This window comes from Salmo salar, chromosome 15 (assembly GCF_965601325.2).
Source record: "Salmo salar chromosome 15, fSalSal1, whole genome shotgun sequence".
Taxonomy (NCBI): domain Eukaryota; kingdom Metazoa; phylum Chordata; class Actinopteri; order Salmoniformes; family Salmonidae; genus Salmo; species Salmo salar.
The window spans coordinates 53,194,727-53,447,801 of NC_138305.1; the positions used below are offsets into that span (position 1 = coordinate 53,194,727).

Consider the following 253,075-nt stretch of genomic DNA (forward strand, 5'->3'; position numbering starts at 1 on the left):
CTACACACACTACCCCATAATGACAAAGTGAAAACATGTATTTTGACATTTTTGTACATTTATTGAAAATGAAATACCTAATTTACATAAGTATTCACACCCGAGTCAACACTTTGTAGAAGAACCTTTGGCAGCGATGACAGCTGAGAGTCTTTCTGGGTAAGTCTCTAAGAACTTTCCACATTCTTTAAAAAATTCTTCAAGCTCTGTCAAATTGGTTGTTGACCATTGCTAGACAACCATTTTCAGGTCTTGCCATAGAGATTCAAAACTGTAACTTGGCCACTCAGGAACATTCACCGTCTTCTTGGTAAGTGGCCTTGTGTTTTAGGTTATTGTCCTGCTGAATGGTGAAGCAGACTGAACCAGGTTTTCCTCTAGGGTTTTTGCCTGTGTTTAGTTATCCAGGAAACCTCCCCAGTCCTTCTTGATTACAAGCATACCCATAACATGATGCAGCCACCATTGTGCTTGAAAATATGGAGAGTGGTACTCAGTAAAGTGATTTGCCCCAAACATAACGCTTTGTATTCAGGACAAAAAGTTAATTGCTTTGGAACATTTTTTGCAGTGTTACTTTAGTGCCTTGTTGCAAACAGGATGCATGTTTTTGAATATTTGTAATATGTACAGGCTTTCTTTTCACTCTGTCATTTAGGTTAGTATTGTGGAGTAACTACAATGTTGATCCATCCTTAGTTGTCTCCTATCACAGCCATTCAACTCTGTAACTGTTTTAAAGTCACCATTGGCCTCATTGTGAAATCCCTGAGCTGTTTCCTTCCTCTCCGGCAACTGAATTAGGAAGGACGCCTGTATCTTTCTAGTGACTGGGTGTATTGATACACCATCCAAAGTGTAATTAATAACTTCACCATGCTCTAAGGGATATTCAATTATTTTATTTTTTTTACCCATCTACCAAAAGGTGCCCTTCTTTGCAAGGGACCTTACAATTATATTTATGTGTGGGGTATGGAGATGAGGTAGTCATTCAAAAAATGTTAAACACTTATTGCACACAGTGAGTACATGCAACTTATTATGTGACTTGTTAAGCATAAGTTTACTCCTGAACTTATTTAGGCTTGCCATTACAACTCAAGATATTTTACATTTTTCTATATATTTATCTCTCATGTTACTTGTTATGCACAAATTTACTCCTGAACTTATTTAGGCTTTCCATTACAAAGGGATTGAACACTTATTGACTCAAGATATTTGTCATTTTTAAATCTATATATATATATATATTTTTTTTTTTTTTTACAATTTCCACGTTGACACTATGGGGTAGTGTGTGTCGGCCAGTGACAAAACCTTTTTGAAATTCAGGCTGTAACACAAAATGTGGAAAAAGTCATGTGAACTTCCTGAAGGCACTGTTGCTCGAATATGTAATACATGAAAGGCGATGGGTCTTTTTTTATAAGGATGGTATAGGCTACAGAGTTGTCTGATTCAGTGAGCCACAACAAAACAAATCGTTTTTCTATTCTCAAATGATGCTAAATGTGATGCAAGACCACTCTGAAGATGTACTTTGTATTTTGTGTTCTTGAACACATGCACACACAAAAATACACAGTATTATAACAAGAGATGAAACAGCTGTAAAAATAAAACAAAATATTACAAATCAGTCAAATGAATGTTGCATAATGTCACAAGTCATGGCAACAGTCTTCCATTGCAATCATACCTGTTACCAATGGCTGCGAGCGTCAGTCGAGAAATGACTGATGCTGGTGTTATTTGAAGTCGGTACCATTAGAAATAGAATTACCATGTCGGCCATATTGAGTGAATCCATGATTGTATTATTTAAATTGCAGTGGTCTGAGGGGCTTTTCCCCTTCTTGTAATTCTATTTCTATGGCCGGTACAACTCCAGAAGAATGTGAGGGGGCTGGCTTGTTTTGGTCGTTGCTCTTCCACACACTTTGGTCCTCGGTTCATGATGAAAATGATCCATTGTACGAGATATGTATGGTCGTATATTGATCATCTTCTGTAAACAATTACATGCAAAAATATTATTATTGACCAGAATATGGGAAATGAATTACACACAATTGGCCTCAATCTGAGACTGAATGGTCCATTTCGGGACCAGCTGTGTTCATTTCAGTAGCAGTTTCGTCTATTTCAGGATCAGTTCATAACTGAGGTCTATCAGCTGTTGTATTAAAAGATCAGTCTGACAGTCCCCAATGACAGGAGCAGGAAGTCATTGCTAAGAACCAGTCAGTCTTTCTCAGGTCAAGTGGTTGTTTTACATATTAAAGGGTATTTAAAGCAGCACTTGATGAACAGAGACTCCACGTGCCTCTCATAGCGCTGCACCCTCACACACATCCCATTCCAGGTTCATATGCATAGCATTGGTAGATGGTTCCTCGTCTGCATCTCTGACGGAATGTCAAGGAACCAATCCCTTTTCAACACCGAGATCAAGATACCCCATAATCTGCCTCTATATTTCTCCTCCTCCGTCATCGAGATGAAATCTTGTGATTCTCATTAAGACCTGTTCAAGAGTCCAAGAGCGTGTGCCAGTGGCACACCTGCTGTCCCCCGGCCTCCTTCATCTGGCTCCAGTGGACCTGCTGCTCCTCTCCGGTGCTGTTGAGCCCCAGGGACACCCAGCCCACCCTCTCCCTGGCCTTCATGCTGCTCCTCCGGCTGTACACGGACACCACCAGGGAGACCTCGGACAGCTGGAAGAGGGCCACCTGGAAGATGAGATGGGGTGGGCTGTTTAACAGGGTCCATGTATTTAAAATGTATTCCTTCATCATATCTCCTCTCTCACTCTCTCACCTGGAAGACAAAGGTTTCCTTGTAAGTGGGGTTGGGCTGGCCGCGGCAAACTGACGTCTTGCACCTGGACATCTCCTTGCCCTTGGAGTCGAGCATGGTCAGCTTCACATAGGTGTCTGGGGACGGGAGGAGGAAGATGGTGAGAGGCTGCCATCTAGTGGAGAATAATAGAAAATGGTGTATTTCGGAAGAAGTCATTCCAGTTCTCTGCCCCTTCTGCCTGGAACGAGCTTCAAACGGCCCTGAAATTACAGGAGCCCATCCCTTTAAATGAGTTTAAACACTAAGATGGAAAATAGTGTGGGGGGGGCGGGGCTGTCAATGTTTTGACCCCTAGTTGCACCACGCTTTCCCAATACATCTTGCTGTTCAATGTGTAAATTCATGTTTTTAAAACAACTCAACTTTGTGTGCTGCTATTTTGGCCAGGTTTCTCGTAAAAGTGATTGTTAATCTCAACGAGACTAACCTGTAAAATAAAAAAAATTCAAGAAATTATGTTGACCCACAATAGAATACGAATGGCTTTTTGATACCAGCCATTTTTTGGGGTTCTTTTTCACAATACAATATGTAGAGGGATTGGGTTAAATGCGGAAGACACATTTCAGTTGAATGTATTTAGTTGTACAACTTACTAGGTATCCCCCTTTCCCAATATGCCAACATTATCAGTAGACCCAGAGAGGAACAGACAGTGACTCTGGTATAGAGATACATGGATTGATAAGAGGGCTCACCTCTCATGATGTAAAGTTGTCCCCCTATGAACTGTTTCATACAACAAAACAGACCACCTGGGGGCCACAACGGAGGGAGGAAAGAAGAGATAAGACCGTATGAAGACTGATGAAATAGCTGGTAGACAAACAAAACTAGGAATAAGAACAGGTATTCAGTTCTATGGATTAGAATGCTAAGCTACCCAACTACTCCATAACATTATCAAAGGCAAAATAGAAACGTTATTTGTCCACTCACTGGGAGGTTTGTCTGAGGCTGTGTTTTTGAAGTGGCTGCCCTGGATGACCTCTGCAGAGAGCCTACCAGTGGTGGCGTTGTAGATGAGGCCCAGTAGAATTTCTGGTGTGGAGTCCCCGGTGGAACGGTAGGACAGAGCCCCTGCACTACGGGACACACTCACCAACGACCCACAGCCCTGTAGGGAGGACGGACAACACCACATGCAGAGTTGGAGGCAGGTAGGAATCAGCACAATGCAACTGAATGGCTTGGATTGGGTGAGAGTATGCTTTGTCTAAAGTGCTCTTGTCTGGTTTTCAAGCGACACAGGAGAGCATAAAACAACCGCTGGTTTTAATTGGCTGATCTCTCAGTCCATCACCATCGAGTGTATAGATGGGCAACTTTGATGGGTGGGAGCAACAAAAAAATCTAAACTCAACATGAGAAGCCGCAGTGGCTCGCCAGTCGGTGTACCCACATCCATATCCACACATGCAGTCAGAGCTGGCCTTAGCCTTGCGAGCAAAAGATTTTAGCATCCCCCCTCTTGACAGAGGAGAGAAAAAAAGTTTTAGAGTTAATTTCCAGCAATTCTACACATTTTGCAATGGGGTGTAGAGAAAATGTTGCTGTTTTAAAGAACGTTTGCTACAATTCTACACATTTTTCCATGGAGCGAAGAGAAGATTTAGTCATTTTAGAACTCATTTCATGCAATCCTACTCTACTTGCCATGGGGCAAAAATGTGCAGTTTTACAGCTAATTTCATGCAATTCTACAAATTTTACCATAGGGTGGAGAGAAATGTTTGCAGATGTAACAGTGTAGGTTCCGTCCCTCTCTTCGCCCCAACCTGGGCTCGAACCAGGGACCCTTGCACACATCAACAACTGACACCCACCGAAGCATCGTTACCCATCGCGCCACAAAAGCCGCGGCCCTTGCAACGCAAGGGGAACAACCACTTCAGGTCTCAGAGCGAGTGACGTCACCGATTGAAACGCTATTAGCGCGCACCACCGCTAACTAGCTAGCCATTTCACATCGGTTACACTCACCCCCCCCTTTGACCTCCTTTTCCGCAGCAACCAATGATCCGGGTCAACAGCATCAACGTAACAGTGTAGGTTCCGTCCCTCTCTTCGCCCCAACCCGGGCTCGAACCAGGGACCCTTGCACACATCAACAACTGACACCCCACGAAGCATCGTTACCCATCGCGCCACAAAAGCCGCGGCCCTTGCAACGCAAGGGGAAACCCTACTTCAAGTCTCAGAGCGAGTGACGTCACTGATTGAAATGCTATTAGCGCGCACCATCGCTAACTAACTAGCCATTTCACATCGGTTACACAGACATGTTTTAATGTGAGCGTAACTAACAAAATCAATGGGGGCCCAGGTCGGTAATTCGACCATGATTACTAAAAGTTTAGATAGCTGGCTATATGAACCTACCATCTAAAAGATATTGTGTTATCTGTTCCTACTACCTCGGGTTCCAGGAAATGATTTCCATGGTGCACCATTAACACTTTGCCGCCTCGTTTTGGAGCCACGCTTCATAGTCGTGTGAAAATTTAGCTTTTTGGCCATCAAGGAAAACGCTGTGTGGCGCAAACCCAACACCTCTCATCATCCCCACAGTGAAGCATGGTGGTGGCAGCATCATGCTGTGGGGATGTTTTTCATCGGCAGGGACTGGGAAACTGGTCAGAATTGAAGGAATAATGGTTGGCGCTAAATACAGGGAAATTCTTGAGGGAAACCTGTTTGTCTTCCAGAGATTTGAGACTGGGACGGAGGTTCACCTTCCAGCAGGACAATGACCCTATGAATACTGCTAAAGCAACACTCGAGTGGTTCAAGGGGAAACATTTAAATGTCTTGGAATGGCCTAGTCAAAGCCCAGACCTCAATCCAATTGAGAACCCATCCAACTTGAAGGAGCTGGAGCAGTTTTGCCTTGAAGAATGGGCAAAAATCCCAGATGTGCCAAGCTTATAGAGACATACCCCAAGAGACTTGCAGCTGTAATTGCTGCAAAAGGTGGCTCTACAAAGTATTGACTTTGGGGGGGTGAATAGTTATGCACGCTCAAGTTCTGTTTTTTTGTCTTATTTCTTGTTTGTTTCACAATAAAACATATTTTGCATCTTCAAAGTGGTAGGCATGTTGTATAAATCAAATGATACAACCCCCCCCAAAAAAACCTATTTTAATTCCAGGTTGTAAGGCAACAAAATAGGAAAAATGCCAAGATCATTTATCTAAGTGGACATCATGCAAATCAGGCTGCTTCTTATTGGCAAGAAATTGCACAAACAGACCCCTACCACAGACACACAGTTGTGTATTACTACACTAAATTTAGGACCAACAATTGATGCCCATTCAAAATCCTATTTTCCCTAAACCTAACCTAACTCCTAAACCTAATCCTTTTCAGGACCGGCCAAATGTCCTCACTTGTCCGAATTCTCTTTTCTGGTCCACAAGTATAGTAAAACAAACATACACACACCCCTTTTTACCCCTATCTTCGCAGCCACTCACCATTAGTGCAGTGCCAGGCTCCAGTGTAACGGGCAGCGCCATCTTGCCCTGCAGGTTGAGTTTAGTCAAATAGAAAACCTTCTCGCCCAACACCTAACATAAATAATAATATAATAATATATGCCATTTAGCAGACGCTTTTATCCAAAGTGACTTACAACAATTATTGCATACATGTTTGTTTTTTCCCCCAAACCTTCTCCTTCTTCATCCTCCTCACGCTGTAGAGGCGGAACCGGACGGCGTGGTCCGCCAGCGCCTCCTGCTCCACCCGGGAGAAGCGGAAGGTCTCTGTGAACACTGGGCACGGCCCCCTCTGCACCCCCGTCTTGGCCCGCTGCTTCTTAGTGGGCAGTAATACCAGGTGTACCTACATACAGTGCATTCGGAAACTATTTAGACCCCTTGACTTTTTACACAATGTTACGTTATTGCCGTATTCTAAAATAGACTACATTGTTATTTCCCCCTCATCAATCTACACACAATACCTCATAATGACAAACGCAAAAACAGGTTTTTAGAAATTTTTTCAAATGTATAAAAAGAAAAATAACTTAAATATCACATTTACATAAGTATTCAGACCCTTTACTCAGTACTTTGTTGAAGCACCTTTGGCAGCAATTACAGCCTTGAGTATGACGCTACAAGCTTGGCACACCTGTATTTGGGGAGTTTCTCTCATTCTTTACTGCAGATCCTCTCAAGCTCTGTCAGGTTGGATGGGGAGTGTCACTGCACAGCTATTTTCAGGTCTCTCCAGAGATGTTCGATCGGGTTCAGCTCTGGCTGGGCTCTCCTGCGTTGTCTTGGCTGTGTGCTTAGTATCATTGTCCTGTTGGAAGGTGAACCTTCGCCCCAGTCTGAGGTCCTGAGTGCTGTCACTACGTGGTCTTTTGGGTGTATATCGTGCCCCCCCGTCAGGTTTACTTCTGAATGTTGTATAAGATGGATGAATAAGTACAATAATACTTTTGGAAAGATAACAATGTGATTTAGTCTTCTAAATGAGAATTGGTTGTTTTATGGTAACTTATGCACAGTCAGTAGCCATGCCCAGGTGGGCACAAACATGATGAGACGGCCCTTTTCTACTCAAGAATAAAAGCCCCCGTGGCACAATTCACAGCAGACCACGCAAGCCACGGTGTAAGCTAAGGTTGCAAACGGTTGAATTCCTAAGACCAAAACATGCCTGGTGACGCTGGTGTGTGAAGTGGTTTAAACTACAACTCTACCAAAGGACAAGACCAGAGAACGTGGAGATCATTCCCACGTTGAAATGGCAAAGACATCTACAAACTAAAGAATAATTATTCAGACTGCAGCTGTTTAAATACTTTAGTCTGGTAAACGCATCTGATTCCAAGAAGATTTCCGAATGGGACACTGAAGTATCCATTATAACAATTACGACAGACTGACTTCTGGGGAACACAACCAGAGACTTTTCTGTCGACTCTCTCCAGCAGATGGACTGGCGACCACAGAGAGAGTCAAGACATACGCTCGTAAATATGTAAATTGCTAATTATTTTCCAATGAGTGGTCGTTCATGTAAAGTATTAGCAATTCCTATGAGTGTAGTTATCAGCTATGAGTTTCCCGCCCTTGAGTGGTCCACACCCCCTTTCCTTTGTCTACCAAGCTGTCATATCGGTTTTGTCCACTAGGGACTTTTTCTTTGTATCATGTAATACCCCGCGTATGAACTAATTGTGTGTGTTTTCATGTTTTTCTATGATTTGATTAGTTAGTAAATAAATAAGCCAATTTGTATATTTATTTATTTATCACTGATTCATAATTTATGCTAGGGTTCGTGCAGATATCCAAGGGATTGTGACGTTCAGTAATGAGAACTGATGAGGTACAATTCATTAATAAGTGACTGTTTTGATAAGGTATTGAAAATATCTGAAAGAGTCGATTCGGGAAAGAGAGACACTATAAACATTTTCCCATGGTGCCCCGACTTCCTAGTTAATTAAAGTATACATGATTAGTTTAATCATGTAATAATAATAATAATTACACATAGATAATTGATTTGATAAAATAACAGTCTTCACATTAATGATAGTCACAGACACGACAGTGCTCTGGAGCAGGTTTTCATCAAGGATCTCTGTATTTTGCTCCGTTAGTCTTTCCCTCGATCCTGACTAGTCTTCCAGTCCCTGCTGCTGAAAAACATCCCCACAGCATGATGCTACCACCACCATGCTTCACTGTAGGGATGGTGCCAGGTTTCCTCCAGACGTGACGCTTGGCATTCAGGCCAAAGAGTTCAATCTTGGTTTCATCAGACCAGAGAATCTTGTTTCTCATCGTCTGAGAGTCTTTAGGTGCCTTTTGGCAAACTCCAAGAGGGCTGTCATGTGCCTTTTACTGAGGAGTGGTTTCCATCTGGCCACTTTACCATAAACGCTGATTGGTGGAGTGCTGCAGAGATAGTTGTCCTTCTGGAAGGTTCTCCCATCTCCACAGAGAAATTCTGGAGCTCTATCAGAGTGGCCATCGGGTTCTTGGTCACCTCCCTGACCAAGGCCCTTCTCCCCTGATTGCTCAGTTTGGCCGGGTGGCCAGCTCTAGGAAGGGTCTTGGTGGTACCAAACTTCTTGCATTTAAGAATGTTGAAGCCACTATGTTCTTGGGGACCTTCAATGCTGCAGAAATCTTTTGGTACCCTTCCCCCAACACAATCCTGTCTCGGAGCTCTTCGGACAATTCCTTTGACCTCATGGCTTGGTTTTTGCTCTGACATGCACTGTCAACTGTGGGACCTTATATAGACAGGTGTGTGCCTTTCCAAATCATTTCCAATCAATTGAATTTACCTCAGGTCCAGTCAAGTTGTAGAAACATCTCAAGGATGAGCAATGGAAACAGGATGCAGCTTCGCTTAATTTTGAGTCTCATAGCAAAAGGTCTGAACACTTATGTAAATTCGCAACATTTTCTAAAAACCTGTTTTTGCTTTGTCATTATGGGGTATTGTGTGTAGATTCATGAGGAAATGTTTTTATTGAATCAATCTTAGAATAAGGCTGTAACGTAACAAAATGTGGAAAAAAATCCAGGGGTCTGAATACTTTCCGAATGCACTGTAGGTAGCACTTTACGTAAAGCAGGGCTACCCAAACCTCTTCCCGGAGATCTATCGTCCGGCAGGTTTTCAGTTCAAACCTCACCTAACATACCTGATTCAGCTAGTTAGGTCTTGGCGAACAGCTAACAATTAGAAAAAGGTGTTCTAAATTAAGTTTGGGGTAAAAACCTACAGGTGGTAGATCTCCAGGAGGAGAATTTGGTATAATGCTTTATAGCTTGCTATAGGCATGCATGAGCCTTCATAATGTCTTATAATATATTATTTCTCTTTTTGTATAATTCAACGTAATTTAAGCTGAAGCAGATGCTCTCATCCAGGGTGACTTGCAGTCAGTGCTGGCAACTAAGGTAGTAGGTACAATCACATATCACAATCATTGCAAGTTAAACTTTCTTGGAAAATAAACGCTATTAGTAAAATCAGTGCTAGTAAGAAAATATGTTTACGTGTGAGAGCAAGTAAGACAAGTACAACAGTAAAGTTTTTTCACCTGCCACGCGATATTGCCTGTCTGTTTGAGCACGGGGATGTCGGTTGCCGCGGTGACAGTGACGGCGAGGTGTTGCTTGCCCGAGTCATACTCGAAGGCCACGTCCAGCGTGCCGTACTTAGCCAGTCGCTCAGGCTCATAGCCACCGGGGAGCTGGGAGGGTGAACCATCCTGTGAGTGAGGAGGAAGGGGTGAGAGGGAGAGAGCGAGAGAGACAGAGATAATGAAAATATGCATTTTAATGCATGAATCTGTTAGTCAGTCCTCATCTATGACATCACAGAGTGAGGGTAGATATAGTCCCTTAGAGCACTGGGTGAAGGGCAGATGGGATAGTGAACCATCTTGTGGGAGAGGGGGGAGGGTGTTAGAGAGAGAGAGAGGGGAGAGAGGGGATGATAACATTCATATTTAATGCATAAAACCACAAGGTACGAGCAAGCTCAGGGATTCTGGAAAGACGGGATAATCTCCCACACATATGTCTTAATATTAACAAAATGTGAAATACATATTTTGATAGATCAAAGTATTAGCTTTCACACCATGTTATTTCTCATAAAATGCAACTATATAGATTTCTGTCAACTCCGTCAGACACCATGAAAGGCATTTCACCAACAAGTGTTTAAAGGCCTTGATCAAATATGTCATACAAACCTTCAAACTCCTTTTTGTTTTGTTTAATAGCACTATTAAATGCACTAGGGCAAATTTCTTAGCATTTTGGCATCTTTTTCTAGATTTAAAACATTAAAAAAACATTTATTAAGCAAACAGGTCTAGCACAGCAAATGCTTCCATTGTTTAAGCATATGCTGTGGAACAGTGATTGAAATCTTTTTTCAGGATATTGAGGGGTTAGCCATCAGTGACGTAGTTGACAAGCTACTCACGGAGTTGACAACAGATTCTCAAAACAGACATATTTTTGCCTCTACAAATAAAAGTTCAATACAAACACTTGTAAAATATGGAATCCCAATAAAAACATTACTTTACAGACCATGAGTGGTCATGTTGCACTGCATGTAATGAGGACATGAATAAGGGGTCCTTATGGTATAGCTGATCCTGGTCTTTCCGGATCTTTTACAAATCTGACAAAAATCTCCGGACACATCTTTTATGAATCATAGTTTTGAGAGAAATATTTTATAAAGTCACAGAGGGCTATTGTAAGAAACTACAAAATATAATTTTACTGTTAATGTTAATTATTGCCATTTGTGTGTGTATATACAGTAACATACATACATATATACATACATACATACATACATACATACATACATACATACATACATAAAAAAATAAAGGGAACACTTAAACAACACAATGTAACTCCAAGTCAATCACACTTCTGTGAAATCAAACTGTCCACTTAGGAAGCAACACTGATTGACAATAAATTTCACATGCTGTTGTGCAAATGGAATAGACAACAGGTGGAAATTATAGGCAATTAGCAAGACACCCCCAATAAAGGAGTGGTTCTGCATGTGGGGACCACAGACCACTTCTCAGTTCCTTTGCTTCCTGGCTGATGTTTTGGTCACTTTTGAATGCTGGCGGTGCTTTCACTCTAGTGGTAGCATGAGACGGAGTCTACAATCCACACAAGTGGCTCAGGTAGTGCAGCTCATCCAGGATGGCACCTCAATGCGAGCTGTGGCAAGAAGGTTTGCTGTGTCTGTCAGCGTAGTGTCCAGAGCATGGAGGCGCTACCAGGAGACAGGCCAGTACATCAGGAGACGTGGAGGAGGCCGTAGGAGGGCAACAACCCAGCAGCAGGACCGCTACCTCCGCCTTTGTGCAAGGAGGAGCATTTCTTTGGGGGGCCGCATAGCCCTCCATGTGCTCGCCAGAGGTAGCCTGACTGCCATTAGGTACCGAGATGAGATCCTCAGACCCCTTGTGAGACCATATGCTGGTGCGGTTGGCCCTGGGTTCCTCCTAATGCAAGACAATGCTAGACCTCATGTGGCTGGAGTGTGTCAGCAGTTCCTGCAAGAGGAAGGCATTGATGCTATGGACTGGCCCGCCCGTTCCCCAGACCTGAATCCAATTGAGCACATCTGGGACATCATGTCTCGCTCCATCCACCAATGCCACGTTGCACCACAGACTGTCCAGGAGTTGGCGGATGCTTTAGTCCAGGTCTGGGAGGAGATCCCTCAGGAGACCATCCGCCACCTCATCAGGAGCATGCCCAGGCGTTGTAGGGAGGTCATACAGGCACGTGGAGGCCACACACACTACTGAGCCTCATTTTGACTTGTTTTAAGGACATTACATCAAAGTTGGATCAGCCTGTAGTGTGGTTTTCCACTTTACTTTTGAGTGTGACTCCAAATCCAGACCTCCATGGGTTGATAAATTGGATTTCCATTGATTATTTTTGTGTGATTTTGTTGTCAGCACATTCAACTATGTAAAGAAAAAAGTACTTAAGATTATTTCTTTCATTTAGATCTAGGATGTGTTGTTTAAGTGTTCCCTTTATTCTTTTGAGCAGTATATATCGAAAGTATTTAGAAAATTCTTGAAAAAATATTTTCCTTATAACATTCCCCTAAATGTACATTTTAAGCTCAAATAATGCAACAAAATAAAATATAGTTTCCCTGCAGGACAAGGATTGTCCTGACTTTCAAGAATCCCTGAGCCTGCTATTCTACACATTTTGCCATGAGGCTGAGAGATGTGTATTTGTCCCCCCCCCCCCCCCCCCCGCCCCGCCTTGTGGGGGTTTGTGCTACGCCAGTGAGCATGCTCAGGTAGTGTTGGCATGCTCGGCTAGCGTGACACAGTGTCCTATGGAAAATGCTAACAGTCCACCATCTGGTGCATGAATGTCTTTGTCCTAGCTCACCTCTGGTCCCAGGACGGCAGTGCTGTCACTAGGTACATCCTCATCATAGCCCTTGTTGAGGTAACTCTCAGTGTCCTGGTCAACGCTGGCCTTGCTGGAGTGCCTTGTACCATTGCCGTCAGGGTTCGACTCCCCCAGGCCCCCTACCTCCGACCATGAGAGAGACACCCGGATCGGTCTATCCTCGTCCTGATACGGGGGAGGCTGGTTCTCGTTGAGGGGAGAGCCCCGTCTCATCCTCTGGATATTGTTGGCTGTGGAACAGAGTGATGGATACGATTAATCTGTGACTTAGTAAACATCTCGGATGTGTGTATGTGTACATGCGTGTATGTTGTCACATCAATGAGTTTCTCACTTTGTCCAATGGAGGCTTCACTGCTGTGATCGCTGGTGTGTTTCTGTCTGTTATCCCAGACTGAGGCTCTGTGCTGGGCTGAGGGTTCAGAGTGTCTCCCTGGTCTGTCCTCCTCACTATCCTCCTCGGAGCCACGTTCTGGGCAGCTCTGGTCTGGACAAACAGATACACACACACAAGATCATAGTACATCATCACAATCAGCCGACATAAGACACATCTCCACTCACAGACCACAGAGGATGTGTCCTCACAAAAAAATGTAAGGATATTTTTTTTGGACCCTGTTCCAAAAATGTATTTCATGTTCTCCAGATTGGGGACGTATTAGATAGCAGACTGATAAGAATGGATACTACACTTGATCTTGGCCGAACGTCAGAGAAGAGAATTATCATATTTCTAACTGATAAGCTATTCTGCTGTGTCCATGATATCACATCTACAACAATCATTTGAGAGAAATAGGTAGAGCCGTGAGGAGAAAGAACTGAAAGTGTAAACATGACAGCTACAGACAGATGTATTTTGATCCATCCATGACTTAAAATAGGATTTGTTTTCAGTTTTAGAACCCATGACTTCAGTTAATTAACGTCACCGACAGACATGAAGAGCAGAAGTGAAGAAGAGGGATGGAATGTGGTAGAAGAGAGTAGGAGAGATCCAGAGAGACATTTGGAGGGAAGCAGCACACCCTCTCACCTTTATCCTCTCTCTTCTTCTTCTTGGTCTCTTTCCTCTTCTTATTCTTCTTGTCACACTCTTTCTTCTTTCCCTCAGAAGCGGGAGATATAGCGGCTTCAGTCTCGTTCTGCTCTCCGTCTCCCTCAGGGCTCACCTCGTTCTCCTCTTCTTCAGCTTCCCCCTTCTTTTTCTTTTTGGATGCTCTCGAGTCTTCCTCGGGGCAAGGAGACTGTGGTGGATCGCTACGGTCGTCACTCTGGTGGAGCCCATTGGATTTGTCCTCTTTCTGGCACTCTTTGTCCTGACAAGTAGTGTGGTTCTCTTTAGGGGACAAGCTGGTTTCTATATCTTTAGGCTCTTCCTTGATGGTCTCTCCATGACTATTTTTATTTTCCTCCACCTGTTTCAGCCTCTCCTCCTCCTGTTTCAGCCTTTCCTCCTTCTTCTTCTCTTTATCTGCCTTCCTCTTCTCCTTCTCCTTCTTATTCTTCTCCTCCTTCCTTTTTTCTTCTGGTTCCGTGTCCCCCGCAGAACTCTCCCCTGGTTTTACGACTCGCCAGCCTCCGTCTTTCCACACCCATTCCAAGTGGGCTGGAACATAGTCATCTGCGGTCACTTCACTCGATTGGTTGTTCTTCAAACCATAGTCACTGGATTGGTTAAGCTTGGAGCTGTAGTCTGTTAGGCTTGAGCAGGCCTCAGAAGCCTGCCGCTTGATTTTGCTCCTCACTGACTCGGCCATCCCTTCCTGGGCCTTCCCTTCCTTGCTGTCCTGGCCCCCCTCTGCCGCATCTGCAGCCTCCTCCTCCTCTGTCTGCACCTTCTTGATGACCTGGTCGCTGAGCTCGGTCAGCTGGTCACTGACGCTGTAGGTGGCATCAGTGACAGCGCTGGCTAGGTCGTCCACTCTGCTGCTGACTGAATCCAAGATGGAGGAGATGCTGACCGATGGTAGGTTCTGACCGAAGCTCTTGAAGAATGCCATGTTGGTTGGATTCGCTGATGGCTGGGGCTGCTGTCCTTCTCCACACTGTCTGGTGGGTTCTAGATTATATCATAATCACAGCTCTGGCAGGGACATTTGGTTCATGAGAGTGTGTGGGAAAGGTATTACTATCTGAAATCCATGACTTACACTTTATACATGTATGAGGAGGACAATTTGTGGTTGGGAATAGGGATCATGTCTATTCACAACATTCTCACCCACAAGCATGTATCTCAACAGTGATTATGAGAGTTTTAAGTTGTTAGTCAGACAATCATATACAGTGCATTCGTAAAGTATTCAGACCTCTTTACTTTTTCCACATTTTGATGCGTTACAGCCGTATTCTAAAATTGATTAAACACATTTTTTTCCTCATCAAGCTACACACAATACCACAAAATTATAAAGCAAAAACAGGCTTTGCAAATGTATATAAAAAAACTGATATCACATTTACATAAGTATTCAGACCCTTTACTCAGTACTTTGTTGAAGCACCTTTGGCAGTGACTATAGGTCCTGAGAGCTCTGCAGCAGGTTTTCATCAAGGATCTCTCTGTACTTTGCTCCGTTAATCTTTGCATCGATCCTGACTAGTCTTCCAGTCCCTGCCACTGAAAAACATCCCCACACCACCATGCTTCACCGTAGGGATGGTGCCAGGTTTCCTCCAGATATGACACTTGGCATTCAGGCCAAAGAGTTCAATCTTGGTTTCATCAGACCAGAGAATCTTGTTTCTCATCGTCTGAGAGTCTCTAGGTGCCTTTTGGCAAACTCCAAGCGGGCTGTCATGTGCCTTTTACTGAGGAGTGGCTTTCGTCTGGCCACTCTACGATTAAGGCCTGATAGCTGGAGTGCTGCAGAGATGGTTGTCCTTCTGGAAGGTTCTCCCATCTCCACAGAGGAACTCTAGAGCTCTGTCAGAGTTACCATTGGGTTCTTGGTCACCTCTCTGACCAAGGCTCTTCTCCCCCAATTGCTCAGTTCTAGGATGAGTCTTGGTGGTTCCAAACTTCTTCCATTTAAGAATGATGGAGGCCACCGTGTTCTTGGGGATCTTCAATGCTGCAGACATTTTTTGGTACCCTTCCCCAGATCTGTGCCTCGACACAATCCTGTATCAGAGCTCTACGGACAATTCCCTTTTATTCTGACATGCACTGTTAATTGTGGGAACTTATATAGACAGTTGTGTGCCATTCCAAATCATGTCCAATCAATTGAATTTACCACAGGTGGACTCCAATCAAGTTGGAGATCAATGGAAACAGGATCCACCTGAGCTCCATTTTGAGTCTCATAGCAAAGAGTCTTAATACTTAGGTAAATAAGGTATCTGTTTTTTCTTTTTAATAAATTTGCTAAAATGTCTAAAAACCTGTTTTTGCTTTGTCATTATGGGGTATTGTGTGTAGATTGCTGAGGAAAAAAATGTATATAATCAATTTTGGAATAAGGCTGTAACGTAACAAAATGTGGAAAAAGTCAAGGGGTCTGAATACTTTCATAAGGCAATGTATATGGATTTATTTATGTCATTATGAGACAATTTCCCAGGCCCAGATTACACCTAAACCTGGACAAGAAAAATATTATTTTCAGTCCAGAACTAGGCTTAATCTTGGTCCGAGAAACTATCTCAGGCCCATTGAACAATAAACAAACTGTTTACAGACTTTGCATGTTATACACCTTGACGTGTTTACCTTGCTGGTCGGGGCTATAGTCGTCTAGACATGACAGGTCGCTTGTGCTCTCCACTGACAGCTTGTTGCTGAGGTAAAGAAAAAAGAGAGCCATCAGGCCCATGAAGGCTGCAATGGAGGACAGGACCCCTAGCAGCTCAGGAGACACTGAGTAGAGAAAGAGAGAGAAAGAGGGGAGACAAACATACATAGACATAAAGGAAGAGGGGGAGAAGACAAACAGAGACAAATGAAGGAGGCAGTGCGAGAATGCTCCCTAGTGAATGAGTTGAGAAACCCGATAGCTTCCCCATTACGGTACAGTTCAGTTCGTGAATGACTTGAGAAACCCCGATAGCTTCCCCATTACGGTACAGTTCAGTTCGTGATTCATTTTTCACTTCAAAGGCTCAGCAGACACTTATGCAGGCCAACAATACCTCATGTTACTAAGCAGCATCCCACTCTTCTTGCCGATGTGTTATTTTTAACGGAGCCTCTGAGGCATTGAGTTTCACTGATAAGCAGATCCAGGGACAAACAGAGCACAAATAGCTTTCAAGGGATATTACAGTCAAAAATGTACATTTGCCAGACGTCAAGACGAATCCAGGTCTCACGCCATCAATTCTGTCGATCCATCTAAATGTCTCAACCCCAAATGAATGGAAAGAGTATAGCACCCAATAAGATCTGGAAATGATATGGTGCTTATCTTTCCCATTCATTTGGGGTTGTAGTTGGAATTGTAGTTATGGAAACGGGTAGTTAATAATATACAGGCCATGGAATAGCCACAGGTGCATGAGTGGGCGTTAAATTACAAAAATAACACAGACCTGCCAGAAAAGCTCGGAAAACACACCAAAAGTCCACGAGAGCCTCCATTTCGATCTGATATGCACATGCACTGCCACAGAACAATTCAGAAACACTGAGAATAATTCAGCAACTATGAAGGGCCATTGGCAGAGTATCGTGGGCGGACGTTCATCAATATGAAAACGTCTATTGCCTGAGGAGTGAAGGCCTTACAGCTCTCGTTCACACTACATCTCCACAGGAAAAGGTCCACCATTCATCCAACCCTGGCTGAGTTTAGAAGGAACGACTTCTCGTGGACTATCTCTTCTTCTCACCATGGCAACAGGCAGAGACCACTGATGCCTGAGAACAGACAAGAAGTAGTGGCTTCTCCTGTCTCCTCCTCCTCCCAAAAAAGGAAAGACTGATAGTCAAAGCTCAGCAGAAAGAGTGAAAGAGAGGGAGAGATAAGAGAACAATAACCCACGTGCACAGCTCACCTCCATTCTAGCAGCTTTAGATTGTGTATGTGTCTCAATTGCTTCACGCCTAGTCTACGTTGAATTATTCCATTCTGTCAAAACACCAGCGTTGTGTGCTGTTCCCCTTAGTGGTAATCCGGTTACCCAATACAATGATTGAGTCTAACACAAAGAAAAGGACATTCTAATAAGTCAAAAAAACACAAAAATCGGTTATGATCCTAATATTGAGTCCAACGTAACCAAAAGCTGTAACAACGCTTCGAGACCATGAGGTGATCTTTCGTGTTTGGTCAAAAATTCCTTGATTCTTCTCAACACCCAACACAGTAACAGTACCTATCCTCTCTCACTGACGACAATTCCGGTAATTGAGTCAAATTAGGTCCTGAAGTGACCCTGAAGTTCAAAAGCCAGGCTCAACTGTCCTGTGCTGTATGTCCCTGTCCTGAGTGTGGTGGTGACACTTCATAAGCTACTGCTGTTTGCATGTCAACTGCTCCTAAATAATTCAAACACCTGCAGTAACCGGATGCCTCTCTCATTGACAGACACTGGTGGAGCGTTAGCTATTAGCTAGCCCCATGCTAACCTGACCCGAGCCTGTGTTCACAAAGTCTCAGAGTGCTGATATAGGATCAGTTATGCCTTTTAGAGATGAATGGATATGATTATATGGACAGGGAGAGCTGATCCCAGATCAGCACTCGGAGTGAGATGCTGTTGTCCCGCTCTGCACTCACTGAGGATTACTGTTATAAGGCAATAGAGGCTGATGGTGAGTGAGGTCATGGACACAGTGGACTTATTCATCTCATACTGACAGATGGGATGGGCTCGTATGATGAGTTTCCAAAGCAGCTGAGTTGTGTGTGTGTGTGTGTGTGTGTGTGTGTGTGTGTGTGTGTGTGTGTGTGTGTGTGTGTGTGTGTGTGTGTGTGAATGGGTAGGGGTGTGTGTGCGTGCGTGCGTGCATGTGTTTGTGTGTGCGTATGTACAGTACGTGTGTGCGTGCATGTGTATGTGTGTGTGTTGTGTTTTCCCAAGGGCAATCTATGAACCGAGCATCAGAGAAAGAAAACAACAAGCGCATTCTGCTGTACAGTATGTGAACTTGAACTCCCAAGCCTCAGGGCTACATCTGTTTTCCAGATAACTGCCACAATATTCTGTTAAAAAAAAAAAAAACACTAATTAAAAGTAAAAGACCATGAACATTTGACATTCAACTAATGGAATATATGTTAATAGCCGAGTTACTCTGACAAATGTGTACCGTGTTTGTCCACAAAATTCGAATGAAAAAAAATAGAGTCTACGATATGACATTGAAATACTGATGAGAAGTAAAGAAAACTGCCATATTTATTCTAGTATTTCCTCTTTGCATAATTCGCTGTTTACATTCAGATAAAACAAAACCGTTTTATTGTCACATACACCAGATAGGTGCAGCGAAATGTGTTGTTTTACAGGGTCAGCCATAGCAGTCCAGCACCCCTGGAGCAAATGAAGGTTAAGTGCTTTGCTCAAGGGCACATGGACTGGCCTACCGCTGTAACCGCTAGACCACCTGCCACCCGACTAGCTGAGCATGGTAGCAATGGCAATATTTGTTGTATCCTTTTTCAGGACCCAGTATCAGAGTGCCATTGTACGCATGTTTGAGGTTACTAAGGAAACGTAGGGCACGCTTATTTAAATGCAATTGGTTCATCTGAAAACGTTGCCCCCCCCCATATACGAAACAAAACCTCTGTGGTAAATAAATAATGAATACTATTGCCTTTTCTGCAGAAGAGGTCTAAAACTTGATTCACACACCAGAGGAGGCTGTTGGGAGGAGCTATAGGAGGACAGCTCATTGTAATGGCTGGAATGGAATTTAATGGAACGGTATCAAACACATGGAAACCACGTTTGACTCCGTTCCATTTCAGCCATTACAATGAGCCCGTCCTCCTATAGCTCCTCCCGCCAGCCTCCACTGTCACACACCGATCTAGAATCTTCTAGAAGTGTGTAACAATAGAGTAGCCCTCTATACTCAAAAGTTCAAAACAAGCAAAACAGATAGCTAAGTGCTTTGATGGAGCCATCTCTCTACTTTTAGGGGGATACAAGTACAGTCAAGCAGACAGTCAAGGAAGCATAGAGTACAGTAGAGTACAGACAGACAAACAGGGCAACCCCCTGATCTTACCTCGTCTGGCACAGATGAGCTCATGCACCCCACAGCTCCTCCCACCACCACCTAAGGGGTAAGTAAAGGGATACGAGCGTCAGGGGTCAGAGGTTAAGAAATTGCCCTGGCTCCTATGATTGGCTCCTCCTCAGGCTACTGAGGCAGATGTCACACTAATTAACTCCAGCCAACTAATCTCATGGGGTTATCAAGTGTTTAAGTGCGTTCAATTAGATGTATCAAGGCACTGTCCCATTACATAATGAGAAGCTCTTTCACTGGAGGAATTCACTAAAGGGTTCAATTCCTTATCTGGAAGGAATCATAACTGAATAGGGGTTTAAAATGGAACAGAACGTGTCTGTCCATTAAAGCGTTTAATTTAAACGTTGAGAAGTAAAATAGAATAGAGAACACAGAGTATACTTATATACAGTGCATTCAGAAATATTCAGACCCTTTGACTTTTTCCACATTTTGCTACATTATTTAAAGTATATACTTATGTAAATAAGGTATTTCTGTTTTTAATACATTTGCTTTTTCATTATGGGGTATTGTGTGTAGATTGATGAGGAAAATGTTTTATTGAATCAATTTTAGAATAAGGCTGTAACGTAGGGGTCTGAATACTTCCTGAATGCACTGTAAATAGATCAATGTTCTTAACCCTGTATCCCAACCTTCACAAACTCATAAGACAATAAAGACGAAACACACAAACGAATACACAAACACAGGCACACACACGTAGGCACATGCACTCATGCAACAACACACATACTTGGCACTATGTCGTGTAGGCACTTGGCACTATGTCGTGTAGACTCTCTCTGAGTGTCTACAGAGAGAGTGTACTATAGTTATTAGTCGCATAGTAGCTCAGGCTCTTGACCCTCAAACTACCCTCTCACTACTGAATGTGTACTATAATCCCTATGGAGTGTGAGTTTACAGAGACAGCGTACACACAGGAAGTCCACATTGAAGGAGGAAATCAAAATACATCACTGAGGTCAATAAGGCAGCAAGGGCAGTCAGGGCACTGAGGCAACCTTTCTCCTTTCACACAAATCAACCTCAACACGACTCTGTCTTGTGAGTCTAAGCCACTTGACTAGCTTGGTTAAAGCTTTCCTTCCCCGTGTTGACATTTTTCGCAGAGGAAAAGGAAAAAAAACAAGAGGTTGTTCAAAGTGTGCAAAACAGGCTACTGCTTAGAATGAATGATGTTTTTACTTTGGCAGTAGCCCTATATCATCAGTTGTGACTACTTTTTCTATCGCTTCTATATTAATATATTTCAATATTTTCCATCACCTGTCTAGCAAAAAAAGTCAGGTAAAAATCAAAAGCACTTGAAAATAGGCAAAGCTTTTCTATCTTCTGGCAATATCTGTAGCTTACAGAAAACGCTTCCTATTTGCTCTCAACGCCAATGTTCTGTTGAGCCGAAGCCTGTTACAAAAAAAAGCAATAGCCTAAGTAATTTATAAACATTTTGTGTATTTACACCAATGACCAGTAAAGTATAGATGAGCATTGGCTAAGGACCAGCACATTCACCAACTGACAGTCTCTCTCTCTCTCTCTCTCATCTCATCTCATCTCACAGCAGCACCACATTTGCCAGGTGTGACTGCAGCACTTCCAATGCTGAGATGGGATCGCAAGCAACCAACGTGCGAGTACACGTGACCAAGTAGCCCATAAATGTGTATGACATGCAGTTTTTAATCTAGACATTTTCAGAGCTTTAAAAAGACAAACTGACAGGTAGGCTACCTTTGACAGCATTTATCTGACTGCACCGCTCCTAAAGTTCCCATCCCATTATCCTATAATAAACTTGAACACTTACTCCTGTTTCTAAGGAAGCATTTGTGTAGCCTATCAAGATTTCGACACCTTCATGCAAACGACTAAGCTAAAAGAACGTAATGACCGAGTCACATTTATTTTATTGGTCGGTGTCCACTTCAACACCACTTCGCGCTCTTCCGGTGAAGGTACTGCAACATCCCTGCCTCTTGCGCCTAATCTTCAGCACCCCGTCTCGCTGTGTAGACCGCCTACAGCCCAAGCAGACGGGACAACGCAATGTGCATCTATATCATTACTAGACATCTATCTTGCTGAATAAATGGTACTGTCACTAAGCATTCTAGCTATGTCCCATGCAAGTTGACGGTGTACTTACCATCAATCGCCATGATGTTCTGTTTCGGACTGGTCCAAGGCGAGGGGGTGAAAACTCGGGAGAAGTTATTCTAGTGTTTGAAGGAGGGGGGCATTGTTTGATGCGGTTCATCAGCACCGCACATTGACTGTAGCCTAAGGTGCAATGAGAAGTAGTAGGTTATTTGCAATAAATCGTTTAATAATTGGTCATTTGCATGATGGATTATGCATAAAAAAGTGTATAGGTCAACATGAATGCATTATGTGTGTATCAAATAGGCTATTTTATGTAATGCATACTGTCGTAAAGTAAAAATGTTTGTAATATTTATACACTGAACAAAAAAATAAACGCAACATGTAAAGTGTTGGTCCCATGTTTCACGACCTGAAATAAACGATCACAGAAATGTTCCATACACACAAAATGTTCATTCTCTCAAATGTTGGACACAAATTTGTTTACATCCCTGTTAGTGAGCATTTCTCCTTTGCCAAGATAATCCATTCACCTGACAGGTGTGGCATATCAAATAGCTGATTAAACAGCATGATCATTACATAGGTGCACCTTGTGCTGGAGACAATAAAAGGACACTAAAATGTGCAGTTTTGTCACACAACATAATGCCACAGATGTCTCAAGTTTTGAGGGAGTGTGAAATTGGCATGCTGACTGCAGGAATGGCCACCAGAGGTACTGGCAGATAATTTAATGTTAATTTCTATACCATAAACTGCCTCCAACATCGTTTTAGAGAATTTGGCTGTACGTCCAACCGGCTTCACAAATGCAGACCACGTGTAACCAAGCCAGCCCAGGACCTCCACATCTGGCTTCTTCACCTGTGGGATCATCTTGTGTAGTTTTCAATATTAATCAGTTTTCCCATTATTGCATGTTCTGTGTTTTTGTGCTGGTATCAATTTTATTACAATTAATTGGTAATAACGCCCAGATAAACAGTAACTACATGGCGGGCTTTGGCTTTATGCAAAAAGTAGCCAGGTAATGTGCTTAAAATGTGTAGCCTGGGAACATTAGTATTTTTTTTGTTTATTTTTTCAGAATGACACAGAGCGAGCATTGAGAGATGCATCCAGCTGCAGCTCCACAGCAGCCTGTAACTAAAACTAGCCTGTCACTAAAAATACCTGTCACTTAAACTAATACTATAGCCATCTACTGGCTGCCATTAATCCCTACCACATATATGTCAACTCCTTTTCTTTACTAGGTTCCTTTCCTTTCCTAGCTTCCTTTGCTCCTTTATTAACTTCCTTTCCTTTCCAACATCCATTTCCTCTCCTCCTTCCCTATCTCCCTTTCCTTGTCTCCTTTCCTTTCCTAGCGCCTTTCTTCCTTTCCTAGCTCCTTTTTCTAGCTTACTTTCCTCTACTCCTTTTCTTTCCTAGATTCATTTTCTTCTTTCCTCTGTCATTTTCCTTTCCTCCTTCCTAACTCCATTTATTTTTCTACTTTCCTAGATGTATTTCCTTTCCTCCTTTCCTAGCTTCCTTCCCTACCTCCTTTTCCTCTCCTCCTTCTCTATATCCCTTTCCTTACTTAATTTCCTTTCCTAGCTTATCTATTTTCCTCCTTTAATAGCTCCCTTTCCTAGATTCCTGCCTTTCCTTCTTCCTTTCATTTCCTCTCTACTGGCCATGGTTAATCCTAGGAAAGGAGGAAAAGAAAGGAAGCTAGGAAAGGAGGGAAAAAGGAGTTAGGAAAGTAGGAAGGGAAAGGGAGTAAGTAAAGGAAGAAAGGAATCTAGGAAAGAAAAGGAGGAAATTAAATCAATAAGGAACGGAAGCAAAGAAAGGAGATAAGGGAGATACGGAAGGAGGAGAGGAAGGAAGGAAGGAAGGTAGGGAAGGAAAGGAAGCCAAGAAAGGAGAAAAAGAAACAGAGCTAGGAAAGGAAGAAAGGAAAGAGAGCGAGGAAAGAAATCTATGAAAAAAAAGGAGAAAAGAAAAGGAAGTAAGGAAAGGGAGATAGGAACGGTTGAAAGGAGCTAGGAAAGGAAATAAAGAAAGGGAGATAGGGATGGTGAATAGGAAAGGGAGGTAGGGAAGGAATATAGGAATGGAGGAATGGAAGCCAGGAAAGGATGAAATTAAAGGGAGCGAGGAAAGGAGGAAATTAATCTAGGAAAGAAAAGGAGCAAAGGAATAAGGAAAGGACACTAGGAAAAGGGAGCGAAGAAAGATGAAAAGGAACTAGGAAAGGTAAGGATATAAGGGAAAGGAGATAAGGAAGGAGGAGAGGAAATGGAGGAAGGGAAGGAAAGGAAGCTAGGAAAGGAGGAATGATAGCTAGGAAAGGAGGAAACTAAAAGGCTGTAGGATAGGAGGAAAGGCGGGGGGAGGAAAGGATGAAAGGAATCTAGGACAGAAAAGGAGGAGTCCACATTTATGTGGTAGGGATTAACCACGGGCAGTAGAGAGGAAAGGAAGAAAAATACAGTAGGAAGTTAGAAAAGGAGGAAAGGAAGCTAGGAAAGGAGGAAAGGACACTAGGAAAGAAGGAAAGGAAAGGTAGCAAGGAAAGAAGGAAAGGAATTTAGGAAAGAAAAGGAGAACTTCACATGTATGTGGTAAGGATTAACCACAGCCAGTTGATGGCAATAGTATTGGTTTTAGTGACAGGCTAGTTTTAGTCACACTGGAAGAAAGTAAATAGAATGGCATCAAATGCATGGAACCCATGTGTTTTATGCAGGGCCGGTTCCAGGCAAAAGCGACATAAGTGGTCACTTAGGAACTCAGTCAGGAGCTGTGTTCGAATACTCATACTTCCCACACTAACCGTACTATTTGTGGCGTGAATTGAGTATATAGTATGCTTATTGGTCGTAGTATGGATATAGTTAGTATGCCAAAATATGAAGTATACACGCAGAGGACACTATTTCCATACTTTAGGGCCCATAATGCAATTCTTCAGGAAATGGGCGTAGCTTCACATCGTTTTCAGATTTGAAGAAAATGGCAGAAAATATACTGCCGAAGTCCAACGATAACGGATACAAATTCATTGCTTTAACTAATTATGAGAAATGTTAACAAAATGTTGAGCAATGTAATAAAGTAATTACTTTTCAAATAAGTTACCTTACACGTTATGTTGGCTGACAATTTGTTAGCTACGCATTCCTTTCGAACCACATAGCACATCATTACAGCAGTATGTACTGGTATGTTAGCTAGTTACCTAACGTTAATTGGCTACTTATACATCAAACTTGCCAGTATATTAACAATAGGCTATCTAACTAACTACCCAACGTTTATTGACTTGATTATTCCTGTCATTCTTAGCTTAGCTAAATGGTATAGTCGTTGTGCGTTCCCAATGGACATTCGGGTGCTTTCGTAAATTCGCTCTGGCTATCTACTCTGATTTCAGAGCACTCTCTTCTGAGTGTACCAGAAGTCAGAATAATGAATTTACGAGTGCTCAACATCGGTTGAATATGGCCGGTGTCAGTTAAGGCAATTGTTGCCAGCAACACAGTTAGTCACCAACGCTCTGGATAACATGAAAACTGCCTAACCAGCTCTGCTAGGGCGAGTAAAATGGTCACTCTCATTTGTGTCAGTAGCTAGCAAGATAGCCAACGTTAGCTTGGGTGCTTGACTGCCGTTGTAAGGTCAGAACACTCAAATCAACCATACTCCTCGGCCTGAGCGTCCAGAATTTACAAACGGACAATCTGACAATGCTCTTAATTTACAAGCGCACTCTGGCACTTCAGATTGAATTTAACAACACACCCGAAGTCGTAAAATGTCTAACTAGTAATTTGTTATGCTAACTAGCTAGCAAGTGGTTGCATAGCAGCAGCATCAACTTCCGGTAGACTGGCAAAGAGCTAGTACACTCAACTGAAAGGATACTGTTCCATTTACAGTATACTAAAATGAACTAATAGTATATAGTATGTAGTATATACTCATGAAGTATGTAGTATACAGTATGTTAGTATGGGTATTCGAACACAGCTAGGGTCTCAACTTACTATTAAGAGTTAGAATACTGGGCTAGCAGGGTACGTGCCGAGGGGCCCTGACCTTCTGGGGCCCCCATTGATTTTGTTAGTCATTTTCACTCAGATATCATATTAACATGTCATAAGTCATTACAAAACGTGTAGAATTGAAGAAAACTTGCTTTAAAACTGCCACATTTTCTCTACGCCTCATTGCAAAATGTGTAAAGATGCAGTATGCAGAAATCGCTCCGCCATTTCCTGGTTGCTAAAATTCTAATAATTCGCTTAATTTCTGTTTATGTGACAAAACAAGTATAGTGTAGATAATCATTGTAGCATCTAAACCGCTGTGAAATATTTTTTTCCATTACCCAAAATATTGAATTTTAAGCTGTCTGAAGCTGGTGTACAAAACCAAAAGTAAAAGTTGTAACAACTAAACTTAAGAACGAGAATCATAGAAATAGAGCACATAGAACATATCTACCGCTTCTTAGACTTGCTGTCAATGAGAATGACAGATCTATAACACACATGTCAATGTGAATTTGGTCAAGTTGTCCAAAAAGTTACATATTGCAGCTTTAACATTTTCTCTCCGCAGTCAAGAGGGGGGCACTAAAATGTTTTGCCATGAGATGGGAGCCCCCCAACCAAATCTCACTTAGAGCCTCCAAAAGACTAGAGCCGGCCCTGGTTTTATGTATCGATACCATTCCACTGACTCTGCTCCAGCTATTACCATGAGCCCGTCCTCCCCAATTAAGATGCCACCAACCTCATGTGATTGAGCATCATGGGTAAAAACACACGAACATCTTCACCATCGCGCAAGCATTTCCTGTAGTCTCTTGGTCTGGTCGTCTAATTGGTAATCACTGTTACGGAATTATCAGACTAAAAACGTTTCATTTCCAGGCCAAATATGACTGAAATCAAAACTACCGATCCAACAGCCACGGAGGCTGGAGAGGAAAAAGACTGGACAGCAGCAAAAGCCTTTTTTGACAGTTTAAAAACAAACAAACCCAGACCTGTAAGTGATACGTTCGCATTTCTTGTTTGCCTTTTGTAGATAAAAGAAGTGTTAATACGGGTATATTTGCTGCTAGTCTCGTATCGTTTTTTTCTTTACTATGCTTGTTTTGCAAACAGCCCAAACCCCAATATGCCGTTACTATCGCCGTCTCCTCTCGCTCCCTGTTCAACATGGTTGCAGAGGGGAAGATCTACAAAGAAGATGGGGTCGAGAAGTATGTGGCCTATCAACAGGAGCACGACAATGAGCCGCTCATGCCAGGGGTGGCGTTTCCTCTAGTGAAGGTAGGTTAATTCAGAGAGTGATTGAAGAATATGGCCTACCTGCATGTCTGTGCGAGGAAAAGGCAGAGGGTGCCCTTACAATTATTGCGGTTTTGAAACTGCAGTAAAAGTGCACTAACTGCAGTCGACTGTGGTATTTTGGACCAGTGATAGCAAGAACTGCAGTTATACTGCACTGTAACTGCAGTTACACTGCAAAATTACTGTGGTTAAAAAAAGTTATTTTGGATGTAGTATTTGCAGCCTCCTGCAGTTATATTGCATTGTAACTACAGTACTACAGTTATACTGCATTCTGACTGCAATCTTTTTGGTAAGGGTATTACGTTTTCTGTTTTATAGGTGAATTGCCTCTGGCAGCAGAAACAGCCAAAATATGAATTTAAACACAGATCGATTCTCAATTGCATTGAGGTTCTAGAAACAAAGCCCCCTACTTTCATATCACATCAAAATAATTTCACAAATGCAAAATATATATTTACTGTACACCAGTGGCAGTTAGTGCCATTAATGATTTTGTAGGACAATTATTTTATGAGCATGCCCTTATTTCTATTACTGCAAGCATATTGGATGACTCATTCATATTCCATTCACCCAGCTCAATGTAACATTGATAGGTTTAGGCTACTACATGATACTCGAATTTGGACTTCAGTTCACAACAGCTGTCTGTGACCAGGCAAAAAAAACATTAGTAAACCCACAATACAATCCATGTGTACAATCACGCAGTACAGCAAGCAGTTACAATAGTGGCCCCGGTGGCAATAAATGAATGCAAGTCAAGGTAAGCTTGGCAGTCCTCTCTGAGGCAGGTTGTTGACTAGGCTAAATTAACTGCATTAACTAGCTAAGTAAGTGAAAGGTAAACTCGGAAGGGGGGGAATACAATGAAATATAGCTAGCTCTCTCTGCTTCTCATTAATTTTGGAAGAAATTAATTTAACTGTTCGACTATTGTCTTTCTCTTTCTGAGTCAACTACGCACCACACTTTATGCAGTGCTAGCTAGCTGTAGTTTATGCTTTCAGGACTAGATTAGTTCTCTGATCCTTTGATTGGATGGACAAGATGTTAGTCCATACTGCAAGAGCTCTGATGGGTTGGAGGACGTCCTCCGGAAGTCATCATAATTTCTGTGTAGTCTATGAGTGGGTGTGAATGTTAAAATGTTTAAACCAAAAAAATATGGATCCTTAAAACATTTACAGTGCAGCTGGCTAGCCTACTCTTTCTCTTTGCAAATGATGCAAGTGTGTGTGTGTTCAGTCGTTTTCGTGTAGAATATCCTAGCATATTTATTGATAGGCCCTTCTTTACTGAAGGTGCCAGATACAACCTTTGATTGCAGATTGATAAGCCTAGTGCATGGTTCTGACTCCGTCTGCCTGGTGGCCGACCTACCTGTACTGTGCCCCTCCCCTCTCTCTCCGTTCCTTTGTAGCTCATTATGAAAGTTGTTTGTCTTCGCGGAAGTACGGCAACTAATCAGTCTCCTCCTTTCCAAAAATACTGAATCTTAGGAGTTCATTCCTAGTGGATGTTTTCTAATGTCACGGTATTTAACAAACTTCAAAGTACTGTATTTTGGAGAGTGGTCTGCAGGCAGGCAGCTCGTGATTATTTGAATGACAATTCTGGTCGGCTAGTGATGACCTTATTCCGTTTCAGAAGTGGCATTCCTTTACAGACAAGTAAAATGGCGTAGCAATTTGGCATTTAAAAAAACACTGTACCCTTACAGACAAACAAACATGTCATAGCTGAGGTGCTTTCAAGGGTATATGACTGCGGTAGATATACAATTCTTTCGGAAAATATTCATATCCATTCACTTTTTCCACATTTTGTTACGTTTCAGCCTTATTCTATAATGGTTGTTTTTTTGTTCCTCAATTTACACAGAATAGCCCATAATGACAAAGCAAAAACAGGTTTTTAGAACTCGTTTTGTTGTTTTTGTTTTAAGCAACCATGACATTTAAGTATTCAGACCCTTTACTCAGTACTTTGTTGAAGCACCTTTGGCAGTGATTACATCATTAATTCTTCTTGGGTATGATGCTACAAGCTTGGCACACCTGTATTTGGGGAGTTTCTCCAATTCTTCTCTGCAGATCCTCTTAACTTCTGTCAGGTTGGATGGGGAGAGTCGCTGCACAGCTGTCTTCAGGTCTCCCCAGAGATGTTCGATCGGGTTTAAGTCCGGGCTCTGGCTGGGCCACTCTAGGACACTCGGAGACTTGTCCCGTAGCCACTTCTGCATTGTCTTGGCTGTGTGCTTAAGGTCATTTTCCTGTTGGATGGTGAACCTTTTCATTAAGGATCTGTCTGTACTTTGCTCCGTTCATTTTTCCCCCCTCGAACCTGACTAGTCTCTCAGTTCCTGCCGCTGAAAAAAAATCCCCACAGCATGATGCGGCCACCACCATGCTTCGCAGTAGGGATGGTGTCAGGTTTCCTCCAGACGTGAAGCTTGGCATTCAGGCCAATGAGTTCAAACTTGGTTTCATTAGACCAGAGAATTGCGTTTCTCATGGTCTGTGAGTCTTTAGGTGCCTTTTTGCAAACACCAAGAAGGCTGTCGTGCCTTTTACTGAGGAGTGGCTTCTGTCTGGCCACTACCATAAAGGCCTGATTGGTTGAATCCTGATGAGATCATTGTTCTTCTGGAGGGTTCTCCCATCTCCACAGAGGAACTCTGGAACTCTGTCAGAGTGACCATTGGCTTCTTCACCTCTCTAACCAAGGCCCTTCTCCCCCAATTGCTCAGTTTGGCCAGGCAGAGTTTTTGTTGTTCCAAACTTCTTCCATTTACGAATGATGACGACCACTGTGTTCTTGGGGACCTTCAATGCCGCAGAAAGGTTTTGGTATCCTTCCCCAGATCTGTGCATTGACACAATCCTGTCTCTGAGCTCTACGGACAATTCCTTTGACCCCATGGCTTGGTTTTTGCTCTGACATGCTCTGTCAACTGTGGGACCTTATCTAGTCAGGTGTGCCATTCCAAATCATGTCCAATCAATTGAATTTACCACAGGTGGACTCCAATCAAGTTGTAGAAACATCTCAAGGATGATAAATTGAAACATGATGCACCTGAGCTCAATTTCGAGTCTCCTAGCAAAGGGTCTGAATACTTAGCTATTTCTGTTTTTTATTTGATACATTTCTAAACGCCTGTTTTTGCTTTGTCATTATGGGGTATTGTGTGTAGATTAAGGGAAACAAAGTAATTTAATACATCTTAGAATAAGGCTGTAACGAAGCGTGAAAAGTCCAAGGGTTCTGATTATTTTCAGAATGCGCTGTAACTTCAATGACTGGCCCTAGTTGTCGTACATGCTTAATAGGTTATTCTGCATTGTGAGTTGACATGGAATTTTATGATTTTTTTTTGGCTTTTAAATTTGTTCATTTGTCACATCCCTAGTGAGAACCGTGAGCCTCCCAAGGATTTGTATTGAAGTTGATGTACCCAGAGGAGGACGGAAAATGGCTGTCATCTGGCTACACCATGATGCTGTTGAGGCTACTGTAGTCCTTCATTGCAAAACAGAATTTTAATCAGTTATTTGGTGACGTGAATATATTTACTGTATCTAAAATGGATGACTTTTTTTAATGTTTCACTATTGAAACATTTCTGAAATTCACTGAGTAGGATGGTCTTCCTCATCCTCCTCCACTGCAGTACAATGTTTTAACAGTTACAGCCAAAAGTATTTTTCAGTCATCACCTTATGATGACGGCCAACTCGAACCACCAATATTTAGTAAGCATAAATAACTGGTAAATATCAATGCCTATAATGCACGTTAAAACTAACATTGATGCAACTTCACAACAATGTTACCGTTATCAGGCCCGTTCAGTTTGTTGCACAACATCATCATTCGGCTCAAGGCTGGGCATGTCATAAGCCCCAATTCAATTGTTGTACAAAATGGGCATGTAAATAGCCTAATAATTAGTTAATTATCATCACTCGACAGGATTCAACTTGTCTCTAATTATTCTCTGAGGAACTCTTGTCATTTTGGTTTCTCCACAGTAGATATGCTGCCATTTTATTTATTTTTTAGCAGTTCATTCTAAACTGCCACTTGAGATGGTTTAATCTCCAATCTAAGTTTTTATTCATTGAGCAACAGGTTTAAAATTTATCTAGGTTTGAAGTGAAAACTCAAATTAAATCCTTCCTCTAATCTAAATTAACTTGGATTAATTTAAAACTAGGTTTAAAATTATTATTAGATAAACCTTGATTTAATCCAGTTTAAGAGTTAATCCAACATGGGTCGTGCTGATTCAGGAGAACATATAAGACGGGCACTAGTTTGCGATATAGCTTGGTTGTTAGCTTGGCTTTTATAACGTCTAATGCTTAAGCAGACAGAACAAAAGCAGCACAGAGTGACAGCAGAGAAGATGCTTAGACTAATAGACAGCACAACAGGGAGGCAAACCAAAATGGTTAGAGAAGAGGCCCAGTTTAGTGATGAGTTGTATTTCCAGTGGTGTTTTTACATGTTTATAAAAAAGAAAATGAGCTGGTTAAAGAGGACCATGTGTTGCCACTCACTGGAACAGAAAATGGTTGAGAAATGCTGTATTGTACTACCAATGTTATGTCAGCACTATTGCCTGTCAGGGTATTGTGTGGTTGGTGGCCTGCCGAGGGTGGTAGCATGATGGTGGAAGGGATGGTGGTTTACACAGCGACGTAGGCTTGTGTGGATAAAATGCCAGGGCCGAATTCTTGTCCCTGTCCGCCCCTGTGCATTTATCAGTACATGTGCCTGCCTGCATATGTATATGTTGCAACTTGGGACTAAATAGTCTGAAGCAACCACCTATAAGTAGTTGCTCTACTACCCACCAGTCAGGTTTTGACTTTATCCCTGTGTCAACTCTGTCCTAAACACACACACACACACACACACTGCAGGCTTTGATGACTGTGAACGCACGGCTGAGGCGGCTCTACCCCGACAGCGACGAGTTGTTTGACATCGTCCTAATGACCAATAACCACGCCCAGGTCGGGGTGCGCCTCATCAACAGCATCAACCACTACGGTTCGTGGTCGACACGCTCTGCCATGCCTACTACAGTGCTATAAGCAGAGAAATACAATGGCCAGTAATTATATTTCTATGGTTATAAGATTCACTACTTGTGTGCTGCATTTCATTGAATGACTGGTATTTTTTGACCAAATGTAATTTTTTTTTCTTAACAGTTCTATGCCTGTTTTGCATGGATGTTAGTGGCCATCTTTGGCTACCATCCTGATGACTATACTATCACATATCTATGGGGTGTTGATATGTTTTTCACTCTACCTGACAGATTTAAACATTGAAAGATTCTGTCTGACGGGAGGGGAAAGCCCCATTGGCTATCTGAAGGCCTACATGACCAACCTGTACCTCTCAAAGGATGGAGAGAAAGTCCTGGAGGCCATTGAGGAGGGTAGTTGATAATGCTGCTTTCTTTTATTGTCCTATAGGGACTAAACTGTTTTAGGTTAACATGGATACTACATTTGTAACAGAGTTTTAAAAAAGACTGTAGATGTACATCGTGGTAACGCTTTATAGGTTTAATATAGCCTACAGATGTAATACATTATGATACCATTGTTATGAGCATGTATAAGCCCCTTATAATGTCTTTATAAATAGGCATTGCAGCAGTGACCATGTTTGCGTCTGGAGATGTGGAGAACCAGCTTTCCGACACACAGCTGAAAGTTGCCTTTGACGGGGACGCCGTCCTCTTCTCTGATGAGTCGGAGATCATCGTGAAACAACACGGCCTGGACACCTTCTTTGAGCATGAGAAGGAGTTTGAGAACAAACCTCTTGCACAGGTGTTCATGAGATTACATGCCTCCATTTTTTTTTTTTTTAGCTTTTAGCTTTTCGATTCTGATTATTACATTTTATTTCCTTGATGGGTAACACTTTATTTGGAGTCTCCCTATAGAGGGTTATAGATGTTCAATTTACTATCAACAAATGTTTTAACTAACACACCCGCTTACCCTAATCCTAGACATAACCTTAATCCTTGCAAGTTGTTGCATATCATCTGTGGTAGTTGATTGATTGGTGATAGTTTCAGCGTCTGAAGACCATCTATAATAGGAGAATATCCAAATAAAGTGGAACCCATTGATGTGTTATTTGCTTAGATATAAAAATGATGCAACCCTATGTCTCGTTCATTCACTCAGGGTTCCTTAAAGTGTTTCCTGGAGGCCCTGGGGATGCTCCAGAGGAAGTTCTATGCCAAGAACGAGCGTATGACCTGCCCCATTCGTACCTACCTAGTAACATCCCGCAGCGCAGCCAGCTCAGGGGTCCGCGTCCTCAAGACCCTCAGGAGCTGGGGCCTGGAGATCGACGAGGCCCTGTTCCTCGCCGGGGCCCCTAAAGGGCCCCTCCTGCAGAAGATCCAGCCCCACATCTTCTTTGATGACCAGATGTTCCACATTGAAGGTGCCAAGGAGCTGGGGACTACCGCTGCACACGTGCCTTATGGGATTGGACAGAAGTATCACAAGGGGATATTTATTGAGCAGCATTCCGAAGACACGAAGTAGTGAGCTTCCTAGGGGTGGGAAGGTATAATACATTATGCAAATAGTTGCGCACGACCCTGTCATCAGCAGTTGTTTTTTTGTGCTGGGTTTTGTATAAAAAAATAAAGCCACTTCTACTAAAATATTTTTATCAGAATATACTGTACTAAAAATGTACTACTCACTTCAGGGATTTTTGCAAAAATAAAACAAGTTTACAATGTCTCCTAATGTTCTCTTTCATAAGAAGAAAAGGGAGAATACTTTTCTGCAATATACATCATATTACAGAATGTAGTATCTAGTTTTTGTGTGAAAATGTATGTCATGAAGTGTGTTCACATTTCACACAGGAAAGTATTTTTTTACGTCTTTAGAGAAGGACATTTGGTCTCATTTGCTGCAGAGACAAACATGTATTTTACAGGTAACTGCCAAAATAATGGAAACAGTTGAGTACATGAGGGATACAAAGTATATTGAAATTAGGTGCTTCCACACAGGTATGATTCCTGAGTTAATTAAGCAATTAGCATCCCATCCTGTATAAAAATGCTGGGCATACCATTATTTTGCCTACCAATGCTATGCCCCCATGGGATGACAATGCTCCCATCCACAGTGCACAAGTAGGCACTGAATGATTTGATGAGCATGACAACTATGTAAACCATATGCCATGGCTGTCTCAGTCACCTCAATTGGACAATTATGGGAAATTCTGGAGCGCCGCCTGAGACTGCGTTTTCCACCACCATCAACAAAACACCAAACGATGGAATTTCTCGTGGAACAACGGTGTCTCGTCCCTCCAATAGAGTTCCAGACATGTGTAGAATCTATGCCAAGGTGCATTGAAGCTGTTCTGGCTTGTGGTGGCCCAACGGCCTATTAAGACACAATATTTTTATGTTTATTTTGACCTGTATATTCTCAACACTCGTGCATCTAGACTTCTGCCCATGCATGTCATGGTTTTGTGTACTGCGGTTTATCATAGCTTTGAAATCCTTTGCATAGAGGAACAGATATGTGTGTAGTAAAGGTATGAAAGGGAGCATTTACAAGGTACATTTGAAGTCGGAAGTTTACATACACCTTAGCCAAATACATTTAAACTCAGTTTCACAATTCCTGACATTTAATCCAAGTAGAATTCCCTGTCTTAGGTAAATTGGGATCACCACTTTAAGAATGTGAAATGTCAGAAAAATAGATTTATTTCAGCTTTTATTTCTTTCATCACATTCCCAGTGGGTCAGAAGTTTACATACACTCAATTAGTATTTGGTAGCATTGCCTTTAAATTGTTTAGCTTGGGTCAAACGTTTCGGGTAGCCTTCCACAAGCTTCCCAAAAGTTTGGTCAATTTTGGCCCATTCCTCCTGACAGAGCTGGTGTAACTGAGACAGGTTTGTAGGCCTCCTTGCTCGCACACATTTTTTTCAGTTCTGCCCACAAATTTTCTATGGGATTGAGGTCAGGACTTTGATGGCCACTCCAATACCTTGACTTTGTTGTCCTTAAGCCATTTTGCCACAACTTTGGAAGTATGCTTGGGGTCATTGTTCATTTGGAAGACCCATTTGCGACCAAGCTTTAGCTTCCTGACTGATGTCTTGAGATGTTGCTTCGATATATCCACAATTTTCCTCCCTCATTATGCTATCTATTTTGTGAAATGCACCAGTCCCTACTGCAGCAAAGCACCCCCACAACATAATGCTGCCACCCCATGCTAAACAGTTGGGATGATGTTCTTCAGCTTGCAAGCCTCCCCCTTTTTCCTCCAAACATAACGATGGCCATTATGGCTGAACAGTTCTATTTTTGTTTCATCAGACCAGAGGACATTTCTCCAAAAAGTACGATCTTTGTCCCCATGTGCAGTTGCAAACCGTAGTCTGGCTTTTTTTATGGCAGTTTTGGAGCAGTGGCTTCTTCCTTGCTAAATGTGGCCTTTCAGGTTAGGTCGATATAGGACTCGTTTTACTGTGGATTTAGATACTTTTGTACCTGTTTCCTCCAGCATCTTCACAAGGTCCTTTGCTGTTGTTCTGAGATTGATTTGCACTTTTCGCACCAAAGTACGTTCATCTCTAGGAGACAGAACGTGTCTCCTTCCTGAGCGGTATGACGGCTGCGTGGTCCAATGGTGTTTATACTTGCGTGCTATTGTTTGTACAGATGAACGTGGTACCTTCAGGCATTTGGAAATTGCTCCCAAGGATGAACCAGACTTGTGGAGGTCTACAATTTTTTTGCCTGATTTCTTTTGATTTTCCCATGATGTCATGGCACTGAGTTTGAAGGTAGGCCTTGAAATACACCCACAGGTACACCTCCAATTGACTCAAATTATGTCAATTAGCCTATCAGAAGCTTCTAAAGCCATGACATCATTTTCTGGAATTTTCCAAGCTGTTTAAAGGCACAGTCAACTTAGTGTATGTAAACTTCTGACCCACTGGAATTGTGACACAGTGAATTATAAGTGAAATAATCTGTCTCTAAACAATTGTTAGAAAAATGACTTGTGTCATGCACTAAGTAGATGTCCTAACCGACTTGCCAAAACTAGAGTTTGTTAACAAGAAATTTGTGGAGTGTTGAAAAACTTGTTTTAATGACTCCAACCTAAGTGAATGTAAACTTACGACTTCAACTGTAGAATACTTATTGATATGAAAGTGAAGCATTTTGGTTTTCATGCATAGGCTACCATATAAAACAGGCTTTATTTCACTTATTTACACTTCATATCTATTCCACTTTTTACTATCCATTCATTTTTCTAGTATATTCGTTTTTTCTATTCCATAAAAAAACATGACTTTTTAAACCCAATTAACCTCAACTTGCAGGTAAAGCTGTATCAGGCTCTATCAAAATATCAAGAAAGCTAGTTGACCATATCTACTGTTCCACTTGTAAAATGTTACATGTCAGGCGTTACGCTTACAGTTTAAAATTGAAATAAACATTATGCAAAAGGTCCAGTCTATTTCATGCTGCACATGTCGTTTTTTAAAAGATTTTACACAACACATATTTGAGGAATTGTTCACATTCTTTTAACTCTAATTTCTATATTTAACAATATCAAGATTGTATTTTTAGTTTTTTTGTTGCTTTTAACTGAGAATAAAGTGTTGATCGTGTGCCTATAGCAGTACGGTGTTGCAGCGAGGTTGAATAAAGGTTAGAAATGGATTTGAATGGTCGATTTGTTTTGATCTATTATCAAATCTCACCAATAGATGGTGCTGATGGCTACAAAATAGCTGAATTATTTTGTTCACTGGTTTGTGATGTTTACATTGGCCTTTGCTTTAGCATTTTTGGCTCTCACGTGAACTATAGCATTCAAATGTAGAAAACTCATTCAGACCCTGGAGTAAAACCTTGCATCAATCAGCCTCCCCCTGCTGGAACCAGAGTTGATCAAAACCCTCTCTTCCATGCACTTGGAGGAACGCCCCATAGGAGAGCACTGTCATTCACACTATTTAGTGTACACGAGGTATCTTTCTGCCTGTTGGGCAACAGACTGCATCTCCATGAGCTGGGCCCAGCCTGCAGTTGCCATGGATACTCTGGGTGCTGACACTAGGAGGACTGAGTAGGCACTGCTTGTTTAAGACACAAATCATAACAAAGGATTAGAGGCACAAAGTAGCCCCGCTGGTTTCTATGAGATACACCTCGTCCTCATCACACAGGCACTATAATTAGTTGTGTGTGCGCGTGTGTGGGTGTATGCTTGTGTGAAGGTGGAGATCAGGGTGTTTATTCTGTAAATTCTCAAAGCATTTTACTTTGTAAAATAGGTAGTTCACCTCATCCACTACCAATATGCACTTACCTATGCAACAGATGGTTGATTGTGGCTGTTGCTCTAGTCTGGGATTGACCTGTATGTGTTTGTGCTTCCCAGAATGAGTTCAAGCCCAAGAACATCAAGAAGAAGAAGAAGGTGAGTATTATCATGTCTGTGGATGAAAACAGAAGGTAAGGGGGGGGGGGGGTCTCAACGATAGCCACACGCCCCAATCCGTCTCCTATGCGGGGTTTTTTCCCGGATAATCTTTGAAGAGGGTTTGTATGAACACTATCTGTTGGTGGTAATTGTGTGTCGGGATTGGATGGGGATGTTTTGGTGTCTACAGGGATGTCAACAACAGCGACAGCACTTGACTGTATCGTGCTGCCAGGGGGCTAGCATGTGGCACATCTTTAGGCTGTGTTACGTAGGACTGACACACACACAGTGATACGGCTGCTTCTTGCCAACAGGAAACTGTGATATGATAATGACATGTATTGAGGTCAGCTGGCCCCGTTCCTTACAAGAAGGAGCAGGATGATTCCCACAGCAGTGCCTACTCACCGACCAAAATCTGGGAGGGGCCTAAAATACTGTAATTCAACCAAATGACTATTCAACTCACTGTAACTTATTGCAGGTCTATTTATAGAGGAACTTATTCAGTTGTTTAGTGATAACATTTTTTATAAGACATTGGCCTATAACACAGAGTTGGAAGCAGATGTTTAGCAAGGACTCTACTATAGACTTCTAGTGTAACAAAGATGGTTCTGTGCATAGCTAAAAGCTAGATGTATTGAGTTTCAGTGGGTTTTAGAATGGCTTTACTTTTCCTCAGTGCAAACGTCAGTGTTCCACTAGGCCTTGTGGTTTCCTGTGTCCTGATTCTGGCATTAGACATAATAATCCTCATAGGATTGTAGCCTACATGTCCAGCTCACAGATTACTGCACCTGTACATAGCCCATCTATAATTTAGCCCAAACAACTACCTCTTCCCCTACTGTATTTATTTATTTTGCTCCTTTGCACCCCATTATTTATATTTCTACTTTGTACTTTCTTCCACTACAAATCTACCATTCCAGTGTTTTACTTGCTATATTGTATGTACCTCGCCACCATGGCCTTTTTTTGCCTTTACCTCCCTTATCTCACCTCATTTGCTCACATTGTATATAGACTTATTTTTCTACTGTATTATTGACTGTATGTTTGTTTTACTCCATGTGTAACTCTGTGTTGTTGTATGTGTCAAACTGCTTTGCTTTATCTTGGCCAGGTCACAATTGTAAATGAGAACTTGTTCTCAACTTGCCTACCTGGTTAAATAAAGGTGAAATAAATAAAATAAATGTCCATTATTCAATCTCAATTCCACATGATATGGAATTAAACGGAACTGTGGATTGATTATGTCACCATCAATAGAAGAGTCTTTGGTTACTATGGCGTTGTTAACCTAGATGAACTATTAGCTATGCAGTCATGATTATGACTCAATATGTCAGAACACTGAGCAATACCACTGCTGTTCCGTGGCTCCGTCATTCAGCCACAAGACAGAAAGTTGCCTGAAGGCTGTGGATCATTGTATTGTTGACCCAGACGGAGTGCACTTCACAAGGATTGTCTTTTTCTGAGAAAGCTAACCATGGATAACTCTCCTGAAGGTAAGCACTGACTGGATTGATGTAAGGTTGAAAAATACTGGTAACTTTTCCAAAACTACCAATGGAGGAAGATTTTGACTTCATTTGTACAGTCCAAAAGTCATGGTGTGCTGAATCTGTCGTTTCTGAACCAAGGCGTTGCCCTCTAATCTTCCTCGCGTTCTTTGTTTAGTGAACCAGGAGCAGGGAGACATACCAATGATCCCATTGGTCCATGAGCCCATGTCAGGGTAAGGGTTTTCTACATAACACAATGTAACATCTGTACAGAGGTGCAGTCCTAATGAAATGTAACATCTGCACAGAGGTGCAGTCCTAATGAAATGTAACATCTGCACAGGGGTGCAGTCCTAATGAAATGTAACATCTGCACAGAGGTGCAGTCCTAATGAAATGTAACATCTGCACAGAGGTGCAGTCCTAATGAAATGTAACATCTGTACAGAGGTGCAGTCCTAATGAAATGTAACATCTGCACAGAGGTGCAGTCCTAATGAAATGTAACATCTGTACAGAGGTGCAGTCCTAATGAAATGTAACATCTGCACAGAGGTGCAGTCCTAATGAAATGTAACATCTGTACAGAGGTGCAGTCCTAATGAAATGGGAATTGGGTGAGAAAGAATCCGAAAGATGGTCCAATGGACATGGTGAAGTCTCTTTATCTTAAAGTCATCTTTAACTTCCTGATGACCGCTAGGGATGAGATGCAGAGAACCCAGAACCAGGTGAACAACTTGCAGCAGTCAATGAACCACATGCATGAGCAGCTGAATTCCATGCAGAGGCAGTTTATTGAGTTGCAGAGTGCCCTCTCTCAGGTAGTAGATTCGTCTCAGCAAGAGTAGAATGAGTCATGTGTAATCATGATGTTATGAAGATTGATGATGATGTTGATGATGATGACTGGAATGGTAATGGTAATTATGTCTTTGTAACTCCTATACTCCACCTGTACTGGATAGCTCCTTGATGACAACATGCCTGTGGCACCTGAAGCGGAAGGGTTCCAACCGAAAAACATCACCCCTGCACAGTGGGACGGAATCCTCCCGATAGGAATCATCCAGAGGGAGGATCCCAACAAGAACCAATCATTCCAACAAGGCATCATCCCAATAAAAAACAATGGAATGGAACAGATGGAATGGCATGGACCACCTCCACCTCCCATCATCCCCATAGTGGGATGCTGGGATGCTGGAGTCAATGCTCCACGTTGTGGAAATTTCTATGCCAGGAGAAAGGGTAATAAGAAAAGCCTTATCTTATGAGTGTGTTGTCTAAGTGTCTACTTTATACAGATTTAACTCAATTAATTCATTTGCCTGTAGTCTGGTTGTGTTTGGGTTGTAACAAAGTATCATTGCAAGTTACACTGTCAGCTAGTGATTGTTCTGTACGGTGACAAGCAGAGTGGCTTGATTTCTCCCACTTGTCACAGATATCCGGAGTAGATATGTGGCGGATCCTGCTTTAATGACCATCACCAAGCCAGAACACTCCGAGGCCAATCCTCAGAGCCAGGCTGGCAGTTGGCCGGTGGCTAAACCTCAGCGCCCAGCACCCCCAGTACAGAAAAGACCAAACAGTGGAGGCTGGCTCAGGTGGTTCTTCGGTGAAAAGGAAGAAGTTCCTCAGATGACAAGGATACTAGATGATACTAGATGTTAACAGGCAGAAACTTGGCCCAGGCACTCTACCCTTTTGAGGTTCGACACTGAACAATCCTTCCGCTACGGTTCATTTAATTAGCTTTAATTGACAGCAACGCCTGGCTGAAGTTGCCGTGATGTTTACGCTATTTCGTTTTGTCTCACAGGTCGTTTTCCAGGAGGGATCATTTGATATTTCAGCATTTTAAAATACAAAAAAAAAAAATAGATTTCAGCATAGAAAAGTTATTAAAAGACTCTCTGTATGTTCACGTAGCTTTGATATGTTTTCTGGCATCCTTTACAAGCCCATCGCTTGTGCATTTCTCCATGTTACATACTTTACAGATGGGTGTATTATTTATACATATATTTTCAAAATATATTAAAGGAATTGATCTATTTCATAAACATAATATCAAATGTAAATAAAGTGCATTTTAAATTTAACACCATATATTTCAATATATTACTTTACTGCAGGCCTGGCGTTGTGGGTGGGCCTTAGGGAGCCATGCTCGCCCTACCGCACCTCCTAGCCCTACCGCACCTCCTAGCCCGTCCAAATAAAATGCATGGTTGAATGAAACTTTGCATGACTAATATTTTTGATGTTGTTGCTATAACACAAATGTATGATATTTGACCATTTAAAGTTTTAATTACCGCAAAACATTTTTTCTTGTTAAAATAAATATGGCTCAAGAAATTCTGACTGACAGGGATTTAGACCTATCATAAATGCATCATGAAGCTCATTTCTCTTTTTGATGAGTCAAATTAGTAGTGGGTGGAGCGTTATGTAAACAGCCTTGTGATCGTTCGGAATGTCATGTTCAAGAGTAGGCTACCTTAACTTGTTTTCTTCATCGTGGTCAAAATGGAAATTAGAAATTGGTTTGCTAAAAATAATGCCTCATCTGCTGCAACAAGTAGTCTTAAAACATCTGGCCACAACACAGCAATGATATGGAATAATTTACACTTTATTGATATGACATGGACATTCTCAACGGATTCCTTCGTATAGAGTGCATTCGGAAAGTATTCAGACCCATTGACTTTTTCCAAAGAAATTTACGTTACAGCCTTTTTCTAAAATGGATTACATAGTTTTTTCCCCCTCATCAATCTACACACAATACCCCATAATGACAAAGCAAAAACAGGTTTTTCGAAATTTTGGCAAATTTATATTTAAAAAACCCCTGAAATATCACATTTACATAAGTATTCAGACCCTTTACTCTGTACTTTGTTGAAGCAACTTTGGCAGAAAGTCCGGTCTCTGGCCACTGTTCTTGGGGACCTTCAATGCTGCAGAAATGTTTTGGTACCCTTCCCCAGATCTTTGCCTTGACACAATCATGTCTCGGAGATCTACGGACAATTCCTTCGACCTCACAGCATGGTTTTTGCTCTGACATTCACTGTCAACTGTGGGACCTTATATAGACAGGTGTGTGCCTTTCCAAATCATTTCCAATCAATTGAATTTACCACAGGTCGACTCCAAGTCGTAGAAATATCTCAAGGTCGATATTTCAGTTTTTTATTTTTAATACATTTGCAATACATTTAAAAAGCCTGTTTTCGCTTTGTCATTATGGGGTATTGAGTATAGATTGATGGGGGAAACAAATGTATTTAATACATTTTAGAATAAGACTGTAATGTAACAAAATGTGGAAAAAGTCAAGGGTCTGAATACTTTCCGGATGCTCTGTATGTTGAAATAAGGTGATCTTTGTATTTAAAGCAGTTGTTTTTTGTGTTATTATTATTGTAGATTTTTGTGTTATTATTGTTGTAGTTTGGAAGCAATGAATTTGATCGTATAGGCTTATTTGATAAGAATTTGTTAAACTATAATTTTACACAAGCGGTGGTGATCTGTTCAAAATAACCATAATGTGACTACTTCACAAATGGTATAGAGCGCACAAGTTGGTTAAGAAAATTTACCGAAAAATGTGTTATAGCCTATAATTTAACAGAGTGATTATTGTAATTGTATTGTTATATTCCATTTTGGATGCCTCCCAATCTACTTAATTACTGTCATGAATTCATCTTTCCTTGCTCTGCAAATGCGATCAAAGATTTGCATTAGCCTATTATAAAGGTGATTTAAGCAGCTGCGATGAGTGTTAGTAAAAGCATTTGAATTTAATTTAGATTTCAGTGTGGTTCCTATGTCGTGTAGGTACTAGGCCATGCATGATACAAATATACGGAACTGTCCATTGTGCTGAAGTTAGAGATCAATGTACCGGTAATGCCGAAGCCGATCTGCAGCAAGCCACGTCAACACGTGGAACGTGGACATGGGTAGGCTTATGCATGTTGTGCATTTTATTACGGGTTTGAAATGCTCTATAACAATTGGAATTCCAACCCCACCCATTGTATAAATTGAAGTTTTACATCTCAACAAAGTAAGCTGTTGGCACTTGGCACATCCCTGAAAAAAATACGTGCCCCCCCTTGGAAATCAAATGCCCGTCCAAATGATTCATTCTGGGTCCGGGCCTGCTTTACTGTATGGGTGTGATGAGTAAACTGAGACCTGAAGGCTCAGTGGGATAACAGCCTTGAATTGTGCAAATCTGCTTCGAATCCTGCTGCTTCACACTGCTCCTCTAAGCAATAGATGCTTTTTTTCCCAAGTTCTCCGTTTTGTAGGACTGTAATTGGTTGGTAACTGATGTTATTGCAGACCTAACGGCGTTATTCCACTGAGATCCCAGGAAACCAATCTTACTTTCTCCAGAATGGGTCTTACCTTATTCAGTTTTTCCGTGTGGTTCATTCGATTGCACTGTGAGCTTTCACGGAAAGGCCCCTATAGCCGTTTGCTGGCATCGACAGCATGAGATGGGTTAGTGATGTCATATTGACTTCCAGGTCTATACCATCATGGCTTTCACAAGATCACCTGTTATTGACACCCACAGCAAAGTGAAGAAACACACATTCATAAGATCCAATTCAAATTTGAAGCCCAAAGAAAAGAAACAGGTGAACAATTCTCTGAAAGACTGCCGCAAACAAGCTAAAATCAATGGTTGCATTGCCAGTGTTTTTTCAAAGAATGGAGAAAGCAGGATTTTTGTTGATAAGACACTTAGCCCTAGAGATGAGAGGGAAAGTGTCCTAGTAGTGTTCACTGACAAAATATGATCTATCTCGGGAGGAATAGCATTATCTGCTCTTGAGTGAGAGGATACAGTGGTGAGGATGATTGCTTTTGTGTCTCAGGGTTGGAGATTTATCTTATCTATCACACGATGTTTCTCGAAATCATAAACAACTTCAACTCAGAGATGTTTGGCTCCCAAATAACACCCGCCTTTGTTAGGGTGGTCATTAGGTCAGACAGACAGACAGACAGACCTTAGACCTTATCGTCTGAGGACCAACAAGGATCGCCCAGCCACATAATAATACACACAGGCACAAACGACCTGAGACCACAGCAGGAAAGGGTGGGCACAGCAGGAAAGGGAGTGATTGAAAAAGCTTCTTCTACCTTCCCCAACGCACAAGTGGTTATCTCCACCCTGCTACCACAAAAGTACTTCCACCCTGCTACCATAAAACGGGTAAACGTAAATACTTCCAGTGACTAGTGCCTATAAACCGAATGTTTACCTGGCCCACCACTCCACCCTGGACTTGAACAGCCTTTACGACCAGGCCCCTAAAACCCTCACAAACTTTTACAGATGCACAATTGAGAGCATCCTGTCAGGCTGTATCACCGCCAGGTACGGCAACTGCACCGCCCGCAACCAGAGGGCTCTCCATAGGAAAGTGTGATCTGCCCAACGCATCACCTGGGACAAACTACCTGCCCTCCAGGACACCTACAGCGCCCGATGTCACAGGAAGGCCAAAAAGATCATCAAGGACATCAACCACCCGAGCCACGGCCTATTCACCCCGTTATCATCCAGAAGGTGAGGTCAGTACAGGTGGATCAAAGCTGGGACCGAGAGACTGAAAAACAGCTTCTATCTCAAGCCATCAGACTTGGTGTGGTGACTGTTAAATAGCTATCACTAGCCGGCTTCCACCTGGTTACGCAACCCTGCACCTATATACATAGACTTGGAATCACTGGCCACTTTCATAATGGAACACTAGTCAATTTAATAATGTTTACATACTGCTTTACTCATCTCATATGTATATGCTGTATTTTAGGGTCTGAATACTTATGTAAATGTCATATTTCAGTTTTTTCTTAAATAAATTAGCAACAATTTCTAAAAACCTGTTTTTGCTTTGTCATTATGTGGTATTGTGTGTGTATTGATTAGGGTAAAAACGATTTAATCAATTTTAGAATAAGGCTGTAACCTAACAAAATGTGGAAAAAATGACAAACCGCCTGAATACTTTCCGAAGGCACTGTATATTCCCATACTTTAATGAAGACAGCTCTCCATCCTAGAGGGGGAGATCAATTATTTCCAGCTCCAGGGACATGTACTCGTCTGTGGTGACCTAAATGCTAGAACTGGACAAGAACCTGACACCCTCAGCACACAGGGGGACAAACAGCTACCTGGAGGTGACAGCATTCCCTCCCCCATATGCCCCCATAGACACAACTACGACAACATAACCAACAAAAACAGGTCACAACTCCTGCAGCTCTGTCGCAGTACATAGTCAATGGTAGGCTTCGTGGGGACTCCTACGGTAAGTATACTGTACATATAGCTCATCTCTTGGCAGTAGTACTGTAGACTACTTTATCACCGACCTCAACCCAGAGTCTCTCGGAGCATTCACAGTCAGCCCACTGACACCCCTATCAGATCACAGCAAAATCATAATCTACTTGAACGGAGCAATAATCAACCATGAGACATCGAAGCTGAACAAACTGCATACTACTAAGAAATACTATAGATGGAAGGAGGGTAGTGTAGAAACCTACCAAAAAACTATTGGCTAACAGCAAATCCAATCCCTCCTAGACAAGATGTTTTCCTGCAATAGTGAAGGTATAAACTTAGGAACAGGAGGAAGCCTGAACAATATATTTGACCTATCAACTAACATTCCGGCAGAAAACCTAAGACAACTAACAACAATGAGAAATTGTTTGATGAAGAACGTAATAACCTAATCAAGAAATTCTTACCAAAATACTGATCAACAGACCACGTTAATACACCCTGCACACCATTCTTGACAAACAAACAAAACAAAATATAAGCAAAGTCTTCTCATGCTTTGTAGATTTCAAAAAAGCTTTTGACTCAATTTAGCATGAGGGTCTACTATACAAATTGATGGAAAGCAGTGTTGGGGAAAGCATATGACATTATAAAGTCAATGTACACAAACAAGTGTGCAGTTAAACTTGGCAATAAACACACACATTTCTTTCCTCAGGGCCGTGGGGTGAGACAGGGATGCAGCTTGAGCCCCACCCTCTTCAATATATCAATGATTTGGTGAGGGCACTAGAACAGTCTGCAGCACCCGGTCTCACCCTACTGGACTCAGAAATCAAATGTCTACTGTTTGCAGATGATCTGGTGCTTCTGTCCTCAACCAAGGAGGGCCTAAAGCAGTACCTAGATCTTCAGCACAGATTTTGTCAGACTTGGGCCCTGACACTGAATCTCAGTAAAACAAAAATAATGGTATTCCAAAAAAGGTCCAGACAACAAATTCAAATTCTATCTAGACACTGTTGCCCTAGAGCACACAAAGAATTACACCTACTTGATCCTTAACATCAACACAACAAGTCACTTCCACAAGTGAATGACCTTAGAGACAAGGCAAGAAGGGCCTTCTATGCCATCAAAAGGAATATAAAACTCAACATCTAATTAGGATCTGGCTAAAAATGCTTAAATCAGTTATCCAACCCATTGCCCTATATGGTTATGAGGTCTGGGGTCCGCTCACCAACCAAAAATTCATAAAATGGGACTAACACCCAATTGAGACTGCATGCAGAATTCTGCAGTTATATTCTCTGTGTACAATGTAAAACACCACATAATGCATGCAGAGCAGAATTAGGCAGAGCAGAATTAGGCCGATACCCACTAATTATCAAAATCCAGAAAAGAGACGTTAAATTCTACAGCCACTTAAAAGGAAGCAATGCCCATGCATTCCACCACAAAGCCCTCGCCTAGAGATGAACAGAGAGAAGAGTATTATCAGCCAGCTGGTTCTGGGGCTCTGTTCACAAACACAAACAGACCCCACAGAGCCCCAGGACAGAAACACATTTAGACCCAACCAAATTATGAGAAATCAAAAACAGAAGTATTTGGAATGCTATCTGGCCCTAAACAGAGAGTACACAGTGGCAGAATACCTGACCACTGTGACTGATCTCAAATGAAGAATGTACAGACTCTGAAGACCTGCAACATTTACCTAGAACTAAAGCTGCAGATAGTGGGTGATTTGAAAAGTCATAGTCAATCGATCAATAATATAATAATTATTTAAGCAAAAATGTTTATCTTTAATTTACATTCTGTAGAAACTATGAGAATAAAAATGTTCAGTACTTTTGTGAAGCATCACAGCACAGTTGAAAAACATATGGCAAATAGAAATCCAAAATGGATGGTGTTCAGAGATAGATGGGAGGGGTTGAATGGAGCTGAAGAGTGGAACTAATAACAACAAGATAACAAATGTAAAACATACGGGGTCTGTAAAATGTATATAGGTTCAGAATATTTGTGAAAAGTACAGTTACAAATATATGGCAAATAGAAGTCAAACTGGATGGACATCAGAAGTAGAGGAAGGCCAGGACCAAAATATAATAACTATTGTAAAATAGATTGTGTCTGTAAAATGTGTATAGTATGTATAAGCTGGAAGTACAAGCCTACGTGTTATTGTTTAATAGTTTACTCCAATTGGGGAAGGGTTTGCGGGGAATAATAAAGGAAGGTATATTCTTTAAAAAAGTGTATATGTATATGTGTATGTGTTTGTAGGTATATATATGTGTTGAATGAATGTTATATATATATATATATGTGTATGTATGTATGTATATATATAGATATATACACTACCATTCCAAAGTTTGGGGTCTAGAACAGCACAAACTGGCTCTAACCAGAATAGAAAGAGGAGTGGAAGGCCCCGGTGCACAACTGAGCAAGAGGACAAGTACATTAGAGTGTCATGTTTGAGAAACAGACGCCTCACAAGTCCTCAACTAGCAGCTTCATTAAATAGTACCCGCAAAACACCAGTCTCTATGTCAACAGTGAAGAGGCGATTACAGGATGCTGGCCTTCTAGGCAGAGTTCCTCTGTCCGGTGTCTGTGTTCTTTTGCCAATCTTAATCTTTTCTTTTTATTGGCCAGTCTGAGATATGGCTTTTTCTTTGCAACTCTGTCTAGAAGGCCAGCATCCCAGAGTCGCCTCTTCATTGTTGACGTTGAGACTGGTGTTTTGCGGATACTATTTAATGAAGCTGCCAGTTGAGGACTTGTGAGGCGTCTGTTTCTCAAACTAGAAACACTCTCAAACACTCTAATGTACTTGTCCTCTTGCTCAGTTGTGCACCGGGGCCTCCCACTCCTCTTTATATTCTGGTTAGAGCCAGTTTGCCCTGTTCTGTGAAGGGAGTAGTACACAGCGTTGTACGAGATCTTCAGTTTCTTGGCAATTTCTTGCATGGAATATCCTTCATTTCTCAGAACAAGAATAGCTTCAGAAGAAAGTTATTTGTTTCTGGTCATTTTGAGCCTGTAATCGAACCTACAAATGCTGATGCTCCAGATACTCAACTAGTCTAAAGAAGGCCAGTTTAATTGCTTCTTTAATCAGAAGAATAGTTTTCAACTGTGCTAACATAATTGCAAAAGGGTTTTCTAATGATCAATTAGCCTTTTAAAATGATAAACTTGGATTAGCTAACACAATGTGCCATTGGAACACAGGAGTGATGGTTGCTGATAATGGCCCTCTGTACGCATATGTAGATATTCCATTAAAAAAATCAGCTGTTTCCAGCTACAATAGTCATTTACAACATTAAAAATGTCTACACTGTATATCTGATCAATTTGATGTTATTTTAAAGGACAAAAATGTGCTTTTCTTTCAAAAACATGGACATTTCTAAGTGATGCCAAATCTTTGAACGATAGTGTATATTTACAAAATAAATATATGGGACATTGGAAATGATGCAGACAATTACATTGATGGAAGCAACAATCTATCCGCAATATTAAAGCAGATCCACCCCATAAAAAAAATACAAAATAAAATAAAATCAATGAAAATAATGTACAGACTCCGTGAGCATAGCCTTGCTATTGAGAGAAGAAGGCAGACCTGGGCAGTCCTGGCAGAAGACAGGCTTTGTGCCCACTGCCCACAAAATGAGGTGGAAACTGAGCTACATTTCCTAACCTCCTGACAAATGTATGACCACATTAGAGACACATATTTCCCACAGATCACACAGACCCAGAAAGAATTTGAAAACAATTCAAACATTGATAAACTCCCATACGTTTTAAGTGAAATAACGCAGTGTGGAATCACATCAGCAAGATTTGTGGCCCGTTGCCATAAGAAAGGGGAAACCATTGGAGCACAAACGACATTGTAAATACAACTTATATTTATCTATTTATTTAATTACCCTTTAATTCTTCATCTACTTTTAATTCTTCATCATTGTTACAACACTGTACATAGCCAGTCATAAAACATTTGAAATGTCTATATTCTTTTAAAACAGTGTATTCTTCACTGCTTCCCTTGTTTATTTTCCTTTGTTTATTTTCCTTCCCTTGTTTATTCCAACCAGAGCATGCAGAGAGAGAGACAGATCAATGACTGACAGACTAACAGAATGGGAGAGGGACCTAATAGGTCTCCTGACCTATCTCCCAGACTAAAGACACTACCATAGTAACTGCTTTGAGACATACTGTACAGCCACACACAGCCTTTTCCCTGCAATAAACAAGAGCTTAGTACGAGTCGACCGGATGCCGCCGACTCCTCCCTCCAGAGACCCCCTGACCAGCCAGGCAGGTCCATGTAGGGCCGGAGCCCCAGAACCAGTCGACAATGGGGAGCAAAATACAGTGCAACCATTGAACAAGCATCCCCCAATTATCTCCACCTCTACTGCCTGTATAGCAGGAATTCATTTTAGGAACATTACCTAGCAGCAGCCACGGGCTGACAGTCTCTCTCTGTCAGGGCGATACTTCTAAATTGGCTACCTCCCCTCTCCTCCTGAGATTGAAAAGAGATTATTAAAAACATTTATCATAAGAGAGGCTGAGACTGTCGAGAAAAGTCTGGGGATAGGTAGGGGGAGAGAGAGAGAGACACAGACAGAGACAGAGACAGAGACAGAGAGAGTGAGTGAGTGAGTGAGTGAGTGAGTGAGTGAGTGAGTGAGTGAGTGAGTGAGTGAGTGAGTGAGTGAGTGAGGTGAGTGAGTGAGTGAGTGAGTGAGTGAGTGAGTGAGTGAGTGAGAGGCAGAGAGAGAGCAAGAGAGAGAGAGAGAAAGAAATAAAGAGACAGAGCCCCATGTACTGTAGGCCAGGCTTGACTGTCCTACCCAGCAGCAGACAGGCTGGTGGCCCCTCGGGGCCCGTTGGACCGTCTGGGCTGAAGCAGCAGGCAGGGTGTGGGGGCCCAACACCAGGGGGCACGCATGCGCAGGGCCCCCCCCAGCACATCCATCGCTCAAGCCCTACATAACGGATGGACCACTAATGACCACCCTGGAGACTGGGAGAGTCTGGGTTTTACCCAGCAAGAGACTTACAATACAGATACTAGCTAAACCACAATATACTGTATCCACAGAATGAACAAGAATACTATTATACTGTATCTCTATGGCTGTATCAAAGTTGACTTCATAGGGATACACTGTGGGGCTAGGCTGTCGTCCTGATCTCAGCTCTTTGATCCAGGGCATCCTCTGTGATTATGCTGACTGTAGCAGGCATCATTATACGAGCTCCGAGCGAGCATTTTGGGTGGGGTATGTTAATAAACGGCTCCCTAGTTAGGGTGCATGCAAATTGGAGAGCTTGGTACAGGGATGAGTATAATGTGACTCAATTGGCCTGCTGCTCCATTGCAATAAGTAGAGTTCATTGCTGTCTGACTATCTGCCACTCGATAGCCAATCATAATCTTTCACACACACCCCTCTGCTCTCACACACACAGAGGAACAGAGGCGTTATCGACCAAGTTATGTAACGTGCTGAATATTGATGAACATCACAGCTATGGCTCTCTCATTTGAATAGAGTATGCACAGTATATTCAGTATTCCCCTTATACTCACTCATGCCTGTTGATGTAGATTTTGCTTATCCCTCCAAGTTTAAGGATCAGAGTCAGGGTTGGGGTCAATCCAAGAACTACACTGAAATTCCAATTCCTATTCTCTTCCATGTTTTTCAATGAGGAAAATGTGGAATTGGAATTCACCCCAACCCTGATAAGGGTAGGAACTACAAAGATAGGGATTGACAAGTAGAAAAATAGGGTGATATTTTTGTGGTGCAAAAGAAGTGCAGATCTGTGCAAAAAGTACCGTAAACCTCATTATAATCTGGCAGTGTGATTTAAGGCTACACACCACACCCAAAAAGTCTTTTTTTTCTTAATCATATCACAATCAACTTTTACCAGTTAAACGTGGACACAAATATAATACTTTTTTATATTAAACATTTTCGAGAAATATTGTAATAAATATGAAAATTAGGTTATATTTATTTAAGTATGCACATATTTGCATATCACACAAATACACATTTTGGGACACTGGATGATGTCAGCCTAAATATTTTGATTTCATTTTGTTAAGAGACTCGCAAACCGGACTTACACATAGCCGATCATCTTTCTATCTTTAAAATATTAAAGAAAGGTATGAAAAATGCATTAAAAAAAGTATAAATAAAATTTCATCGAGAATAAAAATTTGACAGCATGTCAACAATTCCCTATATAAACTCAACAAAAATATAAACGCAACATGTTGGTAAAGTGTTTCATGAGCTGAAATAAAAGATCCCAGAAATGTTCCATACGCACAAAAGCTTATTTCTCAAAAATGTTGTGCACAAATTTGTTTACATTCCTGTTAGTGAGCATTTCTCCTTTGGCAAGATAATCCGCTCACTTGACAGGTGTGGCATATCAAGAAGCTGATATAACAGCATGATCACTACAGAGGTGCACCTTGTAGGCATACATTTAATGTTTATTTCTCTACCATAAGCCACATCCAACGTAATTTTAGAGAATTTGGCAGTACGTCCAACCGACTTCACAACCGCAGAACACATGTAACCACGCCAGCCCAGGACCACCACGTCCAGCTTCTTCAGTCTGAGACCAGCCACCCGGACAGCTGATGAAACTGTGGGTTTGCACAACTGAAGAATTTCGGCACAAACTGTCAGAAACTGTCTCAAGGAAGCTCGTCGTCCTCACCAGGGTCTTGACCTGACTGAGTTTAGCGTGGTAACCGACTTCAGTAGGCAAATGCTCACCTTCAATGGCCACTGGCACCCTGGAGAAGTGTGCTCTTCACGGATGAATCCCGGTTTCAACTGTAACGGGCAGATGGCAGATGTGTGGGCGAGCGGTTTGCTGACGTCAGTGTTGTGAACAGAGTGCCCGTGGTGGCGGTGGAGTTATGGTATGGGCAGGCGTAAGCTACGGACAATGGAAACAATTGCGTTTTATCGATGGCAATTTGAATGCACTGTTACCGCTACGAGATTCTGAGGCCCATTGTCGTGCCATTCATCCGCCGCCATCACACCATGTTTCAGCATTATAAGGCTGAAAATGTCCTAGTTCTTCCATTGCCTACATACTCACCAAACATGTCACCCATTGAGTATGTTTGGGATGCTCTGGATCGATGTCTACGACAGCGTCAGCGCCTCCTCATAACGCCCTCATAATGCCCCTTGTAGAAGAAAAGTTTAAAATTAAATCAAGCTGCCAGATTATAATAAGGTTTACAGTATTGTTTGCACAGATCTGTGCTTTTTGTTTCCTGCGAAAATATAGGCCACGGTAGCCTGTAGCTTGTATGCCATACAAGTGACTGTTTACTTGATTATTATCCATTAGTGTCTCCCTCTCTCACATTGCGTCCCATTATTCTCTCTCTCCCATCAATTGCCATGTGTTTCTATCTGTGACCAATGCCCTGCTGGAGCCACTGACCTGGAAAAGGCATAAAAAGTCTCATTGGCTCCAATGCTATCTATAGATGGTCTAATTAAGGACTTTGACTGTGCTCTCAGAGCAGGGCCTGTTGAACTGCTTGATACTTCCTATGAACATATTAAACTTAGATATTCCAAGGTTGCTTGGCTTGCTGCTTTTGTGGGATATAATTAGAGGGAACTGTATTTTTGCAGTTTTCCTGTTATGCTAGTTTCAGCCTTTTTATAGGGTGGATTTTGGGGTAGTAACTAACACAGCTCTCAGTTTAGCCTGGCTGTTACAGGGGGGATGTGGGTTATAGTATGTGGGCCACACATTTAGGCTACAGTGATCATTTTGTAAGATTGGCATGAACGGGCAATGTGGCACCCTTCACAGGGGGTCCTAGTTTAATATTTGAGTTAGGGTGGTCCTGGAACAGATTGGCATGGTAGGGGGCCACTCGTTTGTCCTGGGGTGTTAACGAACCGGACTGGTCCTAGGTCAACCTGACTGGCAGAACAGGACAGAATTGGACCTGAACACTTTAAAATTACTGATGTGCACTGAACAATGGTCCAGCCATTAATGCTGATTGAGACAGTGAGGGAGTGCTGCAACACTTACCAAAATGATCTAGTTAGTAGCTACCATGCAGAGAAGCTCCATGCTGACTGACCGGACAGGGATAGCCTCCCCAGTATCCCTGCTCTCTCAGGGGGCTGGGCTGAGCAAGCTATCCCCAGGCTCCACCACCTCTGGCTCCTGCCCTGGATTCATGCATTTCTGGTTGGAAGAATCTGATGTTTCAGCCCCCACTTCCAGCAGGTCTTTCCCATGCAGCCTGACATCCAGCCCCAGCCCTAGCAGAATCAGCAGCAGCAGTGAGGCCTACGCCAGCCTAGACAGCTGGAGCTCCGGGGAGGCCTGCCTGCTCCACAGCTCCATCAGGAAGCACAGCCAGGAGGCCTTCCAGGCCAGACTCAACAGCTCCAGCTCAGCCAGAGGGCCTCACAGCAGAGCTCGTCCACACGGAGTCCAGGGAGGGCCATGCAGCCTCGTGGAGCTGCATGAGGGGGCAGAACAGACAGCATGGGGAGAGGGAGCCTGGTGGGGGAGAGGGAGAGGGAGGGGGAGGAGGGCTGGTTCCGTGCAGAGCCTGACCTCCAGTAGCCAGAACACCACAACAGCCACCAGCAGCAGCAGCAACAGCGGCAATGTGATCAACACGTCAGTGCATTATTGTTGGCTGGAGAAAAAGATCGAAGCCAAACTCAAGTTCTCAAACTTCCTGGACGACGTCAGTGGCAGAGTGCTCGTCCCAGGCAGCCTGGAGGCCTTCCAGAAACTGCCGCCTCCCCCTCCTCCCCAGAGATCCAGTTCCCTCAGCCCCAGAACCTGCCCCAGCACCACCACAGGGTCAGGAGACGACGTGATCCAAGTGGAGTGCCGGTGGAGGAGCAGTCTGCCCTGCTCAGCGGCACTGCAGCGGGGCAGGATGCAGGAGGAGCAGGGTCCCTTAGAAATGCCTGTGGGGAAAGCTTACCTGGAGACGGACATTGACAGCGTCCGGAGGGAGGATGAGCTGAAGGACATTAAGATGAAGAAGGAGAACACATTGTCAACTCTGGAGAGGGAGAGGAAAATGGGTGTGGTAGGAACAGCAGCTCCTCCAGAATTGCGGCAGAAATCTTTGGGAAGAATAAGGAGTCCAAGTCCAGTTTTGTGGGATGAGGGACTGGTGATGAGATACCCCTACCGATCCTTCTCTCTACCCAGAGGGATCAACATGGTGAGTGACAAATCGTTATGTTTCTTAATCTTACATTGGTGTGGTGTGACATTTTTTTTATACCTATCATTTTTTCCCTTCTGAGCATGATCAATACATTACTGTGATTGCGCAATAGTGCGTAGAATAATTTGTGCCATTACCAAAAGCCAATAAACTAATTTTCAAAAAGCCTGATGAACAATAGTTTTGGATTATCTTCAACTAAATAATGTCTAAAACAGATAAACGTCTAGTATTTCAAATTACATGCACTGGCAAAGTTATGTGTATACTGACAAAAGTTAACAAAATTGCAACTAATTTTACAGTTTACTTGGGTCGGGAAAAATGACAAAACATGTATATCTCACGTGATTCATCTACTGTATTTAATGAATGGACTGTACATGCTTTTATTTGACTGATGAACTGCAATGTGAAATGAGAAGTAATTCATGAACTCAAAATCTATTCATCGCTACAAACCATAGTAGATAATGGACCATGACTGTTTGTGTCTTATCCTAGACCTCGAAGCTTTTGCCATGTTAACCATAGACGGCTAAGAACCAATCACATTACACTGTATTTGCATGTGCATTTCATTATAGATAGCACTAACCAGATTCCTCACACAAACTAGTCAACCATATTACAATCTTGTCAATCACACATTTTCCAACATCCCTATGTATGGCATCTATTATTAGTGATTCAGTTGGTAGAGCACAGTGCTTGCAAGGTCCAGGATTTACATGATCATTTTAGAAATTTAGCAGACTATCTATCTTAGTCAGCGCATACATTTTCATACTCGCCCCCGTGGTCTACCAACTGAGCCATACGGGACAAAGGATTGTGGATAAGATTCCTAATGGGACCATACATATGGAAATGTATGCACCCATGACTGTTTAGATAAAAGCTTCAGATAAGTGGCTATTATTATTACTTATCTCAGCATGTAGCCTAATCTAGGAAGGAATGGGTTTGCAAATACTCACAAGTTCAAATTCAAGTTTGTTTATTCGTCACATACACATGAAATACTGTACATGGTTTACAAAGTGCAATGAAATGCGTACTTGCAGGTGTAACTCATTTAAACATAGAACTAACTTAAACAGGCAGATATGTACTCCAACAACAAATGGTGACCTCCTCTAAGCTACTTTGACCCTAAACCAAGGCATAGCTATTATCATAAAAATAGACCTAGAACACTAGAATACATGCACATCTCTCTATAGCCATTATACCAAGTCAACCCAAAAATCTTGCCAATCACTAAATCAATATGGAATGTCATGCATTTGCAGCTTCTGCTCATGCTTTCGCTGTCCAGAGACTATTCAATATCAGCAAGTTAACAATAATGGATTTTCTCTGTACTGTTTGTTACCCTGTAGAGCAGGGGTGGGCGACTAGCCGCGGTCCGATTTTTGTCGGAGCGAATGGTCGGAGGGCCAGAACATAATTATAATAATTTGTACACTGCAAATTGACCACAACTAAGCCCAAAAAGAGATTATACTGGAAAATCACAAACATTTCATACCTTGATTACAATGACATAAGATCCACATGTCGCTTAATTTGTGGGAATACTTGGGAAGAGATTTCCTAAATTAAACATATCTTTCTTGACCAAAAACGACAATCCCCCCAAACATTCGAATGGGGGGGGGACACGCACACACACACTTGTGGGCCGGTTTTGGCCTATTGCTGACCACTGCTGTAGGGTGTATGAGCTATGAGTTGTGTAGCCGGACAGAGTTGTCCACCATTCTGTCCGTCTGATTTCTGAAATCTATGCAACTCTCAAGTGTTATATTGTATAATAAAACATCATTATGACATTATTTGTGGATAAAGAATATGACATCAAAATATTAATATATGTTATGCAACAGTTATCAAGTTGGACACCAGAACTAAAATCTTGCATAATTGCAGCAGATACTTGATTAAGTTCTAGGGGAGAGACGTGTTAGAGATTATACTAACAATACCAGCGAAGTCTCCACCCCTTTTTAAACAGCAAGTCTCTGCCAGGTTCGGGCAAGTCTATGGGAGAATCTCAACTGCATACTCTTCGTGTCCTCTCTCCTCTCTCCTTCCCTCCTTCTTAAACCCCTTTGGAGCAGAAGTTCAGAGAGGCAGGACCTCTGCCTTTCTCATCCAATGTGCTATGAGAAAGAGGAGAGCACTGTGCGATTAAGATTTTCCCTGTGATCCAAATGTCTCCTCCCCTTCCAAAATGTGAAAGTTGCATGCACCTGAGAAATTGTCATTTGTCCTAACAATCAGTGAAGAAAAATCACTGTATTGGAACAAAGTTCTTTGTTGGTTGTTGCATCCCACAGTCTTTTGACAGATGCTGCTACTTTTTTATGTTACTTGCATCTGTCCACGAGAGATTACAACAGATATTGCTGCTGTTGCTAGGTGCATTGTAAATCAGAATTGTTTAAGTTTTGATATGGGTTTCATTGGCAACAAGGGAAATATTCAATGTCTCATTCTGCCTTTATGCAGTAAGGATCATATGACATTTACTTTCAAGGTTTTCAAAAGCCTAAATATGTCTGACACATCATCTCACCATAAGTATCACAGACATTCAATAATGAAAGAGAAAATAACATTGCTCAATTTACTGTCTGATTAAATTTCAGTCTTTGCCGTCACCTTAGCAACTGCTTGAAAAAAGGTGGGCGGTGAGGGGGCTGAGAGACAAGTGTGTATGTGAGCTTGTTTGTGTGTGTGTGTGTGTGTAGCTGTGAAGTTTATGTCTCTCTCAGTAGTATTTCACAGGAGCCCTTGTACAATACATGGTGCTGGTTGAGAGCAGTGCTGTCACATCCATCACAGTCCCATCATGACATGCACATGGCCTTCTGCTCTCATCACACTTCCTGTGAAATAACCACTGATTTCCTTAACTATGGGTTTTTTACATTATCATTACATATTTTGACTGCACAACACAATAAATGTGTTTTTCATTTTATTACAGTAATTAAACAGATATATTACATATACAGTACCAGTCAAAAGTTTGGAGACACCTACTCATTCAATGGTTTTTCTTTATTTTTACTATTTTCAACATTGTAGAATAATAGTTGTCGTGTCTGTGACTATTCTGTAGAGTTATGACGTAGAGAAGACATCAAAACTATGAAATAACACATATGGAATCATGAAGTAACCAAACAATTGTTAAACAAATCAAATATATATGTTATATTTGAGATTCTTCAAAGTAGTCACCCTTTGCCTTGATGACAGCTTTGCATGCTCTTGGCATTCTCTCAACCAGCTTCATCTGGAATTCTTTTCCAACTGTCTTAATTAAAGGAGTTCCCACATATGCTGAGCACTTGTTGGCTGCTTTTCCTTCACTCTGTGGTTCAACTCATTCCAAACCATCTCAATTTGGTTGAGGTCGGGTGATTGTGGAGGCCAGGTCATCTGATGCAGCACTCTATCACTCTCCGTCATGGTTAAATAGCCCTAACACAGCCTGGAGGTGTGTTGGGTCATTGTCCTGTTGAAAAACAAATAATAGTCCCACTAAGCGCAAACCAGATGGGATGGTGTATCGCTGCAGAATGCTATGGTACAGTGCCTTGCAAAAGTATTCATCCCCCTTGGCGTTTTTCCTATTTTGTAGTGATAAAACCTGTAATTTAAATTGATTTTTATTTGGATTTCAAAGAATTCTAAAAAATAAAAAACAGAAAAGTGATGCGTGCATATGTATTCACCCCCTTTTGCTATGAAGCCCCTAAATAAGATCTGGTGCAACCAATTACCTTCAATAGTCACATAATTAGTTCAATAAAGTCCACCTGTGTGCAATCTAAGTGTCACATGATCTGTCACATGATCTCAGTATATATACACCTGTTCTGAAAGGCCCCAGAGTATGCAACACCACTAACGTGGTGGTCCCAGCGCACACGACCCACGTGGAGTTCCAGGTCTCCGGCAACCTCTGGAACTGCCGGTCTGCGGCCAACAAGGCAGAGTTCATCTCAGCCTATGCTACCCTCCAGTCCCTCGACTTCTTGGCGCTGACGGAAACATGGATTACCACAGAAAACACTGCTACTCCTACTGCTCTCTCCTCGTCTGACCACGTGTTCTCGCATACCCCGAGAGAATCTGGTCAGCGGGGTGATGGCACTGGAATCCTCATCTCTCCCAAGTGGACTTTCTCTCTTTCTCCCCTGACCCATCTGTCTATCTCCTCCTTTAAATTCCATGCTGTCACAGTCACTAGCCCATTCAAGCTTAACATCCTTTCATTTATCACCCTCCAGGTTCCCTTGGAGAGTTCATCAATGAGCTTGACGCCTTGATAAGTTCCTTTCCTGAGGATGGCTCACCCCTCACAGTTCTGGGTGACTTTAACCTCCCTACGTCTACCTTTGACTCATTTCTCTCTGCCTCCTTCTTTCCACTCCTCTCCTCTTCTGACCTCACCCTCTCACCGTCCCCCCCTACTCACAAGGCAGGCAATACGCTTGACCTCATCTTTACTAGATGCTGTTCTTCTACTAATCTCACTGCAACTCCCCTCCAAGTCTCCGACCACTACCTTGTATCCTTTTCCCTCTCGCTCTCCTCCAACACTACTCACTCTGCCCCTACTCAGATGGTATTGCGCCGTCGCAACCTTCGCTCTCTCTCTCCTGCTACTCTCTCCTCTTCCATCCTATCATCTCTTCCCTCTGCTCAACCTTCTCCAACCAATCTCCTGATTCTGCTTCCTCAACCCTCCTCTCTGCCCTTTCTGCATCCTTTGACTCTCTATGTCCCCTATCCTCCCAGCCGGCTCGGTCCTCCCCTCCTGCTCCGTGGCTTGATGACTCATTGCGAGCTCACAGAACAGGGCTCTGGGCAGCCGAGCGGAAATGGAGGAAAACTAGCCTCCCTGCGGACCTGGCATCTTTTCACTCCTCTACATTTTCTTCCTCTGTTTCTGCTGCTAAAGCCACTTTCTACCACTCTAAATTCCAAGCATCTGCCTCTAACCCTAGGAAGCTCTTTGCCACCTTCTCCTCCCTCCTGAATCCTCCTCCCCCTCCCCCCCTCCTCCCTCTCTGCGGATGACTTCGTCAACCATTTTGAAAAGAAGGTTGACGACATCCTATCCTCGTTTGTTAAGTCAAACGACACCGCTGGTCCTGCTCACATTGCCCTACCATATGCTTTGACCTCTTTCTCCCCTCTCTCTCCAGATGAAATCTTGCGACTTGTGACGGCCGGCCGCCCAACAACCTGCCCGCTTGACCCTATCCCCTCCTCTCTTCTCCAGACCATTTCCGGAGACCTTCTCCCCTACCTCACCTCGCTCATCAACTCATCCTTGACCGCTGGCTATGTCCCTTCCGTCTTCAAGAGAGCGAGAGTTCCGTCTTCAAGAGAGCGAGAGTCCGCTTCTCAAAAAACCTACACTCGATCCCTCCGATGTCAACAACTACAGACCAGTATCCCTTCTTTCTTTTCTCTCCAAAACTCTTGACCGTGCCGTCCTTGGCCAGCTCTCTTGCTATCTCTCTCAGAATTACCTTCTTGATCCAAATCAGTCAGGTTTCAAGACTGGTCATTAAACTGAGACTGCTCTTCTCTGTGTCACGGAGGCTCTCCGCACTGCTAAAGCTAAATCTCTCTCCTCTGCTCTCATCCTCCTAGACCTATCTGCTGCCTTTGATACTGTGAACCATCAGACCCTTCTCTCCACCCTCTCCGAGTTGGGCATCTCCGGCGTGGCTCACTCTTGGATTGCGTCCTACCTGACAGGTTGCTCCTACCAGGTGGCGTGGCGAGAATCCGTCTCCGCACCACGTGCTCTCACCACTGCTGTCCACCAGGGCTCAGTTCTAGGCCCTCTCCTATTCTCGCTATACACCAAGTCACTTGGCTCTGTCATATCCTCACATGGACTCTCCTATCATTGCTACGCAGACGACACACAATTAATCTTCTCCTTTCCCCCTTCTGATAACCAGGTGGTGAATCGCATCTCTGCATGTCTGGCAGACATATCAGTGTGGATGACGGATCACCACCTCAAGCTGAACCTCAGCAAGACGGAGCTGCTCTTCCTCCCGAGGAAGGACTGCCCGTTCCATGATCTCGCCATCACGGTTGACAACTCCATTGTGTCCTCCTCCCAGAGTGCTAAGAGCCTTGGGCTGACCCTGGACAACACCCTGTCGTTCTCCGCTAACATCAAGGCGGTGACCCAATCCTGTAGGTTCATGCTCTACAACATTCGCAGAGTACGACCCTGCCTTACACAGGAAGCGGCACAGGTCCTAATCCAGGCACTTGTCATCTCCCGTCTGGATTACTGCAACTCGCTGCTGGCGGGGCTCCCTGCCTGTGCCATTAATCCCCTACAACTCATCCAGAACGCCGCAGCCCGTCTGGTGTTCAACCTTCCCAAGTTCTCTCACGTCACCCCGCTCCTCCGCACACACCACTGGCTTCCAGTTGAAGCTCGCATCTGCTACAAGACCATGGTGCTTGCCTACGGAGCTGTGAGGGGAACGGCACCTGCGTACCTTCAGGCTCTGATCAGTCCCTACACCCAAAGAAGGGCACTGCGTTCATCCACCACTGGCCTGCTCGCCTCCCTACCTCTGCGGAAGCACAGTTCCCGTTCAGCCCAGTCAAAACTGTTCGCTGCTCTGGCACCCCAATGGTGGAACAAGCTCCCTCACGACGCCAGGACAGCGGAGTCAATCACCACCTTCCGGAGACACCTGAAACCCCACCTCTTTAAGGAATACCTGGGATAGGATAAAGTAATCCTTGTAACCCCCTAACCCCCTATCCTCCCCCCCAAAAAATGATATAGATGTACTATTGTAAAGTGGTTGTTCCACTGGATATCATAAGGTGAATGCACCAATTTGTAAGTTGCTCTGGATAAGAGCGTCTGTTAAATGACGTAAATGTAAATGTAAGCAAGGGGCACCACCAAGCAAGCGGCACCATGAAGACCAAGGAGCTCTCCAAACAGGTCAGGGACAAAGTTGTGGAGAAGTACAGATCAGGGTTGGGTTATAAACGTTGAACATCCCATGGAGCACCATTCAATTCTTTATTAAAAAATGCACCACAACAAACCTGGCCAAGAGACGGCCGCCCACCAAAACAAAGAGACCAAAGATAACCCTGAAGGAGCTGCAAATCTCCACAGCGGAAATAGGAGTATTTGTCCATAGGACCACTTTAAGCCGTACACTCCACAGAGCAGGGCTTTACGGAAGAGTGGCCAGAAAAAAAGCCATTGCTTAAAGAAAACAATAAACAAACATGTTTAGTGTCCGCCAAAAGGCATGTGGGAGACTCCCCAAACATATGGAAGAAGGTACTCTGGTCAGATGAGACTAAAATTGAGTGTTTTGGCCATCAAGGGAAATGCTATGTCTGGTGCAAATCCTACACCTATCATCACCCCGAGAACACCATCCATGGTGGTGGCAGCATCATGCTGCGGGGATGTTTTTTATCTGCAGGGCCTTGAAAACTGGTCAGAATTGAAAGAATGATGGATGGTGCTAAATACAGGGAAATTCTTGAGGGAAACCTGTTTCAGTCTTCCAGAGATTTGAGACTGGGACGGAGGTTCACCTTCCAGCAGGACAATTACCCTAAGCAATATGCTAAAGCAACACTCGGGTGGTTTAAGGGGAAACATTTAAATGTCTTGGAATGGCCTAGTCAAAGCCCAGACATCAATCCAATTGAATATCTGTGGTAGGACTTAAAGATTGCTGTACACCAGCGGAACCTATCCAGCTTAAAGGAGCTGGAGCAGTTTTGCCTTGAGGAATAGGCAAAATCCCAGTGGCTAGATGTGTCAAGCTTATCGAGACATACCCCAAGAGTCTTGCAGCTGTAATTGCTGCAAAAGGTGGCTCTACAAAGTATTAACATTGGGGGGGGGGGGGGGGGATTGTGAATAGGTATGCACGGCTCAAATTTTCATATTTTTTTGTCTTATTTCTTGTTTGTTTCACAAAAAAATGTATTTAAAATCTTCAAAGTGGTAGGCATGTTGTGTAAATCAAATGATACAAACCCCCCCAAAAAATCTATTTTAATTTCAGGTTGTAAGGCAATAAAATAGGAAAAATGCCAAGGGGGGTGAACATTTTTGCAAGCCACTGTAGCCATGCTGGTTAAGTGTGCCTTGAATTCAAAATAAATCACAGACAATGTTACCTGTAAAGCACCCCCACACCATCACAACTCCTCCTTCATGCTTCATGGTGGGAACCACAAATGCGGAGATCATTCGTTCACCTACTCTGCGTCTCACAAAGACACGGCAATTGGAACCAAAAATCGCAAATTTGGACTCATCAGACCAAAGGACAGATTTCCACCGGTCTAATGTCCATTGCTTGTGTTTCTTGGCAGAAGAAAGGATCTTCTTCTTATTGGTGTCCTTTAGTAGTGGGTTCTTTGTAGAAATTCGGCCATGAAAGTCTGATTCCCATCAGTCTCCTCTGAACAGTTGATGTTGAGATGTGTTTGTTCATTGAACTCTGTGAAGCAATTATTTGGGCTGCAATTTCTGAGGCTGGTAACTCAAATGAACTTATCCTCAGCAGTAGAGTTAACTCTGGGTCTTCCTTTCCTGAGCCAGTTTCATCATAGCGCTTGATGGTTTTTGCGGCTGCACTTGAAGAAACTTTCAAAGTTATTGAAATTTTTCGGATTGACAGACCTTCATGTCTTAAAGTAATGATGGACTGTTGTTTCTCTTTGCTGATTTGAGCTGTTCTTGCCATAATATGAACTTGGTATTTTACCAAATAGGGCTAACTTCTGTATACCACCCCTTCCTTGTCACAACCCAACTGATTGGATCAAACGCATTAAGGAAAGAAATTCCACAAATTAACTTAACAAAGCACACCTGTTAATTGAATTGCATTCCAGGTCACGACCTCATGAAGCTGGTTGTGTGAATGCAAAGCTGTCATCAAGGCAAAGGGTGGCTACTTTGAAGAATCTCAAATATAAAATATATTTTCATTTGTTTACCACCTCTACATGATTCCATATGTGTTATTTCATAGTATTGATGTCTTCGCTATTATTCTACAATGTAGAAAATAGTAAAAATAAAGAAAAACCTTTGAATTAGTAGGTGTGTCCAAACTTTTGACTGGTATTGTGTATATAAATACACTACCGTTCAAAAGTTTGGCATCACTTAGAAATGTCCTTGTATTTGAAAGAAAAGCAATTTCTTTGGTCCATTAAAATCACATAAAATTGATCAGAAATACAGTGTAGACATTGTTAATGTTGTAAATTACTATTGTAGCTGGAAACGACCGATTTTTCATGGAATATCTACATAGGCGTATGGAGGCCCATTATCTGTCACGACCGTCGTATAAATAATTGGACCAAGGCACAGCGTGAGTAGAGTTCCACATTTTAATGATAGTGAAACTTCCAAAACAACAAAGATATAACGATCGTGAAATACGTAGTGCACATAGGCACTCATACAAAACAATATCCCACCAAGCAGGTGGGAAAAAGGACACACTAAGTATGATCCCCAATTAGAGGCAATGATATTCAGCTGCCTCTAATTGGAAACCATACTTACACACCAACATAGAAATATAACACCTAGAAACCCCCCTAGTCACGCCCTGACCTAAAACACCATAGAGAACCCCGAGGGCTCTCTATGGTCAGGGCGTGACAGTACCCCCACCCCCCCCAAAGGTGCGGACTCCGACTGCAAAACCTGAAACTAGATGGGGAGCGTTAGGGTGGGCAGCTAGCGTCAGTGGCGGCTCTGGTGCGGGACGTAGCACCCGCTCAGACCGCGGATCCGGCCATGGAGCGGGCTGAATGCCGTGCCCGGACTGGGCACCGGCGCAGAGGAAGGCTCCGGCTATGGAGCGGGACTGGACGCCATGCCTGGACTGAGCACCGGTGCAGAGGAAGGCTCCGGCCATGGAGCGGGACTGGACACCGTGCCTGGACTGAGCACCGGCGCAGAGGAAGGCTCCGGCCATGGAGCGGGACTGTACGCCGTGCCTGGACTGAGCACCGGTGCAGAGGAAGGCTCCGGCCATGGCACCGGCGCAGGAAGCTCCGGGCCGTGGACCGTCACTGGAAGCTCCGGGCCGTGGACCGTCACTGGAAGCTCTGGACTGTGAACCGTCGCTGGAAGCTCTGGACTGTGAACCATCGATGGAGGTTCCGGGCTGTAAACCGTTGCTGGAGATTCCGGGCTGTAGACCGTCGCTGGAGATTCCGGGCTGTAGACCGTCGCTGGAGACTCCGGACTGTACACACGCACTGGTGGACGAGTGCGGGAGCCGGCACAGAACGTACCGGGCTGGGGAGGCGCACTGGAGGCCTGATGCATGGAGCCGGCACAGGTTGCACCGGACTGATGACACGCTCCTCAGGGCGAGTGCGGGGAGCCGGCACAGGACGTACCGGGCTGGGAAGGCACACTGGAGGCCTGGTGCATGGAGCCGGCACAGGTTGAACCGGACTGATGACACGCTCCTCAGGGCGAGTGCGGGGAGCCGGCACAGGACGTACCGGGCTGGGAAGGCGCACTGGAAGCCTGGTGCATGGAGCCGGCACAGGTTGAACCGGGCTGGTGACACACTCTTCAGGGCGAGTGCGGGGAGCCGGCACAGGATGTACCAGGCTGGGGAGGTGCACTGGAAGCCTGGTGCGTGGAGCCGGCACAGGTTGCACCGGACTGATGAAACACACTCCTCAAAACGCCTGCACTGCAACATACGTGGTGTATCCTAGCCAACATCTCTCTCTGATATCCCTTCTCAAACTGCTCCATCGACTCCCAGATGGTCTCTGGCTCTCTCCTCGGCTCGGGCCGACCGCCCCTTGTGCCCCCTCCAAAAAAAGATCTTGGGGTTGCCCTTGGGTTGTTTGTGGCCGCGGACCCCGGCGTCGTTGCTGTCCTCCTTTACTCCTCGGTGACTCCCGCCAAGGAAGGGTCTCGCATCCGCCTAGTATCTCTTCCCATGACCAACTCTCCTTCACCTCCTGGGCACGCTGCTTGGTCCTGTTTGGGTGGGATATTCTGTCACGACCGTCGTATAAATAATTGGACCAAGGCGCAGCGTGAGTAGAGTTCCACATTTTAATGACAGTGAAACTTCCAAAACAACAAAGATATAATGATTGTGAAATACATAGCGCACATAGGCACTCATACAAAACAATATCCCACCAAGCTGGTGGGAAAAAGGACACACTAAGTATGATCCCCAATTAGAGGCAACGATATTCAGCTGCCTCTAATTGGGAACCATACTTACACACAACATAGAAATATAATACCTAGAAACCCACCTAGTCACGCCCTGACCTAAAACACCATAGAGAACCCTGAGGGCTCTCTATGGTCAGGGCGTGACATTATCAGCAACCATCACTCCTGTGTTCCAATGGCAAGTTGTGTTAGCTAATCCAAGTTTATCATTTTAAAAGGCTGTGATCATTAGAAAACCCTTTTGCAATTATGTTAGCACAACTGAAATCTGTTGTTCTGATTAAAGAAGCAATAAAACTGGCCTTCTTTAGACTAGTTGAGTATCTGGAGAATCAGCATTTGTGGGTTCGATTACAGGCTCAAAATGGCCAGAAACAAATAACTTTTTTTGAAACTCGTCAGTCTATTCTTGTTCTGAAAAAGTCAAGGATATTTCTTTCACAGAACAGTGCAAACTGGCACTAACCAGAATAGAAAGAGGAGTGGGAGGCCCCGGTGCACAACTGAGCAAGAGGACAAAGTACATTAGAGTGTCTAGTTTGAGAAACAGACACCTCTTCACTGTTGATATTGAGACTGATGTTTTGTGGGTACTATTTAATGAAGCTGCCAGTTGAGGACTTGTGAGGCGTCTGTTTCTCAAACTAGAAAGTCTAATGTACTTGTCCTCTTGCTCAGTTGTGCACCGGGGCCTCCCACTCTTTCTATTCGGGTTAGATACATATATAACTACATTATAAATGGTATTGTGTGAACTGTCTAGTTCAGTATATTTCAATGAATACACCCTAGTTTTTATTACGTGGTGTATTAAACTATATTTTTTCCTAATTGAAAACAATAGACAAAGAAGTTCTACTATTATTCATGAGATAGCTCAATAAAATATCGCTGAATGTCCCTGCCACTTGGTTAGCACTGAACTCTAAATCTGAATGGAGATGAAAATTCCTTGTATAGCATGATCTCACCTGATACATAATGTATAAGGGGTGAGAGAGAGAAAGAGAGAGAGATTGAGAGAGGGAAGAGGGGAGAGAGAGAGACAGGGGGAGAAGGAAAGAGGAGCGAGAGAGAGATATACGGAGAGAGAGAGAGGGCGGGAGGGAGAGAGAGAGGGAAAGAGGGGGATAGAGAGAGAGGGCGGATGGAGATGGGATAGGTAGAAAGAAAAAGAGAGAGAAAGAGAGAGGGGGGGGGGGTTCCCCCTAGAGAATCCAACCAGCTTGCTGTGGAGATGAGAGTTTTGTTCCTCCCCACCGCCTGGTGACATAACATGTGAAATTCAACAGATGGGGCCACCTGTTTCCCTCCACCTATCTCTCTCCCTCTTTCCTCTCTCTCTCCCCTCTCTTTCTTTATATCTTTGTTCGCTCTCTCTCTTTTCCCTTCAGCTCATTACAGATATTGAGTCACTGCCAGCATCTATTGGGGGGGGGGGCGGGGGGGTGCTATGTATCTGCAGTCTCTCTCTCTCTCTTTCTCTCTCTCTCTAGCTCTCTCTCTCCCTCTCCCTCTTAATATGACAGGATTGTTCTCTTCACACCTTTGCTAAATGCAGATATAGCCTGATGTGCTCTCTGCATGAGCTATAGCGAGAAGGAAAGAGAGATAGGAAAGGAGGGAGAGAATTTAGAAAACCAAAGAGAGAGAGAGCGGGAGTGAGTGAGGGCGAGAGAGCAGAGATGGAATCGGAGAGTGCGAGTGTGAAATGAAATGTGTGTGTGTGTGATTGAGTGTGTTGCTACTCTACTGCGACTAGCAATGCTTTTGGCAGTAGTCTACGGGGCCAATGGACCCGTCCGTTCATCTAATCTCCTGTGATATCCTTATAGGTTCCTGATGAGCAGATGAACACCATAAGGTAAAATGACGCTCTCTTTCTCTGTTCTTCCCTGACTGCCTCTATCCCTGCCTGCCTACGAAGCACGAAGCAGCCCCCTCAGATCCATCTCTCTCTGTCTCCCTCCCTCTCTCTCTCTCTCCCTTTCTCTCTTTCTTTCTAGCTTTGACTCTTTTTCTCTCATCTCTCTCATTTAGTCTCTATCACTTTATATTCCCTCCCTCTCTCTCTCATTTCTCTATCCCTCTATTCTCTCTCTTTCTCTCTCTCTCTATCTCTCTATTTTCTCTCTCTTTCTCCTCCCTCTCTCCACCCTCTCTCCACTTCTCCTCTCCTCCGCAACTGGGGGTTTCTCCACGCTTATCAGAGTTGAGTAAGCCAGCTCTGGATCACACAGCGGGCTTTCACCAGAAGCCCTGTCACACACACACACACACACACACACACACACACACACACACACACACACACACACACACACACACACACACACACACACACACACACACACACACACACACACACACACACACACACACACACACACACACACACACACACACACACACACACACACACACACAAACCCTCAGCACTGCTCCCCTCACACATACAGCGAGGAGCGGATGCAGAAGGCAGCAGGCAGCCAGGTTTCTGTGTCATCATCACCAGCACCAGCGATTCACAATGAGGCTCTGTGTGAGCACCAGCGGAAGGTACTGCTTCTTCAACGGAGGGAACGTCTTTGATTTGGGATCTGGGGTTGGCATGGTGTGTGTGTCTGTCCATGTGTGATTTATTGGTACTGTACGTTTGCGCAGTTTCAGTTTGCTTCACATCGGTGTAGCTTAGAGCTTGAGTAGCATTTGCAACGATCATACAGTTCATGATTTGTTAAGGATACTATTAGAATGCCTCATTAGAGCATGTAGCTTCACTTATATGCATTTACTCTGGTACAGTTATACTACCGATTGTTTTTCTGGCTTATTGTTCAACACAGTGAACATGGAAAATAAGAAGTGGCGTATATTGTATTTAAACAATACACAACAGACACATCCTACTGTCCTCCTCTGAAAGCGAGAGAAAAGGCTTGGCTAAAAGGTTTGCTAATAAGGTGCTTAAAGGTTTGTTGCGTGAACTAGGATGTGTCTTTGATGTTTTAGCACTCTGATATTCTAATATTGTTCTGGGAAGTCTCTTGTGGTTTCAGGGAAGACACAAATCATTTTTTTTCAGTGCACTGTCATTTAGAGGGAGAACAAGAGCTATATAGCCTGGTTCCTCTCTAGGTTTCTTCCTAGGCTCCTGCCTCCTAGGGAGTTTTTCCCAACCACTGCTTGCTCTTTGGGGTTCTGGCTCTGTATCTGTAAAGCACTTTTGTGAAAAATACATTTAATGAATTGATTGATAGTGATACCTAGCCAGGGGCGGAAATCCCGGGGGGGACGGGGGGGACACGACCCCCCCATCCTGGGAAAAATATGATTTGTCCCCCCCAATATATCACTGAAACATAACTATGTAATTTAAATAATATTAATAATACGCAATGAAAGCAATTGTACTGATTATAGACACTTAATAGCGCATTTTTAAGTTTCAAAAGATTGCGACCCCCCCACCCTTTGCCTCACAATGGTTTGATCCACTGGCAAGGTAACAGAGAGGTCGTATCTACTGTCTGAAAGGCACTCAATGCACGTAACTGACGTGAGGTTAATCCAGTCAATCGCATACACACACTAGCTGAATATGCAGAGCTAGCGCGCAAATATTAACTATTAAGCTAGCTAGTACCTATTCCATTTATGTGGCGTCGTCAAAGATGGAATCTTTGATATCGTCAATTTATTCCACGATCAGCATGCAGATGATGTAAGTTAGTGCTTCAAAGTCCCTGTGATAAGGTTAGCGATAAACTGAAATCCAAACTGAACAGAACTACACTCTCTTCTACCATTGTCTTAAATATATTTAATGGTCTCGTTGCAAAAGCTAAATTGTCGCAAGGGAACTTTTATTTATTTATTTTACTTCACCTTTATTTAACCCGGGTAGCAAAGATTATAGCAAACACCACTGAAACTGAATTGGTGCTCGCCAGCTTTGCAAATTCAGCTATTGTTGGAAGCCAGCCAATATGAAACAAACTATTAAAATTACTAAAAGGTTGCAGCATATGTTGTGTAAATGGTGAACTCATACAGCTGTCAACTCTTGTCATTTTAATCCATTTCACATTTGCTAGCTACCTTTTAGATCGAAGCCCAAATAGAATGATTGAAGATGATATAAGCCCATCTCCTACTGTAAATAACCTACACACTGTGTGTGTAGCCAGCCAGCCAGCCAGGTAGAAAAATGGCAGAAAAATAAGACGGACATCAGAGTATTTTTCAATACACCAAAACGCAAAGTAAGAACCCTAGTAGCCTAATATCTCAAAGACTAGTTTATAAAATGTTCATAAGAAAGCAATGAAATTCTAATGGAAATGTTTCACAATGATGTCATTAGGCAGAGCAGGCAACAGATGGCACACAGACAGCAGAGTTGGGGACAGATATGCAGGGACAGACTGGCAGAGACAGGGAGTCTCAGGTAAGTTTGTTGAGTCTTTGTTTGGCAACATTATGAAAGGTTCTCCATTTTTTTGACTTGTAAAATAGGAACATAATTGGAAAATGCCATGGATACCCCCACTCTCAACTTAAACTGGTGACTGAACTAAGATGTGTTAAAGGCAATGGTATTGCTGTTGTGATTAGTTGTGTAGTTTTGGGTACCGGTAGTTAGGAGTACGGCAAACACCTTATTTCTTTGGTTCCTCAATATACATTTACCATATTACAATGTAGGCTATGTGTTACAGCACTACTTTTGGTGTCCCCCTCAGGAATTGCTCTTGAGAAAATTTCATGTAATTGTCCCCTCCAAAGTTGATATCAGATTTTCGCCCCTGTACCTAGCTAAAAGTATTCTTATCCTATGAACATTCGTCATAAACCTCTCATGTTGTTAGATTAGTACGGTTAAATTTGATTACCTCTCTAAAAGGGTATTGTTCCTCCCTCAATTATATAGTTTTTAATGCAACATCTTCATTACATTTCCATCAGATCAGCTAGAGTCTTCTCTTTTGTTTTGGTTGATTGGCTGCAACACGTAGTTCTATATACCTAGGCTGTAATATACTGTGTAAAGATTTTTAAGATTTACTAGGTTAAATTGCTTTTCAAAACACCAGGGAGGGTAAATGAATTTGATGGACTGTTTCACCAACAGCCCAACAGTATTGATTATCGTCACCTCTGTGACCAGTGTTAGCCGCTAACTGTTTGGCACTTTAATTATACAGTACAACATCACAAGTGCCAAATCTACATTACATTGGACGATAAAGTTCTACTCTATTCTCGTCTTTGGCTTCACAACACATGATTGACATGAAGAAACATTTCATAATCAGGAGCAGGGATTGTGGCCTTATCCCCTCTTTTTTCTCCCCTATCTTTAAAGGGCTGCACTTCCTGATTTGACATTTTCAGAACGGTATGGTTGTTTGCATGTTGATTGCATTTTAATGTAGACCTATAGGGATGCGGAGATGTTCATATTGAATCGTATCTTAATTTATTAACTTCCTAACTTGTTTGATAAGAATAGTACAGACTTTCTCAGGGTACCGGTTGTCACTAGTTCCCAAAGCCACAAAGTCAACATTGGCTATATATCAAAAATAATTATGAAAACAAAAATGTGCTTTTTGGTCTTCAATTAAGGTTAGGGTTAGGAAGAAAACGTGCAGCGTGGTTAAGGTTAGGTTTAAAATCCAATTTCAAAAAGAGGAATTGTAAAAATAGGTGGGGTTTAGCCATAACTAGGACTTTGTGGCTGTGGTAATTGTTAGTGACCATCTCCCTGCTTGCTTTCTCGCTCTTTCTGTCTCTCTTTCTGTCTCTCTCTCTTTCTCTCTCTTTCTCTCTCTTTGTCTCCTCTGCTTCCTCCTGCATGCATTGCATCCTGCCTCAGCCTCACCACTGTCTCGCCAGTAGCCTACTCTCTGGAATCCAAAATGTATTATGAGAATTTAGTAGCTTTCCCCCCCCCCCTCCTGCTGAGGTAGGCTCTGTTTAACGCAATGACTGCATATAGTTTAACATTAGCGTCTTACTTCAATGTTATATTGATTGATTGATTGAATTTATTAAACAATTGTAAAATACAACTCCACATACAATTAGCTGGCTAAGTAATACCAGCCAGAGTCCTTCAACGTTACTGCAATAGAAGTCTCTGCCAGTAGCTAGTCACCTGACTGACTGTATCTATAAACGACTATTTACCAGTTGTGCGCCCACACTTAGAGAGTTGTGTTTTTGTTTGTTTGGGGATGTCTGTAGACATGGCAGGAGTCTCAAGATGGTTTTAAAATGGCCTTTTGTCCAGCATCTTAAAATTGCCTTTTGTCCAGCATCTCACAAAGACACTGTCCGCAGCATCTCTAGTTACCTACTTGAGACTACTTCGAGCTGGGGTAGTTCATTTCATGTCTCAGGCCCTCAGCCTGAGCCACGAGAGGGCGGAGTTAGCCATTTGAGAGAGTGGTGGATGTGCTGCTAAAACAACCTGGACTCAGTGGTAGACGTAACATAGTAAAAGTAAAGCCGGGACACTCCAATTAGTATGATATGTTACGTTTGGTCTGATATGTATTAATTAGTGGAAGTCTATCATCCATTTTGTATGATATGTTACGAATTACAATTCATACAATATGTTAAGAATTTGCAAAACATGTGATAGGTTACAAATTGCTAGACATTTGTGTTATATGCCCACCCACCCAACCTGACTAACCAGGTAGCCTAGTGCTTAGAGCATTGGGACAGTAACTGCAAGGTTGCTGGATCAAATCCCCGAGCTGACAAGGTAAAAATATGTCGTTCTACTCCTGAGCAAGGCAGTTAACTAACTGTTCCCTGGGTGCTGAAGATGTGGATTATGGCAGCCCCATGTACCTCTCTGATTCATAGGGGTTGGGTTAAATGTGTAAGATGCATTCTGTTGTACAACTGACAAGGTATTCCCATTTACTTAAAATAAATATAATTCTTAAGTAAATAGTAGATTTTCTTTAGTGTGTAGAAAATATATATTTTTTACGATTATAAGGTCCGGAACTTGTAGTTACAGCCCTGTGTTTGAGGTTTTTAAGTGATTGGAATTTGGAGCTATTGACCTTTAAAAATATTGTCCCATGTACATTGTGTAATTTACTGATGGTCCCTAACTACCCCCATAGAGATATTGAATGTCAAACAAAATTGTGCGTTGGCATTACGATCAGGTCTCGTGCAGCTGTGCTCCGAATTGATGATTACTTAAAATAAACCCACAGAAATCACAGGTTAGTATTTTTCATCATTAATGTTGTTCTGGAGGCAGCTCTACAGACTGGTCACTCGGTGGCACAGCCACAAAGTTATAAAATCTGATTTTGAACCTATCCCTAACCTTAACCACACTGCTAACCCTAATACCTAACCCTAACCTTACATTAAGACCATAAATAGCAAATGTTTTCTTTGCAGCTGGCCTATCTAATGGGAAATCACTCTGTTATACCTCCAAGACAAGACTCATAACAATAAACATCAACCTGCACAGAACTGTTATGGTACCCTTCATTCCATGACATACCGTTTTTTCCTATCATCTCACAAATCTCCGTTTTAGACGAGACTGACTTTATGACCAAAATTATCCTATTTACCTTAATAAATGTTTCTGACTCATATCAGTGCCACATAGGCCCAGAGAGAGATAGAGTAGCAGGGCAAAGAGGAAAAAAGTAGATTTACAGACAGATTTGACTCCAACCCCCAGAGTGCCTCACTCAGTGCTACTGTGCCAGTGACCCCAGTCTCCCAGCCAAAAAATGATGAAATGTGTTGAAATCTCTCCACTGTGTGTCCTCATTCTGTCTCTAATTTCCTGTATGTATTTTGGCCTCAGCCGGACGTAGTAGATGTACATTTTATCGACAGAGGGCCCTATGGCCCTGTCATGGTTTGTAGGAGTGAGGAGCTTGCAGTGTTGAATGCAGAATTAGTGAGTTGGGTAGAGACTGTCTCACGGACTGGACTGAGCTAGATGGCTATTCACTAATGAGCTTCTCAAACATGCCTCAGTGCGTTAGAAGACAGACCTGTCACCGGTTGGTCCTCGCTCTCTCTCATGGGTTAAAACTGTGGGATGCTGGCGTATTTGAGGAAAGGGTAGGCTCACTAATAATGTAGGCCTACACATAGGTTGCGAAGAAGATGTTGATCCTCTTGTTTTTTACATGTATTTTCTTTGTATTGTTATTCAAACAACGGCCTGGTTTCCCAAACTCAGATTAAGCCTAGTCTTGGATTAGAAATCCTGCTCCATGGAGAATTTCCATTGAAATAGCTGTTTTGTACTGGACTAGGTTTAATGTGTACGGAGAAACTAACATCCTTTGTTCCTGGGTTAGGATGATGACTTGTTATGGAGGCATCCTCTTTTTCCTAAGCTGTCTTTGCTTTTGGGGCCTACAGTATCCTGTGTGTGGACACGTGAACATACAGTACACACACACACACACACGCGCGCACACACACACATAAACACACATGCCTCCGAGCAATGTGCCTAATCACTCACTGTCCATTTGAGCTACGGTCACAAACAATGTGTGTGCAGGCCTGGTCTCTCTGTGTGAGTATGTTGTATTGTGTTTGACTTGAACCAGTTTTCTGAACTGTTTGTCTCAGTCTGTCCAAGTATTGAATATTTTCCACGATATGTTGCCTTTTGAATTAATTATGTAATTTTTGGCCTGTTTTTACAATCTGTGACTCAGTGTTACTCTGCCAGAAAAGTTCTACATCTCAGTTTAAGTGTAACTTTGGGAAAACAAATCAAATTCCAGGAGAATGGAGAATTCCCTGTAGGGTTGCTTGGCACCATAACATGTTTTATATGCCTGCGGGCAGAGGCTGTTTTGATTTCGGAACAGCATGTGTTTGTGTGTTGTTTTCCGTCCGTTGTGTGTGTTGTTTTCTCTGTGTGTGTGTGTGTGTGTGTTGTTTTCCATTTTGGGTGTGTAAGTGTAACAGTATAGCTTCCGTCCCTCTCCTCGCCCCAACCTGGGCTTGAACCAGGGACCCTCTGCACACATCAACAACTGACACCCCACGAAGCATCGTTACCCATCACACCACAAAAGCAAGGGGAACAACTACTTCAGGTCTCAGAGCGAGTGACGTCACCCAATTGAAACGCTATTAGCGCGCACCACCGCTAACTAACTAGCCATTTCACATCGGTTACATAAGCACACTTGCTCGTGTCGTTTTTTTGCTTGCGTCGTTTTTCCGACATTGGTTCCATCAGGTTTTCGACATTTCGCTGATCTCAAATTCCTCCCAGGATCTGTGGCTTGACTATAACCCCTTCTCCTAGCTAAGTGCCATCAACAGTGCATGAAATCCCTTCTCCCAGTAATTAGCCCAATGCTGTTGGTAAGGAAGTAGTAGGATGTGGTGGCTTGGAAATGGAAACTACAGCCCCATTTATACCTGGTTCTAACATGCGTCCTTTGTCCTGATCTTGTCCACATTCTGATTGTGCCCACATTTTTGGATATGTGGGCAGGAAAGAGTCTTGGCCCTTGGTTGTAGGTCCTGGAGCCCTGCTTTAACTGGTCAAGTCACGTGTTAAGGAAACCCCTCATGGCAGATCCTGCAGATTGTCTACCTCCTGCGGGACCGAATAGAGCTTTGGCTCCATGGTGGTCTGGCTGTGACATAGAGTAGAGCCGTGGCTGTGTGGTTAGGGCAGATACTCTGGCTGTCCAAAGGCAAGCCACATGAGTCAGCCAGGCAGCCACTCAGGGCTTCCGCTTTAATGCTGAGTCTGGGCCTGCGATCAGGGCTTTCCTGCCAGCTAATCGGTCTACCGGGGTAGACGAGTGCAGGGAGAGACGGAGTGATGGGAGCCGTGCTTGGTTCTCTTTTCATCGCTCCCTTTCGTTCTTTCTCTCTTTTTCTCTGTCTTTCTCATTTATTCGTTCTCTCGTCACCTCTCTCTCTTTCTCTCTCTCTCTCCCCTCCGTCTCCCTCTTTACTGCAGGATGGCAGATCTGAAAAGCAGGCCCTCTCCTTCCCTGCAGCCCCTGCTCTCTCTCTTCCCTCCTACCTCATCCCCTCATCACCCCCTCCTCCTCTCGCTGCTCTCAATACCTTCATTTTCAGCCCTCCTCTGAAATGTCAGCATGGCACATGAGTGGGAGGCAGATGCAGCTCCATCTGAATCGAGAACAGTGTATGTTTTCTCTGATATGAGAGGATTGGGTCAGAAAGGGCATTCAGAGGAGACTTAGCGAGGGAGTTTGACACCAAGAGAAATGTGTGCGTGTGTCAGTGAAAGTTGTGCGTTACCTCCCAGCTAGAAAACATTGTTAATTTCTCTCCCAGGGAGACTTAGATTTAGTGGGAGTCTTGGTGAGATACACACACTAGGAAACACACACACACATTAAGAAATGCACACACACAACACGCAAACACACACAGAGACACACGCGCGTGTACGCACACACACACCCACACACACACATTGTGTGTGATGACTCAGAGGGGAGCAGCTGGAGTTGATAAGGCCCCGGTCGTGAGGGTGAGCTGTCACCATCTGGAGGAATACATGTCTCCCTGACTCACCTCAACTCAAGGGGCATAACAAATGATCTCTCAATGACAGTATCTGTGTGTGTTCGTGCATCTGTGGGTATGTTTGTATGTACACACGTGCGTGTATGTGTATGCATCTATGTGACAGCCTTAGTATGACGTTTATAAGGCCCACTCTTGCCCTCCATCACTGTGGCTGTGTTTGAGCTTCGCTGTGTTCACGGCTTGAGAGTCCATCTTATTCTAAACCCGGAGGTGCTTTGATCAAGCCGAAGTCTGTCTCCTCTCATCACCCGCACAATTTGTCTGCCTGATGACAGCTGCACCTGTGCTGTGGACCCATTCGAGACGGGAGCAGAAATATTTACAGAAGTGGGCCCTGCCGGAGCAAGTCCATTACCCCTGTCATAGTGCTTTAACGCTAGAGAGTGAAGAAGTGAAGATGTGTCCGTTTCTCCCAGTATGCACTGCACGTACACTTGAGAAATTAATTTGTTTGGATGATTCGGTCTAATCACTGTTGTGGTTTTTAATGGCTGCTGAACTGTCTCTTTGCTCTGTTGACAGGAACAACAGAGGTAGAAAACTCACTCAGACAACTCACTCAACAGGGCAAACTTAACTGAACCCCCTCCGACGAGAAAAATAGGCCCCACTCCCTCCGACGATTCGAAACAAAAAACGCACATGAGAGGGAGCGAACACAGCAGACAAACCATGAAAAAGATATATGTCGGAAAAACGGCCCTAAAAGTTTCCCGAAATGGCAGTAAACATCAGAAAAAGAGGTAAGAGAGAATACTGCAGAACATCCCTCCATCCCTCCATCCCTCCATCCGCCCACTGGGGTCCTTCCATCCCCCCCATCTTTGTCAAGTGGTGGTGAACAACTCAAGTGTTCTTCCTCCAAAACAGAGTCATTATCCCGCCTCATCGTTCTCTCATCGCCGACTGCCATTGAAATGACAGCACTCATTACCGTGTGACTCAGTGGCCATTTCCAGAGGTCACTAATGTGTGATTGGCGTTATAAGCTCATGCTCTTGTCAAGTAACAAACACCTGTGTTGTGCCATGTATCGTGTTGCAAGTACCTTGCAAAGGGGGGGTTGTTATGGCATGAAAAGCATTCAAACAGTGCCAAAAACACATTGGAGTAAGCATTGACTTGAGAATGGGATGCTATTCAAATATTAGGGTTTTGTTATTCCATTTAGTCAGAAACCATTAGGTGTGAGACTTGGAGCAAGTGCAATGGTGTCCGGAGCATTGTCTGGAAATGATTAATATTCAACACTTTAGGCAATTAGGAGTGAATAATGGTATTATCAGTCCACTGACTTTTGTTTTTATTTCCCGAACCAATAGCTTAGTTTTCTCTCATGTGTTAAGTGCACGCTCTGCTTGCCTTAATGGGAATTTGAAGCTATAGAGCTTTTTTGCATGTGTATCATCTGGCTTTGGTGGTTGTGTTTTTTGTGTGTGTGCTGTAGTAGTGTGTGTGTGTCTGTGTGTTTGGAATGTAGATTGGAGCGTTTTTTTTGTATATGTGATTGCATTGGTCGTGTGAATTTATGTAATTTACACAGTCATTTTACTCATTTTAATTAAAGATACTGACGTCTCCGTGATTGAAAAAAAACTAAAACATTTAAATAAAAATTGTATCACCCTTTAATTTAGGGACTTCACTGTTGAAAGGAAACGTCTTCATTTTCATCCTCTTACATTATCTTGGTCTGTACCCGCAACCTCTCCCTCCTATGATCTTGTTAAATAGATAGAGGGATGAGAGCGGGGTGACCACATCTCTCACCGCTTGCTCTCTCTCTCTCTCTCTCTCTCTCTCTCTCTCTCTCTCTCTCTCTCTCTCTCTCTCTCTCTCTCTCTCTCTCTCGCTTTCTCTCTCACTCTCGCTTTCTCTCTCACTCTCTGTTATCTGTGATCTCCCGACAGATAGTCATTACCATCCTTCCTCCATCTGTCCATCAATACAGGCCCATTAGCCTGCCATGGACACTCAGATCCATCAAAAGGGGGAGGGATACATTTCCTTTTACCTCTCACACTTACCCTTTATAACATTGAATCCCAGGTAGTGCCGAGGCTCTATAAATAGTCCACAGGGTGCTGTCTCAGTGAATTACACATTGGAGATCACTATTCCGTGAATCTGAGCCATCAACATATATTCCTGTGATAGATTACAGTTCATAGAGCCACATTGGAAAAGTTGAATTCCAAAACGCTATATATTTCTTATCAGAAATGTTGGTAATTTAGCTTTTATTGTATAAAAAACTAATGAAAGAAATTGGTGTGATTTTACACTATCTGATCATGGCATGAGGTTGTTCAATAACAAACATGCACAGTGAGGTCTGAAATTATTGACACCTTTGATAAATAATGACTTTATAAAATAAATCATTAAAATGCTGAGCTATATTGTATGCTCCAAAAAATTGGGAAATTATAATATTTTATACTACTACAATTGCTCAGAGAAAGAGATCATTTTTTTCTCAAAAAGTGACGGGTCAAAATTATTGACATCCGTAGAGATTCTTAGAAATAAAGTAGTCAAAAGTGTAGGATTTGGTCCCATATTCATAGCACGCAATCACTAGATCAAGCTTGTGACTCTACAAACTTGTTGGATGCATTTGCAGTTCGTTTTAGTTGTGTTACAAATTATTTTGTGCCCAATAGAAACGAAAGGTAAATTATGTATTGTGTCATTTTGGAGTCACTTTTATTATGAATAAGAATAGAATATGTTTCTAAACACTTCTACATTAATGTGGATGCTACCATGATTACCGATAATCCTGAATGAATCATGAATAATGATGAGCTAGAAAGGGTCAAAGATCATACCCCCCTGACATGCTAACCTCTCACCATTACCAATAACAGGGGAGGTTAGTGTGTCTTGGGGGTGTGATCTTTGACCCTCTGTAACTTTCTCACTCATCATTATTAATGATTCACAATACATTATTTACCATTCCTGTATCTTTCTCTGAGCAATTGTATTAGTATAAAATCATATATTTTCCCACATTTTTTGAGCATACAATATTGTTCAATATTTGAATTATTTATTTTATACAGTCATTATTGCTCATCTTTATTAAGGGTGTCAATAGTTTCGGACTTCACTGTATTTGTTTGAAATCTATCACTGGTTTTATTTCAGAGAGACAAATAGTCATGTTTTTTTGCAAAACGCTATATATGGTAAATAACTACAACAAACAGTGCAAACATTTGTGACATCAATATATATATATTTTTTTACCAAAAAAAAATTATCAACACAGTAATATGAGATATGAATGTAAAATATTTACTTAGGACATTTTCGTCATTTAGCAGATGCTCTTATCCAGAGCAACTTACAGTCAGTTCATTCATCTTAAGATGGCTAGGTGAGACAACCACATATCACAGTCAAATATACAGAACACAACCATTCCATTCCAGAGAATGAACAACTTTGATCAGAGCCCTCTGGCCAGAAGTAGTGCACTACATAGGGAATAGGGTTCCAGTTGGGACGAAGCCTTAGTTGAAAGTGATCCTGTAGGTCACTGTAACCACTCTGGCTGATGACGGTGGTGTTCTGTGCTATGCAGCGAGGTTGTAGATTATTAGGCTTTAGAGCTGAATGTTATTGGGAAGCCAAAGGCATCCAAACCTTAATATACTTTACCTTAGCTGCATATAGAATCAGAATGTGGAGTCTCATATGTATTATTCATGTGTCTCCTTTACACATAAGATATATATCCTTTTTGCTTTTAATGGGCTTACTCCTCATTTATACATCACCACTGTATGATGCATGTTGTTCATGAATCATCCCACACGACTCCCATTATATCTTATTTATACTCAATGTATCATAAAATATACAGTATGTGCATATAATATAACATGAAGTATACCCCTTGTAATATTCGACTTCAACTATGATGCCTGGTGTGTGTTTGTGTCCATCGCAGCTCTTTGCAGGAGCAGAAGGAGGACCTCCGGAAGCGTCTGTCCTACACCACCCACAAGCTGGAGCTGCTAGAGAGCGAGTTTGACTCCACACGCCAGTACCTGGAGACAGAGCTACGTCGCGCCCAGGAGGAACTCGACAAGTTCACAGACAAACTACGCAGGTATGCCAAACTGCAAAACCACACCCTCATGGATCTCATTACATTGATTTGTGTGTTCATCTCTCGGGAAATATGCCCCATGTTATAGTCACATTCACAAGAAGTCTTTGAATACCTCTTAAGGGTAAAGCCTTAAAACTAACACGGTGGTACATTATCATGACGGATACATAGCAGAGACATCATTAATCCAATGGGTGCAGAAATTGTTCAATTATTAATAGTGTGAGTTGGTAAGCCGGTGTCATTGTGTGTCTCCTGGTAGAATACAAAGCAGCTACTCAGCACTGCAGAGGATCAACCAGGACCTGGAGGATAAGATCCATAGAAATGTAAGTGAAGTGTGCGTGTGTGTGTGTGTGCGTGTGTGCATGCATGCGTGCTTGCATGGGTGTGCGTGTGTGTGTGCGCGTGTGCATACGTGCATGCATGTTTGTGTATACCTGTAGGTGTGTGTCTGCATGCTTACGTGTGTGAGTGCGTATGTGAGAGAGAACGCGTGCGCGGAAGTGCATGCATATTTGTGTACACTTGTATGTGTGTGTGTGTGTGTGTGTGTGTGTGTGTGTGTGTGTGTGTGTGTGTGTGTGTGTGTGTGTGTGTGTGTGTGTGTGTGTGTGTGTGTGTGTGTGTGTGTGTGTGTGTGTGTGTGTGTGTGTGTACACGCACACGTGTCTAAGCAAGCAGTGGTCTTTACTCTTTAGAAAAGGTAGTGAAAAGCACTGAGCAGTGGATTTGAATATGAATACACTAGCTGTTGGTACCACTGATGTTAATTACAGCCTATTACAATAGCTTGTCCTCCTTCCTATGGCAGGATGATAGTGAGCCTATTGTTCTGGGCTAGCCCTGCGACTCACATCTTTTGTCGGATGCAGCTTTTCTAAAGGAAGCATACAATTAACCAGCCTGCCATCCCAGCATTGTATGATCATCATGTGTCTTCTTCCTCACTACGAATAGACAGCTGAATATGTCCCCTCTCTGAATTTGTCAAGGAAAAGATCATCATGATCACAAAGAGTTTGTAACGTTAAGATGTTGCAGGCTGATAGCAAAACCAGCTCTCACTGTCTCTTGTCAGAATTCGATTTTGAAGTTGTTCCAAACGTAAAATGTCGAGGTATTTAAGGTTAGGTTTAGGCATTAACTCTGAATGGTTAAGGTAAGGGTTAAGGTTTGGGATAGGCTTTAAACGAAAGTATCAGAAAAAACGTTCTATCACTGGATTCAAACTTGCAACCTTCGGAATCAGAGGCAGATGCTTACGCCTATCCAACATCGCTGTCCACAACAACCTAGCAAAACCAAAACCTACTTGAAGGTAACAGCGCTCACTGTTTCCCTTAGTGGCCGGTTTCCACGTTATCTCCCGACGTGGATGGACATTGAATACTGACTTGTATCACGGGTGACCTGGCTGAATAACAAGGAGGAGTGGAGAGGGTCTTCGTTTCATGGAACGTAAAGGGACAGAATCATTTATCAAAGGGTTTCATTGTATATCAAACTGTGAATTCTTACCAGTTGGATATTTATTCAGCTCAAATGCTCCCGCTTTAGCGGTTATCATCAAGTCGATGATGTAATTATCCTGTGCTCAGTAGATAATCAACTATCTTTTACACTTTACAAACCCCCAATATGAATTTATTGTTTTAAGTAATTTTGTGTTCCTTTACTGTCATAAAAATCTATCGAAACAAAACTTAAACATAGCCAAAATCTGTGACTTACAGTGCCTTTGGGAAGTATTCAGACCCTTTTCCCAAATTTTTTTATGTTACAGCGTTATTCTAAAATGGATAAAAAAAAAATATATATATATAAATCCTCAGTAATCTACACACAATATCACATAATGACCAAGCGAGAACAGTTTTTATTTTTTATTTTAGCAATGTATTAAAAATAAAGAAATGAAGCCTTTCCGAGTGGTGCAGTGGTCTAAGGCACTGCATCGCAGTAATAGCTGTGCCACTAGAGATTTTGGGTTCGAGTCCAGGCTCTGTCACAGCCGGCCATGACCGGGAGACCCATCGTGCGGCGCACAATTGGCTCAGCATCGTCTGGGTTAGGGGAGGGTCTGGCCGGCAGGGATGTCCTTGTCCCATCGCGCACTAGTGACTCCTTGGCCGGTCACAGTGCACGCTGACACGGTCGCCAGGTGTACGGTGTTTCCTCCGACACATTGGTGCGGCTGGCTTCCGGGTTAAGTGGGCATTGTGTCAAGAAGCAGTGCGTCTTGGTTGGGTTGTGTTTTGGAGGATGCACGGCTCTCGACCTTCACCTTTTCCGAGTCCGTACGGGAGTTGCAGTGATGAGACGACTGTAACTACCAATTGCATACCACGAAATTGGGGAGAAAAGTGGGAGGGGGGAGTGGTAAACCAGCTTTTACTGGTTCACACAACAGACCTATCAGCTTGCTGCCAGCTCTTAGCAAACTGTTGACCAAATGTTTGACCAAATACAATGTTTTCTGTAAACAAATTAACAATAGACTTTCAGCATGCTTATAGATAAGGGCACTCAACATATACTGCACTGACACAAATGACTGATAATTGGTTGAAAGAAATTGATAATAAGAAGATTGTGGGAGCTGTACTGTTAGATTTCAGTGCAGCCTTTGATATTATTGACCATAACCTGTTGTTGAAAGAACATGTGTCATGGCTTTTCAACCTCTGCCATATCATGGATTTAGAGATATCTATCTAATAGAACTCTGAGGGTTTTCTTTAATGGAAGCTTCTCCAATGTCAAACATGCCAAATGTGGTGTACCGCAGGGCAGCTCTCTAGACCCTTTTCTATTTTTACCAATGACCTGCCATTGGCATTAAACAATGCATGTGTGTCAATGTATGCTGATGATTCAACCATATATGCATCAGCAACCATAGCTAATGAAGTCACTGAAACCCTCAACAAAGAGTTGCAGCCTGTTTTGGAATAGGTGGCCAGCAATAAACTGGTCCTGAACATCTCTAAAACGAAGAGAATGGTATTTGGTACAAATCATTCCTGAAGTTCTAGACCTCAGCTGAATCTGGCAATAAAGGGTGTGGCTGTTGAACATGAGGAGACTAAATTGCTTGGTGTTACCTTAGATTGTAAACTGTCATGGTCAAACCATATAGATTAAATGGTTGTAAAGATGAGGAGAGGTCTGTCCTTGATAAAGAGATGCTCTGCTTTTTTGACACAACACTCCAAAAAGCAAGTCATGCAGGCTCTAGTTTTATATTATCTTGATTATTGTCCAGCCGTGTGGTTGAGTGCTGCAAGGAAAGACCTAGTTAAGCTGCAGCTGGCCCAGCATGTCTTGCTCTTCATTGTAATCAGAGGGCTAATATAAATACTATGCATGCCAGTCTCTCTTGGCTAAGAGTTGAGGAGAGACTGACTTCGTCACTTCTTCTTTTTATAAGAAATTGTTTGCATAGTCAACGTACACACAGCTCTGCCACACACACTTAACCGGCCAGACATTTTCACAGTCCCCAATTCCAGAACAAATTCAAGGAAGCGTACAGTATTATATAGAGCCATTATTGCATGGAACTCCCTTCCATCTCATATTGCTCAAATGAACAGCAAACCTGGTTTAAAAAAACTGATAAAGCAACATCTTACGGGACAGCGCCTCTCCCCTGTTTGAACTAGATATATTTGTGTGTATGTATTGATAAGTAGGCTACGTGTCCCTTTTTTAAACTGATGTAGTTCTGTACTTCAGCTGTTGTTGTCCATTCATGCTCTGTATTATGTCATGTTTCATGTTTTGTGTGGACTCCAGGAAGGGTGGCTCCTGCTTTCGCAACAGCTAATGTATCCACATAATAAAATACCCCAAAAAAGACCAAATCATGACAGAGCTACGATACCATTTATGTTTATGTAGTCTTCCCACAAGATATTATTTGTTATATAAACCTCCATGCTCATGATCTACAGTTTGGTTGATCTTGAACTGTTACTTTCATCTACTTTCAGATTCAGATTGCTGGCATTCTTCATGATGGTCACAATCACTTCCCTTCATCTGTGGAGTCAGGTAGTTCTGTTCTCCTGGTAACAGGAAGCAGGAAAACCATAGCCCCACCAACCAATGAAAGGCCGCAGAACACAATAGTGGGGAGTGACCAGTGGTACATGGCCAATAGATTGACGCTTTGCCTGTTTGATGGTTCGTCAGAGGTCATTTGGGCTTTCTTACAAGCGTCCGGATTAGTGTCCCGCTCCTTAAAAACAGCGGCTCTAGACTTTAGCTCAGTGCGTATGTTGCCTGTAATCCATGGCTTCTTGTAGGGACATGTACATACTGTCGCTGTGGGGACGACATCGTTAATGCACTTATTATTGTGGGGCTGATAGTCCCCATAATATATAGATATTGGTTGAAGCTCAGTATTAAATCTCCCTACCACAACACACGGACAGACGGCCTCTCGTCATGAAGCGTCCAACCAGTACCGAGAAACACATAGTAGATTTTTTAACAGGGTCATTAGCAATTAAGTTTGAAAAGTATTTCTTGCTCTTTCCGAGCTCAAATTCTAGACATCGGATTAAAACGAGACTATAGCGTACATAAAGTGATCATTGGACTTAAAATATGGCAGATTGCAACAGTTGTTATTAAATTTATAATTTATCCTACTCACGTGCACATTTCCGTCCATTAAAAAAATTACGTTTTTTTTAGCCGAAGCTCAGAGTTCTGTAACACCGGGTCGGTTGCTCGACAACAACACAGCTACTTGCACCATGCTGCCAGTCATAAGAAGTGTATGCTAACAAACCTAGGCTACTGTATATACAGTGTATTCGGAAAGTATTCAGACCCCTTGACTTTTTCCACATTTTGTTACGTTACAGCCTTATACTAAAATTGATTAAATCATTTTTTCCCCTCATCAATCTACACACAATATCCCATAATGACAAAGCAAAAACGTTTTTAATTTTTTTTATTTTGCACTGATTCAGAGTGACCATCATGTTCTTTGTCACGTCCCTGACCAAAGCCCTTCTCCCCTGATTAGTCAGTTTCGCTGGGCGGCCAGCTCTAGGAAGAGTCCTGGTGGTTCCAAACTTCTTCCATTTAAGAATGATGACGGCCACTGTGTTCTTGGGGACCTTCAATGCTGCAGACATTTTTGGTACCCTTCCCCAGATCTGTGCCTTGACACCATCCTGTCTCTGAGCTTTACGAACATTTGTATTTGTACATGAGGTTCCAAGTTAGAAGTACTTGTTTATCAAAGTTAGCAAGCTTAGTAGGGATTTTACCCACATCAAAATTGCATTTGAGTCAGAATTCTAGACCACCAATCTGGTGGAATATTAAATTAGGGATTATATTCCAAATGCAATCCTTATTTCTTCAATTGTTTGTATCCATTTGATCTTAAAGATTATATTAGAGGTTTTAAAATCCAGAGCATTCAACCCTCCCTCATTTTGAGTGCAACATACTACCGCTTTTCTTAAATAATGAGGTTTATTCCTCCGTATGAAGTTAAATAATTTAGTATCAACCATTTTAGTTACTGACAGAGGAACATCTAAGGCAAGGGAGGTATAAACTAATCTGGACAGACCTTCAGATTTTGACAAAAGTACACGTCCAGATAAAGAAAGATCTCTTAGTAGCAAGGAGTTAAATCTCTTTCCAATTTTCTCTACAATAGGAGAGAAATTTAAGTTGGCCCTTTCTTTCTGATCTTTGCTAATTTTAATACCAAGATATGTGATCACATATTTTACAGGGATATTACATACTGAGTTTAAGTCACATCTTTTCAACGCAAATAATTCACATTTCCTAATATTCAGAGATAAACCAGATACATGTGAGAAGGCATTAATACACTCAATAGCTTTCCTGACCTCATTATGATCATTCAAAAAAATGGTGTCGTCAGCCAATTGTGAACATTTTATCTCTTTATCTTGTATCTGAATACCCCTAAAACTATCCTTATTTATATGAAGTGCCATAACTTGTATGACCAATAAAAATAAGAAAGGAGAAATTGGGCATCCATGTTTAAGCTGTTACTATTATTGTAATGTGTCTTAATTACACTTTGAAAATATTGACCAAAACAAAAAATCGAAGTCTCAAAAAGAGAATAATGTTAAACTGTATCAAAAGCCGTGTAAAAGTCTACATATAAAATAAAGCTATCTTCCATAATGTGCTCATTGTAGTCTATCAAGTCCAATACTAGTCATAAAACCAGTCTGGGTATCATCATCAATGATTTGGTCAAGACCTTTTTTAAGTCTTTCTGCAAAGATGGATGCAAGTAGCTTTCCATCATTGTTCATTAATGTGATTGGTCTCCCATTTTCTATCATAGGATCTTTGTTTGGTTTGGGGATTATGAGGCCTTGTGTCACAGAAACAGGCAGGACCCCTATGTCAATAGCCTCCTTAAAAACATTAAATATAAATACAACAATATCCTCCTGAAAATATTTATATAATTCACTAATAAGGCCATCATTCCCTGGAGATGTGTTCTCTTTTAACTCGCTGATACATTTATTTTATTTCATTAATATAAATTCATCACAAGACTTTTGGAAGTCTTCATCTATGAATTTTGCATAGTCTTTGGCAGATTCTAGAAAGGCAGATATTAACTAGTATGACATATCACTGCTATAAAGGTTGCCATAGAATTATGAAACATATTTTGTTTTCATTTTCTTTGCCATCTATATTACACTTATGAATACACAGCCTTGCAAAAGTATTCATCACCCTTGGCGTTTTTCCTTTTTTGTTGCATTACAACCTGTAATTTAAATGGATTTTTATTTGGATTTCATGTAATGGACATACACAAAATAGTGAAGTGAAATGAAAAAAATTACTTGATTAAAAAAATTCAAAAAAATTGAAAAGTGGTGGGTGCATATGTATTCACCCCTTTGCTATGAAACCTCTAAATAAGATCTGGTGCAAACAATTACCTTCAGACGTCACATAATTAGTTAAATAAAGTCCACCTGTGTGCAATCTAAGTGTCACATGATCTGTCACATGATCTCAGTATATATACACCTGTTCTGAAAGGTCCCAGAGTCTGCAACACCACTAAGCAAGGGGCACCACCAAGCAAGCGGCACCATGAAGACCAAGGAGCTCTCCAAACAGGTCAGGGACAAAGTTGTGGAGAAGTACAGATCAGGGTGGGGTTATAAAAAAATATATGAAACTTTGAACATCCACTGAGTACCATTAAATCCATTATTAAAAAATGGAAAGAATATGGCACCACAACAAACCTGCCAAGACAGGGCCGCCCACCAAAAATAATGGACCAGGCAAGGAGGGCATTAATCAGAGAGGCAACAAAGAGACCAAAGATAACCCTGAAGGAGCTGCAAAGCTTCACAGCGGAGATTAGAGTATCTGTCCATAGGACCACTTTAAGCCGTACACTCCACAGAGCTGGGCTTTACGGAAGAGTGGCCAGAAAAAAAGCCATTGCTTAAAGAAAAAAATAAGCAAACACATTTGGTGTTCGCCAAAAGACTCCCCAAAACATATGGAAGAAGCTACTCTGGTCAGATGAGACTAAAATTGAGCCTTTTGGCCATCAAGGAAAACACTATGTCTGGCACAAACCCAACACCTCTCATCACCCTAAGAACACCATCCCCACAGTTAAGCATGGTGGTGGCAGCATCATGCTGTGGGGATGTTTTTCATCAGCAGGGACTGGGAAACTGGTCAGAATTGAAGGAATGATGGAATGTGCTAAATACAGGGAAATTCTTGAGGGAAACCTGTTTCAGTCTTCCAGAGATTTGAGACTGGGATGGAGGTTCACCTTCCAGCAGGACAATGACCCTATGAATACTGCTAAAGCAACACTCAAGTGGTTTAAGGGGAAACATTTAAATGTCTTGGAATGGCCTCATCAAAGCCCAGACCTCAATCCAATTGAGAATCTGTGGTACGACTTAAAGATTGCTGTACTCCAGCGGAACCCATCCAACTTGAAGGAGCTGTAGCAGTTTTGCCTTGAAGAATGGGCAAAAATCCGTGGCTAGATGTGCCAAGCTTATAGAGACATACCCCAAGAGACTTGCAGCTGTAATTGCTGCAAAAGGTGGGTGAATAGTTATGCATGCAGTTTTTTTTGTCTTATTTATTGTTTGTTTCACAAGAAAAAATATTTTGCATCTTCAAAGTGGTAGGCATGTTGTGTAAATCAAATGATACAACTCCCCCCAAAATCAATTTTAATTGCAGGTTGTAAGGCAACAAAATAGAAAAATGCCAAGGGGGGTAAATATTTTCGCAAGCCACTGTAGATATAAATTCAGATTTTTTTCTCTCATACTTCATTAATTCCCAATATTTTCCATAAGACTTAAATAGTTGGGCTTTCCTCCAATTTTCTTGTATAACATCTTTGGCATCCATCTTGAAATTATCATTTTCTAACAGTCTACTATTGAGTTTCCAATAACTTCAATTCGGTTTATTAACTTCAGATCCATTAATATTTAAAGATAAGAATATAACCTTATGATCAGTAAGAATTGATGTTTCAATGGATACCTAGGACTACAGTATTATCTAATGAATTAGAAATCAACCAGAAGTCAATTCTTGACTGTCTGGACATGTCCTTGTTACTCCAAGTGAAGTCCTTTTTATCAGGATATTTAGATCTCCAAATATCGACTAATCCAAGACCAAGACAGGTTATTTAACTCAGAATTAACAATTATGGATCTGTTAGGAGGGGGATATCTGTCAATCATCACATTAGATACAGAATTAAAATCTCCACCTAAAATCATTTTGATATCCTGAAATACACTCTATACTCTATACATAACTCTATTAATCTCTTTTTCAAATTCTTGAAATAATATCTTGTTGTTTTGTTTGTTGTTGGATGCATAAGTGCCAGTGCCCCTGTGACAACAATTTTGGACCCCCCTTGTGGCCCCCCTAAATGTGGAGTATGAAATCATTTTTACATAACTCATTTTTGCTATCATTCTTTTTTTACATCCGTTATTAGACAGTGGCAACGATGATGATAATGAACATGGATCTTTTCCCTGCTAATGCCTGCAATGCAGTGAAGAAAACGATATGACAACAACAACGTCTAATGTAACTGGCCCCTCTAACAGTACAACTGGCCCCAGCTTGGCCCCCCCTAGTTGAAATGGTCTAGAACCGCCACTGCTGCAGAGTGGTTGTTACCATATGATAACCAGATATCGTTACCCCAATGATTTTTCCAAAAAGCTAAATCGGAAGAACAAGCATGTGTCTCTTGTAGAAAGTGAAAGTCTACATTAAACCGTTTTCAATACAGGAAAATAGCCTTACTGTCACGTCCTGACCAGTATAGGGGTTATTTGTTATTGTAGTTTGGTCAGGACGTGGCAGGGGGTGTTTGTTTTATGTGGTTCAGGGTGTGTTTTGTGTATGTGTTTAGGTAGAGGGGTATTTGATTTATTAGTCCGGGGTTTGTTAGTTATTGTTCTATGTTAGTATATTTTCTATGTTCTATCTAGTCTTTTGTATTTCTATGTTTAGTTAATTGGGGTTGGACCTTCAATCGGAGGCAGCTGATGATTGAGGGTCCTATAATTAGGAGTTTGTTTTTCATGGGATTTTGTGGGAGATTGTTCTTGTTTAGCTGTTTGCCTGACAAGACTGTCAAGTTCGTTTTGTTTTGTATACGTCTTATGTGTTTTCCTTCTTCACCAAATAAAAAAAGAAGATGAGTATACATTTTCCCGCTGCGTCTTGGTCTCTACCCTACGACACCCGTGACACTTACGTTTGAGCAAATTACGAATACCCCGGACATTAATTGAACAAAGAGATAAAGACATAAACTTCAACCAACAACCTTGTTATGCTAACATAAGCTTTTCCTAAGGATATGTAACTCAAAAGGATTTCCATCCCATTATTAACCTCTCCAACAAAAAACAAACGAATACTGGTCATAAAGTTACCAAAGTGTTCTTACTCCCACAAGGGGGAGTTGTGTAGACTTTACAATAAGCAGTTATTCACCTATAGTTAGTGTTTAGTTTACCAGTTCTCAGGTCAGCCTTTTCTCATTCAAGTGTTTGTGTGAATTCTTTATAATAAAAGGCTGCTTTTCACCTGGCAATTAGGCAGTTATTAGGCCTACCAGTTCTGTCTGAGTTAGACTCTGGCTCTCTCTCAAATGTTCTGATTTGGCCGCAATTCTTTCCCAACGATGATCACTCTTGCACCGACAACAAATTCAGTCTTCCCTGCCTTTCGAGCTGCAGCCACCATCGACCACAGTTTCTCTCGTGTCACTTTGTTCGCTGAGGTCAGATTCTCAGTGAACCTCAATTTTTGCTTGATGAGGAACTCACATTCTTTGCTCGCCTCCAGAGAAGATACCTTGTAGATCTGTTGGTGAACCGGATGATGGTTGTCCTCGGTCTCTTGTCTTAATCCTTGAGTCTTCCCAAACGATGAACGATGTCCACATTTTTCAGAAGTTTGGCTTTTGATTCGGGAATGACAGCTCCACAGATGTCAACAACTCTGCATTTGATGTCCTCAACCGCCTGCTCTGGAATTCCATGGAGCCTCAGGTTCCACCTGCGCTGGTATCTCTCCGCCTCATTCACCTTTTGCTCGAGTTCAGCCACCTTCTTTTCATTTTCCTGGCAGATAACTTCTACTTTCTTCATGTCACTTTTGAGGGTTTTCACTTCTCCAAAGATAAAGTCAAAAGTTTTTTTCATGGCCTCAATTTTCATTGTATTCTCTCTAACCATGTCCTCCAAGCCATTTGCCCTTGCATCTATCTTTTCTGTCAAAAGCATTACAATATTGTTTTGCATCTCAAGAAGTGACATACCCTCTTGGCCTCTCATCTTTTTCCCTTGGGGCTTGACTGGAGTGCTGGGGTCGTAAAGTAATGGCCTGAGCTGGGGACTGTTGTGAGACTTGTTGTCCGTGCTCACCAAATTTCATCACCCATAGTAGTATTTCCACCCACAGTTACATTCTGAAGAGGAGTACCCAAAACCATACCATCTTTTGCTGTTCATTTTTCATCTGATGATTTCTCAATTTCTTTTCTTTTGGTTCTGGAAGTTTCCATGTAATGTTTGACAAGCTAGTTTTTGAGCTAGCTAGCTATCTAGTGTTGTCGCTAAATTAATTGTTTTAGAGGTGAATAACTTGCAGAAAGTAATCAATTACTTTGGTAAACAAACTAAACCATATTCATACAGGGTTTTATGACCTTAGAAATGACTAAATGGTCATATTTGGGTAAGGAAATCCAATAATTCCTTCAGCTACCAAAAAATGTATCTGCACTGACCGCCATCTTGCGCGCACCCCTTATACATACTATATATACAGCCAGTTAATGTTAGCTAGCGAGGTAACGTTATTTAATGTCTAATGTCTATCTAATGTGTTTGGCCAGTTCATGCACCACAGTTTATCATGCTTTCTTACATAAAACATAGCTAGTTAATGTTAGTTACATTAAGTTTAAAACCACCAAACTTTGGGAAATTGCCACGCTGCTCACATTCATTTGCATTGCACAGACCAAGCTACGGTAAAAGAAGGTAGCCAGATTTCACACAGGACAAACGCTGCAGTTAGCTACAGTACATTTTCTCAACTAAGAACAACCAAGACCACACAAACCATAGCCGAGAAAATTAATTGTTTTGTTAAGAAAAAGCTATGTATGCCGCATATAGTAAATGGTTGAAACCCAAACACACATGGCTAGCAAACCAAAGGTTGAGTGTTCCAATCTCATCATGGGCCGCTTTAGCATTTTTGCTAATTACCAACTTTGCAACTACTTACTACTTTTTAGCTACTTTGCAACTACTTAGCATGTTAGCTAATCCTTCCCCTACCCAAATTCTTTAACGCAACTCCTAACTCTAACCCCTAGCATAGCTAACATTAACATTAGCGTTAGCCACCTAGCCAACATTAGCCACAACAAATTTTATTTCGTAGCATATCATACTTATTGGAAATTCGTAACATATTGTATGAATTGAAGTTCGTAACATATCATACAAATTGCAATTTGCAACATAATCTACTAATTGTAATTCGTAACATATCATAAAAAATGTAATGATGGACATCCACAAATTAATACATACCATACGAAACATAACATATTATACTAAATGGAGTGTCTCAGATTATTTAGGTACACAATAATACGAAATGCTATGAGATCAGGTTGCAGCAGCGTGCCGTCAAAAGAAAACTAAATGCTCGCTAACTTGATTAATTACGTGATTAAATGAATCTGTTTTCAACAAATCACCTGTTTTAGACGGTTTCTTTTTAATCAAGCAAGATACATAAACGCGCAATCACTACTGAGTGAATTAACTAAATAAAAACTTCCTGTCATCACCAGACTGTCCATTTTAGAGTGTCAAGTTGCCTTTGGAACTGAAGGTCCTGGGTTTGCATCTTGGAGGATACATTTTTACCATTCTCTTTAGTGTATAGTTTTGACACACAGCACTTTTTGCATTTATTAGGTGGCTCTTAAAAGTGCCTTTTGGTTTGTGAAGTGGCAGTGAGTGTGGTGGTGTGTACTACTGTGTGCGTCTTTCTAGAACGGAGGAGAGACCATCTCTCAGACTCTCAAGGAAGAAAGAGGTAGTTGTCCTCATCAGTGAGATGTGTGTTCTGTTCCAAATCTGTGAGTACTCCCACTCCCACCTGTTTTCATGTTTATACTGCCATTTATAAATGAGGACATTGTGCTATTTTACTGGAGTTGGACAGCTGTGTACAGCATTACTTAGGACATTTGTATCTGAAGTTTTGTTTTCAAGGATTTAGAGCACCCATCCAATTTCAGATTTGTTAAAACTGTATGTCTATCATTTTCTTAAGAGTTTTGTACTTGTCTCATGACTGTATTTTACAGGTGTTTCTCAGCAATTTGTCATTTGTTGCAGTGTTTGTAAAAGGAGTTATCAAAATTGCTCTTGACGATCCACACCGTTATGCAGGCTTCACTGTTTAAGCCCAGTGCTACCACACCTGATTCTACCACTCAGCTGTTCATCGAGACCATGAGTAGTAGAATCAGGTGTGGTAGAACTGGACTTGAACAAAAAAGCCTGCCTAAACCTGTAGCTTCTCAAGAGCAATTGTGGCCATCTGTGAATTGTATTTACAAAGTTGACTATATCTGATGAATGTACATTTGGTTGTAAATGTTATATTTAGCGATAACTCACTTTTGTTTACAGGTAATGTAGTACTAGGCCTTTCTTCAGTAAACTTGTACATAGTTCATGGGTACATGTATTTTCCAGGAGCTTGCTCAATTGTCTTAAGAGAGATCAGGGAAAATGTTTCCAGTTTACTCCATATTGGCTTAAAAGGGTTTCTGGTTTTTCACTTTCCTCTGGAAAATCAGCTGTTAATATTAGATGAATACTAACAATGACATTATTTCTGTTGCCATTTTTATTTGTTGTTTACTCTTACTTAACTTTTATTGCTGTGTTATGCTGTATTATTATAATGTTCTATAATGATGTTACATAATCACTTTCCGGTGTAAAAACCATGGAAATTAAAAACAAAATACAATGTTTTAAGTGAGAAAAGGCATTGGTCTGAAACAGAAAAAGAAAGGAAATTCACATGAGCACCACAATGCGTATTCCACCCATGCTCTACCAAGATTTTCCAACACACAGCTTTGACCTACGACAGTAGCTACTGTGTGTTGGTATTGTACTTCAAACCTTCTCAAACAGCCTAATTCATACTCTGTCCAGTGTCTGTGTGAAGCTGCCAGTTGAAGACTTGTGAGGCGTCTGTTTTTCAAACTAGACACTCTAATGTACTTGTCCTCTTGCTCAGTTGTGCACCGGGCCTCCCACTCCTCTTTCTATTCTGGTTAGAGCCAGTTTGCGCTGTTCTGTGACGGGAGTAGTAAACAGCATTGTACGAGATCTTCAGTTTCTTGGCAATTTCTCACATGGAATAGCCTTCATTTCTCAGAGCAAGAATAGACTGACGAGTTTCAGAAGAAAGTGCTTTGTTTCTGGCCATTTTGAGCCTGTAATCGAACCCACAAATGCTGATTCTCCAGATACTCAACTAGTCTAAAGAAGGCCAGTTTTATTGCTTCTTTAATCAGAACAACAGTTTTCAGCTGTGCTAACATAATTGCAAAAGGGTTTTCTAATGATCAATTAGCCTTTTAAATTAATAAACTTGGATTAGCTAACACAACGTGCCATTGGAACACAGGAGTGATGGTTGCTGATTATGGGCCTCTGTACGCCTATGTAGATATTCCATAAAAAATCTTCCGTTTCTAGCTACAATAGTCATTTACAACATTAACAATATCGACACTGTATTTCTGATCAATTTGATATTATTTTAATGGACAGAAAATGTGTTTTTCTTTCAAAAACAAGGACATTTCTATGTGACCCCAAACTTTTGAACGGTAATATATACAGTTGAAGTTGCTCCCAAGGATGAACTAGACTTGTGGAGGTCTACAATCTTTTTTCTGAGGTCTTGGCTGATTTCTTTTGATTTTCCCATGATGTCAAGCAAAGAGGCATTGAGTTTGAAAGTAGGCCTTGAAATACATCCACAGGTACACCTCCAATTGACTCAAATTATGTCAATTAGCCAATCAGATGCCTCTAAAGCCATGACATCATTTTCTGGAATTTTCCAAGCTGTTTAAAGGCAGTCAACTTAGTGTATGTAAACTTCTTACCCACTGGAATTGTGATACAGGGAATTATTTGTTAAATAATCTGTCTGTAAACAATTGTCGGAAAAATGACTTGTGTCATGCACAAAGTAGATGTCCTAACCGACTTGCCAAAACTCGTTTGTTAACAAGAAATTTGTGTAGTGGTTGAAAAACCATTTTTAATGACTCCAACCTAAGTGTATGTAAACTTTCGACTTCAACTGTATATCCACTGTACCTCAATTACCTCGTACCCCTGCACATCAACTCGATACTGGTACCCCGTGTATATACTGTAGTCACGCTATCGTTACTCATTTTTATATTTATCTTTTTCTCTCTCTCCATTGTTGGGAAGGGCCCATAAGTAAGCATTTCACTGTTAGTCTACACCTGTTGTTTATGAAGCATGTGACAAATAACATTTTTATTTTTATTTGGGTTTGTTTGGACAAAAATAAAACTAGCGAATAGGACTGGGAGGATGAGGTTTGGCAGGCATAGTTGAAACTGTATAAGCTTCTGGAACAATTCAAAATCTCCAATGGTAATCAGGATCTTGCCATATTCTGCCATCTTTATTCAAGGGAGTGCCAGAGCGTCTTGGCAAGTGGCAAGGACAGTCGGCTTCAGTCAGAAGCCCCAGTCAGTTCAGTGGTACAGTGTAGAAGCACCTAGAAGATGCAACTCAATTTTCAACTGATGTGTGGATAATTCCTTCTGAGGGGACCAGCTGCACACAATGCCAAGTTTAGGCAAGGGCCATCTTGGTGGACATTCACCTAGTTTACTCACCTAGAGTTATAAATCTTCATGGTGAAGCCGGCAGACCTGTAATTTCTGATAAGTTGACTTGACTGGAGAGAGAGAAGAATTGAGGCCACAGAGCTTTGGGGTACAGGTAGTCGTGAAAATGGAAAGTCTAATAGCACCAGATGCTAATAGCACCAACAGGACGGTATAAATCCTCTTAAATGTAACTACATGTAATCTAAAATGTAATGTACGTAATCCCCAAAAGTAATTATTTATCATGAGGGCCACGAAAAATAACTAGTAATGCTGCATAATCAAAGAAAGGTTCAAATCTCATATGATGTATTTCCTATTCAACAAAACTAGATGAATAAGGCTTGAAATTATTTATATATTTTTCTAAATATAGTTTAATTAATTTATAAAATTACTAACTACAAGATTTCACCTTCCTTATAACTGTAAAATACATATTTGTATATTTAGTGTTAGAAATGTGCATTTATTCTGAAGCTCTCTCTTGTTCAAAATGTCTGCCCCAATTGCTGTGAACATCTCACAGAGCTCTAGCTTGGCCTCCTGAACTCGTTAGGAACTCGCTAACGAGTTGATGGACAGTCGGAAGAGCGAATGAAATGGTAGGAGGGACATCCCAGTTTTGAGTGGTTTTAGATTTCCCCTCCTGCTTTACCAAGGCAGAAGAGACATACTCCTGTGTCCATGAGAATCATGGCTACCACTCAAGCAAGCCATTTCGATCTATGGTGTTCACATATCGATTTATAAGCAAAAAATGTTGGTTGAACCGGTACCAGACCCACGCTGGTCCCCAAAACAGGGGAATTTACATCTAATAGCAAAAAAGGCAAATTCTTCTTCTGAGGTTTAAGATTATAAAGTAATGCTGAATTACGTACATGCATCATTACAGACATTGGTTGATATGAAACTGATAAAATGTTCAGTTGAACAATGAGAAAAGTTAGACTTCTGCTACTTTGTCATGTTGTCTGGAACAGAGAGTGAAATTCAGCCAGTTCAAGGTAAGATAGTCACGAGTTGAGGCCTCTGAGAATTCTGTGTCCTGTGCGATCTGAGGCACAGAGAATGATGGAACACTCTTGTATACTTTTAGACCATTTTAAGTGATGTGTGATTAATTAAGCATGGTTACACATGATATGATTATAAGCAAATATATGTAGGGAATGGCATCCGGCTGGGTTCTCCTGCACTGCCACTGAAATCAAAGAAAAAACAACAATGTATTTGCAACGTGAGTCTGACGTGAGTCTTTGCTCTCCTTAGTCTCAGCACCATGACGACGAGAAGAGAGCCCTGAGCAGAGAGATCATCGTGCTCAACAACCACCTGATGGAAGCCAAGCTGACCATTGAGAAACTGAGGGAGGACAATGTAAGGGCACTCTATGAGGTCAGATCTATAGGCCATCAAAAGTATAGTCACAACCCTCAGTGTATTGTAGCAACCTTAGTATACAACACCTAGCATCTTCGCCAAGAGTTTTGGAGCTCGTTATATAAGGTGTTGGACCGAACAACACCTGAGTTCAAGTCCCGGTTCTGGCTCATCCTTGAATTCAATGCAGTGGGTTTCCTTAGAATGGATGATTTCTTAAGAGCATGTTTTCTTCTAACACATTCCAACACTGTGTCTGTCCTGTAGGATCTGTACAGGAAGGACTGTAACCTGGCTGCCCAGCTACTCCAGTGCAACAAGTCCCACTACAGGACCCAGCTTTCTGAGGTGAGTCCTCCCCCAACCACAGAGATATAATTACTTGAACAGCCACATTGAATGTACCCAAGAGTCCAGGGAAATTGCAGTGGTTTAGTTATTCTATTTATATTTCCCCAACTTCTTTACCTATCAGACCTGGGCTCAAATAGTACTTTGTTTTCTTTCAAACTTTAAGCGCTTGGTTGATCTTGGTCAGAGTGACAGATAGGCATGATTTGACCTTGGGGGATTTTTCTACTAGCTCCATTGCACCTGGCAAGGGCAATCTAGCACAGCTATAAAGTATTTGAAAGAAAATGTATACTATTTGAACCCAAGTCTGCTGCTGCCTATTATCAACATAGTACACTGGCTAAGTTAAAGCTAATGCTAAGCTGAAGCTACGGTCTTACGACTTCCTCAACCCCAGCCATTGGATGGTGTTAGTGAAGCTACACAGGGAGGGAAATTCACTTAGATAAAAAATCCCCAGGAGACAAAACAACCGTCTTCCTTTATCTAAGCAGCTGAATACGCCTGACTTGAGGTATGGGCACGATGTGCAGTGCTGCAAATATTAGCACAAGTCTTGATCCATTCACATCGATCAATGCATGAGCCAGGATTACGGGCTAAAACCTGGGCCCTCGACCTGAGCTGAAATAGTTCCAAACTTCCAATACATCAACAGTTTGAATCATAAGGTGATTACTCCATTGATGGATTGGTTAGGAGGTAAATGTTTGACAGTGATTAACAATGGAACACTACAGCTATATTATGTGACAGGTAAGTGAGTAATTGATGGAAGGTTGCAGAGCGTTAAGACACTATATGCATAAGGAGATGGAGATTTGAGTATACCCAACAGTGCCCATGCTGCTTTTGTTTTCCAGCGGGAGAGGAACGAGCGATTATTGATGAGTGCGTTAGTGCCAGGGCAGATTGGCAAGGCTTTCAGCTGTATCAGCTCTGGGCCCCCTGCCCGGCCCGCGTGGCAAGAGCAGATTTTAAAGCTGGCACGTTGCCTATACCGTTAAAAAATGCCACAGCACATTTGGCACCACGCGCCTGAATGGAAATATCAATGCAAATACGATTCATCAGTTACGTAATGGTCATAAACTAATGCTGTGTGTGTGTGTGTGTGTGTGTGTGTGTGTGTGTGTGTGTGTGTGTGTGTGTGTGTGTGTGTGTGTGTGTGTGTGTGTGTGTGTGTGTGTGTGTGTGTGTTACTATATGGAGTGAAAGAAACAGATAAACTGATGACACCTTGGGCATATACTGTCCACTGCTGCAATGGGGTCAAAGGTTATAGATCTACTTATGTCCTCCAGTCTGTTTGTTTGTGGACTGGAGAGTAATCAAAAGGTTATTGATGGAATATGGTGCAACACAGAGAAATGATGCATCAGTTTCCAGCCATGATTGAAGTGCATTAGTCACTTGCTCCACTGCATAACAAGCATGGCTCCCGAGTGGCACAGCGGTCTAAGAAACTGCAACTCAGTGCTTGAGGCGTCACTACAGACACCCTGGTTTGAATCCAGGCTGTACAACAACAGGCCGTGATTGGGAGTCCCATAGGGTGGCGCACAATTGGCCCTGCATCGTCCAGGTTAGGCTGGTGTAGGCCGTTGAAAATGATTATGTTCTTTGAAAAATTGGTCCTGAAAATATGTGCAATAAATATCTCATGGTAATTGGGTATTTACATTGCTTAAAGCGAATGTGTGATACCACTGCTATGAAAGGATGTTTGTACAAGTGTTCAGTTTTGTCTTGGCTCCTATAAGCCATGAAGCTATAATTAGCTAGCTTCTCATTGCCAATTAACGATAATTGACTAGATTCCTTTTGATAACATTCTGCAAAAGCTTCATTCTTGTTGCTATGGAGAGGCAGAGGCAACAGTAACATATCAAACTAATGATCTCATGATGCACCTATGTTTACCATCCATGAAATAACTTCAGGTTCCACCTCCTCAGTTATAGTTTCCAGTTTCATGCCTGATCTCCATATGGTGCCATTATCAATATGTTGTTGCTAATGTGTGAAAACAATGTTTGTAGAGTCTGTTTCCTAATTTTTTCATCTTCCATGAACTTCCATGCACTAATCTCATGGTCTGTCTCTGTATCACCATTATCTATAACTCAGTGTCTCTCTCCCTCTCTCTCTCTCTCTCTCTCTCTCTCTCTCTCTCTTTCTCAGTTGCCGGCTGAATTCCAGGAACGCGTGACCATGCACATGGAGGGCACACCTCTCTGCCACACTGCCTATGCCGATTCTGTCCCTGCCTCCGTCATCGCCAAGGTGCTGGAGAAGCCCGACGAGGCCTGCAGCGGCAGTCAAGCCTCTAGCTCACCTAGCCCCCAGCCCCAGGACCAAGGCTTCCTCCTGGACACCCTGGACAGAGGTGAGCGCCTGGGCCTCCGGGCAGCCTACAAGTCAGACCTGTATAGCAGTGACACAGCTCTGTACTGCCCGGTCGATCAGAACCGTGAGCGCAGGCCAAGTATGGACCTCCATGGCCAGAGAAAGCTGCTCTACGGGCCCCAGAACTCCACAGATAGTAACCCAGAGGAGGGTCCCTTGTTGGGGCTGAGGTCGGGCTTCTCCCAGGAGTGCTTTGCCAAGTTCCCCACCTCTCTGGGCCCCGCCTCAGGCAGCTCCTACTCCAGCTTCAGCGGAGGGGGCTCGGACGAAAACAAGGGCAACGGCCCACCGAGCAGCACGGCTTCCTCTCCCCACCACCACTCCCTCTACATGGACTGGAGGAATGGGGGAGACTATGAGAGGAAGAGTGACTCCTCCTGGGAGAGGGACAGTCCCGGCGGGGGCGGCTTCGCCAAGGTCCACGCTGTCTTCCAGCAGGCCGGCGGAGCACACCACCAGAACGGCAGCTCGCCTGTCTACAGCCGCACCATGTCCTCGTGCTTCAGCGAGCCCTACGAACCCCTCCCTCGTTCCTCCTCGCCAAGCGTCGTCTATGGAGACAGCCGCCGCGGCAGCACACTGGCGCCCGAGGAGGAGGAGCTGATTGGCCGCTGGAGGCAGCTGAGTGTGGAGGACCTAAGCGCCCACTCGTACCACTCGCCCGGCCGGGCCTCGCCCTACAGCTTCTCCGAGCAGCACTTCTCCGTTCGGCCCGCCAAGATCCGCCTGGGACCCCTCTACAGCAGCTTCCAGGAAGGGGCAGACTTCTACCACCAGGCAGGGGTAGGACCCATCATGGAAACCCCAGTGTGCTTCTCCACGCCCAGCCCCCAGTGTAGCCCTGTGGGGGGCCTCCGTCAGTCCCATCCGTCCCACAGCCAGCAGGCCCACCAGACCCATCTCTACCGGGGAAAGGAGGACAGCCAGGAGTCGGAGCACAGCCTCTACCACTCAGCAAGCTCCAATGACAGGGAGGGCAGTGTCGGTGTAGCAGGGGCCGAGGGAGGAGGTGGAGGGCAGAACAAGGAGTACGAGGACGTCAGCCCTAACAGCTCCACTGAGTCCCTAAACCAGAGGTCCCTGGAGATGGCTGCTGAGCTGCAGCAGCACTACCAGACCGAGATGCAGCATCCATCGCCCCCCGAGGGCAGTCCACCACCGCCCCCGCTACCACCTTGTCCCCCTCCCCCGCAATACCAAACATTTGGCACGTTAGGACTCTCCAGAAAGGACAGTCTCACCAAAGCCCAGCTGTATGGAACACTTCTGAACTGAGAGAAGAAGGGATTCTCGTCCTCTGACTTAGTGGTCTTTCTCTTTCTTCATCTCTTTCCCTGGTGGGATGTGAGGTGAGAGGTCTTGGTGAATCCAGCAAGCCGTTCAGTTGAAGGACATTCATTTTGATAGGACATTTGGACGATACAGTAGGTTAAGCATGAATTCATCAGATTGTTGCCACAGCTGTGAAAAACTGACAAAAGTGTGGTTCGCATCACTACAATGAATGTGTAAGATTGTCTGGGTCAGGTGAATTGACAATTCATTACTGTGCCAAAGTGAGTGAGGACTATAGGAAAAGACTCTGCTACCTTTGGTACATTTGGTACAGAAAATAGTATTTTGAGGTACCAGAGAACACAGTTGCTCCATGTGGATGAAGGAAGTATTTAAAGTAACTGTTGAAATATATAAATATATTTAATTACAACTACAATAATTGAGTGTTCAAAGACATATTTTGTTTGTAGCTGCATTCAAAAGAAAATATAAAACTGATGATTGTAAAGAAATGACTACAATTCAATCAGATGTGGACACCAACACATTGTAAATATGTCTGGTTAAGAGCATCTGCCAATCAAAGAGAGATAGTTGGAATGTTAAAGAAGACCGTCAAAATTGCACATTAAGATTTGTTTAATGTCAATCACAGGCTGAATACTGAATACTGTGTTGCATTTGTGCAGAGTAAAATATATATGACAATGGGGCATGGGTTAAAGTTGCAGTACCATACAGTATAAGAGGTGCCTGGGGAATGGGTTAAAGTTGCAGTACTAAGAGATGTTTTTACTCAAAAATAGAGATGCCCCTAGCCTAAACCCGTTTGAGTGCAGCTCCATTGATTCGTTCGGTTTTTGCTTTGACACGATTTTAAATACCCAGAGCGCTTAAAGAGACCGTTCGAAGTATGTATTATTTTGTTACTGATGGACTTCTTTTGAGATGTAAACATTTGTCTTACCCGTTGATGTTATTTTTGCTCTATAACCCTTGGAGACATTTTCCTGTCCCACTCTACCTCAGATTCCCATGCCCATACGCCCATCAAGCAACCACAAATCTGTTTCTATCACACAATGATGCATGTTTCTATATTTCTGTTGTGTTTCATTTAACCTAATAAAGCACAAACTACACATTTACATGCTCCAAAGTTTGCTAAAGTGTTTTAGTGTTGGTGTGTGTGTGTGTGTGTGTGTGTGTGTGTGTGTGTGTGTGTGTGTGTGTGTGTGTGTGTGTGTGTGTGTGTGTGTGTGTGTGTGTGTGTGTGTGTGTGTGTGTGTGTGTGTGTGTGTGTGTGTGTGTGTGGTGTGCGCGTGCGCACGGAAGATAATAATTGTGCCATTTGCTAAAAAGATTGCAGAAACAATATTGTTTTAAAAGCATTCAAATCAAACAGTGTGCACACATGTAGAGAAACTATCTTTGGATTGTCGACTATTTTGTTAATGTATAGCATAAGCCATACCTCCGCATTGACATTCAAAACACACTCCCCCTCTCACTCACTCACTCTGGAGCGAAAAGGGAATTACTTGAGAGATTACATCTATCCAGAGGAGGGAGCCACCACGGCATCAACGTCGCAACATCATCCAACTGAATCTGAATCTCGTTGTGAACTTAATTGTTCCTGTGCATCCAGTCACAGCAGAAGGCAACGCATTTACAATTCAAACGCTTCATGAGAGGAAAACTGGATTAGGCAACACAACACAACCAGTCCTCTATTCCTTTTTTTCCCACCTTCAAATGCACGATGCAGTATGCATGAGCTTAGCTGCCTTAGCATTGATATACAGCTGGTGAACTAGATATCAATTGGCTTGCTTTTCAAACCACTCCGGGGATATTTCCATAGCACTATAACCAAACATGTAAGCACTCGTTAAAAGCAAGTATGACAGTCCAGCTTCCCTTTGGTAATCGCTATCAGGAATTAGCTCCCCTCCACTTTGATTGTGTGAATTTGTGATTCAGTAAACACCGGTGAAAAAAAGTACAGTACATATAATCTAGTACGTTCCTATGGGAACTGGTATACTTAGTTACACATTCATGGAACACTGCATGTAGAAATTCTCAATGGATCTTCTCTGTTTCACAGGCACATTGCTCACATTATGAGCACTCTCGGCATGCACACCTCCAATCCCACTCACACTCCATCCACACAATATTTGCCCACTCTCACAGATGCACACACACACACACACCAAGGTTAATTCAAAACATTGGGAACTTTACCCACTGATCCCAGTTCCAATGAAATCCCAAACAGTCTCAATCAATCATCCCCCCAATCCACTTGATTCACAGGGAAAAGTATCTCGGATCGTCTCCAGAAGAGTGTCTGGATCCCACCATGCTTTCACTCACGTCCCACAGCCTCTTGACCGACTGATCATCCATTACCTTGGGCATCAGGTCCACGCAATTAGCGAAGCACTTCCCCACCAATCCCTCCATGTCGGGTGAACACGCCAGGTTGAGCGGCATCCAAGCGCCCTCCAGTGGGCTCTTGAAGAAGGCCAGCGAGGCAGTTAGAGGAGAGGTCCTCACCATGCCTGGGGAGAGTGTGTTGACCATGACCCCCGTGACGCCCTCGTCTTCCAGGCGCCGGGTCAGCTCACAGGTGAAGAGAAGATTAGCCAGCTTGCTCTGGCTGTAACAGAACGCTTTGTTGCAGCTGCTCTCACTGTAGTGGTAGTAGAAGTAGAAAATGTTATTATCCCTCAAGGGGAAAATCATCCATAGAAACACAACAGACATTACACAAGAGTTGTATTCATGAGGCACCAAATTTAAGAAAACTGTCTGAAACAGGAAAGGACAAACCTGAACTCTTGTCAAATAAGAAACTTTCGTTTTTTTTTATTTTCCGTTGCAAACTGATTTGTGCTAAGGAACACACAAAATAACTTAAACAAATCACAACAGTTGAGGTCTTGAAAAGTTGATGCTGCAATACTTGTAGAGATTGGAGGAGACCACCACCACGCGGCTGGGGCAGGAGAGCTTGAGGAGGTCCAGGACGAGGTGGGTGTAGGAGGAAGTGACCCAGGTGGTTGAACCCCAGCTGCATCTCGAAACCCTCCTCAGTCTTGGTGTAGGGACACTGGTAGATGCCTGCGTTGTAGATGAGCACGTCAACTTTTTGTTCTTCCTAATGTGGGGAGACAGAAGGAAAACAGGCATGGAAGAGGCACACATAGTGAATGATTAGCAGAGGGGTTTTGTTTAATCGTGGCTAGACGACTGTGTCGTGTTGGTCACTATATATATATCTATCTCTATCATGTGTAATAAACTACAATCATCGCAAGTGATTTCCAGTGAAGGAATTGTAATTAGGATAACTAACCCCTGTACTGAATTTATTTAAAACTTAATTGACGTTGTTAGCTTTTGTAAACAAATACCAAGCGACTGTGTACACACGTGACTGTTTCAGCACGTCGGACAGCACACCACTGCGCACTTTGAAAGGTTACCTTCATGACTAAACACTGGAGTTTGTGCAGCTTCCCGGCAACGGCTTTCACTATGCCACTGTTCGTTCCGGTCACAATGACCGTCTTTCCCTCCATCATATTCCCCCCATCATATCTTCCGGGTCCCGGAGCAACTGTACCGCTTTCTTCCAGGGGAAAACATTCGGAAACAATGAGCAATATTCCACCATCGACAACAGCGGCGTCAATAATCGCAGCTGACATTACAGCGAGGACTTTAGGTTTCACTTACAAAATATATATGCATGAGCTAGAGAAGAACTACAACACCCACAAGCCTTTGCAGTGTTTTCGCATGGCCATGTCCTCGTGACACCTTGCTAAATAAGAAATAGTCGCACCCTGCTGGTAGACAATGGTCTGTATTTGTATTTATTATGGATCCCCATGGCAGCAGCTACTCTTTCTGGGGTCCAGCAAAATTAAAGCAGTTATACAATTTTCAAAACATTACAGTACATTTCACAACGGATTTCACAACACATTAAGTGTGTGCCCTCAGGCCACTAGTGTACTACCACATATCTACAACACAAAATCCATGTGTACATGTGTGTATAGTACATCTTATCATGTGTGTATGCATGTCTGTGCCTGTGTGTGTCTCTTCACAGTCCCTACTGTTCAATAAGTTGTATTTGTATCTATTTATCTACTTTTAAAATACTTTTTTACATCTAATTTTACTGCTTGCATGAGCTACTTGATGTGGAATAGAGTTGAGGACTTGTGAGGCATCTGTTTCTCAAACTAGACACTCTAATGTACTTGTCCTCTTGCTGAGTTGTGCACTGGGGCTCCCACTCCTCTTTCTATTCTGGTTAGAGCCAGTTTGCTCTGTTCTGTGAAGGGAGTAGTACACAGTGTTGTACGAGATCTTAAGTTTCTTGGCAATTTCTCGCATGGAATAGCCTTCATTTCTTAAAACAAGAAGAGACTGATGAGTTTCAGAAGAAAGTTCTTTGTTTCTGGCCATTGTGAGCCTGTAATTAAACCCACAAATGTTGATGCTCCAGATACTCAACTAGTCTAAAGAAGGCCAGTTTTATTGCTTCTTTAATCAGAACAAGATATGTTAACATAATTGCAAAAGGGTTTTCTAATGATCAATTAGCCTTTTAAAATGCTAAACTTGGATTAGCTAACACAACGTGCCATTGGAACACAGGAGTGATGGTTGCTGATAATGGGCCTCAGTACGCCTATGTAGATATTTCTTTAGAAATCATCCGTTTCCAGCTACAATAGTCATTTACAACATTAATGTCTACACTGTATTTCTGATCAATTTGATGTTATTTTAATGGACAAAAAACTAGCTTTTCTTTAAAAAACAAGGACATTTCTATGTGACCTCAAACCTTTGAACGGTAGTGTACGTTAGCCCAACCATCCCAAGGGGGACCCACCATTCCTGTAGAGGCTGTGTTCTGTTAGACAGGTAACTCTCAATCCACAGTATAACAGGGGGTGTAAAGCCATAACACAAATGTTTTTCCAGCAGCAGATTATGATTGATAATGTCAAAAGCTGCACTGAATTCTAACAAAACAGCTCCCACAATCTTTTTATTATCAATTTCTCTCAGCCAATCATCAGTAATTTCTGTAAGTGCCATACATGTTGAATGCCCTTCCCTATAAGTGTTCTGAAAATCTGTTGTTCATTCGTTTACTGTGAAATAGCATTGTCATTTTTTCCCAAAGTTTACTAAGGGTTGGTAACAGGCTGATTGGTCGGTTGTTTGAGCCAGTAAAGGGTGCTTTGCTATTCTTTGGTAGCGGAATGACTTTAGCTTCTCTCCAGGCCTGAGGGAACAAAGTTTCCTGTAGGCTTAGATTGAAGTAAAGGCAATATTGTCCGCTATCATCCTCAGTCAATTTCCACCCACGTTATCAGACCCAAGTGGCTTGTCATTGTTGATAGACAACAATAATTGCTTCTCTTCCACACTCACTTTACGGAATTCAACATTTCAATGCTTGTCATGCCTAAGTTTGCTAACCCTACCAATGAAAAAAACATTAAAGTAGTTGGCAATATCAGTGGGTTTTGTGATGAGTGAGCCATCTGATTGATTCAATGAATGATAGGGCCGAGTTTGCCTTTTTGCCCAACATTTCATTTAAGGTGCTCCAAAGCTTTTTACTATAAATCTTTATATCAGATAGCTTTATCTTTATATAATTTATCTTTGTCTGAGTTGTAGCCTACACTGTAATAACTACCACCAATATGTAACAGGTTCCTGTAAATAACCCTTTATACCTTTCCCCAAATAAGACACAAAACAAACTTTTATGTTCTCACAACTTTATTGTAGAAAACCTCTGATGACCCATGTTCTTAAGTAACACTCCTTTGGTGCACAACCAACAGCAATAGGCTAACAATAATGCACATTCCCAGTATGCTCTATCTATTCTGTTTCTACACTATCATCCTGTTCTCCGAGACGCAGGGTGAACTTGGCAAGAACATACTGAATAGGCCTATAGCAGAAAGCTTGGAAATCATCATGCCAGTTGTGTATGCCATGTATTTGTAGGTGCACAGATAAATGACATTATTTTCAGGGAATGAAAAACCGTAGGCCTACCACCCCCTCATCTTTCCCTCACTAGGTCTGTGCTGTACTGTGTAGAGTCAAACCATATGGTGGCTTTCATTTAATACACATTGTACTGTACATCTTACACACACACTTCTGCTGATTTGGCATCTTGGAGAGATATGAACAATGAGGAAGGGGACATCGATGAACCTACTGTACATTTCACAGGGGAGAAGTTCGCTATAAAGATTCATTGCAATACAAAAAGTAGAGGTATAAATAATCTATAACTACAACTCAACATTCTAAATATCCATTCTTGTGAGTTAAGCATACAACATGTACTATTTGACACTTGGTTCCTGTAGATGCTGAATAACCTAAAGGAGAGGCAGAGTAGAAAGTGTAGGGACAGGTTGGAAATACAGATAGGGTGAGTATATCTAAGACTGGGGATAGGTACAAGGCATGAGGTGAGAGAGCCAATGTTGAAGAGGTCTGGCTGGAGGAGAAGGTGGTGGGGGATATGGGTAGACTCAAGGCTGGGCCTCAGTCTCTGCCTCAGCGCTGGGTTCATCGTAGATGTAGCTCCCAACACCTCCAGTGTTCACCCCTGGAATGGAACAATGGACATCTGACTATGGTGATATCTATGAAATATCATAATACATGTAAAGCATAGCAATAGGGTGGTTGGTCTTTCATATGGTTAAGAGGAAGAAAGTCTTGAGTGAGTATAGCATACCTTTGGGCCCAAACAGGGTGGCATAGCACGGTTTGTGGCAGTAGGGCTGCCCATCATGCTGAAACAGAATGGAATTCATATAATTTACCTTACCCAGACCGTTCCTGCCACATGCATTATTGTCACAACCGTCGTCAAGAATGGACCAAAGCGCAGCGGGAATGTGGATACTCATAGTTTCTTTTAATAAACTTAAGTAAAGCATCCACAGGAAAAACAATAAACAAATACTAACGACGGCAACAGTGTAGCAGGCTCACAAACAACTACCCACAACCCCAAAGAAAAACACACTCCTATATAGGACTCCCAATCAAAGGCAACTCAACACACCTGCCTTCAATTGAGAGTCCAATCACCCACACAACATTTAAAACACAAACCCCCTGCCACATCCTGACCAAGACTAACACAATTCCGCCCTCTGCTGGTCAGGACGTGACAGTACCCCCCCCCATCAAGGTGCAGACCCCGGAATGCACCTAAAAAAAAAAAACACAAAAAAATCCCCAATACCCCAACAAAACCAATAAACAATAACCCCTAAACAATAAGGGAGGGAAGGGAGGGTGGCTGCCGTCACCGACGGCACTGTGATACACCCTCCCTCCCCCACCCACCTATCCTGGAGGTGGCTCAGGTGCAAGACGTGGACCTCGCTCCACCTTCGGCGTCGCCCACTTCGGTGGCGCCGATAGCTGCACCGTGCAGACGGGCCACTCGGGCTGGGCCGGAGGGCAGGCGGGCCACTCGGGCTGGGCCGGAGGGCAGGCGGGCCACTCGGGCTGGGCCGGAGGGCAGGCGGGCCACTCGGGCTGGGCCGGAGGGCAGGCGGGCCACTCGGGCAGGGCCGGAGGGCAGGCGGGCCACTCGGGCAGGGCCGGAGGGCAGGCGGGCCACTCGGGCAGCCCTGGTGACTCTTGACTGGCGGGCAGCTCTGGTGACTCTTGACTGGCGAGGCTGGGCTGACGCACTAGACGCCTGATGCGTGGGGCTGGTACTGGACGTGCCAGCCTGGAGACACGCACCTCCATGCTAGTGCGTATGGCGGGAAACACCGGACCGTAGAGGCGCACTGGCGGTCTTGAGCGCAGGGTTGGCATCACCCCTTCCGGCTCAATGCCTACTTCGCCCTGGCACATGCGGGGCGCTGGTACTGTGCCTCCTGGCCTGAAAATCCCAGGCCTCACCACAGCCCCAAAGCACGGGACCTGTCCAGTCTGCCCTACAAGGGTACGGGGAGCTGGCCTGGGGCTCCAATCTCGCCCCGCCAAACAGCCCTTGTGCCCTCCCTTAACTTGTCCTCCCAGAATCTTTGCTCATCCTGCCAAGTCCATCCATCCACGCTGTTCCCCTGTGGCTTCCTCTTCCGCTGCTTGGTCCTTTTGTGGTGGGTAGTTCTGTCACAACCGTCATCAAGAATGGACCAAGGTGCAGCGGGAATGTGGATACTCATAGTTTATTTTAATAAACTTAAGTAAAGCATCCACAGGCAAAACAATAAACAAATACTCACGACGGCAACAGTGTAGCAGGCTCACAAACGCAGTGCTCACAAAAAACTACCCACAACCCCAAAGAAAAACACACACTCCTATATAGGACTCCCAATCAAAGGCAACTCAACACACCTGCCTTCAATTGGGAGTCCAATCACCCACACAACATTTAACAAACACAAACCCCCTGCCACATCCTGACCAAGACTAACACAATTACGCCCTCTGCTGGTCAGGACGTGACAATTATAGGCCTATGTATCAATCTATGGCCATAGAAATATAATTACTAGAACTGAACTACGCTGCACTCCCACTGTAAATTGTACATTTTATAAGTATATTCTTAGTATATTCTCTGTACATTTTCAACTGTAAATTTGCATACTCTCCTATCATGTGTAATTGTTCTTTGTTTATTGTATTTATATTGTATGTACTGTATGTAGATTATGTGTTGTCTGTCTATCACTAGCAGCACCTTCTCACTAAGTCAAATTCTGAGTATGTGAAAATGTCATTCAGATCACAGAAAGCACAGACAGGGCATCTCCTTAAATCTTTGTATTTTCTGTCCTTTCTCCCCTCCCCACATCTCCCACTTCCCTACCCCTTCTCCCCTTCTCCCCGTCTCTCACCTCTGCGTGGCTTCCTGGGGCCAGAGTCTTGCAGCATCTCTCACAGCGCAGACAGGGTCGATGCCAGTCCTTCCCCAGGGACGTTACCTTCTCAGCTGCAAACACAAGCACACACGGAAGCGCACGCACACACACACAATTTCAGGCATATCACCATGGAAACAACATTCCTCCCACCATGTGCATTGAAGACACACACTCACATACACATACACATATACATGATACACAGATACATACACAGATACATGATACACAGATACATACACAGATACAGTACATACACAGACACATGATACATACAGATACACAAATTCTTCAAAGTAGCCACCCTTTGCCTTGATGACAGCTTTGCTCACTCTTGGCCTTCTCTCAACCAGCTTCATGAGGAATGCTTTTCCAACAGTCTTGAAGGAGTTCCCACATATGCTGAGCACTTGTTGGCTGCTTTTCCTTCACTATGCGGTCCATCTCATCCCAAACCATCTCAATTGGGTTGAGGTCGGGTGATTGTGGAGGCCAGGTCATCTGATGCAGCACTCCATCACTCTCCTTCTTGGTCAAATAGCCCTTACACAGCCTGGAGGTGTGTTTTGGGTCATTGTCCTGTTGAAAAACAAATGATAGTCCCACAAAGCGCAAACCAGATGGGATGGCGTATCGCTGCAGAATGCTGTGGTAGCCATGCTGGTTAAGTGTGCCTTGAATTCACTGACAGTGTAACCAGCAAAGCACCCCCACACCATCACACCTCCTCCTCCATGCTTCATGGTGGGAACCACACATGATGACATCATCCGTTAACCTACTCTGCGTCTCACAAAGACACGGTGGTTGGAACCAAAAATCGCAAATTTGGACTCATCAGTCCAAATGACAGATTTCCACTGGTCTAATGTCCATTGCTCGTGTTTCTTGGCCCAAGCAAGTCTTATCTTCTTATTGGTGTCCTTTAGCAGTGGTTTATTTGCAGCAATCTGAAATTATAGGCAATTAGCAAGACACCCCCAATAAAGGAGTGGTTCTGCAGGTGGTGACCACAGACCACTTCTCAGTTCCTATGCTTCCTGGTTGATGTTTTGGTCACTTTTGAATGCTGGCGGTGCTTTCACTCTAGTGGTAGCATGAGACAGAGTCTACAACCCACACAAGTGGCTCAGGTAGTGCAGCTCATCCAGGATGGCACATCAATGCGAGCTGTGGCAAGAAGGTTTGCTGTGTCTGTCAGCGTAGTGTCCAGAGCATGGAGGCGCTACCAGGAGACAGGCCAGCACATCAGGAGACGTGGAGGAGGCCGTAGGAGGGTAACAACCCAGCAGCAGGACCGCTACCTACGCCTTTGTGCAAGGAGGAGCAGGAGGAGCACTGCCAGAGCCCTGCAAAATGACCTCCAGCAGGCCACAAATGTGCATGTGTCTGCTCAAACGGTCAGAAACAGACTCCATGAGGGTGGTATGAGGGCCCGACGTCCACAGGTGGGGGTTGTGCTTACAGCCCAACACCGTGCAGGACGTTTGGCATTTGCCAGAGAACACCAAGATTGGCAAATTCGCCACTGGCGCCCTGTGCTCTTCACAGATGAAAGCAGGTTCACACTGAGCACATGTGACAGACGTGACAGAGTCTGGAGACGCCGTGGAGAACGTTCTGCTGCCTGCAACATCCTCCAGCATGACCGGTTTGGCGGTGGGTCAGTCATGGTGTGGGGTGGCATTTCTTTGGGGGGCCGCACAGCCCTCCATGTGCTCGTCAGAGGTAGCCTGACTGCCATTAGGTTCCGAGATGAGATCCTCAGACCCCTTGTGAGACCATATGCTGGTGCGGTTGGCCCTGGGTTCCTCCTAATGCAAGACAATGCTAGACCTCATGTGGCTGGAGTGTGTCAGCAGTTCCTGCAAGAGGAAGGCATTGATGCTATGGACTGGCCCGCCCGTTCCCCAGAACTGAATCCAATTGAGCACATCTGGGACATCATGTCTCGCTCCATCCACCAACGCCACGTTGCACCACAGACTGTCCAGGAGTTGGCGGATGCTTTAGTCCAGGTCTGGGAGGAGATCCCTCAGGAGACCATCCGCCACCTCATCAGGAGCATGCCCAGGCGTTGTAGGGAGGTCATACAGGCACGTGGAGGCCACACTCACTACTGAGCCTCATTTTGACTTGTTTTAAGGACATTACATCAAAGTTGGATCAGCCTGTAGTGTGGTTTTCCACTTTAATTTTGAGTGTGACTCCAAATCCAGACCTCCATGGGTTGATAAATTGGATTTCCATGGATTATTTTTGTGTGATTTTGTTGTCAGCACATTCAACTATGTAAAGAAAAAATTATTTCATAAGATTATTTCATTCATTCAGATCTAGGATGTGTTATTTTAGTGTTCCCTTTATTTTTTGGAGCAGTGTATATATATAAGAATTTGTCCTTAACTGACTTGCCTAGTTAAATAATGGTTATATATACACTGCTCAAAAAAATAAAGGGAACACTGAAACAACACAATGTAACTCCAAGTCAATCACACTTCTGTGAAATCAAACTGTCCACTTAGGAAGCAACACTGTATATATATATATATGTATACGTATACATACCACCCCTACCTTGTCACAACACAACTGATTGGCTCAAACGCATTAAGAAGGGAAAGAAATTCCACAAATTAACTTTAACAAGGCACACCTGTTAATTGAAATGCATTCCAGGTGACTACCTCATGAAGCTGGTTGAGAGAATGCCAAGACTGTGCAAAGCTGTCATCAAGGCAAAGGGTGGCTACTTTGAAAAATCTCAAATATAATGTATATTTTGATTTGTTTAACACTTTTTTGTTACTACATGATTCCATATGTGTTATTTCAGAGTTTTGATGTCTTCACTACTATTCAACAATGTAGAAAAAAGTAAAAATTAAGACAAACCCTTGAATGAGTGTCACGTTTACTCCCGCTTCCCCTCTCCGGCGCATTGACGTCGCCAGTTGTCTCATCATGAGACTCACCTGGACTCCATCACCTTCCCGATTACCTGCCCTATATCTGTCACTCCCCTTGGTTCTTTCCTGAGGCGTTATGACTCTGTTTCTGTTTCATGTCTGTACGCTTTTTGTATTTCTTGTTTTGTACTATGTTCTAGTTATTATTCAATTTGCACTCCCTGCACATGCTTCCAGACTCCCAGTGTACACGTTACAAGTAGGTGTGTCCAAACTTTTGACTCGTACTGTACATACACAGATACATACACATAGGCACATACAAAATGACATGGACATTAACATAACAGGCTTACCGAAATACACTGTCTTGCTGCATCTTGGACATTTACTGGGCTCTCCAGAAAAAGTGGAGAAGCTTGCGGCTGTGTCAGAAAGAGATGGAGGAGAACAGGACTGTTACACAACCAGTGGTGAAAATACACTGAATACCCTCTCCATATGGGATAACACAAGACAGTAGCTCTATCCTTCTTTTTTTCATTTTCCCCCCCCGGCATGTTCCTTACCCTTCACTGGGCCTTTGGCGTGAGCTTTCTTCTCCTCGGGTTTGGCCCCTGTTTCCGTGGAAACGCTGGCAGGGGTATCGTTAACGGGAGCCTCATAGACGTAAGAGCCAGCACCTCCTATGTTCACACCTACAGAGAGAGAGAGAGAGGCTTTATTACATACTGTGCGAGCACATTAACCAAAGCAGTTTCCTTTTATGAGACTCTGGAGAAGCATAAATTATGCCTATCTTAGGGGCTCACTGTAATTAAACATTTTATTAGCACATAAGCACAAAACAAAATAATGGCTGACAATAAAGTTGATGTATTTCACCTTTTGGTCCAAAGAGGGCAGCATAGCATGGCTTGTGGCAGTAGGGTGTTCCATCATGCTGTGAACAGAAAGAAAGACAATGAGCAAAAGTATCTGGGAACAAACACATTGGATTGTGTTGGGCTTCATTTTGGTATAAACTCAAGTCAAAAATACCCATTTTAACATATTGATGTCCATTCCAGCATTGAGGGCTGCATGACTGACTTTAGTTTAAAAGGCTGACGTAGCTTTGGAAGGATCTTTGGATCTTTTAAACAAACATGCCACAAATAAGAGAGGAACCCAATGGATTTCAGATTGCACTGAACACTACACGTAAAACCACATCCTTTAGTAGCCTGTATGAACCTCAATAGAAGCCAATCCTATCTGTTCGTAACTGGCCTAGCCTCCTGTACGGTACAGTGCCCATATTGATGAATAGGCTATGTCAGAATGCTGATACTCTCCCCATGAGGCCCTAACCCTCTCTAACCCTCCCAGAGATCTATGGTAACAGTTACTCCTCTCTATTGTACACAAAGCCCCCTGTGGTTGTCCACTGACTGTCTCTGTGTGGGGTAAGCTACCGACTCCTCTTACTTCAGCATGGCCCCCTGGGTTCAGGGTCTTGTTGCAGCGCTCACATTTCAGACAGAACTTGTGCCAGTCTTTCCCCAGAGATGTCACCTTCTCCGCTGGGAGGAGGAGAGACAGAGAGAGGGAGGGGGGGGGTTACATTACTGTAGAGGAAAGGGACAGGTTGTGGTTGCATTTACACATGTAGATGTCAATTGAGTATGAGATGTTAGAGTGAGCTAGTTCGGTAGGGAAGGACATTTTTCTGGCGGTTGGATTGTGTCAGTCATTAATTTCTTCATCAACCTAAACCCCACCCTGTCCATTGCCTTCTGAACGGGAGTCGGGTTATCTCTGTTGTACGGAGGAGTAGATTCTCTTTCATGTTGATGATCATGTTATATTGATTCCACCATTTTCTCCACGTCTCCATTGTGCCTCCAGTCTTTTCTGGTCAGTGTATCTTTTGGTGCCTGGCCCCCCGCTGTGCCAGACTTACCCATAGCATGAGTCACCATTGTAATTCAAAAGCCTGTTTCATATCTCAAATCCCAAAGCCTCTGCCCCACTTCTGTCCGTTCCGCCTGGCCATCATTCTGTCAGACACACACACGCCCACACGCACACATTGGCACGCATGCACAGTCCCAATCTGCCTGTAAATTAGACTACAGTAAGAGAGGAGACAATATGCTGCAAATGCTTCCTGTCCAATGTCTAATGCCTGTCCCTGGCTGCTGTGGGATTGCAAGGAGAGAGAGAGAGAGGACATAGAACAAGCTACTCAATGAGGCTTTTATCTCTAACCTCTGTTAGATATAGCCCAGAATACCGAGGCAGGCCACATGCCTCTGGCACACCCAGATATCCCATGCTTTTTAGACTGGCGACCTGTCACTAATGCAAGATACAGTTAAGTGGGAGGCAGTGACCACATAGTCACCTCGGCAGACAGACAATAGCCAATTTGCCTTGAGAGTCATGAGAGTCTGTCCCTGCAGGGTGTTCTCTCCCTGTCTCTCTCTGTCGATCTCTCTCTTTCTCTCTCGCTCTTGTTCTCCCTCTCTACATTTCCCAGCTGCATGGATGGCATACAAGCATGCACACAAACACATACATGCACGCACACACACACACACACACACACACCACACACACACACACACACACCACACACACACACACACACACACACACACACACACACACACACCACACCACACACACACACACACACACACACACCACACACACACAAGACAGAGAGTAAATGAGAAAGAGACAGACAGAGTGAGAAAGTGAGAAAGAAAGAGGGAAGCCTGTGGGGGTTGTTCAGTCTAAATAATTAAGGTTGATTAAGGGTATTTTGTTTCCCCTCTGGTACAATATGTGACTATGTCTCATCCTGTATCTGTTGATGAAATCCATCCAGTGGCAGTGTGGGAGCAGGACTCTATGGCAGGATCCTGAATGGCATCCTACACAAAAGGGTTCCTTGGATGTCACCATAGGAGAACCCTTTTTGGTTCCAAGTAGAACCCTTTTCGGTTCCAGGTAGAGCCCTTTTGGGTTCCGCAAAAAACTCTGTGAAAAGGGTTCTACCTGAAACTAAAAAGGGTTCTCCAAAGGGTTATTCTATGGGGACAGCTGAAGAACCCTTTTAGGTTCGAGATAGCACCTTTTTTTCAAAGAGTGTATTCCCTATTTAGTGCACCACATAGGCAACAGGGTACCATTGGGGGCACAGCCTATGACTCGGACAGTCAGGGAGGACGGAGGATTATTATCAGCTTTCATGGACAGGAACAGCAACTAAATGACACATGAAGTCAGTACAGTTTCAGAGATATGGCTGATGACGATTATGCAATGGCCCAGATTAGAGTGTTAAAATGAGAGAGGAGATCTTGTGGGGGCCGAATCAAAGACTAGGAGTTACGCAACATACATCAAACATCATCTAAACTCCTGAGGCAAAAGGACTTCATAATGAGAGTGGGAGTAGAGAGGTAAACACAGCAGATTTAGCAGCACTCAATGATAGCATCAAAGCAGACATGGACTTAAGAAATGAGGAGCCTAAGGGGGAAGCGTGTGAATATGTGAATAAACACAAAGAGAGTGGCATTGCCCTCTTTATTGGTGACACGACACACAAGCACAGGTCAGAGGGACATTCCATAAGGGAAAGTATTAAGATAATAGACAGTAAGCAGATTTCAAGTATTATCTGGTATTCATTCATTCATTCATTCATTTATTACCAGATAGAAAGCCCAAGATATTGCCCATTCTGGGCTAATTAGGTAAGAAGATACAGATGCTTCAAGATGAAGGAAAAGTGTTGCGAGGAGGTTTTATTCTGATGCACTGCCGATGACTATCATAGACCCACACTTACTGTTTTAACTCATGAAAAAGAGTGTAATATAGTCTAAGAAGAACTATCAAAACAATCTCTTTCATTGTTTTGTTTTTTTTACTATGGTGTATGCCTACTTTTTACAGGGGAGTGGGAAATAAATAACAGAGACTAGATTGAATCATGTATGTTTCAACATACAGTAGGCCTACAGCCATATGAGAGAACATCTTGAATCGGCTTGTCGTTTACAGTGTCTCGGACTCACATGCACGCTCTGTCATTGGTTTGGTTGGTCGGCTGGCTCGCGCGAGGCTCCACTCCATTTCCTTCTTTGGGAGCTGTCCATGCCAGTTAGTACTGAAATCAGATTCTTATTGTTCTCCAGAGATACACTATATATACAAAAGTATGTGGATACCCCTTCAAATTAGTGGATTCGGCTATTTCAGCCACACCTGTTGCTGACATGTGAATAAAATTGAGCACACAGCCATGCAATCTCCATTGACAGACATTGTCAGAATGGCCTTACTGAAGAGCTCAGACTTGCAACGTGGCACCGTCATAGGATGTAAGTGTAAGTGCTGTAAGTGCTGTTATTGTGAAGAGGAAACGTCTAGGAGCAACAACAGCTCAGCCACAAAGTGGTAGGTCACACAAGCTCACAGAACGGGACCGCCGAGTGCTGAAGCGCGAAGCGTGCAAAAATCATCTGTCCTCAGTGGCAACACTCACTACTGAGTTCCAAACTGCCTCTGGAAGCCACGTCAGCATAAGAACTGTTTATCGGGAGCTTCATGAAATGGGTTTCCATGGCCGAGCAGCTGCACACAAGCCTGAGATTACCATGCGCAATGCCAAGCGTTGGCTGGAGTGGTGCAAAGCTTGCCGCCATTGGACTCTGGAGCAGTGGAAACGTGTTCTCTGGAGTGATGAATCACGCTTCACCATCTGGCAGTCTGAAGAATTAATCTGGGTTTGGCGGATGCCAGGGGAACACTACCTGCCCCAATGCGTAGTGTCAACTGTAAAGTTTGGTGGAGGGGGAATAATAGTCTGGGGCTGTTTTTCATGGGTCGGGCTAGGCCCCTTAGTTCCAGTGAACGGAAATCTTAACCCTACAGCATACAATGATATTCTAAACAATTCTGTGCTTCCAACTTTGTGGCAACAGTTTGGGCAATGCCCTTTCCTGTTTTAGCATGACAATGCCCCTGTGCACAAAGCGAGGTCCATACAGAAATGTTTTTTCGAGATCAGTGTGGAAGAACTTGACTGGCCTGCACAGAGCCCTGACCTCAACCCCATTGATCACCTTTGGGATGAATTGGAACACCGACGGCGAGCCAGGCCTAATCGCCCAACATCAGTGCCTGACCTCACAAATGCTCTTGTGGCTGAATTGAAGCAAGTCCCCGCAGAAATGTAACAACATCTAGTGGAAAGCCTTCCCAGAATGGAGGCTGTTATAGCAGCAAAGGGGGAACCAACTCCATATTAATGCCCATGATTTTGGAATGAGATTTCTGACGAGCAGGCATCCACATTCTTTTAATCATGTAGTGTAGGCCAGGGCAAAGTCAATGCAACAAATTAATTATTTATATGGAAGGTAGGGCCTATCTATCAGTGCAGCAACATGCCTAATTAATTGGTTTAGCTCAATCTGATTATTGTGCCAAGCAGCTAGGCTGGCTATCTCAATTAATTTAAAACCATGAACATATTCCCTGAACAGGCCTACTGTAAATAGGCTTTCGGATAAGGAGAAATGTTTTACTTTTAAATCCATCTAATAGCCATCAATGGGAAAGGCTGCTTATGTCAATAATCTGGGGACAGATGTTTTCACTTTAGGCTATATCCCTCCAAAACCCAACTGGTCAGTTGCAGGTTAGCGGTGTGCGCTGGAAGTAGACTTGGCCCTCACCCGTCTGCAGGGCGTTGTATTGGACTGATATTACGAATATTTGCACTGCTCTGATCGATGTATAGGCTAGCCAATACTCGTGGGACGTAGGTTTCCCATATGTCCTGATGAAGGAAGAAATGATCCCACCTCCTTGCATGGCATAAGCAGATGTAGGCTATACCACACATCACTTCCGAAGTCATGTACAGTCAGGGAGCCGGGCCTAATTGGTTTAGCCTATATAGGCACGCTAGGCTGACGCCGCTGACCCATACCTAAAGTAAATAGCCTACTGGTTCGTTCTAATAAAATAGATCAAAGGCAGTACAATGTCCAATGAGGTCTTCCCCAATCTGTAGGGTAATATTGTCTAGGCTTACTGTATAATTATAATGTGACAGTGGGCTTATAATTTAGAAAACAATAGCTGTAACGGTGTCTACAATAGCCTAAGTAATTAGGCCGACATAGCTCACTCGTGGGGGTTTCACACACTACAGACATGGGATGGTTGGCTATATGATCATATGAAAAATGCACTTACCAAAATAAACCGTCTTGTCGCATTTAGGACATTTCGATGCCATGTTCCATATATTCTGGACTAATGCCTGTAGACGAGAGAATATGATATCCTTTTTCTTTTTAATTGAGCAATTTGAATCGACGATTTCCCCCCTAGATTTTATTGATGGGCAAGTGGAAATAGCAGGCTGCATCCCCATACATTATTCTGTTAAATTTACATAGCCCCTCCTCTGTGATGACGTAGACCTGCTGATTCTGGCCTCGTCCCAATACTGTAAAATGGCTCCTTTGGCTACTGCACAGCAGACTAGAACCTAATCCATGAGGACAGAGATTTAACATAAACGTTATACACATTTGAACCAAAATATACCCAGCAACAGCAGTACAACTGTGGTTGTTTCTTATTTGGGAGCCAATTTTAAATGTGGCATCACAGCAGGCTACCGTGAATAATTTCCATGAGAGTCGATGTCATCACTTCTATATCAGGTGTCCCTGTATGTGAACTCGATTAATCCCATTGGAACCTAACAGGGACAGTTCCTCTACTCTCCCACTTCATCTTTCAACACTAGACTTCTCTGTTTGTTTCAGCTTCATGTGGTTGTTAGGATACTCTCAGGCCTACCCCTGTGCTACAGAATGTTAAGTGACGCTCTACAAGTCCCAAGGATACTGTAGGTTACTGTAGATACTGTAGGCTACTGTGGATTCTTGGCATTCATATAATGTACATCAGATATTTGCTACAAATGATCTTGAATCCCAAAGAGGCTAAACAGTCTAATCCTTTTGTGGTCTCATTAAAAGTTCAGACTGACTCTATGACAGGATTTGTACCTGTCCTTACAGTCATGACAGTTGTTACCAGGGTGGACTGGGACAAAAAATCATCCCTGGCATTTCAGCCACACCAGCCCACATCACTTCACGCACCGTGCGCACCCCAGCTACTTACACACACGGTCACGACTTCCGCCGAAGTCGGTCCCTCTCCTTGTTCGGGCGGCGTTCGGCGGTCGACGTCACCGGTCTTCTAGCCATCGCCGCTCCACTTTTCATTTTCTATTTGTTTTGTCTTGGTTTTCCGCACACCTGGTTCACATTCCCTCATCTGACTAAATGTATGTTACCCTCTGTTCCCCCCATGTCTGTGTGTGGAATTGTTTGTTAAGTGTGGTTCGCTTCACGCTGGTTTGCGCCAGGTATGTGTTTGACACGTGTGTTTTGTTCATTGTACCGTTTGTGTACTTTGGGCGTTATCGCTGTTTTCCTTGGGCATGAATAAAGTGCGCCTGTTATCACCCATCTCTGCTCTCCTGCACCTGACTTACCTTCAACCAGTTGCGCACATCGTGACACACACAGTCAGTAATGCTACTGACACATAACATAGGCATTTATAGTACAGCATTACTCAACTTTTACTGTACCATTGACCGGTGAAAAAACATAGTCCTTTGCCTTTTTTAATCAGCTCTTTTTAACCAGCTCATGGTGATACACCTCACTGCTATAGATGTGCCTCTGTTGCCTCCCTGTTGTGTAGTCTGTCTCTGCATCTTCTCTGCAGACAATCTGTCTCTGTCTGTCCGTCTGTATGTGTTAATTGTTATTACATATAGAGCCAACATATTAAGGAACTGGCAATACATCTGTATCTCTCTGTTTTTTTGCCTACCTCCACTGCACTCACCTCTGAGCTGTCTATTCATGGATGCCAATGGATGCCAGACTTCCGCCCAAAATGGACAATTTATTATTATTTTTGATTCAATCATTTCTCATTCGTCTCTGTGTTTCATAATTTTCCTTCGATTCACAATAGGCTGAATGTATCTCACAGGAGAAAGCATCCGAGCGAGTGAAACAGCACCCCTCTCTCTACGTGTAGGCCATCAATCTGATGCTGTCTGGTCATAAAGAGTATGACATTGTTGCCGCCTGTAGCATTGAAGGCAAGGGAAGCCAGCTAGCATCTGGCTTTAGCCTATCAGCGTTGAGCTAAACTGAGCGAGCTCAACTGTGAATGGTCCTGGCGAACCAAAAAAAGTGTCAAGGGAAGTCAGCTTGGATGTGGCGTCAGTCCTATCAAATCCCATTGAGAGTTTACGTCATTAACAGAAAAAAATGTAATTGTTGCGTCTCGTTGTTTTGTTGTCCTCCGGTGGCCACCTAGCCAGCTTGCTAAAATTGGCTAATTCCTAAATTAGCCATGGATGGAGATAGGGATTTGGACTTGTGGTTTTACTTAATTCTCCATACTGGCCAATGATTATAACGGAGATTCTGATCCAACAATTAATTCATACATTGTTGTGCCCCTGGCCTGAGAGGATGGAAGTTCAACATGTAGCTAGATGTAGAAGGCTAATGTTAACTAGCTAACGTTGCCCATGAATGGAAGTTAGCCTAGTGAGCAAGTATTTTATTCAGGTAGCCTAGGACAACAGAAAATAAAAGCATATACTGCAGGGATCATCAACTAGATTCAGCCACGGGCCGATTTCTTCTTGAGCAGATGGTGGGGGGAGGGGGGGAACATAATTCAAAATAATTTGTAGACTGCAAATTGACCGCAAGTGCCCAAACAGATATAATATTTTACTAAAACATAATAATTTCAAACCTTGCTTTTATTTGTATATGATCACGTGTCTCTCTATTATCCATGAAAATACATTTTAGTTATTCAGTAGACGCTCTTATCCAGAGCGACTTACAGGAGCAATTAGGGTTAAGTGCTTTGCTCAAGGGCACAGACAGATTTTTCACCTAGTCGGCTTGGGGATTTGAACCAGCAACCTTTCAGTTACTGACCCAGTGGTTTCCCAAATTTAAATGTATTGGAGCTGATTTCCTGGTGTTTTTACAGTATATTATGTCCAACAATGAAAATTCTACAGAAAACTTGGGAGGCCAAATGGGGTCCGACCCAATGCTAGATGGGTGTACCTAAAAAACTGTCCAGTGAGTGTATGTGGTCTGTATGTTCCTAGCCTGTGCTAGGCCCAGCAACATCCTAATTGTAAAGGAATAAACACATTTATTCGATAAAGACAAATATTCCTAATGCTGAAAATATAAGTGCCTGGCTGTCATAAATGTCCCCCCTATCCTAAGGGTTCATTACTATTACATATATAATATATAGCCAAAATATAAATAAACCGTCAGGTTAACACTATTTGAAAGGTCCAGAGTAAACCATTTATAAGGCATTTACAAACCGTTTGTTCAACATTCATTACTCATTACTCCCACATTTGTAAATGTTAGTAAGCAAGTTATTCACACATGTACATATATTTCCTTAAACCTCCTATGTTGTGTGCTTGTTCTTTTACCAGGTACAGCAGGATTGTCTACCAATGGCATGCCAATTTTGTGAGAAATTACACTGGTCTTTCAAAACTTTTAGAAAGTATTTATAAAGTGAAATAGCACTCACTTTAGATTAGGGACTGCAAAAATACTTTACTAATGAATAGTAAATGGTTTATGAATGTGGGCGTGATGATTAATAAATGGTGAACACACACTTCATAAATGACTTATTACGGACCCTTAAAATAAAGCGCTACCCATCCTAGTAGTGAACGAATAAACACATATATTAGACAAAGAAGAAAATCACCGAATAAATGCCTTATAGATGGCCATTTGCTTTTAACAGCCTAACTACATATTTAACATTTGTGCATTTCAAGTGTTCCCACTGCCCACTTTAGATAAGTGTTTAAGTATTAGGCTACATATAATTCAATAGAAGAAAACAGAGAGAGACAAGAGGGGAGAGACAACCTGTCCCAATGGATACATTAAGGAACTGCCAGTTTCTCTCTGTCCCTCTCTCTTTCTCTCTCTTCTTCTATTGAATTCAATATAAAACATTCTGTTTGTCAAATAACGATGCCGGACCAGTTCATATGGATGCGAATGGATGCCCAGCGTTGTGCTTTGTTTGACTGTGCTGCACACATATACTTATTGTTCTACCCAAAAGTGACAGGCCGTTCATCGAATGAAGTAAGTGGGAGATAGGCAGGACTTTCCAGCCCTCACTGCAGTGGCCATGTAATGTAATCTGACACCAGAGTCACTTGTTACTACAGCTCATAGACTAACTCACCAGGCTGAAGAGACTGCGATTCTTAAGCGAATATACATTGATAAAACAATTCAAATACACAGACACTCCCTGATTTGACCTTTACTGAATACATGATGACGAGCAAAAAGCACTGTATAAATAAATGTCTAGCAGATGGCTATTGCCTTACCTAAGTGTTATAACAGCCAATCTTGACTTGTTAGGCTATATTGCAAGTAGCCTAGAGTCTAAATGTTCCCCGAATACCCATTCCCTAATTAGTCTACCAGGCCTATAGTAGGTATGAAACATATTTCATACAATATACAGCCAAAATATTAGGCCTAACTGTCAGTTCTATGTCAGTGTTGTGAGTGTGTCTTTATCTGTTTTCTTCCTATCTCGACTGCGCCACTGCAGTTGATCTATAATGTCTCACAAACTCAGCACTCGGACAAGCAGAACCAGAACTTTTAGCAAATAATCTGGTTAATTTCACACATTTAGCAGCATCGGCCTTTTCGGTCTCAAACTTTTTTGGCACCACCGTTATGTTTTTCTGTTTTGACTGAGTGACTGACAGAGTCAGAATGGGTCTCACTCTCTTTGATGATGCGCGTTTGACTTTGGATGTGAATCTGCATCACCTCAGCTCAGCCAATCAAAACAATGGTCCATCTTGGCAGTGGGGCCGGCCGTTGCCCACTGTTCAGACAAATGCTTAATATAGAAGATTATGACAACAGAGAAATAGCACAAAATTCATTAAAAAAAACAGGCTAATGGGCCTGTCAATTTTGACCAGCCCACCTTAATAAAAGATAGTCTGGCCAGGCTGTCATTTGCCAGGATTGCCAGATGGCCAATCCGCCATCGTTGTTACAGTCATGCTTTGGAATTTGTTCAGAAGAGAAAGGATTTAAATGGATTGTTTTCTAAATGATGCCATATTAATATAATAATGGATATTTGTTCAAAAGAGTTGAGAGAAAGATTCATACATTTTTTTTAGTTCAGAAGTTAAGCTAAGGCTCTGAGGCATGACCAACAAGCCTTATAGAAGACTCTGACAGATAGTCCACCTCATTTTTCACAATTATTTACATTTTGAATCTTGATTTGATTCCAAGAGAAATACCATTCCATTAAAATCCAACTAATGCATATTGTATTTTTATAAGAAGATAAACACACATGAAGAGAATCAATGTAGATGGAAACAGCTTTGTTGCTTTCCCTCTGGAGCCAGGGAATGCACTAATCATAAAATAAACATCTTCAGAACGGTCTGTCCAGGACCCCATTTTTTTGGCTCAGTGACCAAGAATGGATGGAACTGGTGTTAGGGACATTTTTGTCTCGATAGCAGACGATCAGACCTCACCCAAGCTCCGTTCCCCAGTCTCCAGACTGATCTCTCCCATGGTCCTCCATCTGTCTCTACCTATCCTCTGCCATGCACTCTATATTGAACCCTACCTTCTAAGTCCCGGTGTCCTTATGTTGTTTTACATGTGTTACAAATACTGTCCCAATAGTCCATTGTGTTGCCCTTTTCCCATTAGGGATAACTTGGCAGAGCAAACTACCGGTATTCTTATCAGTACTCTTTAGTCATCCTCTATTTTAACTGGCCACTTCAGCGACAGGGACACGGCTCCCAACCTCTGGGTGCAGAAGCGGTTCTTATCTCTCTGGTGATAAGGGAGAACCTTGCCATTATGGCCTTACATGGCCCTCCATCCTGCACTAGTCACACTCCAAACAATAGACGGACTGATACAGACACAGGCTGGGGGAGATGGAGTGATGGGGTCTAGACAGAGGGAGAAAGGGAGAGTGAGAAAGAGAGACGATAAGCAAGGTATAATTTATTTGAGATTGTCATTTCATCACACAGCCCTGTGAGACTGCTTCACGTCGTGATGGTTGCTGCTGCTGTCTATTTTACAGTCTCACCACATCATAATAGCACAAAATGTTCAATATATTTTATTTGAAAGAATGTGTTTTGTTTTCTATTAATTCTTCATGAGAAATGCATCAAGCTGACCCAGGCCTAAAAAGAATGCATCAGGACCCAGTGCAGTGGTTTTGACAGTCCCATATGACTACATTTACCAAAATGCAAAGCGAAGTGGAGGTATGGGTCAGACGAGTTTGAAGTGGACGGAGTACAGGGCTTAACATGTCTCTCGAGGAGGCTAAAAAGAGATTTCGTCTCGGAAAAGTTTAATATTTTCAGAAGGAGTCGGGTAATTGATTAAGGGAGGAGGATTAGAAGGAAAGAGAGAGGAGGTTGAACGACTGAGGGAGGCAGCGGATGGGTGTGAATCTGTTGAAGCCAATAATAACAAGGGAGAGGGTATCTCGTGGAAGATTAGTGTCAAGTTTAAACAGAGTGAGCCGGATGACAGTTCAAGTTCTGGAAGTGAAATGGAAAGGGTAGAAGGTGTTGTGAGGAGCTTGGCGCCCGAGCCTTGCATTGATGGACATGGTTATGATAAAGATAAGTTAGGTCCAGTGCGAGTGATATTTTTGAAGAGGGTGGAACTCGAACTTTTGGCTGATGCATGGGTGGTTTCAGGTTGGGTGAAAAAGATGGTGGGTGCTGTTGAGTCGGTGAAGGTAACTGAAAGTGGACTTGTGATGTTTGTTTGTGATCAGAGGGAGCAGGCGCTCCGTTCAACGCAACTTGGGGAAAGATCTGTATCTTGCTTTGTGTTTAGGTACAAGGCACCATTGACAGGAGGGATTTCTGGGGTAGCGTTAAGTGTGGAGGTGAAGCAATTTAAGATGAAGATTCGTGGTGTTTGTGACGCCCGGCATCTGGTGCGACTCAGATCCGGTAGGGAGCGTGGTGAAATAGAGGTGAAACAGTCTGTTCTTTTCTTTACCTGACAAAGTAATGTCACGATATATGAGTTATTCTATTAGAGCTTTTGTGCCGAATATACTGCAGTTTTATAGGTGTTACGTTCACGGGCGTTGTCGCAGCAGTGTGTAGGAGGGAGATTCCAAGATGTAGAAAGTGTGCAGGAGGACATGGGATAGAGGAATGTGTAGTTTTGGTGGGAAAAGTTGTGTGTGTCAACTGTAGGGTTGCCCATGTTGCTGGGGATCGGAAGTGTCCGGTGCGAGAGAGTCAGGTTGAGGTGGCCAGGGTTAGAGTAGTGCAGAAGATGTATGCTGAGGCAGTGAAGAAAGTAGAGAGTTGATTAAAGGGGAGGGATTCTGAGAGGATCCCTGTCAATAGTAGATCTGTGCCAGAACAGAGGAATAGGCCAAGGAGTTAAAAATGTTTCAGTAAGGTGGGTTTCTTAGCGTTCATAGCAATGGTTATCAACTGTACTGCAGAGATGGAACATAAGTGACAGAAAATAGATGTTGTGGTGGCAGCTGCAGAGACTTCAGAAGTTTTCACAGGGTGTGTTGAGTGATGTCCTGTCCTCTAATGTTGTTGCCCTAGGGTAGGATCAGATAGGGTTAAAGTAGTGGAATAATGTGGTGGGTTTTAAAGAGTGTAGGGTAGTTGGTAGGGTAATAAAACAATTACATTTATTTTAATTTCCCCACTTCCCCTTTCCCATTTTATATCCCAAACAGTGGTGTAAAGTACTTTAAAGTACAACTTAAGTCGTTTTTTGGGGGGTACTTTACTATTTATATTTTTGACTACTTTTACATTTACTTCACTACATTCCTAAATAAAGTTATGTACTTTTTACTCCATACATTTTCCCTGACACCCAAAAGTACTCATTACATTTTGAATGCTTAGCAGAACGGGAAAATTGTCTATCTGTAAATAAATGAAAATGTGGCCTTCTGCTTTGCTTAATATAAGGAATTTGAAATTATTTACAATTGTTCTTTTACTTTGATACTTAAGTATATTTTAGCAATTACATTTACTTTTGATTCTTAAGTATATTAAAAACCAAATACTTGTAGACTTTTACTCAAGTATTATTCTACTGGGTTACTTTCACTTGAGTCATTTTCAATTAAGGTATCTTTACTTTTACTCAAGTATGACAATTGGATACTGTTTCCACCACTGCTCACCAAGTGTAATGGATTTATACTATAGTTCAGTTGGGGGCGGTAATGCAACATATTGGATGCTTACCCCCGTTAAACTCCACTGAAGAAGAAGCAGAAGCGGCGGTATTTTTTTTTTATGCCACACGGCTGTCAAGGCAACGGAACTCGTGTAGTTAGCTAGCAGGGCAATGAAAATAGATTGAATAATGTTGCAAAATGTGGAATTTCTTATATTTGAGCCATAATTTGCTTGCTAGAGCAAATAGCTTCTAGCGTTTGCCACGGGCGGAGCGAACTTTAGCCACTCGTTGCAGCTGAAGTTAGCTAGCTAACATAAGTTTGTCACATACAAAAGGGGAAACCAGTGTCATTGAGTTTGTCATTTTGTAAAAATAATATATATTCTAGGCATTAACTCGTTAGCTATGGCAAGTAAAAAGCTCAGAAGAACAGGTATGTCACTCGAAGTATGCGAACGACTCAAGCGCCACCAAATCGAAACTTGCCAGGTAAGAGGTTGGGCTCAGGCTCATTTCTGGAGGGGGTTGCTGCTAACGTTGTGGATTCCAAGTTTATATCAACTTGAAATGTTACCATGATGTAATATTCTCACATCAAAGAATAGATGGAGTAGAAACGAGATGCCTTTTGCAACTGTGACTACTATGCTCCTTGTCACCAGGACCTGCTGTCCCTCACACCTCTAGAGGTGATGCGCCTAGCGGGGCAGAGTTACCAGCAGGTGTTGATGCTGCTTCAGTCAGTCAGCCAGGCCTGTGCCCCTTCAATGACCACGGTAAGTCAACAACATCACCAGTGTCACTGTCATACTTCACTGTTCTGTCTTATGAAATTGTTGTTCTTCAGGCGTTGGAGGTGTGGAAGCAGAGGGCTGACCTGTGTTTCTCCACATCACTACCCGCCCTGGACAGACTGCTTCAGGGAGGGCTACCACGGGGGACACTCACAGAGGTTGTACACCTTCCTTACTGAGTACAGAGATGGTGATGGAGAGAGAAAATGTATCACAAACTTCCTTTCCATCTTTCAGGTGACTGGCCCCTCAGGTTGTGGGAAGAGCCAGGTGTGTATGATGCTCAGTGTGCTGGCCACTCTGCCAAAGTGCATGGGTGGCCTCGACAGCGGAGTCATCTACATAGATACAGAGTCGGCTTTCTCAGCAGAGAGGTGATTGGGACTTACTTTCATCACCCTCCTTTTCTCTTCTCCCCTCCTGCATATTTATTATCTTGTCATATCTTTTATAATCTTCTATTATGTAATGTCTTCTATAATCTTATCTTCCGTGTCTTATAAATGCATTGTGTGGCCTAAAATGTTTTGTTCTTGGCACTTCCAGGTTAGTGGAGATTGCTCAGAGCAGGTTTCCAGACTACTTCTGTGAGAAGGAGCGTGTGTTGGAGATGGCTGGTCGTGTTCACCTTTTTCGGGAGCTCACGTGTCAGGATGTCCTGGACAGGTAGAGGCCGCCATGTTGCTTTCAGTCTCTCTGAAATGTTTCATTCAATCGTCTCCTCTCACTTACCTCAAGCATGTTCTGGCCCCATGAAGCATTTTGGGTGATGGCAAACTGTGTGAAAGGTACTATTTCTAATACTGATATTGGTATTGATAGTTTTGTTTTGGTTCCTTCCAGACTGGAGAGGCTGGAGGAGGACATCATCTCCTCCAAGGCTGGGTTGGTAATTCTTGACTCTGTGGCCTCAGTGGTGAGGAAGGAGTATGACACAACACTGCCTGGGAACCTCACTCACCGCAGCAACCTGCTGGGCCAGGAGGCTGCCACCCTCAAATACCTGGCTCAGGCCTTTCACATCCCTGTGAGTGTGTGTGCTGGGGTTAAATTGGGCCTGATCTGAGACACGGCACCTATGATCCAAATGAGAGCCAGGCGGAGCTGAGAGACCTGGTACCTGCTTTGGTTATTTGAATTGTTCTCCACATTTCATTTTCCACAGCCAAAAACACAAGTAAGCCATGCCAAAATTAGACAACCCCGTAGTAGAATAGTTATTCAATTGTTCAGCCTGTCGCATTCTATGCGAGAAAGTAATATTAATCTCGAGGCACATTCAAATTGTGAGTGCTGCACAGGGGAAGAAATATGCATGCCCAGTCATTGTACAACATTCTTAATGCAGTCGGGGTAAAAAACAACAACTTTGAAAGCAGTTTTGATGGCCACTATTAAAAGAGGCGCATCACTGATTTCTCAAGTGTTACTAGGCTACACTTCTCAAATCCAAGAAATTAGTAGGCTAAAATGCACCATTTTAGAACCAGAGTTTTTTTACCAGCGGCATGGCGTACCCGCGTTAGCATTGGCCATTGGGTTGAATGCATAGGGAAGACCTGTGCTAAATGTAACAAGGGTCAGGTGTAACAGGTAGGCCAAATTTATATTCACAGTACATGATCCTTGGCTGAGTGCCAGTGGAATGTTTTTTTTTGGGGGGGGGGCATTCAAGTCATCATATGTTGCTAACTAGCAACAAGAGAGACTAATGTTTGGATTTTGTGATCTAGCTAATGATTAGACCGATGGGGTAAATGCAGATCGGAAACCCTCAGCCTATTTATTCATTTATAGACACTATGCTGCATCAGATGGGCTACATCAGGTGATAATGATTATTGCTAAGTAACACACCTGACTGATAATATGGGCCAATATGTTATTGGGCTCATTTCTGGAGGGGGTTATTATATTGTAGATATCAGTGTCATTTTATTTTCCTTCATTTTGCATTATATTATCCCCCCCCCCTCCCATCACATCATTAGTCCCTTAATACCACTTCTGACTGCCTAATATATTGCAGAGCCCCATTCAGCCATTAGATGTCAGCGTTATCACAAAGTAATCCAAGACAAAGGAACCTGCCCTCTGTGTGGGATTTGGAAGGAAAGGGTGAAAGGCAATAGTGCATTGCACTCTGTAGGAAATGTTTTCCCGAAATCTAAAATGGAATAAAATATCTAATCCATACCATATCTCACAAGGAATAATAAATGTGCCCTATTTGACCCCAGTGCATCCTCGTTCGCGTCAGTAACACAGTTCAACACTAGAGGGCAGGAAAGCACTGAAGGTGTATCACCTCACCTACTAGGTCCCTACTACAACTGCTGGCCTAGCCAGGCTATTAGCACTGGGGATTAAAATCAGTTTCTAGTCTACCAACCCAACTTTCCCCTGAACTTTCCACTAGATACAAATCTTAAGTCACCACCTCAGTCCCTGGCAGGTGTTACTCAAGCTTTCCTCCTCAGTCCCCTGGGAGTGTGTCTGAGTTCTTACATCCATCTCCCCGCTAGCGTTTCTCACAGCTGTGGCCCAGGGGCTCTAAGAGTCTGGCGCTTGTCTGTGTATAGTAGTGATGGACAGCTTATTTACTGGTAGCTATTTTTATATGTCTGCAAAGGATGCAGTGGCCACGTCAGAATGTCATGACTGTATGTACACGTTAACATACCTTGACATTACATAGCAACAAGATCATCCTGACAGTTACTGAACACTGTAAGCGTTTGCTTAATACTATATTATACTTTAGCAATAAGGCATGAGGGGGTGTTGTATATGGCCAATATACCACAGCTAATGGCTGTTCTTATGCACAATGCAACATGGAGTGCCTGGATACAGCCCTTAACCCTGGTAGATTGGCCATATACCACAAACCCCCGAGGTGCTTTATTGCTATTATAAACTGGTTACCAACATAATTAGAACAGTAAAAAGAAATGTTTTGTCATACCCGTGGCTATCAGCCAATACCACAGCTTTCTGCCAATCAGCATTCAGGGCTCGAACCACCCAGTTTATAATATACTATACTCTACGCCAGGGGTATTCAAATCTTACTCCACGAGCGAGGTCCGAAGTTGGACAACTGCTAGTTTTCTGTTCTACCTGATAATAAATTGCACCCAGCTGGTGTCGTAGGTCTAAATCAGCCCCTGAATTGGGAAGGAATAATGAACAAAATAAATCGTAATAAACACAGTGGAACTAGCTTTGAGGTCTGTGTGTCGAATTTGAGGGCGCTAAGCCTATCCTATGCTATACTAAACATCTAAGCTCATTCATTACCTATTTGCCAGCTAACTTGTCTTCTTTATTTTGTATGTGTGCCTTTGTGTGATCATTAGGCTTCGGTGTAAGTCGTATGCGATTTTCCACACCCGTGTTTTGGCGTACAAGCATGTTGTGGTTCATGTGAGGGCTGTCTGGACTTGACAGAGCGTTTTGCCTTCACCTCCTCCATATTATTAACTGAAATGTGCCCTGACAAGAAACCACAGTGAGGATAGCCTACCTTGCTAGTGGCCCACTGAGTATTTTATAAGGGCTATCATGATTAAACAAGTAAAGACTTTTGTTATTAGCACCCAGGGCCAAACCAACCAGGTTGTTAAATTTACTAGTTCTTGTTTTAATGTATGACACAGTGCCAAATTTTGTGAGACTGGATGACTGGTAGATTGGAGGCCTTTGCTTCCATTCCACTCCTAGGTTGTGTGGAATTGTTGATTTGGTGTGAGTTTACTGGATGTACAGGTGTAAGATCTTGATTTGATCACCCTGTTGCAGGAGAACTTTTGTGAAATTCAGGACATGTAATACTTGTAGTGTATTTGTGGTTTAAAATGTATTTGAAATGTCAGACATATTTTCCATTACGAAAAAGGTATCAACCCCTACACAATTGCCCATTAATTATAATTCACAGTTCCTGGTGCTTCAGGTTATTTTCCTGTTGTACCAAACTGGATCAAATTAAGATCCTACATCTGTTGCCTAGGCAAGGTTTCATAGTTTAACTGTGTTGTTTCTCTGGATTTCTCCTAGTTAGAACAACACATGGGAGCTCATTGCCTGCCCAAACATGAGTTTATTATTGTAGCCTTATTGTTGACATATGGACTTTGACTCATGTCAGCCGCAGTTGGCTCACAAGGCACAGTGTAGCTCTGTCAAGCCAGAGGCTGGAGGCTTAAAGGACAATTATAGCTCATGTGACGGTAGGCCTAGGGCCTCTCTCTTTTTATGAGTCTGTTGTATTGGCAACAGTTTTATCATGTTGGTATTTCATCAAGGCCAATTTGATTCATCAAGTGCTACTTTGAGCCACCACCACTGATTATTCGAGGGAATTTACTCAGAATTCTGCTGTGTCAGACTTGGACCGGATGATATTTAGAATACTTTTATCTCCGGCTTGGTTGGGTTTGGATACATATTGACCACCCATATCGTTTAATGTTGTTGACCTCCAACCTACTATTGACCATCAGTCATCTGAGGACAAGTAAAACACATTTTAAGAAATAACTTACCAGAACTTCTCCAAAGATTATTTTGGTATATTTTGTGTTCATAGTCTAAGGTATATTGCTTTGAGATATTGCCTAAAAACCTTGAAATGAACATTTAGCATGGCAAACCAGCACTCTGTGGAAGGTGCTAAAGTCATGATATTCTCTTCATGCTTCTCTATTTTCTCCCTCCTAGGTGGTCTTGACCAACCAGATCACGACGCATGTGGGCAATCGAGGAGAGAGAGGCGCTGCGTCATTCAGGGGAGGTAAACAAACACAAACGAAATATCCTCCATGTTAACTGATCACATCTGAATGTAACTGCAATACTAACCATCCAATGAAACATTGGATTCAACACATACTAATGTAGTGATGCACCGAGGATGTTTGTAGCAGGTCGCCTTGCGTGTGACTCTTTGAAACACATGGAGCGTCTCTGATGGGTCACAGAGATTTGTTTGATCTCACCGTTTACCATCACCTTGGTAACAGAGCTATTCTATGACCTGTATCCTGTATTGTTATAATGTCCCCCTCTTCATCACCCCCTTAGCATTGCCTGTTTGTGGATATGTATCTGTGTCTCGGCGGTGTAGTCGGACCAGTGAATGTTGGGGCAACATTATGCTGAAGCTAGCCTTTGAGTAAAGGGATACGGGTTCTTTCTCTTACGTTATCTAATAGATACATGGCATTGACCTGTAACTGTACTCTCTCTCTTTTACCAACTACACTCTCTCATTAAATACAGTGATTCCCCCTCGAGGAAGGACTGCCTCTTTCTCTCTTACCTACTACACTCTTTCATTAAATACAGTGATTTCCCCCTCGAGGAAGGACAGCTTCTTTCTCTCTTTCTCATTTCTCTCTTTCAATTTTTGCTCTGTCTTTCTCTCACTCTCATTCTCTTTCTCTCTCCATATGTCCTTGGATGGAGTGGTGAGGCGGGGGAGAGTTCGACAGTAGGGTGTATCTGATTCACCCCTCTCTCTGCTAATGTAATCAGATTCACACTCCCCTGGTCTGACTCTTCTCTAGGCCCGCCATCCCTCCCTTTCTCCCGCACCTTTTTTCTCCCCCTTTTGTCTCGTGCAAGCAGGTTTCTACCTATGATGTTTTCAACCAGAGATCCCTGCGTCTCGGGTTTCCAGTCAAATGTCAGCCTCCGTCGCCTTTGGGTTTCTCCCATCGATGGTCTCCTGGGATTTGGCTGGGGTGGCGAGCGTGATGCGCATGATGGAAGGTCTGAAAAGGCCCTTTGTCTAGTCTGAGGAGAGGGAAAGGGGGAGTCTGGTTTCTACCTGGTCTAGGATCAGTAACTGTGACTCAGGTGGGCCTGAAGTGGGCTTCAAGTAGCCTCTGGTACTGCGGAGGCCCGATGAGTGTGTAGAGAAACTACTAGGTAGAGATGGGTTGGTTGCTGGACTGACCTATACACACGCTCTAGCCCAGCTATCAGTACAGAGAGAATGTAGTATTGAATTCGTATGTCTGATTATTGCTATCATCCTTTGCTTGTCTTCAGTGTTATGTGCCAGAAGCTGAATGGGTAGCGTTTCATTATTGGAACCCCCCCCCCCCCCCCCTTTTTTTTGTTCATGTCGGAAAGATTTATTTCTGTAGATATTTGTAATAATAGAGATGAAAAGAGTTCAGTCTCTGAGGGACATTGGATGCCTATGAGGTCTGTCCTAGCTCTCTGTGTTTAATCTAGTGAAACTGCAGTTGTCCAACTGAAGCTCTCTCTGACCTCATTTTGATGAAAACTCAACTCAATAGCCAGCCCAGTGCCAACAGTAGTTGGTGCCAGCATTTGAGACAGGCGATGCCCAAGGCAAGGCATAGAAAATCCCCCAAACCCTTAGGTGGCTGAGCTAGCTGTTCGCAATAGCAAGTGTAAAGCATAAAGTAATGGATGCGGGTTGGTGTTCCTAGTGTAATGGGGAAGAGGTCATCATGACAAGCGTTTATTTTGTCATAACATAAACTTCATGATGAAAAGTAAACGTAGTGTTGAAGCTAATCTCTTGTGGAAGTAACAACTTTCACGTGAATTTTACTTCTGGGTAACCAAGATTATATTGAAGCTTATGAATCATCTAATTATGGGTAGGGACTAAAGAGGAATCAACCACCTAAGGGAATCTTTGTGTGAGAAGTGAGCTCATTACTTAACACTGCTAAGTAATGATACGGTCACTCCGTGCATGGAGGGACTAGTTGCTGTGTGAATGCTCTTGTGAAGTGTTCCGTATGTGTATGAGTGTGCACACCTACCTCTGTGCGGGGTGTTTGTGTGTAAATAAAAATAGCCTTTAATAGAGGCTAAACTGGGCCATCCGGTGTGGTTTAACCCCGTGCTCCCTCTAGGGTTAGATGGGAGTGAGGGGGCCACAGGCCAGTCACTGTGGGAGAGCAGGGACCAGCGGACAGACAGTTGGCCTCTGTTTGCCAGGCCCAGCAGACTGACTGACGGAGAGACAGCAGGGCCCAGAGGACAGCAGACCTGGGTTTCAAATACTTGAGCTGTGTTTGACTGAGCTTGCCTGGTGCAATGTAACTAATAGAATATTCCCAAAAGTGCAAACCCAACCCAGTTGGCACTCCAGGCAGGCTAAAGCAGACATAGTATTTGAACCCAGGTCAGCAATGAACAGACAGACAGACAGCTTCTTTGTCAACCGCAGGGCCCAACAGACAGACAGACTCTCTTAATCAACAGCAGGGCCCAGCGGACAGACATACAGACAGCCTCTTTGTCAACAGCAGGGCTCCTTCATTGACTGTGTGACTGAGGCTGCAGTGATCCAAGCCCCTCAGCTCCTCCACTGCCTCTGATAGGAGAGCCACTGTGTGCAGCCAGCCAGCAACACACTGAGACACTTTTCCATGCCCTCACTTTATCTACATGATTGGGTTTTCCTCCTCCCCAACCGGTCGCCCTAATCGACCGCCCGTCTTACCCTCGAGGCTTGGTCACACACAGCCACACTGCACAGAGCTCTCCAGCCACTAGACTAATAAGGTTTACTAAGGGACAGAGGGTAAAGGAAAACAGAAGGCAGAGGGGGAGAGAGGGTTGTAGAACGAGAGAGAAACAGATTGTGAGAAACAACTAGAGAAAAGTTGAATGGGATGCTGAGCGAGAGAGTTGTTGAGAGGGGGAAAAGGGGGAGGTTGAAATCTGTACTGGGCATGTTTATTTGAGCCACTTCCTCCTCTGCACAGCGGGGCAGCCTTTCCAGAGAGCTCTCACTCTATCAGAGATGGCTATCCATCCATATGATATCCATTCTCTCTATTAGCATAGAGAGGGAAACGCAGTATGGTTTTCTGTCATACACGAGCTGGATAAGGCCTTTTAGCTATATACTAGTAACACATGTCCTTGAATGTTGTTTTAAAACACTTTTATTGCACTTGGACTTATGGTGGCACTTGAGGAGCCATCCAGCGAGCACAAGTCGTGACATAGACAGTGTGTTGAAACACTGGACAGGATTTTGGACTCTACACTATCTGCTTTCCGTTCCTGGCCAGTTGTGGGAAAATGTGTGGGCTGCTGGCTTTGTAGGATCAGGGGAGGTTTAGGATGGGGGTTAAGGGTATAGAATGAAGGAGTGTGTGTGTTATGGTTTGGGTGTTTGTGTTAGAGGCCTGTCTAACAGGCAGAGGGGGAGCTAAGCAGGGGAAAGAGGCTGATAGTGCCCCCCCCATCATCATCATCCTTCTCCAGGGAGCTGTACAGCAGATGTCTGCAGCGCACATGGAGTTTGTTTAGTCTGCCTCTCAGTCCCTCCGGCCTTCTCTTTCCTTCTCTTTTCGTCTCTTTTGCCTCAGCTCCCAAACTCGTGAGCCAGTTGTACACTGACTATGTTAGTGAAAGAGCCCTAATGGTTAGCTAGATGCACTAAGGCCCAATGCTTTCAGTTATATTCCACTTTGGTTTGACTCTGAAACCGCTGGTCTTCTAGTACTGTGTGTTTTGTCCCGTAGTTTATTCAGTCCTATTTCAACTTAATTGCCTTGAACCAGTGTTCCCTGTTTGTAGTACTACTCTAGTCTACTGTATGTCTCCTACCTAGTATATTGTGATATTAAAATGAATCGTTTCTCTCTGCTGCTGCTGCTCTTCCCGGCCGGGGGAACTTCCGTCACATGGTCGTGCAGCTATTTTATTTTCTCTGCCTTGCACACGTTTCCACAGGAAATGTTTTGAGGAAGTGAGAGTTGCTGATAGGACACTTGTGCGAGCAGAATCCCTGCTTACTCCATGGAAAAAACATCAAGGAAGAGAATGAAAAGGACACAGCAACACACACACACACACACACACACACACACACACACACACGGGTACGCACACACAGGCACGTTAACGCACACACACGCTTGCGGACATACACACACATGCACGCTTGCGAACACATACACACACTCACAGACACACACTCCGCCACCCGCCAGGGCTCATCCTTCAGCAGACAGAATTAGCATCCCAGGCCCAGCCAAGGTTTATTGGTGTCATGGGAGCAGAGGGAACCATGGTCACACAAAAGCAAGCGATAATAACAGTGTGTCAGGCGGCTGGGGCTGTCTTCTGGTTAATGGTCATTACGTAGCCTGCAGGGTCAAACACACACACAGTGGAAATAGGGAATAATTATGAATGACGGGGATGAATCAATGACGATACTTAAATTACCTACTGTATAGTGTGATATGTTTTTCAGGCTTCAAGGCAGTTTGTTTTGAATTTGCAGTTTCCAAATTGATTGCAATTTGCCAAGTTTCTGTACAGTCAGTGAGTCGTTCCAACTCAAAAAACACAAGAAGGAGGATTTCAACACCCACCATCTAAGATTGTTCTGAAATCGTTTCTGTTGTTAGAAACAAATAAGATTAGTGTTCCTGAAACATTATTTTGTTGAAATATAATTTGATCTCAGAAATTAAGGTCATTGATCGCACCCAAATTGGCCAATTTTTTATTTTTAGTAGCTTGCATTCTTTACCACGATTTATTTTTGTCATGAGCCAAAGCTATTGGTTTTCTACCCAAAGTTGCAAAGAAAATGTTGTAATCCATTTAATAAACACAAGAGACCAGCAAAATTGACAGTGTTGTCGCAGTAGCAGGTACAGCGGCATCTAGTGAGCAAAACTTGGTACTTTCACACTATTTTATTTTATAGAAAGCAAGCTTCAATGGCTGATTTCTCTGAACAGGGGGAAAAAAACATCACCAGATTCACAGGGAAGTACATAACAAAAGTTGAAGAAACAATACTCCAAGCAGCAGCTTGTCAGACATGGGGAACTGATACTGTATACTGGTTGTTGGGGTGGGGGGCCCGTGAGTGCCTTTTGATCATTGTATTGGATTCATCATGTCTTACTAATTGTTAGGAAGAATTATGGTCCAAATCAGATGTTAGGTATTCTAGTTGTTGAATATCATATGACTCCTATAAATTATAATGGCCAATTTTGGGTGCAATGAATTAGCTTAATTTCTCAGAGAGCAAATTATATTTCAACAAATTGTTTCAGGAATACTAATCTTATTTGTTTCTAACTACAGAAACTATTTCGGAACAATCTGAGATGGTGGGTGTCATGGCTTGCTGAAATGACATGGAATGACCACTGTATGAAATAAATAAAGATAACACATCACACAAGTGTGAGTGCTGTTCAAAGTTGAACTCAACCCCTGTAATGTTTGTTTTTGTGTTGCAGCATCCGATGCGAGGGATTCTGGGTATGTGACGGCAGCGCTGGGGAACACATGGAGTCATAGCGTCAACACCCGCCTCATTGTCCAGTATGTAGATACACACCAAAGACAGGTGATATACGATATGTCACGGAGGATAACATTTTAGTTTTACTAACTATGGGAAAGGAACTGTGTCTTCCTATGTCTTCTTTGGGCTTTATCCAGAACTGTTATTAACCAACTTTCACAGAACACACCGTTTAAAACGACTGAACTATGGCCATGCTTAGATTCTCTATTGGGGAAATAGTGTGGTCAGACAGACAGACCGACAGACAGACACACACACACACTACTCTCCCTTTAGTCTCATCCTGCACGACTCAGAGCTGCGGGTGCATTCCAGAGTCAATTCCCAAAAAGCCTCGGAGGCCCAAACGAAAGGCTCTGTGTTTTTCTTTTTACGATCCAAATCCCCCTAAAGAAAACCAGCATGAAAGGAAAAGCAGCGGTCCACAACTGCTGGTCCATTAAGGCTTCAGTCTGGTGCCTGGGTCCATTGGGTCCTCGGGCTGGTTCATTGACGCTGTGTTTGTGTGTGCCTCTGCCTGTCTGTCTTTCTGCCTATATGCTCCGACTGCTCTGTCGGTTTGCCCATGCTCAAATGAACACAGGACAGTCATCTAGCTAGCCTCCAAAACGTTCATCTCCACCACGATTTCCTTGTAGATTTAAGGGCTCTCTTGTAAAAGAGTTCTCAATGTTACTCCCTGTTTAAATAAAGGTTAATAAAATAAAATAAATATCTGATTTGCAAAAACACGAGATGGCTTTATGCAGGGAGACTTGTCTCTGTCAGAGTTAATGACATGTTATTGTGGGCGCGGCGGTTTTGAAAACAGGGAGCTGACTGGTCGCTGCGGTCCGCAGAGCCGTGCATGCCTGTGAAAATCACTGAGACGGCATTTATTCACACTGGTCCTAATTCAAGTGGGTTTAGCGAAAATGACTGATTACCGACCACAGGTAATCTAATCCCCTCGGTGAAATAGCACTCACGTTTATTTTTAACTGAAATAAAGCAACAGCAGTTAAAGCAGACATCTGTAGCTGGTTAGGCCCAAACTAGAGATATATGCTCCAATGTTGAAACTGCACCTCAGGAAAGAAAACTTTTAAAATTCTTAGATGCCATTGGGATTGTTTCTTTCCAATAGTGTAAATCTGAGCCCCTCTCCCTCATATTAAATGTTCAACTGACTGGATGCACAGTGAGTGAGCTCACTGAAGGTAAAGAACGATCAGTAGGCCTATGGCTAAAGCTTGTAGAATGAGTATGTAGACACAGCGCTTCACAGCTAATGCTGTCCCAAAGAAAACGGTAAGGTGATTTGTATCTTTATTCCATGTCTTCACTTTTGCCTGCCAGTCTCTACTTTTCTATGTCTAAAGCTCATACAGAGGTTCAGCATGGCTAGAATGACCTCTCGTTCAACCCACCAAGAGTCTGTCAAGCCTAATGAAACAAGAACACTGAGAAAACATCACTTCCTTGTTTTGACGGGTGATTTCACAATAACATTTATCACAGTCGTGATTCAACGCGCTTCCAAAAACACTGACGCTGCACTCGTTATTTCTGCACTGTTTGCAGCTATTTATGCTGCAGCAACCTCAACCGTCTTGTTTTCGCTTAGTTCTTCCTTTGAGTTTAGATGGTGGTAGCTAAAAGGCCCAGGCTGGTTTGAACTGAGCCAGGCCATGCGACACTAGTCTGGTCCCAAATGTGTTTGTACTGAATGACCTGGAATTGGCAAGATGGCACAAAGAGATCTGGGACCAGGCTTAAGTAGTATCGGAAATCCCAGAGCTTGGAGCAACCGCACAAAGTCTGGGGAGGATGTTTAATTCTCTTGGACATTTCGAAAGGGGAGAAAAATTATTCCAGGGTGGGTCCTCTTCAGACAGACAACTCTCCAAACAAATCAATAGGTTGAGTAGGCGGAGCTGAAAATGTGGGATGGAATTGTGCTCATGTTTAGCTAGGGCAACAAGTGGATACGGCAGTGACGTAACTGGTGACGCGTGTCCCATTTCTGACTTGTCCTCTCTATCCCAACTGTCTGACTTCTACAGACGTGTAAGCTGGAGCATTGGTACATTGTGGGAGGCAACCCAACTTTCTAGAGAGACTAACGCTAAAGCAACACCACGCCAACCATGCCACATGGCTAAGATGGCGCTGACGGAGGGCGCTTCGACTCGAACTCCAATAAAACATTGCAAGTTTAGACTTTTCAGTTTGTTTCGTGAATTACTTCATACACCTGGGTAGAACTATTGGGTACTCAACGTCTTCCCAACCTCCCAGAATTCCCTGAGATGGCGGAATAATGGACTAGCTTCTTCGGCGAGGCGCCTAGCTGCTTGGGAGTCCTACCGGAGAGTAGGAAGCAAAGATGCCGACGGAGTGACGGACGTGGCGGAGTCTTAGTGAGATTAATATGCTGGGAAACCCATCCTCCATGACCGAGCATACTACTCGCCAATGTTCAATCATTAATGAACAAACTTGACAAACTCAGAGCGAGGATCTCCTTCCAGAGGGACTCTGCAACATATTCAGTTTATCTGAGACTTGGTTCTCCTCCTCTGACATACCACCAGCTGGTTTTACAGTTTTCTGAAGCGGGCTCTCATAAGAGCAAAGGTGGTGGGCTCTGCTTTATGACCAACATATGATGCGATAGGGGAAATGTACAGGAACCTGCAAGCTTCTGCTCCCCCGACTTGGAATACTCTGACATCAAATGTTGCCCTTTTTACCTTCCAAGAGTTCTCCGGGATTATCGCCATGGCTGTGTACATCCTGCCCCAAGCTGACACCAACAATGCTCTCAAAGTTCTTAATTGGACCCTGGACAAACTTTTTGCGACTTTAACGAAAGTAATTTGAGTTATTACCAACACGTGTTTAACTCTCGGAAATTCTACTCTTGACCACTGCTACACGCCTTTTCAACACCGGTATAAGTATAAGGCCCTCTCCCATCCTCCTTTAGGCAAATCTGACCATGACTCCATCCTGCTTCTCCACGCATATAAACATAGACTGGAGGGAAGTTCCGGTGGTCGGACCAATGCTGTACAGACCTGACCAATCAGAAGTCTCGCTCGCTTCTGGAGATGACGTCAATGAATACGCTGACTCATACACCGGATTCATCAGAAAATGCATAGATAATGTGATACCGATAAAAACATACCCGTATTAAAAACTGTGGATTGATAGCAGCCTTGTAGGGAAACTGAAAGAGAGATGCTGCTTGTAAATGGGTTTAGGTGACCGGGGACAATAGTTTGGTACTAATTCGACCTACGCAGATCGATCAAGATTGCGAAACACAAGTATAGGGACAAAGTGGAGGAGCAATTCAGCAGGTTGGACACAAGGCGTATGTGGCAGGGGCTCCTGACTATCACGGATTACAAGAAGAAAGCCAGCCACATTGTGGTCACCAATGCTACCCTACCGGATGAGCTAAACACACATTTTTCTCACGATTCGAGCACAATGACCCTGAGCTGCCGAGGAAAGCCCCTGATGACAACGTGGGCTACATACTCGCACTGTCCCCACTGAGGACGTATGGAAGTCATTCAAACGTGTTCACCTTCGCTAGGCTGCCGGCCCAGATGGCATCCCTAGTCGTGCCCTCGGAGCATGTGCAGACCAGCTGGCTGTTGTTTTCTGACATTTTCAATCTCTCTCTCTAGCTCAGACCACTATACCCTTCTGCTTCATGTCCACTATTATCCTAGTGCCCAAGAAAGGGAAAGTAACTGAACTGAACTGAATGACTACCAACCAGTAGCACTCACTTCAGTCATCGAAAGGCTAGTCAAAGACAATGTTCTCTCTAAGCTGCACACGTTTGTATATTACCCACTTTCAATGCAACATACCGAAACAAAATGAACTATGCAAGGCAGAACGCATCAGAGTAGGATTCTATTGCATTGGCAGGCACATACTCTACACAGACTGGTGCGCCATAATCAATCAGAGATGCAGTAGGCCTATATGCAAATAGACCATTGCCATATATGGATCAATGCCATTCACTTTGAACTGTACTGCGTTTAAAGCATCAACGGTCGTGTGTAGATGTGCTTGTTTTGAGATCAAAATGAGAGCTACATGTAGCGACGTGCACGTGTTCATATCCTTTGCTAGTTAGTGAGTTATTAGACCAGTTATAGATCAATTGCGGTCAGCAATGAGGGAGTGATTGCTTCCTACAAGAGCACAAAACGTGAAAAACGTGTGCATTTTGTCGTCACCTTGTCTGAAGGACAAGTGTATAAACAAGTTAATGACAAGCCCTGCATGTTTTTTTCAAAAGTGTCATGGAATGTAGGCCTACATTGAACACCACACATTGGCTGCTACTGTAGGCTGAACGATAGAACAGCTATTTCCATGTTAAAATGTTATGGGATGCATTTTCTCCACTCTGGTAGGCCTACATTATGATCAAATAGCCACAGTAGTCTACTTGACCACTGTTAACCTCACTAGGGTAGGGGGCAGCATTCGGAATTTTGGATGAAAAGCGTGCCCAAAGTAAACTGCCTGCTACTCAGGCCCAGAATCTAGGATATGCATATAGATATGCAAATATAGATATGCAATTTCACTGGATGCAATTTCACAGTAGCGTCCCACACCCCCAGAGAGGATAAAATGAACTTAAAGCAAGTACAGCCTCACTGTTCACAGTAACCATGGGCAGAAAGTTGCACAGAATTTTCACATTATCTCCTCTCAACACTGTGGCCCCATAAGGGTGCGTCCTCAGTCACCTCCTGTATTCCCTGTATACGCATGACTGCGTGGCCTCACACAATTCCAACTCCATCAAGTTCGCTGACGGTCATGACAGTAATAGCCTGATTACCAACAACGACGAGACGGCCTACAGCAGTGTTCCCCAACTGGTGCCGCTGGTTTTGTCTCCCCAAGTTCAGATTTTTTAAAATAATTTATACATTTCATTGTTGGAGATAAGACTGTAAAAACACCAGGAAATCAGCCCCAGCCTAAGATTTTCACTGTACCCTGCAATCATACCTGCGACTATTAAACACTGAATCTGAACAATATCAGTGTTGTGGCTAGGGGACAAAACGGACAGATCTGGGCACATTGGCATCTACAAGTGGCTTAAATGCAAATTCTTGGCAGCATCGGAGCAACCCAAGTAACCTTTCACTCCCCCTCTCCTCTTATCCCATTGTGCCCAATCAAAAACACCCTACCCATTGGCGACGTGCCCCGTTGTCCTCGTGTTGTCATGTTTTGCTCGACAACGCCTAACTTTCAAACTGCCTGCATGACAATAGGTTGTGACGCTCTGTCTGAGTGCTAGTGGGGCGTGTCCTCTCGGAGTGATCTCCAACACGACACTTGAACCTCTCTTCACGATGCGTAGCATCTCTCACTTATGTGTTTTGCGCTCTGTCAAAGAATGTGACTCTGACAACCCAGTGAACCCACATTCGTATCTCTCTTCTCTCACTTAATCTCTCTCTGTCTCTCTCTCTGCCTTTCACAGATTGTAATAGCGAAGTCACCTGTGGCCCCGTTTGCTGTTCTAAACTACACCGTTCAGAAGGAGGGCATCCGTCTAGAGGGTGAGTGGACAGTCAGTCAGCTGGCCACACAGATGGCCTCCCTGTAATGAAGCTGACTTCCCAGCCAATGGGACACTTACTGTATTTTATACAGTGCTTTTTCTGGTTGACTTCATCTTCACCCAATGTACAAAACCCATGACCCTGTCTCGCGTTTGGGTTAAAAAGGGCAAATAGCCCACCTCTCAGGGCTTTATAGTCATATGACTATGATTTTTAGGAAACTGAGAGCAGGTTTTCTCCATATGGAAATATTACCTTAGAGCAGCTCTCTGTTTTCTCTTGCTGTTGCATATTCCAGTTGTACATTCAGTGAACTGGAGAACAGGAAGAGAAGAGTGAAAGAGGAGCTCTCCTTCGCCCCCACCTGCCCCCCCCTTCATTTCCCCATCTGTAGTATCTGACCACTGAATAAACCATAGATTCCCCCTCAGGACAGATGTGCCCTTCAAGCTGCTCGCCATAACTCACTGGGCTGTTTTCACTCCGAATCTGAAACCTGAAATCTTATTGGAACACGGTAACACAAATCAAAGCCTAAAAGAGCGTGTGGTGAGGGGTGGGGGTGGAGGCATTTTGGTGTGTGTGTGGTGTATTTTTGTGTTTGTGTATGTGGGGTTTCAGAGTCGTAACCTGTTTAACCTGCGCACCCCCACTGCCTCTCTGTCAGAGTTCATTAGTTGGAACCGTTTGATTTACCCACAAGCCCTCAGGCTCCTGTTGATCTATGTTGGTGCCAGACACCGCTAAAGTTTTATAGGAAATGTAATATCACAAAATAACATTCTGTTAAGGGAGGGGGGTACACTATACTGTTTTTTCCACACTTTAGTATATTGAGCATTGCATTTGAAAAAAAATAGGCCTAGTTGTACTTATTCTTCACAAGGAGATGTAGAATGTCTACAAAGTACTCCCCGTGACTTGTTTCCACCTATCTTCATCCATGTGTGATGAAGATGAGCAAAAATGACAGTAAAAAATTAATAATTTAAATACTGAGCTATATTGTATGATCAAAAAATTGGGCATTTTATATTATTTTATAATACAATTGCTCAGAGAAAGATGTTTTGTGTAACAAGTGATCTTTTTTTCTCGAAGGGAGTGGTCAGAAATATTGACACCTATTTTTCAATACCCTATTCAGTTCAAACCACAGGTTTTCAAGGGGTTTGAAGTCCGGAGACCAAGATGGCCATTGCAAAATGTAGATTTTTGTGGCCAATTAACCATTTCTTTGTGGATTTCGATGTGTGCTTGGGGTTATTGTCTTTATTATCCAGGAATGGATCTCCCAGCAAGACAATTCTCCCTTGTCGGGAGTTGTTGCACGATAATTCCTGGGGTCTCAGGCATTATTGCTTAAGTTTTTTAAATAAATTTTATGCAGTCATTTTGCTCATTTTTTATCAAGGGTGTCAATATGAAAATAGAGCTCACAACTGTGTGGCCACACACGACTCCAACTCCATCATCAAGTTTGTTGACGACACGACGGTGGTCAGCCTGATCACCAACGGCGATGAAACAGCCTACAGAGAAGAGGTCAGCGACAACCCCTCCCTCAATGTCAGCAAGACCAAGGAGCTGATTGTGGACTTCAGGAAACGGGCATATGCACACTTCAATCCAGATCGATGGGGCTGTTTTGGAGAGGGTCAAGATCTTCAAGTTCCTTAGTGTCACATCACTGAGGACGTAACATGGTCCTCTTACACCAGCACAGTCATGCCTTTGCAGTGCCTCTTCTCCCTCAGGAGGCATGGCCCATCAGATCCTTAGGAACCTTTACAGCTGCTCCATCGAGAGCATCCTGACTGGTTGTATCACCGCCTGGAATGTCGGAAGGCCCTACAGTGGGAGGTGCAGACGGCCCAGTGCATCACTTGGGGTGAGCTCCCAGCCATCCAGGACATACATGCCAGGTGTCTGAGAAAGGCCAGTAAAATTGCCAACGACTCCAGCCACCTGAGACATGGACTGTTCTCCATGCTCCCGTCCAGCAGGCAGTACTGGTGTATCCTACGCTGCTGCTAAAATGATTATCTATTTATCCTGCTACTCGTCACTATTACTCCTATTTACACTTGAAGTCAGAAGTTTACATACACCTTAGCCAAATACATTTAAACTCAGTTTTTCACAATTCCTGACATTTAATCCTAGTAAAGATTAGGTCTTAGGTCAGTTAGGATCACCACTTTATTTTAAGAATGTGAAATGTCAGCATAATAGAAGAGAGAATGATTTATTTCAGCTTTTATTTCTTTCATCACATTCCCAGTGGGTCAGAAGTTTACATACACTCAATTAGTATTTGGTAGCATTGCCTTTTAAATTGTTTAACTTGGGTCAAACGTTTCAGAGTAGCCTTCCACAAGCTTCCCACAATAAGTTGGGTGAATTTTGGCCCATTCCTCCTGACTGACAGAGCTGGTGTAACTGAGTCAGGTTTGTAGGCCTCCTTGCTCGCACACACTTTCTCAGTTCTGCCCACAAATGTTCTATGGGATTCACGTCAGGGCATTGTGATGGCCACTCCAATACATTAACTTTGTTGTCCTTAAGCCATTTTGTCACAACTTTGGAATTATGCTTGGGGTCATTGACCAGTTGGAAGACCCATTTGCGACCAAGCTTTAACTTCCTGGCTGATGTCTTGAGATGTTGCTTCAATATATCCACGTCATTTTCATCCCTCAAAATGCCATCTATTTTGTGAAGTGCACCAGTCCCCCCTGCAGCAAAGCACCCCCAAAACATGATGCTGCCACCCCCGTGCTTCACAGTTGGGATGGTGTTCTTCGGCTTGCAAGCCTTCCCCTTTTTCCTCCAAACATAACGATGGTCATTATGGCCAAACAGTTCTATTTTTGTTTCATCAGACCAGAGGACATTTCTCCAAAAAGTACGATCTTTGTCTCCATGTGCAGTTGCAAACCGTAGTCTGGCTATTTTATGGCAGTTTTGGAGCAGTGGCTTCTTCCTTGATGAGCGGCCTTTCAGGTTATGCCGATGTAGAACTCGTTTTACTGTGGATATAGATAATTTTGTACCTGTTTCCTCGATTATCTTCACAAGGTCATTTTCTGTTCTGGGATTGATTTGCACTTTTCACACCAAAGTACGTTAATCTCTAGGAGACAGAACGCGTCTCCTTCCTGAGCGGTATGACGGCTGCGTGGTCCCATGGTGTTTATACTTGTGTACTATTGTTTGTACAGATGAACGCGTCTCCTTCCTGAGCGGTATGACGGCTGCGTGGTCCCATGGTGTTTATACTTGTGTACTATTGTTTGTACAGATGAACGCGTCTCCTTCCTGAGCGGTATGACGGCTGCGTGGTCCCATGGTGTTTATACTTGTGTACTATTGTTTGTACAGATGAACGTGGTACCTTCAGGCGTTTGGAAATTGCTCCCAAGGATGAACCAGGCTTGTGGAGGTCTACAATTTCTTTCCTGAGGTCTTGGCTGATTTCTTTTGATTTTCCCATGATGTCAAGCAAAGAGGCACTGAGTTTGAAGGTAGGCCTTGAAATAGATCCACAGGTACACCTCCAATTGACTCAAATGATGTCAGTTAGCCAATCAGAAGCTTCTAAAGCCATGTCATCATTTTCTGGAATTTTCCAAGCTGTTAAACCTGTCTGGGGTATGTGGGACGCTAGCGTCCCACCGGCGGGACACTCTGCCAACAGTCAGTGAAATAGCAGGGCGCCAAATTCAAAACAACAAAAATCTCATAATTCAAATTTCTCAAACATACAACTATTTCACACCATTTTAAAGATGAACTTCTCGGTAATCCAACCACATTGTCCGATTTCAAAAAGGCTTTACGGCGAAAACATAGCAGTAGATTATTTCAGGACAGCACCTAGACAAGAAAAACCACACAGCCATTTTCCAAGCAAGGAGAGGCATCACAAAAAACAGAAATACAGCTAAAATTAATCACTAACCTTTGATGATCTTCATCAGATGGCACTCATAGGACTTCATGTAACACAATACATGTATGTTTTGCTCGATAAAGTTCATATTTATATCCAAAAACCCCATTTTACATTGGCGTGTAATGTTCAGAAATGTTTTGCCTCCCAAAACTTCCTGTGAATGAGCACATCAATTTACAGAAATACTCATCAAAAATGTTGATAAAATATTAAACTGTTATTCAAAGAATTATAGATACACTTCTCAATGCAACCGCTGTGTACATAAGTATTCAGACCTTTTGCTATGAGACATGAAATTAAGCTCCGCTGCATCCTGTTTCCATTGCTCATCCTTGAGATGTTTCTACAACTTGACTGGAGTCCACCTGAGGTAAATTCAGTTGATTGGACATGATTTGGAAAGGCACACACCTGTCTATAAAAGGTCCCACAGTTCACAGTGCATGTCAGAGCAAAAACCAAGCCATGAGGTCAAAGGAATTGTACGTAGAGCCCCGATACAGGATTGTGTCAAGGCACAGATCTGGGGAATGGTGCCAAAAGATTTCTGCAGCATTGAAGGTCACCAAGAACACAATGGCCTTCAACATTCTTAAATGGAAGAATTATCCTGCTACCAGTCACTTTCTCCTTATCCCCGCTTACATGTACATATCTACCTCAAACTACTCCAGAAAATGTGGTATTGGCATTGTCCCTGTATATAGCTTCCTTTCTTTTTTCTTGTTTATATAGATAGGTAGATATTAGGGCTGTCAAACTATTCAAATAATTGATCGTGTTAAATTCTGTTAATCACACATTTTTTATTTGTTTAAATTTGGTGCTAAATGAAAACATTCCCTTTTTTTTAAGCAGGCGTGTATTGACTCAAACACAAAAATATTCTGTATCAGAATGTTTTTAATGGCATATTCACCATAAGTAAAGCAATACAAAAGTACTGTAACTTAATAATGCTCCCAGTAGGCCTACTAATGTTCCCTCGTAAATTCTCACACACACAGTTAAAGCTTCAGCCATTCCAAATTATTGTTCTCCCAATTACTGATGTGGAGGGTTGGCTATAAGAAAAAAAGAACTGGATCTATGGATACAAAGAGCATAAACCTGTCCAACAATGTCATGAATTCCATAGAACATAAACCTGTGACCATACACTTCAGTCGTCCTCCTATTTCTTTTCACTGAGCCAGTTTCAAAGACAAACAAGCCTGTTGACATTTTTCAGATGATAAAGCTGCTCTCTTTTGTACGATATGCCCAGAGTGAAAACAACCTCTCACAAGGTACTGATGTGGCAGGCGTTGCCAGCTACCTTAGTGCTATGCAGGCCAGCCTGGTGTGTGCCCTTGCATGCTGTGACCACCACTGTAGTGGACAGTCCTTAAACCTTGGGTCGAGTGCTGTGGCTATCTTCAGCCATGTGAATGTCAGCTTGAATCTTACCATGTAGGCAGGGTCATCATCAGAGCACTCCATCACCCGAAGGAGATGACACAAAGCAGGCGACACCACTGAGCAGGAAATGTACTTCTCTCCTCCCAGAAGTGCCTGCAGTGAAAGATATTTTCAAAATCACTTCAGTCAATTGTGAGAGACTTGTTATACACAGACTCTCTCTCACACACACTTTACACACTCACTCTCTCACACTTAAACACAAAATATTATTATAACACTAATAGTAAGATAAAGATTACCTGCAGGGCTCCAGTTCAGCTTTGGTTGGCATGGTGATGTTTGTTTTCTGTTGGGCCAGAGCATCTCTCAATGGTTGTTGGTTTCTGTGGAACATGCTTTACCATTTCCAGAGTAGAATTTCATCTTGTTGTGACATCTTGTGCGAGTGACGACTCCTTTAGCCCATTTGCAACTTGATGTTGTTCTAGCTCTGCAGCGTTTGGTGGGCTGAAATGCCCAACCATTTTTCGGGCGTTTGGCTAGGGCATTGTCGAACCCGCTGTACTAGGGACACTGTGATGGAGTGCAGGTGTTCAAAAGGCAGATGTCTCGCAGCTGTAATCAAGTTCCGTGCGCTGTCTGTGCAAATTGAGCTAACTTTGTTTTCAATGTTCTACTGCTTTGCTAGATCCATGAAATGCTCTGGCACGTTTCAGCAGTGCCTCTCTTCTGTCTTCCTTACAGCCAGAGCGTGTGAATGTAGTTTCCAACCATTGCATGCTTCAACTCCTCTGCTTTCGTAGCCCTCTCGCTTTCAAACAGCTTGTGTATTCTTGTAACGACGGTGGCTCTCGGGTATCTCGTACGTTGAGTCGTTTGATGCGATCCAAATGATATCTTTCAAGCCTTCATCCTCCACAATGTGGACTGGCCTGTAAGCTGTAGCTAGCCACTTGGCTATTGCTTGTGTTAGCTTGCTGCTCGACAACTTATCCATGGGCCTTTCGCAAGCACACACTTCTAGCTTAGCCTGCCGAAGATCTCCTTCATTGCTACTAGTAACGTTACTTGTATTGCCGGCATCAACAGTATGTTTCACTTGTAAATCAAATTTTATTTGTCACATGCGCCGAATACAACAGACCTTACAGTGAAATGCTTATTTACAAGCCCTTAACCAACGATGCAGTTTTAAGAAAAAATATGTGTTACGTAAAAAAAAATAATGATAATGAAGGGGGGGGGGGAAATTATACCGAAGATTCAATGTACTTCGGTGATAAACAAATTCAGCCTTGCAGTGGATGCAAATTACTTTTGTTTTATCCAGAAAGCTATCTGGGAGGGATTTGAAGTTTTAATTAGCCATTTAAAAGCCCCTCACTAGCATTCTCCATCATTCAGTCATACAAGTAACTAGCTAGTGAAGGGGTTGTCAAACTAGCGCATCGACTGCCGGGGTTTTAATTTGAACAATGCATGGTTCAGGGGGTCAAACTAAGAAAATGCTCTAATTGCGTCCCAAAAATGTACGGCATTAAAAATGTAAGCATTAATCCGTTATTAACGTGTTAACTTTGACAGCCCTTATATACGCGCGCGCTACGGGTCAAACGTTTTAGAACACCTACTCATTCAAGGGTTTTCTTTATTTTAACTATTTTCTACATTGTAGAATAATAGTGAAGACATCAGAACTATGAAATAACGCATATGGAATCATGTAGTAACCAAAAAAGTGTTAAACAAATCAAAATATATTTGAGATTCTTCAAATTCTTCAAACCCTTTGCCTTGATGACAGCTTTGCACAGTCTTGGCATTCTCTCAACCAGCTTCATGAGGTATTCACCTGGAATGCATTTCAATTAACAGGTGTGCCTTCTTAAATATGTATTTGTGGAATTTCTTTCCTTCTTCATGCTTTTTGAGCCAATCAGTTGTGTTGTGACAAGGTGGGGGGTATACAGAAGATGGCCCTATTTGGTAAAAGACCAAGTCCATATTATGGCCAGAACAGCTCAAATAAGCAAAGAGAAACGACATTCCATCACCACTTTAAGATATGAAGGTCAGTCAGTACGGAACATTTCAAGAACTTTGAAAGTTTCTTCAAGTGCAGTCGAAAAAAACATCAAGCACTATGATGAAACTGGCTCTCATGAGGACCGCCACAGGACTGGAAGACCCAGAGTTACCTCTGCTGCAGAGGATAAGTTAATTAGAGTTACCAGCCTCAGAAATTGCAGCCCAAATAAATGCTTCACAGAGTTCAAGTAACAGACGCATCTCAACATCAACTGTTCAGAGGAGACTGAATTAGGCATTCGTTGTCGAATTGTTGCAAAGAAACCACTACTAAAGGACACCAATAATAAGAAGAGACTTGCTTGGGCCAAGAAACACAGGCAATCGACATTAGACCAGTGGAAATCTGTCCTTTGGTCTGATGAGTCCAAATGTAAGATTTTTGGTTCTAACAGCCGTGTCGCAGAGTAGGTGAACGGATGATCTCCGCATGTGTGGTTCCTAGTATGAAGCATGGAGGAGGAGGTGTGATGGTGTGGGGGTGCTTTGCTGGTGACACTGTCGGTGATTTATTTCGAATTCAAGACACACTTAACCAGCATGGCTACCATAGCATTCTGCAGCGATACGCCATCCCATCTGGTTTGCATTTAGACGGACTATCATTTGTTTTTCAACAGGACAATGACCCAACAGACATCCAGGCTGTGTAAGGGCTATTTGACAAAGAAGGAGAGTGATTGGGTGTTGCATTAGATGACCTGGCCTCCAATCACCCGACCTCAACCCAATTGAGATGGTTTGGGATAAGTTGGACCGCAGAGTGACGGAAAAGCAGCCAACAAGTGCTCAGGATATGTGGGAACTCCTTCAAGACTGTTGGAAAAGCATTCCTCATGAAGCTGGTTGAGAGAATGCCAAGAGTGTGCAAAGCTGCCTCAAGGCAAAGGGTGGCTACTTTGAAGAATTGAAAATATATTTTGATTTAACACTTTTTTGGTTACTACATGGTTCCATATGTGTTAGTTCATAGTTTTGATGCAAAATAGTAAAATAAAGAAAAACCCTTGAATGAGTAGGTGTTTCCAAACTTTTGACTGGTACTATATGTATATAGTTATACTATTTTGATATTGATTATTGCACAGTTGGGTAGAGCTTGCAAGTTAAGCATTTCACTGTACTTGTGCATGTGACAACTTTAATAATTCTGGACCCCGTTGTAAGTGAGCATGGTTTTGTCTCGAACCAGGTTTCCATCCAATCTTTTTATGCGAGTAAATTATGTGTAAAAGCTAACATGTTTTCAGCACTTTTATTTCCATGACTGATCAAAACTCGTTTTCTGTCTCTCTCTTATCCCTCAGCAGTAGACATGGTGAGCAATATGTTTGGAGCGTCGAATCGCAATCAAATTGCAGTACCGAATCGCAATAAATGTCGTATCGGCACCGAAGTATCGTGATAGCGTTGTATTGTGAAGTCTCTTGCAGTTCCCAGCCTTTGCGTTAGTATCCTCTTGTCGTATTCCAGCATGGCTTTCTTTGAAAGGCTCTTCTCTCCTCTCCCGCTCCTCCAGTGAATGGGTCGTGTTAATCTGGCCTTCTCCTCACAAGTGTGTCTTTGATGTGATGTGAGCACTGCTTCCTGCCAGATTCCAAATAGAGCTCTCCTACCAGAATGTGGTTTCTTCTTTTTCCCACTGAATACACCAGGGCTTTATGATGCAGTGGGTACAAACTCACCCTCAGTGTTCACTGCTCACTCACTCTCACCCTGCCATCGCATCGTCATGCCAACAACCGGTCCCCTTGATGCACGCACTAAGTAGCTGACACACACAACTGACCCTGTCGGCTTTAGCTGTTCACGTGTTCATCACCATCATTTGGGAAAGCTGCTTTGAGAAAGGACATGGCTTGAGATGTGATTTCTCTGTAATTTTAGGTTGTTTGCAGTTCTCAAAGGCAGCATATTGTAGATTGTTGGCGTTACCGATGATGATGGTGCACGATTACACAATTTTGTCATGAATAATACCTGGTTTAACCCCAACCTCTACGACCCAATTGGTTTGGAAACCTGTGTTACATTTCCAGCAGATTTTAATAAAATATTAGGTAGCCCTACTCAAAAAGCTGGCAAATGGTTATTTTTTATTATTTTTTTAGAAGTACAACACGGTTACGCAAGGAGGGGAAAGTGTGCTTTACTGGAAAAAAGAACATCTGCCCGTCCAATCCAATTGGACAACTGGTGTGTGAAAGTTAAATGTGACACTCCGCACCCCTAGCCAGGCAGTGGACGGTTGGCTCCCTTTCTCCTCTCCTTGCGTCTCATTAAATGATCTCATTACCATTCCATCCATCCATCGCACATTGCTTTCATTAGGAGCAGCAGCAGCTAGCTATCCTATCCCTGGGCATTATGTAACTTCCCTTCCCCTCAGCTTTTGTCAGGAGACGGTTTCGTGACCGGGGTTTGGGACTAGCCCTGCCAGAAAGTCAACCCCCTCATCCTTCGAGCCTGTCAGATGGGCTTTCTGTTTCATGCAGAGAGAGAGAGAGAGAGACAGAAGAGACCATGCACAGACACTAGTACACCTGAGTACAAATACTATTTGAAATCGTTCAAATACTTTGAGCGTTTTCTCTAGCCTGCCTGGAGAGCCATAGGGGTGGAATTTACAGTTTTGGAACTATTGTATTGGGTCCTTTTCGCATGGCAAACTCAATCAAACGCGGCTAAAGTCGGTGAAATGATTTGAAATAGTGTTTGAGCCCAGGTCTGAATTCTGATAGATACACAAGGCAACATCTGGGAAACTAATGTGGAAGGATACAGCACATCAGGGGCTTTGGAAGCCACAAAAGACCCCAAAAAAAAGACCATTCCCAGCATAGCTCAAAGATAGTGGGAACAGACACACACGTGTAGGCTACCTGTGTGGAAGGCTATATTTCAGGCACCGTTGCTGTTGGGCTAGCTGCTAGCTTTATCTGTTTACCGTGCGTTTTTCAAGTCAGTGGAAAAGAGTTGAGGTGGGAAATTGTGAGGGAACTGCAAATACCCTGACGGGTCTGATGATGATGATTTGAAAAGCAAAGGGCTTCTCTCTAGAGAAAGAGAGGAACCAAACCCGAGCCTGGTGCTTGAGAGGAGAGAGGGTTAGAGAATTGAGAAGAAAAAGAGAGGAGGATAGGGGGATTGGAGAAAGAAAAGAGCATCAGACAGAGAAAAAGCACCTTCCACTCTCCACAAGATCCTGCATGCCTGGGAATTCACTTATTGTTATTGCTTTCAGGATTACTTATGGGCCGTCTGGAGTGGCCAGCCTGGCAGCTCACTACGGCCGAAAAAGTGCTGTCACTGCACAACCCTGAGTAACTGTGTAACTCTATAAGGCTACGGACCCTATCTCAGCTAGCTCGCTGTGCTATGTCTGTGCCATTCCATTTGGTCACCTACGGTCCTATGCAGTTACTGCCACTTTACAGCTTAAGCAGTCAGTCTTTGCAGGAGAGACACTCAGAGACTCACAAACCAGATGACAATGGAATATGGGCTAGTAAGAGATTCTCCAGATTTTTCCGTGTTGGTTCCATTAGAAGAAACACTTATATCGTGTTTACTTATACACTTAGAGCAGGGGTTCTTAAACTTGTTCAGCCTGGGACCCAAATGAGAAATTCTGTGTTTTCCTGGGACCCAAGCTTAGGAAAATATGCAACTATACATAAATATTGGTACATTTCATTGCCCTTATGCCTAAAACAAATGCAATATAGACAAAAACAAGTAACAATGAAATTAAATATATATTCATGTTTATTTCCCCCCCATTAAAAACACTCTTATATATCTGTCTAGGTTGGAACTGTTGCTGTTAAAATACAATAAATCACTTTCATTCTGAACTGGAATAAACGGATTGAGCACATCACACAGATGAATAACAGAACACACACACAGGCTTTTTGATAGTAATAGTGCAACCCTACATCTTACTGTAGAAATGATTGTTGAAAGTCTTGGTTGGAACTGTTGCTGTTAAAATACAAAACATTTCTTATTCTGAACTGGAATAAACTGATTGATTGATCACATTTGTAGACCAGAAAACACACACACACACACACAGTCCTAATGAGAAGTGTGTGTGTGGCTGGTTGAAGTTTTCATCAAGCATGTCTATTCTGGGCTCAATTTCTAACGGTACAGGAGGTGAACCCTGACTCGCATAGGTAAGTGGTTCCAAACTGGATCAGAACATCTACTGCTTCCTCAGTCAGTCAGGAAACTGCTTCCTGCTGTAGATGAGCAACCCAGAACTGTGTGAGTGTGTTTGCCTCAAAAAGCGTCTTGCTTCAATCATTTTAGTCTAGGTTTAGTCTAGTCTAGGTTGGAACTGTTGCTGTTAAAATACAAGTAATGATTTTTATTCTGAACTGGGATAGTTCAGAATAAAAATGATTACTTGTATTTTAACAGCAACAGTTCCAACCTAGACTAGTTTTCAACAGTAATTTCTACAGTTAAATGATCAGGCCTACTGTATATTTTTCATCTTCATCTGTAACGTTACTGTTACTTAGGGTTGCAGCTAGCTTGCTGTGGCGAATGTTAGCCATTAGCTGTGTACAAGGCCAGGGGATTGTTAGAAAGAGAAACTCAGATCTACTACTATGAGAGTTAGTACTCCCTTATTTCTGCTCATCATCACCTGTTATAAAATGACAACAATGCCTTGCTAGCTGACTTACTTTTCCACTGTGGAAGCACTGTTTCCTGAAGCATTCTGCCCTGTTCTGAAAGAATTCCCTGGGTTTACCATCATACTGTGGATGTTTGGTCAGGACGTGTCGTTTTATTACTTTGTTCGTTGTGCGAGTCTCATTACTAAGCACTTCCCCGCACAAAACACATTGAGGGAGCTCCTCATACGTTTGTATGAAAGAGAAGAGAAACTCATCGCTGTATTTGCGTTTCATGACGATTGAGCTCAGTCAGAACTTGTGGCTAGCGTGAGTCCATGTGATGACAGCAGTGAGTGATGGCGAGTGGGAATGACAAGTCAGTGGCTGACAGCGCATCATCTGCTGCCTGAACGACAGCGCTGCGTCGTGTGCTGCGATCTTCCAGAAAACTAGGAAAAAAGATCCGGTAAACAGCAAAACACACGGGCATCTATCTCCCTCTCGCACTCGCGCAGCTGCCAAACTGAGCAGAGACCGCTGCTTATTAAGCAGAAAGCGCACTGAACAGAGAGCGCAGATGCACTTTGCCAAATCAATTCCAGTAATTAATGAAACAATTATAAATGTACACTGACACGCGTCTACCCCATTAACAGGTCCGCGACCCTTACTTTAAGAAAGGCGGATTTAGAGAATCTTAAGTAGGACTGGATATATAAGTTATTGTGTAACCCATCAGACCGCTCTCTGCCAATCCGGTCCCAGCGGTGTGACATCCACATGTTCAGACTTGTGTAAGAGTCAAAGACATAGGTCGTGGAGTGCACGTGTGACAAAGGAGACGTATTCGGGTTCACCTTCCAGCCCTGAGGTGAGGATTTAAACCTAAGACACAGACCCCCTATCCTTCCCCCGTCCCTTTCAGTCGACCAAGACCCAACCATGCTTCTCTGATTCCCCACTGTTGTCCTGTAATCTTAGTAAACCCAACACTATGCCAACCTATTGTCTGGGCCTCGTTTTACATCATTGTGACAGTGAGAGGTCTTACTTGAGGTCTTACATGTTATCTGTAGCTGGGGATCAGGTGGAACATGTGAGGCCATGTAACCAGAGTGATCCCAGTGGGTATATAGGGTACAGTGTATTGAACAACCTCATGGCGTCATACTGCCTGAACAGGGCCCCTACTGATATATGAGATCAGGTTCGTTCCAGGAAGATAACATTTTCGAAATGGAGTGAAACCGGGAGCTAGTTTCTGAGCTTGTTTTCCGTTGCAAAACGTTTTGAAACTGTGTGTCCTACTGAACATGACCCAGGCCGCTACTGATAGCTGATACCAGACCCTGTCCTGTACTCTCTCTCTTAATCTCCACCCACCTACAGTACACTGAACTCCGCTATCATAACACCTTCAGATGAGGTAGCCATAGGGGCCTACCCTTGTTTACGACGTGTCGGTACCCGGTACTTTTATCATTATATTGCCCTTCACAGACCTGGTTTACTGTGAACGTCTACCCAGGAGGATGGAGGGGGTGGCTAAAGTTGGAGTGTTGACACGCCGGGTTGCAACATTATAGGCTTCGCAAGTCTGCGTGGCTGGTATTGTTGGGCAATATTATAATTGCCCAACAAGTTTTCAGAAATACTGTTTGATCGGATTAGCAGTGCAAATATGCCTGGGTCCTTGTCTTGTATGGTCAGATCCCAGACCTGTCATTCTGTTACAAACAATCCCTTTGGTCATAACTTTGTACGGTCCGAGTTTCATCTGAACTCTCTATTGATCCACCCCTCCTCCTCCTCAATTTTCCCTCTTTCATTTCTTGCGGTTCAGTTCATTGAGTTCCTCTGCTTTTCAGAGGAACTCAATGCAACTGCCGAACACATGTAAAAACCCCTGGAATGTCAGATGGATGGCATCCAAGATATTTTAATCTCCAAGTTTGAAATCCAATGCTGGGTTTTGGTTCAGCTCTTCCTCTGTTTAGAATGGAGGCATCAATGGTTTGATGACACAGTCTTGAGTGCTGTGTGTCTGGGAAGCCATTTTTCTCTCTCTCTCGCTCTCTCTTTGTGTGTGTCTATGTGTGTGTGTTTGTCAGCGACCAGCCCGTCCTGACCAGTGTACATAGAAATGCACTGTTTACATATTTCTCCTCGTCTGAGGAGTGAAACGTGATTACCGTTGGCAACCACTCTGTAATTTACCCAACATCTCTCTTATCAGTAGTTGTGGTTTATATCAGGTAGACCATGGTGGACCCACTGCCCGATCAGGTATGTCAGGTTGTCTGCATTGTTTAGTCAGTGTGGGACAATAACGGGCTGGTCCCAGATCTGTTTGTGGGACAATAGAGGCTTGAGGTCACACTGTGTCAACGTCCAAGGCTGGTCCCAGATTTGGTCACTGAGTACTTTTACATGCACAATAATAATTAGATATTCAACTGATTATGGCAGTAGACAGATTCCGCATTATTCATATAAACACCTTACTCTGTTTTATCTTCATCTGCGTCAGGTCAAAATCGAAGTAAGCATACGCTGATTAAAACACCTGATTTTCTGATCCATCTTTCGAATGATGAGGACATCATTCGGCGTTCCAGCAGTGTATTTCATTTACGTGTGACTGGGAATACAAATATGCATCTGTTGGTCACAGATATCTTTAAAAAATATATTTTAAAAAGTATGGGTGTGGATCAGAACCAGTCAGTATCTGGTGTGAACACCATTTGACTCATGCAGCGTGACACATCTCTTTCACATAGAGTTGATCAGGCTGTTGATTGTGGCCTGTGGAATGTTGTCCAACTCCTCTTCAATTGCTGTCCTAAATTGCTGGATATTGGCGGGAACTGGAACATGCTGTTGTACACGTCGATCCAGTTTATCTTTAACATGCTCAATGGGTGACATGTCTGGTGGGTATGCAGGCCATGGAAGAACTGGGACATTTTCAGCTACTAGGAATTGTGTACTGATCCTTGCGACATGGGGCTGTGCATTATCATGATGGCGGCGGGTGAATGGCACGACAATGGGCCTCAGGATCTCTGTCATGTTATCTCTGTGCATTCAAATTGCCATTGATGAAATGCAATTGTGTTCGTTGTCCGTAGCTTATGCTTGCCCATACCGTAACCCCACCGCCACCATGGGGCACTCTGTTCACAACATTGACATCAGCAAACCACTCGCCCACACGATGCCATACACGTGGTCTGCGGTTGTGAGACTGGTTGAACGTACTGCTAAATTCTCTAAAACGACGTTGGTAGAGAAATTGACATTCAATTCTCTGGCAATATCTCTGGTGGATATTCCTGCAGTCGGCATGCCAACTGCACGCTCCCTCAACTTGAGACATCTGTGGCACTGTGTTGTGTGACACAACTGCACAGTTTAGAGTGGCCCTTTATTGTCCCCAGCACAAGGTGCACCTGTGTAATGATCATGCTGTTTAATCAGCTTTTTGATATGCCACACCTCGATTATCTTGGCAAAGGAGAAATGTTCACTAACAGGGATGTAAACAAAATTTTGAGAAATAAGCTTTTCGTGCGTATGGAACATTTCTTGGATCTTTTATTTCAGCTCAGGAACATGGGACCAACACTTTACATGTTGCATTTTATATTTTTGTTCAGTATATTTTACCATGTCAATATATAAACTCAGCAAAAAAAAGAAACATCCCCTTTTCAGGACCTTGTCTTTTAAAAGATAATTTGTAAAAATCCAAGTAACTTCACAGATCTTCATTGTAAAGGGTTTAAACACTGTTTCCCATGCTTGTATAATGAACCATAAACAATTAATGAACATGCACCTGTGGAACGGTCGTTAAGACACTAACAGCTTACAGACGGTAAGCAATTAAGGTCACAGTTATGAAAACTTAGGACACTAAAGGGGCCTTTCTACTGACTCTGAAAAACACCAAAAGAAAGATGCCCAGGGTCCCTCCTCATCTGCGTGAACGTGCCTTAGGCATGCTGCAAGGAGGCATGAGGACTGCAGATGTGGCCAGGGCAATAAATGGCAATGTCCGTACTGTGAGACGCCTAAGACGGTGTTACAGGGAGACACAAACGGACAGCTGATCGTCCTCGCAGTGGCAGACCACGTGTAACAACACCTGCACAGGATCGGTACATCCTAACATCACACCTGCGGGACAGGTACATGATAGTAACAACAACTGCCTGAGTTACACCAGGAATGCACAATCCCTCCATCAGTGCTCAGACTGTCCGCAATGGGCTGAGAGAGGCTGGACTGAGGGCTTGTAGGCCTGTTGTAAGGCAGGTCCTCCCCAGACATCACTGGCAACAATGTCGCCTATGGGCACAAACCCACCGTCGCTGGACCAGACAGGACTGGCAAAAAGTGCTCTTCACTGACGAGTCGCGGTTTTGTCTCACCAGGGGTGATATTCGCGTTTATTGTCGAAGGAATGATTGTTGTACTCTGGAGCGGGATCGATTTGGAGGTGGAGGGTCTGTCATGGTCTGGGGCGGTGTGTCACAGCATCATCGGACTGAGCTTGTTGTCATTGCAGGCAATCTCAGCGCTGTGCGTTACAGGGAAGACATCCTCCTCCCTCATGTGGTACCCTTCCTGCAGGCTCATCCTGACATGACCCTACAGCATGACAATGCCACCAGCCATACGGCTCGTTCTATGCGTGATTTCCTGCAAGAAAGGAATGTCAGTGTTCTGCCATGGCCAGCGAAGAGCCCGGATCTCAATCCCTTTGAGCACGTCTGGGACCTGTTGGATCGGAGGGTGAGGGCTAGGGCCATTCCCCCCAGAAATGTCAGGGAACTTGCAGGTGCCTTGGTGGAAGAGTGGGGTAACATCTCACAGCAAGAACTGGCAAATCTGGTGCAGTCCATGAGGAGGAGATGCACTGCAGTACTTAACCTCTATGGGCTAGGTGGGACGCTTGCGTCCCACCTACTCAACAGCCAGTGTAATCCCATGGCGCGATATTCAAATACCTCAAAAATGCAAAAACTTGAATTTTTCAAACATATGACAATTTTACACCATTTTAAAGACAAGACTCTCGTTAATCTAACCACACTGTCCGATTTCAAAAAGGCTTTACAACGAAAGCAAAACATTAGATTATGTCAGGAGAGTACCCAGCCAGAAATAATCAGACACCCATTTTTCAAGCTAGCATATAATGTCACATAAACCCAAACCACAGCTAAATGCAGCACTAACCTTTGATGATCTTCATCAGATGACAACCCTAGGACATTATGTTATACAATACATGCATGTTTTGTTCAATCAAGTTCATATTTATATCAAAAACCAGCTTTTTACATTAGCATGTGACTAGCATGTGACTAGCATTCCCACCGAACACTGCCGGTGAATTTACAAAATTACTCACGATAAACGTTCACAAAAAACATAATTATTTTAAGAATTATAGATACAGAACTCCTCTATGCACTCGCTATGTCCGATTTTAAAATAGCTTTTCGGTGAAAGCACATTTTGCAATATTCTCAGTAGATAGCCCGGCATCACAGGGCTAGCTATTTAGACACCCAGGAAGTTTAGCACTCACCAAAGTCAGATTTACTATAAGAAAAATTGTATTACCTTTGCTGTTCTTCGTCAGAATGCACTCCCAGGACTTCTACTTCAATAACAAATGTTGGTTTGGTCCCAAATAATCCATTGTTATATCCAAATAGCGGCGTTTTGTTCGTGCGTTCAAGACACTATCCGAAAGGGTAAATAAGGGTGACGAGCATGGCGCATTTCGTGACCAAAAAATTCTGAATATTCCATTACCGTACTTCGAAGCATGTCAACCGCTGTTTAAAATCAATTTTTATGCCATTTTTCTCGTAAAAAAGCGATAATATTCCGACCGGGAAAGCGTGTATACGTACAAAGAGAGAAAATAAAACATCTCGTGCCCTCGTGCACGAGCCTGAGTCTCAGAGTACTCTGACCGGCCACTATCCAAACGCGATAATGTGTTTCAGCCTGGGGCTGCCTCGATATCATTCAGCTTTTTCCCGGGCTCTGAGAGCCTATGGGAGCCGTAGGAAGTGTCACGTTACAGCAAAGATCCTCAGTCTTCAATAAAAAGAGCCAAGATGAACAACAACTTGTCAGACAGGCCACTTCCTGTTCAGAATCTTCTCAGGTTTTTGCCTGCCATATGAGTTCTGTTATACTCACAGACACCATTCAAACAGTTTATATGCATATTCTAGTTACTGGGCAGGAGTAGTAACCAGATTAAATCGGGTATCTTTTTTTATCCGGCCGTGTCAATACTGCCCCCTAGCCCTAACAGGTTAATGCAGCTGGTGGCCACACCAGATACTGACTGTTACTTTTGATTTTGACCCCCCCCTTTGTTCAGGGACACATTATTCCATTTCTGTTAGTCACATGTCTGTGGAACTTGCTCAGTTTTTTTCACAGTAGTTGAATCTTATGTTCATACAAATATTTACACATGTTAAGTTTGCTGAAAATAAACGCAGTTGACAGTAGGAGGACATTTTTCTTTTTTTGCTGAGTTTAATTGTTAATGTTTTGGCGTCAAACTGGTGGCATTTGTGAAGAAAGTCAATAGTTGGAAAAGTTGCAGATAATGCCATTGTTGATTTAGATGCTTTTTTCATTAGACTATTTTCTCTTGATCCATATGGTTTGTCCACTAGAAACTCATGGATAATATGGACACGTATACATAATGAATTGTAAATATGAATACATTATATATACACAAGTTATTCAAGTATAAATTACCAAAGTTATCCTGGATTGCAATCATTTTTCTGTTAATTACCAAAATTACAGAAGATTCCGGTAACTTTGGTAAATTACTGTTAGCTTTGCAACCCTAGTCTTGCCTCCCACTGTGGAGACCAGAACACAGTGTGTTGTTTGTGGTTGATGTTTTATGTCAGTCATTCAGTCACACGCTGTACTGTACCTATGGAGGGTGTTGGGTTGGTTAATTGTGGCCCTATTCATTCGTATTCATTAACCTTTAGTAGTGGTGTCTGTCTGTCAGAGAGCTGGAGTGGTGCTGTTGTTCCTGATGTGTCTGAGGCGCCAGCAGCTGTTCACTGGGATTAGCTGTCTCGCTCTGGTTCTCTCCTTTACAAACCTGTAGGAACGCACAGTCACATACACACGCATGTACACACACTCACTCACGCTCTGTCTAGCTGACTCTTCTCCCACTCTTATTTAGTCTTTCTGTATCCTCTCTCTCTCTCTCTCTCTCTCTCTCTCTCTCTCTCTCTCTCTCTCTCTCTCTCTGTGTGTCTGTCTCTCTCTCTCCCCCTCCCTCCCTCCCTCGGCCCTGCCACACAGACAGTGCTGCCCTGTGTTGCTCCTGCGGCCTGACCTTTCCAGCCCTGACAGCTGACACGCAGCCCCGTTCCCACACCACACGCCTGCCCTGGCCACATCCTCTGGAGGACCCCCAGCCAACACACACACATGCAAGTACAAGCACATACACACAGGGACACATGTACACCGACGAGACACACACCCACATACTGTACACAGGTCGGCCAGCAGCTACTTCCTAATTCCACCGTTAACCACACAGAGAGAAAACGAGCCTATAGCTATTAAACGCCAGGGCAGGAAAGATGCAGCCACACAATAGCACCAGCAGCCCCTTTTGAACTCTCAGTATTTCCTCAGTTCAATGGGCATTATGTAATGTATTTACTTGAGGGCCGTAGTGATGAAACGGCAATAGGGCTCCGCTGGGAGCCAAATTAAACTACATGTCCTCTTTGTTTCTCACTACTGCATTTCATTGTAAGAGACATTGATTACAGTTTGGTTCTGAGGGCCACCTGAGTTGCTTTGTGTTCCTGTGACCTATGAACTTTGACCCATAAGCATCAGCAGCCTAGTTCCCATAGTAGAGGTCTTGTGCTGTGAATCTCACTCCATGTACATTACCTGTCAAAAGTTTGGACACGCCTTCTCATTCAATTAATTTTCTTTATTTTACTATTTTCTACATTGTAGAATAATAGTGAAGACATCAAAACTATGAAATAACACATGGAATCATGTAGTAACCAAAAAAGTGTTAAACAAATCAAAATATATTTGAGTTTCTTCAAATAGCCACCCTTTGCCTTGATGACAGCTTTGCACAGTCTTGGCATTCTCTCAACCAGCTTTATGAGGAATGCTTTTCCAACAGTCTTGAAGGAGTTCCCACATATGCTGAGCACTTGTTGGCTGCTTTTCCTTCACTCTGCGGTCCAACTCATCCCAAACCATCTCAATTGCGTTGAGGTTGACTGATAGTGGAGGCCAGGTCATCTGATGCAGCACCATCACTCTCCTTCTTGGTCAAATAGCCCTTACACAGCCTGGAGGTGTGATAGTCCCACAAAGCGCAAACCAGATGGGATGGCGTATCGCTGCAGAATGCAGTGGTAGCCATGCTGGTTAAGTGTGCCTTGAATATTAAATAAATCACAGACAGTGTCACCAGCAAAGCACCATCACACCACCTCCTCCATGCTTCACGGTGGGAATCCCATGCGGAGATCATCCGTTCACCTACTCTGCGTCTCACAAAGACACGGCGGTTGGAACCAAAAATCACAAATTTGGACTCATCAGACCAAAAGACAGATTTCCACTGGTCTAATGTCCATTGCTCGTGTTTCTTGGCCCAAGCAAGTCTCTTCTTCATATTGGTGTTCTTGCTTATTTGCAGCAATTCGACCATGAGGCCTAATTCACACAGTCTTCTCTAAACAGTTGATGTTGAGATGTGTCTGTTACTTAAATTTTCCGTATTGACTGACCTTCATGTCTTAAAGTATTGATAGACTGTAGTTTCTCTTTTGCTTATTTGAGCTGTTCTTGCCATAATATGGAATTGGTCCATATTTTTTAACCAAATAGGGCCATCTTCTGTATACCACCTATACCTTGTCACAACACAACTGATTGGCTAAAATGCATTAAGAAGGAAAGAAATTCTACAAATGATCTTTTAACAAGCCACACCTGTTAATTGAAATGCATTCCAGGTGTGAAAGCTGTCAAGGCAAAGGGTGGCTACTAAGAATTTGTTTAACACTTTTTTTTATTTTTATTTCTTCGTTTACTTCATGATTCCATATGTTATTTCATAGTTTTGATGTCTTCACTATTATTCTACAATGTAGAAAATAGTAAAAATAAAGAAAAACCCTTGAATGAGTAGGTGTGTCCAAACTTTTGACTGGTACTGTATGTCAGAGACTCGGGAGTTAACAGTGGAGTAGGTGCAGGAGCGAAGCAGGCCAGAGGGTGGGGAATAATGGTCCCCCTGTTTGGTCTGTGGCTATGCGACTTAAGACTCAGTGCGGGGGCAGCGAGGGTAGGGGGGTCAGGAAGCAGGGGAAGCCTACGGGAACACCAATATCCTCTCTGAATTAAATTGCTATGCACCCGCTTTGATCCCTTTGAGAAGGGTTTTTTATTTGGGCCAACTTTCACTTGCCCTCGCCCACCACCCCCCCTCCTCCTCCTCCCCTCTCACTCCGTTCCACCGACCAACCGCTCTCTCTCTTCATGCTTAACAGCTGGCTGGTGACAGCGCAGTTGTCCAGAGAAGGGTACTGGATGGAAAGGAAGGCACCAGTCAGAGAGTACCGGGGTAGTTGTGGTAGGAGGTGGCGGTTGGGCCGGTTTGATTCACCCCTGCTCTCTCTTTCTCTATTTCTCCCTCCCTGCCGCCTTCTCTCTCCCCCTCTTCTTTTCCCACCCTCTTTTTCTGTCTCCCTGTGTGGTGAGACTTGCAAGCGCAGGGCTTGTAGGGATGTGGGTTACTCTGCTATGGCTGTTTCTGCCTCTCTGTCTGTGTGTGGTCCACCATCATGTCTGAAACTGTGACGGGATCATAGAGGGGGGAGGGGCAGCCATTACACCTAATCTCTGTCACATTATACACTTCACACTCATTCTGCCGACTCACTGTGGAACTCCGCACGCAATAAGTGGTTTTTCGTAGCATTAGCATTAAAAGAGTAACCTGTTCCCAGATCTGTTTATGCAGTATAGCCAACTCCGAAATTGTCATTGTCATGGTCAGGCTGAAAAAGTAACCTGGTCCCATATCTGTTTGTGCAGTATAAGCAACTTCCTTGGTCGTATTAGCACTAAAAGAGTAGCCTGTTCCCGGACTTGTTTGTGCAGTATAGCCAACTCCTACATGGTCTTTGTTAATGCCAAACCCATAGGGATTGGCTACACAGCACAAATAGATGTGTCACCAGGCTACTAAAAGAGACGAACACTGAATGTAGTGCTATTAACATGACACATTTAGAAACAGAATAAAAATGATATGAAACCAGTATATTAACATGAATCGCTCTCTGAAATGAAAACACTTTCACTTCCTCCTACAGATTTGGTTATGCTTCCCTTGAGGTACTCATGTTGTAATCCCCTCTTTTTGTTTCTCTACTTTTGGCTCTAGAATGGGGAGACTGACTGAGTGCCCTAGATCAGGGGTTTTCAAACCTCTCCTCTGGGACCCCCAGACGTTCCATGTATTTGAACTACTTCAGAGCGAGCACACCTGATTCAACTTGTCAACTAATCATCAAGCCCAGGCGAGTTAGCTCAGGGCTACAACAAAATAGTGAAAATTCTGGGGGTCTCCGAGGAGAGGTTTGAAAACCACTGCCCTAGATCTCCAGGTCTCTAGTAAGGCTCTCTATGTACTGTAAATTACAGTCAAGACTATCTGAATTTGCCATGATTCTTTTAGCCTGGTCCCAAATCTGTTTGTGCTGTCTTTGCAACTCCTATGTGGTCAATGTCACGTAAAACAGCTCAAACCAATCTGGGACAAGGCTATGATTATTTTATTTTTTTGTCGTTTGCTAAAGTGGTTAATATGAAATAGTTGAATGCGTTTCAGGCTGCCTGGCTCTTAAGACACATCCCAGTCAAACCCTCCTGTGTACTGAGCGGAGACCAGAGTCAACAGTCAGGAGGCACAGAGATCAATGACCAGACTTTTAATTACGCATGTTGTTTTATCTGGGAGAGTGTGTTGATGTTTTAATTAAGGCCTAGTAGCGCCTCTTCACTCATTCATACTGTATATGCACGCACACACACAGACACACACAAGGGGCCAGACAAGCACCTGTTCCCCTCCTGTCCCATAAGCAGTGTGTTTGTTTTGATGAATGGCCCTCCCCTTGCCTGCCTGCTTCCAGTTCTGCAGTACATATCTGTCAGGAAGTCTGTTGCCAGTGTGTCCTCTCCGCGGGATTATGAGTAATAAGAAGGGATTTGTATACATGCCTTTTAGATCCTATATCCGGACTGCAAGGGGTGTGTGTGTGTGTGTGTGTGTGTGTGTGTGTGTGTGTGTGTGTGTGTGTGTGTGTGTGTGTGTGTGTGTGTGTGTGTGTGTGTGTGTGTGTGTGTGTGTGTGTGTGTGTGTGTGTGTGTGTGTGTGTGTGTGTGCCGCGCGCTAGAAATATATAGAGTGGGATGTAAAGAGCAGGGTTCCCCAACTGGCGCTCCTCCAAACCCCAACTTAAAAAATAAAATACAAATTGGACATAAAAAAACCCCACCAGGAAATCAGCTTCAAGCGATCTTAATTTGGGAAATCTGTTCTCAAGTATTTCCACACATAGTAGAGAGACACGGGATCATATAGAAATGTATTCAAGGTTTGAAATTATTCAATTTTAGTCAAATATATCTGTTTGGGGTCAATTTGCAGTCTACAAATTATTTGTAGTTCTATTCCCGGCCACCCGACCATCCGCTCAAGAAAATATCGGCCCATGGCTAAATCTAGTTGATGATCCCTGGTATAGAGAGACTTGGTCTGTGTTCATAAGATTACTTTATTGGCCAATGGCAACTTGTCTTCTGCTTTATTCCAATCACACACGAGTCCTTCTCAATGTGCTCCATTCCACTTGAATGTCAATACTACAAAACTGTACATGGCGTTGCCATTAGCAATTGAGCCCTCATGAATTCTAATGCAATGCGTTAGTGCTGTGGAGTTAGATACACTGTGTAGTATTTGTCCGACGAAATATAATCTTGAGCATATTAGCAGAACTGACACATTTTGGAGAGGAAGGGGGAAAAGTTATGGAGAAAGTAGAGTGAAAGAGAAAATGTAATAAGACTAGAAGTCTAGGGAAGGGCAGGGAAGAGTTAAGTCTGTTTCCTGGAGGAGAATAAATTAAAAGTGGCTCGTAATCACATTGCTGGAATGCAGTCAGTGTACACTGTTAAACACTCCCTAAGCCCTGGCTCCACTTCACTCTCTCAGCACTCCACACAAAGACCTCTTTGTTCTCCTCTCCCTCGTCTTATAAAGAAATGCCCCCCCCCCCCCTTCTCTCTCTCTCCCCTTTTTTATTTATTTCCTCCTCTCTCAATCTCTGTTCTGCTCTCTCTCTCGGTCTCAGCTCTCGTCTCGTTCGTTCTGTTACACTTCTACACTTCTATACTCATTTTATTGGGCGCTCCCCCATGTCTTCTCTATCTAAGCCCTCTGTAGTTTTTCCCCTCTCCTCCTCACACTTCAAAAGATCATATTTCTCTCCAAAGCCTTTTCTTTTTTCATTTTCTCAAGGGTTTGAATAGTCCCAAGGTTGCTGCTGCTGCATATTGAGAAAGACTATCTTGGGAGAGAAAATAAGGTGAGGGAGGGGAAATGAAAAAGAGAATCTTTTCGGACCCCCTAGCAGCGCAAGGAATCTGGTGGACTTTAATCTCCTGTGCCAGAGGGAGAAAGCGAGAGACAGAGAAAGAGGGGCAGGGTAGTTAAGACTCCACTGACATGAATAGAGGGGTCATAAAAACGAGCACTGAGGAGAAACGGGGTCAAAATCTGGAGAGAGAAAGGGGATATTGAAGACTGCAGTTGGAGTAAGGGGAGGGATAGTTATAACTATAGCCTGGGGTTGAGAGGGAAACAAAGATTGTAGTGGGAGTACTGTTTCACGTACTGACTCCCACACAATATGGTGTTATAGGCTGCTTTGGTCCGTACGTCCAGTGTGTTGATGACCACTTCTGTTTACAGTACGAGTGTTTTTATAGCCTGGGTGTGTGACCTCTCACATGCTGTTCATTTAGTGTTACTCTGATGTGAGACCACACTGGGCTGCCTTAGTGTGTGAATGGGTGGTTTTCATCACTACACATCAGTAGCTAGCTTGCTCTCCAGTTTAGACTCAGAAGCATCTCCAGCTGCTGCTCAGTATTCCCTCCACATAGTCATGGGGACATAAGTGTGTGTGGTAGAGGGAGAGACGTGTGTGTGTGTGTGTGTGTGTGTGTGTGTGTGTGTGTGTGTGTGTGTGTGTGTGTGTGTGTGTGTGTGTGTGTGTGTGTGTGTGTGTGTGTGTGTGTGTACCATTTTATTATAAACACAGAAAGCAGCATTTAAACACATTGGGCTCTATGGCTTCGGTTCACTTCTCAGTCATTCCTGGAGCAGTGAACCCCTCAAGGTTTATGCCATACGCAGGTGTTCAGACATTTTGTCAATATCTATCTGTGCCCAGACAAACACCTCAGATACGTATGTACTTGTGTGTGTTTATATATATGGTGTGTGTGTGTGTGTGTGTGTGTGTGTGTGTGTGTGTGTTGGAACCCCACTCCCCAAAATGAGTCACCCTCTATCACAGCTGCAACCCTCCCAGGACAGCGTGTTCCCCTGGCAGCCAAGTGCATCACATGTACTAACACACTAATAACCACAGCCGTAAAAGACAAATAAATGTACCACCTACTCCGTTAAATATGACTCAGAACCTGGACATAACATCGTGGTGCTTTCACAAGAGAGTTTATGTGGGGAAATGAGCATTTCTTATTAGAAAATTCCAGGTCGTCCCGCCGTGTTTCAGTACTTTTTTAAAAATCTGTTTGGCGCCTAATGAACATGATAATGGTGTAAGTATCTAGTCATCTGTCATCCTTGGGCAAAACAGAATGAGATGTTGTCATTGAGTACAAGCATGTGTCAGTTCTGAAGTGGGCGTCTTTTCGCGCAAACTCACTCACTGTCAAACAAGAACCACATTGGTGATGGTTTCAATGCTTTGGTTATACACTGAGTATACAAAACATTAAGAACACCTGTTCTTTCCATGGCATAGACTGACCTGGTGAATCGAGGTGAAAGCTATGAGCTGTTATTGATGTCACTTGATAAATCCACTTCATTCACTGTAGATGAAGGGGAGGAGACCGGTTAAAGAAGGATTTTTAAGCATTGAGACATGGATTGTGTATATGTGCCATTCAGAGGGTGAATGGGCAATTAAAAAGATTTAACTGCCTTTGAACGGGGTATGTTAGTAGGTGCCAGGCACACTGGTATGTTTTCAAGAACTGCAACGCAGCTGGGGTTTTCGCGCTCAACAGTTTCCCGTGTGTATCAAGAATGGTCCACCACCCGAAGGACATCCAGCCAACTTGACACAACTGTGGGAAGCATTGGAGTCAACATAGGCCAGCATCCCTGTGGAACACTTTTGACACCTTGTACAGTCCATGCCCTGACGAATTGAGGCTGTTCTGATGGCAACTCAATATTAGGAAAGTGTTCCTAATGTATGCTATACTCGGTGTATATGGGATTCTGAATGGCACAGAGGTCTAAGGCACTGCATGTCAGTGCAAGAGGTGTCACTACAGTCCCTGGTTCGAATCCAGGCTGTATCACATCCGGCCATGATTGGCCCAGCGTCGACCGGGCTAGGCTGTCATGGTAAATAAGAATTTGTTCTTAACTGACTTGCCTAGTTAAATAAAGGTTACACATAAGTTGAATGAAATTACACAACCACTTTTTTTTTTCTCTCCATATTTAGGCACCGTGTTTGGGGGTTAGCAAACACACACTTACACACACACACACTTATTTTATTGTCCTTGTGGGGACCAAACAATTGATTCCATTTCAAAACCTTATTTTCCTTAACCTAACCTTAACCCCTAAACCTAACCCTAATTGTAACCCCTAAGGCTAAAATAGCCGTTTTCCTTATGGGGGGGCTGGCAAAATGTCCCTACTTTTCTTTGTTTTACTATCCTTGTGAGGACTTCTGGTCCTACACTCACACACAACCAAACTCAGTGGAAATGGAGCATTTATGAATCATCCTAGTTTCATTCTGGCTCCTATTCGATGAGCTCTAATTTGAATCAGATGAGCCAGCCCTGTTCTGTTTCACAGTGACTAATGACTATACCCTAAGCGTTACGTTGGCCTGGCACACAGAGAGAGCATCAACTCAGCCCTCGTACACTAAAGCCAGGCCACGTTATATTATGGGCCCTTTTGTTCTTCTCCCTGCTGCTCCATGAGCTACAACACAACAACCGATTCAACATGACATCGGAAGGGAGAGATGTTTTCTAAAGATGGCCTATTTAATTCGGGCTGAGGAGGAGCGAAGAGTTTATTAGCAGCAGACCTGGGTTCAAATACTATTTGAAATCCTTTTCAATTCTTTATCTGCGCTTGATTGAACTTGCCTGTCTCAATGGAACCAATAGAAAAGTAGTTAACGTACAAACCTCACCCACCTGGCACTCTGGCAGGCTAGTGCAAACAATCAACATATTTAAAAGATTTCTGAATAGTACTTGAACCCAGGTGTTCTTATTAGTAGCCCAGACAGACGGCAGCAGCATAGCCGAGCGGAGCTGCAATGTTCTTCTGTAACCCAGCGTGGTCCAATGCCTCCCATTAGAGGCACATAGATAAACATGAAACAAAAGGGGCCTTGGCTTGGCTGACTCAATGTTTCCAGCGGGCCTAAGGGGTAGAGGGTGGGAGGAGTGGGGTAGGGGAGTACCGGGGAGGGGGGAAAAACACAACCGCACGGCCCAGAAGAGTCTCTAGCTGCCTGGGATACAAGCTCCATGCACACTGACTCATTATTAGCAATCAGCTGCTCTCTTGCTGCAGTTCTGGAGCTCCACAAGGGTCAAGGTCCCATGACTGGCTGGATCTCTGCGCTGAGAAGTTGAACTGCGTGCCGAGTGGTAATAGCCCCTCTGTAATTTAGCAGTTTGATTTGATTATTGGTGAGGTTTGTCTTGGGCCCGGGCCTGTGAAACTGAGAGAAAGAAGGGGCTATTTACAAACTATTATGTAAGACTTCAAACAGGCGGAGTGCTCAGTACAGCAGAGAACCAGAGAGGCTTGGAGGATGGTGGTGGGAGTGTTGTTAGTTCCCCTCTCTGTGTGTGTGTGTGCCTAGGGCTAACACCCTGCTACAGTATAGCCCTAGGCTCCTATAGGCCCCATGTTGTTACCAGAGACTGGCCAATAGAGAGCTTGGCGTAGGCTGCTGGGGTGGAGATGGACTTGGTTCAGCTCCAGCAGGAGAGCCCCCCCCGCCCTGCGTTACTTTATACAGCGGCAGGTTTTACCAAGGTGTTCATTTCAAGACTCCCCTTTATCTCCTTCCCTGATCCCGACTGTCTCCGTCTGAGGGGCCATAAATTAAAGGTGGAGGGGTGGATACAGGAGCCCCCTCTGACAGACAGATGCAGAGCTCCTGTTCTGTTCCCCATCCCCTATCGCTGACCTGGACCCCTGCCTGCAGAGCGCTTTCTATCGCTCAGCTCCCTCCGACACACACCATCTCATTTTTCTTGAATTCCACTTTCCTTCTAATATGTCATCTCTGCTTCCCACAATGCCCTGTAGAGGAGAAGAGAGGATCTGTCCTCCTCCATCCGAGTTGTTATTCTCTCTGGTGCCTCACTACGACTGACCCATTTTGTCTTGTTTTGCTTCTTTTTGGAAGGGGGAAAAAGTCCGTCATAAGCAAATCCTCCATAACTATCTTGACTCATCTCCGGGCCTGTTTGAGTGTGGTTGTGTTAAAAGAACTATCCAGTGTTTCCAGATTTCTATGAAATCTGATCTATAATTCATTATAATATGAGGGAAATTGTTTTCTTTTAAAAAAGGATTAATTACATATGTTAAAAAGCAGCTTTTCTGTGTTGGAAGGGTGTGGGCGTATACCGGTCATTACAAATATTCTTGTGAATAGACTGCTGATTGGCCAGCTCATCCTCCTAAGGAGGATGACATCATCCTTGATGAGTAAATAGCAATAAAAACCTTTTTAGATACAAGTTTGAAGTGGGGTTTTTGAAGTGCTTTGGCCACAAATAGGATGAGTCAATAATAATATTTGGGGATGAATTAACAGAATGTGAACTTTTCATTGTACAGTTACTTTAAAATGCCGTAAAAATGAATTTGAGCTGCCTCGGTCTGTGATTGTAATGAGAGAGAGAGAGAGAGAGAGAGAGAGAGATAGATAAAATTCACATGAAGTTTATCTCACTGCTGGAGTGAACCATTTCCTCCTCATCGCCCCCCAGCATTCACTTCTGCTTTGGTACAACCCAACCATTGTTTGAAAGTCTAGGTAGAAAAATGGAGGCCTGAAACACGGATGGCTGTTTAGAGAAGAACGTTTACCAGGCATGTGGGGACCGCCAGACTAGTTTGGTCTGTATTTATTGTTTGCTTATCTTTCGGCTACGTGTGTATTTGTCTCAGGGAGGGCATAGCAGCGTGCTGTATGATAGTCTTGGAAGGTCAAGAGGTCAGATTCTGGGGACTGAAATAAAGGGGCATGTGACATTGATGTCATGGAAACTCATTGAGGTGAGTGTTCATGATTTGAATTTTTTGTTTTGTTTGCTCTTCTAAAAGTGCATGTTAGCTAGCTATGTAGCCTACGCTAGCATAGTATAACAGGTTGATTATTTTGCTTTTCACTCGCGTAAGCCTATAGGGGCTATATGCCGACTAAAAGCCCTTGACTTGTCTAACAATCAATGCGATTTTGTTTCACTGAATCTCTGTTTGTATATTTGGTTATTTGATCTGTCTGGGCAAATAATTGGAGGTGGCAGCTCATCTATTTGTTTGCTAATATCTGATCAGACAGATTTAGCATGCCATGTAGCATAAATCAAGTGTATTATTGACTCGTGCATAGGCAATTCGAAAAGACCCCAGAGGTTATGAAATCTGAACACGAGACTCACATTGTTTTGAAATGTATAGATCACTATTATTTTCAGTGCATATCATGAAAGAAGATGGTCCCAATTGAACACCCTATGCCTGCTCCCTACTAAGCGTAGAAGCTACGCCCAGGCAGTGGTGGAAAAAGTATCCAACTGTCATACTTGGGTAAATGTAAAGATACCTTAATAGAAAATGTCTCAAGTAAAAGTCACTCAGTAAAGTCCTACTTGAGTAAAAGTATTTGGTTTAAAATATACTCAAGTATCAAAAGTAAAAGTATAAATAATTTCAAATTTCTTATATTAAGCAAAACTGATGGCACCATTTTCTTGTTTTTTAAATTAACGGAAAGCCACGGGCACACATCTTTTACATTTACATTTTAGTCATTTAGCAGACGCTCTTATCCAGAGCGACTTACAGTAGTGAATGCATACATTTCATGCATTCTTTTTTTGTTGTACTGGCCCCCCATGGGAATCGAACCCACAACCCTTGCGTTGCACACACCATGCTTGCGTTGCAAACACCATGCTCTACCAACTGCTATACCAACTGAGCCACAGGGAAGGCTAGTATTCGTTTACAGACTAAGCATGTGAGTTTAGTGAGTCCGCCAGATCAGAGGCAGTAGGGATGACCAGGGATGCTTGGTTGATAAGTGCGTGAATTGGACTATTTTCCTGTCCTGCTAAGCATTCAAAATGTAACGAATACTTTTGGGTGTCATTAAAATGTATGGAGTAAAAAGTGCAATATTTTCTTAAGGAATGTAGTGAAGTAAAAGTAGTCGAAAATATAAAAAGTAAGGACAGATAACCCAAAAATGTGTACTTTAAAGTATTTTTACTTAAGTACTTTACACCACCGCGCCCAGGTGTAGCTCATAGAAGGGCTTATGCCCAGGTGGTGCAACAGGTCCAATTTGTTGGTTCGACGTAGAGCTCATTTTACGTCAGACCTAGAGTTGCAACCCACTTACGACCAACTGGTGCAACCGGCCTCTGTGTTGGACAAAGTCAATAAATTTCCTCTGGAAACTGGAATGACACTCATGTGTTCCCCTCTATCTTCTTCTTATCAAGTGCCCCCTCCTCCTAGACTTTTCACTCCATCCTCATAGACCAGTCTACTCCACTTCCCCCACATCTCAACGGTTTCCACTCAACAGTGTGGCTGTGTGAGGGAGTTGTTTAATGTTCTGTATGTTTCTTGCGTCATCAAATTTTATTTGTCACATGCGCCGAATACAACAGGTGTAGACCTTACCGTGAAGTGCTTACTTACAAGCCCTTACCCAACAATGCAGTTCAAGTAATAGTTAAGAAAATATTTACTAAATAAACTATAGTAAAAAGTAACACGGTACCGAATCAATGTGCAGGGGTACAGGTTAGTCGGGGTCATTTGTACATGTAGGTAGGGGTAAAGTGACTATGCATAGATAATAAACAGTGAGTAGTAGCAACAAGAAGGGTCAATGTAAATCGTCCGGGTGGCCATTTGATTAATTGTTCAGCAGTCTTATGGCTTGGGGGTAGAAGTTGTTAAGGAGCCTTTTGGATCTAAACTTTGAGCTCCGGTACCGCTTGCCGTGCGGCAGTAGAGAGAATAGTCTATGACTTGTGTGACTGGAGTCTTTGACAATTTTTTGGGCCTTCCTCTGACACCGCTTAGTATATAGGATCTGGATGGAGCAGTTGCAGCTGTAAATCTCTTTGAGGATCTGGGGACCCATGCCAAGTCTTTTCAGTCTCCTTAGGGGGAAAAGGTGTTGTTGTGCCCTTTTCATGACTGTCTTGGTGTGTTTGGACCATGATAGTTTGTTGGTGATGTGGACACCAAGGAACTTGAAACTCTTGATCCGCTCCACTACAGCCCTGTCAATGTGAATGGGGGTGTGTTCGGCCCTCCTTTTCCTGTAGTCCACGATCAGCTCCTTTGTCTTACTCACGTTGAGGGAGAGGTTGTTGTCCTGGCACCACACTGCCAGGTCTCTGACCTCCTCCCTATAGGCTGTCTCATTGTTGTCGGTGATCATGTTACTTTCTAAATGTAATCAGGATCCGAATCGGGGCGGCTCCTGAGGGCATTCTCCAGGGGCCTTGTACGACCCATACTGTAAGTGGACCATCTCACAGTTATAGCAATGGATGTAGCTATATTAGACAAAGCGATCAGCAGACATACAGTAGAGCAATAATTTATAAACCAGGATTTCCCATGGATACAGTAGTGATTCACTGCTCCTTACTTCCTGGTGTCTAGGGATGTCTGTGATTGAAACAGAAACAGGTGGGGAACGGCTGGGTTTGGTCCAGGCAGTGTTCAGAATAATCTCCCGGGCTCCTCATTGTCCTCAGTCCTGCTGCTTCCCTTTAGGATTGACTTGTCCCAAAAGGCCTTTTGTTCTCAGGACAATCGCCTGTGATTATGATTTCTGCCCTTTTCTGGAGCAAGATCATCTTTTGAGATTAAAGAAGACAGTTTTTATCGTTATCAAAAGCTAAATGTGGGCCGGCTGAATCGGGGCGGCATTGTGGTGGCAGTACACTGGTTGTGTAGGGTGTTGGCATCTGAAGACATGGCGTCTTCGTTAGTAGGTTAGATACAGTAGATTTGAGAAAAATTTGCGGTGAGTTGCAACAAAATAATCGCTCTCCTTCATCATTGTAACCACGCCTAGTCTAAACATTCAGGTGTTTATCACCTTTTGAACCTCCTCCTAGCTCCTCAGAAGTAGCAGGGTTAGGGAGAAACTGATTACATGTAATCAGATTATTATTATTTTTTTAACGAACTAATCAGTTATGTTAGCAGATTTTTTGTGTTTTTGTAATCAGATTACTTCTTGGATTACTTTTAAAATCAGAAAGGATATTAATAAATTGACATCTTTCTGTTTTCTCAATTCCAATCAATTCGGTATTGAAAAAAGGCTCAAGTTTAAATTTGTTCCATTGGAGCGAGTCGGACCAGTCAGAGACCACTATGATAACATACCAAATGCGTTTGATGGGTCCTTTTTGTCTTCTTCTTATGCCTTTTAAGGGAAAAGTAATCAGATTATGTTACTGAGTTTGGGTAATCCCCAAATTATGTTACTGATTACAACTTTGGACAGGTAACTAACAGATTACATTTAGAAAGTAACCTACCCAACCCTGCCTACCAGAAACACCATAATTATACCTAACAGAAACACCATGGATAAGGAATGAAAAGGAAAGTTCGCCTAGCTCCACAATTACTCCTCACCTGTCTAAACTGCATACAGTACACTTTGACAAGTTAAATTTGTATTTGATCAGTTGGGCCCATTTCACTTCACGCAGTCAAACAGACGTACAGCTGTTTGTCATGGTCTGTAGCCACCCTGTGCTTTCTGAACCCAGCTCCTCTCCCCTTGAGGAATGGATAAGGATTATGGCAAAACAAAGAAATGTTATAAAAATACCCCCGATGACGTCCATAGGTATCTAAGTAATCAATCCCCTATTTTTCTTTGGGCCAGGTTTTGTTTTACATAGTCTGTTTTGGATCAACGTTTTCTGTAAATGTTTACCTCACACGAGCTCACATTGGTCCCTGACTCCCTACCCATATGGTAACCTATTGAAACAAACCAATGACCGGCAATTTCCTCAAGCCCCAGGCTGTTGCCGAGAGAACTCGTGATGAGGGGGTATTTGTCATTCAGAATAAAACTCAGATGGACCAGTAATATGGAAATCCATATACACTGGTAATGTAATACCTCGCTTCTGTTGTTTCGGTGGGACCCAGATCTATTACATGTTAAGGGCCCTGTTTTGTGTGTTTTCTAGGAAATGATGATAACCAGGAAGTGTTGCATCAAGGCACAGACCCGGGCCTCCAGCCGATCAGAGTGAGGACAGGATTCAACTACAACCTGACACAAGCCAATCCTGCTGGCGTTGGCCACCTGAAGTGTCTTTGACTGTGTGTGTGTGTGTGTGTGTGTGTGTGTGTGTGTGTGTGTGTGTGTGTGTGTGTGTGTGTCAGGGCTCTACAGTGCTACCATTTTCGGGGCATATGCTCCTAAATATTTTGCTGTGCTACCAGGAATTTTAATTTGGGAATACCAGTGCCCATAGAAAACACATCACCCAGGTAATAATTGTTGTAATGATTTCTCCGCAGCCTCCGTAGTATGCAATCATGGTGGCACAGAAAGAAAGGAAAATCGTTTTTTTAGGAGATGAGGATTCATATAGATCCAATGTATATGGAACGCTGTTTGGGTCTTGTGTGTCAAAAAAGTAACAAAAAAATAACGCTATTTGACGTGTCAAGTAACGCTAACACAATTTGACACCTCAAATAGGCTTGTTGACCAATCAGGACCTGAATATGACTGCACGTCACATAATTTAACACGTTCAGTAATGTTTTACGTAGTTATTACACATTGATTACACAATCACTGCTGGACATAAAAAAGCTAGCTAGCTGAGGGATGCAAACAATGTTCTTCCCCAAAAACATAGCAAAATGACATCTGTTTCAGTAGCTATAGTTAACTAGCTAACTATCTAACTAGGTGGTGTCATCTAAAATACTCCTAATTTACAAGACAGTTCTTATTTGATTAATGGTGGTTGGACCCACCTATGTGAAGCTAGCCACAATAAGGTTTAGCCACAACAGTGGAATTGGCGGTTCACCTTCAAAAATAAAATCAAATGTTATTTGTCACATGCGCCAAATACAACAGGTGTAGACCTTACAGTGAAATGCTTACTTACAAGCCCTTAACCAACAATGCTTTAAGAAGTTAAGAAAAACGCGTTAAATAGAAAAAAAGAAAAGCACATTTTTTTTTGTCCATTTAAAATGACATCAAATTGATCAGAAATACAGTGTAGACATTGTTAATGTTGTAAATGACAATTGTAGCTGGCAATGGGTGATTTCTAATGAAATATCTACATAGGCGTACAGAGGCCCATTATCAGCAACCATCACTCCTGTGTTCCAATGGCAAATTGTGTTAGCTAATCCAAGTTTATCATTTTTAAAGGCTAATTGAGCATTAGAAAACCCTTTTGCAATTATGTTAGCACACCTGAAAACTGTTGTTCTGATTAAAGAAGCAATAAAACTGGCCTTTAGACTAGTTGAGTATCTGGAGCATCAGCATTTGTGGGTTCGATTACAGGCTCAAAATGGCCAGAAACAAAGAACTTTCTTCAGAAACTCATTAGTCTATTCTTGTTCTGAGAAATAAAGGCTATTCCATGCGAGAAATTGCCAAGAAACTGAAGATCTTGTACACCGCTAAAGCTAGCTAGTTACCCCAGAAGTTGGTGATAACATCTGTATCAAAGATATTTGCAAACATTTTTGATCCTGCTCATTTGATCCTGCTCTAATTCCAAATGCTCACACAGACGTTTTCCCATTCGATCGAAAAAAATAATTCCTTATTACCAACGCAGTATTGTACAACTTTGGCTGTGATCATAATGGTGGCTCTTGGCTTACACTTGCAAATTCAGCACACAGAATTCTACAATAGAATTGTATTATTTGACATGTCATATTAAAAGCTTATTTGACCAGTCAAATAGTGTTATTTGATGTGGGGGTTTTTACATGCAAAAAAACAAACGCCATTCCATAAATGTAGGCTATATCTCAATCTTAAAAATCTATTTTACTGGTGGTAAACCCTGTATTTTTTAATTGCTGGCAATTCTCATTAAAAGGGGCAATCTGCAGTTAATACATCCATTTTTTTATACTTATAAATTAATAATGTAAACCCATTGATTCTTGAAGAGTATAACTTATAAATGCCCCATGAGCTTAGCAGACAAAATAAAAGCTTGTTTTTCCCAAAGTAAATGTAAACAAAGACTGTATAGCCTCAAAACAAAAAACGGAAATATTGATATCATGGATTGTCAGTCCTTGCATCCATAGCTCTATCTATGCGTTTGAGTGTGGTTACATTTCTCCAGCCCCATCCCGCAACCTTTTACAGAAACAAGCCTTTTGTTATCATTTCAACTGCGGATTGCCTCTTTAATATTTGTCAATGTGCTCCTACATTTTTCAGCTCAGGACCACATGTGCTCCTTGTAAAAACTGTAGAGCCCTGTGTGTGTGTGTGTGTGTGTGTTTTGAATTTGTGTGTGCATGTCTGCTCACAGTATGTGTGTTTGTCTGTGTTTGTGACTTGGTGTCTTTAACATTCCCCTTGTTGTTAATTAGAATGTTCTCAAAATACCATGTACAATACTGTATATTAAAATAAAACACTTCACCAACCTACCAGACTGAAGTCAGTGTTGTATTAACCTCAGCAGTTCCTGTGTGTACAAAAGAAGGATTGGTCATAGATCTATTGCAATGCCGCTGTCTTTCTAGCTGGCTTCTCTGAGGTGAAGGTAAGGGCTCAGAGTTTGCTCAAGGGGAGACTGATGGGAGTACCAGCCAGGCAGGTCTGTCAATGTTTTATAGAAGTGGTACTCGGTGTCAGGAACACAGGTGAAAGCCAGACACAGAACCTCTCATATACACAACTGGGCGGATTTCCTCCTGGACACTGCTCATAGACAGACTAGCCTACACTGAGTGTACAAAACATTAGGAACACATGCTCTTTCCATGACATTGACTGACCAAGTGAAAGCGATGATCCCTTATTGATGTCACAGGAGACTGAAAAGATTTGGCATGGGTCCTCAGATCCTCAAAAGGTTTTACAGCTGCACAATCGAGAGAATCCTGACAGGTTGCATCACTGCCTGGTAATTTTTTTTGGGTCATTTTAGCAGACGCTCTTATTCAGAGCGACTTACAGTAGAGTGCATACATTTTTATTACATTTTTTTTTTAAATACTGGCCCCCCATGGGAATTGAACCCACAACCCTGGCGTTGCAAGCGCCATGCTCTACCAACTGAGCTACAGTGGGACTGTAGTATGGCAACTATTTGGCCTCCGACCACAAGGCACTACATAGGGTAGTGCGTACGGCCCAGTACATCACCGGGGCCAAGCTTCCTGCCATCCAGGACCTCTATACCAGGCGGTGTCGGAGGAAGGCCCAAAGAATTGTCAAAGACTCCAGCCACCCAAGTCATAGACTGTTCTCTCTGCTACCGCACGGCAAGCGGTACCGGAGCGCCAAGTCTAGGTCCAAGAGGCTTCTAAACAGGTTCTACCCCCAAGCCATAAGACTTCTGAATATCTAATGAAATGGCTACCCAGACTATTTGCATTGCCCGCCCCCCCTTTACACTGCTGCTACTTTGCGTATGTGTACCATTCAGAGGTTGAATGGGCAAGACAAAAGATTTAAGTGCATTTTAACGGTATGGTAGTAGGTGCCAGGCGCACCAGTTTGAGTGCGTCAAGAACTGCAACGCTGCTGGGTTTTTCACGCTGAACAGTTTCCTGTGTGTATCAAGAATGGTCTTCCAGCCAACATGGGACAGCATCCCTGTGGAACGCTTTCGACACCTTGTAGAATCAATGCCCCGACGAATTGAGGCTGCTCTTAGGGCAAAAGGGAGTGCAACTCAATATTAGGACGGTGTTTGTAATGTTTTGTACATTCAGTATATACAGTTGAAGTCGGAAGTTTACATACACTTAGGTTGGAGTCATTAAAAGTTGTTTTTCAACCACTCCACACATTTCTTGCTAACGAACTATGGTTTTGGCAAGTCGGTTAGGACATCTACTTTGTGCATGACACAAGTCATTTTTCCAACAATTGTTTACAGACAGATTATTTCGCTTATAATTCACTGTATCACAATTCCAGTGGGTCAGAAGTTTACATACACTAAGTTGACTATGCCTTTAAACAGCTTTGGAAATTTCTGAAAATGATGTCATGGCTTTAGAAGCTTCTGATTGGCTAATTGACATCATTTGAGTCAATTGGAGGTGTACCTGTGGATGTATTTCAAGGCCTACCTTCAAACTCAGTGCCTCTTTGCTTGACATCATGGGAAAATCAAAAGAAATCAGCCAAGACCTCAGAAAAAAAATTGTAGACCTCCACAAGCCTGGTTCATCCTTGGGAGCAATTTCCAAACGCCTGAAGGTACCACGTTCATCTGTACAAACAATAGTACACAAGTATAAACACCATGGGACCACGCAGCCGTCATACCGCTCAGGAAGGAGACGCGTTCTGTCTCCTAGAGATTAACGTACTTTGGTGTGAAAAGTGCAAATCAATCCCAGAACAGAAAATGACCTTGTGAAGATAATGGAGGAAACAAGTACAAAAATATCTATATCCACAGTAAAACGAGTCCTATATCGACATAACCTGAAAGGCCGCTCATCAAGGAAGAAGCCACTGCTTCTTCAGGAAGTTAAATCTTGGTCGCAAATGGTCTTCCAAATGGACAATGACCCCAAACATACTTCCAAAGTTGTGGCAAAATTGCTTAAGGACAACAAAGTCAAGGTATTGGAGAGGCCATCACAGGCCCTGACCTCAATCCTATAGAACATTTGTGGGCAGAACTGAAAAATCATGTGCGAGCAAGGAGGCCTAAAAACCTTATTCAGTTACACCAGCTCTGTCAGGAGGAATGGGCCAAAACTCACCCAACTTATTGTGGGAAGCTTGTGGAAGGCTACCCGAAAGTTTTGACCCAAGTTAAACAATTTAAAGGCAATGCTACCAAATAATAATTGAGTGTATGTAAACTTCTGACCCACTGGGAATGTGATGAAAGAAATAAAAGCTACTATTATTCTGACATTTCACATTCTTAAAATAAAGTGGTGATCCTAACTGACCTAAGACAGGGACTTTTTGCTAGGATTAAATGTCAGGAATTGTGAAAAACTGAGTTTAAATGTATTTTGCTGAAGTGTATGTAAACTTCCGACTTCAACTGTACCATCATCATCCCACAGTATAGTACAGTACAGAACATATTGCACCAACTCATCTGGGACTCTGGACCTTTCAGTGTTCACCACCAGGCCTGAATGTATATACAGATGTTTCTCCCTGGCCTGCAGAGTGGTGGTATGTAAGTACTGACGCTCTGTGTGCTGTGGCTGCTGTGTAATGGCTCATTGTGTATAGCTGTGGCCGTCTGTGGTTAAACAGTGCTCTGCTGTGTGGCTCAGCAGGTTACAAGCCCCTGGGGCACTAGGCGAGAGGAGAGAGCAGGCTGGACAGGTTTCACACATGCACACAGCCACTGCTGGGAGAGTTTACCGGGAGACTGAAAAGTGCCTCTCAGTCGGCTACTAATTGACACCCTTTAAGTGGCTTTTAGCTCGAGGAAAACCCATCAATCTTCTGCTGACTCGAATGGGACTTGATAGGCCGTTACCATGCCTCCCGTTCCCATGACTCCTCCAGTGCTTTAAGGGGAAGTTTGGCTGATTAGCTGAACAATGGTGTTATTTTGGGTAGTTCCTCCTTTTTCTGTTGTTTTTCCCTCTGTGTGTGTATTCTTTTACATACATCATACAGTAGTCACATGCTTTTTCTTGTGTGTGTGTGTTATAGCTCACTGCCAAAGAGAGGAGGAACCGTAATAAAGTATTCATATGAGTATCAAAAGGCAGTATGTTTGTCTTTTTAGTCATAAGCGGTTTGCTCGAGCCATTCTTTTCACGCCAATCAAAGAGCAATGGGAGTTTCCCCTAGTTTTCCCCTTAGTAGTCCTCACGCTGTTTTATGTTCTGTGTTTGGTCAACTCACCGAATTAGAACGTTCTGTCAAGTTCAAACACACCACTATTTCACTTCTAATGGAAAAGAAAAGAACAGCAGTGAGGTATCGCACGCACATACACACAGCTAGTCTTTATGATGAGTGCTGACAGGTATGGCAGTCTGTAGCTGTTTGTTGGAGAAAGTAGTGCTGTTCAGTCTTGGCTAAGAGTGTTCAGTCACAGGGCCCAGCATAGCCTCAGGGACAGACAGCACTCCTTCACCAGGGGTGTCAGCCTTTGTTTTTTCCTTCACACACCCTGATGATGGTTAGAAAGACCCCGCAGCAGTATCTCACACTACCCAGTATCTCACACTACCCCGCCTTTGCCTGTAACGAGAAAAGACCCTAGTCGGTGCCAAAACCGCACTTCTCAAATCATAGTTCCTCCTTGCAACTGCTTTTTTTCCAATGTTGTCGTCGTAGGCTTGATTCGCAGCCAGTCAGGAGCGAGGAGTTACTTATGACACGGCCTGTGGGAGGTGGAGAACCACGTGACTGGACTCGGGCTCCGCTCCTGCAGGTTGACTTAGCCAGCACAGCACTGGAGTCTTGGAAAAAGTCATACAATGGCTGGGAAATTGTAGCAGGGTCACGGGGCTGGGAGCAAAGTACGCAAAACACGCTCCATCTGTCCCTATCAGCTCATCCCTGTCGCTACAGCCGTCTCCTAACCAATGAGAAAGGTAATGACAATGGAACATTTCATTTTTTTTTTAAATTTAACCTTTATTTAGTCAGTTAAGAATAAATTCTTATTTACAATGACGGCCAGACCCGGACAATCGTGCGCCGCCCTATGGGACTCCCAATCACGGCCAGATGTGATACAGCCTGGACGGGAGATAGAGATTGCATGGCCCCTCTGCTCTAATATTCACTCTGCTTTTGTTTAAGTTTTCTAGTTTGTTATTATCTCTGCTTGTGTAATAAACCTTTACTAAAGGTTTATATCTGAGTCAGGCTCCCGCTTTTAGTATTGGTGCTATAATCAGCATCTTTAGGGCTGCTGTCAAGTAAAACGACTCCCTGCAATTACATTTTTTCCCCCTCACTTTTGTCAATGATCAACTCCATCCATGCCTTTACTTTGGCAAACTCAACTTAGCCAAATACTGTTGTCAGTCATTCAAATAGGCCTGTTGGTGAATCGGTCAGTCAAATAGGCCTACCCATGTGTTACTTTAAGTTGATGTTCCCAAGTCCCCTTCACTCCCCGGCGAATAGAGCTCAACTTCTCTCACACCCCTTCCCCCTAATATGTGTGCACTCATCTCATCTTTTTAAATCTGGGCCTTCCTCAGTGCTATTAATGTATGCAGAGCCAAATGCTTTAGCCTGATAGGGAGAATCCAGTAGGTATGGAGCTCTCGGTCTGTCTCGCTCGGTTTGTTCTCTGTTTCAAACACATGGGAAAATACAGCTGATAGAAGAATTACAACATCTAGAGCATCAACTACAGTACTGGTCTGGTCTCCTCTTTTCTCCCGCAGCTGCACTTCTTAAAGGCCCAATGCAGCCAGTATCAAATCATTTCTGGGTAACAATGAAGTACCTGACTGGGATTTTTGACCATTTTAATTGAAAACAATGAAACAAATAGCTTCTTAGCAAAGAGCTATTTCACAAGCAAGAATTTTGCTAGGACTGTCTGGCAGTGGTCTGAGTGGGGAGGGAAAAACTGAAAACAAGCTGTTATTGGCATAGTAACCTAGCGTAGCAGGCGTTGAAAGACGCCTTAATGGAGTTCTCACTTCCGTTTTTCAGGGGAAATGGAAGTTAGGTTGAAAATACTGTAACCCTGAAAACCGTATAATAGTATTTTCTGACTACTCCGTATAGGCTACTGGCAGAGAGGTTTGGAACTCTTCCTTATTGGTCTATGAACTAATTAACTGCCAGGCAGGCCAAAACTCCATCCCACCGAAATAGGCTGAAATGTCAGGCGACCAACACTAAAAGGGCATTATCATCATTTTCATAATTTCACAGTATTATTCCAACCACACATAGTGTGGAAATAAACTAAATGACCAAAAGTATGTGGACACCTGCTCGTCAAACATCTCATTCCAAAATCATGAGCATTAATATGGAGTTGGTCCCCCCCTTTGCTGCTATAACAGCCTCCGCTCTTCTGGGAATGCTTTCCACTAGATGTTGGAACCTTGCTGCAGGGACTTCTACACCTGCATTGCTTGCTGTTTGGGGTTTTAGACTGGGTTTCTGTACAGCACTTTGAGATATCAGCTGATGTAAGAAAGGCTATATAAATACATTTGATTTGACTTGCTTCCACGAGCATTAGTGAGGTCAGGCACTGACATTGGGCAATGAGGTCAGGGCTCTGTGCAGGCCAGTCAAGTTCTTCCACACCGATCTCGACAAACCATTTCTGTATGGACCTTGCTTTGTGCACGGGGGCAGTGTCATGCTGAAACAGGAAAGAATGTCATTGTATGCCGTAACGTTATGATTTCCCGTTACTGGAACTAAGGGGCCTAGCCCAAACCATGAAAAACAGTCCCTGACCATTATTCCTCCTCCACCAAACTTTACAGTTGGCACTATGCATTGGGACAGGTAGCATACTCCTGGCCTCCTCCAAACCTAGATTTGTCCGTCAGACTGCCAGATGTGAAGCGTGATTCATCACTCCAGAGAACACGTTTCCACCACTCCAGCTGACGCATGGCATTGTGTATGCTCATCTTAGGCTTGTGTGCGGCTGCTCAGCCATGGAAACCCATTTCATGAAGCTCCCGACAAACAGTTATTGTGCTGACATTTCTTCCAGAGGCCGTTTGGAATGCGATAGTGACAGATAATTTTTACACGCTATGTGCTTCAGCACTCGGCAGTCCCGTTCTGTGAGCTTGTGTGGACTCCCACTTCGCAGCTGAGCCATTGTTGCTCCTAGACGTTTCCACTTCACAATAACAGCACTTACAGTTGACCAGCGTGGCAGAAATTTTACAAACCGACTATGTTGGAAAGGTGGCATCCTATGACGGTGCTACGTTGAAAGTCACTGATCTCTTCAGTAAGGCCATTCTACTGACAATGTTTGTCTATGGAGATTGCATGGCTGTGTGCTTGATTTTATACATCTGCCAGCAACGGGTGTGGTTGAAATAGCAGAATCTACCAATTATAAAGGGTGTCCACACTTTCGTATATATAGTGTATATGCTGAACAAAACATGCAAAAATGTTACTCAGTTCATAAGGAAATCAGTCAATATATAAATAAATTAGACCCTCATCTATGGATTTCACATCACTAGGCAGAGGGGCAGCCATGGAGGGGCCTGGGAGGACATAGGCCCACCAACTTAGGAGCCAGGCCCAGCTAATCAGAATCAGTTTTTCCCCCACAAAAGGGCTTTATTACAGACAGAAATACTCCTCACTTTCATCAGCTGTCTGGGTGGCTGGTCTCAGACGATCCCGCAGGTGAAGAAGCCGGATGTGGAGGTCCTGGGCTTGTGGTTACACGCAGTCTGTGGCTGTGATGTCAGTTGGACTTACTGCCAAAAATCTCTAAAATGGCTTATAGTAGAGAAATTATCATTAAATTCTGTCAATAGGTCTGGTTGACATTTCTGCAGTCAGCATGCCTATTGCACACTCCCTCAAAATTTGGGACATCTTTGGCATTGTGTTGTGACAGAACTGCACATTATAAAGTTGCCTTTTGTACCCATCAGAAGGTGCATCTGTGTAATGATCATGCTGTTTAATCAGCTTCTTGATATGCCACACCTGTCAGGTGGATGGATTATCTTGGCAAAGCAGAAATGCTCACTAACAGGGATGTAAACAAATGTGAGAAATGTGCTTTTTGTGCATATGGAACATTTCTGGAGTCTTATTTCAGCGCATGACACATGGGACCATCACTTTACATGCGTTCATTGGTTGAATATATATAAAACACAGGAACATTGACTGCACTGGACCATTAAAGGCACAGTGATCCTCCTGCAGGAGTCTCTGTTCAAAGGAATCAGAAATCACTGATGTGGTAAGGATTCACAGCACTTGAGAATATTTTACACCTTGTCCTTCAGGCAACACCCACCCACTTGTTGAAACAAGTACACTTCTCTCTAGTAAAGTGTCACGCCTTGGGTGTTTCAGTCATTAGCAGGCAGTGGTTTGGTTTCTAGGCTACATTCAAAAGGGTTAAGGCAGCCGAGAGAGTACTAAACCAACAAGGTCGTAGCTGGATCATGAGGTAAGAAGTTAAACAAGATGTTTTTGCTTAGCATACTACAATGAAAACCTGAGTACCAGTCCATGCAGCCCCACTGTTTTGCTTTAAGTTTGAACTGACTTAGACTAATGGAGCAGCCAGGTTCCTAACTTGTCTCTGTGAGGAAATTGGAGATAAGTCCAGGCCTCAGGGGAACCAGCCCTGGCTCTGCCTAGTGTGGAATAACAAATGAACTGAAACTGCAAATCATCAGCTGTAACAGGCCGAACTGAGGGACTGGGAGAGTCACTGTAAAAGCTCAAGTCTCCTTCCTTACAGTAACCATGGTGAAAGGCTGATCTAGGTCCTCAAGACAAGAAGTAGCAACCCTGAAAGTTATGGCTGCTGTTCCTCCGTTTCTTTAAAATCACAGTAGAATAGCACACCAACCAACAGTAGTTTCAGAGAGAGAAAGCACAGAAGTTGGATTTCCTGTCTTGGAAATGTTTTCCTGGAAAACTGTTTAAGTAATTTTTTGGTCTGACTATGTGGGGGGGGGGGGTAGCTAGCTTTTCAATGGGAACTTTCAAACAAAGTTCCCCAGTTTGCTGGTGTAGAGACTGTAGCAAGATAAGTCAGATATGTGGTAGGATAACAAACAGGGCTGTTTGCTCAAGATTTCAATAGCACCGCTTCACCCACATGAACTCTATGGTTCCCCTTCGATGCCCAGCCCAAATAGAGCCAGCTTCTAGTACATGGGCCGCTTTCTCCACTGATAAATATTCTCACCCTAGTCATGTGATGTGAGGGTTGCTGTATATGATCATTACATAAACAGTGATAAGAAACACAACGGAAATGTTGCCAACCTCGGCCACAAACAACTCGTCAATCAGGAAGACAGACGTTCAATAGAAATATGGGTTTTATTAGTTAAGTTTAAACTGCAATCTGTCATTTAAAAAAAATAAAAAATACATGAGAACAAAGAAATTACTGTGGTGAACAGCAACAGCTGCTATAAAGAATACATTCAACTGTTGCTTTTCATGTGTCAATCCTGTTAACCTTTATACTTAACTACAAGTTTGGGCTTAAATCTGCTGTGTTATAAAACATGTGATAAAGGCACAACGCTTGGGGATACCTGGAATGTATTGATAGGCACTTATGGGAACGAGTGGTCCAACAACACAACTAAAAGTGCTAGTAAATGTATGCATGGTATTGCGGAATAGGTGAGCATCCATAACTAATTAAAATAAAGAGCTTTCTATTTGTCGTTTACAGCATAAATGCTGGTTATATAGGCTAAGTGACTTTTAAATACTCAAATTTATATTTTTCCCAGTCAAAAGGACAGTGAAATAACAGGGAGTGGACTGTTACCCCAACTTCCAACTACATTCTAGAGGGCCTTCGAGAGCTGCTGCAGCCCACAACTGGAAGAGAAATTAAGACATCAAAATAGAGAACCTGAAAACCGCAGTCCAATCAGGGAAGAGGAAAAACAATAAATATAAACGCAAAAACATTTGCATTTTTTGTATTTAAATTAAGATTCACTTTCAAAATAAATCAAAGTGTAGTTACAAAACAAAAATGTCATTGCAGTATAATATATTACCTGTAAAAAAAAAAAAAAAAAGTCTTCATAATCTTACGATTAATACGGAAGATCATAATTTAACATAAAAGAAAATATATTCTATCGTTTCATTATCCAGATAAATACAAAATAAAAAAAATGCTTTAAGATCAGCAATAAATACATTTTGATAAGTTAAATAAGCAGTGACAAGCAAACCTTCCGTTTGAAGGTTTTACAAAACAATATAGTTGAACAAGGTGGAATCGATGGGAGAGCATGGCGCTCATGTGATTCGACAGCGGCGACTGAGGTGTCATCTCAGTCAGCTATTGAGCCGAGTGGGGGCTAGGAGAACGGGGGGGGACAGGCCAAGCTCAAATATGAATGTTTAACGACCAGTTTACATTGATGACCAGTCCTACTCCTTCCACACAACTAAGGAAACCACAGACCAGTAGACATTTACTAAGGGTTCTTAGTAGCACCAAAAGAAAAATTCTTCCAGCCCCGATTCAAAAAAATAAAAAATCTGTGTGTTTGTCCAGTCCTCATAATAACATTTTTGTTTTTTTTTATTTAAGAGGAAAATAGATTTTTTTGCAATCATTAGGACGTGGAAAAAGTAACAATTGTTGTCCCGCACATTGATCGGACAACACTAAGGCACTTCATTTAATCTGGTAGTCCAATCATTTTTTTGATGGTTTAACTTGAAGAGAAATGGGAACCTTTTTTTTTTAAATGGAGCACGAATTTGTCAAGTCCTCGAGACATAAAAGTATGGGATGTTTGAAGATTGCTGCCTGTGCCACATCTATGGCAATATGAAGATATGCAGCAACGCTACACACAAAACGACAGGGGAATCCTGCCTTGGGACATACTGAAACTTCCTACAGACCTTATCCATCCCCTCTGATTTCTACTGTTCACCGTTATTGTAGCACTTCACCCAAGGCCAACTTGCTACTCACGATTCTTGAGTGACCACTTGGCTGAATGATTGATTGGGTAAAACAAAAACACCTCTGTTGGCTAATTGGAGTCATCTGAGATGGGGGGAGGGGGAAATAGGGTAGCTGAGTTTTCTGATTGGACTCAGTGGCTACAACACTGCTACACAGAACCATGTCCACTTCTGGGTTGTAAACAAGGCCAGGAGACGAGGGGGACAGGACCGTGGTGAGACAGGCACTCACTTTCTCTCTCACTCCATGCATCCATCGGGTGTGTAGGCTCTCTAATCATCAGAGATGGAGAGCCTGCTGAAGATGGGCAGGCGGCGTGAGGCATCCAGGCTGGGGGATTCGGAACCGCTCTGACTGCCCAGGCTGCTCTGGTAGCCCTCCTGGTCGGAGAGAGAGTCCGGGGGGCTGGGGGGACACTCCGACATGGGCCGGAAGAAGCAGGGGGTAGTGGGGGAGTGCGGCGCCGGGGCCAGCAGGTTGGGCTCCAAGACAGGGGGCCCCCCTACTAGGCTGGGGCCAAACAGATTGACCAACTCCTGGCTGGAGTAGGTGAAGGGGTTGCTGGGCCACTCGCTCAGGTCCTCTGTGGAGAAGATGGGCGGCGGGGTGACCGAGGTGGGGCTGTCCTGTAGACCGCCCTGGCTGGGGAAGCCGGCGAAGCTGAAGCTGTGCTGGAGGCGGGGGCGCTCCATCTTGTTGAAAGTGGAGAACGGTGGCGGTGGGCCACGGCGCTCCTCTGCGTTGTGGATGAAGTGGCAGCGCGGGCCGTAGGGGCAGAAGCCGATGGTGTGGAAGGTGCGGCACAGCTCCGTCTTGTACTTTGGGTGGCGGCTCAGGCTACGCAGCTCGTGCATGCCGTGGGCAAACTGGCACTTGTCGCCGTACTTGCAAGTGCCGTTCTCCTCGAAGGGCCGGCACAGCTCCGTCTTGTAGCGGCTGGAGTTGACCTGCTGCTGCTGCTGGCCCTGCCCGCCGCCAAGGCACTGGAGCTGGCTGCCCGGCTTGAGGCGATCCCCGGTCTCAGAGAAGGAGCGGTCCCGGAAGCGGTTCTCCTTGTTACTGCCACCACCACCAATCAGGAGCGAGGAGGGGTCAGCTTTGAGACTGTTGATGAACTGATTCTGGTTGAATTTGGCATTGGGGAGGGTGACCGAGTGGCGGCGCTGGAACAGCCCACTGCCCCCTGCAGAGGGGGCCCCCACTACCTTCCTGTCCAGCAGGGAACCAGTGGGGGGACAAGAGGGAGGGTTGTTGGCACCAGTGCAGACTGGGACAGATGTGGAGTGGGGCCCACCGAAAGTATTGTTGTTGTAGTTAAACATCTTATTGTTCTGCAAAGAAAAGAACAGTCATGCTTAATAAAAAAGTGTCAGTGTCAATCAGTACTGAATAAATAAAAATACCCCTTCTCAATTCTCCCAAAACATTTGGAGCTAGCCATGTTTGGTTACAGTCCAGACCCACTACAAAAGCAGATCCAGAATCTTAATGATATACTTACTAGTTCAACAGCACTATAGAAACACTGGTCTCCAAAGTCACAAGTTAAAGACAATTGTGCAATCCGTTTACTCTAACTAGCTGTAAATCAAATAAAAAGCACTGCCAAACAATTATGGCCATAGCATGTTGGCTCGACAGTGATGGTACGGACCGCAAACCCTCAGGGTGCTGCACAGATGCTATAGAGGCTCTAGTCTAAAGCACCCAGATAAATTCTGATTAGAAGCATTTTTTCCCAACACTAAATGGTTAAATGAGTGACAATGTCATTATTGCAACAGTTTGAGTAGGAAACATACTATCATCTTAAATTGACATGTTGAATTACTTTGACATATTAAATTATTTTATATTGTGCCAATTTCCCCTAATGTGGACAGTTTGTTTTACTACCTTAAACAAGCTTGCATTTTCACCCAATAAAACTGAGTGGAATTGTACATCCTTTTTACCTCAGATTGGTAGGTGTTATACCGGCATATTTGGAAATAGCCATGGGATGGTTTTTCAATACTGTTGAAACATATACAAAATGTATGTGGATAGATAGGTATCTACTTTAAGTAAATACCTGTAGTCAACTTGTGCAATACCTTGAGATAGAAGATTTCGTTCATTTCACCAGTCACAATTTCTCATTATAAAGTTAACAGGTAGTCCCCCAGTCAAGAGACTGTGGCCTTGAGTCACTCACTGTTGTGCAGCCAGGTGTTCTTGTTACTGTGTAGAATTCAAACCTAAAATATTTACCAGTTAGATATCTTAGAACTATTAAGTTACTGTCTAAAAAATGTGCCAAATGCTCTGCAGTTCAGCATTTGGTTTGCTAATTTAGTAGCTAGTTAGCCATCTTGCTAAGTGGTTAGCTTCTTCCAAAGTCAAGTCAAATCAACATCAGACATTCCAGAAGTTCTCATCTAACCAACCATGTATGTATAGGTTATTCCATGTTTCGGTGTGGCCTCTGAAGTGTTCATTTAAAACAGCACGACACTCCAAACGTTTGCCCCTGTTCTATTGATTTCAGCGTAATATCTTATGGAAGTGATTAACAACAAGCGATGTACACATTATTTCCAGATCACGAGTGGCTTTTTGAGCGGTGTTAGTTTTTAACAGGACGTGAACCCCCATCTCCCCCCTCTAGCTAATTGAATCTAATTGATTTTAACACGACAATCGATACGAGTATGGACAACAGTGTTGCGTTTTTGTTTTGGTGACATTATCAAAAATGCAGTTCGCTTTTCTGCAGGTTGTCCTGTAACCAGTGGTAAGGTGCTCGTTTAAAAAAAGACATGTAATATTATTACTATTGTTTCACATTTGTAGATAAACATAGTACATTCCGTTTCACCTTTTCTCTATATTGATTATTGATTGACAAAAAAAAAAAAACTCTTGACATTGGGCTATTTATCAAAATGTATTTTTTTGAAGCAGCGACAGCATTTCAATTTAAGTTAAGAATATAAAATGACCTTTCAACACGAATTTCCAATGGTATTGTACTTAAATCAGGTAATAACTGCTGAATATGTCCAAAAACGTGCTGTGATTGATTCATTTTGACTAGAAATCAGCAAAACTGTTATTGCTTGCCTAGTGATAGGCACCAATGCCTTTTACATAGTTAGACATCATAGATAATACAATAAGATTAAAAACGATAACCAGTAAACATCGGGTAATCTAACTCAAAAGCCATCGCTATTTGATACACCGTAGTCAAATGCTGACATGTAACCTTTGTAGCCAATATTTTCAAACTTAGGCACAACTGTTTACAATTCGTACTGTGTGAGAGATTTCCATAACGTTATCCGTGCGAGAAACAGCACAGTTTGCACACACACAAGCGCTTAAATTGTTGCAAGAAAACTAGTAGCAGCTAGGATTGAATCCGCATGTTGCTCATTTTCAACCAAATAGCTGGCATGCCATGAGATGTGAACTCATAGATAGCTACGTGTTGCATTTTCAAATAATCATTTTTTTTGCGATCACTTAGTAAACTAACATTTAAAATAAATGATAAAATCGCGACGCTAACTACTCAAGACCAGAAACAAAAAAACATGTGACAGAAGCAGCGTTAACTTACGTTGCCTGGTAAGGTAGCTAATTATTAAAAGTACCGAATTGTTAACGGCCAGTAAACACTTTATACTTTGTCATAAGTTTGTCACTTACGATCCAAAACGTGCATTAAACACTCGCTAACGTTTGCTGAACAATCCCGAAAAAGTTAAATGAACTAGGCGAAGCTAACCAAGTCAGCTAGTTAGCAATTAGCTAGCTCGAAGCAAGCAATACACATTCATTACCTTGTTCATTTCGTTGTAGTCGAAGAAAGGAGAAACGATACTTGCAGTCATTTTTGTTGAGTGGATATTGTAAAGTAAATATAAAATAATGTATCTAAAGCACAGGGCTGGTGGTAAATCCAGATTAAAGTGTTCTTTCTGCCCTGCAGAGAGCCCCCTCTGTCCTGCAACAGTTGTGCGCAGATCCTTTTTAAAAGCTCTATGCATGGTTACGTCTGCTGGGAGGGACCTAAGTGTGATTGACACAAGTAACTGTCTCGCCCTCACCACTTATTTCTTGCTTGTCAGAGCAGCCCTTTTTCAAACTTTTTTTTTGGGGCCCAGGGACCAGCAAGGCATGGCCTTATTCCTCTGGGGACCGCTTTGGTAAAACATTATGGAAACTCGCTTTTTCTTTATAAAAATGAATGAATTATGTATTTACTTGGCTTCCTCTTTGTTTGTCTGTCTATCTTTTTGCCTGCTTGCCTGCCTGCCTGTGTCTGTCTGTGTTGTAGTCATGGACAGTGTCGCTCTCTGTGCTTTCTTCATGGGCAGTCTTCGGGGGCTCTGTTTATGGGCTGTGTTCTGGGGCTGTCTGTCTATAAATGACAAGACAAAAATAACTGAGTCGTTATACACAATCATATACTTTTGCTGTCAATAAAAACAATGTTACAACCGAATCTTTATAAACAAATACATCTTTCCTTCTATCGAATATATACAAAAAAAAAATGGAATAGTACAAGATGTTTGACTCACCTAATCATTGAGACGGGTGTGTCTGTCTCCCGGAAACCAACAGTTCAGACCTCTGGGGGAAGGAGAGGGACACTCAAGGTGTTTTTTAACAGCCAGTCTGCTGCAATATTTATATTTTTTTGCAGGAAGAGAGAAGAAGCTGGTCTCACATAAGTAGGTAGAATAAAAGGGGATTAACGTCTTCACTGCCATCTCGCTGAGTTTCGGGTAGACTAAAAATGAGGGGTTCAACAAGGGTTCTTCTAAGATCCTCAAAGTTCTTCAAAGAACCTTAGGATTCTTGACACTCAAAATTGCCCCCAAAAGGTTCTTCCAAGAACCTCACAGGAGGTGGGATTAATCGAGAAACCTCCTTAGGTGGTGGGGGTTCTTGCAAGATCCTAACTACAGTAGGTCTGGCACTTAAATGAAATATGTAAAGTCTCCTCAATTTAAGGTAAGGTGTGTCCCTTGTATGATCTAAATTGATATTGTTTTATGATGATACCATCAATCTTTCATATTTGTGCAACTCTTTCTAAACCAGAAAATGGACACAATTCAATGGATATCAATCAACAAAGAGGTAAGAATATGTAGGCTATAAGAATATGTTGAAGGCTAGCTGTATTGAGTGCAGATGACTAAACTGCTCACCTTTGTGTCTGTGTCTGCAGGTATGAAGAAGAGGCATACAAAGGTATGTCAATAGGTGCTGGTATATTATTATGCAGATCACATTTACCATATTTCTCTCTTACCTCTTCAATGAATATACCATAGGCCTCTACATTATGGACAAGGTATGTGTTTAAAAATCATTATCAAAACAGTTTTTTCATTTCCATTAACCACAAAAAACAAGGTATAAATACTGCAGTGTGCATGTTATGTTAATCATCTGTATAATTACTATTATTTGGGATTCACAGACTTCAAACTCCATACACATGAATATAACTGGAAACATGTTCGATTACCATGCTCTGCAAAACCATTCTGGCTATGGATACGGAGAACATCAACACATTAATATCAACAAATTAACATCCCCCTTTATTCTTCGAAGAATTTATTGGGGTTCCCCCAGTTTCAATTTGAAGAACCCCTAAAGGATACTCCACGAACCTTTCCTTATTAGAGTGTATTTTCGTTTGCTGAACAGCCAGAGTGTGGAAAGGCGCATCTCATTAAAACGAGCGAGCAATAGTTTATCCTCAATAACCGGTGACAAGATGTGTCTCTTCTGTGCTGGTGAACGGATTACGCATCATTTGCTTTCCCGGGCGCGGATCAGATTTTGAGGGGAAGTAACCTAATCCTCGAATTTGAGCAGAGTTTGGCTCAGATGTGACCTCATCAATTTACGCATGTGATCCATGTCTACATCTGGAAAGCGGCAATTGTATCGTTTGCTTGATAAATAACTGTCACTTGCGCGTCCCAGCAGTAGTCCCGCGCCACACTAAAAAGAAAGGATTTCTGGAATATATTTTAGCGGTTCTTCAAATTGAAACCTCTTTAAAGGCATTATTCAAAGACCCCCTTTAATGGTTCCTCGAATAACCTTTTGGTGTAGCTACACTTCATAATGTCAACACAATTTGTTTACTGCAGCCTAGGTTCAAAATATATCCAATCTTCAACCTAGACTGCAGAATGCAAGGTTCAGCGCATTGCGCAAGTTGGCATATGTCAAGTATTTATTCGATTCAAATATGCCGTCATATTCAAGACAAATATGCCCCAGGTCAGCAAGTATTCCTCCATGGACAGGCGCTGGACCAGGTTTTGAGAAAGGCTGATGTAGCAATACAGTGGCATGCGAAAGTATTCATCCCTCTTGGCATTTTTCCTATTTTGTTGCCTTACAACCTGTAATTAAAATAGATTTTTTGGGGGGGTTGTATCATTTGATTTACACAGCATACTTTGAAGATGCTACATATTTTCTAATGTGAAACAAACAAGAAATAATACAAAAAAACTTGTGCATAACTATTCCCCCCCCCCCAAAGTCAATACTTTGTAGAGCCACCTTTTGCAGCAATTACAGCTGCAAGTCTCTTGGGGTATGTCTCTATAAGCTTGGCACATCTAGCCACTGGGATGTTTGCCCATTCTTTAAGGCAAAACTGCTCCAGCTCCTTCAAGTTGGATGGGTTCTGCTGGTATACAGCAATCTAAGTCATACCACAGATTCTCAATTGGATTGATGTCTTGGACATCCAAGACATTTAAATGTTTCCCCTTAAACCACTCAAGTGTTTCTTTAGCAGTATGCTTAGGGTCATTGTCCTGCTGGAAGTTGAACCTCCGTCCCAGTCTCAAATCTCTGGAAGACTGAAACAGGTTTCCCTCCAGAATTTCCCTGTATTTAGCTCCATCCATCATTTCTTCAATTCTGACCAGTTTCCCAGTCCCTGCCGATGAAAAACATCCCCACAACATGATTCTGCCACCACCATGCTTCACTGTGGGGATGGTATTCTCAGGGTGATGAGAGGTGTTGGGTTTGCGCCAGACATAGCATTTTCCTTGATGGCCAAAAACGACATTTTTGTCTTATCTGATCAGAGTACCTTCTTCCATATGTTTGGGGAGTCTCCCACATGCCTTATGGCGAACACCAAACGTGTTTGCTTATTTTTTTTTAAGCAATGGCTTTTTTTCTGGCCACTCTTCAGTCGAGCCCAGCTCTGTCGAGTGTATGGCTTAAAGTGGCCCTATGGAGAGATACTCCAATCTCCGCTGTGGAGCTTTGCAGCTCCTTCAGGGTTATCTTTGGTCTCTTTGTTGCCTCTCTCATTAATGCCCTACTTGCCTGGTCCATGAGTTTTGGTGGGCAGCCCTCTCTTGGCAGGTATGTTGTGGTGCAATATTCTTTCCATTTATTAATAATGGATTTAAAGGTGCTTCGTGGGATGTTCAAAGTTTCAGATATTTTTTTATAACCCAACCCTGATCTGTACTTCTCCACAACTTTGTCTCTGACCTGTTTGGAGAGCTCCTTGGTCTTCATGGTGCTGCTTGCGTGGTGGTGCCCCTTCCTTAATGGTGGTGCCCTTCCTTAATGGTGGTGCCCTTCCTTAATGGTGGTGCCCTTCCTTAATGGTGGTGCCCTTCCTTAATGGTGGTGCCCTTCCTTAATGGTGGTGCCCCTTCCTTAATGGTGTTGCAGACTATGGGGCCTTTCAGAACAGGTGTATATATACTGAGATCATGTGACAGATCATGTGACACTTAGATTGCACACAGGTGTACTTTATTTAACTAATTAACTGACTTCTGAAGGCAATCGGTTGCACCAGATCTTATTTAGGGACTTCATAGCAAGGGTGGTGAATACATAAGCACGCACCACTTTTCCCATTTACATTGTTTTGAATTTTTGACACAAGTCCTTTTTTATATTTCACTTCACCAATTAGGACTATTTTGTGTATGTCCATTACATGAAATCCAAATAAAAATCATTTTAAATTACAGTTTGTAATGCAACAAAATAGGAAAAATGCCAAGGGGGTTAATACTTTTGCAAGGCACTGTACATCTTTTAGAGTTTTGGTCCATCATTTTTTTTAAATTGTTTTCTTTGTCTTCCAGTAAAATGTATGTTTATTGCTTCATGATTTGTCTCCCTCTTGCCTTTTTGATGCTTTAGAATTCATTACAGGGGCCTCAAAGTTGTGATTAGGCTGTCTTGGCTGTTGGTTCCATAGGCATAGAGTTAAGTATCCGTGATGTGCATATTATTTACAAAGTGGCTATATGCGTCCGTCAATGACCCAACACGATCTTTCCAAAATATGCACTAAATTCCCACTGAAAATTGTTTACGACAAACCAAGGCCAGGCTATATCTGAAAGGATCACAAACATAGCCTACTCCTGAATGTCAAAAACCAGAGTAGGATGCCTTTGAGGGTGTTGTTTCAAGGGTGACCATCACCATGGAAGAGGTCCGATAGCTGAATTCCTCAGCTAACTTCAGATACTTTGAAATCTGGTTTCTAACCTGACATTTTAGGCTACCTGTTGTGGGTTCAAACACACCTCAAAGAAAAACCATGTGTGTCAGTATGGTCTTTGGGGGACTTTAAGTTGAAGCAATTGCCTATTTTTTTCAACTGATGAAAAACTGAACAGCATTTGCATGATTTCGTTCAACAATATCCTCTCTGATAGCGTGTGTCTGTGTGACTACACAAACGGTTAAGTAATGTTAGCTAGCTAGCTAAATATCGCCTGGTGGGCTAACTAGTTTGGAACCTTGGTTTGCTAGTTAGCTACATTTTCTAAAGTTGGCTAGCTAGCTCACAAAGGACTTGTGGGCTCAATGTTTTCCCCATACAAAACCCAGAAACAGTTTGTTCCACGAGTGCATCTGTTGTACATGACTAATCAAATGACCTGTGAAGTCGGTTAGAAATATCAGCAGAGATATAAATTAAGCTAGCCCGAGGCTAGTACTTTTCAGATTCGGCTAGTAGACAATGTGTCAAACTAGCCTGACACCGCAGTGAAATTCTGCCATTACAAACATCGCATGCCACAGATTTAGGACCAGAATGTGGAAATCGTGGTCTTCTGGCCATAGCCCAAAATTCTTATGTCACATCCCTACATGTCAATCCCTTTCAGACGATCCCCCTATCACTGTTGGTCCTCCTCAGTGACCTTACTTACGGCTGAGGATTTTAACTTTCCTCTTGAGAATTAGTGTAGAATAAGAAGAGCAGTTGTGTAGCTCATCACAGTACTTCACCTCTTCGGGCATGTAGTACCCTAGACTGTCTTGATCATCTAGTTGAGCATTCCAGATAATACCTCCATCCCAGCCGAAATCCCGATCTACATAGTAGGATAGTAGATGTGCAGGTAGACCTAAGCCCAGTCTATTTGACCGTTACTATAGTCAAGTCTGTGGGTTATGGTATTTTAGTATAGATGTTATCATTTTAGTAATCAACGTAGCTAACTAGTAAAAGTAACAATTTTTTTATCTTTCAGATGGGCGGACCGGAAACCCAGTGACAACACTCGGGTCTGTAGCTGTCATTTCCTGGTGGGAAAGAGAAATTATCAACCACACCCTCAGCAAGTATGCTGGAAGTGATGTACTCTCTCACTCTGAGGGAAATACATAATTTAATCATCACAGATATAAATTCCCACTGTGCCCATGATAGAATACAATGTAAATTGTTTTGTACTGCTGAATGAAACTGAGGAGATGCACTCAGACCAGCCTTTGTGATTGAACTTACGTTAACTGCATTACTTTAGTTGGATGCTTTGAGCAAAACTTGTATGGAATATAACCTATTCTGGGAGCCTAGTGTGTGTGTGTATGAACTATGTGGAATATTTTTGGACCATTGTCTTCCCTGAAAACGGGTACTGACAAGAGGAGCAATATGAGTCTGTCAGATGTCGTCACGCCAGATGGGGATGGTGATGGAAGCTTTGGTGGTACACACAACGAAGAAGCAGGTGTCCCTTCCAGTGATGTGGAGCTGACCTTGGACCTGGTGCCAGTAAGGATGGTCTTCAGAGGCTGTAAGACCCTCCGTCCTTGAAATAGAAATTCTTCGACTTTACTGCCTCTTCAATGGTAAGGTACCTTGCACCATATGGACACTTGAAATCCACCACTGCTGTGTTGTCCACCAGACCATCCGGCGAGGCACACGGGATCCAAGACCCCGTGACCCAAAGCCCTGACTCCTGCACATCCATCTCTGTGGTCATTTGCCTTGATGCCTCACTGAATGGTCTGGTGCCCTCCTCTTCATTATCTGTGCCCCACTTTACAGACAACACCTCATCCAACGACTGATCTAAGGACCCTTTTTAGCAGTAATGCGCTTGACCCTAACCACTGTTCCATAATTGCTGGCCGTCAACCTCCCTTTCCTCATGGTGTGCCAGTTGGGGTTGGTGCGCTGTCCAACTGTTATCTGCCCTATAGCCTCCTGCTTCTCCACCGACAGCATCATGCCAGCCAGGATGCCTGCATGCCTCAGGTGCCCTTGTTTTTTAACAATGTCCGGTACAGACAATGATGACAGAGAGGGTAGAGGTTGTTCTGGCTCAGGTTCAAGGAGACATGTCATTCCACTGAACCTGCCCCGGAGATGGTTCCTTAGCCACTGAAGATCCTCCTCTGTGGGCTCTCAGGACAGAGGGTTGTAGTCTTCAGCCGGGTGCAGGTCCTTCACTAACTGACTGCACCTGGTTGGGCATGGCTGACTTCCTCCACTCGCACTCCACATCCGTACGGCCGATATTGGGAACTGCCAAAATTGTCTTCATGGCTACACTGATGAGCTCCACGGAGGCATTCCCATGTGGTAGAGAGAATCCCCTGGTCATCAATAGAGACCTGCCAAGAGGAAGGATGTTAAGTGCCACATGACTTTCCATGCATGACTTTGAACACCTTGAAATGCATTCGATGTAAGAAATGCGCTGTATAAATAAAGTTGGATTTGGTTGATGACATTACAGCTGTAGAATATTTAATCAACTGTAATTTTCACATGAGGACAAGTGCAGTTTTTTTCTTTGAATTTGTTTATTGATAACTTGGGATTTTACCACTTGACATATCAATCATACAGTGGGAAGGATCCTATAAATCAAGACTGTGTGAATGCATGTACCACTCCAAATAAATAAATACTGTGCCTTTGAAGATTTGTCTCTGGTCATGAAACTACAATACAGACTGGATGTCTAAACAAAGTCAAAGAACAAAGAATTCTGAATGTCAATAGATTTTTAGATTCATTCAAGAACTGAGTTATCACTCATCAAAGTCTGCTATCCGGGGTAATCTGTTAAATGATTATATAATTGATTAAGTGGCTCTTTTCTTATAGAATGTTGACAGCTGTATAAGATGCTCAAACTTAACGTAACAGCTACATTCACTGACACAGGATAAACTTTATCCCTCATGCTGGCCCTGACCAAACTGGTAAGTTGCCCTTCACTATAGCTGCACTTCTCCACAATGCCAGACTTAGTGGTCTTCTCTCCTTTTGCTGCTCTTATGCTCGTCCTTGAAAAATGCCATGAGGTCTGAAATAGACATAGACACCTTCACCTCTCCCGAGTCACTATGGGAATTGCAGCGATGGTACAAGACTGACTTGGGGAGAAAAAGGGGTAAAAAGTTTTTAAAAAAAGAAAAAAGTAGAGGTTTATAATCAGATATCTTTTGTATGTCGATTGTAAAACCTCTTCTCTTTTTAGTGGTAGATATGGCTAGCAACTAAACAGCATGCTACAATGTTTACAACCATCCACCTAAAGCTAGGTTTACCAGCAAACGTTAGCACGTGACTGGAGTTGGCTAGCTAGAGTTGGCTAGCCTGGAGCCTGCTAACTTATGCACCACGCCTTGTTTCCAGTGGTGGAAAAAATACACAATTATCATACTTGAGTAAAAGTAAAGACACTTTCATAAAAAATGACTCAAGTGAAAATCACCCAGTAAAATAGTACTTGAATAAAAGTCTAAAAGTATATGGTTTAAAATCTACTTAAGTATCAAAAGTAAATGTCATTGCTAAAATGTACTTAAGTATCAAAAGTAAAAGTATAAATCATTTAAAATTACTTATATTAAACAAAGCAGACGGCACGATTTTCTTTTTTTTTTTTAATTTACGGATGGCCAGGGGCAAACTCCAACACTGACACATCATTTACAATCTAAGCATTTGTGTTTAGTGAGTCCACCAGATCAGAGGCAGTTGGGATGACCAGGCATGTTCTCTTGATAAGTGCATGAATTGGACCATTTTTCTGTCCTGCTAAGCATTCAAAATGTAGAAAGTACTTTTGGGTGTTTATTTAGGAATGTAGTGGAGTAAAAGTAACATTTTTCAAAAATATAAATAGTAAAGTAAAGTACAGATACCCCAAAGAATGACTTAAGTAATACTTTTACTTAAGTACTTTACACCACTGCTCGTATCTGTAACTTCTTAGCAAACAAGTGTAACATCAGCAACTGTAAATAATTTTACTAGCTAGCTATGTAACATAATTGACGAGGGTTGACATCAGTTATGATTTTGATCGTTTGACCTGCATTTCAATCTCACAGAATTATAGGCATGACGCAAGATATGATTCCAAACAGATTTAAATAACAAGTATTGTATATCTAGCAAGCTAGCTAGCTAAGCTCCCTAGCAAACAATGAGGAGAAATAATAATAATACAACAATTCACAGTTGTAAATCTCTAAAACTGAAGCCGCTTTACTATAAAGAATATTTGCCTAAGCATGCCTGATAGACATGGCTGTAGGTAGATACTGTCTGCCTACTTACCTACAGTATGCTCATTTGTACAGTCTTGTCACTGTGGAATTGTTGAGGGTTATGCCATATTTCTTTCTATTTGTAACAAGTGCGCTGAGAGTCGGGAAGCAAGTTCAGGGAGTGAGTGTTTAAATAAACGTAGCATAATACAAAACAAGAAAACACGTACAACGCACAGACATGACACAGGAACAGAAACAATAACACCTGGGGAAGGAACCAAAGGGAGTGACATATATAGGGAAGGTAATCAGGGAAGTGATGGAGCCCAGGTGAGTCTGATGACGCTCAGGTGCGTGCATCGATGGTGACAGGTGGGAGCCATAACGAGCAGCCTGGTGACCTAGAGGCCGGTGAGGGAGCACACGTGACACTATTAGGCTAGATATTGTTGTAAATGTAATCTCTGTGCCTGTCACATCTGCTCCTGGAACGCCCTCTACTGCTCATCCTGTGTCTCTTTGACCTGCCGCCACTCCCCCAGTACTCTTTCCCTCTCCCTCTCTCTCTGTGTGTGTGATTGTGTGGGCAGAGACAGTTGTGCTGGAGTCAGAGCAGATCCCCACCAGCTGCAACCTGTTCCATAATCAAGACCTCTACAAATACTCAGCCCTGCCACTTCCACGCTGCCAGATCGTAATCTCTGCTCAGTCAGTCTACGGTTCTAGCCATTTGTTACTATTCAGATCCTGTTATCCTGTTGTGCCTGTTTTCCTTCCCTGACGCTGTTTTCCTCTCCGCTACAGTTCTGCCCGGTCTGACTCTGGTCCCTGTCTCGTCATCCTGCTACTCTGTCCTGGATTCCACACTCTACTACTCCCTTGGATTCCCCTCCGGACCTGCTTACCCTGTCTCAACCCCTCTCACTCCAGCCTCAGCCTCCGCACCTGGTTTCCAGCAACCCGCCCGAGCTTCCCCTGACCTGCACTCCATCTTCCCCCTGTGTTTCAATGAATACCTTGTTTACTTCATCCCAGTCTCCTCGTCTGAGTCTGCTCTTGGGTTCCCCTGTTCCACTCCGCGTAACAGTGCCTGTGCACATGTATGCATGTTCAACTAGTTTACCCTAATGTTGATGTTACACTGGTACAGTTCAACTGTTGTTCAAACTGTAGAATAGAGTATAATTTATTTAATTTTTTTGTCTTCAAGGCAATATTGTGTGGTGCCTGGACTTCTTCCTGCAGTGGATTCTAGATACAAAGACAGTCATTGTAGCAGAACTGTATCCCGTGAAATGTATCCCACTCAAGCAGATTACTCATGAGGAGCTGAATGGCAGCTTGATCATATCACTCCTCCCACTGTTTTAGAAGTATTCCCTGAACTTACTGTGTTTTTTTGGAATGACAATTTCATTATGACCTCTCCCATCATCTGCTGATCACCAGTTATCGTAGTTACAGATTCTTACACCAGATTTAACCAAAGATTTTTGGTATCCATTACTGGGATTTACAGGATAGGTACTGTTTGGTGTAGCACAGAGAATGTTCGACCAACCTTACTCATGCCGTCTTTGTCTTATAAAGTCTCATAAAATGTCTGTGTCCAGTTGCAGGGGGTCAGTTTGAATTGCTCGTTATTAAAACAAAAATGGTTTTGCTCCATAAGTAATCCAACAAAATGTGCGCCGCCATCATGTCCATTTAGAGTCTTCTCACTCATTGATCGAGACAGGTCTCTGTCATCATGACACGAAGCACTTTGAGGAGGACACACACATGTCTCAATCAATGAGAGAAGACTTGAAATAGACAAGATGTCTTCAAATTTTTTCGGGTAAATCACATTACCTCATGTAACCAGGGGTGAAAGTAAGGTGGTATGGTAAAACGTCAGCCTATCACATTTAATACAACATGCCCAAAAAACTAGAGGCTATTATACCATTATTTAACATTACTGCATGTCAGCCGCATGAAAAATGTGCGAATTGACTGGAAACCAGGTATATATGCTCCAAATTGGGTTGTGGTTCGAGGAGAACACTTCCATTTTATCAAGGGAAAGATGAGTGGCCAAGACGCTTGCAGACAAGGCAGAGATGAGTGGCCGAGGCCGAGGCGCACGTGGAAAACAGTGGATACATCAATTCAGGCTGCAAGTGTAGGCCTAATGACAATCGCAAAATGTCATTACAATTCATGTTGGTGTTTAGTAACAGATGTTTCTTTCCATTCATCAAATTGCTAGTGCACTGTTGGGGTTTGGATGCTGAAATAATTTTGTGAGTGGACGATTGTGCGTAGGTAGCCTACAGGAGCGCCTTTGTTAAGTGATTGTCTGACAATCAGATGAAAACATCTTGACTGGTTGTGTTTATGCCACATTAAAAGGCAGATGCAACATGTCCATAAGTCTAGGGGATGCTAAGCTTTCCCTAAAGTAAATTGAATTGCCAAAACTATATTGCAGTGAATTATAAAATTAAAATCAAAATTATATCGCAGTGCTTGCTGCAAATACCAAATAGATGAGTGTTGAATTGCGACTGTCAGTGAAAAGCAGAGACTCAGCCAGGCATATCGCAATATTTAAAAATACAATCACGAAAAACTGTTTGGAAAGCAAATGGCTATTGCTGTAAGAGTTGACAATGAAATGACTCTATTCTGCCTTTTAGTTATCAAAATTCTTAATTTAATTCAGCCAACAGTAGCCTATCGTGTTGGCACCAGCGGAGAACATTGGCCGTATCGTTGGTGAGTGTGCATATCATTGAGTGTGCATATCATTGGGTCAGTGCCACTAATATATAATCCGTACAGTTGGGTGTCCCATACCGGTAACAAATGTAGTCTACCTTGACTCCTGGGTGTAACAATATGTAACTACTGTTCTCTGCACTTGTCTGTCTACACCTGAAACACACTCGGACACACTGAACTGTACTACACTGTTCATAAAAACATGCGTATGTTAGTTTTACCATATAGCATTGTTGTTGAATACCCAGTTCTCTTGAGTTAGCATTAAATAGTGTACACACTCCTGTATTTTAGATCTTGACAAATAAACAAACATTATTTGGGTATCTGAATGTCTAGCATCTGTTTGATGCCATAGAGCGTTGTAAAGCTTATATACATATATTCTGTGAATCCATAAGGGCAGACAAATTTAGAACATTGATAGAAAATATCCATATTTTTTTAATGATGGTTCTACATCAGGCCTCTCCAACCCTGTTCTTGGCGAGCTACCATCCTGTACGTTTTCACTCCAACCCGAATCTAGCACACCTGATTCTAATAATTAGCTGGTTGATAAGCTGAACCAGGTTAGTTACAACTGGGGTTGGAGCAAAAACCTACAGGACGTAGTTCTCCAGGAACACTGTTAGAGACCCCTGTTCTACATGGTATTATGCTGAGCCACACTAGCTGTGTTTACGCAGGCAGCCCAATTCTGATATTTTTCCCACTAATTGGTCTTAATCACGTCAGATCTTTTTCAGAACTGATCTGATTGGTCAGAAGACCAATTTGTGAAAAAAATCAGAATTGGCTGCCTGTGTAAATGCAGCCATAGTCCATTATCCGACTTCGGTACACTGGCAATGGTGGGCTGAGGATGCTGAGACTCTTTGTGCTTTGTGCTTAAAGTGGTGTAGAGCTTCTTAACCACAAACTGTTTGTTCCTCTTGCAGAAGATTTGCTGGTACTGCATGTCTCCTGGAAAGACATGATTGTGGTCTTAGCATTTTCTGCTTTTTGTGGAAGGGACATAGGGCAACACGCCTTTGTTGTTAAAGGTTGTTAAAGGTGGGGACCAGCTAGTGTATTGTTTAGGGACAATGAGGGGACATTGGGAGCTGCTTTTGAGAAGAAAGATCAGTCAACAAAGTGAATGGGCTGGGGGGGCTAAAGAAGGTGTTAAAAGTCCTAGGAAGGCAGTTCTTACACAGTATGAATTGTTGTGTATGGGAGATTGAGGAGAAATGGCATTTCAATTGCTCTCATACACAACAATATATACTGCTCAAAAAAATAAAGGGAACACTTAAACAACACATCCTAGATCTGAATGAAAGACATAATCGTATTAAATACTTTTTTCTTTACATAGTTGAATGTGCTGACAAGACAATCACACACAAATAATCAATGGAAATCCAATTTATCAACCCATGGAGGTCTGGATTTGAAGTCACACTCAAAATTAAAGTGGAAAACCACACTACAGGCTGATCCAACTTTGATGTAATGTCCTTAAAACAAGTCAAAATGAGGCTCAGTAGTGTGTGTGGCCTCCACGTGCCTGTATGACCTCCCTACAACGCCTGGGCATGCTCCTGATGAGGTGGCGGATGGTCTCCTGAGGGATCTCCTCCCAGACCTGGACTAAAGCATCCGCCAACTCCTGGACAGTCTGTGGTGCAACGTGGCGTTGGTGGATGGAGCGAGACATGATGTCCCAGATGGGCTCAATTGGATTCAGGTCTGGGGAACGGGCGGGCCAGTCCATAGCATCAATGCCTTCCTCTAGCAGGAACTGCTGACACACTCCAGCCACATGAGGTCTAGCATTGTCTTGCATTAGGAGGAACCCAGGGCCAACCGCACCAGCATATGTTCTCACAAGGGGTCTGCGGATCTCATCTCGGTACCTAATGGCAGTCAGGCTACCTCTGGCGAGCACATGGAGGGCTGTGCGGCCCCCAAAGAAATGCCACCCCACACCATGACTGACCCACCGCCAAACCGGTCATGCTGGAGGATGTTGCAGGCAGCAGAACGTTCTCCACGGCGTCTCCAGACTCTGTCACGTCTGTCACGTGCTCAGTGTGAACCTGCTTTCATCTGTGAAGAGCACAGGGCGCCAGTGGCGAATTTGCCAATCTTGGTGTTCTCTGGCAAATGCCAAACGTCCTGCACGGTGTTGGGCTGTAAGCACAACCCCCACCTATGGACGTCGGCGCCCTCATACCGCCCTCATGGAGTCTGTTTCTGACCGTTTGAGCAGACACATGCACATTTGTGGCCTGCTGGAGGTCATTTTGCAGGGCTCTGGCAGTGCTTCTCCTGCTCCTCCTTGCACAAAGGCGGAGGTAGCGGTCCTGCTGCTGGGTTGTTGCCCTCCTACGGCCTCCTCCACGTCTCCTGATGTACTGGCCTGTCTCCTGGTAGCGCCTCCATGCTCTGGACACTACGCTGACAGACACAGCAAACCTTCTTGCCACAGCTCGCATTGATGTGCCATCCTGGATGAGCTGCACTACCTGATCCACTTGTGTGGGTTGTAGACTCCGTCTCATGCTACCACTAGAGTGAAAGCACCGCCAGCATTCAAAAGTGACCAAAACATCAACCAGGAAGCATAGGAACTGAGAAGTGGTCTGTGGTCACCACCTGCAGAACCACTCCTTTATTGGGGGTGTCTTGCTAATTGCCTATAATTTCCACCTGTTGTCTATTCCATTTGCACAACAGCATGTGAAATTCATTGTCAATAAGTGTTGCTTCCTAAGTGGACAGTTTGATTTCACAGAAGTGTGATTGACTTGGAGTTACATTGTGTTGTTTAAGTGTTCCCTTTATTTTTTTGAGCAGTGTATTTACTGTCTAAGCACAACTCTGCACAACCAAAAACCCCTTCCTCATCTCAAAGTACTGTCTGTAAACCTCCCCCAGCCAATTGACTTTGACAGATCATCCTCTCTCAAAGAGTGCGGTGTATAAAGTCAGGAAATCTGCTGTCTTGGCCACTGCCTGTCACCAAGGGAGTACCCCAAGGCTCAATCCTAGGCCCCACGCTCTTCTCAATTTATATCAACAACATATCTTAGGCAGTAGGAAGCTCTCATACATTTATATGCAGATAATACAGTCTTATACTCCTCAGTTGGCACCTCCTCGGATTTTGTGCTAAATGCACTACAACAAAGCTTTCTTGGTATCCAACAAGCTTTCTCTACCCTTAACCTTGTTCTGAACACCTCCAAAACAAAGGTCATGTGGTTTGGTAAGAAGAATGCCCCTCTTCCCACAGGTGTTATTACTACCTCTGAGGGTTTAGAGCTTGAGGTAGTCACCTCAAACAAGTACTTGGTAGTATGGCTAGACGGTGCACTGTCCTTCTCTCAGCACATATCAAAGCTGCATGCTAAAGTTAAATCTAGACTTGGTTTCCTCTATCGTAATCACTCCTCTTTCACCCCAGCTGCCAAACTAACCCTGATTCAGATCCTACCCATGCTAGATTACGGAGACAAAGTTTATAGATCGGCAGGTAAGGGTGCTGTCGAGTGACTAGACGTTCTTTATCATTCGGCCATCAGATTTGCAGACAATGATCCTTATTGGACACATCACTGCACTCTATCCTCCTCTATAAACTAGTCATCTCTAAATACCCGTCGCAAGACGCACTGGTTGATGCTTATTTACAAAACCCTCTTAGGCCTCACTCCCCCCTATCTGAGATATCTACTGCAGCCCTCATCCTCCACATATAACACCCGTTCTGCCGGTCACATTCTGTTAAAGGTCCCCAAAGCACACGCATCCCTGGGTCGCTCCTCTTTTCAGTTCGCTGCAGCTAGTGACTGGAACGAGCTGCAGCAAACACTCAAACTGAACAGTTCATTCTCTTCATTCAAAGATTCAATCATGGACGTTCTTACTGACAGTTGTGGCTGCTTTGTGTGATGTATTGTTGTCTCTACCTTCTTGATCTTTGTGCTGTTGACTGTGCCCAATAATGTTTGTACCATGTTATGTGCTGCTACCATGTTGTGTTGCTACCATGTTGTGTTGTCATGTGTTGCTGCTTTGCTATGTTGTTGTCTTAGGTCTCTCTTTATATAGTGTTCTGCTGTCTCTCTTGTTGTGATGTGGGTTTTGTCCTATATTGATATTGCATTTATTTATTTTAATTTTAATCCCAGGCCCCCATCCCCGCAAGAGGCCTTTTGCCTTTTGGTAGGCCGTCATTGTAAGTAAGAATTTGTTCTTAACTGACTTGCCTAGTTAAATAAAGGTTAAAGAAAGAAATAAAGAAAGAAAACATCCTTGTCAATAGTAGCCCTTCGCAGTGGAATTTTGTAGACATGTCTTTGTATTGTGTTTTGAGAATCTGCAGAGAAAATAGTGAGGCGGTTGTGCTGTTACTGTTGTAGTCTTGATTTTATACCTTTCAGTGTCACTTGCTGGTTTCTGTCCCATTGTGCTCCATAACTGCAAGGTGTGTCCGCTCCCTCATGCTTGTGCACTCAAAATGGCCCCACTTTGGGGTATTTTTCAGCAGGGCACCGTGGAATGACTCCAGATAACCTGAGTTGTACAAAAAGAAAAGGTAAAAAGAGAAGAGGGGTAGACTAAATTGTTTACATGGTCTGGAAGGTACTCTGTGGTCCTCAGGCTACCTCTAACCACCTGTAACCCCACAACACAAACCATACAAACACTACCCGATTAATGTTTATACCATGCTCACTCTAAATTGAGCTGTCTTAGCCATCAGCTTGTAAATATTTGGCCAACTTAACTTCATATTGTGCAGAGCCAGTGGTTGGTAGTGCATGTTGGTGGAATCAGATTCTGTAGCACCTACAAAAGAATACACAACAATACACAATTTAACCATCCCACTAATTGTATTGACCTCTATGAAACTGCCTAGCTAAGCATTCCTAACATGGACATTTCAATATTGTCAGCTTGCTGTTAGCTAACTAGCATCACTAAATTGGCAGCAAGATTGCTAGGCAGCTGAGACTGGCTGAGAACCAACTAACCAACCATAGGAGATTTATACACATTCATCATTGCTACCAACACACAAACAGAGAGTGAGTTAGCTATCTTAACAATTCTAGTAAAAGAGTGTTTTCCAGACAAGGGTGGAATAAATGGCTACCAAATTGAGATGCTCTTTATTGGTAACATTAGCTAACGGTAGCTAGAACGGTAGAACGGGAACAAACCAATATGTTTACTCTGCTGGAGATTGCTACCAGTCTAGTAGTGACTATTATGTGAAATAGTCACTACTAGACTGGTGAAATTAGGTGAAATTGATTGGCAATGTACCGACACAAAATCTGATTGAATGAATTCTCCATGTTGTCTATATTAAAGGGCACTTCATTTAACATAACAGGTTTTTAAAATTCAATATTGGTGTACAATTTCTACTTAAAATATCAAAGGCACTAATTTCACACACAAGCCCGCACACAAACACACACACACACACACACACACACAAACACACACACACACACACACACACACACACACACACACACACACACACACACACACACACACACACACACACACACACACACACACACACACACACACACATTACTGTGTGTTGGTCGTTCATAGTAAACAATGCCATTATTGAAGTATTTGGACACGCCCCCTCTACCTTTAAGGCCTTGTACATTATAATCCGTTCAACACGCACTGGTTGAATCAACATTGTTTCCAGGGCATTTCAATAAAATGACCTTGAACCAACGTGGAAGAGACGTTGAATTGACACCTGTGCTCAGTGGGAAATCCTGTTCAAATAGTTTCCTAACCTCCAAAGTAGTATGAGATAAGAAGTGATTATACAATCTAAGTTTCCATCCAAATAAAATTTGAACTGACATTCAAAGTGATTCGTTAGAAAGAATAGTAAACAGATGAAAACTAGCTATGACAAAACACAGAGATGACCATCAGGTCATGATGGAGGAAGCTAGCTTTGTGTCGACAGTGTTGGTTTGCTCGGGGCCCTAAGGAAATATGTCATGTAATTTGTTACTTCCTTTTTCCACTGCCATTTCATTGTCTCTCTCCGGGTGAGACTGGAGACCAATTCATGGGTGGTTTCACCAATTTGGAATTTGGTGCCTTTTGAGAAGTGTAACTTGTAGTAAAAAAAATTACAATTTTTGATTTAACTTATTTCAACATTTTGTTATATAGAGCACGTATTTAACTCCATAAAAAACAAGTTTTCATATTAAATCAGCCATAAATCCCCTTGTGACAGGGGGAATGGAAGCTTGTTGTGTGCAACAGGGTGTGGCAATTGAACGCAAACTTCACAAAAACATTTAAATCGTTAAAACACTTCCACTACTAAACAACAGAAAATGGCCAAAAAGAGTAGAACCAGCTCACCTGTGTTTACACCAGGATTTGATTATTAGACGCTCAATGTTTCTTCAGAAAAAAAAAAAAAAAAAAAAAAAGTAGTTTCACCGTATTAAAACAAGAGTTCAGTTCACGTAACAGGGTTGACCTTAAAATGAGGGACAGACGTACGTGAATCACTAATCACATGAAATAAATAATCATCTTCTGTAATGCCTGTCAAAGCAACAAAATAACTAGGGCTTTATATTGAAAACTTGGAGAAATCTTGGGGTTCAGTGGGTTAAAATCTTCCTAGAAGTCACAGAGGATGCACGGATGGACATGGCAAAATGCTGAATTTTGCCACTTTAGCAAGTCTTTATTCATATAAAAAATCTGATTGATTGAATTCTCCACGTTGTCTATATTAAATGGCACTTCATCTAACATCACAGGCTTTTATTTCTTCTTAAAATATCAAAGGCACTAATTTCACACACAAGCCCGCACACACACACACACACACACACACACACACACACACACACCACACCACACACACACACACACACACACACACACACACACACCCCGGTGCTGGGTGGGTTGTACGCTCAGAGGGAGAGAGTCATTTTCAAGCAATGTGGGCGACTGATTCCTTCAACTATTTAGATTCCGTTTTGTAAAAATAAAACACGGTCCAGAACATAGGAAGGCAAAGCGGATCTGATGTGGAGATGGAACCTGACGGCTAAGTCAAATGGATCAATGTATGCTTTTTAGTCGGACCACCCAATGGACTTGGCTAGTTATGGTGGTGAACTTGGGCCTGAGTTAACTGGTCCTCATCAAGTCACAAAAAAAACAGGCATCAGGAAAAATACATTATGTCAATTTGGATGATTAATTACACAAGTTATGTAATTACCTTCAGAGAAATGAATGTAGGACCGACACTTTCTCCTCAATGAGGATGAGTATTTAGAAAAATACCAGAAGACTTACTGCACAAGATAAAAGTAACAGAGAGCACCCAAAACAGGATGAACAGATTATACGAAGAGAGGGAGCTAGGGAGGACAAAGGAGGGTAGAAAGCATAAACAATACGGTTAATATTGCTGTTCTGGTAGCTGAGGGATATATGGGAACAGCTTCAGCTACGGTGTACTACAGTATCTGGACATTGTTCCACAAAGCTTTCAATGTGCAGATTTGGAAGCAGCAATCCAATTTTACAAAACCACATTCAGAGTAAACCATCTTTCTCTCTCCTCCTCTCTCTCTCCTCTCCCTACTTCTCTCCATTTCTCCTTACAGTCTCTGTTCCAATCTCCCATGGCAATCTTCCGACCAGCATGTTTTTCTCCACCAGAGCCCAGAGACCTTGGCGCGGAGTGTTGGACGCCTAACACTGTTGACACGGTGCTGTTTTGCAATACAAAGCGGACTGTGGTTTATTTTCAGAAAAAATATTTTCTTTCTACCATGTTGCAACTTATTTTCCCAATTTCATTATTTGTTATTGCTATCGTGGATTAACGTCTATGCGCTGTTGATTGGGGGAGAGGGAGAGAAAGCGAGTGAAGGAGAGCAGGGAGGAGAGGAAAGCGGTAGGGTATGTGTTTGAAGAACACGTCTGTGATTTATTTGAGTTCATACATGGTATGTTATTTCACAAGAGGCTCATGGTAAGATAAGAGCTCCCCATTCAAATCCAGGTTTGATCAAGTCTCTCCACCGTCATGTTTACTGGATTTAATGCAAAGCTTTCGCTTAGCCTTTGAGACAACCCTTCCTTGTGTGCGGAGAGATTTCTTCTCTTGTTGTGACTCTCTCATTTGTCCCTCCAAATGAAGGAGAGATGATCGAAAGGCAGGAAAGAGCCTGTTAAATGATTATGGAAGGACATTTTTTCTTGGTGTCAAGTCTTAGCCTAATAATAAAAGGGTGAGATTTCTTATTGTCGGGTTGACTGACATTGAATGCCGTACAAAAGCAATGTTTGCGTAGGGAGAGGCCCCAATCACAGCTGGGAAGAAGGCCTGACAAAAGGCTCAGCGCCTCAGACAAACGGACACATCTGGAGTTGTGTGGTCTATGTCACTGTTGGTTCTGTTTGCTTACGCTCAGACCACTCAAACAAAAACAGAGCTTTCCACCCCCTGAGCAAGACGACACATGCAACAATTTGAAAGCTTGAAATAATAAACAACAACCACAGAAGGCGGGCAGTTCTCCACGGAGGCATTTTCCACCAGCGAAGTCAATTTGTGGGCACGTAAACAGGGATAGCATGCCTCTGACCACTCGCGTTTAGATGGCTCCTCTTCCAACCCCCCCGCATTCACTCACTTCACATTCTCCTCCATCAAGCCCAATTCGTTTTAGTCTCTCTGTCCTTCACTTACCCCCCCACCCCCCCCCACACACACACACACACGCACACACACACACACACACACACACACACACACACACACACACACACACACACACACACACACACGCACACACACACATGCACACACACATGCACACACACACACACGTAAACATCACACACAGAACAGATGTGTGTAAGATTAATGCTATTTTATGGTGTGCTTGAAAAAAAAGGAGGAAATTGATTTGGAGATACCAGAGAAGCATGATAAATTCTGAGGACGAGAAAAAGAGAAGAAGACCAGCGGTGTAAAAAGAAAAAAGGAGAAAGTGAAAGAGAAGGTCTTGACTGGAGTGCAATGAGTCAAAGAAAAAGAGTTGTATAGAGAGAGTGTGTGGGGAGAAAATGCTCAGTCATGTCTCCGGAATGTTGTGGGTGCGCTCGCCGGTGTGACTAAACCATTTTTCACAGCAGTAATCTGAGGAAGCCATCCGTGTGTTGGCAGCGTGTGCTGCATGGTTGAGCCTGGGAGGTGAGAGGAGGAGGTAGGGATGGAGGGAGATAGCGGAGGATAGGAAATGGGGGAGGAGGGGTCACATGTAGACCCAGTTTTCATTCCTCTCTCTCTCTCTCTCTCTCCCTCTGTCTCTCTGATTCAGAAAGGTGTTGTAAACAAGTTCTGAGGATTTACAGGCCTGCTGAAATAGAGTCTTGACCCCTGCATTCCCCTGAGCAATGCATTCTGGAAGAATCAACACTGGGCCTGAGGTGGACCTCTCTCTCTCTCTCCCCTGTCTACTCTGTTCTCACCCCTCCTCGTTTTTCTGTAACATATTTATCTGACCACCGAATGAAGGAAGGCCTCTCCAGAGGGGGAGGTTAGCCCCCCCCCTCACCTGCACACTTGTGACTGTCATTGGTATGACTGATCACCTCGAATCAGCGAGCAGATGTTTGGATGAGGGTCAGCGATATTACATAAGCCACATTGTTCCTCTGGCAAAGCCAAGAGCGTTGGACTCATGGGTCTCATCATCTAGAATTATATCTGGGAAGGAACATCGCCATTAGGTTTCAAACTGAATCAGAACACTGTCAAAATGACAAGATAATAATCAGGCTATTACTCAGGGATACATGATAAAGAGAAAGAGTGATGATATGTGTACAATTATGTAATGAAGTATATACTATACAATCCTATATTATATAAGACAGTTTTGATAAAAATGTTAGCGAATAATATTAGAATGAGTCATATGAGAATATAATTATGCCATAGCATCTCTTATCTATGTAATCATTCAGTTTCAGTTCACTTTGATCTTTCATGCTTCGATGACCATATATACTGTACCTGTTATCTATATGAAAACACAGTACTATCTAGAATACTGCATGTGCTCTAACAAGGCATCATTACTGTGTACATTTCTGTCATAACCCTTGGCTTGCTGGCTAGCAAACAGCACAACATTCAACTGACGAAGACTGACGTGAAGAATATGTAGAGTTGAAAAACAATAATGGCCCTCTCTTTCCATCCATGACTCGTCTCAAATTGCACCCTATTCCCTATTTAGTGCGCTAAATTCGACCAGGCACCATAGGGCTCATAGGGCTCCATAGGGCTCTGGTCAGAAGTAGCACACTATGCTGTATAGCGTGCCATTTGGGACACAATAATAATTTTCTTTGCAAAGCGGTTTTCAATACAAGTAACAAAGCGCTTCACAGTACTAACAAAGAAACAAAAACAAGAGGAAGGTGGAGAAAAAGCGAAATAAAATCATACATTGGAATAATACTTTCAAATCATCTTTATAAAAGTGTCTTCAGCAGTGATATAATGACGCAGCCCATGTCTGGGCTCATTTGTATTGGCGTAGTCTAATAAGTATCTATCTGTTCATAGTAAAGGGTAAATATCCAATAACCAGAAATAGCCCCTGGTTCACATTCCCCACCCGTTGCCTCATATAGTGAAGTGAGACGGGACAGATATTTATGAGGAACATGCTTGTACACACACACACAAACACACACACACACACACACACACACACACACACACACACACACACACACACACACACACACACACACACACACACACACACACACACACACACACACACACACACACACACACACACACACACACACACACACACACACACACACACAGATATGTCGCGTTCGAGTTAGCTATGAAACTTAACCCTTGGTGAGGCCTCCTAGGGCATCTTGAAGAGAGCTAACATTGCTTTTAGGATTTGTGAGGAGGTAAGGCAAGCTATGTTTTGAGCTCTGTGGTCTGTGGTCTGTGGTGAAGATGTCATACTTGGCTCGGAGCCCTGCTAGTCACCTGATGTGAATGACATAATGTTTATCTGATTATCTTCATCTGATAGAGGGATATGCTTTCAACCTCCAACCCAGACTGTTGGCGAATGGTCATAACATTCTCCTGTTGAGCTCTCTATATGTAGCCTGATCTCAGATCTGTTTGTGTTGTCTTGCCAACTCCTCAGGTCAATGTCATGTCAAACAAGTTGGCTATACAGCAGCACAAACAGATCTGGGACCAGGCTACTCTCTATCTGATCACAGTGTGTCGTTGACTGCAAGTAAAGTGCACAGCACCATAGGGTGCTGTTTTATTGTTCCCTCCACTTCCCTGAGAGAATAGCTTGGGTGTGTGCTATTACCACCACAGTCACCTCTACTTGCCATATGATACCTGTCCACCCCCAGGTTTTGTATTTTGAGGTCAACGGCCCATAGCCTTAGGATGGACAGGAAGAGATGTGACATTCTGGGGACTTGAGGAGAAGTGATATATTATCTGTCACCATTATTGTCCCGCCTGCATCACTGTCTAGAGCTTGAAACTGGAGGTGACATCAAACCATACGGCTGGAAGCTGACTCGACCGTCTCACCCAGCATGTGTGGTTAGCGATGCCGGTTCAGTAACGGTCTGGGTTACGGTCGCCTCATTGTCGACCGTGAACATGTCAGAAATACTCTGTCATGTCGCGTGATAAGACAAAGGTCCTTTGTGCTGAGGAGTCAGGACACGGTTCATAGCCACAGAGATGGAAGAAAACTATTGAAGCATGCTGAAAAAAGAAAGTGGTTATGTCCTTATGTGATTCCTCTGCTTTTTCTAGGAAAATAAGCCTTTTTTACACCAAATTGTTTCCAGTGCCTGCTCTGAGAAGGAGGGGATTTTTGTAATTGTGCTTTCTGATTGGTATGGAAAAACTCATTTTTCAAAATGAAATGACGGAGGAGGGCGAGTGTTTGTCTCTGATTGGAGACTCTGGAGAGTTTGCCCGACTGACGTACACACACACACACTGGCATGCACACACACAACACACACTCTCTGTCTCTTCTTTGTATCTCTCTCTCTCTCTCTCTCTCTCTCTCTCTCTCTCTCTCTCTCTCTCTCTCCCCCTTTCTCTCCTTGGCAGTCTCATGCCCCAAAGAAATACAGTGGACCTTGCACTGCGGCTGTGCTGCCAAATCAAACAGTCCACATTTCACAATGCATCTGTCCCTTTGCTTCAAAACTTGATAAACACACAGTCAACTGACGTATCTGAATTACAGCTTTCAAGTGGACCCTCCTTAACGAATCGTGACCATCATAGCTTTGCTGTGCTTCAGCACTCGACCGAAGATGACAGAATGGTAAAGTTAGCTTTAGCCTGCCTCTCCCCTGTGTCCATTTAATTGTTCTCTCCTAAGTGTTCAAAGCCGTAAAGGCAATGGCCAGCGCTTGTGTCAAGTGTCAACTCCGTGTCATTGTGCGGTTTTGTTGATGTTATCCCACCTCACTGAGAGCACATATGACCTCAATCTAAACTTGGGGGGCAGCAGGTAGCCTAGTGGTTAGAACGTTGGGCCAGTAGCGGAAAGGTTGCTGGATCGAATCCCTGAGCTGACAAGGTAAAAATCTGTCGTTCTGCCCCTGAACAAGGCAGTTAAACCACTGTTCCCCGGTAGGCCGTCATTGTAAATAAGAATTTGTTCTTAACTGACTTGCCTGGTTAAATAAACTTCCAGTACTTTCTGCTCGACCTGAGGCGAGTAGTGATGAGGTCATCATAACTAGTTAACTATTGGTCATTATGGACGGTTGCCATAGAGGCTTGAGGAGGTGTCATGTGAGTTACAATGAAAGAGTTGCTCAGTGCTGTTAGTACAGAGCGAATACACAAATGGGGCTTGTTTCTTTCTTCCCTCCTTTCCACTGCTTTATGTTATCTCAGGGGTTCCGAGGAATGCTATCGCCTTAAATCATGTCACAGACCATGTCAGAGCTAGAACATTAGGGAGACATATTTCAGCCTCTGAAGCTTTCGATATTTCATGAACTTATGCAACAGCACTCTATAGATCATGAATTCCTTATTAATGTTTAGTTGTGGCACCCTGGATTTTATTCAAGGTCTTTGATTTGTGTGTGTGTGTGTGTGTGTGTGTGTGTGTGGTGTGTGTGTGTGTGTGTGGTGTGTGTGTGTGTGTGTGTGTGTGTGTGTGTGTGTGTGTGTGTGTGTGTGTGTGTGTGTGTGTGTGTGTGTGTGTGTGTGTGTGTGTGTGTGCTTCTTTCACATGCATTGCTTGCTGTTTTGGGGTTTTAGGCTGGGTTTCTGTACAGCACTTTGAGATATCAGCTGATGTAAGAAGGGCTATATAAATACATTTGATTTGATTTGTGTTTGTGTGTGTCTAACCTACGTGATTGTGGCAGCAGTGTTGCCAGTCCCTTTCCCTAGAAGCAACAGAAATAGGTCAGTGTGTATGGGGAGGGAGTGTTTTCCTGCGCACAACACCTGTCCCACATGCTTTTTTGTTCTAAGTTCTCGAGTAAGACACACACACAAACGCACTCCATTCCCCCCCTCCCTCAATGCCAGAAAAGAGGCCAAAAAGAGCAGCTTTTACAACTCTTGATGTCACGTCTGTGTAGGCTACCTGAGAACGATCACGCACTCTGTCTGCAAGGTCAGACAAACTGCTAACGATTGAGACCTGACAAACAAACAGGAGGGTTGATTACAAATCCATCAGCATGTCACCACACCTAAAGACAACAGACAACAGCACACAGAGGGCTGTAAATTATAGCAGGAGAGCAGGTCAAAGTGCAGGGCTGCAGGGAGCTGGTCTGTTAGGTCCCTCATTTACTTCGTAGTCTAATGAACCCTTTCTACAAACAGCCATGTACAGGGCCCGTATTCCTAAAGCATCGCAGACTAGGAGTGCTTATCTAGGATCAGTTTAGCCTTTTAGATCATAATGAATAACACTAGCCTTCTAGATCACCACTCTTACCCTGAGACGCTTTAGGAATACGGGCCCTGAGGAATAGAACTCCCCAAATCATTAACTGTCAGTCGCTAGGATTAGGTGACCTGAGCAATGAGAAGGAAAATCTTTGGCCACTACATGTACCTGTAGCCTATAACTAGGTCTGAGTATGATCACAACCAGGCCACATTGTCACGTCCTGGCCAGTATAAGGGTTAATTGTTATTGTAGTTTGGTCAGGATGTGGCAGAGGGTATTTGTTTTATGTGGTTCGGGGTGGTGTTTTGGTAAAAGGGCGTTTGATTTATTATTTCCGGGTTTTTGGTTTATGGTCTATGTTTATGTATTTCTATGTGTAGTCTGGTTAATGTATTTCTATGTTAGGTTGATTGGGGTTTGGGACTCTCAATTGGAGGCAGGTGCTTCCTCGTTGCCTCTGATTGAGAGTCCTATATATGGGTAATTGTTTGGTGTAGGTTTTTGTGGGAGATTGTTTCTTGTCTAGCGTGTATGAGCCTGAGAAGACTGTTCGGTGATCGTGAGTTTGTTTTGTTGTTTGGTGTTCATTTTGAGTTTAATAAATGTTCAAGATGAACAAACACAGTCCTGCTGCATTTTGGTCCTCCTTCAGCATCGATAACCGTGACACACATGGGCGTAAAAACTCCAGGCCCTACCTATTTACGTACAAGTAACTGCCACAATAAGGAAACACTTGAGTAAAGGAGGGATACAAAGTATATTGAAAGTAGGTGCTTCCACACAGGTGTGGTTCCTGAGTTAATTAAGCATTTAACATCCCATCATGCTTAGGGTCATGTATAAAAATGCCCAGTTGCCCATTATTTTGGCTGGAAGAAGAGATCACAGTAACTTTAAAAGAGGGGTCTCAAAGGAGCATAGAGGGTTTAAATCAAATCAAATCATATTAAATTGTATTAGTCACATGCGCCGAATACAACAGGTGTAGACCTTACAGTGAAATGCTTACTTACGAGCCCCTAACCAACAATGCAGTTTCAAAAAATACAGATAAGAATAAGAGATAAAACTAACAAGTAATTAAAGACCAGCAATGAAATAACAACAGCGAGACAATAAGCAGGGGGGTACCGATACTGTCACAATGGGTGGATTCAGGAGAGTCAGGCGCAGGAGACAGAATGATTCTGTGAATGAATTTAATAAAATATCCACACGGAAAATATACAAAGGTATGGAGTGCAAGGTGTGCAAAAAGAAATGCACCACCCTTAAAAGAACGTAACCAGGGACGCAGCCCAAAACGAATAGCGTAACTCCAAAATACAGAACCTCATGACAAAACACACCCTGACAAACGAACAATCCCACACAAACAACAAACCTAACTAGCTAGCCTAAATACCCCTCCCCACTAACAACTAACACAAAACAGGTGCGCAACTAACCTAGGCCTAACTAACAGAACGTGAAACATAAATCGATGGCAGCTAGTAGGCCAGCGACGACGACCGCCGAGTGCCGCCCGGGCGAGGAGGGGCGCCACCTTCCGTAGGTGTCGTGACAGATACAGAGTCAATGGGCAGAGGCACCGGTTATTTGAGGTACTATGTACATGTAGGTAGAGTTATTAAAGTGACTATGCATAGATAACAACAGAGAGTAGCAGTGGTGTAAAGAGGGGGTGAGGGAGCAATGCAAATAGTCTGGGTAGCCATTTGATTAGATGTTCAGGTGTCTTATGGCTTGGGGGTAGAAGATATTTAGAAGCCTCTTGGACCTAGACTTGGTGCTCAGGTACTGCTTGCCGTGCGGTAGCAGAGAGAACAGCCTATGACTAGGCTGGCTGGCGTCTTTGACAATTTTTAGTGCCTTCCTCTGACACCGCCTGGTATAGAGGTCCTGGATGGCAGGAAGCTTGGCCCCAGTGATGTACTGGGCCGTTCGCACTACCCTCTGCAGTGAATTGCGGTTGGAGGCCGAGCAGTAGCCATACCAGGCAGTGACGCAACCCGTCAGGATGTTCTCGATGGTGCAGCTGTAGAACCTTTTGAGGATCTGAGGACCCATGCCAAATCTTTTCAGTCTCCTGAGGGGGAATAGGTTTTGTCGTGCCCTCTTCACGACTGTCTTGGTGTGCTTGGACCATGTTAGTTTGTTGGTGATGTGGACACTAAGGAACTTGAAGCTCTCAACCTGCTCCCCTGCAGCCCTGTCGATGAGAATGGGGGCATGCTCAGTCCTCCTTTTCATGTAGTCCACAACCATCTCCTTTGTCTTGATCATGTTGAGGGAGAGGTTGTTGTCTGGCACCACACGGCCTGGTATCTAACCTCCCTATAGGCTGTCTCGTCGTTGTCAGTGATCAGGCCTACCACTGTTGTGTCATCAGCAAATTTAATGATGGTGTTGGAGTCGTGCCTGGCCGTGCAGTCATGAGTGAACAGGGAGCACAGGAGGGGACTGAGCACGCACCCCTGAGGGGCCCCTGTGTTGAGGATCAGCATGGTGGATGTGTTGTTACCTACCCTTACCACCTGGGGGCGGCCCGTCAGGAAGGCCAGGATCCACTTGCAGAGGGAGGTGTTTAGTCCCAAGGGCCTTAGCTTATTGATGAGCTTTGAGGGCACTATGGTGTTGAACGCTGAGCTGTAGTCAATGAATAGCATTCTTACATAGGTGTTCCTTTTGTCCAGGTGGGAAAGGGCAGTGTTGAGTGCAATGGAGATTGCATCATCTGTGGATCTGTTGGGGCCATGTGAGCCATGACCAGCCTTTCAAGGCACTTCATGGCTGCAGACATGAGGGTTACGGGTCCGTAGTCGTTTAGGCAGGTTACCTTAGTGTTCTTGGGCACAGGTACTATGGTGGTCTGCTTAAAACATGTTGGTATTACAGACTCGGACAGGGAGAGGTTGAAAATGTCAGTGAAGACACTTGCCAGTTGGTCAGCACATGCTCGCAGTACACGTCCTGGTAATCCGTCTGGCCCTGCGGCCTTGTGAATGCTGACCTGTTTAAAGGAGAGCGTGATCACACAGTCTTCCGGGAACAGCTGGTGCTCTCATGCATGTTTCAGTGTTATTTGCCTCGAAGTGCGCATAGATGTAGTTTAGCTCATCTGGTAGGCTCGTGTCACTGGGCAGCTCTCGGCTGTGTTTCCCCTTGTAGTCTGTAATGGTTTGCAAGCCCTGTCACATCCGACAAGCCTCAGAGTCGGTGTAGTACGATTTGATCTTAGTCCTGTATTGACGTTTTGCCTGTTTGATGGTTCGTTGGAGGGCACATCGGGATTTCTTATAAGCTTCCGGGTTAGAGTCCCGCTCCTTGAAAGCGGCAGCTCAAGCCTTTAGCTCAGTGCAGATGCTGCCTGTAATCCATGGCTTTTGGTTGGGGTATGTACGTACATTCACTGTGGGGACTATGTCATCAATGCACTTATTGATGGAGCCAATGACTGATGTGATGTACTCCTCAATGCCATCGGAGGAATCATGAACATATTCCAGTCTGTGCTATCAAAACAGTCCTGTAGCTTAGCATCTGTTTCATCTGACCACTTTTTTATTGATCTAGTCACTGGTGCTTCCTGCTTTAAATTTAGCTTGTAAACAGGAATCAGGAGGATATAATTATGGTCCGATTTGCCAAATGGAGGGCGAGGGAGAGTTTTGTATGCGTGTCTATGTGTGGAGTATAGGTGGTCCAGAGATATTTTTCCTTTCGTTGCAAATTTAACATGCTGATAGAAATTTGGTAAAAAGGATTTAAGTTTCCCTGCATTAGAGTCCCCGGCTACTAGGAGCACCGCCTCTCGGTGAGCGTTTTCTTGTTTGCTTATGGTGGAATACAGCTCATTCAATGCTGTCTTAGTGCCAGCCTCTGACTGTGGTGGTTTGTAAGCAGCTACAAAGAATACAGATGAAATCTCTCTCGGTAGGTAGTGTAGTATACAGCATATCATGAGAAACTCTTCCTCAGGCAAGCAATAGCTCGAGACTTCCTTAGATATCGTGCACCAGCTGTTGTTTACAAAAATACATAGACCGCCGCCCCTTGTCTTACCAGACGCCACTGTTCCATCCTGCTGGCACATCGTATAACCAGCAAGATGTATGTTGATGTTGTCGTCGTTCAGCCAAGACTCCGTGAAGCATACGTTGTTACAGTTTTTAATGTCCCGTTGGTAGTTTAATCTTCCGCGTAACTCGTCGATTGTATTGTTCAAAGATTGCATGTTTGCTAGCAGAATGGAAGGAAGTGGGGGTTTATTCCATCGCCTGCGAATTCTCAGAAGGCAGCCGGACCTTCGGCCCCTCTTTCTCTGCCTCCTTTTCGCGCAGATCACGGGGATCGGGGCCTGTTCCCGAGGAAGCAGCGTATCCTTTGCGTCGGGCTCATCAGAGTCGTGAAAGGAAAAGAAGATTCTGCTAGTCTGTGGTGAGTAATCGCAGTCCTGATGTCTAGAAGTTATTTTCGGTCATAAGAGATGGTAACGACAACATTATGACAAAATAAGTAAAAAAATAAGTTACAAACAACGCAATGTCTGTCATCTTCTCCGGTGCCATTTAAAGGGTTCGTGTGTATGTCTCAGTCACCAGATCACAACCAAATTGAACACTTATGGGAGATTCTGGAGCGTAGCCTGAGACAGCGTTTTCCACCACCATCAACAAAACATCAAATGATGGAATTTCTCGTGGAAGAATGGTGTCAGATCCCTCCAATAGAGTTCCAGACACTTGTAGAGTCTATGCCTAGGTGCATTGAAGCTGTTCTGGCTTGTGATGGCCAAACGCCCTATTAAGACACTATGTTGGTGTTTCCTTTATTTTGGCAGTTACCTGTACGTTATACTGACAAGCTAAGGAAACTTTACACACGTGAAATTTGAACAGTTACTGTACGTTTTACAGTAAACATCCTCCAGAGGTTGTGCTCATTTTGCCCCTGTGTTTTTTTTTGTTGAGGCATGGTTTCTGCCAGTTCTAGATTTTCTTCTCTCAATTCTTCTACCAGTTCCAGGGTTTCTTTTCATGAAAACAACTGCCAAGTGAATGAAGCATTGGGAAACAAAGTGTCCAGAGTAATGCACAATATAAAGTATATGAAAACATCCTGTATGGATTCCTGGTGTGTTATTTGTATCCTTCCTGTTCATGGCATTTGACGTCAGATAACACAATAGCTCTTTTGTATCAAATGTTTGTACTTTTTAGACGGGGAACTGGGTTTTTGTCTTTTAAATGTCAAATTAATAATAACGTAATGGAGGAAATTGAGGATTGAGGCTGTTTTGGGGTTGTGTGTGTATGTTTACAGTTGTGCTCATATCATACTGTTAGTTGCTGTGCCACAGATTCAATACTCAACTTCGACTGTACTAGGATGCTAGTGGGGGGTAGGCAGGCTGGGAGGGCCTGGGGCCTGGAGGGCTGTGTTGTCAGGTCTGGAGAGATGTAGAAAAGTGGCCCATTTCCCTAGGCCTAGATCTGTCCTCCTCCTGAAATACCTGTGGATTTATGGACCAGTTCAGGATACATCACGCTTCCTGAGAGTGGGGGTCCACCCCACCCACCACATCTAACTGCATTACAAATCAACCTTTCTCTCCTCCATAATCACCAACGATCTCTACAGGGAGAGCAGCAAGGTTAAACAAATTTACAGTAGGATGTGTCCAATGTAAATTCTGGAAAATGACTTGCATGTACAGTAATGGGATTTCTACTTCCAGTAAGTGTAAGACACAGACTGTAGTAGGCCAAAGTTTCGTTCTCTGTCAGACATCTTCCCTCTGTTTTGGATCCAGATCAAACCAGTCTAACCACTTCCATCCATCTAGAATGTATGAGCTGTACAGTCTGTTGCCAACCAAAGCCCCCAGTTTCAGCCCGCAGAGAGCACACTAACATTACATAGGGTTTGAGTTCCTCCGGCTGTTTGTTAATCATAAACTTTTGACGGTGCAGCGAGACAGTTTCCCGGAATCAGCTGTCGTTCCCAATTGCCCGGTTGTAATGGGAAGAGGGGGAAGAGGGAATGTGGGGGAGTTTCCTGTGAATGTAATGGCCACATCAGTGAGTCCTGAGGCTGAGACAGACCCTGCCCGTATCGACGGAGTGATGCCGATACACATAGATACACACACGCTAACACACACACATGCTAAAACACACATACAGGCTTGCACTTTTTCCTTGGTGCTAGCTCTAACCAAACACACATACCCGCTCTGGCCCTAACCTCTCTCTGAAAGCAGGGTCCAGAGCGTGTTCCGAGGGAGCAGTGTTCCAGTACAAGCCCAGTCCCGTGTCTCCGGCCTGGGCTTCGATGGTTTCCACATGTGGGGCGGAGACACGGCTCGCTGGAGCCCCAACATCGTCCAGGGATTCAACCAACGGCAAGGGAAGTGACACGCCAGGCCAGGGGTGACATTTAATAATAGCAGGTTAATGTTTTGGATGGAAGAGGTAAATCCACGGTAAAGCTCTTCTAGTATTGGACTGGTACCAGGAGATTTGGTTCCAATTAGCATGACATTAGCAGAGGTTGGGACCTCTGCCAGAGTAGACAGTTGGTACACTGTTCAAATGTTTCTCTTTGGGACGGTGCTGTCCAAAGGTTCAAACTACACTAGTACAACCCTGTTTCCATTGCTCTTGTTCATGGTTATTAGAAAAATACATGTACGGAGAAACACCCTTTCTACGACTGCATTCTTTCTCACGGACGCGCCGCAAGTCTTTACAAGTTACTGAGTATGACATCTACTCAACTCAACAAGTGAGTCAACAACATGAATGAAAAACATTTTGATTCCGTTGGTCCTAACTGAGATGTGTAGAGTGCAGTCGTCTCAAGAAGAGCCATGATAACTGTGACGTGAACCTTTCTCGTTTCTTCCCCCTCTCTCTCTCTCTCTCTCTCTCTCTCTCTCTCTCTCTCTCTCTCTCTAGCTCTCTCTATTTATCTTTCTAGCTCTCTCTCTTTCTCTCTCTCTCACACACACACCCTAACCCACAAGATCCCCCATGACACACACACACACACACACACACACACACACACACACACACACACACACACACACACACACACACACACACACACACACACACACACACACACACACACACACACACACACACACACACACACACACACACACTGTGCCCTCCCCACACAAGCCTCCTCTCTGTGGGCCAGAGTTTAATTACAGACACATAACACGCTCTGGAGCCTCTCCAGGATCCGACTGAGAACGGACCAATTAATAAGCAGGCTGCATAAGAGCCAAGTGTCCAGCACTAATCAGAGGAGGGGGGAGGGACAGGAAAGACTGTCATTTGTGTGTTTGTGTGTGTCATTCACCACTTTCCCCAGGATGCAACTTAATCCTGCAGAGCCAGAGTGAAACCGTTAGACAGGAAAGAGTTTTAAAACCCAACCAGAAACAGAGCGCTCTGGCTTCAAGACAATTTGAATGAATACCTTATCGTTTTCATCCGTCTTAATCATGCAGACAAAACTGATGATTAATATGATATCAAATGAATGTTGTTTTGTTTTTCAACAAACAGGTCTTAAGTCATGCAGACAATGTTGATTGGGATTTAAAGGTATGCTTTATTTGGTGTTGTTTTTCACTCGAGCAATCAGTATGATAGAATGATTTTAGGGCTGTTTTGACTTAGCTGGACACCGAGTTCAGTTCATGTAGGATTTTAGGTTATGAGTTATGAGTAGAGCTTCGGTCTAGTGATGAGGGTGATCGAGACATGGAGTTTGTGAGCCTTATTGGCGTTGGAGTGGTTGATCTTCATCAGTGCGACAGAAGAAAGACGGAGAGAAGGAGAGATCCAGAGAGAGAGAGAGAGAGAGAGAGAGAGAGAGAGAGATGATGAGAACCAGGGGGGTTAAGTGGATCACCATAGGACTGGGAACTTCTCATTCTGTCTTTTCCAGTGGGGGAACAGAGGAACAGAGAGAGGGAGATTCTCTTACAGCCATAAGTGCCTCTCTCTGCTCTCCCTGGCAGTTTCTCTCTCTCATGTGGCTTCCTGTCACAGGAGACTGACACTGCAGGCCGCAGGCTTCAGTTGCACGGGTTTGTTGTTCTGACTGGGGAAGGAAGAGAGGATGAGGGGAAGGAGGGTGGGGCTCCAGGGGGGAGAGTGGGGTTGGTTTGGGGGTGGGCTGTGTAGAGGTTTTGTGGGGAGTCATCAGAGGATGGGGGGGGGGGGGCTCATGTAGACAGTTCCTCTCCAGGAGATAGTCAAGGCCTGGTTCCAATAAGAGAGATGGTGATAGGAGCCTTGGTTCCCATCATGCTTCCACCACCACAACTCCCACAACTCCCTGCAGCCTCCAGCCCTGCAGCCCCCAGACCCCAGTTAAGACCTGTCATTAAGTCAGTTTGAGGAAGGGGATTTGCCCCATGGTAAACAGACAATTGTACGCAGACATACAGTACATAAACGAAGACAGACAGGCACGCACGCGCACCAGTGGAGGCTGCTGAGTGGAGGACGGCTCATAATAATGGCTGGAACGGAGTCAATGGAATGGTATCAAACACATGAAAACCATGAGCCCGTCCTCCCCAATTAAGGTGCCACCAACCTCCTGTGACACACACACACCCTCTCTCCTCCCCCATACACTCTCTCGGCCTCCTCCGTTTTTACTATCTCAGACACAGCATGACAACCTTGTCTGGCACAGATATGAGCAGACAGTCATTGCCACACTACTCCACTGCACCCTTGATAAACAGAGCTCTGATCTTCAACTTTGAGTCATACCATGTCTTTAGTACGTTACAAGGGGTTAACGAGCGCAAATTCACACAGACGAATACATCTAAATGAGTCAATAGCCTTTCCAGTTTTATTCGAGTCAAGTGTCAATAGGATTTCATGATAAGAGAAAAGGGAGGTACTGACATAGTTTGCTCTCATTACAACCAACAAAACATAATAAGTAAATTGTTCTTCAGCCACTGGGGAAAGTGCACCAATTGCTTGTGAAAAGACGGAATTGCAGTGTATGTTTGACATTACACAGGTGGGCTCTCATGACGATGATATTATCAGGGTGGAATCCGTGCAGCCTCTGTGAAATCACGTAAAGCGGGCCCCTATGAGGGACATCTCCCCAGCCTCCAAGACCCCTGATGAGTTTAGCAGAGTAAGCCCCCTCACCTCTGAAGTCCTACCTCCCCCTCTCCTCTTCCTCCCCCTCTCCTCTTCCTCCCCTCCTCCCGTCCTCCTTACATGTTTCAGCTCCAGTCCTCCTGTCCAAAGTCCCCATACTGTACGAGGTAGACATAGAACTCTACTACTGGTCTGTTTACTCCGACAGAATGGAACAGAAGTTTGGACTCAAACAAAATAGACTTGTGCCATGCCAAACACAAGGTCATTGAAAAGTGTCCACACTAGGGCCAAAGCAAATTGACAATCACTCTCAGTGTTACAGTTCTCAGAGATACAGTACATATCATTTAAAGTACACAGTATCAAAACTCCAGGTATCAACAGGAGCCCTATGGTCCTATGAACCCCGGCCAAAAGTAGCGCATATATAGGAAACAGGGTGCCATTTCAGACTTAACCACACTATCTGGTTGAGAGGGGAAACAGAGGGGAAACAGGTGGTTTCACTTGTGTTGCTAGATTAAGTCTAATGCCTGGTGTTCTTGTACACCAATTACTCTTCAACATGGTCTCTGATTCTCCACCATCCTCCTCCTCCCCTCCTCCCTCTCCTCCATGTTATGTACGCTTTAAAGGAGAGGAGGAGGGTGGAGCGGTATGATGAACTCTCATGGGGTTATCCAACCATGGCTCCAGCAGAGAACAGACCATCAGCCATGACATGTCCAGAGACAAAGTCCAGAAGGGTTATGTAACATATGAGGCGGGGTGATAGGATACTCACTTCATTACATTTCAGTCATTCAACAGACATATTCAGTTGTGCAACTGACTAGGTATCTCCTTTTCCTCCCCCTTCGCTTATCCAGAGCGACTTACAGTGTGTGTGTTCATCTTAAGGTAGTTACCTAAGACCATGTTTAAACTTTTAGGAAACATTCTGTTAAAGTAATGAACTATCAAGAATATAATGTGATTTGTCAAGCTCTTTAAATATGCTGAGAATGTTCCAAAGCCAAGCAACTATCCTGCACCATTACCAGAAAGTTCTTGGAAGGTTGTATGCAAAATAACCGTAGGATAACCAAGCTCTCACCCAGCTATGGTTCTCAGAACGTTACATGCTAGCTGGGCAGTCTGTGTATGTGAGTGGGTGTGTGAGTTTTTGTGTGATTAATTGTATTGATAGTATGGCGGATATACAGTCTTCTTTTCACGAGTTGCTTATGACCCAACTTTATTTCAACCACACCCCTAACAGTCACACTCACATGCTGACACACACACACACACATGCACGCACATTCACACACACACACACACACACACACACACACACACACACACACACACACACACACACACACACACACACACACACACACACACACACACACACACACACACACACGCGCACATTCACACACACACACACACACACACACACACACACACACACACACACACACACACACACACACACACACACACACACACGCGCACATTCACACACACACACGCGCACATTCATGGAAAGAGTATTGGTTTGCTTTTTGGCCTCAAGCCAACATTTCACACAGGTAAAAGTTGACTAAATCATGATGGAAGCCATCCAGCCTCCACTTTTCTTTTCCTTATTCTTTCTTTTCCTTCCATTTCACTGCAGTCTGTGGTGATGAATAGAATGAGACAGGGTCGGGTGGAGAGGTGTGAGGGTGGGTAGAACTACAAATAAAAGAGGTCATATTTTTGCGGTTGTGAATGCAGAGAATAAAAAAGGAGTGAGGGGGAAAAGAAATAGAAGAGGGAGAAGAGGGGAATGGAGGAGGGGAAGAGGGAAGGGGAACACTGTGGGGTATAGGGGCGTAGTTGCGGTAGAGGAGCCACTCCTCCTGCCGTTTGTAACAGGGTGGATGGGTGACATGTGAGTACTGTGGCTGCAGGGCCATTGTGAGGGCTTCTGACTGATGTTTTTCCTCACCGTCAGGCCCACACGCACACACACACACACACCGCACACACACGCACACACACACACACACACACACACACACACACACACACACACACACACACACACACACACACACACACACACACACACACACACACACACACACACACACACACACACACACTGTTCATGTTCACATTCCCAGCCTCTGGCTGTACTCTACCCTCTCACACTACATGAACAGATTACCACCGGGGCTCATGACACATAGATTGAGTTGTTCAATGACTGCCTAAAGGCATCTCTATCTTACACATGCATAAGCTGTAAGTTGTCCAAGGAGCTGTTATGGAGATAGATGTTATAACAGTAAGTCCTGACCAGGTGACAAAGGTGAATACATTCAACTAATCTAGTCTAATAATGTCCCAGGTAATACAGTAAAAGGACTACACACAAAACAAATATAGCAGTCAATATTAGCATGAAACTCTTCCTTCCTTCCTTCCTTCCTTCCTTCCTTCCTTCCTTCCTTCCTTCCTTCCTTCCTTCCTTCCTTCCTTCCTTCCTTCCTTCCTTCCTTCCTTCCTTCCTTCCTTCCTTCCTTCCTTCCTTCCTTCCTTCCTTCCTTCCTTCCTTCCTTCCTTCCTTCCTTCCTTCCTCCCTCCCTCCCTCCCTCTCTCTCTCTCTCTCTCTCTCTCTCTCTCTCTCTCTCTCTCTCTCTCTCTCTCTCTCTCTCTTTCTTCTTTCTTCTCTCTCCCTCTCTCCCTCTCTCCTTTTCTTCTCTTCTTTTCTTTTCTCTTTTCTTTTCTTCTCTCACTCTCTTTCTATGTGTCTGTCCAACTTAAGTGCTGACCCCTTGGTTCAGGGGCAGGCTGCAGGGGTCAAAGGTCATTCATGTGATGGTCTGGAGGTCAGCTCAGCTGAAATAAACCTGTGTCAGGAGGAGTAGACAATCTAAGCATACCTACTACACTTGGGTCAGTGTTTGAAGGCCCAGTACAGACAAAACTGTGATTTTCCTGTGTTTTATATATATTTCCACACTATAAGGTTGGAGTAATACTGTGAAATGTAGAAAATTATGATAATGCCCTTTTAGTGTAAAAGCTGTTAGAAAAGGCCGCCTGAAATTTCATCCTGTTTTGGTGGGATGGAGTTTTGGATTGCCGGTAAATTACTTCATAGACCAATAAGAAATAGAGTTTGAAAACTCTCTGCCAATAACATCTAGTTTTCAGTTTCCCCCTCCCCACTCAGACCATTCACAGACAGTCCTAGGAAAATTCTTGATTGATGAATTGCTCTTTGCTTGGGAGCATTTTTCCCCCTACTTTTTGACCATTTTAATTGAAAACAATTACAGTAAGGCACTTAATTGTTACCCCGAAGTGATTTGATATAGAGGTAAAAACGGCAACATTGGACCTTTAATGCGTGTGATGGGTCAGTGTAAAGCAGTGTTCTAGGAAATGCCCATTCTTATCCAGAGCTGGTTAAAACCGATGAAGAACAAAATGGAAAGGCAGAAAAACACAATATGCTCTTAAGTGATCAGTGATCACCCTGGGCACTTGACCAGCCAGCGGTCACATAGTGTTCAACCTCTGTGACCGTGACCAGGCAAGGGTTTAGGCCAAGCCCCACTCCAGAGAGTGACCGCTGCGTTGAGCAACCTTGGCTGAACTTGCTGAACCGCTTGCGTGCGGTCGGAGTGGAATTCGCTTGTCCTGTGGTCATCACACACTCCCACTGCAGAGCACCCTGGGTAATAGCAGGCTCATTCTCTTTCTCTTTCTCTCTCTCTCCCTCTAAGACTAGGGGGGAGGTAGGGGAGACAGAGAGGGGAGGGAGGGAGAGACAGAGGAAGACTGGGAGGTCTGGTCTCCTCGTGGTCAGTGGCTGGACCTCTCTGTGTCTTGGCAGCCGTCACGTCTTTAGCAAAGCCAACATGTTTGTTTTAGGATATCATCAGGTTTCTTATTTACAGGAACCCAGCCTGTGGTCCGATAGAGTCCCCAAGTTCCTACCCCCTCAGTGATGCCTCGTGAGGAGCTATTTTCATTGTCATCGAATCCTAAGGATTGTACAAACTTCAGAAACTATAGATGCTATAACAGTATGCAACACTGTAGGATAACTCGGATCTGTTGATCTATTTTGGTGTAGGGAGATTGCAGAGGGGAGCATGCAATGGATGGATAGACATACAGACAACCCAAATGTGCTCTTACGTAAGAAAGTTCTGCTTTCAGATTGCTAGAAAAACAAAACGCTGTTTTCTCTCGCGTAGAGTCAAATCCATTTTCATACTCTAGTAAAGCTCATCATAGTCTTATATACAGCATTGTCATGTAAAGAGATTGAAGCCTACTAATACTGAAACTGGAAGCATATTTGGGACAAAGTATGTAAATACCAGTCATTTTGGACAGGAAAAGCCCCAGTTTCCCATTCAGAGAGCAGGTTTGTGGGCTTTTCTCTTCCCTACTTATTATAGCACAGCTCAACTACATAACCACATGTAATTATTTCAATGGAAAAACATGCCTCTTGTCCACGCACACACACATGCATACAGACGCACGCACACGCACACACTGTTTGATTGAGTCCGCATGAACTATGACTTCGGAGGAGGGTGAACCAGGGCGTCTTGAGTTAAATAATAGTCTAGCTTAGGGACAGATTGTGTTCCCACTCAGTTGTCCCCGGTAACACTGACAGGTAAACCAACACCCCCCATTTAAAACCTCAAACCTGGTCACCTAAGACCTCTCTTTCACAACATGTGTGTTTGCATAAATGCAAGAGGAGAGAGGGAGAGAGTGTCTGAGGCCACAGTGGGGGTGTGTGTGTGTGTGTGTGTGTGTGTGTGTGTGTGTGTGTGTGTGTGTGTGTGTGTGTGTGTGTGTGTGTGTGTGTGTGTGTGTGTGTGTGTGTGTGTGTGTGTGTGTGTGTGTGTGTGTGTGTGTGTGTGTGTGTGTGTGTGTGTGTGTGTGTGTGTGTGTGCGTGCATGCGCGCATGTGTGTGGGTAGGAATCCCATTTGTATTTTTATATTTATTACTGTGGTCCAGCAACATTAAGGCAGTTATTTCAAATATTACTTGACATTAAATGTAGTAACACTTTACCCAATACATTTAGTGTGTTCCCTCAGGCCACTACTCCACTATCACATATTTACAATACAACATCCATGTGTGTAGAGGGCATGTCTTATCATGTGTATGTGTGTCTGTGCCTTTGTGTGTGTCTCTTCACAGTCCCCGCTGTTGCATACAATGTATTTTTATCTGTATTTTAAATCTGATTCTACTGCTTCCATCAGTTACCTGAAGTGGAAAAGTTCCATGTAGATATGGTTCTATGTAGTGCCATTAGGATTGTGAAAAGACCTCTGGTGGCATGTCTTGTGGGGTATGCATGGGTGTCTGAGCTGTGTGCTAGTAGTTTAAACAGACACCTCGGTACATTCAGCTTGTCAACACTTCTTACAAAAACAAGTAGTGATGAAGTCAATCACTCCTCCACTTTGAGTCATGTGAGATTTACATGCATATTATTAATGTTAGCTCTCCGTGTACATTTAAGGGCCAGCCGTGCTGCCCTGTTCTGAGCCAATTGGAATTTTCCAAGGTCCCTCTTTGTGGCACCTGACCAAACGACTGAACAGTAGTCCAGGTGTGACAAAACTAGAGCCGGTAGGACCTGCCTTGTTGATAGTGTTGTTAAGAAGGCAGAGCAGAGCTTTATTACGGACAGACTTCTCCCCATCTTAGCTACTGTTGTATCAACATGTTTTGACCATGAAAGTTTATCATCCAGGGTTACTCCAAGCAGTTTAGTCACCTCAACTTGCTCAATTTCCACATAATTTAATACAAGATTTAGTTGAGGTTTAGGGTTTAGTGAATACAATGCTTTTAGTTTTTGAAATATTTAGGACTAACTTATTCCTTGTCACCCATTCTGAAACTAACTGCAGCTCTTTGTTGATGTTGGGGCTACAGGTTAGCAATGAACCCCGAGTCGGGATTGCTAACAAGGCTGGAAATTCAAAACATCAAAAATCTAATAATTTCAATTTCTCAAACAATCAACTATTTTACACAATTTAAAAGATAAACATCTCCTTAATCTAACCACATTGTTCGATTTTCAAAGAGGCTTTACGGCAAAAGCATAAAGTTAGATTATGTTAGGACAGTACATAGCCACAAAAGTACAAACATCCATTTTCAATTCAAGGTCAGGCGTCACCAAAAGCAGAAACCAGCTAGAATTATGCACTAACCTTTGTCAATCTCCATCAGATGACACTCCTAGGACATTATGTTATACAATACATGCATTTTTTGTTCCATCAAGTTCATATTTATATCCAAAAACAGCATTTTACAGTAGCGTGAAATTCAGATTTTTTTCTTCTCTGAAATGCTTCCGGTGAACATAACAAAATTACTATTTGAAAACATTGGTAAATTATGATATTGTCATTCAAAGAATAATATATTATCATCTCGTAATTGCTACCGAATGGCCAGATCTCAAAATAACTTTACTGGGAAATCACATTTTGCAATAAACGGGGTGCTATGCTAAGAACAATAAGCTATGCTATACAGTTAGCATCATCTAATATCGATAATAACATTGTAAATATCCCCTTACCTTTGATTATCTCCATCAGAAGGCACTGCCAGGAATCCCAGGTCCGGAACAAATGTGGTTTCTTTTGACAAAGTTCATAATTTATGTCCAAATAACACCAAGTAGTTAGCGTTCATTATGCTCCCACAAAACATGGTGGGGGGGGGTTGTAAAATCACGCCGAAAAGCTAAAAAAACCTAGTAAATAATCTATTTACGTTCGTTCAAACATGTCAAACCTTGTTTAGCATTAATCTTTTGGTCCATTTTTAACGTTAAACATCAGTAATATTTTCACACAACCTATCCTATGTCTTGATAAACAATTAATGACAAACTCACGCTTCTCAGATTTATGCGCAGGCGCCAAAAAAATGAAGTGATGACATGTCAACTTCCTTGCATTCTAATTTGCTCTCTGTTTATCATAGACGCTTCAAACAACTTTATAAAGATCGTTGACATCTAGTGGAAGCCGTAGGTGTTGCGAAATGAATCCTTTCTCACTATGGTATCTATAAAACAATGACACTAAATAGTACAGTCACAAAATTCACATTTTTTTTTTATCTCTTTTTCACAGGTTTTTGCCTGCAATATGAGTTTTGTTATACTTACAGACACCATTCAAACTGTTTTAGAAAATTCAGAGTGTTTTCTATCCGAATGTGTTAATAATATGCATATCCTAGCTTCTGAGTTGGTGTAGGAGGCAGTTAAAAATGGGCACATATTTTTTTCAAAATTTCTCAATACTGCCCCCGAGCCCCACCGTCAACACAGGTTGTGTTGCAGTGATTTCACTCAAGGTAGTAGCTGACATGTAAAGTGTTGAGTGATCCATATACATTCTTTAACATTTTTTTTAACCTTTATTTAACTAGGCAGGTCAGTTAAGAACAAATTCTTATTTTCAATGACGGCCTAGGAACAGTGGGTTAACTGCCTTGTTCAGGGGCAGAACGACAGATTTTTACCTTGTCAGCTCAGGAATTCGATCTTGCAACCTTTCGGTTACTAGCCAAAGCTCTAACCACTAGGCTATCCTGCCACCCCATAGACACACAGGCTTTACTCAGAGCCAGTGGCATGTCATTGGTAGATTGAAAAAAGTAAGTGGCCTAGAGAGCTGCCCTGGGGAATTCCCGATTCTACCTGGATTATATTGGAGAGGCTTCCATGAAAGAACACCCTCTGTGTTCTGAGATAGGTAACTCTTTATCCACAGTATAAGAGGGGGTGTAAAGCCATAACACATACGTTTTTCCATCAGCAGACTATGATCGATTATGTCAAAAGCTGCACTGAAGTCTAACAAAACAGCTCCTACAATCTTTTTATCATCAATTTCTCTCAGCCAATATAGGTAATTTGTATAAGTGCCGTGCTTGTTGAATGTCCTTCCCTATAAGTGTGCTGAAAGGCTGTTGTCAATTTGTTTACTGTAAAATAGCATTGTGTCTAGTCAAACACCATTTTTTCAATAAAATGTTTCAAAGGCAATGCCATGACGTGCCCATTTCCATCACCAATTCAAGGACCTTCTATGCTAACGGCCAGTGATATGGAGATTTGGAGCAAACAGAGAAACCAGGGGTCCTGACCTCCAGGGGGCCCCCTTTGAGTTTGTTAATCACTCTCACTCAGATATCATTAACATGGCATAAGTCATGGAAAATGAGTAGAATTGCAGGAAATGTGCTTTAAAACTGCAAAAATTTCTCTCCACCCAATGGCAAAATGGGTAGAATTGCTGGACATTCGCTTTAAACTGCAAAAATGAGTAGAATTGGGAACAGGCCAGAGAGAAAGAGAGAGAGAGAGACTCCATCGCCTCTCTCCCTCCCTCTATCCCATCCACCCTCCCCTCTCTCCCTCATTCTCTCCCAGGCCACTGTGGTTCTTTAATTGCTGTGAATTATGTGGCTTCTGTTTCTGGGTGAGTGAGAAAGCACTTAGTGTGTGCTACCATGTTTGTTGGAATGTCTCTTTGCCTTCCAGACTCGTGGTCTTAGTCAGATGTCCCATTCGTTCAACATATCAACAGAGGGATGAATGTGCTGTAGCATGTTACATCAACTTCCATGACCATGACATGACAGAACTAGTGGTCAAAAAAAGGGGCTTCAATCTTTAATCCACAGTGATATCATCACACACAAAATACGCATAACCCTGTAGCACTACGAGTGCATATTGTAGGCCATAGCAATATCCAATGAAGCAGACCCTTTCTTGTCTCCCTTGTTATGTATCTCTATTAGTCTTTACTGTCTTGAGTAAGCCAAAGCTGAATAGCCATAATAATTTTGTAGTTGACAATAACCAGGATAAGATCGCCATCTAGTGGAGAAAGTCCACAGCGGTCAACAGCTGAGCTGAATTCTGCTCTTAGGACACGTCATACACCAGATATGAAATCTGAAATATAGGCCTCTGATATATGTTTTACTATTTGGACCAGTATTCATAAAAGGTTTCAGAGTACAAGTACTGATTTAGGATCAATTTAGCTTTTTAGATGATAATGAATAAGATTACATGGACATGGGGCGGGAACTGATCCTTGATTTGCACTTTGATGCTTGATACATACAGCCCCAGAGCTATTGGTTTGTATGGGATGGTTGACCATTGACAGCATAGATATAGAACTGATATATTGTCTTTGGTTGACAGTCTTACTGAGATGGGATAATTGTGATTCATTCCATACATGTGAAACCTCTGTCAGATTGCTCTTATCTATAATATATTAATAACAACATTTGCCATTTAGCAGATACTTTTTTCAAAGTGACTTACAGTCATGTATGCATGCCTTGTCTTCTACATTATCTTTATACGTTATCTTTATTCAGCATCTTCTTCATGAAAAACCCATCCCGGAAAGAAGAGGAGGCAGGTTTGGGGAGGACTGCTCAAAGTAATGGCTAGAATGGAATGGTATCAAACACATGGAAACCGTTTGTTGGATGTGTTTGATATACACGCCCATAAATTCGTTTCCAGCCATTACTACCCTGCCACCAGCCACCTCCATTGACTTGCAGCCCTATACAAACGAAGTCTGCATATGCCAACAATAGTGGCATTTATCAGTACAGGCCTACAAAAAATATTTTAAAAATGTAAATGAACTAAAAACGCAAACAAATTAAATGCTGCAGGGGGGGCACCCTCTCCATTCTGAGTGGGCTGACAGTGTGTGATAGTACTGCACTCTCAGCAGCATAACACACATGGTTGTGTGTGAGTGGGTGGGTGACTGGGTTGGGCCGGAAAGATTAACATCAGTTTTTGTTGACACCAGAGGAGCCAGCATGAGCCTCATTTCTCATGGCAGTCAACGAGTTGGATGCGGATTTATTCCTATTTTGTGTGCACTGATGTGCGCAGAAGGGACATTTATCAGTTCAAGCTGATGGAAGTAGGCTACGACCAGTTGTTATGGAATACAATGATAATATAACCTGCCATGACAGAGTCACTGTCTCGTCCGGGAATCCCTATATATCCGCGGCAATCTTCACTGCGGAGGTACTAGGCATTTTAATCGCCTTGGTCCTTTTGGAGATGCGGCGCCGGCGGCAAAGTCCATCCTTGTTCCAGGTGCTGGTGACTGCGCTGGTGATTACAGATCTACTAGGTTCCTTCTCCATCAGTCCTCTTGCACTAGCCTCTTATACACAAAACAGGACCTTGGTAGATATGAGTAAAAACAGAGCAGTATGCGCCTACTTTGGGTTCAGCTTGACTTTTTTCAGCCTCGCCACGTTGGCCATTCTGTGCGCCATGGCTTTGGAGCGCTACCTCTCATTTGGACAGCCGTTCTTTTACGAGCGGCACTTGACAAAGCGCTGCGGCTACATCACCATTCCACTCATCTATCTGGTCTGCATCTTCTTCTGCCTAGCACCTTTTATGGGCTTTGGAGATTACGTCCAATATTGCCCGGGGAATTGGTGCTTCTTTGATATGAACCCAAACGAGACCAAACACAAAGTATACGTCGGTGTGTATGCGTCATTGGCTCTTATCATGATTTCGACGACAGTAATTAGTAACTTATCTGTCGTCTACCATTTGATTATAATGTATCGGAGGTACAAATCGCACCGTGGGGGAGTTACGCGACGGATACGGTTCTACCAAAAATCCTTCGCTATGACTGAGGAAGTGGAGCATCTTCTGCTACTGGTGTTCATAACAGTGGCTTTCGTCATCTGTTCGTTTCCTTTAGTGGTAAGTAAGATCTTTCGTTTCGATAAAGCTGGTCTAAATTTAGAAAATATTGAGACAGTCGAATGTGCAGTGGAGGTTTTTCTTGTGGTCTTTGACGTCACCACTTCTGCTTCTGTAGTTTTCTTGCACCTGTTATAGCCTAAGCCTACTTACTACAACCAATACTACCTGGCCTGTAATAAATAATAATGAAACATTTGGTCTGTCTTAATTGATGACCATTATATGGTTTTGTTGATTTTGAAATTCTGAATAACCGACTGTGATGCCTTTTCTCTTTTCCCCCTATATAGCTCCGTGTGTATGTCAACTTTACAGGCAGGTCAAAGAAGAGCCATGCCACCGATCTCGCTGCGCTTCGCCTGCTGTCCTTCAACTCCATCATCAACCCTTGGGTGTTCATCATCCTCAGGCCATCAGTGCTGCGCTTCCTCTGGAGAAAGCTGACACTGAGTAAGGCCCAGAAGCCTCCAGAGGCCCCCACATTCCCCCAGGAAAAGTCTCTCCCAGTTGGGCCCAAACTCCCTCTGCCAAGCCCACTTATCGAGCTTCAGAACGACGAAATGGAGGGAGTGGAGAAGACATAGGGCTCGTTGGAGCGGATCACTTTCGTCAAGTCGTTGACCATCACTGGTCACCGTCTTTCAAAGTGTGTTGCATTATGGTTATAAAAATGGTCCAACTTGCTGACAACATGAACTTTACAAAAATCATGTGATCAAATGTCATGCAGTTCTTGATGAAGTCGTCTTCAAGTCGCTTCAGTTGCTTCTCATCAACTGCACCATGCAGCCATTACCTGCATTGTGCGAGGCACTATTGGTCAACCAATCATTCTTAAAAAAAAATTGTGTGGTCAAATACATGACTGAAACAGGAATCAACTTTGCACGATTCTAAAGTTACAGGTGATACAAATGAAAAGTGATATTTGAGATCTCTCAAGAACCAATGAATAAGTACGGTGGTACAGAAAAGTGTATTTTAATATTTATACAGACAAACTTTTATAAACAATAGCAGCTACATGTATGTTGACACTGCCATGTTGATCTGAGCTTTGCTGTTGAAAACTACAGTGTCCGACTTTTGGCTGTCGCAGATACACCTCCCCCGACTTCACTCCTCGACTTTGGTCTACAGTGGGTTCCTTTCGCCCCCTACCACTCAAACAAGCCCATAGTGTCAGGCATATGGGACTAGGGGGCCGATGACCCACTCTAGAAGGATTAAGGTAATAACCCTCTGACATCAGCAGGAGCCCAAGAGGATACAGGAAGTGATTTGTCAGACATCCACTGACTGGTTGAAAGGACACCCGGACACTGAATTGCAGTGTCTTCAGTAACATAGGGGACATTCACTTACTGACCTCCATGACAGGAGATTGGAATAGATCGAAGAAGAGATCAGACTTTGAGGTCAAATCAAATTGAATCAAATTTTATTGGTCACATACACGTGTTTAGCAGATGTTATTGCGGGTGTAGCGAAATGCTGGCTGTGGCGCTGATAGGTTATACCCACACAATATGCATTTGGAATAGGACTTAGCATTATGAGAATTCATTATGTGTCTATTTATATCATTGATTTATTAAAAAAGCTTTATTAACAGCACTTTATAGGACTGAAATTAAAATTTGACCAAACTCCTTCTGGACGAATGGGTCAAGTATTTACTGTATTTATGAAGGTTAATGACAATCACAAGTCGGCTAATCTTAAACTGACTGTTGATTGGAGAACCAAATATAATGTGTATGTATTTTATTGAATATTTGCATTATGTCACACCCTGATCTGTTTCACCTGTCTTTGTGATTGTCTCCACCCCCCTCCAGGTGTTGCCCATCTTCCCCATTATCCCCTGTGTATTTATACCTGTGTTCTCTGTTTGTCTGTTGCCAGTTCGTCTTATTTGTCAAGTCAACCAGTGATTTTTTGTGTCTTAGCTCCTGCTTTACCCAGTCGCTCTTTTTCTCGCCCTCCTGGTTTTGACCCTTGCCTGTCCTGACTCTGAGCCCGCCTGCCTGACCACTCTGCCTGCCACTGACCCTGAGCCTGCCTGCCGACCTGTACCGTTGCCCCACCTCTGGTTTACTGACCCCTGCCTGCCTTGACCTGTCTATTGCCTGCCCCTGTTGGACTAAAACCATTGTAATTCGACGTTGTCTGCATCTGGGTCTTACCTTCATACCTGATAGTACGAACTGGCCATGACTGATCCAGCAGACCTGGGCAAGCTGCACAACACTCCTCCCAAGGAGCCTCCATTGGTAGGCATGAGGAATTGCTTGGCGGTCTTATGGAGGGGTCCAAACGTTGGCTGAGCACCATGACCGGACTTTGGACATGCTGCTGGAGCAATTCTGCGGGTTGTCTGGGGGGCAGCCTGCCACAGTGGTAACCGCACCGCCCCTAAAACTCCGTGGTTATTAGCGCCGCCCCACCAGCCACTCCACCTTCCTGGGAGCCTTGTTTACCGCCCCCGGAACGCTTTAATGGAGAGCACCTGTTGGGCGTATTTTCAGCCCTCCTCCCTCCCCTCAGATCACTGCAAAATAGCCTACCTCATCACGCTGATGTCTGGGAAGGCTCTCACCTGGGCCACCACCGTATGAAAACAACAGTCGGCCATGTGCGTGAGTTTGGAGGGGTTCATGGGAGAGGAGAGGAAGGTTTTTGATGCCCCGTTCTCCGGGAGAGAAGCTACCTGGAAGCTAATCCAGCTCCAGCAGGATGCCCGCAGAGTGGCCGACTATGCTGTGGATTTCCGCATGTTGGCAGCGGAGAGTGTGTGGAACCAGGAAGCACTGTTCGACATGTTCCTGTATGGCATCTCGGAGGAGGTTAAGGACGAGCTTGCTGCTCGGGATTTACCCACGGATCTTGACTCCCTCATCCCTTTGACCTTCTGCATCAATGGGCGATTGTTGGGATGACGGATGGAGAGGAAATTCGATTTCGCTCGCACGTCCAGGGATTCCACCTCATCTCCGAGTCATCCCGGAAATCCCCGACGGTCCCGTTGCCGACAGCACCCAAGGTTTCCCAACCTTCCTCGAGAGTCACCGAAGACGGCCGAGGCACTGTTTCCCGAACCTATGCAACTAGGCAGAGCTGGGCTATTGCCAGCAGAACGGCAACACAGGATCAACACAAGGAACTGTCTGTATTGCGGGAATTTTGGTCATTTTGTGTCCTCTTGCCCGGTAAAAGAGGAGGAGCGAGTACTCTGGTGGGCCATATGGAGAAATGTTCTGCTTCCATTACTCGCACACCTTTTCACATCATTCTGCTGTGGGGAAACCAGTCCAAATCTTTCCGGGTCCTCATTGACTCTGGGGCCAATGATAGCTTTTGGACACCACACTGGCTTCCGAGCTGAACATCCCCACTCAGCACCTCTCCATTCCCATGGATGTTAGAGCGTTGGACGAGCTCCAGCAACACAATCCCCTCATCAACTGGTCTACGGGTGCTATCATGGGCTGGAGTCCGTTCTGCCATGCCCATTGTCCGGGACATCTTCCTGGGGGCTTGGAAGTTGCTCCTTCTCCCTAGCACCAAGCCGCCCCGGGGACGCCTGTACTCTCTGTCGGGACCAGAGACCAAGGCTATGGAGACCTACATTGCGGACTCCCAAGCTACAGATATATCCATCGCTCTTCCTCTCCCGCTGGCACTGGTTTCTTCTTCATGGAGAAAAAGGACAAGACCCTGCAACAGTGCATTGACTACCGGGGACTCAATGACATTACTGTGAAGAATCATTATCCGCTACCACTCATTTCCCCCGGCCTTCGAGCCGCTCTACAAAACGCCTACCACCTCGTGCGGATACGAGAGGGGGACGAGTGGAAGACCGCCTTCAACACGGCTAACGAGAACTACGAATATCTGGTCATGCCTTTTGGTCTCACCAACGCCCCTGCAATGTTCCAGTCTCTGGTGAATGATGTTCTCCGCGACATGCTGAACCGGTTCGTCTTTGTCTACATTGATGACATCCTCGTCTTCTCCCACTCCCCCCAGGAACACATGCTCCATGTCCGAAAGGTTCTCCAGCACCTTCTGGAGAACCAGTTGTTTGTTAAGGCAGAAAAGTGTGAGTTCCATTGCTCCACCATTCCTTTTCTGGGCTACATCATCTCTGCTGGGAGTGTCCAGATGGATCCCGAGAAGGTGAGAGTGGTTGTGGATTGGCACTACATCCAGGGTGCAGCTGCAACGCTTCCTGGGGTTTCGCCAACTTTTATTGCCACTTTATCTGGGGTTACAGCACCCTTGCCTCCCCCCTGTCTGCACTCACCTCTACCAAGATTCCGTTCACGTAGTCATCTACCACTGACCAGGTGTTCCGCGACCTTAACTTCTTACGGATCATTGGGACGCTACCGTCCCACTTCGACAACATCCGGTGAAATTGCAGAGTGCCAAATTCCAATTACAGGTATCGTAATATTAAACATGAATGAAAATACAAGTGTCATACATCATTTAAACGCTTAACAACTTGTTAATCCAGGAGCGTTGTCAGATTTAAAAAAGACTGTATGGTGAAAGCACACAATGCGATTATCTGAGGACAGCGCCCCACACACAAAAGCATTACATACATTTTCCAACCAAGCAGATGCATCACAAAAGTCAGAAATAGCGATAAAATAAATCACTTACCTTTGAAGATCTTCATCTGGTTGCAATCACAAGGGTCCCAGCTACATAACAAATGGTCCTTTTGTTCGATAAAGTCCTTCTTTATATCCCAAAAAAGTAAGTTTCAATGGCGCGCTTGACTCAGTAATCCACCGGTTTCCCTCTTCAAAATGCATACAAAATGAATCCCGTAAGTTACCAATAAACTTCTTCTAAACAAGTCAAACAACGTTCCTAATCAATCCTCAGGTACCCTATTATGTAAATAAATGATCAAATTTAAGACGGAGAATACTGGAGACCATTACCATTAAGTACGCGCACTCACCGGAACTCGCTACAAACACTACAGCCAAAATGGGAGCCACTTAGAAAAACTACAAATTCTAGCTCATTTTTCAAAAACAAGCCTGAAACTCTTTCTAAAGACTTTTGACATCTAGTGGAAGCCCCAGGAACTGCAATCGGGGAGGACTTCCTTTTATACTCCCATTCCCAGCCATTTAATCAGAGGAGAGCTGAAAAACAAAATCTGGATTTGTCTTCGGATTTTAGCCTGCCATATCAGTTCTGTTATACTCACAGACATGATTTTAACAGTTTTGGAAACTTTAAAGTGTTTTCTATGCAATACTACCAATTATATGCATATCCTAGCTTCTGGGCCTGAGTAACAGGCAGTGTACTTTTGGCACCTCATTCATCCAAACTTCCGAATACTTCCCCCTAGCCCAAAGAAGTTAAACACCGCTTCACCACTGCTCCTATCCTGGTTCATCCTGACCCTTCCCATCAGTTTGTGTTGGAGGCCGATGCTTCGGATTTCAGAGTGGGGGCTGTCCTGTCCCAACGTTCTGCCCTGGACCTTAAGCTGCACCCCTGCGCCTTCTTCTCCCACCGCCTCAAAGCCACGGAGAGGAACTACGATGTGGGGAATCGGGAGCTTCACAAGGTGAAGATGGCGTTGGAGGAATGGAGGAACTGGCTAGAAGGGGCGGAACATCCGTTCATTGTGTGGACCGACCACAAAAACCAGGAGTGTCTCCGAACCACCAAGCGCCTCACCTCCAGGCAAGAGAGATGGGCTCTGCTGTTGACCCGGTTCAACTTTTCCCTCTCCTACCGGCCGGGGTCCAAGAATGTCAAGCCGGATGCACTGTCTTTAAGTGGCCTACTATGGTTCCGGATCTTGCTGCGTTTGTTGGCGCCTGCACGGTCTGCGCACAGAACAATACTCCTCGGCAAGCTCTGGCTGGTCATCTCCAACCACTGCCTGTCCCTCATCGACAGTGGTCCCATATATCTCTGGATTTCGTCACGGTCTCCCTCTGTCTGATGGCAATACGGCCATCCAGACTGTGGTCGACCGGTTTTCCAAAGCCACCCACTTCATTCCTCTCCCCAAACTACCCTCAGCCAAGGAGACGGTCCAGCTTATGGTGCAGCACGTCTGCCGAATCCACAAACTCCCGGTGAACATGGTCTCCGACCGGGGTCCGCAGTTCTCGTCCCGGTTCTGGAAGGTGTTCTGCACGCTCATTGGGTCGCCGGCCAGCCTGTCCTATGGATTCCACCCCCAGTCCAAGGGCCAGTCGGAGCGAGCCAACCAGGACTTGGAAACGACTCTTCGCTGCTTAGTCTCTGCCAACCCTACCACCTGGAGTCAACAACTGGTATGGGTTGAGTACGCTCGCAACACCCTCCCTTGCTCTGCCATGGGTCTCTCGCCCTTCGAGTGTTCCTTGGGATATCAGCCTCCTCTCTTCCCAGAGCAAGAGGAAGAAGTCAGCAATCCCTCTGCCCAGATGTTCATCCCCCACTGTTGCCATACCTGGACGAGAGCCCGGGCCACTCTGTTGAAGACCACTACCAGGTATAGACGACAAGCAGATCGCCACTGGACCCCTGCTACACGCTATTGGCTCGGGCAGAGGGTATGGCTCTCCACCCGGGACCTGCCCTTCCTTCCAGGTGGAGTCCTGTAAACTTTCCCCCCGTTTCATCGGTCCGTTCCCCATCTCTAGAGTCAAGAGCCCCACTGCTGTTTGTCTTTTGTTACCCCGTACCCTCCGTATTCACCATACTTTCCATGTGTCTAGGATTAAGCCCGTGTCTTACAGCCCTTTGTCTTCTGTTTCCAGGCCTACCCCTCCTCCCCGTGTCATCGATGGCCATCCGGCATACACGGTGAGATGCTTCCTGAGTGTTCGACCATGAGGCAGGGGTTTCCAGTACCTGGTTGACTGGGAGGGTTATGGCCTGGGGGAGAGGTGCTGGGTCCCCGCTAGGGAAATCCTGGACCCAGATCCTCATCGCCGACTTCCACCGCCAGCACCCTGGTCAACCAGGTATGCGTCCAGGTGAAACGCCAGGTGGCTCCCATAGAGGGGGGGTACTCTCACACCCTGATCTGTTTCACCTGTCTTTGTGATTGTCTCCACCCCCCTCCAGGTGTCACCCATCTGCCCCATTATCCCCTGTGTATTTATACCTGTGTTCTCTGTTTGTCTGTTGACAGTTCATCTTAGTGGTTGCTTTAAGTTGTGATTTATAGTCTTTTATGTATTGCATTGTCATTAACTCCAATTTGAATGGTAGTCCGTTATAGGGCTCCCGAGTGGCGCAGCGGTCTAAGGCACTGAACACGGCATCAACATGCAGTGTCAGAAATGCTTGTCATTTTATGACATTTATGTTAACCTGTTAGGGACAGACGTTCCGCTAGCGGAACGCCTCACCAATATCCAATGGTATAGAGTGGCGCGAATTACAAATACCTCAAAAATGCAAAAACTTCAATTTTTCAAACATATGACTATTTTACACCATTTTAAAGACAAGACTCTCCTTTATCTAACCACATTGTCCGATTTCAAAAAGGCTTTACAACGAAAGCAAAACATTAGATTATGTCAGGAGAGTACCCAGCCAGAAATAATCACACACCCATTTTTCAAGCTAGCATATATGTCACAAAAACCAAAACCACAGCTAAATGCAGCACTAACCTTTGATGATCTTCATCAGATGACACTCCTAGGACATTATGTTATACAATACATGCATGTTTTGTTCAATCAAGTTCATATTTATATCAAAAACCATCTTTTTACATTAGCATGTTTTGTTCAGAACTAGCATACCCACCGAAAACTTCCGGTGAATTTACTAAATTACTCACGATAAACGTTGACAAAAAACATAACAATTATTTTAAGAATTATAGATACAGAACTCCTTTATGCAATCGCGGTGTCCGATTTTAAAATAGCTTTTCAGTGAAAGCACATTTTGCAATATTCTGAGTTGATAGCCCGGCCATCATGGCTAGCTATTTTGACACCCACCAAGTTTGGCACTCACCAAACTCAGATTTACTATAAGAAAAATTGGATTACCTTTGCTGTTCTTCGTCAGAATTCACTCCCAGGACTTCTACTACAACAACCAATGTTGTTTTGGTTCCAAATAATCCATAGTTATATCCAAATAGCTCCGCTTTGTTCGTGCGTTTGAGTCATTATCCGAAGGGTGATGCGCCGGCGCGTTTCGTGACAAAAAATGTCAAAATATTCCATTACCGTACTTCGAAGCATGTCAAACGCTGTTTAAAATATTTTTTTATGCGATTTTTTTTCTCGTAAAATAGCGATAATATTCCAACCGGGAGACGTTGTATCCGTTCAAATACTGAAAGTAAAACATGGAGTCATCACATGCACGCGCGCACCAGTACCATTGTTCTCAGAAGGACCAATCTCCAAAACCCCTGCTGTTTTTCACCCAGAAACTGCAGAGCTATCATTCAACGTTCTGGCGCCTTCTGAGAGCCAATGAAAGCCTTAGAAAATGTCACGTTACAGCAGAGATCCTGTATTTTCGATAAAGAGGCTATAGAAGGACAAGAAATGGTCAGACAGGGCACTTCCCATATAGAATCTTCTCAGGTTTTGGCCTGCCATATGAGTTATGTTATACAGACACCATTCAAACAGTTTTAGAAACTTTAGGGTGTTTTCTATCCAAATCTACTAATTATATGCATATTCTAGTTTCTGGACAGGAGTAATAACCAGATTAAATCGGGTACGTTTTTTATCCGGCCGTGAAAATACTGCCCCCTATCCCTAACAGGTTTTAAGCTGGAGGAGTGTAAATATGCCAGCTTGGAGGATGTCACTAAAGCACAGAGTGCCTCCTATGCGTGCTATGACGGACGTAAACTTCGGATCACTGCTAGCTCAGCAAAGAAGGTTCCTGTGCGCACCTCAACAAATCCAGACAACTTTGTGTGGCAGCACCTTATCTAAGCATAACTGTGTTTTTTTTTGTTCTCTTCATTTTTGCACATTCACCTGATTAAATCTGCATAATTCTTCTTGGTGTTTTTTATGTCTTGCCTTGTACAGCTCTCTTCATACAGTACATGTTTATCTAATGCCTTAGGATAACTCCTTATGATTCATGAATATTTTTTATCGTACCTCGTATAGCTCTTTCTTCTCATATGGCACAATTAACTTATCTAAGCATACCATAACTCCTCTTGCTCGTGGCAAATTATGACGTGAAGAAAAACACTATGAAATTCCACTTGTTGACATTTTCTTTGATACTTAACATTTTGAAATGAAGGACGGGGAGGCATGTCTAAAGGGTTTCAAATGTGTTTTCAGTTTGATTCTGGGTTTGGTTTTCAAGAGCACAAATGAACAAAACAGTGTGGCACTTGATAAACAGTTGTCTTCCCTCTTGGTCTGTTAGAGACATTTTGATGTTGAAGAAAATGTATTTAAAATAGATTTAAGAAGGCATGATAGCGGCACCTAGTGGATTCCTGTAATTATTAGGAACAGGCAAAGTTACAGTATATTTCAAATGTAGGAACATTAAAATGATTCCGATTAAACAGGAAACTATATATATATATACACACATACATACATACATACATACATACATACATACATACATACATACATACATACATACATACATACACACAAACACATTATAGTGTATAAAGTCACATTTCAGATGTATGAACATTCTCACTGCTCACTCTGCATTCTCATGGATGATCTCAACCTGCATGTTAACAAGTGCTGCACAGATTCTAAGGACTTTGTCCATTTTGTGTGTCAGGTTGATGGGAACAGTCTGGGAGAGGATTCTTGAACACCTTGTGTCGTTTGATAACTCTCTCAACATGTATACGCCCATTAGCTATCCTTGTCGTGCTTGTGACATCCTCGTCAGACAGCTGGCCTCCTTTCTGAGTGAAGGCTGGTATGGCAAGGTTTACCTTCGTCTCATACATCTGCCTCCATATGCAGGAGAAATTAACATAATGAGTCCACATGGAGCAATGACAACCAAATACTTGATAGTATTGCTGGAATAATAGTGGCTGTATGACCTCCCTATGGAATCGATATTGTGTGCTTTCTGAAGAGTGGTTTCATAGCAGTCGATGATGCATGTAGTGTTTTGGAACTTCTCTTTAAAGCACTGAGGCATTGTGTTCTGGATTGTCTCCCTCGGCAGTCATGGAATGTAGATCCTCATGTGCTCCTCCATTGTGTCAATCCAGTAGGAAAAGATTCTGCTCACTACTCCCTGGGACACAGCAAAGCCTTCAGCAAGATCACCCTGGAGTAGATTCAGCTTCATAAAGTTTATCAGTATTTGATCAGTGATATGCATTTTGAAGTTAGCCGTGTAGAATTTCTTCAGAAATTCTACATGGTCAAAGAAAACACTAAGGCCAGTATACAACACTGATCTAGTGTCATTCTTCAGGATGGTATGGGTCAATGGCTCTGCACTACCACATTGGGTGGCAGGGTAGCCTAGTGGTTAGAGTGTTGGATTAGTAACTGAAAGGTTGCAAGTTTGAATCCCTGAGCTGACAAGGTACAAATCTGTTGTTCTTCCCCTGAACAGGCAGTTAACCCACTGTTCCTAGGCTGTCATTGAATATAAGAATTTGTTCTTAACTGACTTGCCTAGTAAAATAAAATTGGGTTTGTTTGTGGCAGGTGGGCTTGTTGACTGGTTCTCTTGACATGTAGCTGTGATCAGTCAGTGCTGGAACCTCCCATTGAGTATCAGCATCTTTATGCTGCATTGGCACACTCAGATCAGACTCTGCATCATCACAGTTGTCTTCATCTGTCAAGCAAACATAAGAGAGACCACAAATTTAACAAAACAAAAATACACAGACAGCCTACTGGTCATGGTTAGGTTGAATATTTAACATTGAACATTTAAGAATTTAGCTAGTTAGACATTTCCTGAGCATCACCAGCGGCATGCCAGCAATGATGGGGATATCATGGCATTGGGGAGATATTGTCAGACAGAAGTTGTTGGATAGCTAACAATGTAGGGACTAACTAGCTAGGCTAGTTAGCTAGCACACTGTATCAGATGGGCTGCCCCCAAGCCAGCTAGCTAAGTGAATACAGTATGTATCTAGTTTCTATATGTTAGGACTTAGGAGTGGCTACCTACCACTAACATAGTTAGCTAAGCTAGCAAATTGCTGCCTGATTCAGAACACCCCATCTGTGACGATAGCTAGCGAGCAGCAGCTAG

At 43.3% G+C, this 253,075-nt stretch overlaps 8 protein-coding genes and 1 non-coding gene across 10 annotated transcripts; 4 read left to right on the plus strand and 5 right to left on the minus strand.

The window, feature by feature from the left end:
* Nucleotides 1-1,529: 1,529 nt before the first annotated feature.
* On the minus strand, nucleotides 1,530-22,331 carry LOC106571657 (uncharacterized). The gene is made up of 13 exons (XM_082961487.1): nucleotides 22,227-22,331; nucleotides 20,045-20,095; nucleotides 16,577-16,723; nucleotides 13,895-14,923; nucleotides 13,190-13,342; nucleotides 12,832-13,085; nucleotides 9,957-10,127; nucleotides 6,545-6,718; nucleotides 6,349-6,441; nucleotides 3,808-3,985; nucleotides 3,567-3,623; nucleotides 2,827-2,942; nucleotides 1,530-2,738 (listed from the first exon to the last, which is right to left on the minus strand). The coding sequence occupies exons 1-13, from the start codon at nucleotides 22,237-22,239 to the stop codon at nucleotides 2,538-2,540; spliced, it is 2,637 nt and encodes an 878-aa protein (XP_082817613.1). The 5' UTR covers nucleotides 22,240-22,331; the 3' UTR covers nucleotides 1,530-2,537.
* LOC123727599 (U2 spliceosomal RNA) lies at nucleotides 13,395-13,580 on the minus strand. The gene has a single exon (XR_006759593.1). It is a non-coding gene; the product is annotated as a U2 spliceosomal RNA (small nuclear RNA).
* Nucleotides 22,332-26,993: 4,662 nt separating the features above from the next.
* Nucleotides 26,994-34,352, plus strand: LOC106571658 (cytosolic 5'-nucleotidase 1A). Its single transcript, XM_014144973.3, has 6 exons — nucleotides 26,994-27,238; nucleotides 27,358-27,525; nucleotides 32,487-32,616; nucleotides 32,891-33,013; nucleotides 33,226-33,413; nucleotides 33,780-34,352. The coding sequence occupies exons 1-6, from the start codon at nucleotides 27,128-27,130 to the stop codon at nucleotides 34,146-34,148; spliced, it is 1,089 nt and encodes a 362-aa protein (XP_014000448.1). The 5' UTR covers nucleotides 26,994-27,127; the 3' UTR covers nucleotides 34,149-34,352.
* A 34,652-nt stretch (nucleotides 34,353-69,004) lies between these two features.
* si:dkey-174m14.3 (brain-enriched guanylate kinase-associated protein) lies at nucleotides 69,005-103,515 on the plus strand. The gene is made up of 7 exons (XM_014144967.3): nucleotides 69,005-69,173; nucleotides 77,751-77,971; nucleotides 81,193-81,354; nucleotides 81,620-81,686; nucleotides 98,216-98,323; nucleotides 98,594-98,674; nucleotides 100,865-103,515. Exons 2-7 carry the CDS (start codon nucleotides 77,871-77,873, stop codon nucleotides 102,362-102,364), a joined length of 2,019 nt encoding a protein of 672 aa, XP_014000442.1. The 5' UTR covers nucleotides 69,005-69,173; nucleotides 77,751-77,870; the 3' UTR covers nucleotides 102,365-103,515.
* Nucleotides 103,516-104,686: 1,171 nt separating this feature from the next.
* On the minus strand, nucleotides 104,687-105,966 carry LOC106571718 (retinol dehydrogenase 14). The gene is made up of 3 exons (XM_082961488.1): nucleotides 105,868-105,966; nucleotides 105,345-105,539; nucleotides 104,687-105,190 (listed from the first exon to the last, which is right to left on the minus strand). The coding sequence occupies exons 1-3, from the start codon at nucleotides 105,964-105,966 to the stop codon at nucleotides 104,687-104,689; spliced, it is 798 nt and encodes a 265-aa protein (XP_082817614.1).
* A 2,621-nt stretch (nucleotides 105,967-108,587) lies between these two features.
* Nucleotides 108,588-120,793, minus strand: LOC106571654 (cysteine-rich protein 2). Its single transcript, XM_014144965.3, has 8 exons — nucleotides 120,531-120,793; nucleotides 115,734-115,828; nucleotides 115,149-115,206; nucleotides 114,833-114,961; nucleotides 114,620-114,688; nucleotides 111,325-111,419; nucleotides 109,188-109,245; nucleotides 108,588-109,055 (listed from the first exon to the last, which is right to left on the minus strand). The coding sequence occupies exons 1-8, from the start codon at nucleotides 120,709-120,711 to the stop codon at nucleotides 108,979-108,981; spliced, it is 762 nt and encodes a 253-aa protein (XP_014000440.1). The 5' UTR covers nucleotides 120,712-120,793; the 3' UTR covers nucleotides 108,588-108,978.
* A 7,844-nt stretch (nucleotides 120,794-128,637) lies between these two features.
* rad51b (RAD51 paralog B) lies at nucleotides 128,638-181,933 on the plus strand. Of its 2 annotated transcripts, none has more exons than XM_014144962.3 (10): nucleotides 128,638-129,166; nucleotides 129,340-129,453; nucleotides 129,525-129,629; nucleotides 129,709-129,845; nucleotides 130,018-130,137; nucleotides 130,315-130,498; nucleotides 134,197-134,269; nucleotides 139,749-139,858; nucleotides 145,347-145,425; nucleotides 164,902-165,512. In XM_014144962.3, the coding sequence occupies exons 1-10, from the start codon at nucleotides 129,083-129,085 to the stop codon at nucleotides 165,123-165,125; spliced, it is 1,230 nt and encodes a 409-aa protein (XP_014000437.1). In that variant the 5' UTR covers nucleotides 128,638-129,082; the 3' UTR covers nucleotides 165,126-165,512. The 2 variants fall into 2 exon arrangements, with proteins under 2 accessions (XP_014000437.1, XP_014000439.1); XM_014144964.3 differs by lacking the exon at nucleotides 164,902-165,512 and adding an exon at nucleotides 179,461-181,933 and having other exon boundaries at nucleotides 128,648-129,166.
* Nucleotides 181,934-191,916: 9,983 nt separating this feature from the next.
* zfp36l1b (ZFP36 like 1 zinc finger CCCH-type b) lies at nucleotides 191,917-196,145 on the minus strand. The gene is made up of 2 exons (XM_014144961.3): nucleotides 195,954-196,145; nucleotides 191,917-193,454 (listed from the first exon to the last, which is right to left on the minus strand). Exons 1-2 carry the CDS (start codon nucleotides 196,002-196,004, stop codon nucleotides 192,396-192,398), a joined length of 1,110 nt encoding a protein of 369 aa, XP_014000436.1. The 5' UTR covers nucleotides 196,005-196,145; the 3' UTR covers nucleotides 191,917-192,395.
* Nucleotides 196,146-240,885: 44,740 nt separating this feature from the next.
* Nucleotides 240,886-242,397, plus strand: ptger2b (prostaglandin E receptor 2b (subtype EP2)). Its single transcript, XM_045695242.2, has 2 exons — nucleotides 240,886-241,810; nucleotides 242,104-242,397. The coding sequence occupies exons 1-2, from the start codon at nucleotides 241,016-241,018 to the stop codon at nucleotides 242,395-242,397; spliced, it is 1,089 nt and encodes a 362-aa protein (XP_045551198.2). The 5' UTR covers nucleotides 240,886-241,015.
* Nucleotides 242,398-253,075: the final 10,678 nt, after the last annotated feature.

Bases quoted from the DNA above. Each gene is read 5' to 3' on its own strand.
- zfp36l1b (XM_014144961.3), bottom strand. From the start codon at position 196,004: ATGACTGCAAGTATCGTTTCTCCTTTCTTCGACTACAACGAAATGAAC. The intron at 193,455-195,953 runs GTAATGAATGTG...TTTTCTTTGCAG, and splicing joins ACTACAACGAAATGAACAAG to AACAATAAGATGTTTAACTA.
- LOC106571658 (XM_014144973.3), top strand. From the start codon at position 27,128: ATGACTGAAATCAAAACTACCGATCCAACAGCCACGGAGGCTGGAGAG. The intron at 27,239-27,357 runs GTAAGTGATACG...TTTTGCAAACAG, and splicing joins AAACAAACAAACCCAGACCT to CCCAAACCCCAATATGCCGT. The intron at 33,414-33,779 runs GTGTTCATGAGA...TCATTCACTCAG, and splicing joins AGAACAAACCTCTTGCACAG to GGTTCCTTAAAGTGTTTCCT.
- rad51b (XM_014144962.3), top strand. From the start codon at position 129,083: ATGGCAAGTAAAAAGCTCAGAAGAACAGGTATGTCACTCGAAGTATGC. The intron at 130,138-130,314 runs GTAGAGGCCGCC...GGTTCCTTCCAG, and splicing joins TGTCAGGATGTCCTGGACAG to ACTGGAGAGGCTGGAGGAGG. The intron at 139,859-145,346 runs GTGATATACGAT...TGCCTTTCACAG, and splicing joins TAGATACACACCAAAGACAG to ATTGTAATAGCGAAGTCACC.
- LOC106571654 (XM_014144965.3), bottom strand. From the start codon at position 120,711: ATGGGGATGCAGCCTGCTATTTCCACTTGCCCATCAATAAAATCTAGG. The intron at 115,207-115,733 runs GTAAGAGGAGTC...TTCTGTTCACAG, and splicing joins ACCCAGGGGGCCATGCTGAA to CATGATGGAACACCCTACTG. The intron at 114,689-114,832 runs GTAAGGAACATG...TTTCTGACACAG, and splicing joins CGCCAAAGGCCCAGTGAAGG to CCGCAAGCTTCTCCACTTTT.
- si:dkey-174m14.3 (XM_014144967.3), top strand. From the start codon at position 77,871: ATGAGAGGGAGCGAACACAGCAGACAAACCATGAAAAAGATATATGTC. The intron at 81,687-98,215 runs GTAAGTGAAGTG...TGCTCTCCTTAG, and splicing joins AGGATAAGATCCATAGAAAT to TCTCAGCACCATGACGACGA. The intron at 98,675-100,864 runs GTGAGTCCTCCC...TCTCTTTCTCAG, and splicing joins ACAGGACCCAGCTTTCTGAG to TTGCCGGCTGAATTCCAGGA.
- LOC106571657 (XM_082961487.1), bottom strand. The intron at 6,442-6,544 runs GTTTGGGGGAAA...TATTTATGTTAG, and splicing joins GGAGGATGAAGAAGGAGAAG to GTGTTGGGCGAGAAGGTTTT. The intron at 2,739-2,826 runs GTGAGAGAGTGA...CTCATCTTCCAG, and splicing joins AGGAAACCTTTGTCTTCCAG to GTGGCCCTCTTCCAGCTGTC.
- ptger2b (XM_045695242.2), top strand. From the start codon at position 241,016: ATGGAATACAATGATAATATAACCTGCCATGACAGAGTCACTGTCTCG. The intron at 241,811-242,103 runs GTAAGTAAGATC...CCCCCTATATAG, and splicing joins TCTGTTCGTTTCCTTTAGTG to CTCCGTGTGTATGTCAACTT.
- LOC106571718 (XM_082961488.1), bottom strand. From the start codon at position 105,966: ATGATGGAGGGAAAGACGGTCATTGTGACCGGAACGAACAGTGGCATA. The intron at 105,540-105,867 runs GTAACCTTTCAA...TCCCCACATTAG, and splicing joins TCCAGTGTTTAGTCATGAAG to GAAGAACAAAAAGTTGACGT. The intron at 105,191-105,344 runs GTATTGCAGCAT...TTCCTGTTTCAG, and splicing joins GTCTCCTCCAATCTCTACAA to ACAGTTTTCTTAAATTTGGT.